The sequence below is a fragment of the Drosophila yakuba genome, chromosome X (genome assembly GCF_016746365.2).
Source record: "Drosophila yakuba strain Tai18E2 chromosome X, Prin_Dyak_Tai18E2_2.1, whole genome shotgun sequence".
Classification (NCBI taxonomy): Eukaryota; Metazoa; Arthropoda; class Insecta; order Diptera; family Drosophilidae; genus Drosophila; species Drosophila yakuba.
The window spans coordinates 22792232-23059345 of record NC_052526.2 but is presented as its reverse complement, the minus strand read 5'-3'; the positions used below and the strand labels follow the sequence as shown (position 1 = coordinate 23059345).

Genomic DNA, 267114 nt, shown 5'->3' with positions numbered 1-267114 from the left:
CCCTGGGTATCGATTATTAACATAAATATAAATATTAAAACGGTGGCTAATTTGGGCGTGGATTAAAACAAATGAAATATAAAATATAAAATAAAATTCAATAAAAAAAAACTTCTTTCGACCTACATTTTTAAATAATATTTTATTAGATCATATCGAAATTGATCAAAACATTAATCAAATTCGTTTCTCAGATCAAAATTGATTTCGGCCCGAAAATAGTTATCTAGCACAAGCACGTACACTATCTCCTTTATTGTTTTTACTTACTCAAGCAAGAAAATTCTATTTTTTTTAGATTTTTACGCTCTCAATTTTTAGGCGAGCGAGAAGAGAGCAATTTTGGTCGTCACCAAAAAAGTGGCTGCATAGTGTCAAACCAGCTCAAAGAAGCTGGGTCCGCAAAAATCGAATTTTTGAAATTTGAAAGGTGGAATTGTTTGCCCATGTTTGCCCACCAATTAGTTTTTTTTAGATATGAAATTTCAAAACATTTCGAACTTCAAAAAGTTGACTTTCTTGAACTTTTTATTTTTAATCGCAATAACTTCGTTTGACCACCATTTTCCATACCTCAAAACAAAATATTTTCAACAAAATCGTTGCCCCCCCTTTAAAAATTGTTTTTTTTTTGTGGTTTGCCCACCCTTAAAAAAATATTTCGTTTGCCCACCTCTTAAAACAAAATATTTTCAATTTAAAAAAAGAGAGAACGCTAAAGTCGAGTTTCTCGACTATCTGATACCCGTTACTCAGCTAGTGGAAGTGCGAAAGAAAGTCTTCAACACTGACAGCTTTTGCCTGTTACATACTTTTCAACGAATCTAGTATACCCTTTTACTCTACGATTAACGGGTATAACAAAAGAACGCTATAGTCGAGTTCTCTGACTATTTGATACCCGTTACTCAGCTCGTAAAAGTGCGAAGGAGAAATTTCAATACTGACAGGTTTTGGAGGTTTGTGAGCGTTAGGGTGGGCGTTACAAAATTTTGTTTGGCAAGTTTACGGAAATTTACAATAATAAAAAATTGCAATATACGAGGGTCGTTTGATAAGTCCGTGACTTTTTGTATTTGCCGCGCACCTGCTCTAAATACAACACTGCTCCTGTCAGCAGTTATCGATTAACAGCTGACTGTAAAATTTTGAGAAAGCTGCGTTTTTTGGTTTGCGTTTTATAGGCATTGAAAGCAGACGATCTCGTGAATTTTAACGAAAATGGAAAAAAGTGAATTTCGTGTGCTAATTAAGCATTATTTTTTGCGTAAAAAATCCATCACCGAAACCAAGGAAAGACTTGATAAATATTATGGGGACTCTGCACCATCAATTTCAATGGTTAAGAAATGGTTTACTGAGTTCCGTTGTGGTCGTACCAGTACAAGTGATGCCGAACGTTCAGGTCGCCCAAAAGAGGTCGTCATGCCAGAAATCGTCGACAAAATCCATGGAATGATATTGGATGATCGGAGAATGAAAGTGCGTGAGGTAGCTGAGGCTGTAGGCATCTCAACTGAACGGGTACATCACATTTTACATGAATATTTGGACATGAAAAAGCTTTCCGCGCGATGGGTGCCGCGATTGCTCACACACGACCATAAGCGCAACCGTGTGACCATTTCAAAGGAGTGTTTGGCGATGTTCAACCGCAATCCAAACGAATTTTTGCGACGTTTCGTTACCGTAGACGAAACATGGATCCACCACACCACACCAGAGACCAAAGAACAATCAAGACAGTGGGTTTCTCCGGGTGAACGTGCACCAAAGAAGGCCAAGGTGGGTCTGTCGGCCAACAAGGTCATGGCCACAGTTTTTTGGGATGCACAAGGTATCATTCACATCGATTACCTTGAAAAGGGTAAAACGATCACCGGCGAATATTATTCAGAGCTTTTGGACAGATTCGATATTGATTTGAAGCAGAAACGACCGCATTTGGCGAAAAAAAAAGTGCTGTTCCATCAGGACAATGCACGGGTGCACACGTGTGTAGTCAGCATGGCAAAATTTCATAAATTGGGCTACGAACTGCTACCCCATCCAGCATATTCTCCAGATTTAGCCCCCTGTGACTATTTTTTGTTTCCAAACATGAAGAAATGGCTCGGCGGTAAGAGATTCGGGTCAAATGAAGAGGTCATCACAGAAACAAACGACTATTTTGAGGGCCTTGAGAAAACCTATTATTTGGAAGGAATAAAAAAATTGGAAAAACGCTGGACTAAATGTATAGAGCTAAAAGGAGATTATGTTGAGAAATAAAACGCTTCTTTGACGAAAAAAATATATTTTATTCAAAAAGTCACGGACTTATCAAACGACCCTCGTATCGGCAATATAGCGGCAACTTGAACCGATAAACTTACGTTGCGTCTATTTCTCTAAAGTCTGCATGCTGAATCTTAACTTTCAAGCTTTTATAGTTCCTTAGGTTTCGACGTTCATACGGACAGACGTCGCCAGATCGTCTCGGCTATTGATCCTGATCAATAATTTATATACTTTATGTGGTCGGAAACGCTTTCTTCTATTACATACTTTTCAACGAATCTACTTCGAATAAATTGTTTGAAAGGGGTTAAGTTCTAGCATTGAAAAATTCTTCGCCCATTTCTACGCCACAAAAGAGCATGGTAGAAACTTTTCAGCCAACATCTAGTATCTATTACTACATACTATCTAACTCTTAACTAAGCCCACAGCAGTTGTACATTAATTCCTCGGTAATAAATCACCTACTAAAGCAAAAATAGATATGTATATTGCCTTTAATGGTGCAGTTGTAGAGCTTACTATTGGACTATTAGGGCCTCAATTTTTTTTCATATGTTATATATCTGTTAGCGTGTTGATAATGGCGAAAACATTTTCAATTAAAAATGATGAAATGTATTATCGATATTGTACCGATATTTAATGCCGAAGAAAGATGCAGGCGATTTGGACTTTTCCAATTAAAAAAAATTAGTATGTACGGTAATACATATATTAAAAGATTTAAATATAGGTTAATCGAATTCCCAGCCGCACTCAAGCACCTAGTACTTGTAACGCCTGTTGCAGCAGGAACGTGTCGCTCTCTGTGGGATGGGGGAGAAACTGGTAAGATTTGGTCGTTGCTTTGCGAGGCGCCACCTAGATCTGAAAAGTGGGATCGGGTTATGGCGGCAATCTTGAAAAGAGAAATTACAGGGCCAATTGTCAGGCTGTTCACGATCTAAACTCCTGTTGGGGAGCGTTCTAATGCCTTCCCGCTTATTTGGCAAGCGTCTAATCGGTCTATTCCCTTTTAGTGGCCTGAGCACGCGGTTCAATCCCTCGCAGAGTTTAATAAGTAACCGTTTCAAATCAAAGTTTAAATTAGAAAGAAATTAAAGTATGGTTATCTTTCGCGAGTGAACTATTTTTAATTATTGGAGTTCAAGCTGCACTGATTGGCCTGGGAAGAACAGAATACATACGTTTCCCCAGTCGGTAAGGAAAAATTGATCGTCGGCGGCTTACGCTTCAGGTTGGGTACATGGCCATTTTTTTTTGTTGTTTCTTAGGGTTTGGCGTATCAGCGACCGGATAGAGGGCCGCTGGAAAACAAATGTTATAGCCGGAGAGACTACCACCCAAGCTGTTCATCACCCGCATGAGCATTTTCGCATTGTGTTTAATGGTCACGGGACGTCGGCTCATTGGAGTTCAGGGGAAAAGATTGGCTGGTCGGAAGTCGTCTGAGTAGTCAATTTTTATTTTGGGCGACCCGCTAAATTTCAAAGTTATTGCCCAGCGGTGCAAAAGAAACGAGAAAACAAATTTGCCATTCCTTGGATTTGTCGTGACTGCAAAAAGCAGTTGAAAGTCGGAGTTAAAGCGAGCAGCAGCAAAGCTGCGATATAGCGTAGTCGCGAGAACATCACATGTAGATAAGTTTAGTTCTTAGTTTTGTCTGTTAGTTTGTAGTTAATATATATATTCATGATGATCGGTGCGTAATGGCCAATATAAAAGGGCTGGAGTCGCGAGTGTGAAAATCGGGAATGAAGTTTGTGTGAAGAAAGAAATGACTGATCGGATGTGAAGGGACTTTGGACCTTTGTCCTAATGAGGGTTTTTTTTTATATATATGTTATGCAAGTTATTTTTTTTCTCCAAGCCCCACAGCCTTGACATCCACGGCAAAGCGCTTTCTCCGTTGGATCTCCGGAGGATATATTTGGGTGAGTGATTCCGGCAGCCAATGCGCCGAGTTTAACCTTTATTATTGAACGTGCTTTATAACATATGTATGTAAATCCTCCCTCATAAAAGAAAGGGAATAAATGCATTTTGTAAGTTCCCATACTGCGCAAGATCGCAAAAGAAAATTTGGCGAATGTAACAAAGAGAAACTCGGATAACAATTAATCTAACCTAAAATCCAATCAGCTTAATCCGTTTCTTTTACACACTATTATGTACTGAAAACGAAAACGTTTTCCGTCATCTCGGTTAACAAACATTTAAAATCTGCATGTTAAGTTACACAATCAAGTATATTCTTTTAATCATGGCTAGTGTCCAACGACTGTTCTTAGTTTGCAGCGAATAAAAATTTATAATGTTTTGAGTGAATCCTAATTTTTGCCTTCAGTTAGTAGGAACCCTGTAGACCATATAAAGGGGCCATTCCCAAAAAAAATGTTCGAGGAGAAGCATCAAATGGCCATTGGAAGGGTGGGGACGCATTAGCCTCAATTACATCTGAGGTTAGAAGACTCTCGCTGTCTGTTTTGGTGAGCATGTGATAGCCCGGTCTCAAGAGTTCGTGTAATGTAATGGTCAATATCTTATTGCTTGTCGTAGCACGCATATTTTTGATTCTAATAATAAGAAAAGGCACCTCTAAGGGGAACAGTCCGAACACCATCACCGTTAGCCGACGAGCAGATAGCCGGAACAAATTGCGTGCGCTCGTTCCCTTGAGCTAACACCAGGCCTGAAGAAATCGTTACATACTTTTGCGCCTTGTTCCTCAAAAAAACTTTGTCTATTTCAGGAAGAATATGTATATGTATTTAAAACCAAAAGGGGACGTTCGAAAGCTCGCTGAACCAAAATGCGCTTGCCCTTGGTTTCATTTATCATCAGCAGTTCTAGGTTGTCTTTGTGCGTTATTATACCCTTTACCAAAAGAGTAAAAGGGCATACCAGATACGTTGAAATGTATTACCGGCATGATTGCCAATGCTAAATAATCTGTTCGCAGAGCACATTTGTTTCGTTTTAATTAGTCTTAATGCAGAACGTGGGCATACATAAGTATGAAAATACATTCCACAGGGCGGCATCCTTATCTAAAGGCAGTAACAAGTATCTGATAGTCGATTTCTTGTGTTATTTCTTAATAATTTGATACACCAGTTCCCGACTGATTGCAGTTTTTGGCTGCATGTTGAAGCCATTTATCATTCGCTTAAATCCAGGATGAGGGATTCGGAGTCCTCAAAACCAGGACTTCTATAATCAGTGCACTCATGTCCAGGGCGGAGATTTTGCCTGAAGTCCTCATAAAATATTATGCTCAGCTTTTACTCTGTGTTGTGTTATTGCGAATCTCAAATGGGGAATGGCAGGAATGGCGTGACGTGTGCAGCTTGGCACAGGGCACTGGCAAATAAATTCTTTATCTGTGAACCATTCAAGTGGTTCAATCTGACTTACTCTTTCCCAGTTTCTACCACCTGTTTTGGCCTAAAGTTGTTTCTATTGATTCAGCCCTGGGAAACGTGTGGGAAAGTCACAGTCAGCAAATTGATACTTCAAATAGCCAGTTATTTTGATGCACTGAAACAAGCACGTTGAAGCACTGCGAGTTCTTTTAATAATCTCATACATATATTTGCATACGCCTCCAAAAGGTTCGATAATACTGACATAAATGGATTTAAGCAAATGCATTTCGATCATGAATTCTACAAAATCCGACCAGAGAGATTACAGTTTTACGCCAGGCCAACTTGTTTTTCGCTCTGAGCTCTAGGTGAAGATGTGAGTTTATTAAAATTAAATAGGGAATTTATAAACGCAAAACAACTGCAAAATTTTACCATTGGGGACGGAAAAGTTGCCTTTGCTGCGTTGCAGACTTCTAATCCAGGTTATAATCTAAATATTTTCCATAGTGTCAGCTTGCAAGAAATCTAACCAAGAATTTAGTACGTTATTAAGTCGGAAACGTTTACATCTACATATTACGTATCATAATTTCATAATTTAACGAAAGCATGCACCATATGACATTGTCAATACAAATTTTCTTCATTTTCTTCGATGGTCATTTGACCATATTTCCTGCACGTCTAGAAAATCGCTGTCCACATCCGGCTTATAAGAGTCTACGTGTCTTCCAGCCAGGCGCAATATGAATCAATAAATGAGCTGAATAAGTAAAGCAAGCTGTAGCTCTACAGCTCGTTTGTGAATATGATATTCTGACAGCTGTTTGTTGAGAAAGGGCAGCGTAGACTTCCATAGAATACGCCCATCGAAGTCTGTTTTATTTTAAAGCCAAATATTCTTACACAACATTTCAAAATGAATGTAAAATGCATAGTTTTTAGAAAATTTTGGTTACATGGTTGGTTTGGTTTATATGTACCATTCAGAAGTTTCGTTCATAATATTTGCCGGCCTTAACATTGGCACAATAAAAACGTATTTATTAAACTCATAATGCACGTAATGAAGTATTCAATTCCTTGAGTAGGAATATAAACAAAATCCACTGCTTCGTTTAGAATCGGTCTCCGCGGAATCCTGGACTGCGGCCAAATCGCATCTGCGGAAGAAGCTATCATAAACCGAATCTGGAAAGGATATCCGGGCCCCAGTTGGCAACTGCTGCACTATAACTAATTACTGAGTTGGCCAAAAAAGAAGTAAATTTCGATATGCATTAAAATCGAATCAATCATTCAGTTTCCGCGTAAGAATAGAACTCGAGTTTTAAGCGTCAGCATGCCTTGGGACATTGTTGCAGACGGTGAATTGTTGTTAATTTTGGCCGGTTTATAGGTGGTCATAACAGCCAAAACGCCAAGTTGTTGCCGTTTTTGCAGAGTGTTGCCACACACGCACCTGGAAGCCTTCCCATTCGACCATAAAACAGAAGTATAATCCGGCGTAAATAGCCGATGGGAAAGGAAGAGCATGGGGGGTCGAAATCCCCGCCAGCTGCTTACATAATTAAACTAAGGGATGTTGGGAAATGGAGGGGCCAAGACAAATTGGCATAATGAAAACAGCTGGTGACGCCTTCGAGGGTCAGGCCGAATGCAAATGCCGTCTCCCGTATGTCTCCCTGCACATTTCACTTGTCGCCTGCTGGTCGGTCCTTTGGATTCGGGACTCCGCATATCACAATACGCATTCCAATTCCGATTCCAATTCCTTTTCCGGATTTGAATTTGAATTTCAGGCACTCCTTTTCAAAGGGACACCGCATATGCCAGGGCTGCATAAATTTCCGGCACTCTTCTGTGGCCAGAGACAAGGACACCGCCATCTTCTCGGCGATATAAAATGAATTAGCATAGAAAACTGTAAATTTGAATTATGAACAGCGGCAGCAGGAGCAACAGTAGCAGCAGAAGATGCAACAAGGAGCACAGGACAACAGGAAAGCAGAAAACGAAAGGATCATGACCTGGAGCTCCAGCTGCAGATGTTCCAGTCGGCTTTGTCGAAGCAGAAAAAAATGCACACTGCGGAACTGAAAACTAACAATATTGCATACTGAGAGTCTCATACAACATCATGTTTGTTAGAAACCCTTGAGAGTACAGTCGGGTCGGTCGAATTTAATAATTGAATTGATCCTGGTTCAGATTATGCCTTCGGATCTATTTAGCAACCAACTTTGAATGTGGCGAAAAATGAATGTGACTTCATAAATAATTTTACACTCGAATCAAGAAATACACCTTCCTTTAGCCATAAGAATGATATTCGTAAAGGGGCACGGGAAAATAATGGATAACTCAAAAAAACCTTGTTTTGTTAGGAAACTTGTTCTTTTATGTGCTAGCAGGCGTAAATGAAACAGGCAAGCCTAACTCAAAAGCCCTACTCAGAAGACGCCACCGACCGTTGCTGGCGCCACGCTCACCATCAGCTATTGATTGCACAATCTACACGGCTCACTGCAACACCATTGTATGACTCAGAAAAGTCCTTTTGCAGTCCTTTGTGCAGTATGCGCGTGCATATGCACATGCTCACCATTGAACTCTGACCAGTGGCATATGCCGTACTCCGTACTCCGTACACCGCACTCCTCACTCTGGACTCCAGATTCTGCACTCCAGATTCTGGACTCCGTTTTTCGGCGAAGGGGCGCATCCTGTCGAGTCGCGTCGAGTCGAGTCTAATGCGACTAATAAATCCATGTTTGCCGAAAAGTTTGAGCCACCCACTCCGCCTTGTTTGATCCCTGCTTCTCGGCAAATACGTAATCAGTAAAATTTTTATGCGCACTCTTCTTGCGTTCTTCTCCCTCACTTGTCTCGAGTGAGTTGAGTCGGCAAATAAACGGCGCTTTTAGATGGAGCTTCTCCTCCAAATACTTGGAATACGTTGCTCAATTTCCATAAACACGTGAGCAAATAGCACGTGTGTCCGTGGGACAGAAATTGCGAGAAATCACGGTCCCATACCGTACATACATACATACATACTCGTATATACACATACATATGTGTATTACCAGCTCGAAAACCCTGCAGCATTATCTAAGCTCTTTTATTTTAAACAGTGGTAAGATGTGCTTTTATTACGTGCGCATCATGCGTCTAGTGAATCATTATTTTTCCTGCATTTGAGCAGTATATTTTGTGATATTAACAATTTAAATGAAATGACTTTCAATACCTAACCTTTTTTTTTCGGTGCATGAATATCGGTCTGAGTTTCCCCCTCCGCATTTGTTAACTGTGGCCGACATTTGCTTGCGTATGTGGCAGTGGCACACTGCCTAATAGAACCCCCCATGAAACTTTTCAGCACTTCGCGTCTGCCCAGCCTTTTTCGAAGCCCGCTATGTTTGAGTTTCGGCGCTGTAAAATGCGCCTTAAATTGGTTTTTATTTATATTTCAAAGGAAAACTTTTGTGCAGCTGTCGAGCTCGTTGTTTTTCTTATGGTTCCGTCTTGTTTTTTTGGCCCGGCTCGCAGCTGCGACAGACTTGCGAATACGACCCGTCAATATTTCATTACCATGCAACCATACAACTTCGATTTAGCCATGGAGTCTGATTTCGAGAACGATCCCTACGGAGTATTATGTTCTGGTTAGATCTTACTAGTATATACTATATATATATATTTTCTCGTCCTTTACGTACGATACACGTCAGCGCCCCTCGTTCGGTATCGATGGAAAAATGAAAATGTTTTAAAATTTACTAAAACCGCTACAGAAATGAAAATTTATTTAGATCATTATGAATACATTGCAGTTAAGTAAAATAAAAAATTAATTCATTTTTAAACTATGACAACGTTTCACAAATTCATCTTAAAGCTACCTGGAGTTTCCTTTATTTGCATTTAAATTCAGATGTTAACTAACTAGAAACTAAATTAACTAGAAGTATTCCGAACATTATTTTAAAACATATCCAACTGAAAGATTGCTTTCATTTTATGCTTTTGATGAAATGATTCTTTGGGTGTAGATTCTTAGAAAACATATTCAGGGTCGAACATTTTATAGAATATTAACGGAATAATGTTCTAGAAGTGTGACTGAGAAGGCTCTCCTAAGCCCCCTTTTACCCATCGCTGCCGAGTAAATAACTAAATATATAATCAATCTAAATATGATACGATTATGATTACGCATGACCTGGTTTACCTAGCGTAGATGGGAAATGTGCTAAAATATGACTTCAGTGTAATAATTATAGAAAACGTCACAATTGTGAACATTTACTCCTCTAAGATTTATATTTAACAAGAGTTTCGGAGTCTACAAAATTGAAAACAATGTTCAAGCGTGAGTTTTGGGTGTCTTGTGAGCGATTGAGTGGGCGTGGCACTGATGTGCAACAAACCTGTTTTGCTGCTTAACATTTCACAAACACATTAGGTATGGCTGACATAAAGCGCCTGGGCAAGTGATCGTGATCGAGAATGTGTACATTTCATAGTTGGAAACACTTTCTTTTACCATCAACATACTTCTCAACGAATTCAGTAAAAGCTTTTAGTTTACGAGTAACGAGTGTACTAATTTCCTAAGTAAGCCAAACCTCTGAATCAAAATGCGGTTTGAATTGATCTAATGCGATGCGATATGATTTCGTTTCACCCTGCGGCTTAGGGGTAATTGAATACGCCATGCAAGTTGATAATGTGAAAAAAACCTTAGCACATGTTTGGAAAAAATACTTTGAGTATAATTAATTAATACAATTAAAGAAGCTCTTAAAATATTTCTTTATTTTACATTTTTATCGACCGATAAATATACAGATAAATTTTCAGATACAGATATGTTCATATATAAAGATGAGCTTTGCTGTAAAAGGTATAATAATGCATGAATCACTGAGCCAATCAGTAAGCCAAAATGCGATCAGTCTTAGCGCTAAAAGAAAATGATTCTTAAAGTGATCAATGTAATTTTATGTGTTGGTCTTTCAGCTAAACTTTTCGCTCTGTGTGGAAATATGGACTGAGCAACCTTAATCCGAAGCTGTCTATTGACTCAGATACGTCGAAGATTTTATTTGACTTGCAGTCGCCGACATGGAACGTTGGCATAACTGCGTGGCGGTGGTGACTGGCGCTAGTTCGGGAATTGGAGCGGAAATCGCCCGAAAACTGGTCTCCGCTGGCGTGGTGGTGGTTGCCCTGGCCCGTCGCCTGGACCGCTTGGAGCAACTGCGTCAGGAGCTACCGGAGGATCGGCGATCGCGATTGCGCATCATGCAGTGCGATGTCTCGGACGTGTCGTCCGTGAACGCTGCCTTCGACGCAGTGCAGCGGGATCTGAGCCGGGTGGACATTCTGATCAATAACGCCGGAAAGCTGTCCGGTGGACAGCTGCTAACCATGTCGGTGGACACTGTGCAGCAGGTGCTGCAGACGAACGTAATGGGCGTGGTCTACTGCACTAGGCGCGCCTTTGAATCGATGAGGCAGCGCCAGTCCACCGGTCACGTGGTGCTCATTAACAGCATTGTGGGCCACTACATCTTCAATCCGCTGCCCGGAAGCCAGCAGGAGCTCAACATGTACCCGGCCACCAAGCACGCGATCACCGCTCTTACCGAGCTCTTTCGCCAGGAGATGCGAGAGTTCAAGACGCAAGCCAAGGTCACGGTGAGTACGTGTTTTACAAATGCACTACAAAATAGTCCTCAGCATGTAGATTGCCACTCACAATCGCAGCTTAAGAGCCTCTCAAAATCATTCACCAGAAACCTACAAACAAACTAAATGTCTTTAAAGCATTCATCGATTCTATTTTTTTACGAGGCCTTCGAGGCAAGCATATGGCTGTGGCAATAAATACATTGACATGGTAATTCATACCTTGACTAGACAGACAGTCTAATCTATGGTACACTATCCCACAGAGCATCAGTCCGGGATTGGTGGACACCGAGCTAGTGCCTTTGGACTACAAAAGGCTGCCTATGCTACAGGCTGAGGATGTGGCAAATGCCATCTTGTATGTTCTGTCGACGCCTCCGCATGTCCAGGTGCACGAGCTGACCATCAAGCCCATGGGTGAACCCTTTTAGGACACGCCTGCATTGCTCCACTTTCGCTACTAAATATTTAACTATGAAGGCCTTCGTCACCTAACTGAATAATTTGCGGATTGCACAGAAATAAAATAAACGGACCACATACATTGCCTTGGAAAATGTTGTGACAATTTTCATTTTACCTATAATTAGCTTCGGCTGTTATGGGGGATTTTGCTCATAAATAATATTTATATTATGAGTATATTATTTAAAGGCTAAATAAACTTTAAATTTTAATTCGAACTCCAAATATCAGAACTGTAGTTTTATACGTTTTATTAAAAACTACGATCAGTACAAGTATATTGCCAATAATCGACAAACATTTACAGCATCATACCAACATATTGTATAATTAATGAAAGAGTGAAACTTTTTCGCTGCCGCATCTAAGTACATCCGCGGAACTTGATGATAGCCTAACTATTTCCTTTGCAAAAAATGATGCCAAATATCTTAGCTTTGACAGCCAAGTGTACATATGCATATTCCCTTTTCAGCGATTAAAGGTTAATAATGTCAATTCGTTTGTATCTATTTATAGCCGTTTCTCGTAGAGAGATTCGTTGAAAAAGTATGTAACAGGCAGAAGAAAGCGTTTCCGACCATATAAAGCATATATATTCTTGATCAGGATCAATTGCCGAGTCGATCTGGCCATGTCCGTCCGTCTGTCCGTCCGTAGACCTCAGGAACTACAAAAGCTAGAAAGTTGAGATTAAGCATACTGACTCCAGAGACATAGGCGCAGCGCAAGTTTGTCTATTCATGTTGGGTCGCCCACTCTAACGCCCACAAACCGTCCAAAGCTGCCACGCCCACAATTTTAAAAAATGTTTTTATAATTTTTTTTATTTTTTTATTGGTCTAGTAAATTTCTACCGATTTGCCAAAATAATTTTTGCCACGCCCACTCTAACGCCCACAAACCGCCAAAAACGGTTAGTGTTAAAGACTCTCCTTCGCACTTCCAGCTGAGTAACGGGTATCAGATAGTCCTTGAACACGACTATAGCGTTCTCTCTTGTTTTATTTAAAGTGATTTAAAGCAACAAACACTTTAACATACATCAAAGCTATAGAAAAACACTTATCAAACCAGTACTAGCTTATATTTCCTTGGTTGGTATATACTCGTACGTATACCTATTTTTAACCAGGTTCCATCACTCAACTGATTTATTGCGCGTAAGTATTTTAGGGCCTCAGCCGATTTTAAATCGATTATTACATTAGCGACCCGCTAACGTCTTAATTACCCCGTAAAATACGCCATAGATGAGTGTATTCACTTAATTATTCAACTCACGTGTGAACTGCGCGCTTGGGCGGCGACGTTAAATATTTTAGTTTCATTGCCAAGCTAGGCCAATATGTGTGTATGTGGTGTATATAAGTGGACGAGTGGGTGCCATCTGCCGTCAGTTGCGAGGAGAACTGCCTGGGAGCTGGGTCTAGAAGAATTCTTACTCGAAGACGAAATACCAAATACAAAACTTACCTTCATCGCGAATACTCGTCGAAAAACCTCGGGATGGAACGCTGGCATGATCGCGTGGCGGTGGTCACGGGTGCTAGTTCCGGGATTGGAGCTGCCGTGGCTCGCCACTTGGTGAGTGCGGGGGTCATTGTTGTGGGTCTGGCCCGGCGGGTCGACCGCATGGAGGCCATTAAGGACCAACTGCCGCCGGAGCTGCAGGGCCGCCTGCACGCTATCCACTGCGATGTCGGTGATCTGGACTCTGTGACGGCTGCTTTTGACTGGATCGAGGAGCAGCTCGGCGGCTGTGACATCCTGGTGAACAACGCGGGCTGCCTGAACCCCGGACAACTTCTCACCCTGGAGCTGGAGCAACTGCAGCAGGTCCTGAACGTGAACCTGATGGGCGTGGTCATCTGCACCCGCCGCGCCTTTCGCTCAATGCAGCAACGTGAGGTGGATGGCCATGTGGTGCTCATCAACAGCCTCACGGGCCGTAACATCATCAATCCACCTGGTGACGAGCTGCAGGTGCTCAACATGTATCCGCTTACCAAGCACGGGGTTACGGCCCTGCTGGAAGTCCTGCGACAGGAGCTGCGCGGATTCAAGACCAAGATTAAGGTCACGGTAAGTCCGCATCAATAAGCTTTTATTCTGATCAGTTTGGGATGTGTCATTAAAGGCGTATTAGCGAAAGCGTATCAAACGTTTCAGTCTGTCCGAATGTCTGCTAAGACCTTAAGACTCTGTGCAAAATTATTTTTTTTTATTTTTGTATTTAGCTTTACGTAAATCATTCGTCTGCAATGAACTGAATTTCAATCGTAGTGCAGTTATCGATTATTTCAAACATAACTATTGAAAACTTCCCTAAGAAATCTGCAGAAAAATGTGCCATGATCAAAAAATTATTTTCTGAAGCAATGCTTCAAAGTTCGAGTAAAACGAACTAGTCCGCGAAAGCAAGAAGGATCCATTTGAATCTGCTACCGAACTGACCCAGTGTAATGGTATCTACTTGATTCTCGCGCTATGAAGTTAAGCCAATGCACTAGATAAAAACCATCATGGATGGATTAAATGGATATTAATAATATATTAAATGGATTATTTAGAGAATTTTTTACTGTTTATATTACATTTAATGATAACATGTTTATGATGGTGATGTGATATTACAATAATATTTTTGTTAAAAAAAAAATCGTGTATAATGATAAAATCATTAAGTATGTATGTGTATCTCGCGTATTCTTTACCTATTGGTATACGAGTCGTATTTTTAAAAGCTGTTTTCGTTTCGTTTTCCGTTTTTTTCCAGAGCATCACTCCAGGAGTGACCGATACGGAGATTCTGCCCTCCGGCTACGGTGTTTTGCCGATGCTAAAACCGGACGACATCGCCGCGGGCATCATGTACGCGCTGGGCACCCCTCCACATGTCCAGGTGCACGAGCTGACCATTAAGCCGTTGGGAGAGCCCTTCTAAGGCCGTCCCGGAATGTTATTACGATAATGGTGAAAAGATCGTGCGCAGCCAATAAAGTGACGACTAAAATTGAATTTGGGTTCTTTTATTTGGAAATGCCAGGCGTGGGGCTGGCGATGTCACTTGGAATGGCAAAAAATAAGAAGATGCAAGCATTAGCATGGCAAGCCCTGCAGCTACAACATGTCATACAACAAGGATGTGGTTTTCGGAGGGGGTGGGTTGAAGTTTGGAACAGGTGACGCCACATACGCCACTGCAACAGGGACGCTCTCTGTCAATATTGAAAGCGTACGCGTTTGACATAAAATGTAATATATCGCTCCCTACTCCACACCTACATATGTGCACAGTGGCTGAATGCCCCAAAAAATGTGATGGGAGGTAGCTGTCCCAACTTTTAAGATAATTAAAATAAATGGTCATTTATTTAGTTCTTCTAGCACCTTCGGAACTTTGCAATGCATGTTTAACTATGGCAAGTTTCGACAATATGTAGGACTGAGCGCAAGATGATTGACATTCGATTTGAGTTGCAACGGGTTGGACTGTTGAGTTTTGGAAAATCAGTAAGTAATAGTAGAGCTAAGTAAAAGTAGTAGAGTAATCGTAGAATAATGACCCCAAAAACGGGGTAACATTTGAAATATGAACCTATATATAATCTATATTTTGCCTGTTGCTTCTCAGTGTTCTCATCTCCCGTGGAACACACATATCGCTTGTTCCTCGGTACCGCAACCACCTTGGGCTAAGCGGTACTTTTATGACTTCCTCGGAAGCAGGAGAAAAACAGGAGAAAAGCAGGAGCAACAGCTACAGGAAGAACGGTAATGGCAATGCTTGTGCTTATGGAAAAAAGCAACATCAGCAGCAGCAACATCGAACTTCGTTCCGCGTCACTTGCCTCACGCCAAGTTGTCAATGTTGCACATAAACACGGTGTTGTCAGTGTTGCTCAGTTGCTTCAGTACATACATACAAAAAAAGGGGAGCGTTGAGCTTCTCAAAACTATCGCATATTAGCAATGCACAGAAGAAGGAGTGCTCTAGAGTTGGGTTCCTTGGCTTTTAGATACCCGGTACGCAGCTAAGGTGAGTGCTAAGCAGAGATATGTAACGAGGAAACCACTGTTTCCCAGGTTGACCAGCTAGCGCCGGTTACAAAGGGTGACCGTGATAGTACTGGGCGATTTCTGGGCGGTAGAGTGGGCGCGGCAACCTTCAGAATCGAAATGTACGTAATAACATAAACGGACATGGCTCGATAAATATATAATATATTTAAACGCTCATTGTTCGATATATACATACAAACATACGTCCCAGGAAATGGGCATATCACATTTTTTGAAAGTGTATTGCTTTCAGTGCTGCTTCAGTTGCAATATCGGTGCTTCAAACTTGGTGGAGAAGTGGGGCATCGGCATCTCGTTTACCTGTCTGTTAACTGGCAGCGCGTCCGCATCGCTCCCCAAGAGAATTTCTGCCACGAATGTAGCTAATGATGTCGCCGCTCCTTGTTGTTCCGGACTACGATTTTCTTGATAGGAGGAGGATAGCGAATGCAAGCTAATTTTTATACCCGTTACTCGTAGAGTAAAAGGGTATACTAGATTCGTTGAAAAGTATGTAACAGGCAGAAGGAATCGTTTCCGACCATATAAAGTATATATATTCTTGATCAGGATCAATAGCCGAGTCGATTTGGCCATGTCTGTCTGTCCGTCGTCTGTCCGCCTGTCCGTCTGTCTGTCCGTATGAACGTCGAGATCTCAGGAACTACAAAAGCTAGAAAGTTGAGATTAAGAATACAGACTCCAGGGACATAGACGCAGCGCAAGTTCATGCTGCCACGTCCAATGTTTAAATATTTTTTCATTTCTGTATTGGTCTTGTAAATTTCTATCGATTTGTTAAAAAACTTTTTGCCACGCCCACAAACCGACCAAAGCTGCCACGCCCACACTTTTGAAAAATGTTTTGATAGTTTTTCATTTTTGTATCAGTCTTATAAATTTCTATCGACTTGCAAGAAAACTTTTTGCCACGCCCACTCTAACGCCCACAAACCGCCAAAAACTGTCAGTGTTGAAGACTCTCCTTCGCACTCTCACTAGCTGAGTAACGGGTATCAGATAGTCGGGGAACTCGACTATAGTGTACTCTCTTGTTTTCATTATACTATTTGTCGTGTAAATTTCTATCGATTTGCTAAAAAACTTTTACAACGCCCATCCTAACTTTGGTATTTTTTTACTTATTTTAAATTGTAATATTATACCCGTTACTTATAGAGTAAAAGGTTATACTAGATTCGTTGAAATATAAAGTATATAAATTCTTTATCAGGATCAATAACCGAATCGATATGGCTATGTCCGTCTGTCCGCCTAACGCCCACAAAACCGCCTAAAACTGCCACGCCCACACTTTTGAAAAATGTGTGTTTTGATATTATTTCATATTTGTATTACTCTTGTAAATTTCTATTGATTTTCCACGCGCACTCTAACGCCCACAAACCGCCAAAAACTGTCAGTGTTGAAGACTCTTCTTCGCAATTCCACTAGCTGAGTAGTGGGTATCAGATAGTCGGGGAACTCGACTATAGCGTTCTCTCTTGTTTTAAATATATAATATATAGATAGATTATACAATTTCTGTAAAGGATATGTAAGCTTCAGGGTGCGCAAGTTGTCTTGTTTAATTTTTTTGGGATTTTAATGAAATTTTTAATTAAATACCCACGACGTACCTTGTGGCAAGTTCTTAAATCATGATTGATTTGCCGCGACATTTTGGCTTCGCAATTTTCCCGCCTGCTTGTTTTGTATCTCGACGCTAATTAACATAAAATGCTTAAAGATTTTAATAAGTTAAGGCTTTGGGCCCTTACCGCTTTTTGGGGAGTTTTTGATGGCCAATAAGTGGAAGCAGGTTGCCTGAAATGCATTTGATTGCCTAATGTAGTAGATTCCTGTTAATTAAAACTTCAATTCGAACCTAAAATATGCACGCACGACGAGATCCCCAATTTTTCCGGCTTTTTCAGCTTTAAACCGCTTTCCTCGCTTGCCTCGAAAACTCAGCTGTGACTCAATCAAGCGGCTCCCGACTCCTTGCGAAAATCTAATTAAAAAGCTTCGTGGATGTACCTCTGGAGATAAATAACCTCTGCGTGTTGCTAAATCGGTGTGTGTGTTTCAGTGAGCAGCGAATTAGGCACCAAACATAAACTGAGTGTTCCAATATTTGTGTATATAATGGGACTTGAGTGGGAAATATATTTTCTTTTAGCCTACAATATACTGTTCGTATTTTACCAAAATTTAATATATAGTATTTTATAAAACCTAAAATTAAGAAGCTCACGGTCTTGAAAGTGACTCAAAATTGGCGTTTAAAATGTCATTGGCGATAAAATTGGTCCGACTTTGCAAAAAATTTGTATAACTACTAAATTTAAACTAACAAAAAAAATGAATTGTTTTGCAATTTGGCTATCGTTTTTATTGCTTGTCGTCTTTATTGATTGATTTTAAAATGTTCCGTTTGCGTTGTTTGAGACCAAGCAAAATGTTAAATAAGTATTAAAACTGTAAACTATTTTTATATTGAACTAGCAATTAAAGTTAACAATTTTCGTTTCTCTCTTTATAAGCGCCTTTCCAGATGCCCCACCGGTGTTCCTTAGTCATATTGCTCCGGGCAATCCGCTCAACTTGCATAATTTCCACTGGGCTTTTTAGGATCCGCTTTTCCGCTTCCGCTCTTGTTGTTACAGCAACAGCTAATTATAAAGTTGTAAGCGGAAATATTTACAAAACATTTAGCGAAAATGCTTATTTCCCAGAAACGTGTGCGGACTTGGTAATATGCGAGTTACGCCCAAACCTCGTCTGGCGCAACTAAAAGGCCAATGTCGGCCCTGCAGTGCCACGTATGCTGGCCAACAGCCGGGCATGCAAATGTGCCGTTGACGACCACGGACCGCAAACAAACTCCGACCCTCGTTCTGCTTCCTATCGGGCATTACATATCTCTTACTTGTTTGCTCCGGCCCGAGAGAGTGAAATAAAAGAGTTCGCCTACCCTAGTAAGATCACGCCAAAAACCCGCGCAAAATGCATTTAGTGACGAAAGACGTGGAGATCTCAGATCCGATTACCGATGCACCTAAAATTTGACTGCCGGAATCACTTTTATATTTGTCGTACTTATGTCCTTGTGGAAATGGAATAAAGTAGACTTATATATTAATTTAAGGGCTTCAAATAAATAAAATACCCTTTTCCAGGGTGTGCAAAGCAACGTGAAGGGATGGTGAACGCAGTGGGCCGGCGAGTGCCTGATTACAAATGTCAAGCTGTGTGAAACGTGGCCATTGCGGCTCATGGGCTTGAAAGTTTTAAAACTGCATGAATTCCGGAATACATAATCGTAGCCTGTGCATATGCGTGCAACGCACTGCGATTTGCTCGCCTTCTTCTAGCGCTAATTGTAGCTGTCTGCCTTCCACTGGCGGCTTATGGTAAGTTGTGCTTTTTATCACGGCTGCTGCCAGATAACACCAGTTAGAGCACCACAACTACAACGAGAAAGAACGCTATAGTCGACTATCAGATACCCGGTATAATAATGCTTCATAATAAACATGATTTGAAATTTCGTCACTTAAATCAGAATTTAACTATATACTCTTGATGAGACGATGATGAGACTAACTGAGGCGATCCGTCTGTCTGCCCATCCGTATTAATGCTTTAGACTTCGGATTAAAAAAGCAAATTCTAGTTTGTTTGTGTTCATATCACTTTAGCTCCATCAAAAAATAAGAGAGAACGCTAACTTTGAGTTTCTCGAATATCAGATACCCGCTTACATTCACCTTCGTATATCATAAGAAATTGGTAAAAAAAACAAAACTAAAACTAGGCGTTAAAAAATGGTTTGTGGTATATCGATGGAAATTCGAAAGACGGAAAGTAAAATGAACCTAGTTCTACACATTTTTCAAAAGTGTGGGAACAACCACTCCCATTGGCCAATTTGGGACCGTTAACGTTGGCGTGGCAATATTACGAAACAAACTTGGGCTTCGCCTATGTCTCTGGAACTGCAAATGTAATCTCAGCTATACAGCTTTTATAATTCCTGAGACCTCGATGTTTATACGGACGGACAGACGGACTGACATAGCCAGATTGACTCGGCTATTGATCCTGATCAAGAATTGTACATACATATGTACTTTATAGGGTCGGTAACAAATTTAGTATACCCTTTAATTTACGAGTGACGGTTATAACAAATCATACCTTTTCTTAAAAGTGTGGACGTGAAAGTTTTAGCCGGTATGTGGGCGTTAGTGGCAAACACTATTTTGGCAGAACGATTTAAGAAGACGTGGCAACGTTTTGCAATTAGTTTGCGCTGCGTCTACATTCCTAGAGTCTGCGTTAGTGGCAAACACTATTTTGGCAGAACGATTTAAGAAGACGTGGCAACGTTTTGCAATTAGTTTGCGCTGCGTCTACATTCCTACAGTCTGCGCACTTAATCTTAACCTTTTAGGTTTTCATACAGACGGGCATGGCTGGATCGACTTAGCTAGTGATCGTGATTAAGATCCTTTTTAACGAGTCTTGTTTACCCTTTTACATTACGTGAAATGGGTATAGATAGCTCAATTCCGGTTCTACGTTTAAAGAAAATTCCTGAAATAAGCTGTATGGTGCATTACATTTTCTAAACGAAACAAAAAGACCCGCTTGTTTATTGGAAATGATGCCATTAAATTTAAGCCTATTAATAATTGAAATCGTAATATGTATTCTGCTGGGTTATTGTGTAACATTTATTAAAATCTCGTAACCTACAAATTATGACAGAAATGTTGTAACATTTTTGTAAAGCATAGATTTCTTTCAAGAAGTCACCTCTCGAAAATTATAATTGCCTATATCAAATTTATGCAAGTTCTTCTCCTAGTGTGCAAGACCTGGTTCGACTTAACTTTGCATCTTTCGGAACACTTCAAAAAGAAGAGAAGAAGAAGCCAAGTCTTTTTCAAGGAGAGTTTATTGGGATGTCAACGACAGTGTGTTGTTGGGGATGCATATCCACTCTATATCTATTCTGTCTGCGGTGGAACTAGGATAAGACGTCCCTGGTTATCAATGTTGAGACGGAACGGAGACAGCATTTCTCTGGTGTCACGAAGAATGGTGGGGTCCTGCTTAACGGCGTGATTGAATCCATACAAGATTAGCAGGCAGATGGTTGCCAGGGAGAAGGCAAAGGCGCTGTGACTGGACAGGATTTGGAACACCACCGACTCGCTTTCCTTGGCATACCGAACCCAATGGCAGGCGCTGATCGCCGAACAGGCGAAGATGGCACCCAGCACAAGGCGCCAGCGGAATGAGCTCCGTTTCTCGGTGTTTACCACCTCAGCCAGCCGACGCTCGAAGGCCAGCAGGTCCTCCTTTTCTGGATCCTCCATTCCGTTGTTGAAGGAGCTGATTCTAATGCGGTATTCTGGACGCTGCTAAGCCGATTGTCTCGTTAATTATTAATTTACAAGCAGCAGTGAGACCGCATATCTCGGCAAAGTTTTTTTTTTTACTGGCACGACATAATACACCAGGATAAAATAAAAAAAAATTTATTTTCTAAAGACGAAATCTGTTTGGAGAAAATTATAAAATCATGATGATATGATTTTCAACAAACGAGTGCTTTGATGGTTTTTATATTTTCTCTTTACTCATATAGTAAAAGTGTATACTAGATTAATTAAAATCTATTTAACACTAATGCCCACAAGCCGCCCAAAACAGTCTTCCACAAAGAACCAACAAGTGGGCGCACTGCAGCAGTAGCGTTTTTCTTTGTGTCATTGAGAACGACATCGCATCCAGAGAGAAGAGCAAGGCCAGCCAAACTACCGGGTAACTCGTAATCATTGAAGCTCCAATGAGAAAACACAAAAGATATTCAAAAGCGGCCAACCTCTTCCCGTCCCTGTGATAGTCTATACTAACATGTCCAAGGGCTGATCAGGATCTTTCCAAGAATTTATTTTTGGTTGCTGCATGAGATTTATCCCTCCGCGTTGATCTGATGTTTTTCGAAGACCAATTTTTTTAAATTGGTTTTTTTTTTTGGTTTTTTCTTTTTATTTTGGAACATTTAATGCAAATGTGCTTATAAAAATAAATTTATTGCACTTGAGGAACTACACAATCCGAATCCTTACTTCAGGGAATTTTACTGCAACTGTGTTCGTTGGTCCCCATCAATTTCATTGTTTAATGTAACACAGAGTAGTTGACCCCCTTAACAATAATCCTCCCCAAGCTAAACAAAAAGTATAAGAACAAAAACAATAGTAACTTGAGAATACGGCTTCGGTATTTTGCAAGCTTCAAATCTGTAAGGTAATATGAGGTTGCTGTCACACGGATTGCAATTTAGTCCACCTGCACTAGGAGGAACTAGCAAGGCAATTGAGTCTGGGATTGTCCTGCGGCTATCGTAGATGTAGTAGTGAATCAATGTAGCACGAAAGGGTTACTCAATCTGCGGGTAATGCAACTCACCCCATCTCATTTTTACTGCTGACTCAAAAGAATGTATTACGAAACTTCCCGTCGCCTTTTGTGCCCTTTAAATAAATAGTGCAAAGTGAGAAGTTTATACTAAAAGCATCCCTAAGTGATGAATATTTCGGTTCCGAAACAAAAGCATTTTGGGCACTCCCACTCGCAAAGGACCATCACGTCAACAACGTTCCGTTTTGATTTTTTACTTTTCTTGCTTATTTCTATCGGTATGCCCACAACATTTCGAAGCTTCTGCTTTGCACTTCCACTAGATGACTAACGGGCATCTTAAAGTCGGGGAACTCGACTTGAGCGTTCTCTCTTGTTTTGATAATCAACCACGTCTTAACGAGGTGAGATATAATTGACGGTAGCTTCCTTAACTCAAACAATTTAAAATCACAAATTATTTATTAAGTTTAGATTTCAGCACTAAGTTGTAAAAATCTAGCGGGTAAGTGATGGCTTTGAAAGCAGCGTGTCGAAACGAAAAGTATTTTACTTTTTTGTAATAATTGTTGATAGTTGCTTTTGGTGCTCCTTTTGGTGTTGCCAAGTCATTAAAAATACATATTATTTTGAACATTTGAATCGACTTTTTTTGTTGCACTCCATCGATATTTCCCCCTGATAGCATGGTCGCATTCTAATGCGTTCAGACTGTCATTGAACCGTGGCGTGGCGTTCTAAAAGCGCTGACAATTCAAAGACATTACGTCTTTTCTGTGTACAAGTTATGCAATAAATAGTCTAGTCTTATAGTAATCTAATGGCCATTGTGCGCGACAGTTTTCGTTCTTGGTGTCGTTTCCTTCGCCGCACTTTCTTTTTTACGGTGCACATACATACCGGCTCTTTCCATGTCTGCGTTTGGTTGTCTATATTTCCCAGTTGCCTTTCAAACGCAAATGACCCGCAAAGAGATGGAGACGGGAATAATAAGGGATATAGTCAGGCAGTCACTGGACCTGCCACGCCCCCTGTCCCCTAACCAACTGCGACTCTCGTAAAAATAGCAACGAAATTATGCAATTAGTGGCGTAATATGAAGCACTTTACTGGCGCTGTGGGCGTTCTCGTTAATAAAGTTTCCCCTCAGATTTCCCTTCTCACATTCCCATTTGATTTTTAAGAGACAAAAGCTTTTTGGGCGCTGTCGAAAAATTCTGTATTTATAATGATAGCGACCATGAAGTGAAGAGCAAATTTATAGTCTGCTGATGCCGTAAGCTTTATTGGTCATAATACCAGTAACTAAATTTACAATTTCGCTACTTATGTATTTGAGTAAGTTCATTTGATTTCCCAGTGATTTAATAAAATGGAACTTGAGAGGTTGGGACTGAAAAAGATCACTACTCGGTATCGAGTACGCATCAATCAAACTACTATCAGATATAGCAATAAATAATAAATAACTAGGGGTTGGTAAAGCTCAAATCTGGCTCTACGTCTGGAAAGCTTTCGCCATTACTTCGAAGTGGTGCCAGTTAAGGGCTATGCGCTCTCATCTTTTTTCTGCGTCCAGATTACCCAGTTGTTTCGTCCAAATCAGGCTTTTTAGCTCTGAGAATGGTCTCTACAAATCCTGCGATATGTTTCCAGGCTGATTCGCTGTCTATCATGTTTGTAACAATATTTTCTGGGGTTATTGCTCCAACAAGTTCCTCCAGGCATCTACGTGCCGGTCCGAACTTTCCGCACTGGAAAATGGTGTGCTCAACATTGTCCATCTCCGCATCTCCATATACGCATCTGGCGTCATTTCTTTTTCCTATAGAATGTAGGAACGCACCAAAGTAACCGTGTCCTGTTAACATCTGGGTAATGTAGTAGTTCACTTCTCCGTGCGCCCTTGCAGTCCATGCTTCCAGGTTTGGTGTCAGTCTAGCTGTCCATCTTCCTTTTTCTTCAGCTGCCCATATTTCTTGCCATTGTTGAAGTGTTTCATCTCTGCTTCGTGCGAATAACGCTCTCGTCGTCTCTCCCGCCTGTCTTATCTCATAGATCCGTTTTCTCTCTTTGGCTACTAGATCGATTGGTATCGCGCCTCCGATTACTGATGCAGCAGGGCCGGATACCGTTTTGACCTGCAGGCGGTCTCCAGGGTGCCAGCCCAGACCTCACATCCGTACAGCATGATTGCGTTACTCACCTCCATCAAGAGTTTCCGCCTTGATTGTAGAGGACCGCCTACGTTTGCCATAAGTCTGCTAAGCGACTTAGTCGTCGCGGTTGCACGTTTCCTCGTCTCTTGTATGTGTGAGCTAAATGTCAGTTTTGAGTCCAGTCTAACTCCTAGGTACTTTATATCCTTCCGCGTCCTTATTACGTTTTCCCCAACTCTCATATCTATTTCTAATGGGATCCGTTTTCTGGTAACTAGCAGGAGCTCGGTTTTTTCGTCAGCCAGTTTCAGATCGTGTGAGTTCAACCACTTTTTACTCCTTTAGGGGTCGCACTTGACTCCCATTGGTTATAGAGTATGAACTTCATATATACATACATACATATTTGTAGATTTTGCTAGTGTCAGCACTTTGCTGTCACGAGCGATCGGCCTGCTGGCCACGCTAAGTTCAGTCAATTTGGAGAAGCAAAAGAAAGAAGTTAGAAATTAAATAAACGGAGCTATGCTCCACAACGAAACCAAAAATAAATATTGAAATGATTGCTGGCGGATTTCTGATTTGTACAGAACAAATTAAGTTATTTTTATATATTTTAAAATTTTGGTTTTAAACAGGTCGCACGATTCCTAAATGTTTCTAAGGGTAAATGTATTAAGGGTAAAATTAAAATCGAAATGATATACATATGTATTGTCAAAAAACTAGTATATATATATAACAGTTATTACTTTATATATAAACTTCTCCTACATTGCGTTGGAAACTTCTGACTAAAACCAATACACGCTTAATTAATTATATTAAAGAGAAGGGACAGTCCTGTTAACAACTCTATTTTCAAGACGAAATTTCAAGACGACCTGCGAGGGACCTCCAAGTGGCAACATGGGAAAGTGACAACATGGAAGAAACAGCGTGCAGCAAGCCACGGAAATTCTGCAATTTCTGCAACAGGAGCAGGATGCAGTTGCCATTTACGGTCCTTGGTCTCCCTTCTAGGCCAGGTAACACAGGCCAACGTGGAGCTGTGGGTGTGCGGTGGTGTCGTGTTTGAGTGTGACGTATTTTTAGGCAGCGCGTAACCTTGGCGTCTCTATTTTCCTTTTCTTTATTTTTGCTAATGCCGCTGTAGCTGCTTAACGATTTGCTCTGCAGGTGGCCAGTGGGGGCACGTGATGGTGGTAGGTGATAGCGGTGGCTGGTGGGTGGTGCAACCGAAACCGCAACATTGTGGTGGGTGACCCACGACCCCATTCCCATCTACACTTGTTTCTGTGCGGCGTGGAACTGCCTGTGAGTTTCAGGCACTGTCCGAAATTACACCCAAATGTAAGCAAATGGCTTTAACCAATATACTTGATGCTAACTGAGTTTTCAGAAGTAAAGTCAAACTATAGACACAAAACGTGTTCTTCGAAGGGGCTTATAAAGTGTGCAGCAGGGCTGCCTTTTCTCGCGGTGTACAATTAATTCGCTGCTCGCGAAAAAATGTCATAACATGAAGAGTGATATTCCACGCTCCAATTACGAGCAGTCGTGCCTGCGCCAGAGCCAAAAGAAAAATGTGCAAGCAGGAGCAGAAAGAAGTGCCACGCCCCCCGACCACCGTCTGTGCATGCATTTGCGCTTATGTAACCAATGTCATCGTTATTTTTAACTTAATTTACATGCTTAACTAAAGTTGTCAGAAAATTATGTTGACGCATGCAGCTTTCAATTATGTTGCATACACGAGAGGGCCCATAAACGTCTCTATGTGTGTGTGTGTGTGTGGTACACACTGTGTATGTGCGTGTGTTAATTGCGCGCTGGGCAACATGGCGTATGAATTTTGGTCTGACATGTGCACATCATATTATCATAATTGCGGCGGGCAAACGTGAATAAACCAAATGAATGACAGTCGATGCCACAATGAATGCGCTCGAACGACTTGTATTTATTTGAAGTGCGCTAAAGACAGAAATTGCCATTTGGGGTAAACTCACCTGCAAATGTTGGTTAAGGTAAGGTGCACCCTAAATATAATAAGCTTAATAAAAAATGCTATAAACAACTTTAGGAAAAAAATAAATGAATAAAATTCAGGTTTTTTCGGGGAGACTATGTAGTGTTTCTTTTGTATTATATGCGTTTCTATGTATGTTTTTGAAAAACATTCCAAGCCAAATTAGTTGCAATCGCAGAATTTTATAAAAAATAACATTTATCAATGTCACACACTCCATAAGCTGGGTTTTAAATAGCGCCCATTGACTGCATTTTCAGTTGGCAAATTATTTGATATTTAACTTTCCTCCAATATAAATGAAACGAAAATACTTTTCATTTCATTAGCACCCGACACACATTTATCTTAATGGTTGAGAGTCTCCTTTTGCCCGTTTTTCCATTCAGTCCCGGATTTCCCGCCTTTTTTCCTGTCCACCGTCTGACCGTTGCCCTTTGAACGCAGCGCAACAATTTAATTTAATAGCAACGCAATTAACTCTCAATTTCTATTTAGCCGTAGCTGTACGTTATTTTGTGCCATTGTCTTGTCCCAAGGAGACAAAAATGTTGGTCCTCCTCAGAGCTTTGGTCTCCTGTAATCACTGCAGGGGGAAGACAACTGCATAATTGTGTTTCACTGTCATGATATACTTCATATAACAAAAAAACCAATTTACCTTGAGTTTTAAAGTATATATCGAGTTGCTTACAATCGAATTTATCACACCCGTATTTTGATCTCAACCGCAGATCTTTTATAAGAACTTAATTAATCATGTCCAGCATGTCTTTCTAATTTGTTGAGGTGATCATTTAAGCAACAATGAACCGTATTTTGTGCTTATAAATAAACTACCTTTTACTGTAATGAGAGTGTGAAAGCTTTGAAGATTTCTGAGACAGTTGTGGTTAAGGCTTTATGGGCTGATGGCCAGGTAAAACTTGATATAAATGTGACTTGTATTACTGTTGCTATGTTCGTATTTTCTTAGTGTATACATATCATATATAAATGTATCTATTAGGGTCTATTAGATTTGTTAAAAACTATTTGATTATGACTAAATTTCGACGCTATAAAGTGTTTGTCTGGGCTTTTGAACGCTTAAGTCATTATACCCGTTAGTCGTAGAGTAAAAGGGTATACTAGATTCGTTAAAAAGTATGCAACAGGCAAAAGAAAGCGTTTCCGACCAAATAAAGTATGTATCATATAAATATATATACATATTTAAATTCTTCAATAATAGCCTTGTTGATCTGGCCATATCCGTATGAACGTCGAGATCTTAGGAACTATGAAATCTAGAAAGTTAAGATTAAGCCTGCAGACTCCAGAGAAATAGACGCAGCTCAAGTTTTATGACCCACGCCCACAAACCGCCCAAAACTGCTACGCCCACACTTTTGAAAGATGTTTTGATATTTTTTCGTTTTTTCATTATGCTGTTAAAAATCTATTGATTTGCAAACAATTTTTTTTGTCACGCCCATAAACCGCCAAAGCTCCCACGCCCACACTTTTCAAAAATGTTGTTCACATTTTGTTAGTTTTGTAAATATCACTCGATTTGCCAAAAAACTTTTTGCCATGCCCACTCTAACGCCCACAAACCGCCAATAACTGTCAACGTTAAAATTTTTCTTAGCACTTCCACTAGCTGAGTAACGGGTATCAGATAGTCTCTTGATTTGCAGCACTGAGTAACATAAAAAATTGCATTGATGTTACCTACAAACCTACAAAGTTTATTTGAAAACGATGCACAGATTTTGAATCAAATATTTCTGTTCTTGCCATTTCTGAGTGTCCTTCGCGACTTCAAATCAGATGCTTATAAGTTTAAAAAATAAATAAAAACAATCAAAAATTTAATTGTGTTATGTAGCGTAAAGCTCTTAAACAGGCTTGTAAGAGCGGGTTGTTTGCAGTCGCGAAATTCTACGAAGGGGTTTTTTGCGATTTTGTAATTAAGTAGCTGGGCTGGTTAATTTGGTACCCTGGACTTCCACAGCGACTGGGAAGTAGCACATTCAGAGTGGGCTACCGCCCTTGCCAAAGGATTTTCCGTGGTGCTTGACTTAAATGTGCGGCAAATTTGCGTGAATTATTCCCGTTTGTGTGTGCGATTTTCGGTGGGCTTGCGAAGGTGTTGGTCAAACAGGAGAGCCAAATTGAAATGAAATGCTTGGGATCTCACAGGGCCAGAACCCTTTGAATTACTTCATTAAAATTGCATATTAGGTGAGGATTTGGTTACATTTACCGCACTTTTTCACCGCTCTGTCAGCTACCGGTCGCATGCTTTTTTATTTGCCAGCCGAGTATACAAATGTTTTCACATATTTCGCAGCGTTTTTTGTCGACATTTAGACCCACAACTGTTGCCCTTGGCCGCTGGGTCCACAGATTGAATGAGAGTAATGGGAATCCGCTTAATGGGCAGTCTGCGTCGCCATCGTCGTCGACTAATGGACGTCATAAAGTGTCGAAGCCGGAAATCTCTTTGCTACTGCACTCAGGTGGGCAAAAAGTGTTGATCTGTTTGCCGTAAAGTGCCAAAAGCGGCTTAGTCCCGCAATTGTTAATTCAACAGCTCGGAGCTACGGGACTGAACTCCCGCCCATATTATTTGAATGGAACAGCAGCTAATTAAGTTATTGATTATTGGGTGTAATCAAATTATTGGATAGAATCCGTTCTTCACAAAACCAAACGAAGTTTGTACTTAAGACTACAAAAATTGGATACTTAAATACAGGAGCCTCTTTACAACGGCGCGAGTACATGAACCTATTGAGGGGGAAGTGATACAAAACGCTATGGGCTATGGTAGAGTCACATATGATATAAATATATACATATGTACATATATGTATATATAAATCTTAGTTAAATATCGACTTGTTCTGTATTTAAGTTATCCCGCCTGGCGAAGGAAGCTTCAAAATGAATTCTAAACCGTTTTCGTTATGGTTGGAAATTAGAGTCGACGAAGACATGACCTTAAAAAGTTTAGAGCAATTTTCTACAACATTTAATGCAAGCTTGTCTAGAAGACAACAATTAGGAAAAGTGATTGAATTGAGTTTTCCTAACGGTTCAGGCAATAAAACAAGTAAGAAGCTGAAGGAATTGCCTTTCGTCAACTCAATTAATAGCGCCTTTTGGAAAGGTGGAGATCAACACCTCGGAGGGTTGCGCTTCCTTCTGCTGATCCTCCTGTTGGTAATGGGTGCGGCTACAGCACCAACGGCAATATCGTGGTCATAATCGGCTATCATAAGACACTCGAATTTTTTTCATTGAAGAACAAAATTTTAAATTCAAGAACGAATACTTGGAGACCGAAATTATGAATTTGAGAACGAACGGGCATCAGATAGTCGAGGAACTCGACTATAGCGTTCTCTCTTGTTTTTTATTATTTATGGGATATGTAAGGGATCGGTGTCGAACGAACTCAATTTCTTATAGTTGTCCTTCCTTTTTCAATAACGAAACGGGCTGTCAAGCAAAATAACAAATTAAAAGTCCTGGGCATCTATAAAAAACGAAGAAAGACAAATATAACAATAAGTAAATAGAAATCTTGTTATTAGTTATATTATCTTCATTTATAGCCGACTTTGCTTCGGTAAGCTGTTGCCTGCTGAGAGGGTTTTTAATCTTCCTATCGTAAAAAGGAAACACTGCGCTTCAGGTCGTCCCATTGCGAAACCAATGCATGCTCTTTCTCTGGGCATATTTCTCAGAAGTCGATTTTTAACTGTAAATATTACACAATAATTCATAGATTTATTTCATTCAGAAAATTAAGTAACATTTGGCAACACAAAACTTGTATACACATATATATATATAGCATATATATATATATATATATATATCTAATGCCGTTGTAAGCTCACTATCTGATGCGTCTACATCTTCACTTACCCTTTTCACTTTATTCTTCGATTATTTCACTTAATTCACTTTGTACTTGTTACTCCAGGAACTTTTTGACACTAAATGAGCGACGTGTTGCTATCGATTATCGAACAACAACACAGAAATGTAATCGATATTAACAAGTGTAAGCTGTAGAATAGCTGGAGATTTTTCAATCGCATAAATTTCAGCTAAACTTCGAATTTTTTTTGTTTATATTATTTTAAAATTTGTTGCATAAAATGATCAAATAAGATAAATAAGAAAAGATAAACCTTTGTTTTCCATGAGTATCAATAATTTCGCTTTAAAAATGTGAAATTCGAGTACAACCAGTACTTATTTTAAGTACGACAGATATATAACATTTTTAACAACGTTCGTTCTCAAAATTTTCTTTCTTCAGTTTTCTGAGTGGAAGGGCCGGAGCGGGAAGAGGATGCGGACAGAAGCAGATGCGGGTACAGGGTGAAAAAATAAATAAATATGCTGACCCAGAAATAAAAATGAGATTAAGTGTGAATAACACGCCGCCGAGCTTAGACGCAGGCCCAATCTTTTTCCATATTTTCAATCTGTGGGCGCTCTCTGGCGCTGCACAGCGAGAATAAGATGATGACCTGAAATACATATGTAAGTATATTAAAAGTGTCGATGTTGTGTATCGGAAGTATTAAGAATATAACGTCTTAACAAAAGACCTCGCTACAAGGTAAAATGTTGAATCGCAAGATCTCGGTTAAAAAATTCGATTGGGTTTGGACTTAATGCGCTTACCTTCTAAACTGATCTAAAAGTAGACTCAATGCATAAATGCAAAAATACAATTTAAAACCTAAAAACCCAAATAAAAAAATTCTAAAAATATTATCCACCTCTTCGCCTTTTTTTCTACATAACCTTACGATTTTTGGTCTTGGTAAGTAAATTTTTTAGTTGAAAAGGAAAATTTTCAGTTGTGTAGACTTTTTTTTCTAGTGTACATATTGCAGTCACCTTCGTGCACTCCCTTGGTGTGTTTCGGCACTAAGTGGAGTGCCGACCACAGTGATTTCCAAGGCCGCGCACGGAGATTTGTCAAGGATATATAAAACAGCAAGAGTGAATTTAAATCTCTCAACTATGCACTATGGGAAATTTGACCACTTTTTCTGGCCTAAATTAATAACTCCAGAACGGGGAGAAATATTTGGTTGTGTTTTACACATTTACATTTACACAATTAAATAAGATACAACATGAGGTACATTTCATTGATGGACTCAGCTGGACTCACTTTAAATCTCTATTCAAATTGAAGGTGGCAAACACTTAATAGAAAGCCCACTGATAAAAATACTCTTTACAGAATGGAAATTAACGCTTTGGTTCCAAAGATATTAGAACTTTTGTAAAGGAAGAAAAATTAAACGTAGCAGATTGTTGTTTCTTGTACGCGCAACACCTGTTTTTAACAGCTGATTTCTTTGTTGTGGCGCCATCTATTTAAATTTTTAGTATGCAGCACTAAAGATTGGTCGATTTAGAATACGTACACTTAATATTATTGTAATATTCGGGCTATGGTACGCCAAGGCTGTCAGCTGGAATTCTGATAGTAATTGCTCAGTTAATACAATACATATCTTATTCAGTCGCGGATAAACCAATGTTGACCATGAACTTGTTTTAATAATGAACAGGAAGCTGTTCCAGCCTATTCTTTCCGTGTAAGTCCGTTTGTTTCTTTTTCTTGCCGGCGCATTTGCCTGAAATTTGCCTGGCATTAGCCGCATTATGCATTATTTTCGCTTTCACAGCTCGAAAGCGAAGAACGAAAAGCGCAAAAGACAAATCTGGCAAAGATAGATGGAATAAAACAAAGGGCCTGCCCCCGACCAACCCATAGACCCTATAGCACCATCATCACCAGCATCGCTAGCGTATCTTCCATTCTCCAGCATTTGGCTGATTCAAGCTTATTCTGGCGCGGATTTTAAGCCGGCGGTTGGGGGTAATTTATTTAGTTACAACATGATTTGCATAAAGCGAACATTTACTTTTTAATTAGGTGTAAAATTTATGCACTTCACTTTCATTTTGGCCAGGCCCCATAATTCTCTTCAACTGACCCAAGGCCAGGAGGAGAGTGCCGAGGGCGTCCGCCATTAGGCGGAAGGAAGAAAGCGAGTCCTGAGTTTTTCTTAAATTTTGACTAGGTTCTTGAACTCAAGCCTCGAAAGATGAAAACAATCGATGGCCCCAGTTCTCGTCGCTAAACATTAGGTTTGCTTACATGAAAAATCTACTTGGCGTTTTCCTCCTCTTCACAGGGGGAGCTCAATGAGTTTTCAGAAAACTTGTTGAACATTCTAGCAATTTTAACGCTTTGGGTATATTGGTATTTAATTGTGCTTCAAGGTTGGCTGGAAAATAATCAGATTAAAATACTTTTTCAATGTGTTCAGATAAAAGGCATGCTTGAATGCCCAACAAATTACGCTGTTAAGGTCAAAACAACCAAAAACTGCTTATTGAAAATACTGACATGACAAATATAGAAAAAAAATATATATATTTATAAATAAATATCCTCTTTGCCTATATGTGCTAAATATAAATATAGATAGCTCTATATTTATTTTTCAGTATAAGTCGCTCTGTCCACGTTCATCTTTCAGTTTCCGCCTGTATGAAGTTCGACCCCTCGTACCATTAAAAACTAGGAACTTGGTATTCAACAGGGAGATTCCAGTTACTCCATTGGAGTGCACTTCCAGACTCGTTTCGGAAATCAAATTTTTGAGTTTTTAGCATTTTATTCAAATAGACGAATTTATGGTTTTTGAAAGGAGTAAAACCTTATTACAAAACTTTATTTCTATCTTACACACTAGTTGGCAAATATTCACAGCACTGAATCAACAGTTTTATTTATATGATTTATAACGAGACAAATCAAAAGAGAACGCTGATCAGAATATGCTAATAGGAATATGCCTATACTCGTATATATCAAGCACTCAAAAAAGTCTTTTTATTGAAACCAATTACAAGGAAGGCACATTTAGTACTGTTAAGGCGCAATTTGTTCCATGTCTTCCAGTTCACTTCCGAGTGTGAATTGAAACAGTCCGATTGTTTAAGGTCCGTCGCTAGTTGGAGCTCGAGTGCAGTATCGGTAACCGTATCCTTGCTGCTTTTAGCTAAGTAAGTATCTAAGTATCTGACCCTTAGACTACACTCGGTTTTACAGTTCCTTTAATTATCAGTCTTCGGATACACTTTATTTAATTGTTTCATCATTCAAAATTACGGATATCGAATAGCTGCAAACCGAAAAGATATAATAAAATATTAGGATAATCACCGTCGCTTTTCTCTATTATAACGTAACAAGAAAATCGAGAAAATCTGTTTACTCAGATGTAGCTCACTGTTGCAGAACTGCTCTGCAAGACCTCAAGTTATTTAACAAATTGATATTAATGAATTTATCCCAAAGAAAACAAAAGCCCGGGGACCCGAAATTCAAAGTGCAGTGCAGTGGTCACGTATGATGATTCCTTGAGACTCGCCGCCTACGGGTTGCCGATGAATTCAAATCAAGCTCCTAAACACGACATTGCTCTCAAAGGCGACTTAGGTAAACGGAAGAGCCATTCCATTTGACTCGATGTGATTGCATTTATCCGGCCAAACAAAATCTTTGGTGGCTGGTAAGCGAGTTGTGAGCGACATCACAACTCGATTTCGATCTCGATTTCGATTTCGATTCAGATTTCTATTCTTATTCCTACTTCGACTCATATGCCACATTGTTCGAGTACGAGGACCACTAGTTCGCCGACTGTGAAGCGGATTACCAGATGTCTCACTGCCTCAGCACGTCCAAGATACATTTACCGCTCTCAACGCCGGAAAATCCCACCGTCCACATTTATATCGCCCGGGTTGGTATGTGGAAATACTTTCAGGCGGGTAGTTAATCGGTTTGACTGCACCACCGCCCCGACTCTGACTTGGTCTTACTTCCCACCTGCAAGGGACTGTTGAAACCAGGTGTTTGGGCATCAGGACGAAAACGTGCCCGTGCCACAGGCTCATTTAATGCAGCACACTGAGGTGCGATAAGGAATTTCTATTTTTTTTTTTTGCCGCACACTCGTACATAAGAGTGGCGTTCTCTACACCGGGAGCTCCTCAAGTGAATAGCTGGGTAGAATAACATAAGTAAGAGTCGAAGGGCTGACAAAATGGAGCAGTCTAGTCACACTAAGTTTTTTGAGAACGAAAACAATGATAAACTCTTGAAATTGTTGCTTTAATTGATATTCGATCAAATTACGATTTTGGGTTATGGTTACACACAGCAAAACAAAACTTCCATTCAGCCTATTTTGTGACATCTAAGCACTCAACAAGGCCAGCTGTAGTTTTTTTTAAACATATTAGCTTACATATTATTTAACCAATTCTATTAATTAATTTATGATGTGCGTTCTTCCTGCTTTTATAAGGTATAATACCAAATAGATGACGTAAGTGCATGACCAAAAATGACTTTAAATCGCACGTTGACACCCTGTTCTTCATTCGAATGCGTCTCGGTTTTTATTTTCACTGCTTTTATTCAGTGGCAACTTTTGTTGCCGCTATCTGTTGTGCTGTTTGTGTGCGCATTTCAGTGCCAACAACTGTCAATCTTTCCGTTTCTCAGCAGTACCGACGAGAATTACCCAAGAAACGGTTTCCCATTTCCCATTTCCCACCCAAGCGTGGCCAAGGCCCCGGGTTCCCGCTCTGCTCCCCTCGCCAACAACACTTATCCGCCATGTGGTCGTGTGTTTTGATACACATATTGTATCGTTTTGTGGCACAAGCCCAGTCGAGCTTCGTACGTGAGTCGGCGGCAGGTGAGAGAGGGCAAGTGGCAACGGTTGCAGGGGTAGAGGATGAAAAGGTGGCTGAGGCTGGGGCTGAGACTGGAGTTGGGGCTGGTGCTCCAAGGAAAAGGGGGCACGTTAGGCTGGGGACCCGTTTCGGTATAAGTGCCTGTATAAAAGAAGTCGACATTTATTTGCGAGCATGTTGTAAATTGTAAATTACATTCCTAATCTTTGGAAGGCCGCTGATGCGCAGACATGCCAGCCAACCCCGCACATTTCCACTCCACTTTTCCACCCCCTCCCATGTTCCCCCGCCCGCCCATCAGGGCTTCTCCAAATGACGCACAAATAGACAGCCGGCGAGGAACAGGCACGCACTTTTGCTCATTTATGTATTAAATTTCATTCCGAGACAATGAGTGAGACAGGGGGGTGGGGCTGGTTAAGGGGCAGGAAAGTTACAATTTAGACGCCCAACTTCAGATGTCCTGGTGCTTAATGCTTTGGGGACTTTTGTCCTTGTGCCTTGATTTGTATATCTGTATATTCGTCAGAGTGTGGGTGCTGTGGAGCGGTGGTGTGTGTGCACGTAATTTACATGTGTGTGTTGCTTAAAAATCTGCCACAGTGACAATGTCACGTTTTGTGTTAATTTAATTACAAGAAACCATTTGTAAATATTACGACGTGATTGTGAAGGCGCACATGAGGGACTCCGCTGCTGCCACGCCCTTTTCTGAGTTCCGTGATCATGCTATATAATTTTCAAGCATGTTCATTTGCATTTGCAACTCATACGTAACACACACGCAGATAATGTCTTCGCGCAATTTGCTTGCATACTTTCGGGAAACTCCCAGCCCGCGCAGTCCTTCCCACCTCTTAGGCGTCTGTTGACTGCCTTCATCAGGACTCTAAATAAATTCCCTTCTCCGCTGAGTCTGCTGTGCAGAGCAACATGATGCCGTGCAGCATGCTGCAGAAGCATGTTGCAGAAGCAGGTTGCGCCACCTGAATCTGAATCGGAATCTGAATCTGTTAGAATGAATTAATATATAGTATGTGTTGATGCCACCCAAGCATTAGGGTGAATGTCCTCTTAAACGGTGAGTGGCGTGCATTTCTTATTAATGGTGTTTCGTAACATTCAAAATGCCCGATATCTCTAGATGATGACCTCCATCCGATGGAATTTCATCACCATTTACTCTTTACTCGTAGAGTAATGGGGTGTACTAGATTCGTTGGAAAGCATGTAGCAAATTTATATATATTCATGATGAGGATTACTAGCCAAGTCGATCTGGACATGTACGTCTGTCCGTCCGTTTGTCCATATGAACGCCAAGATCTCAGGAACCATAAAAGCTAGAAAGAAAAGCTAAAAGTTATATTAAAAGCATGCATATTCCAGAAACATAGACGCATCACAAGTTTGTTTCCAAATGTTGCCATGCCCACTCTAACGCCCACAAGTCGCCCAAAGCTGCCTCGCCACACCTATGTAAAATTAAATAACATTTTTTGTATTCTATTATTTTTTCCGCAATTGGGATATCCAAAGCTGTTTGTGTGGTGAAGATGGGAATATTATTGTTGGTGGGATAGGCACGGTTATCTTGAATGGAAATTTTGTAAGTTTGTTGTTTTTTCGTCGGATATTTCAGATCGTGTTGGGAATTTTTATGTTGCACCACTGCATGGTGTCCATGGGTTTTCCGGGGGTTTCATAGTTGATAATATGTCTAGTAAAAGGATTTGAGCTTGTTTCGTTAGTTGATTTTTAGCGCTTTTAGAAAATGAACCATTGCCGGGTGACTGTAATCATGTCAATAAAACGGGCTGTCTTATAGCCCACATTTTGAATAGTTGTGATGGCAGCCAGATATTTTTGTTTAATTACAGCGGGACAAGATTAACCCCTTGCTTTGTGATGTTTAATCTCGTCATCCTCGTATTTCGGGGAATCAGATTTGTGTAGCGTTGTGTGTACTTTTGGAGCAGTGGGCACATATTTTTCCACATACATTATGTGGATGGGTGGTCATAACTAAGACGGTTAAAATTGTTTTTATTAATTCATGTTTATTAATTTTTAAAGAACTTAGATGGTTTTTCTGTTTATAATATTATCCATTTCTCTCTCTGAGGCATTTAACTATTAGAAAAAGCCATTTTATCATATTCTATGCCTGGAAGAGTTTAGAGTTTTCATATCATTAAAAATTCGATTTTTTTTTAGTTTCAAGTAGTGGCAGTCCCGAAAATCGAAGTATATATGTATGTACATACATACATAGATGGTCCTAAAAGTACTTTAGTACTTTGTAGTAATTAATTTAGTAATTATATAAGCCAGGTTTCGTTTGCTTAGCTTTTTGATATTACAATCATAGCTTATGAAAATTGAGCCATAGTTGGCGTATTTAACATTAAATGGGTGTAGGTATAAACTTTGTCTTGCCGAAGGTAGCATCATTTGCATAATTAGTTTCGAATAACAATTCACAAAATAAATTCCATTTTAGCCCCTTCGTAATTAATACTTGTAGCTTACAAAGTAGAACCATTTTGACCTACCGTAATATGAAATTACATCTTTTTTGCTGTTGAACCTTTAATTTTTTTCTGCTATGCCTTCCGAATGGGACACATTTAAGAGCTTAGCAGTAGCCCGTCAAACACAATCATTTTTGGCGCCATATAATTCCATGGACCCCATCCCACTTCTAGATCTCGATAAGGCTGCGGCCATTAACAAGCCGTAATTTCAATTGGCTATAAAATACAATTTGCATTGATAGGCGCCGCAGGCTTTGCGCAGGGATTACGAAAGTCACACGTGCTCAAGTCAAAGTCGATGAATCAGAGCCATTACAGATGCGATATGTATCCCCCGGGGATTAGTTGTGTGTTGTGCAATTACTCATGTGGATGGGCAACTGCGGGAAATAGCCCACACCTCCACTTACAGATAATCCTGCATTGCTACCTATACCTACATACATACTCGTAACGAGTATACACCTTTAGTTAAGTTTCCCGACTCCCCTGCAGTAAGAAAGCACCGAGAGTGCACTTTTGGGTCGTCTCGCCTATTACTTCTGCTAATGGCGTGCAATTGCAGGTGGGCGGTACTAAAATCCGGGCTAAACACTTAAATTAAACACAATAAAAACAGTACTTAGGACAATCTATTTCATTTCGGTTCGCTTCGTTTTACGCCGGAAAAGCAACAGCAAGCTGCACATCTTCAAAGTGCAGCAGAATGACAGGCAACCCTCGCCACTCCAACCACCTCCCATGTCCCACTTTAGTGTTTTCCCGTTTTCCGACTTGATTGGGACTGAGGCCTTGACTATATACATATATCCGGGAACATGTTAAAATAAGAAATCTCTCATTTTCGTGTATCAGCCATCCATTATTTCGAATGACAACTATTTAAGTCTTCGGTCCTAGATCGACCGGCTAGTGATCCTGATTACAAGATATATACTTTATGGGTTGGGCAACGCTTACTTCCGCCTGTTACACACTTTTCAACAAATCTAGCATACCCTTTTACTTTACCACAAACGGGTATAAAATATTAAAATAGATATTGTATAACTATGTTTTGCGAAATCCTTATAATCGTCACAAAATTTAATTACAAACATTTTTGGTGTTGAAGGTACCATTATCACTTCTTTGTCACCTTTTTTATTTTATTCAATAACTAGGACTAAACTGCTGAGGTATATAGCCATTTAGGATTTATAACCATATGACAAAATTCCAGCATGCAGAGGGGCAGGTATGACGACCAAACGCTATTTTTTGTGAAGTAATTCACTACACGATTCGTTAACGGAAAAGGCAGACCAAATGGTAGCCAAAATATCAGCAGGTTATCGGACAAACTCAATTAACTAATTGCGAGAAGAGTCACCACATTGGCTAGTGTGTTTATTTCCGTTTTTCCCATTACGCCGACCGGAATTGTTGGCCGACCAGTAATGAGGTCCTTTCGAAACAGATTGATGAAGAATCGACACCCATGCGAGAAAAGTGTAGGGAGTCCGCACTACCTGGAATCATTTAATAATAGTAAGTGATATCAAAATCATAATTGCAATCATAACCGACAAAAGGTATAATATCATTATAATACCGTCATCATTATTAATGTGGTCAGGCTGGCATGTAATTATCATGAATGTTTGGCAATTGCATACATTTTAAGGTCGACTTTTGCGGCAAAAATCACTTTGCGCGGAACGGAAATACGTATATTGAAAACCACACTTATTATGATGTGATTATGCAAAGCCCAAGTGCATGGGTGTGGAATATGTCTGTTTAATAAGCGTCAGCCACTGCAAAATCGGTTTAGGACCGAAACTAACGAGGATAATACAGACAAACCGACCGACCGACTTCAACCCCAAGCCGAGGACTAAGAACTGGAGACTGAGAAGTCCAAACTTTGCCCCGCTTACGGTATAATCAAGCAGCTCACCTCAATTTAAAGCCCGAACATAATTTAAGTAGCTGTCTGAGGTTGAGGATGGGGCTGTGACCCATAATCCAAAAGCCACTCAAACTGCTGAACACTTAATTTGGCCGAGCAAACTTTTGACTAGCGCTAGTTGCAAATGCTGCACGTGTCCATGTTCGGCTGAAGCCCCCTCGCCCCTCGCCGCCTCGACCCCTCACCACCTCTTAGGGGCACCGAGAGAACGCCGGAACGCCAAGTTTCCCGGTGAAATATGCTCTTCTGCTAATCAGGGAAAAATATTTGCGCCATTTTTTATAAACGCCCAGATTGCCTCAAAATACTCGCTTATTGACATGTTGTTGTTGATGTTGATGTTGATGTTGATGTTGTATATTGATAAGCAACGTCGAAATCGCATTTGATTTTGAATGGGTGTGGCTAAAATGTTTTTGGCGAATCAATGGGTACTGGCATGATAAATATATTGACGTTTAAGGACTAAGCAATCTAAGCTAGCACTGCGTAGTCGTCTCCTGAAAGATGCTGACCCATCCTAAGATGCTGAACATGACATTGACAGACATCCATCCCCCGTTTTCCGCAGTGTGTCCGGCCGAAACGAACGTCTGTGCGTGGTAGGCCACTGGGGTGCCAGCTGGGCAACGAAGTGGCCTCGTTTCAGACCTCACTGATCGGTGGGCAATGTGGGCTGCTGAGTGGCTAGGTGGCTGGGTGGCTGGGTGGCTGGGTGGTTGATGTGTATGTGGGAACGGGAACGGGAAGGGGATGGGGATAGGAAAGTTAGAGGGAAAGGGGAACATAACTCCTAGATAAATCCAGGTTCAGCACACGCGCACATTCTTGACCTTTATATGAATTTAAGCGAGTGCGGGGACCCATAATAAAATACACGCCTTTGTTTTTTCGAGTGCATGCGTATAAGTGTGTGTGGTGGAAAACGAAAGTGTCGTCGCCATGGGTTTTCCTTTTCTGCTCATGCAACAAACAAAATGGGAAAAATTCTTCTAATTGTCGCCCAAGTGCACTTTACACCCCCTCCTCCGAACTTGCATGACTTCGCCTGGATCGCCCCCTCTTCTTCCTGGCCTGTCTATGACTTGGTCCCTTTATTTCTGCCATTATGCATGCAAGAGCAACAATGACATACGACAAGGGCAGACATTTTTCTTAAACGCCGACAGAGAAGTCGCAAAATGTCCTTCCTTCTACCGCCCCAACCGCAAAGCGTTTTCCCTAGCCCTGATTTCTGCACGTTCGCAATTTGGACACACAACTTTTTCTCGTTACGTGTTTCATTTGCTTCGGTTTTTATGGCTTCCGCCACGCCCACTTTTCGGTGACAACGCCTTAATGAACACCAACACTCCTGCAAAGGCTCTCAGCAACCCGCTCACTTTGCATGTACTATACATATGTATGTGCATATGCATTCGGTGTATACATATGTATATCCATATCGCAGTTGGAGTTTTAACTTTCACCCAGGTTCTGTTTGCACTTTTCTTTTAACAATTCCAACGCTTCTAATCGAAAACTGATAGGTGCCCTAAGACAACTGTGCTGATAACCAGGGCTGGGCGGAGTAACCAGGGTATCAGCACGTCGCACTATGGGAAATTTTACCACTTTTTCTGGCCTAAATTAATAACTCCAGAACGGGGAGAGATATTCAATTGGTGTTTTTTGTATGGGGCTACACTAGTCCATATCTTTTATGGTACCAAAAATTGTGGGCGTGGCACCGCCCTTTCTATTTTTTGTAATTTATAACTCCAGAACGAATAAAGATATTTAATTTTTTTTTTTGCATTAATTTGCACTAGACCATATCTAAACGTACCTTAAAAACTGGGGGCGTAGCACAGTCCCTTATATTTATATTATTAATTTTCGTAAAGGCTTTCTTTCATTTTGTATGCTTTTTCTAATCTCAGCAAAAACAACTGATTTCGTGATTGAGTTTATATACTTAATTATTTTACAGAAGTTAACAACAATAGTACTAATAAAAATAACGAAACAATTCAGCAACCGCCTTGTGTAACTCCCGTTTAGCATGAGATTACTCTGAATTTGGAAAAGTAGGATTAAGTCTAAAATCTATAAATTCTCCCAAAATCGGTAAAAGTGGTTTTTAAAATTACAATAATCTGAACAAGAATTAAATAAGCTACAACATAAGGTACATTTTATTGATCCAATCTGCTGCAATCACCTTAAATATCTATTCAAAGTTAGGCATTAAAAAAAAAAATACTTTTGTAAAGCAACTAAGATTTTTACTAATTTACTGGGACAACACTAGTTTTTTTTTCTATTGAATATTGCAAACGCCTAATAGAAGGCCCACCGATTAAAATACTTTTTACAGAATGAAAATTAACGCTTTGGTTCCAAAGATATTAGAACTTTTGTAACGAAAGAAAAACGTAATGTTGCAGATTGTTGTTTTGTGTACGCGCAACAGCTGTTTTAAACAGCTGATTTCTTTGTTGTGGCGCCATCTATTAAAATTTCTAGTACGCAGCACTAAAGATTGGTCAATTTTGAATGCGTACACTAAATATTATTGTAAAATTCCGACTTTCAGAAAATGGGTTTTGGCCAGAAAAAGGGGTCAAATTTCCCATAGTGCGTCGCAACAAACGAAAGCCCTTTAACAATAAATGCAGACTTGGTTGCAAGTAATATAATGAAATGGTCTTATCTAACATGGATAGGCGGAGAAAAGTACCACATTTTCAGATCTGATAACTCTCTACACACAGAAAAATGGTACACTAAATAAAGTTAATGCATGACCCAAGGAAGCCAAAAAGCCAAAATAGACTTAATGTATCTTTTGAGGAAGTGCTTACTTCAATAAGTGCAAGTAGTTTGACTTTTCTTAAGGTAATGTTAAGATTTTCTTTAGGCATTTATACATTTATGTCCGTCCATTATTACCGTCCAAATAAACATTAAATATTTTCAAGAGACAGGTTTGAATGAAAAGTATATTTTATCGGGTCAAGTACACTATTCAACTGTACGAGCAAGAGGTATTGATAATAGAACGTGATTCTTTTCATCGTATCAGACTGTACATGTAGAAATACTTTTGTTCACAACCTTGGATTTTCTCTTTTTTGATTTTAGAGAGCTGTTGTGTACTAACAAGTGGTTAAAGGATTCAGAGATCGTAAAGGCAATGTTTATAGGGCGTATAGTCTGGAACCACTCCCACATAAAACATAAGGGCATTTATTTGGGTGTTTGGATATATATAGCTAGGTTAGGTTAGGTTAGGTTTTACCGGCCGTCGGTTATCCGACGCACTTAGACCATTAGAGGTTCATTGTGATACCAAAGACATTAGAATAATTATTATAATGTCTTTGGTGACAGTGTGTGGTGTTTTCCCATATTGTCTGTTTGTTACGGTTTAGGTTTTCCCTAAGTAGTAGTTTACAAGTGGCTAAAGGCATACTCATGCCCTCCATCTCTTGTATGAGTGGCGCGGTAGTGCCTTCTCGAGCTAGTTCATCTGCGATGCAGTTGCCTTCTATGTCCCTGTGTCCGGGTATCCATATAAGGCTGATTACGAATTGTTGTGTCATCTCGTGTAAAGATGATCGGCAATTCGATACTGTTTTCGAGTGACTTGAGATTGAGCCAATCGATTTGATATCTGCTTGGCTGTCACTGAAAATGTTTACATGTGTGCTTTCTGGCTTTAGTGATTTTAAGTGTTTTAGGGCCTCCCTTATTGCAGCTACTTCAGCTTGGAAGACGCTGCAATGATCGGGGATATTTTTAGCTTACAGGCCTTAAATTACGCAACCAATCCAAATGACTCTGATTTCCGAGCACAACTGAAATTGAGGTTGTCCAACTATTCGCCATCTGCATCCACAAGTTTTAGCAGCAGCGTTTTCTCCCAGGAGCAACCGCTCTAGTTGAATCTATGGACTTCGATGACTATATTTCTGCCACGCCCTTTTAGCCATGTGTAAATGCATCGGTTGCAATTTAAAATTTGAGTAAAATAAATGAAGCTGCATTTGCCAGCACGACGCAATTGATGAGCTGAGGGCTGGCTGGTGGTGCAGTCGAGTGCTCACTGTGCACACGCTTTCTGCTGCCACAGCGACACTCGTAAGTAATTCAAGTAAAACCCACATTAAGCTTACTTTGCTAATTGCAAGCGACACGTCGCCAATGTCGCAGCCCCTTTTTGGGGGGAAGCTTTTGCAAATGGAAAATCACTCCCTCGGTCCAACGTCTTATCTATGTACATAAACGTGACATGGAAATCCGGAGGGCGGCCGGGTGATCGGTCGGTGAAAAGCGGGGGGGAGTATCTTCCAGAGCAGGCCAATCATTTTAATTAATTTGTCAGAGTGTTGGTAACACGCAAAAATTTATTATACTCCAATGAAGCGACATCGTCTGCGCAGTGGCTCTTATTCCACCGCGCTATCTATTGGGTTAACCCATTTTCCCTGAGCATACTGCAGAAAACTAAGCTTCGAGCATCTGTTTGTGGGACTGTGCAAATGTATGTGGTTTGGGAATCAGTTAACGCGCCGTGGGAATGAAACTTTTTATTGCAAAAGCCAAGAAAATCAAGCCCCGAAAACTAAAGATATTATAAGCCAATTCTCAACGGCATAAGAAAAATCTTGAGTAGGGACATTGGACCAAATGCTTTATGTAAGATCTTTCACAGTTTAAGAATCCAAAGCCTCACATTCAATCACAGCTAAAACTGGGACTATTACATAGCCAAAGTAAAAATCAATTTCCTAAAACGCTATCCATCGTTTAATACCACGAATTATCACTACTTGATCAAATACAAAGCCAACTCTATCCTTCTAATTCAAGTCACAAGATCAATTATAATCTTCAAAAAAGACTACTTCCCTCCAATGTCCGGAAACGCACCCAAATCCCAACTCAAGCAGCTGAAGACCACGCTTAACTTTGCGATGAAGTTGGCCTTTGAGCATTTCGTTCCACACCATAAAGAACCTACTGACTACTAACTTCTGTTCCGTATTAGCGATTCACGAAGCTATCAAAATCTGCATCGAGATGCCAGTCAAATATCCGCTATCACCAACCACCAACCTAGTCATATATAGGCATCAAAAGAAACAAAAACGAAGTCGGCTGCCAAACTTCACTTAGCCTACACGCCGAACAAGTCAAAAGACTTATCTTTTTACATTATAACAAACCTACATTTTAAATGATTAGAAAGCCTCTACTCAACCCCCATTTGTTTCCAACAGATCAAATTTTCTCCCTTCATCTAGAGGATACAAATACTTACAACAAGACTCTGACTAGGCCACACAACCTAACAAACACCCATTATCTACGCCCAATTAGGATTAGGCTGTTCCAAATGTGCAACAACTCACCCATAGATGTCCAGCATTTACCCTTAGTAGTAAGCATTATACAAAGAAGTAAATATTTATGTAAAATATAAAATTATAAATAGTTTTTTTATAAAAGGTTTCTCAAATATCTTCACAAGTTTGCGAATACTTACTCGAAAAATCTTTCTAGCTCTAAAAATGTGGTCTTGGGATTTTCAAATGATTTCAAAATGATTATTGTGGTATGTTTTAAGCGCAGACGAAACGCTTTTTATTGACTACTTGATACTCATTACTTTACTAGAGGAAGTAGAAAAATATGAATAGATTTCCAAGATTGACCACGACCGCCAACAAGCGGCGGTTACTTCAAGATCAGATTATTGTTAGAAAGTTTGATATTACGAGTATTATTGCAACATGGTTTTACCAACACTATTTAGGGTACTAGATAACTCTGTATCGTCGTCATTAAAGAGGAGCGGTGACGCAGTCTTCTGCTGGAAGCGTAACTTAAGAAAAATAATCAGCATAAATTATATTTTGATAGTTTTAACACATATATTATTGCTCAACAAAGAAAATAAATAAAACACGCATCTAAACATTTTACTTTCAGGTGTATATACTGTATAAGCTTCTTTTCTACCAGATGTATTCAAATTTTGTACAATTAAACAGCACTCTTGCTAATGCCTTTCCATGCAGATGATGCAACTCAGTTGATATATGAATGGTGTCCGCTACCATTGAAGTAATCTATTCCCGAACCTTAGATGGTCAGTGCAATTTTATTGAAACGGAAGCGAAATTGAGAGAATGTGCTGCAGGCATCGATCCGATTTGGGTTAATCTGAATGCGAATCTAAGGCGAGGTTGTAAAAGTCATTCAGCCAGGAAGCAATAAAATAATTTTACGCCAGTGCCATGAAAATGCTGAATTTGAATAAAGCTGCTGCGCCATGACAGACTCCACAGGCAAACTCGGTTATGGCATCGATGGCGTCTTGGCTGCCACGTTTCCTCCAGAAACAGAATTTTCTGCTGATGCAGCTACGAGTACGGCACAGCTGGCGACAGCCGAGTTAGGATGCCACAAACTCCTTTCTGCAGGACTCTGCGTCAATTATGGGAATGTGTGGATTCCGGTCTGACTGAAAGAGCGCGCACTTACGCAAAATGAGCTCAGCTAATGCATAGCGCATATTGAAGCTTTTCCCTTGGAATGGTCAATCGTTTCAGTTCAGGCGGTGGGTGTGGCCCTGTTCACTAGCTCACATTTCACTAGTTCACAAGGCACTGGAAACAAATCCAAGCTAGGTGCGATGTTCATTCAAACGGGATAATTTTTTTTTTAACCTTGGTAAACACAGATCAAGAACAACGAAACTATGATTTTGTTTCCAATATTTAAAAAAAAAATGTCCGATTGTTCGATTTCAAATTACAACAAGAGAGAATGCTATAGTCGAGTTCCCCGACTATCTGATACCCGTTACTCAGCTAGTTGAAGTACAAAGGAAAAATTTTCACACTGCCAGTTTTTGGTGGTTTGTGGGTGTGGCAAAAAGATTTTTGGCAAATCAATAGAAATTTACGTTTCTATCGGTATGCCCACAAAATTTTGATGCTTCGGCTTTGCACTTTCACTAGATGACTAACGGGTATCTTGTTTTGTTTGAATACATTTTCTGATATTTACTGTCGAGAAAAAGTGTCTTTCAAGTCTATAGACTATTTATAACCGTTAAAAACTCCTGGGTATAAGGGTGTACTAGATTCGTTGTCCGTATAAACGCCTCGATCCTAGAACGCTAATTGTAGTTGAAAAGGAACTTGGAAACGCTTTACAAGGTTTATTTTTGTTTTTATACCAAGTCCACTCTAACGCCTACAACACACCCAACACGCTCACAGTTTTTAAAAATGTTTTCAAATTTTTTTTAGTTTAATTATTTGTCTTTTTAACTTATAACGAAATGCTAATTGGATTTATAGCTTTATTTTTTCACAGCTTTGTTTATTTCTCAATTCCCTTACTTGTAACATAAAAAATATCCAAGATTACAGATTTTTTATTTGTTTTATGCAGCTGACGTTAGAAACTATATTTTATCGGGAAAACAACCAAGCTACGCAACTAAACGAAAGGCTTATGCTATGTGATACTGAGAACATTGCCACTTACTTTTAAAACTAGTAAACATTTGCTTTAATTCGGACACATATTTCTTTAAGAACATTCGAACATTTCCCTAAAATATTAACCAAGGAATCAATCTATTCTTTTTATGAGTGGTAACCTTTCCTTGTGGCAGGCAGAACTACTGCTGTTTCGCATTTCTGAATTACATTGCACATTTGCCTGTGTTCTTCGTGTCTTGGTCTTTTGACCCTGTGCCATTGTTGTCAATTGCATTGCAATTTCAACGAGCATTACCATGCTTAATACCTTCGTCGCTTCCTCTGGCTTCATTTCTAATATCCTCAATGGAATTTTGTCTTGGCTAAACGCATTCATTAGGGAAAGCACAGCTTGCATGCACATCTATCGACCAGTCTTCTTAAGGCATACATACATATATCAGACGTGCATCGCCCAAATTCCTACTCGCAGTAAAGGTCTCTATTGTTTGCATTTCCATATGAACATCGGGATCTCGGCAATTATAACGGGTTCCAATTTTTAAATCTTGCCAGCCCCACTTAAATTCCCAGAATTTATTTAATTTATTATATATATACTATATACTATATGAGAGTCTCTTTTGTTAATATAATACCCAGCAACAGAAAATTGCTTACTAAATTATAAGATTTTAAACGACGTACGAAGCTCTGGTCAGTTAAAGAAAGTCTTCCTCGGCAAAAGTTCAAATACATATAATAAAATGTAATATTTTTGCAGACTTTTTTTGAAGCATTTACACTGAGAAGCGGTGTTAAGTTATTTTGTGGCCACAATTTTTTTATTGCCACAATTTGCATTGCCCCCTGCTTTCATTTCCAATATTTTCAAGTCCATACTCTATACACAGTCACACGGCAAACGCAATTCTATGTAATTTGCCCCTTACTTCATTTGAAACTTTCGTTTCTGGTTTTGCATTTCATTGTTACACAAAACTTTATTGAAATTGTTTCATTTCATTTATCGCTTATACGTTTTCTGGCTTACCAAAGGACTACAAATAAAAGGGTAAAAGTGTAGGTCCATTTCATTTATTTCCATCGCATACGATTTCCGAATTTGGTCATCATATTTCTTATTAACAGAAAAAGTTAAATGCTTTCTGATTACTGCTGGTGAAATGTATCCGTACGCTAGAAACGCCAACTAACCTATTAATTTATAATCTACATATTTCCAGGGTTATACCTTGCAGAGGGAATGCTGTAAAATAGACACTTGTGACCACATAAGGTACATGAATTCTTGATCAGCTGAGTCGATATAGCCATGTCCGTCCATCCGTATCCGAGCTAATAGAATCTCAGATTTTAAGCTATCTGGATGAACTACCAAAAGTCTTCTTGCTATTCCAGGAAGTTTATCAATGTGAACGGATTATTAAATATTTAGTTATACCTATTATTTTCAGTGCATAGTATAATCTTCGAACACTAGATATCTCTAGTCAGGATCGCTAGACCGAATCGAGATCTGGAGAACTATAAAAGCTAGCTGGTTAATATTCTGGAGACTTACGATGCAAAACGGTTACTTTTTGAAAAGTGTATGTGCTGTTTTCCTAAGATTCTACCATATTTCTTGCCAACTGATATCGATATGCCCTTATTGGCAAACAAATAAATTAAATGCTTTGCAGTGCCTGATTGCTGATACTGCAATTGGGACAGACAAAGAATTCTTCGAAGACAAAGAGGCCACAGAGCTAGTTGTCAATTCCATTTTCTCGGAAGGCTTTTTAGCGAGTCGAGAGCCGATTTACATGGGTTTAACCTGGACCCAATTGTCAAGATGGTTCTTTCCATTTTTGTCAGTCCCAGAGGCTTGTGGCAACTACATATCGAGATAGGATTGGACAGCCATTAATTTAATTTGTGAAGAGTGTGAAAATATTTTCAACCAAGCGCTGGATTCCACTTAAAGGATAAGTTAGTGCTAAAATCTAAAATCTAAGAGTGAAAGTAAGAGCGTTAAGAAAAGAAAAATTTGAAAGTTAAAGGAAAGAAGAGAAAAAATAAGCTGAGAAATTTGCGCAACATATTGGATATATGTAAGTGATATTATTAAGTTCACTTGTGTTGGGATATCACTATTATCAAGTTCCACAGGAACATCACACGAAGTCGCTTTAATCGTTAGATTTTCCGGATGAATATACATAGTTAGCCGTGCCTAGTTTTAGTGATAGAGCAAAAGTCATTTACTGAACAAACCAGATTAACACAGAAGAGAATGACTATCAGAAGACCCCTTCCTCTACTCAGCTAATGGGTGTATGCAAGGAATATATTTATGTGCAAAGCGAAAAAAATACTCTTTCAGCGCAATCTGGAGGTGGTCACACTTGTATACCCTTGTAAAGGGTATATTTATTCAGTCAGAAGCTAGCAACGCAGTGAACGAGACATCTGCGACCAAATAAATATGTATATAAAGTATATCGGCCCTGTTCCATTTTCCAGTTCTGAAAGATAAATAAGAACACGAGAGAATGCTTTTGCATTGACTTTATGCATTCAGTTTGTTTACATTGATATGTACATGGAACATGGTACATGATTACATGGATATATTCTCTTCTATGGCTCTTGTTCTTTTTCAAGTGTAAACATAATGTGTGTGCAACTAACTGGGCAATGCCTTCTTTACATAGCCTAGGTTGTTCCATAAAGTCTCGCATTTTAAACCATCTTCAATAATGCGTTAGTCGCATCGTCACCGGATTCTCAGTTGAGGCGGGATCTAGGCGTTGAGATCCATTAGTGACACAATTTGTCAGTCAGGCAGGCAGTCAGCCATCAATACATCAATAACGGGCCCAGGGGCTACTGAAATGGGAGACAGAAATGGAGGTAAGTTAGCTTAGATCGGAACGAATCAATACGGTAGGCAGCCCCGTGATGTTTCAATAAGTGAGCTTAAACCTTTAAAATATAGACTGTACTCGTAGTTTGCTGTATGCATAAGGGTTGCCCTGTAAGGCGGTAAATCCAGCGCTTCTTCTTTTTCCGGAAGACTGCGGCTTGCTCTCACCTCTGAATTTGCGAGCTGCCGCCTTCTGCTCCTTTCGCTTTTCTGCTTCTTTTACATCCGACAGCTGGGATTCCGCTTCTTGTCCCGTCGCAAGATCCCAGAGCCCATAGAGCGAAAGCAAAGTATTAAAAAAGTTTTCAAATTTTCGTGAAGCCCGGCAAGTGCAGGTTGCTCTTTATTGCGTTAAAAATTTTCGCTTTTACAAAGCTGTATCAACGATTCAGTCCCCGCCCTGACCCGCCCCGCCCCTCCCCAAGACACAAACACACACTAACTATCGGCAGTTGTGGGCGGGGCTATGCCACCAGCGGCTTCTTCATGAGCTCTGTAATTGATTTATGTGTGCGAACGTGCGTTGAACGTCTGCTTACAATTTGCCGGCCGCCCGGTTCCCGAATCACGTTCAAGCAGTGGTCGCAAAAAAAAGGAGAGGGAACGGTGTTGTTGAATACCTCGACTATTAGATACCCTCTACTCGCGGTCCCTGCGAGGGAGATGGAGCACACGGACTCCACCTGGCGGATAGCATTTGATTGAAGATGCGAATCAAACAATTTTTGGAATGCAGAAAGCTATTCACAAGCATAATATATATTTCAGTAACACTGCAAAAGTGGTGAACACGGACTTATGGATTATGCTTTCAACTAGTTTTTTTTTAATATTTCATATTTAATTTTAATGGATTTATACGCCCACCTTACACGCATTAAAAAAACACAACAACAAAAAAAAGTGGAAGGATTCCTAGCCGGGACAAATTACAGTAAAGGAGACATCACTGGGCAAATCTAGGACTTCGGTGTAAACTACAAATGGGCCAAAAACCCGACAAAGATTTAAAATGAGATCGAAAGTGGTCTCCGCTCCTGCATAATGGATGATTTGAGTGGAATACAAAAGAAGAATTTTCAGAGTGCGATACTTAAGGTCTTCGTTTTTCAGATTAAATTAAATGATAGAAAACGAAGTTAGCATTGGTAAGCTAAAATGTGTACATGTGATTTTTATTTTCAATTCGCTTCATTTAGATAAAGTGCAAAACGCATTGTATCTGGCAGTCGAGGTATTCGACTACATTTCGTTCCATTTCGTTTTATAGTATGTAGCCATAACTCGTCGAAAAGTACATATGTAACAGCTATACCTAAAGTAGGAAGTGCTCTCTTTTTCGATCCGTCATTGTTTGCCGACCATTTAAAGTTCAGAGCAAGTATTTTAGTGATGCCTACTTTATTGCAACCACATCGCAAGTTTGTTTTATAAATGGTTACACCCACCTCAACCCTCACAGGAAGCGAGAAAGTGGAGCGCCACACTTTAAACCTTAAACTCTTAATACGCCATAAAGCATTTTGGGAACGCCCACAAAAGCTCAAAATTGATGTAAAAGGGATTATCTGTACTTCAATATCCTTCTCCCTCGCGGGAAGTTCAACTAACGGCGTATGATCAAGAGCCCAGCAGAAGTTATGGTTTTAATGATGGTGCGCTTATTTCTCCTGTCAAAGCTATCAATTTGCATACGTCCACGCGACTTTTACGCATCCTTTGATTCGGAAAAGCAAACAATTCCCAGACGCACGTCGGCGACTTGCCGGCAATCTTTCAGTTCCGTGTTTCCCTCCCTCAACAACTTCAACTCTAGCTCTATTAAACTGACCACAAGGGACGACGACGTGGCTTCAGATTGAGCACAAGATTGAGTTGGGCGAGTATAAAAAATTTATGGAGTGGTCATTTATCACTTGGCGGACACAGAGACAACGGTGGGTTTGTTTCGGTGGCTACCAAGTCTCGGCTTTCACTTTACGTGTTCTCATCATTGCCACGTTTAAGGCCAGTCTCGTAAAAGAAAAAAAAAACCGTAAATATCCTGCAGAGGCGAAGATATTTTTGTTTTTTTTTTTTTGTGGTGCCGCCGATTCCTCGAAAGTACGAGTATGTAGTCCTGTTCGAGTTCATCTTCTTTTGGCAGGAGAGCTGGATCCTACACAGGACAAAATCCAAATGAAAAGCATGTGTATGAATGTATGCTGTCAGTTTGTTGATGTGGTTATGGTTTCGGTTGTAAGTAGGCGGTCCGCTGGAAAATTGAAAAGTTGCATTTTTAATGAAGTTTCCTTGTTAAACAAGGCATTGATTCCCACGGTAGGCCGTCAGCTACACACGAGGCTCTCTAATCATCCACTAATGTGATTTGTACTTGAATTGCCGCTCGCATACGTACACATAGGAGTATACGAGTATGAACATACATATCTGAACAGTGCACACCCACCGATGTATTCAAATGTTTCAGCATTTTTACACATATGTACATATCTCGCACGCCGCATTCCCCGCGGAATAGAGACCGAAGTGAAATGCCCGAACGGGAATCCCCTTAAAATACGCAGACACGCACACAATACCCACGGAGCTCCACTGGGAACGGGAGCCTCGCAAAGAGACTGTTATGGGTGTGAAAATCTGCGGCGAAATGCTATCAAATGCTTTCGAAATGCGCAAGGAAAACAGGTCGGCGGCACAAACTGTTTAAACTTCGGCTGTAGGCACATTAAAACGGTGTTGCACTAATTTCATTTGGAGGCAGATTATTTTGAGCCCAGGAAAAACCAAAGGCTAACGATATACCTTATTTCGATTTCTAAAATAAATGAATTTGGCTTATGAATATACATAAAATATAGGTTCTACATTATTGTTACTATATCAGTTTAGTATTGTCAATGAAGACGATAAATAATAAAGATACATATCTTCCCATAATTATTTTTATAGCACTTAATGTAAAATTTTTGTTTAATTGTCTAAATATGACAATATCAAGATGTAATTTATGTCCCATTTGAACAAATAAAAACTTCCAAAAAACTTATTTTACAATTGTGGAAGGGACAGTTTTTAGCGCCTTGTAGGAGTCCAGGTCCATAATTTTTTTGGCATATCCATAAAAATAGGCAAGACTTACAATAGAACAAAATAAAATCAGCATGCTTGATCTCACCTCTAGTTATACCCGTTACTCGTAGGGTAAAAGGGTATACTAGATTCGTTGAAAAGTATGTAACAGGCAGAAGAAAGCGTTTCCGACCTTATAAAGTATATATATTCTTGATCAGGATCAATAGCCGAGTCGATCTGGTCATGTCCGTCTGTCCGTCCGTATGAACGTCGAGATCTCAGGAACTACTAAAGCTAGAAAGTTGAGATTAAGCATACAGACTCCAGAGACATAGACGCACCGCATGTTTGTCGATTTATGTTCCCACGCCCAGTCTAACGCCCACAAACTGCCCGAAACTGCCACGCCCACACTTTTGAAAAATGTTTTGATATTTTTTCATTTTTTTATTGGTCTTGTAAATTTCTATCAATATGCCTCGCCCACTCTAACGCCCTCAAACCGTCAAAAACTGTCAGTGTTGAAGACTCCTTCGCATTTTCACTAGCTGAGTAACGGGTATCAGATAGTCGGGGAACTCGACTATAGCGTTCTCACTTTTTATATAGTTCCCGAGATCTCAACACTCAATACGACAGAAAGACGTTGAATATGTGCGAGCAGGTCTTCAAAGTAATTACAACAGCGATTAAGATCTTTCTGGTTAATCTTTGCGGAATCTATGGGTATATCGGTTACTCGTAGAGTAAAAATGTACAGTAAGAATTAGCTGAAAAGTAGGAATAAATAAATATATTGGCCACGCCCACCCAAACTCACAAATTACAAAACCCTGTAGAGACTTGGGTGAGACTTTTTCTCGATAATACATATGTACGTATTTATTTTCTCGGGTATGTATATAATGTTATATGTTTTGTTATTATTTAAATACTTATTTCAGCTGCTTATACATAAGCTGCTTATAATGGTCTACAAAAGAAAATTTCCCGAAACGCGAAAAACAGCAATTGCCAATTTAAAAAGTTATACTTTGTATATGCAAACAGCAGGGAATCCCATTTTCCTCACATGAATACCGCAAAACTATTGAAAATTACTATAAACAACACCGCCAAAAACGTATGGACTTCTGGCCACATCAGAGAGAAAAAACGGCTCAACCATGGGCAATATATTATTATACCCGTTACTCCATAAGCGGGTATACTAGATTTGTTGAAAAGTGTGTAACAGGTAGAAGGTAGCGTATGCGACAATATAAAGTATATATTTTCTTGATCAGGATCAATAGTCGAGTCGATCTGGCCATGTCCGTCCGTATGAACGTCGAGATCTCAGGAACTATGAAAGCTAGAATGTTGAGACTAAGCATACAGCTTCCATAGACATAGGCGCAGGGCAAGTTTGTTTCTATATGTTGCCACGCTCACTCTTTGACAAACTTTTTGGCTCGCCTATTCTACCGCCCACAAGCCGCTCGAAAACTGTCACGCTCACACTTTTAAAAATTTAAAAAACTGTTTTTCCTTTGATAATTGTTTTTCAATTTCCATAGATATGCCAGAGATATGTTGAAATTTCCCGTTCGCACTTCCACTAGCTGAGTAATGGGTATCTGATAGTCGGGGAGCTGAACTATTGCGTTCTCTCTTGTTTTTTATGATTGCCTTGGACCAGACGTACGCGATTTCATTCGATTCGATTTATGAACTGCGATTTGTTGGAATACATACTCGTACATATGCTTATAAGTCCGTGTGGATGTTCGTATTCATATGATATACATACGTATAAGAAGAGCATTCGTAAGCAACGGAAAGGAAAACAAACAACGGAAAGGAAAACGAAGCGAAAAGTTTTTCCATTAAATCAATGAAGCATACAAAGTAGTCGCTCTAAGGCAGCGGTGACAGAAATCAAGTCGAAAATAGGCAAACTTTTTGATTTAAACGGATTTCTCAATCCAAATTTTTCGAGTGTCAAATAAACATACATAAACATGTACCTTACTGTTTACAAGCATCATTTTATGAAAAGTTTTAAACCGAGTGTGCATAAAAGGCTTTTCACGCATTTTCTAGCACACAAAGTTGTCCATTTATTCAGACTGAAAGCGCAAACTGAAAATTAATTCGACACGTCTTTAATTGCTTCAATTTTGCTTTTACACTTAATTGGTTATTAACATACGATTAGTAAGAACATGTTAGCAGACTAGCCAGAGTTAGTGGTCAGATTGTGAACGTAAGACAAAATAGTTTGATTTTATACCTAAAACAAGAGAGAACGCTATAGTTCTAACGCTAAGCTGCTAATCTAGCTTTTGTAGTCCCTGAGATCGCGACGTTCATACGGACGGACAGACGGACATGGCCATATCTACTCGGCTATTGATCCTGATCAAGAATATATATACTTTAAATGGTCGGAAACGCTTCCTCCTGTCTGTTACATACTTTTCAACAAATCTAGTATACCCTTTTACTCTACGAGTAACGGGTATAAAAATTCTATCTTAATTAGCTAGGAAATTAGTCTTTAACAACAAGAATATCCCAGCAACCAAAGTGACTTTTGGAACCTCGTCCTGTTTGGTGATACGTATATCGGTTTCTGAAATGACGTATTCGGTATGTGCTTTTGCGGATTAGCCAAAGGGATTTCGGCGCTCATCATTGTAAAAGAATGGGCTTTATGGTATCCAAACTTTGTCTGCAGACAACCCCACCTTTCATCCATCCCCTCTGTGGAACACCATTTCAAGTGTCATTCCGTTTGTTCCCTCTAGTTTTTGCACTTTTCCCCAGCTCTTTACACAAAAAAACATAAAAGTTGCAAAACAACAAAGGTATTTTTTCGGGTCGAAAAGAGTAGAACAAAAAGCCAATTTCGCTCGGGCAAGTGTTATAGAAAAAATGTATAGGAGCGTGGAGAGGACATATGTACGTTGCAAGTGGTGAGGCGCGGACAATAAATGGCCACATGACAAAACATACGTTTTATGTTCAAATGTATGTCATAAATTCCGAATTGAAGGCCCTATGGACACGTTTTTTTCAGCGAGAGATGAACATATACTTGATAATTGCTTATGCAGCATTGGGTAAGTGTATATTTTTGGGCATTAAATTTAAGGTTTTATACTGTATTCTATTATTTATTAAAATAAAACAGGGCGTAAGAGAGCGTTGAACAGTTGTAAACAGGTAGATGGAAGCATTTCCGGCCCTATCAGCTGCTGTTAAATTTTCTGTTTGGCACTCCCAATGGCTGAGTAACCGGTAGCTGATAGTCGATGCTAGCGTTCTCTTTTGATTTTTACTAATTTTCAATAGGAGCCGAATGTTCCTATAGCAGCTATATATTATAGTTGTCCGATTCCGATAAAATCAAAAGTCAAATTATGTAATTTCATTTACGGATTAATTTCATTAAGGTACATACATTAATTACTATTTTTCGATTGTTCACCTTTCGCATTATAACACATGGGAAATCCTACACTGGGAAACATATGCAAATTTTAAATATAAAATATAAAAGCCCATGAGCATGCAAATTTCTAAATTAAACTTTGTTCAAGCTGAAGAACCGAGGACACTTCCCAGTTGCTGTTGCAATTCCGCTGTCTACACACGGCCAAGATGTTTACACTCTGAGATTCTTTTGGGGCTGCTGGACAGCATTCAGTTCCACGACCAGAAATATCCTCGCACTGCAAATGCTGTTGCATGTACCCACCGTCTAGTCAACATGCTATCGTGGGTGTCTGTAGCAACCTAATTAAAATTATGCATGGCATTTAATGCTGTTGATGAGAAAACGTGCCCAAGAAGGCGGAAATTTCCGTTTAATTAAAATTTGCAACAAAAATTAAATGAAGCTGGTCGGGCTTCCCAACTATAAGGTGCTCATTGTTACTCCACAGTCATTTTACCGCTTGTTTTTGAATTGTTCTATATGATTCATTTCGAAGTATAAACTAAAACATTGACACCCTTTCCTTTTCGTATTACGTGGCCGATCCAATAAGATGACGTATTCCTGTTTAGCTCGGATAGGGTCCGGATCACACAGATATATTATACGTATATACATATGTATAATAGATATACAATATATTGCCTTTTCACTCCGGTATTTTGTTGAATCGCTATATAAAAAGTATATGTGGAATAGGAGCTTCAAGCTTCAAGTAAATTATAAATGAAATTGAAAAAGATCAAAACGCGACTAAGACTGCACGAAGACTTATTTTACCTACCTGTTAATATAGATTAGTATTTGTGTCCCCAATTCAGCAAACTGCACCATTTGCAGGACACAGGTGTATATATTATACAGTGCGCAAATACAATGGCGAGTGCAAATATTAGCTGCAATCAAACGAAAACCCGTTTTCGCTTTTGTTTGAAAGTTTCTTGTCATTTATTAATATTTTACTTTGTGTTGCTGGCCATACAATATTCTGTTTTTTTGGGTTTTAATTTATTACATTTATTGTATGTTTGCTCTATATTTGTTTTTTGTTTAATTGTTTATTTTTTACCTCTGCATTGTGTGTGTTGTGTATTTTGTGTTTCCTTTTCTAAGCCCTACAATTGAACAAGAATCGAAGAAAAGGGCTTTTGCATGGCAGCGATTGCTTCATTATGTGTTGGCTTTTTGTAGAGCATAACAAAGCTTTGTTTAATTTTATATTTCCTCTTCATTTTGGTTTGCTCGTCTTGTTCTTTGTGTATTTCGTGTTGTCTTAAGTTCGATTTTTCGATTTTGATTTGCATTTTGTGTTCTTATTCCTCTGGCCATTGTTATTGTTTGCTTCTTAAGTTTGATGCAGTATGCATGCACAGTTCTTGTATTGTATCTCGCATATAACCATATTAAAATACTTTAGTAGCCAAGACGCACTGAAAGCTACACAGGAAGAAATGGGGACCGAAAAGTTAGAGGTCTCGCAAGAATCTCTTCGCCTTAGCTGTTAGTTTCGGTGTGTGAGCATACGTTTTGCTTGGGGTTCTGATTTCATTTGACTTGAACCGGTTGCTTAATTGTCTAGAAATTCTTTTTATTATTATGATTATTTTGCTTATTTCTCTGCATTTGGCTTCTTGTCTTGCGTAATGTTTACTTGCTAATGTGAATAATTTATGTATTTCAATCCTCGACTAAAGCTTAATTTCTTTTCGAATCGAAAATTAGGAAAACCATAAAGTTAATTATGAGAAAAAATGTATGTATATATATATGTATATGAAACTCTTTGAGTTCTGCTAACAATTATGCATACTTTGGGGTCTGCACTTAAACTATTTAATGTTATTATTTATCTTTTTATAATTATTTAGTTACTTTTGGTAATACTATATATCTTGCCGCTTTTATGACGTTTTATATTACTAGTTTATTCTTGACCTTTCAGCGTTCGGTCTAAAAAAAAAAACACAAAATCCCGCTCATACATTTTCCATTCACTAAGTCTAGTTCAAAAAAAATTGTCTGCATGTGTGCTTTCCATTACAGGTAATTATATTTATATATCTTTACGGCCTTGTGTGTAGTTCTTACAGATATCATTATATAGAGCTTAATTTGATTTAGATGCAACATTACGGCTGAGATTTTGCTTTGATTCCACTTTATTTACATTGAAAATGCCAAATTGCCTTACGATACTCGCATTGTGCTCTACCTTCAATTGTCATAACTAAACGAACGTTGAACGCATCATCGTAATTATCACTAACCTAGATTTTCTTCATTTTTCTATATTTAAATTTATTTGCCTTTTTTGGCACCTCCTATCGTAAATTAAATGCATGTTGGGCACATTGAAGAACATAAAACTGCTTTGCGCTTGCTCTGATTGGTAAAAGTTTTTGATTCCATTTCGAATATGAAATATGCGAGCTTCTGCCCAATTTTGCTCGGTTTTTTTAGGGATTGCAGATTTGATTTGAAAGGGGTGCTGAAGTGGATGAATTCACTTAAAATTCCAATAAATCACGCCATCCATTTAATTATTAAAATCGGATTTGAGTGTTCAATGTCAAATAATGCAGCCTGCACATGCGGTAGATCCTCTTATAACTCATTTATTTGCGAATGGGTAAGCGAATACGTTTCGGTATTTTCAGAAAAGCTGGATGTACAGAATCGCTGCGCTAGCTGGGCATTAATGTTTTGTAAATACTTGCAATATCTCGCCATCGTTGGCTGATTGAAACAAATTTCATATTTCAAGTAGTGCTGTGTGCACTTAAATGTAGCCCATGATTGGGAGATCACCTTGAGGTCACCTCAAACGGTGTTGAGGGGGTAAGTTAACATTTGGGACCGCCTAATTTTTAAAAAGGACATTTGGAAAGGGTCAATTAGGGATGCGTTTCAAGCTGAATGTGAAATTGATTGAAATGCAAAAATATCTTTTAGAAATGTAACACCCCTCAACTCGGCACCTGCACCCACGCTTCTAGTATTTACCTAATCCTTCTGGTGGTGCGACTAACACACGCTCAAGTGGTTTGTATTTAGCACCACGCCCGCCGCCATGTAACCGTTATTCTGCCGGTGGGCATGGGCGTGAGCGTGGGCGTGGTTGTGGTGGTTGTGCGCGTGGGCGTGGGCGTGACCTACGTCCACAGAGGAGTCGGCCACCACCAAGCCCGCTCCCACGCCCACACCCACACCCACAAGGGGACTTCCCGCCTTGCCCAGAGGCACCCCAACAATCGGCACGCCCCCAATGGGCGTGGTGGCCGTGGTGGTTGTGGAGCCGGTGCCCGTGCCTGTGCTGAGGCTGGTCCCACTGATGTGCGCACTAATGCCGCTGGGCACACTGGACACGTGCGGCGAGCCACCCGCGTCGGTCGTATTATTGGAGTTATTTGAATTATTCGCTGAGGCTGCTGCTGCTACTGCTCCCGCATTGGCAGCGGTCCTGGTCAGCTCTTCATTGGGGATGGAGAAGTGCCTGTAGGATATATACTCCGGCGGCAGGGCGGCCTGCCGCTTGGCGTTTTCGATGCGCTGCTTCTTCAGCTTGACATAACTTAGCACCGAGATCATTACGATGAACACTATGATGCCCAGGCAACATCCCACAATCAGGCCCAATCTTCTGGTCAGGATGGAGCGAATGAAACCATTGCTGGAAAGCCCGTTCTCGTCGGTGACCAAGCTGGGCGTGGAGTCTAGTGTCTGGACATCCGTGCAGGCGGAGATGTGGGAGTTCTTGAGCACCTCCATCAGGGCGTGGTCCTGACCGATGGCGTTGTCCAGGTCCTGGTCAGGATTCTGGTCGTGGTTGTGGCTGTGGTCCTGGACCATGGCTGCATTGGTGTTGCTATTTGCGTTCCGGTTGTGCTGATGCTGGTGCTGATAAGGCGAAAAGGACTCGGGCAGAGGCGCCGCCATCATCACCGCCTCCTCCTCACGCAAGGACTCGTTGGCATGGAGCCGTTGCAGAGCGTTTGCCAGCGGCTCCGAGAGCCAATTACCGCTTCCGATGACACAGATGTGATAGCGTGTATTGGGGCTCAGCTTGGTTAGCTTCGTCGAGCTGGCCGTTCCATTTAGCCTCTTGCCGTGGACCTGTGGAATAAATTAAGCAGGTTGCAAGATGGTTATTGTCATCGCCATGTACCCATTGTCGTTTCCATTCTCATTTTCATTTTCATCAGCATCGCCGATTTGACATCCGTGTCGCTTTATTAAAAACGTTCCCTGCGGCCCTCCGCTTTCCGCGACCACAGTGGCCTCTTTGCTGGCGGTATGTTGATGGAACACGGCCCTCTGAGGGCCTTAAAGCGTTAGAAAATTTGTAGTAATGGAAGGACAGAACGGGCAGTCGCGCGATCTGAAAGGGATTTATCGACCGGGTAGTGCCTAATTGGCAGATCACGAACAGCTTAAGGCCTTCGTGCAGACGGAATAAACGTAAAGGATAGGTGAGCTGGTATATTCAGGCCTCTAAAAAAAGAGGAACTCAGAAAAATGTTGTAGTCCACAAAAAGAGTTTCCCTAATAGGACTCGAAATAATTCTGTCCCTACAACTGAGAAATCACTTTTAACTTTTACATTTATACTAATTTCTTAACACCTTATGCAATAATACAAAAAATATACATTGAGGCCATCAATATTCATCACAATTAAGCTTTGACGTCTATCAATGCCTCTTATCGAAGAATGAAGAAAATATAACTTAATAAGCAATTAAAAGGTATTGGTCATTGGGAACTTTGTCGCTTATCGAAGGTGGTCAATGGGCAAAGGACCTACATTCAAGTTTAATGGTACGAAATTCAGGAAATATTAGCCAGAATCGCAGACTGTCAAATTATCCCAAAAACTTAAAATTGTACTGTTCCTCATTATTTATTATAAAGACCTATGTAAGTATGTATATATATTCTCCTCAGCGAATTGAGCATATAACAAGAAGGGAACCCATCACACGTAACACATACCTATTACACGATTATGAGACTAGTCTCAAAACGAGTGTTCAAATGGCACAGTGAAAACAATCGCTGTTTGGATAGGTCCTTACCTCATCGGTGGCGACGGGGAACCGCTCCCTGTCCCGTTCCCTCTCCCGATCCCGCTCTCGTGCGCGCTGCTCCTGCTCCCTGCTTCGCTGCCTGTCGGGGTCGTGACCCCTGTCCCTGTGACCGTCCCGCTCACGGTTCGTTGGAGATCCGTCCGGAACAAGCCCGTCGCCAGTGGCGTGGTAAACAATTTCGAAGCCATTGAGGCCCAAATGGTCGCGGCTCTGCCAGGACACGACCACCGAGTAGGGCTGAATGTCCTGGATGGCCATTTTGGGTATTAGCGGCGCGTCGCAAAACTGCTGCGGTTCCATCGTGCCGAACACCTTGCCCCGCAGCTCCGTCGGGTGTTCGCACCTTAGGTAATTAATGGAATCACCGCCCAGCCGTCCGGTCAGTCCGCCAACTCCTCCCCCTGCGCTGGAGCCCGTGGAAAGCGACCATTTACGATGATCCCGCAACCATTCCCAGAGCTTCTGGGCGTCACAGCTGCAATGCAGTGGATTCTCTGAAACGAGCACGCAATATGAACAACAAATTGGCCATGAGAACGGGTTGACGAAGGGAAAGACTGCTATGTTCAAAAACGAAATATTTTAAGTCCGGTTAACTTTTATCTATATACAGTAATAGAAACAGAGGTAACAAAAAACGGTTTATTTTGTTTTATTATTTCACTTGGCTTTAGGTAAAGTGTCAATAGCTGGAATAGCGCATTGAACATTATCTTTAGTTTTGTTTTGAGTCGCTGCAGCCGAGGAAAGAAATCTTTTTGCAAAACTAGGAGTCATCTAAAATATTTGTAAGGTCTAGAGTTCTTAATTTTAAATTGCCTTAGAAGTTCGAACTACAGTTTAGAACGATTTTGTGAATGAAAACCAAGTTAACCTAATAGGAGTTTAAAATGAGTTTGGGAACAATCTAGATGGCTAAGATTGTAAAATGTATTTCGTTTTGTGCAGAAAGAAGAAATAGCAAAGCACTTACCCTCCAGCCTAAGGGTTCTAAGATTGGTTTCCAGGGGCCTAAGTGGATCCAACGGCACTAGCTCGAAATAATTTTTTCGCAGATCCAGAACATGCAGTTTCCTTAAGAACCGGAAGGCGTCGTTTGATAGAACCGTCATCCGATTGCCCATGAGGAGTAGTTCCAGCAGACCGTGCAGATTTTTGAAGGTCTTCTTTGAAATACGATCCAGCTGGTTGAAGCTCAGGTCCAGAGTTTGCATCTCCGAGAGATCGGCACTGAACTCCTCCAGATCCTTGAGGGTGTTATGGGAAATATTGAGGAAACGCAGCAGACGAAGTCCTTGCAATCGCTCTTTGGGCAGCATTTCCAACTCATTGACGCTCAAGTCCAGAGTGAGCAGATTGGTCAGTGACTTAAAGGCGCCAGGGGAAATTCTGGTAATTCTGTTGTTCACCAAATGGAGGTGCTGTAACGCTTGAAAGGCTTCGAAATCCTTGGATGTGAGTATGGAAAGGTTCGTCTGACAAATGTAGAGTTCCTTGAGGTAGGGATACCGCTCTTCCTTCACAGTATAAATTCTGTTAATAGGGTTGCCAGTCAAGTTCAACCATGAGAGGCGTGGTATTGAAACATCCGACAAGGCTGATGAGGGTATTTGCAGGAATCGATTGCTGGACAAGTCCACCTTCTGCAAATTGATCGAGTGACGCAGGAAATTGGCCGGCAAGGAGAGCAACAAGTTGCCACTCAAGTCCACACTGTCCAGCTGGGTAAGGTTAACGGCATTAAAGCCACTCAAGGCGGTAATCTTATTGTCTCTCAGGATTAGTTGCCTGAGATTTAAGGTTCCGCTTAGCTTGAAGAAGTCAATCGAGGCCAACTGGTTTCGGGCTAGGTCCAGGCTTTCCAGCGTGCTCAGATTATAGAGAGCAATGTGTGGAAACTCGGAGAGTTGATTTCTGCAGAGCTTCAGTTCCTTAAACACATTCAGCCCACTGAAAATATTCCGATTCATCTGGGTCAGTCGGTTGTCACACAAGTCTAGTCTTACCAAATTTGTGTTTTTGGCAAATAGCAAATCGGGTATTTGCCCCAAACTACAATTGGACATAGAGAGTTGCTGCAATGAGCGGAGTCTATCAAACATTCCAGCCATGATGCCAACCGATCCGACATAGCTGAAGTTGTTATGGCTCAAATGCAGTCTTCTGAGATTTGGTATATCTAGCTTTTGGATATCCGCTGGATTCAGTTGGTTTTTTTCCAGATTAAGCTCATTTAGATTGGTAAGTGATTTAAACGCATGTTGCTCTAGTTTTCTTAGAGAACAATTGGCCAAATTCAGGGAGTTTAAGGGCAATTCATCTAGGAAAATATCTCGAGTTATTTGCACCAGCGGATTGTGAGAAAGATCCAGGGACTTCAGATTCTTAAGCTTGGCAAAGGCATAACCTTCTATGGCCTCTAGGTAATTTCGGGCTAGACTAAGTTCCTCGAGGCCCTGGAGGGGTGCGAAATAATCCCTTCTTAGTTGCCTCAGTTGATTGCCACTTAAGTCAAGGAATTGCAGCAGTAAAAGGTTTACAAAAGTGTCCTTTTCTATATCTCTTATCCTATTGTCGCTCAGATACAGCCTCCCCAATTGAGGAGTATCAGCGAAAAAGGACCTTTCCACTCTGGTCAACTGATTGTCTTTTAGCCACATAATTTGCACCTTCTGCTGCCGACGAAATGTGCGTGGGTGAACTTTGTGGAGGTAATTTGCCTCCAGCTGCACCGAAAGTAGGGAGGAATTTTCGTCTGGAAAGATGTCCTCCAGTACGGTTAGTTGATTATCCTGCAGATTAATGTGCTGCATGTTTTCCAAGGTGTGGAACGCCTGCGGTTCTATATCCTCAATACTGTTCTTCTGAATGTGCAACTCTTGAAGGGAGGGCAGTGGCTCAAACACGCCCCTTCTCACCCGACGGATACGATTGTTGTGCAGTCTTACCTCCCGCAGGTGCTCCAACTTCCGGAACATGCCTATCTCTAGGTCCTGGATTTCATTGTTGTCCAAGGACAGGGACGTGAGCTTAGTGCTCTTGTCAAACAGGGTTACGGGTAAGAGGGGTATAAAGTTTGACCTCAAGTACAGGTGATCGAGGTTAACCAAGGTGCTAAAGACATTTGGATCTATATGGGCTATGGCATTGGACTCCAGATAAATGACATCGACATTTGTCGAGTTGGTAAACGCATCTGCCGGCAGCTCCAGAATGTTGTTCTCACTCAGGAAGACCTCTCTTAGTTGCGGTAGATCCGAAAACACCCCGCCGATAGCGTGTATGTGATTGTGACTGAGATCCACCGTTTGCAGTCTCTTATTCCTCTCAAATACCTTGGGATCCAATGCTATAATCCTGTTGTGTGACATGTCCAGGGACATGAGCTCACGCAGGCTTTTGAAAGCCTCCGCTTGGACCAACTCTATCTGATTGGCGTAGAAGGAGAGAGTTTTTAGTTGGGGAAAGGCCCTGAAGCAGTCGTCTCCGATTTCGGCAAACTGATTGGAGCTCAGGTCCAGAAAAATTAAGGATGGTAGCTGGAACGCACCAACTGCGGCAGCCGCCGCCGAGGCATTGTTTGTGGCCAACTGGATGTCCCCGTAGAAGGTGGGAATCCGGTTGTTTGAGAGTCGCAATATTCGCAGGTGGTCCAGTTTCCGGAGAGCCATCAGTGGAAAGGTCCGCAGTCCGTTTTCCGAGATGTCTATCTCCTGCATGCACTCCTCCAGCCCGGCAAAGGCGTGCTCCGGCATTCCCTGCAGCCGGTTACCCTTCAGATTCAGTTTGGAGATCCGCAGTCCGTAGAAGCTGTAGTCCTCCACCCGCACGATCTCGTTGTAGTCGAAATCAAGGGCCGTCAGCTTTTGCATCGAGCTCAAAGCTCGGGATGGCATCTGGAAGTAAACAAGAATGTATATATTTTTGTTTTAGCAAAGGAAGCTGTATTAGGGCTCATATATTAGGGTGCCATCTTAAAATCCTTGTCATATTTACTTCTTTTACTCTTATTTTATTGCTTCTCTGCATAAATGTTGCATATCATGTTTACATCAGAACTATGGATTTTTCGGCTTCTTTTTTTACTATTAGCATTCTAAAGCACTTATACACTCAGAAAACTGAAGAACGAATAATTTAAGAACGAACGTTCTTAAAAATGTACTGTGTCGTACTTAAAATTTTTAAGACAACCGTTCTTGGAATATGTACTAGTTGTACTCGAATTACACATTTCAAAAGCGATATTATTGATACTCATGGAAAACAAAGGCTTATCTTTTCTCATTTATGTATATTCCTTGATCATTTTATACGACCAATTTTAAAAGAATATAAAAAAAAGAAGTTTTTTTAAAAATTTATGCGATTGAAAAATCTCCAGCCATTCGACTTCATACACTTGTTAATATCGATTACATTTCTGTGTTGTTAAAGAACCATATGTTTTTTCGATAATCGATTGCAACACGGCGCTCATTTAGTGTCAAAAAGTTCCTGGGGTAACAAGTAGAAAGTGTATTAAGTGAAATAATTGAAGAATAATGTGAAAATGGGCACGGTGTGCAGGGTAAGTACAAATCTTTAAAGTATATATATATACAGCTGCGAAAAAAAAAATAGCACCACTTGCCCAGTAAAACTTTGAATAAGTCTCCTACCTACAATTTTGGGTTTAAAAGGATCTGAAATACCTTTTTAGAAAGGTTAAACAATTCACTTTTTAGACTTATTTAAGGAACTTTATGAAAAATTACAAAAAAGGGCGAAAAAAATAATAGCACCACTTCATAAAAAATGCTTTAAACATAAAATATAAACTTAACAGTAACAAATTCATTAATAACAAGTGATTGTATATTAAAACAACGCCGATCCCATTAATTTAGTGTTTGGTAGTGTATCCTTTATTAGCAATAACAGCTGCGCAACGCTTTGGCATGGAGCCAACCAGGTCCGGGCACCGTTTTGGGGTTATATTGCTCCAGGACTCCTTAATCACGGTCCATAGGCTTTCGTTATTAGTTGGCTTAAAAGCTGCAACTGCCTTTTTAATATTCGACCAAAGGTTTTCGATGGGATTGAGGTCTGGCGACTGCGCAGGCCACTCCAGAACATGAACTGATCTATTTTGGAACCATTCCTTGGCTTTCCTGCTGGTATGCTTGGGGTCATTGTCTTGTTGGAAGACCTATTTTAGCGGCATATCATATTCAGCAAAGGGTAGCATAACCGTTTCCAAAATATCCACATACACATGCTTATCCATTATGGTTTTATCCAATGTATTGGTCCAACTCCATAGTAAGAAAAACATGCCCATACCATTACACTGGATCCGCCGTGTTTAATTGCTTCTACTGTGTCGTTTGGCTTATATTCGGTGTTCCTAGGGCGCCTTACATTCGATCAAGATCCATTGCCACCAAAAAAAACCACCTTGCTCTCATCTGACAATAAAAAGTTCGTCCATCTTTCGCATGGCCAATTTAAATGTTCCTTGACGAACTTAATGCGCTTGGGTATGTGTCTCCCATTTAAAAAAAGGACCTTTCCTTGGACTACAGCCTTTTAAACTATGTTCCCTTAGACATGTGTGAACTGTTTGCACTGTTGCGGATATGTTGAGATCCTTTTTCAGTTCGGTAGGAGCTTTAAATGGATCCTTCTTGCTCTCGGGCACTAGCCTTTTGAAGAGATGGGTGCCCAATGATTGTTTTTTCCCACGTTTTTCGGGATTCTCGTTGTAGGTGATTACATTTCCTATAATTTTGTTTGAGCATTGAAGGATTTGGCCAATATTTCTAAAAGATTTTCCTTCAGAAATGAGTTTTTTGATCAAGTCACGTTTTTCTTCAGTGCAGTGCTTTCCACGTCCCATTTTAATGATTTTTTAAAGGAAATTTTTTAAAAATCATTTTCGAAATAATAGATTAAGTGTCAAGTTTAATAACCACATGCTTTTTACCAAAGCAATCCTTCGATAATTATTGATTATTTGAAAAAATCGATAGTGGTGCTATTTTTTTTTTCGCCTCATTTTAGACCTTGCCGCCCAAAAAAAATTAAGGTATAAACAATTCAAATTTTTTTTTTAATTTTTGGATGGGAAAAATATCTAGCATTATGCGAAAAATCAGTATTTGGTTCTATCGGTACCTCAACCTTAATTTATTTGATCAATAACAAAAAAAGGTATGGTGGTGCTATTATTTTTTTCGCAACTGTACATAGATAAAAAGTCGGTGGCTTCTGCACGTGTTTGCATGCACTCATATGTATATGCGTATGCATGTTACTTCTAAATGAAGTAAATCTATAAATTAATGTGTAATATTTACAGTTAAAAATCGACTTCTGGGAAATATACCCAGAGAAAGAGCATGCATTGGTTTTGAAATAGGACGACCTGAAGCCTTTACGATAGGAAGATTAAAAACGATCTCAGCAGGCAACAGCTTACCGAAGCACAGTCGGCAATAAATGAAGGTAATATATACAAAATATCTATTTACTTATTGTTATATTTGTCTTTCTTCGTTTTTGATAAATGCCCAGGACTCTATTTGTTATTTTGCTTGACACCGCGTTTCGTTAAATATGTTTAGCTGTAAGAACTTTAAGAAAAGTGTAACAATTTAATTTTTAAGAAAAAAGTTAAGGATGTTTTTATGTATACATTTACTATATATAAAATAAAAATAACAAAGCTATTAAATTCGTGTAAATTAACAATAAATATGATTCGTTCTTAAAACAAAAGTGTTTGCTCTGAAAATAAAAATATTCATACTTCAGTTTTAAATCTGCACATCTTAAACCGTGAATTTCTAATGCACATATTAAAATTTGACGAGTTTGGGTCAAGTATATTTAATATTTATTTTAAGTATTTCCCATACTTAAAGCAGTACATTTATCGTACTTGGATCCAGAACGTTCGTTCTCAAATTCATAATTTCGGTCTCAAATTATTCGTTCTTGAATTTAAATTTTTGTCCTTGAATCAAAGAAATTCGAGTTTACCGTACTTTCGATGCGGTTCGTTCTTGATTTGATATCGAAAAGCGTTAATTTTTCCCTGAGTGTATGTATCTAAAAATGTGGACCATTTTGCATTTCACAGAGCGGAGGATGTTTTAATTTTACTCATTTGATAGTAACGCCGATAAGCAACAATAAGAAAAAATAGTAGGATGCATATATGCGACTCCATCAAATTGGCCGATTAGCAGACTTAACTTGGCAGAAAATGTCGTTGGGAATTGGTTGTGCATCGATTTATATACTCTAGCTTTAGAGTAATATGGTAAATGATAACGTTTGTATACATATATCCGCCTTTATAAGGAATCAGCAAACGTTATTGATCAGAATCACGAGCCGAATCGATCTGATCATATTTCTTTTTGTTCCGTATATCTGCTTTATAGCAACACAGTTTTACATCCTTATCAACGAATCGAATATGCCCTCGCAATATATATTCTCGTCTTAATTTTCTATACCATTACCCTTTAATTTATGATGTATGGCATTTTATTTAATGGTTGAATATAACTAAATCCAATTACCTTTCATCACCTGTTGTAATGCATACAAGATATAATGCGCTGCGTCAAAATATCGTTACTTTTGCGGTAAGTACTACACGTGTGAATATTTATACCCGTTACTCGTAGAGTAAAAGGGTATACTAGATTCGTTGAAAAGTATGTAACACGCAGAAGGAATCGTTTCCGACCATATAAAGTATATATATTCTTGATCAGGATCAATAGCCGAGTCGATCTTGCCATGTCCGTCTGTCCGTCCGTATGAACGTCGAGATCTCAGGAACTATAAAAGCTAGCAAGTATGCTAGATTAAGCATACAGACTCCAGAGACATAGAAGCAGCGCAAGTTTGTCGATTCATGTTGCCACGCCCGCTCTAACGCCCACAAACTGCCCAAAACTGCCACGCCCAAACTTTTGAAAAATGTTTTGAAATTTTTTCATTTTTGTATTAGTCTTGTAATTTTCTATCGATTTACCAAAAAACTTTTTGTCACGCCCTCAAACGGCCCAAAGCTGCTACGCCCACACTTTTGAAAAATGTTTTGATATTTTTTCATTTTTATATTGGTCTTGTAAATTTCTATCGATTTGCCAAAAAACTTTCTGGCACGCCCACTATAACGCCTGCAAACCGCCAAAAACTGTGTTTAAGACTCTCCTTCTCCCTTCCACTAGCTGAGTAACGGGTATCAGATAGTCGGGGAACTCGACTATAGCGTCCTCTCTTGTTTTGTTTTGCTTGCTCGCCCTTGGGTAAGATAATTGCATGACTTACATTTTATAAAATATTTAATTAAAAGTCTGGGGACGTTGAGCAGCTATTTCATAAATATTTCTATGGCAGCTATAAAACGTATAAGGCTTTTATACTATCTGCAAATACATATGTACTATCTGCTTTCACTCACATAGTTACGTAATTAACGGACGGGCGGACAGACAGACGGACATAGCAATTGATACTGATGTAAATATGTACTCGTGTACTCAGTAACGCTTCATCTAATAATCAAATATACGATTCTCCACTACGAAATACAATTTACCTGTCCTTGGGTAATCGATTGTTCGATGAACCAGTGGGCCCTTATCTTACTACTGAGATAACTCCTTCAATATTCACATTACTTTGTGATATAACCAATTTTTTTTGTGCAGGGCATGCATATTTATTTTTATTAAGGGCTTCTAATTTAGCCTGAAATAGTTCACCACCAAAATAAGTATACAACCGCATTAAATGCATAGACCAAAATAGGCATCTGGTTGATTGCAGATTCCGGAAAGTCCTGTATCGCTCAAGCTTCTCCCACTGCAACATTCGACAGGTCCGCCTGCCTATGGCGAACGCGAATCGGGGCGATGGTAGTGCCCGTAGCGCGGCGAGGAGCGCGAGCGGGAGCGGGTGTAGGAGCGCGATTGCGAGCGCGAGCGGTTGCGCCGATTGTAGCGCGATCCCGACTTCGAGCGGAAACGGGAGTGGAAGGAGCGCGTCCCGGACCGCGAGCCGGACACCGAGCGGGACGGCGACCGGGAGCGGGACAACGAGCGCGAGCGGGACATTTTACGCTGATTCTGGCGCCGGGTGACCGGCGAGTAACGGCGGTATTGGCGCCATGGCGCCTTAAGCATGCTCTCCTGGAAGGCGGACACCCTGATCCGCTTGCCGTCGATCTGCCCGCCGTTCATGTGCTTGATGGCACAGGCGCAGTCCTCTGGTCGTGAGTACTCAACAAAGGCGTATCCTCGTCCGTGGCGTCCTTGGAAGCGGTCCATCGGAAAGTCGACTGCCGTGAGGGCTCCAAAGTGACCAAATATCTCAGTGATGTGCTCCTTGGTCACCTGGCGCGTCAATCCCTTAATGTGCAGGCGCACAATACGCACGGGTTGGCGAAATCGGAAGGCGTCCTTTCCGTTTCTGTAGGCCATTTTATTGCCCTCGCCCACGGCTCTGTAGCCGCGTCCTCTTGCTTCGCCTCCTCCTCCATCGCCTCCTTCACGCCTATGGTTCCATTGGCTGTTTTGGTCCTGACCGCTGTGTTTTTGGCGACTAGGTTCTGCACCAGTGGTCGGGGAAGAACCTCGACGTGGTCGATCGTTGGTTGACGACTTGCCCTTGGAACTAGAGCTGTCTGAACGATCCTGCTGCGGGCTCTTATTGTGCTCTTTGGCTGCCGAGGGCCTGGTACTGGAGTGCTCCTGGGTGAAACTCGAACTGGAATTGGCGGCGTGGTTCGCGTGGCTGCCGTGGCTCGAACTGGCGCTGGGGTTAGACCTGACCACCGCCTTCGAGGAGGTGCTTGCCACTGGGGTCTTGGGGGCTGGGTAGACCACCTTGCTGCCCGAGAGATGGGTGACAACCGCCTTTGCAGAGTGGCTGGTGCTGCTGCCACCTTTATGTTTGGTGCTGGACAGGCTGGCGCTGCCACTGGAGTGGCTTTCGGCCATGGCAGTGGCATTGGCAATCGTCTTGGTGATGGTTATGGTGCTACTGGTAGACTGGATGATGGCCTGGTTGCTGCCGCTGGAACTGCTGGAGGCCGAGGCGATAGTCTGCGAGGTGGAGCTGCGTATGCGAGACTTGCGGTCCAATACCACGCCGGTTGGGTCCCTCTTCGGAGTTGGCATGGGAGTAGTGATTGGAACCGGAACAGGGGCCGGAACGGGTTGCGGATGGGGATTGTTATGGGATTGGGAATGGGAATGGCTATGTAGTTGGGAATGTGAATGCGAACGGGAGTGGGAATGGGAATGCGGGTTCGGGTGCGGGAGCGACTCCGGAACAGACAGGACAGCCGGAATGGGTGCCGGCACAGGCAGTGGAATAGGGGCCGGTATCTGAATGACCCCGGGAGCTGGGGCAGGAGAAATTGCTGCGACAACCTCCTCCTTAACAGTGATAGTTCCCTTGGTGGCGGATATGCCGCGACGACTCTTTTTAGCCAAACGCTTGGAGGAGCGCCCGTGAGCCGAGTGACTTGAGTGATTCGCGTGGTGGCGACGCATGACGTGCCGGCGACGGTGCGAATGACGAGGTTTATTGTGGCGCCGATGGCGACGATGGTGTCGGCGATGGCAACACGAGTGCTTGGGGCGCTCAAACTTTTTGATGGTGCCTTCTGGCACTGCCTCGCTGTCGCTGGACGAGGAGCTGCTGCTGGAGGAGCTCGAGAAGCTTGTGTAGCTGGACGATCCCGTGGAGCTGTAGCTGGAGTCAGAGTAGCTGGAGTCGCTGCTGTCTCCTTCGGTGCTCTCCGAAGCGTTCGAGGGAACTGGCGAGACGTTCCTCACCCTGGAGGAGGTTCCTCCGGCTGGCTCCTTGCGCTCTTTGCGATCCCTGTAGTCTCTGCGGTCCTTGCGCTCCTTGCGCTCCCTGTAATCTTTCTTGTGCAAATACATCTCCTTGCGCTCGCGCTTAGTGGCTGGCTCGCCCTCGTCCCTTGGCTTCGTGCCCGACACCTTGGTCATTTTTGTACAAGCTGAACTTTCACTGCGAACAAATTTGACGGCCTTCAAACTTGTATTTGATTTGGTGCTACGTTACTCACACGTTGGGGACGGCTGCCTTATGAAATGTGCTGGCGTGAAAAAACTTGGGCTGACAACTGTCACAAAAATGAAAGGTAACCAGGAAAAGGCAACTCGATGGGAGGTAACCCCTTTCTTGGTCCTTGGTTACCACCTTAAGGTCACCTTAAAAACCAAATCTCAAGCAATGTACCACTAGACCACACTTTTGCGTTGTTTCGCGGCGTAGTTTTCTAGAGCTAATTCCAAGCTACTCTCTACAATTTAAAGTTTTTCAATTTCATTCTACAGACTGTTGTACATCGTTGTCCAATCCTTCAAAATCCAGGGCTGTAATTCAGGAATTCATTCAGGAAGGCAATCCTATAACCTGTCATAATCCTATAACCCATAAAGTAAAAAAAAAAACAAGAAAAATGTGCCCGTTTTAGCAACCCGAAGCTTATATACCCTTGCAGATATTATGCATTTAAAGAGAAATTTGTTGTATACCGAGTTAAAATACTACTTAATTAAAAACAACGAAACTAAAATTTTTTACTATTAATACTGAATACTGAAACCCTTATCGGCTTCACACTAATGCAATGCATGGGCTATATGACTATTTTTGATTATATTTTATTTGTGTTGTCTATAACAAACTATTACTGAACTATTACCAAAAGGAAAACACAATTTATTGGACATTTATAGTAATAAAACCTAATCGAGCTGATTCCTCAGTCACTTAAATGTATCGTAAATAACATTTGTGTAGATTACCACACCCTCCCCTAATTATTTCGCTAGAAATGTTTGAAATGCTTTCTGCAGACATAATTTTAGTTGCAAATACAGTAGAACCCGGTTATAACGACTCCGCTATAGCGCTAGTCTGGTTATTGCGACGAAAACTCGATGGCTTGGTTGGTCCCCATACAAAGTTATATGAAAGGACCTCCGGTTAGTACGTCTCCGCTTTTAGCGACAAACCGCTTATACCGACGAGATTTTTCATAGAGAGTCTTCCACACTGACAGTTTTTGGTGGTTTGTGGGCGTTAGAGTGGGCGTGGCAACATAAATCGACAAACTTGCGCTGCGTCTATGTATGTCTCTGGAGTCTGTATGCTTAATCTTTCTAGCTTTTATAGTTCCTGAGATCTCGACGTTCATACGAACAGACGGACATGGTCATATCGACTCGGCTATTGATCCTGATCAAGAATATATATACTTTATATGGTCGGAAACGCTTCCTTCTGCCTGTTACATACTTTTCAACGAATCTAGTATACCCTTTTACTCTACGAGTAACGGGTATAAATACAGCAAGTTAATGCCAACAAATTTAAGCTTCAAACGACTCTGTTAGAAATGTATTTGTCGGTGCAAAAATAATGTGTATGCGTGCATGTGTATGTGTCGCTATTCTCCATGTTCTAGATGAATTATCTATGAACGGGACTGTGCTAGAATGAGAACGATAGAGCTGTTGCTGAATGTGGCCACTTGCACTGCTTGGTTAGAGTGAGAAAGCGACATAATGAAAAGGGAATGCCAGAATTGAGAAGAGAAAAAGCAGTCTGCACGAAACTGCACATTAATCGTTGAGAAGCCCAAGTAGACGCAACTGGAGTCGTTAAATGCGCACAGCTTTACAAATCGCGTAGTGTAGATCATGAGTGACGCCGTTATGGACGGACGGACGGACGGCGAGGCTCCTGACATTAATAACCCGACATATGTATTTATCTATCAGTGACCGACGTCACAAAAATGTTTACAGCGTGAGTGTGCAGACCTCATGCCTATATACCATGAGATGTCCTGTTATATTTATAGTTTTTTCTGCTTTTTCCAATAAAACTTAATGCGTAAAGTCGCCAAATGCTTTAAATGTCTAAAAGTTTTATGTTAAAACATATTACAAACATGGCAACCATAAAATAAAAAAAAAAATATTTGTTTTCCACCTTTCTGTTAGTGCGTCTTCCGGGCATAACGACGTAAAATCGTCGGTCCCTTGAAAGTCGCTATAACCGGATTCTACTGTATGTTGAAATGATTCTTCGAAGCTGCACATGCCAGTTGAAGTTATGCATTTGAAAACATTTTCTCGTTATACTCGTATCTTTGAACGACCATCCGAGGGGAGGGAATTTTAATTGCACTGATTGAGCTGAGTTTCCACCACACTGACCACGTGTGGGTGAGCACTTCTGTGTGTGAATGCCAAAGGATCGAAAGGATGCAGTGTCACCTGACATGGACAAAGCGAATTACGGCCTTTTAATTAATGTACTGACATGGAAATTTATGGCAGTCGATTTTAATTTATTGAACCTTTGCGCTGCCGTTTGGCGCCTTGCGAACGCGACACAGCCATCCAAGAGACAGGACATGCGACTCCGCCCCGACTCAACCGAAATTTATGGCCAGTGGCTGGCCAGCGAAAAAATGGTCTGCCATAAAATGATATTTATTTTTATTGTTGGCACATTATGAAATATTTATGGGCATTTTGAATTCCAAAGACAAAGAATAAGAATAAGAAAAATTCACGCTCTTCCACACTCTAATCCCTGATCACGGGTCGTTTCGTACGGTGACGTGGCCCGCTGGCCCTACTTCCTCCAGATATCCAACGACACTGGCTGGTGCACGTCTCTCGGAGTAACTCTTTTCCGGCAAACCTGCGATTGCAGTTCCACTCCAGGAGGCGTTTTCTCTGCAGACGGATGTTGTCGAGAAGGTTTATGGCTAGGTGGCTTGGGTGGTTTTCCAGTCTTCTGGAGTATCTCTCACTGAGGCGGGAGATCTCCTCCGCCACCCATGGAATTCCGAGCTCTTTGTGAGTAGTGGAGTTCTCATGATTTGGGTGGGCGTTTGCGACTATCCTCAGACACTTGTTTTGGAAGCGCTGTATTCGGATGCGGTTCGATACGCTTGCCGTGCTCCAAAGCTTTATTCCATAAGTCCAAATCAGTTTGAGCATGGCTTCGTATAGGAGGAGCTTTAGTCTTCCCCTCAATTTGGACCTCTTTCGATTAGCTAGAGAAGTTGTTTCAGGCGCTGGTCAGCCTGGTATCTCTTGGCGATCAGGTGAGGGCGCCATGTGAGCCTGCGGTCTAAGGTCAGCCCAAGGTATTTCGGGGAGCTTGAGGATAGGATGGTTTCTCCATTGAGTGTAACTGGGGGGCAATCTCCTCTGCGCAGCGAGAATGTGGTGTGGGATGACTTCTCTGTATTAACTGCGATGTTCCATCGTTTCAGCCATGGATCGAGAGCATCCAGTTGTCTCTGGATGATGGCTGATGCTTCTTGGCGCGCTAGTTGTTGATCCGCATCTAACTTGGAATACTCTTCCCTCCGCAAAGGATTTGAGGAAGGCGAAGTGCGAACTGGGAAGGTGTGTCTTGAGTTTGATACCGCATGCTTATATGTAGGTATGAGTTTAAAGGAAAAAGTTGGCTTTTGTTTTCATAATAAATGAATTAAGTAACGCAGTAAGTAAGATCAGACTTGATTCATAAAAAGAATGTTAGTCTGGTCTCTTTATGCTACTTCTTTTACAACAACCATAAGTTGTATAAAAAGCGTGTAATGCCGACATCATCCATCAGCACCAGAAGAGAGTCACTAGGATAATGTGCAAGTTTAACATGGGATGCGTTCGCTAAAGTCTCCGCAATAAAATCGACTTTTGTACTACCACGCCTACTAACATTTCAAATGCAATTGAATTCGCTCTTAGGCCTCGTCCTTTTCGCGGCTGTAAGTTGCAGCAATAGGACAACTACCAGAATGCCCACCACCCTCGAGTCCAAAGTGATTCGCGTCCCGCCGCCACGCCCCCTTTGTATACTCCCGCCCCAATGCACGCTTCGAAACCTTACAGTCTGGTGTCGTCTTCCCAACGGCGATTGCCAGAGCTTCCAGAACAAATGCACCCTTCTGGCCCTGAATCGCCGGGGAAGCCTCCTCCAAGTGACCCACACCCGGAGCTGGACTGTCGCGGAATCCACGGCGTTGCCGGGCAGTACCGGCGCCCTTGCTATCATGCGTGTCCCGGTTCTTCGGTGATTTGCAAAGGAACGCCCCGCAGGTCGGATTTTAAATGTGATATGTTTAATTTGACAGGCAACTAAAAACAACTTACAACAACAATTTACTATGAAACTATTCACTTTTAAATGTATGTGGCTTGGGCCAGAGCTTTCCCGCTTGCTTTAAGCTTCTTTTTAAGACCTGCTCATCATCTCCAAATACGAACTCTTCCTTCCATATTACCCAAATGTTTTCTAGACTGGCACCGCACCGATAGACGCCACTGTGGGCAGCAACAAGCCCGATGTCTGTGAAAAGCTGCCTGCTCAGGACACTCTTGCCCGCTGAGCACCCGCAGACCGCACATGTAGGCCGCCCTTGGATGAACTTTGGTCACTAGAGACATTCCTCATTTGTGTGCACAAAAATCCTCTTTGTGGCTGAAATTAATCAAGGCATGCTTTAAATTGAACAACTCATTGAAACTTCAAGGAACATTCTGGCACAACATGACTTGGTGCTTTTTTTTCGGGGTCTTGAGCTATTTTATGGAACTTGGGATTGATTTAATACCGCAGCTGGGTTCGCAAAAATCGAATTTTGGAAATTTGAAGGATGAAATCGTTTGCCCACCCCTTAGAATTTTGAAAAAACTTTTAGTTCAGAATATATAGGCCTTTAAGAAATTAAGCATTTTCCAAACCTCAAAACTGAATAATTTCAAATAAAATCGTTTGCCCACCCTTTAAAAATGGTTTTTATCGTTTGCCCACCTTTTAAAACAAAATATTTTCAAAAAAATTTTCCTTTCGCGAAAATCTCTCTCTTTCTCTTTCTTACTCCCAAGAAATGATCAAGGACCGGAGGTGTCTTTGCATATAACCAACATATTCATATAAATACAACACACATACACATTTTCGGTATCGCTGTCTGCAAAGACAATTGTTTTTTTTTTAAATAATTTTGTTTCTGGGTAAACCAAATTACTATTGAATTAACGGTTAAGCATATGAAATTGTTGTTGCTCAGCATAATGAACTAGTGAAAAAAAAACAGAATACAGAACACTGTTTTTGTAATATGTATTTTCAATGCGCCAAGTAACACGTGTGCGTGTGAATTGGCGCCACAACTTACTGAAAGTAATTTTTTTTAAATTAAAAATATATTGTTTAAAGAGGTGGGGCAAACGAAAATATTTTTTTATTTTAAAGGTGGGCAAACGAAAAAAAAAAACATTTTTAAAGGGTGGGCAAACGATTTTGTTTGAAAATATTTCGTTTTAAGAGGTGGGCAAACGAAAATAAATATTTTTTATAAATTGGGCAAACGAAAAAAACAATTTTTAAATGGTGGGCAAACGATAAAAGCCATTTTTAAAGGGTGGGCAAACGATTTGGTTTAGAAATATTTAGTTTTAGGAAGTATGCAAACGAAAATATTTTTTTAAAGGTGGACAAACGAAAATATTTGTTTTTCAAGGTTCAAAAAATTAGTTTTTAAAGGGTGGGCAAACAATAAAAACCATTTTTAAAGGGTGGGCAAACGTTTTTTTTTTTTAATATTTAGTTTTGAGGTATGGAAAATGCCTAATTTCTTAAGGGCCTATATATTCTAAACTAAAAGTTTTTTCAAAATTCTAAAGGGCGGGCAAACGTGGGCAAACGAAGTTATAACAAAAAAATAAGTTTAAAAAAATAAACTTTTTGAAGTTCGAAAATTTTCCAAATTTCATATCTTCAAAACTGGACGTGGGCAAACAAAACTAATTGGTGGGCAAACAATTCCATCTTTCAAATTTCAAAAATTCGATTTTTGCGGACCCAGCTTCTTTGAGCTCAATTCCGCGACTGCTTAAACATGTCTCTTCCGCGCATATGTTGCTTTCTTCATCAAATGCTCAGCAAATGTCTCATTCTATGCGTTTCCGACTGCAAATTATTTTATTGAACGCAATTGTTTTTGGCTTTGGGTCGTTCGTTATTCGGCGGCGGCGACAAATTACTTTTTATGGCTGGCGGCGGCCTTTTCACTTCCCATTTTGCCATTTGCCGTTTTGACTGCCCATTTCCCATTTTCCGTTTGCCACTCGCCCCCACCCAATACTGGGAGGCCCGGATTCAGGACTCAGGATCCTGGATTCTGGATGGTGGCGCTGCCGTTACGGCGGCTGTTTTCCAAATTTAATGGCTTAGAAAGCTATTTGCATTTTTTGGTTGCCCAACATTGTTTAACATTATGTTGTGCTGGGCACGACGCGGAGTTTCAGTTCGCAGTGCCAGGTCCCGCTGCAGGAGCCAGGAGCAGCTTCGATGGACATGGACTAATTAGCTTTGCGAAGCCACCGCTAAAACCACCGCGAGATGCAATTTATGCGGCTTGACGCCAGTTCCTCATAAGTGAGTATCTCTCTGCTCGGCTGCGAGTATTTTACTGCGACGCCCGAGAGTAGACTGCATATTTTGATCAAAACCGCACAATTTGGAGGGGTTTGGCGCATATGCAGCACAATTAATATATCCTGGCAGAGGGTATGCCATATCCGCCTGTTTGTCCGTCCGTTTCAACGCAAACTAGTCTCTTAGTCTTAATTTATCTGCCTGAAACTTTTTATTAGTGAAAGCACTAAAATATAGTGCTGCCATTTGAACTCGAATGTTTATTAAAGTTTACGTATCGCACTCCGGGAAAATGAACTTTGTCAAATTCAGATTTCGGCTATTCTTTATCGTTAATGAAAGGATTCTTGGGCAGTAGAACATTAGCATGGGTATTCTAACATATACGCTTTTAATTTTATATTTTCAATTAACATAAGATTTCTTTTACCGTAGGTATAAAAAGGCTATCTCCGTTTTGGAAGTAACACTTATCAAGCGAGGCGATCTATTAGTAAATAATTATAATTATATGTATCTTTTGATGATACAAAATTCCGGATGGCATCCCTGCTGATGCCTTTTTTAGGACCTACGTATGAGTACTGAAAGTGTGATGGGTACGAAAACTACTACATACTACGACGACCAATCAGGACCGTTTGAATATTGATCAGAGGGAAATTTCGAAACTCTGAGACAGGTGCTATCTTCACTTGTACTTGCATCTTATAAATAGTTTATCCGTCTGAATGTATTCCCGAATAACTTCACATTCCCGACACAACTCACCTGCATTAGTTTGCCATTGACAATGCTGAGCGACTCCAGGCTCGAGCGGACGTTGCGCAGACTGTTGTCCTTGAGCGCCTCCAGGTGCGAGTGGGAGAACTGCAGGTGCCGGATATGGACGCCGGGCTGGAAGACGTCCTGCGATAGTGACGTCACCGAGCGGTCGAAGTCGTAGATGGACAGCGAGTGGATCGGCGCCGATATTCGCTCGAGGGTTGAGCGCAGCGATATCGCCGTCGTGCCAGGACACTCCAGGAATAGTCCTGAAAATCGGACAATTTCATCATGTGGTTATCGCCAGGCAGGAGCAATGTGTGCATTTCAATTAGTTCCATTTCCATTGCCATCAAAGCAACGTCCCGGCCCGTCGATTGCACTGCTCGTTAGTAGTCTGCCCAGCTAAAAAGCCTGTCATATTCATTTCGATTGACGCCCCATATGTATACGGATATTCTATGTGCTCCTACGCAGTTGCTAATTAATATTTACGTGTGGTGTGGAAAGAAAACGGATTGGCCGACATGGTGTAAATACACAGTTTGGCTGGCCAAATCGAAGATAATCACTTTATGCTGTTGTTGCCTTCTTGTTAAGCTCGAAATCATCACCCAAATTTTGAAAATATTTTACGTATTTAAGACTGTGTGAATGGGTCTGGCGTCACTGTTCAGCCGAACACACCACAATTCAGTTGTGAAGAAGAAGGGAGGTTGCCGGAGAGGTGAAAACGAGTGACGACGTTGAGAAGACTCAGAAAACTACGACGACGAAAATATATCAAACGGTGTTAAATTCTGTTCAAATTTGCATTATATTCTAAAATACCTTATCCGAGCTATACTTAGCACTATTTTTAAGTAATTAAACTATTAAAAATCAAACAAAACAACAAAACAGTGAAATTTATTATGAAAAACCAAAACCAATCCCACAAGACCAAATTAAAATTGCTGGAAAACGGCAAAAAAAAAGAAGGCACACACACATTAAAGAATAAATTTCCTCGACTACACTGAACAACTGTTCTGACAAAATGATAAAATGATACCCTAGCCTTGTGTAAACATCACGTTTTTTGGGCGATTGTCCTCTTAAAGCGGTCTGATTGAAAGAGGTACTCAATAGAATCTATGCTATATACCTTTCGGATGGTAACTGGAATGAGCTTACACTCGAAGCCTAAAACCAAACTAAATGTATCTATAGTAGCATTAGGGTGCAAGTCTACCAGGCACCGCAATGAATATTCGATACTTTTCTCCACCAAAACCCAGGCAGACTAAACTCAAAAAACCTTCGATACTTTTCTTCTAGCAATGGAAAGGAAAACTATTATTTTTTGGTTATCCGATAGTCGATGGCTTCATATTGGACCCGTTCTCACGTCCTGGGTGCAATAAACTTTGCCTCGGCGTCTCGGCTGATGCGTTTAATTAGTTCGCTCGACCGTTCCCACTTACCATCCTCGAACTTGTAGCAGGGACAGGCGGTGTTGTCGAAGCTGGGGCACTCGATGCCAGCCGCACCCCCTCCTTCTCCCCCAGTGAGTCCTGTAGCAGGACCACCGCCAGCCGAGGAGGCTGCTCCGCCGGGGGAGCCACCAACTCCCATTCCAATACCGACCCCGACGCCTCCACCGCCCATCTCGGCGAAGAGGAGCTCACGTGCCGGGCCTTTGGCACTGGAGATCCTAGCCGAAGGTGTCATCGAGGCTGCGGCGCCCGGCGGCAGGGGCAGCAGCCCCAGCAGCAGGACAGCCGGCAACAGGGCGCACAGGAGCAAGTGCAGCTCCAACTGCAACCGCAGGACATGTTGCTGTACGCCGGCTACATTATTGGGCTTTCGTTGGTGTTGGTGTTGGTGTTGCTGCTGATGCTGGTCCTGGTCCTGGTCCTGGTCCTGGTGCTGGTGTTTGTGTTTGCCTTTGCATTCGGAGTCTGTCGGTTTGGTCTGGTGTTCGTGCTCCTTGGCAGCCGCCGCCTCTTCATTTGTCCCCATTGCCATTTGCTCTATTTGACGTCCTTGTTGCTGGCGCTGATTATGCTGCTCCTGATGTGGCTCCTGCCACTGCTGCTGCTGCTGTTGCTGCAGCATCTGTGGATACTGCTGTGGATGTTGCTGCTGCTTGTTTTGACGTTTAGCTCGTTGTTTTTGCGGCACGAGGTTCCCCTGATTTTCCGATTCCTTTTCCTCTGCGAGGACTGCCGCCTGTCCGTTTGTTGACTTCGTGCATTTCGCTAATAAGTTTACCAGCGCTGCTGACGTCCTTAAATTGCTACCTTTGCACATTTTCCTTGTCTCTCCTGTCTCCTGTCCCCTGTCCTCCGTCTCTCTGTTGCACTTCCTGTTCCTGCGTCTCTCTTCCTGTGTCTCTCTGCTGCCGTCTGTTTATCCTCGTCTCCTGTTTCCTCCTGTTTCCATATCCCTGCAAAGTGGGGAAAATCGAAAAGGCCAATTAATAAAGAATTAGCACACGCATTTTTATGGCCCTTCTTATTGCCCTTTAAATGCATAAAAGCCCAGCACTGAGCGAGTAACGAAAGGACTGGAACAGTTTAACGCTGAGCGTATAGCCAAAACCACACAGATTCCGAAAACCCACCGAGAATTAAAGAACTAGTTAAAAATGTAATGTAATTAAAGTGCTAATGCGAAAACCCAGTTAGAGCTTAATTAAACAGCAAATTAATGGTGCCATGCTTATGTGACTATGAGTGACTATGGAGTCAGTTCCCTGGACTAACCCACATCCCAAGGTCCCAGCCACAATTTTATTTGTCTTTTGAGCGTCCTTTGGACTGAGCTTTTTTCTGCCATGTTATCTGACAGCATAAGACCATTTTTTGTCGGACTGCCATCGTTTGTAATATGAAGTATTCTCTGGCATGCCTTTGCAGCAGTTGTGCCCACTTTTTCTCACTCTAGAATTTCATTTAATTTTTTCCATTTTTATTTTCAATTTTAATGCTCGCTGCCTCCCGAAAGGAATTTGTGTCAAGTGCGTGAATTTTTTTCGGCTTTTCTGGCTCCTAATATACCGACTTTCCCCTCGTGGCAGACGGTCACGTTGGCATGCTTTATTATTATTATTTTATTACTTAGTCGTTGTTGTTCGCTCGTTTAGTAATTAATGCGTTTTTTCCCTATTCCCCATTCCCAATTCAGTTCCACTCTAGGGCCATTAAATGCCATTAAAATTATGGCAGCTAATGCGCCAAATGACTTCTGCCGGCTGCCCGTCGTCTTAACCGGAAATTTCGTTGGCAAAAAAAATACAAATGGCAGCAACGGCAGCTAAATATTAATTATTCTGAATTTCCGGCGAGCAGCAACGATGTCAGCAAAACAGTTCTAAATAATACAGCAAAGGGATAAGAGTAGCAGATAGGGCATTGGAATAATAGTTTTTAATGGAGATAGGACATGTGCCTTCCGCTCCACAGTATTGAAACATAGTTTTAGTCTGCGATATCAGAAAGTCATATTAAGAGATTTAAAACATGTTGTGGTAGCTGTCTTCGTTCTTGGGAAGCGAAAATAGCGACTTGAATTTGAAAAGATATTGCAAAATGTGTAAAATTTTGATCTGGCCAAACTACTTGAAAATGAAATGGAAATGCCAACAAGCAAAAAATATATCTTTATATGTACATATATACAAGATAAGATCCATTTTTAATTTTTAATAAGTTCACATGAATACTTGACACCAAGTAAGAATCCCATGCACCACGCTGCAAATTACTGATAAACATATGAATATAGTATGTGTGTAGTTTGGTGGGAGCATTTTTTTTTCTCCATGCTGGACTCCTTATATTTTTTTTAGGTGAGTCCAGGCGTCTACGTCTGCGGTTCCTTGGAGGCTTTAATCCCATGAAACCCACTCCATTTAGAACCTTCCCCCTTGGGCAGGAATTCGCCGAAGGTTCCTTCGCGACTGCTTGCGGTTTCGATGCCCGTAACCTTTCACCCACTCCAGTCGGCCAGTTAAACGCTTCAAATGGACTCGCTCTTGCGGCTGGTTAAAAGTTAATTGAGTAACAACAAAGGCTCTCAATGCAATTTATTTTGCCATTGACAAGGGGCCCCTTCGCAAGGGGCTGAAATCAAATATGCAGGGGCAATTTATTTAACGCGGCCAAATCAAAAAACCGACGTATCAATAAATTAATGCAAAATGTGGCCGTCATTAAACAATTAAAAGCAAATTCAGTGAATGTGCAGGCCACTGCAAAAGGACAGGCGGCAGCTAAGGACCACAGGCTTGCCCACCCATTAAATAACAGGCTGCATTTATTTTTTATGAGCTTTTATTTTATATGCTGCTATTTACTGAAAGAAGCCATTTTTCCAACATTAAGGAAAGTTAACAGTGAGTGGCCAGGTGGTTTCCTGCGTGTACATATATTTCCGAAACATTTGAAATTTGGCCATAAACTGGTGGTTTTTTTATGGGGTAAATTAAAACTGTACCTCAAAATATCTTGGAATGAATTCTGAAGATATCAAATGCAAGCCTAGTTATATAAAACTGCTGGTCATCTAATGTCAAGTAAGTTCCTGAGACAGAGCACACTGAGTTTCGCACGATTGCTATAGAACAATCAACACTATCCATTGTTAATGGACCTGAGATCGATTCGCATTGGCAACAAATCAAAATCCCCCGAGGAGCGAGATGAAGTGCCACTTAGCTCGACTAGATGGAACGTCGAAAGCTAATGCCAAGTCCAAGGCACGTCAGGAGTGGACCGATGTCCATGGTTATGGACCCATCTGTAGGTCCAACTCGGACCGAAAGCCCAGGAGAAACCTCAGCTCGGGTGACATTAGCGATGACAAAGAGCACGCCTGGTGATTGCAACATCAGCAGTGGCAACAACCACTTTGCTTATTGGAGTAAGCATCTCATCACTCACACAAATCCACTGAGAGAAGCGATCCCACTAATCGGAGCGAGACACTTTTGGAGATCTTAGCTTAGGAGCCATTAGGCTAATCGATATATCCACTGTGAAATTTCATTCTTGCAAAGCAAGTATGTATAATATATTTACCTTTAGCCAGACCTGGACATTCCAGCTTGATGCCCTAACCAATTCGATCGAAAAACTCAAAAACGGGGTACATAATTAGTATATAGTTATTGTGCACCAAAGCTTGGTTTGTGCCAAATCCGGGCTTCCCTCTATGACACCAGACGAACCTAACAATTATATAATTGTTTTCCCTGCACAAAAGCTGGCAAAGGAGGCAACGCCTGCTGTGGCCAAGCAGACTTCCTGCCCCAGTGCAACAGCAACATCATCGCCTCCATTCGCCCTTTGTCATGCTTCTACTTAGACCCGACTGCCATTTCATTTTAATGACTCACGTGACTTTCACGTATCTCTTCAGAACCAGACTAGCTCCCATACACGGAGCAGCTCTAGGGGGGGCTAAACATCGGTGGCTCCAGCTCCAGCTCCAACTCCATCTCCAACGCCAAAAGCATCAGCAACAGCAACATTGTCCATTGCAGTTGGGGCTGGGACTGGAACTGGAACTGGGAATGGGAATGGGAATGGGGCTGAGGCTGAGGCTGGGGCAAAAGTATAATCATAATAATAAAAGTTATACACCTAACATGCTATTACATCGCAGAGGGGGCGGGGCTAGTAACAGAGGGGAATAGAATGAGACGGCAGAGACCAGAGTTGGGTTCTCGCACACACACACACACACACACACATAGTGTACTTTGAAGACAAGCTCAATTGGGAAATGAGCTTAAAGCAATCGTAGTCAAAACAGTCAGTTAATTAGCATCAGCAAATGAAAAGTTTTCATATGCAGAACCGAAACAAGCCGATTTCTGGAAGGAAGACTATTTAAGGGACCTATTGGTCAAAATAATCATCGGCGAGATGTGACATTGTGTGTGGATTTCTTACGACACCATTGCCAGCATTGCAACTATGTACTTTTACAAAATCAACTTATGTACACTTATATGTACTATAGGTAATGCAGATCTCTTTGATTACGTGACAATGTGCACATTTTAGCCATACTTCAGTTACCAGCACTTGACATTGGTTTTCCTCCCATTTTCGACATTGCTAAACATAGACATGCGTGTTTTCCTCAGCTCCGCCTGACAGGCCATTCATCAAAAAGCCGACTTCCGCCGCTTCTCGCCCAGCTTGTGCTCTTTTCCGTTTTGTGCCACCGCTACCAAGGGCGGGGTAATTGGCCACCCCGGTAAATGCCTAGTACCTTGGGAAAATGCGGAAAAATACCACGTCAAATGAAGTTTAAACAAGGGAATATCACGCTGAAGCCATCGCATCAATTGTGATTGACAGTCGCGGAATTTTCAGCTAGGGGATGAGGCTGCTGGTGCTAAGACAAGCAATCTGGCGGTTGCTGTGGCTTTTAAGCGAACAAAACTCAGGGAAAATGTCATTTTGACAGGCGTAGGGGTCACAGAAGCTGCGATTCTGAAGACGTCTTTAAGTAGATTTTCTTGTTGTAGGCTAACAGTTCCATTCCACTTCCAATTGCTATTCCTATTCCTATTTCGATTCTGATTCCACTTGGAAGCAAGCTGAGTTAGCTGCAGTGCAGAAAAGTGCCACAAAAACGGTTTTCATTTTTCTGCCTAATACCATAATCAGCCATCAGCTCGTTTTAGTTTAGTCAGTTCAGTTCGTTTTAGATAGGTTTAGTTTGAAAATAGAATCAAGCAGAAAACGCCGAAGGCCCATAAACATGGCGTTTTGCGAAAAGAGAAAACAAAGTTGGAGCACTCGATGTTGGAATACCCTTTGGGAACTTACTGAGTAAATAAGAAGGAAAAACTGGGAGTTGGAAAGTTGAATAATGGAAAGAAAGAGCTTTCTTAATTGAAATTTGGTAACTATTAAACCAAATGATTTCCAAGTTCTATTCTACGCGATGCCTAAATACCTACTTTTTGGATGAAGTTTAAAATGGTTCGGAGATCAACGTTCTGCGTGGCCAATTGCAACCGCAAGCAGTGCGCGGAAAACCGCTGGTCAGGGTATTCTAATGGAAATTACATGCACATACTAAATGGCCAACTGAAAATGGTCAGCGAGAGAGCGAAAATGGCGAGAAAAGCGGCCAGCACGGAGGAAGAAGGACGGCAGACGAATGATGGAGACGGAGTATAACCAACCGAGGAGGACGGCCGGGGAAACTGTTTGTTTGGACTGTGCTGGCTTCGATTAGCTCCTGCAAGGCGGAAGCCCAGAAGCACAACAACAAACAGCGCCTTTTAAAGTGCGGCCCAGAAAAGGAAGACCCAGAGGCACTCACAGCAATTTAAAGGCGATTAGAATTGATTATAATTAGTTTACACAGGAGCCCTGCCCGTAACAAAGTTATTTTTACTCATCTAGGGGAATCTATATGACACAAATTACGATCGTCGTTAGAAACGAGGAAATCGCGCACGGTGAGTGCATTTCTCACCATCGATAGGGATAGGCTGTAGGGGAAAGATCTTCGCTGAACCTAATTTCGGGGTTCGCCTTTCAGGTTTTCGATTTCTTGTCAATATAAAGTGTGTGGAAATAAACTAATATGGGTTCAATTAACTAGAAATATTTCTAATGCCAACAGGTAAAGATACACAGTTTGGCTACGGAAGATCACAAGTCTCATAACTATACATATATGAACATTTGAATGGATAATACTTGGGCTCAATTATGATCCCATGATGCAACTTGCAGCACTCATTGCAAGCGGGAGAGACTTCTAGAAAACCCGGCACTTATGGAGCACTCGAATACCTCCAAATATGGGCGAGAAACAAAACACACGCAGACCTTGAGTGATAGAAACAAGATGGGGATGAGGCTGGATGTCGATACGCCCGGACGAAATTAACCAACTGTTTATTAACACAGCGGTGGTGTAGAAATTTCAAGTGGCCACTCATTCTGGGCCGCAGATGTGCGACGTCTATGCGTTTTTCGGAGTGAGTTGTTCTCCTTGCTTTCCTTGCTTTACTTCTTTCCCTTCCAGGAAGGTCAATGCAGCAGTGTCTTTGCGTTTTCTGATGACTCATTGCCTAGTTCGAATGTCACGAGTTTCTTCGGCTCCGATTTGGACTGAGTGCTTGAGTGTTGGGCCTCTGGGTTTTGAGTATTGAGCTCTGCGTTGCCGGTTTCTGTATTTGGGTTTTGTTTCGGGTTCCCAGTAAGCCGTGTCCGCAGTGTCCGCCTTATCTGAGCCGAACATTGCCCGACTGCTCGCCAAAGATGTGCTCCCGATTTTTGGTGTTTTCTTTTAGGGAAATATTTCACTGGCTGTCGTCGCCTTTGGACAGGGGAAAAGGAGGGGGCCTCCAGTTTTGAAAACAGAGCGTTGCCTCCAGATGATAAATAAAAACAAGAAATGAATCTGCCTTTGGCAAGCCGAAGCTTATATGCCCTATACACATATGCCACATATACACATAATTTAGTACACCGAAACCACGATTTGTTTTCTATTTTTTTAAATACCTCTTTGCCTGCTTATATGGCAACTACATATGTACATATGTGATATAGTCGACCGATATATACATATATTGCCAAACAATTTCTGCATACTGAAATGGAACGCTTTATGATCAAAAACAACGATGCTAGGCATTCTTTTCCATTAATTAGCAATTCGTTTTCCGACTGCTCTTATGGCAGCTTTGTCCAAGTTTGACCAAATTTAATCTGAAATTTAATATTGCCAAGCTACTTTTTTCTAATGTTTTTCGTGTATTCCCATGGCTGCTTTATGACATATACAAACTGAAACAGAAACAGAGGACGTTTGGAAAAGAGCAGTCTTGAGATAACTATTCCGAGAGACTAGTAAGCCTAGAAACGGACGGACGGATACGGATCATGAATATATTCTTTCAATGGTCGCAAATTTCCACTCCACTGCGTTGCGAACCGACTGAAATGAAAGTACCCCCTGCAAGGGTATTAAAAGCTTTTAGCTGGCACACGCAGTGCCCAGACCTTCGAAATTATCAAATGCGTTCGAAGACATTGCCTTGCAATGTTCCCGAAACGAGAGCAATAAATGTAGCTGATAGTATGCCTTCAAATATGTACGAAAACATATAGTTGAAAAATATTCGTCTCTGCACTGTGGTCAAAAATGTTTTGCGCCTATTTTGTTGTTGATTGAATGCTTCCCCAAATATCCCTCCTAATATTTTGTATGTAACTACGAGTATAGAGCCAAAATAAAGCTCACTTAAGCAATGCCAAGTATGATTGACCGGGATTGAATTCTCGTTCAGTTCATCCCCAAAGAATTTCCCGAGGCAGATGAAAGAGATACCGAGCACAGTGATATGTAAATGGCTTAAGCTTTGGCAAACTTGCAAATTGTTGTCCACTTTTCATGTTGTCCTGCCCATGTGATCCCTTTCTTGCAGCCACGTCTTCATTTTATCCAATGGCTTTTCTTTTTTCCCAATCCCCCCGCTCACTCCCTGTGTGGCTATGTGGCTGTGGGCTATCTCTCGCCATAGGATTGTGTTGATGTTTTCTTTTGGAGGCCCGAGAGCAAATGAATCCCAAAAATGTTAAATGTTGGCTGCCCCTTTCGGGTTTTCTCGCTTTAAACTTGATTCACGTCAGCCCGGCGCCCGGCGTTCGGCATCGATATATTTTCTTTTCCTGCCCGCTTTTCCAGTTTTTTCGGCTCTTTGGTATCTTTGGCATGCATATGCGGCTTAGTCCCTTTCCTTCCATGACTCCCTCCCCGGCGGCGTGTTGATGTGTTTATCATTGTTATTATTTATGTTTAGATTTGAATGTCAATGTCGAAGCGGAATCGAAATCGGAATCGGAATCACCATCGACATTCGTTCCAAACTCGGGCCAGGGGAGGGGTGTGCGGTGTGGAAAATGCCTACGAAAGGGGCAGCATTTCGGGGAGTGTTGTTGGATTTTCTTGTGCGCGCACTTTGAACTCTGATGGCATTAAGTTGTCAATTTGCGTTCTGACTTTGGAGCGCCGCCATCGGGCGCCCATATAAGGAGATTGTACCACGTATAGCACGCTGATCTGGTTCTCTGTTCCCTATTCACTATCTATGAGAAAATACGATCCTGAACGAACGGGAAACATGAACCAGAACCAATCTCACATCATGTTGTTTTAGCATGGAGTGATACTGGTGCTAAAGCTCGCTGTGGGGTGACAAGGAATTCCAGTTGAACATTCAATTCACTCAGCTGCCACTTTTTCCAATTTAGTTACAATCTTTTCTAATGCCAAATCCGTTTTCCTAGCCAACGACTTCCATGGCCACGTCTGTCCAAGTTTTTGTCTTGGTTGTACATATTTTCATATTTAGACTCCCAGGCAAAACTTTTGACAATGTTTGGTTTGGTTTGGTTTTCGCCTCTTAATTAATGTTGGGGTTTTTTCCCCAGAGACACAAACTTGTTCGAAAAGTGAAAACGAGAACATAAAAAAGTGAAAATGATTAGCATAGTGGGGAGGGGAAATATTACGTCGGACGGGAAAAATGTAAAAAGAAATTAATGTTCATTGAAAATCCAAATGCCCCTCGAAGGGTGTAGATGAAGGGGGGTGGGATCAGAAAACTGAAGGGAGGGGAAGAAGCGGCAGCGAAGGCAAACAATCGAAAGACAACGAAATTTTTTAATTGATTTCACTTAAATCACTTTTGCTTGAAAAAAACGCAGCATCTGCGCAAGAAGAAGGAAAAGTACAAAAACACATTTCGACTTTTTCCTTATTTGTTAAACTTTTGTTTCTTCGATTTTTCGTTTTCGGTTTTTGGTTTTTGAGCGAAAGGTCTCAAGACGAGCCCCACACACTTGAAAATCGAAAAGTCAACACGAAGGGAAGGAGGCGAAGAAAGAGAGATTGGGGAAGAAGGCTGATCCGAATTCGTACACTTGGCGAAATGGACCTAGTTCAGCTGTTGAAAGTGTGTGCACTGAAGGTCTAGTTTTGGCCACACATAGTACCCTGAGCAAACTGTATACATTTATTTTTTTAATTAATGTTCTTTATGCTTTGCATAAATTAGCTTTTATTTACACCGTTTTGCGAACTCTTTAGTATCGTGGATTTTAGCTGGCATCGCCGCATAGAAAATAAGGGAATTTACCCAAATCAAATCGAAATTGAAACGCTGTATTCGGCGGACAAAGTGGCCCTAATTGGCCATTATGTTGGCCTAAACAGCGGCGCAGGCTCAAGTGGCGGCTAATTAAGAGTACCGAGAAGTGCGATTCAGTCCCCAATGATGATTACGGGAAACGAAAAGGGGAGCGCTCCAACTTCGATTTAAGTCCGAGGAAGTCCAACTCCGACGTTCTCCAAGGTTTTCTTTAAAAGATTTATTTAATCCGGCCACTCCAGTTAGCCTTAAGTTCTGATTGCTAGTGCCTCTAGTACATTTTACTCAATAACGAAAATAAAAACGAACTGCCAACGAAAAATTACCAGGAAAAGTACCAGGAAGAGCCACAGCCCCACAGCCGTAGTGTCTATGTAAATTGAACAATTAGCTGCATTCAGAAAAAATGAAAAGCAGAGAACGTCATTAATCATCCTTTGCAGGCGGCCAAAAGAGAGTAGCGCCTTTTTGGTTTTTACTATTTAACACTTGGAAAAAAATTTCGAAACAGGCGTGTTTAGGCTTATAACGCACAACGGGTTTCGGGATCTTGTAATTCTATACGTTTTAATTGGGGAAAAATAGTCTTGTACCATGCGCAAGGTGATCTATGTGAAATAGGTTTAATTTATAAGCTTGATGGAAGCAGATCAGGAGAACGAAACAGAAATAAATGTAAATCAAGTATCGGATATACCAATGCCAAGCCAAACGAATCAATTAAATCTATTAAAGCATCAAACTTATTGGAAGATAATTTTTTTTTTTTGTTTTTGCCAACAAAAACACTAGAGAATCTCTTTTCTTTATCGCACTAGCTAAATTTATGTTGCCAGCATACAATGTTTGGCAATGCACAATGCATTTTGCATTGAATTAAAGACATTCATTAAATAATGCACGACCAAAACAGCAATATGATTTCTCAGTGCAGTTGCAAATTAAGAGCAGTAAAAACTGAGCGCGGCTTAAGCGCGCTCTTTAAAAAGAGTTCTCTAAACACTTCGTTTCTCTTGGCTCAGATCATTGCCGAATGCGTGTATATATGTATATAATTGCATGTATATATTTATATCTGACCGCTGACAATCCTCTCTCGCACTCTCTGCCTGTCACGGTGACTGCGACGCCGACGTCGGCGCCCGCTTTTCGAAGTCGCTTCTCATTCAAAAAACAACTGTGAACGTGATCGGTAACGGTGCGTGCTCTCTTTTCCGCCTCTGCAGTGTCTTTGCGAAAAGAACTTGAAAGAAATGAGGGGGGAAGAAAGCGGGGGAAAGTCACCAGCAATAGCAAATGACAAAAACAACAATATTTTGTTTCGATTGAATTTTTAATACAAATTGAAAATTTAAGAGACTTGTGCAATCGGCCAAAACGTGCAGATAACTCAAAAGCAAAAAAAATAACAGGGGAATTGTGAAGATTTAATATTTCTTAAAAATTCCCCTTTTAAATGCGTCCCCTTAAAAAAAAATTCCAACGTTTTTTCGTGTGCTTTTCGGTTTTATTTTTTCTTCATTTTTTTGTTTTGGCCAGTCTTTATTTTTTCTAAATTTGACCCGGATTTCAATTTGGATTTGAACGAGAACCTAAACTCTAAAACAAAACGAAAACAAAACATGCGATTGCATATCTGTGAAAGGAAACAGGAAAAAGAGAACGAGCCAAATGAAAATAAAGTAAAGTAAAATAAAATACATACTACGAAGCGTGTATTAATATACTATACTTTTGTGTATATACTACATTGTGAAACAGTTGTTGTTGTGCTATTGTTGTTGGCTTTACAGCAACGGCAACAGGCGTCCGATAATTTATAATCTTAAAAATATATGTGCCCTGTGCATATAGATTCGCCTATGTGCACTGAAAAAACCAAGATCAATTTTAAAAGTCTAATACTTCAATGCTCCTTGAATTACAAATATTTAGATAACGTAGTTTAACATGATATTCCTCTGTAGGCAAAAAAGGAGGTAATTACGTATTTATTTCATAATCTGAATTTTTTTTTTTGGTGCACATGGAAGCTTCTATTGCAGGTATTATTTTTTTACTGTATTCAATACTTGCTTAAAAAAATAATTCCCTTTTTGATTTTCTTCCCTAACAGTGTGTTACAATATACCCTTTGAAGTCTATTTTTTGTAGTGTTTTTTTTTTTTTGTGAGTGCACAAAAGTCTTTGTGAATGAAATAATACATGTGATACAGTTGGAGAAATAAAATATGTAGATAAAACATAAAAAAATTAAATAATAAACAGTGTGTTGTCTTAATAAGAGTAACAATAATAACAATAATAAATGCAGTGACGAAAGTCGATACAAGTGCAGTGAAAAATGAAAGGCAACCAGCGCCGGAAAAACTTTAAGCAACTGAACAAAATTTAGTAGCTAATAAAGAAGTTTAAACTGGCTCCAACCAGCTAGCAACCAGCAAAAATATAAAATATCTAATATTCTTAAAAATCCAACCAAAAAAAAAACTGAACCGCCATCAAACGAAATTCAAAACGAGCCAATTTGTGGTGTTTATTATTTATTTATATGCAAATTTATTTTTACAACAACTTGGTATTAACCTACAATCGAACCACAACAACAGCAAAAGCCGGGGAAAGATAAAGAAAAAGCATCGAAAAGCAAAAGCAGCGCACCTTCTTGGACTTCGACGTCTTTATTTTGGGATATAAAACAGCAAAAGTAAGTGGATTGTACATATGCATTTTTGCTTAAACTTTATGTGTTTTTTATAATTCCCATTCCCATCGAATTCACTGCTTTCTGCTGAGAAGCTTGTTCTTTAATGCAAATTCAATTGAAACGAAACCAGCGAAATTTTTACAGCCCTGCAAATTCGCATTTCGGACCCGAAACCCACAGTATCCCTCACGTTCCTGGTTCTCCTGCAACATCCTTGTGCATTATTTGGTCGGATGTGCTCTCGGGATGTCTCATTTTCGTGGGCTTATCCTCGGGGATTTTCCGGGTTCACGCCCGATGCTCACCTTCTGACTCTGCGGATGTGGGAAATCTAGCCATTCTGCAGATGCAGAGCTCACTCTTGGGATCTTTGGTGACCTAATCGCGAGGTATTTAGAGTAATGTTTTTTCGAAATTACCTCGCTATTACGCGTCCAAATGGACTCAACATGGCTAAGTGAGAGTGCTTGCCAGTTAATATGTATGATCTCCCTTGAATGTTTTACCAAGAAACTGATAAATAACAAAAGTAGTTAAATAGTAGAAGCACTTATTGAACAAACAACAGCCACGTGCACATTTTCCCAATCTTATCAAGTGTTTTACTATTAATTGCAAAACTCATGTCACGATGGGACCACAATGAATGATATCCTTAGTGTCATCATACAACCAACTGGTTAATTACTGGTTAAATTCGATTGGTTAAATGCGCGCTGGTTAAATACAATTCGAGGCGCATTAGGTGTCTTATCAGGGTTCGCACTTAAGCCAAACAAGTGAGTTCACGATTATGTTTATAGAGATGAGCTCCATGGGTCTCTGGCTCTCTGGCAGTGGACATAATGATGATAATGACGATGAAGTCACGCAGCGACCCTATCAGCGCCGAAGTGGCAAAGTGATCAGTTCCGCTGGACGTTAAACACATTGTGGCTTAGAATAAAAACTGAGAGCAAACCATGAACGAATTTCGGAACCAAATTTCAGTCCCGCATGAAAGTGTAACCAAGTTAATTGCATTTAACCGGCTGTCCAAAAATAAAGAGTTGGAAGGGTGGCAACGCACTCGAGTGGCTGGGAAATTGTTGACATTCGGGTTGAAAATTGCACACTGAGAAAAATGGCAATATCCATGTATTTACTTAGTAGTTTTGTCCCTGTACTCGTTTTTATGGCGCAGACATATAAACTACGAAATGTTTTCTGTGCAAGTACCAAAACGCCCACAAAATGCTCCTAAAGTCATTATCAGCATTAGAAAGTGTTACAGACGGCGCGAAAATCAAATTCCGGGGATTGTGATGGTATATATTTACTATATGGATATGCAGAGTTCGTGGGCAACTGCGCGGAGCCCAGACGGCCAGGCTGCTAGACTGCCAGACTTTCCACACTTGCCTTGAATATCAGATACCCGTCACTCTGCTAGTGAATTTTAAGCCTAGCCTTCATTTGAAATTGATGACTAATCTTTGCTTTTAACTAATTTAACCCATGTGCTAACCCTATCCAATTAGAATTATAATTGCAGCTATAGTCTTACGTTCCAATTTAAGATCATACATATGTATATGTGTGTACATATATCTAAAAGGGTCGGAACGTTTCCTGTTATATACTTTTCCCCGAACTTAGTTTACCATATTACTCTGCGAGCAATGCCTATATGTTGATACCCCTCAGAGAACGTGGAATGAAATCAGCAACCGAAAAAAACGAATCTATCACGAATTTATTTTCGAGGCTCTTTGAGAGTCTTGTGCCCATGGCTATATAGCCGTGGTAAAATTGATTCAGCTGCATCGGGGCAAACAGCATCGGATGGGCGATCCGTAGGGCAGTACGTGCCTGAGGGCCCAAAAACCGAAAACCAAATACCGATGCCGATGCCGATGCCGATATACGACCTCCACTTACACGAAAAACTTGGGGAACGTTTGTTCTGGAATTTCTGGAATCTATTTCCCATTCTATACTATGCTCTTAAGCGGATTCCCTGAAATGGGCTAATGCTTACGTAGGAAGTTCCGAAAAAGTTCTGACTTGGAAGTACTTAAAAGTATGGAACATTGGCTTGAAAGAGTGGTTGTGAAAAGCTTAGGCCAGCGCAGTAGCCAGTAATAAAGTAACAAAGTATAAATTTATGGATATAGGGAGCAGAATCACTATGAATAATATGTACATAAATGGTAACTACACAGACCAAAAGAGCTCCGGAGTGGAGGACATTGTCAGTCGCCGCATAAATACACATATGCTCACCATCTTGATATATGGTCCCATTTACTTGAGTTCTGGTCCAGAAGCCAGCCCTGCAATTGCATTGTTTACTTATCTCATTTTGGGATCATTTCCCCATTCATTCCCCATGGCATTCAGTTAGTCAGTTATTCACCTGTTGAACATGAGTTTGGGCGGCCCATGCTAATAAGGCAATACATATTCGCCGTTAGAGCGCAGGGTCCACCTGCCTAGGCCCCCTTTACGACCGCCCCCACCAGTAGCTTGCGACCCCCTTTTCGACTTTGAGCCCCATGTGCAGCGGCGCGTTTCCCCCTCCTCTGCCCCACTCCCCCGCATGGTTATTTAGGCATGAAGGCGGATGAATTTGCGGACGAGGGGCGTAGCATGGGGCTTCTCGGGCGAAGCACGTTAGCTGAGTCATCGCCAAGTCACAAGCGTAGCACGCAGCGCGCAGCGCGCTCGCCTAAAACCAGCCAAGCGTCAAAGTGTCGACGAACAGGTGCCTCAGGACTGTGAGGGACGGGCGGGGCGGCGACGAAATGGGGGCGGCTGCTACTGGGGCAGAACCTGTTACACCCTTTCGGTTGCCACGGCTGCACAGCGGGAAATATAGTTTCTTCGAGTTTTGTCAAGGGTGGCGTGTACTTCTGAATTATTCACAACATCAGTGCCATTGCTATTGGAAGCTTCTTACGAATCTGCAAAGGTCCTTAGGTGTTTTAAAATTGTCTGTCCTCGTAAAGTAAATTGCTTCAAAAGGAAATAGATCTTAAGTTTTACAATTTTAAATATCTGCGAATGTTGCGCGCGTTATTTTCCGTGTAACCTACATTGATCCTAAAAACGGGGAACCTTTTAAACTCATTATAAAATACAGGAATTTCGTTAGATTTGAGTGTTTTTTTGCGTGTGCGCTAGCGGTTGTTGCTGCCGTTGCTGTTGGTTCTGCTGTTTCTGTTGATGTTGCCGCTGTTGTTGTGTTGCTGCTGTGGCGGCGGCAAGCGGAAGCAGAGTGCGGCTTGGGGCAGTGTCTATCGCCGCGACTCCATCGGAATCGGAATCGGAATTGTAGCGACTATAGCTGTACGGGCGCCAATGGATATAGTCGCAGGTGCACTGCCCCCAGCACTGTGTTGCTGCTATTACAATGCGATTTTTTATTGTTTTTTTCCGTGGACAGTGCTCGTAATTTCCATCGCACGCCGCGGCCGTTCTTCTCTCTTTATGACGACTCTTTCTTCCGCTTCTCCATATAAGTCCGTTTCTGTTCCAGCTGAATGCGTCGCTGCCACTTCCGCTTACAATTCTTTTTTATTACAATTTATTACACATTTTATATTCCGTTTTGATTTCCATTTACACTGTGCTTCCTCTGTGTTTTGTTTTTGGCTTAATGATTTAATCATTCCCCGCGCGTAGTGAGCACTGCGATGTTATAAACTGTAAGGAAAGCGAAAAGATGGCCAAGAGCCATGAAAATAGACGCAAAATAAGCTCTGCCAGACGAAATAGTGACTAGCACTCAGCTTACGTGGGCGAACAGATTAATTGGTTGCAAATTCAAAGATATGGCTCCTACAAAATATGTTTCCATCTTTCAAAATGTGGCAAGTTAACGTATTTAAATGTTAATACAACTTTTTAAATGTTTTCTGGTGAATAAACTGAGTTTACGAAAGGGTTTCTACTTGAAAAGAATATGCAACGAAGATTTTATAATTTCAATATGTTTTGTGGTGTTGGTGCTGGAAACTCAGAGAGAGAAAATACGTGGGTCTAACTAAATTATAGAGGTTTGTAATAAAGACTTCAAAACTTTTTCCAACAATTTGTATACATACGTCGAAAGTCATATTTAATAGTGTACCAGTTATAAAAACATTTTCCATATTTCGATTTGTTTAGTAAGAGGGTAAACTAGATTCGATTAGATTAATAGTAATATTAACATTAAATAATAATTTCAAGTAAATAAGTGGTTCTTATCAGACAACCGTAGCACGTTTTTCATTATACGGCGATATGGCCGTACAATTCTCGGTGCTCATCGTTACTACGTGGACTGCTACGTATCCAAAGTGCTTTAGAATAAAATACATAGAATATGTTTTCCAACAATACAACAATCTCAGACACTGGCTAGTTTCCATTTTTCTTCTAAAGCTATTACAAAAGGTTTTTACTCAATTAATTATTCCTAAAAGAAGACGTCATCTTACGTTACGTATCAGTTCTACCTGAATACAAAGAGTATGTAATCAAATAATAAATACAATTATGAAACCGTTTATTTTTTGTTATTGATGTCAATGGAAGAGACCCCTTGTATGTATCATTTATCATTTGTCATCTTAGTTAGGATTTTGAGAAAGACTGCTTCTTCATCTTGGAGGATGTCACGATTCATCTGTTTCCCCCCTTTTCAAATACGTTTTCCCAAGATTTTCCCTTCCTAGTTCTCCATTTGGCTTGTTTCCCGGGTCGTTCGCATTTGGAACTCCGACAATTTTGCCTGTAGTTTTTCGTGCATCCACTCTCCACCCACTAGTTTTTCTGCCGTTTGCCCATTTTCTCCATTTTATGTTCGAGCGCGGCAAGTGTGAAAGCATATGTTTTGACAATGCTATCGTTGTGTTCCAGGCTCAGAGCCTACATTTCGGCTTCTGGGTTTTTAGGGCGGGGGCGTGGCAGGTGAGGGCGGCCAGTGAGCGGGCGTTGATGGAATGCAAAGCATTTGCTTTGCAAGTTTTGGATCCGCGCAAAATGAAAACGCGTGTTTGCCAGCGACTCAATATTGCTGATATTCCTGGTGTTGCCAACGTGGGGGTGTTGCTGGTGTGGTTGCTAGTGTTGTTGCCGGTTTTCGTGTTGTTGCTGCCGTGCCGCTGATGTACATAGCTGGTGTAATTGTTGGCGTTCGTTACAGCTGTTTGCGGTGGCCAGGAGATGTTTTGGTTGAAAATTCTCGTTCGGTTTTTGGCATTTTTTCGCACACTTCTGTATTATATTTTGCCATATTTTTTGGCACTTTATGCTATGCAACTTCTTGTTTATGGTACCATGTTGCCGCAGTGTTGTTAAGGATGCTGTTGCTGTAGTTAATTATGCAGAATGTTGCGTTTTTGGGGTTTTCCGTGTAATGACAGAAACACAGCCCTTTTAAGCAAACAAACACAATAAGCCGATGAGATTATTACCGAATTAAACAGCGTGTAAAAAGCATTCATTTTAAACCATTAAACACCCTCAACTAACACTTACTTATGCGTAAACTACAAACTTACAAATATCCACAAGAAAAGGAAATATGTATATATTTAAGTACTCGTATGTACATAAATACTTAAATTGAACATTTTCAACAAATTATATGCCGTTGTTTCATTTAAATAAAACGCACTGCCAATGTGGACAACTTTGGACACATTCTGGAATTTACTTGGTTTTCATGATGACCGAAGAGGGTTAAATTTCAAGAAATCCGAGCGGAAATTTCTGTAGAACTTTCTTTCTTTGTGAGGCGCCTTTGTGCTGCTGGGCGTTAATGTTGCTACTGTGCACAGAGCATGGCATGATCAATTGCTCGGCCACATGACCGACTGACAGACAACCAGATCTGCCAACAATAGGTCCCGAAACACAAAGCACGAAACACTTGCAGCAGCCAGCCGCAGCAGCGATTCGCATTGTATTGTACGGGTGTAAAATTGTTGCGACAGCAAATTGCAAGCATGCAGTTTCCACTGGCCCTCGGAAGTGCACACCCCCCTCGAAGAAGCCCCCTGGCCACCACCCCTGGTGGCACCCACGCGAATGCCTTAGAATGCAGCGCGGGGTCAAAGTTTGCAGCAGCTGCAACAGTTGTTGCTGATGTTGCTGTTGCTGGTGCTGGGTGCTGCATATTGGCTGCAGTTAGCGGCACATGCAGCAAATCTTGTTTGCTGTATGTGGCATCTTCTGGAGCGTATTCCCATGAACCGAAGTCGCCCTCAGCTGGCGAAGAAGTGGAGAGGGTGGAAAGGGGGTCATGTGGCCACGAATGCTGTCATGCCGCAGATACAGATGTACAGTTTCAGAACGAAGCTTTGCATTCGAACATTTACAGCAATATTTATACATAATTACTTTTCAATAATAGCCGTTTAGTTAGCCTTATCAATCGGGTTATTCACTGTCGAATTTTAAAAGAGTTTATCAATACGAAATGAAAATAAGTTTCGTTGATTACGTTTTGATTACTAAACAATTGGATAAATGTTTCTTCGAGTGCACTCAATAACATATACATATATGTATGTGCTCAGCACCAGCATCAAGAGTTGCAAGCTTTACCGCTGTCAATGTTTTGTAGTGCGAAGCAATTGAATTGATGCTGATGACTAAACGAGGCGCGCGGCAAGTTGAAACTTGAATTCATGGTTGGCCGATATCCCCCATTCGCCCATTCGCCCATTCCCCGTCCCACTATCCATGGCAACTGGCCGGATGATCACGACCAGGCCCTTCGCGAACGTGAGACGCCAGATAAATCAGCGCTGCAATAGATGCCTTATTGCCTTATTATTACTTGCCCGCCGCGTCCAAAATCACTGGGCTAATGAGCGGCGATCGGCATGCGTTGCGGCCAACTGCAACATGTTGCTTGCGGCTAGCACGTCAGCGGCAACTATAGCCACTGTAGCCACTGTAGCAACTGCAACAACAGTGATAAGCCCAGCATAGAAAGTTTAATGACTTTGGGTAACCGAACCGAGCCGAGCCGAACAGAGAGCATTGTGGCGGGCGCTCTTCTTGGGCTAATCGAAATCGAAACACAAATCAGTTTGAGGAAAGTCGCAAAAAGCCAGCAACGATGCAAACAATTGCGAAAAACAATTCGAGGGTCAAGAACAGTGACTCCCATTAAGCGGTGTCCTGCACTGGGACAAATTGAGTATTGTGTTTTGTGTACCGTAAAAGTGCAAGGTTCCACAATTCTACATTTAGCTGATTCCGCACGCGATCTGAACAGAAATGTGTCTGTAGAAGGCAAATTCCATCGCCGTGTAGCTGGGACCGCTTTCGTATGTCAATATTGATAAAGATTACTGCTCTGGCACGCCCTCACTCACTCCACCCCCTTTTCGGTGGGCAAAGTCCCCAATCTATGAGATTGGAGCTGGTTTATTTCATCCAAAGACTGTAGACTCCACCGACCATACAAGCTTATGATGATGAGGTTATCTCCTTGTCATCGTTAAGCGCAGTTAATCGAACATTAATCGGTCTTGGCCGCAGTTCTTGTCTAGAACTCTGTTTTGAAGACTACGGGGGTCACGACCTGCGACCTGCCTATCCCATAGATAATTATCGGGCTAGCAGCTACGGGGTAGCGAAAATATCGAAAGAGTCCAAGTTGACGTAAAATAACACATCAACTGGATACCAAAACTACTCTTTTTAAACGTGCGGAGGAGACAATGGCTTATATAACTAGTGGCTCTGATTTACCTAGAACTAGTTAGATAATTCGCCTTAGTCTCCGATCAATTCGACCCCTTTTCGTATCTGAATGCGGATTTGTTTGACGTCTTCTTAATCTGAGCCACACTTCCACACTACCCCGCCCTCCCTGAAATTTTTGTGGTCGTTGAAGTTTTCATTGTTCATAAATTTTAACGGACTTATAATGATTATTATTTATATGTCTTCGTCGCCAACTCGTTGCGATTGTTGTTATTGCAGTTGTTCCCCGTTTTTATTGCCAAAAGAAAACAAGTAAAAAGATTGCGTTTAATTTAAGCATTTTTTGCATAAGCGCGAATTATGAACGGCACTAAAAACATGCCGAAAAAACAACAAATTTAATAACAACGTCCGTCGATTGCAACAGGCGCTAATTTGATTTTTGTTGCTGGTACGGCGCCCCAGCAACTTGCAGTAATTGTTGTTGCCCCTCTCGGTTTTATTTACCTTATTATACCCGAGTAAAAGGGTATACTAGATTCGTTGAAAAGTATGTAACAGGCAGAAGGAAGCGTTTCCGACCATATAAAGTATATATATATGTACATTGTATATATATATTCTTGATCAGGATCAAAAGCCGACTCGATCTGGCCATGTCCGTCTGTCTGTCCGTCCGTATGAACGCTGACATCTCAGGAACTAAAAAAGCTAGAATGTTGAGATTAAGCACAAAGACTCCAGGGACACAGAAGCGCAAGTTTGTCAATTCATGTTGTCACGCCCACTCTAACGCCCACAAACCGATCAAAACTGCCACTCCCACACTTTTGAAAATTGTTTTTATATATTTTAAATTTTTGATTAGCGGGTATCAGATAGTCGGGGAATTCGACTATAGCGTTCTCTCTGGATTTTTTTTGTCGTCTGGGAGTTTCATTTTGACATTTAAACTTGTTTTTGGCACTTGGCGACATTTCTCACTCGTTTTATTTTTATTATCTTTCTTGATTTGCTCTTCGCTGGCTTTCTGACTACTTTCTGGTTGCTGGCTTGATTTCTGGACGAGTTTTAGCCCGGGCCCTACCACTCAACCCCTCGCCTGGGGATCCCGCCCCATGAACGTCCATGAAAGCCATTAGAAAACACGATCTTGAATTTCTAGTAGGCGACATAGAAAATGACCGTTAAGACCATCATTTTTTTTTTATAATATTAAAAAGAAAAAGGATTTATTTATCAGGCACCCGGGTGTCTACGAGACATAAATGAGTGTTTTTGCCACTCATCCCTTCTTGGGCACTTGCCTTTCTCTGCCTGTTTGTGTGTGATTCGCATTGATTCGAGTGCGCGGAAACCACGGTGCTTGCAGACACCCGAATATTTTGAGTGGATGTTTGTAAGGTGTGAGTGTGAGTGGCACCCGACACTCAGATTTGTTGAGTGTGATTAGGGTGGCAAAAAATGCCACTCTTGCAGTTCTCTGATTTGCAACACTGGCTCGCAAGTCGAAAGAAAGCATCGTAAAAAAATGAATTGAAGTTAGTTCGAAAATAATAAACAACTTTGGGGGCTTTAAGACCGGCATTATAGACCTTTCTTTAATATGTTCATTGCTCATCGGCATTTTAATTTTTGTATAGGCAAATAGTATTTTAATCTTCCGCTTTACTTATCCAACTCGCAACTTAATGAATTATTTATATTTAAAACAATAGAACCACAAATTCGCTTATCGATTTCCGGATGTTGAGTACATATTCTAAAACATAAGCTCTGTAAATTCGTTTCAATGTCAGCCACTTTCTTGAATGCGCCATTTGAGGCTTCCTGTTTACAAATGGACCTCTCTTATCCCCTTCTTTATTTTTTCATGTTTCATAAAGCTTATCACCAAAAATTGGGCACAACGTAACATTACATTAAACTCACAAAGCCTTTAATTTAGCTCTATGCTTCTTTTTCATTGCAGACCTACCCCTGCTCACAACCAAACCAAACGCAACAAGAAGAATTGACATTCCGCAAAAATATTGTCCGCGCGATTGGAAAGACCTTTTTTCACTGCGGCTCGACCACTTCACATATCATTGGCTTTATGTGGCCTGACTTGGGGTGAGTATTGGTTTTCATAGCCGAAAAACATATTATTGAATAGGAACGAGCAGGTCTGTAGCTTTTCTTAAAAGCCTCTTTCGATTATGTATTTTAATAGTTTAATAATTAAGATGGGGTGACAATATTAGTTTTGGATATGTTTTAGATTTTAACAGACCAACTATATTTTAATAAAGTAATTCTTTTAATGCCATTTAATGTCTTTCAAATGCTGTAATCTGTGTCTTTTTACTTTTATTTAAACTGCATTGCAAATACTTTTGTACTTATCGTTTGAAAGTTACCAAACTCTTCCATAAGCGAGTAAAAAGAGTATTAAACTTATTGGTTTCGGTGGGTTTCCATTTTCGCGCATATTCACCAGCTGATATATTTCCTGCCATAAATCGCAAAAGGAACAATTTCGCGGGGACGTTGACAAGTTTCTCAGGCACAAACACCCACCCACCCACCCATGAACCCACTCGCAAATCCATTCACTCTGCTGCTCGGTCTCAGATTCAGTTCGATTCAGTTTTTCGTTTTCGCACTTTTACTTTTACTTCTTATTCCTCTGTTTTAGTTGATTAAACACAACTGTTTACGATTGCTTATTGCTGACTTATGTTGGCGGTCCGAGTTTCTTTTCATTTTAATAGTAACACTCGATACTGTGGGGCGGTATTACTTCCGACCTGAATAAAATTGGAATTTATGAATAGTTTGGCACTTCGTTTAGTTGGGCGTTTGTATGTCTTCATCGTCATTGATAGTATGTCTTAATCGGTACATTTCCTAGAAAATAAATAGAGCAGTTTATTTGCATTACACCTACAACCTATTTCTACGTAGAGCATTGGAGTCTCTACTGGAAAATTCTTAATTACTCCCAAATACATCTATTCTTTTTTTGCTCCCATCGCGAAGCTTACTATTTTTTTTTATCACCAAGCCCATAAATTGTGGGAGCTCCGAAAGTTCGGTGTGCATTAAAATTGGCAATGCTGTTGCTATCGTTGGTGTTGCTGTTACCGCACATTGTATAAAAGTTGCAAAAGTCGGCAAGCATCGTTCGTGCTGGTTCAATAACATTTTTATTGCGTTGACATAATTTTAATTAAAATAAAATCGAAAACAAGTCCCAGCATATCGGGTGCAAACACGCAATGAATATAAAGAGGTCGCTGAGTCTCGTAAAAATTCGCGAACCGGGTAAACCCAAGCTAAAAAAAAAGGTAAAAACCAGGAGGGTTGCGATTTACATGCGAATCGCACTTGCCAGGGCTGCAAGGCTGATGTGTCCAATTTTAGTAAACAAAGCACCGCAAAAGTACTGTAAAGATAATTGTTGCCGTCTCTCTTTTACCCGTTTCCTGCCGTCTCTTTCTCTGATTCTCAATTTTAACCCGGAAGCGATAACCACAGCTGACGAAACCCCCAAGATAACTGACCGTGCACCAAAAGTCCCATTAAAAATATATAAGAAAAGTGAGCGAAATGAAAGCGAGCACTTGTCTCTTTCATTTTACATATTGTCGTCCCTTTCTGGTGTCCCTGCTCTTGGTCTTGAGCAGACTGCGGCGCTTGCACTGTGGTTTAAACAAGAAATTAGCAAAAATGCATGAAAAATAAATGCACTAAATGTTATGTGTCTGCCTACATATGTGAAATTCTATTAATACATACATTTGATTTAACTGATGTTCCATAGTTCTTTTCTGATTATAGCTTCGAGCACATATCTGATCAATATTTACAGGATTAAGTATAGTCATATCACTACGATTCGAGAATCGATACTTACTTAATCAAATATGTTGATTGGAGAAAAAATTATATTTAACCGATATCGGCTAGAGTCTAAAGTTGTATGTTCATGTAATCTGACGTTTACTAAAAAAGTAGGGCCATTAAGATTACTTAAAGGATTTAGATATTGAAAATGGTCATGTAAACAACATGTTGAGCCAGTAATAGATAAAGTTTTAATATCAATCTGTGTCACTGTGTCAGCTTATTAACGTTGCTATAAAACTCTGTAAGATGTCTTAATGTGTCACCGAAACGTAGATAATATTTTTACGGGCCCCAAAAATCACTGGCAAGTATACGTTTAATCTTTTACAGACTACCATTAAATTAATCTGTTGAACTTCGCTTGGCTTCGAACACATACATACAGCCACATCATCAATTTCAGTTTGGGTAATGTTATCGCATTTTGTCTCAGGCTCAGTCGATTTAATGCAATAACAATACAAATTATTTATCAATTAAGCTGTTACATTTAATTTAATTCAATTTAATACTGTTCATATATGTACGAGTATGTGCCAATAAAAAACAGCACAAGCTCCGGAGTTCTTGCGACGAAAATTTATGCGAAAAGTTCAATTGCGTTTAAAATGTGAATAATTCGAGGTTGTTGTTCTGGCTGCCTGTTATCAATGCGACCGATGTATTTTGAGAATTTTCTCATGAATTTTGCATGTGACAATTTATTTATTTATTGATTTACTTTGCATCCAGCAGTGGAGCGAAACCGCGAGCTCTGCCCATCCTGTAAATTGGCTTGGGCATTGCAGATACATAGATACGCTGATATACGCTCGTATAGGAACATAGATACTGTACGTACGGTGAGATTGTTCTCGCATCCACGTCCACGTCCATTTTCATTTCCATTCGAAACGTGTCAAAGGTGTTGGCAATTTCGCAGTCAATTGGCATTAATTGAGTGTGAACACAAAAATATTTTTGTAAATTGTCGGGGCGGGGTGGAGGGTTAGAAATGCGCCGCGACCTCTTGGGGCAGCTACCGCTGTTGCTGGTGTTGTTTTTGTTGTTGGCCCGCCTGTTGTTACCGCAAATGTGCCGCGCAATATGCAAATTGATTTGTCGAACAATTCATTAAAAAATGCGTTGCATAAGCCGCAAAGCTGAAGCCCGCAAAACACAAAACAGAACAAAACAGCAGCCAAAATCGAAACGAACGCCCAAAAAGACGGATGGAAATTGGCGAAATTGTTTGCAAAGCCGAGCAAAAAGTTGTTAGCCAATTGAAAGGTTACAGGCAGATCGGTCCCCTTTTGGAAATGAATGAATTTTCATGATGTTTTTACCAAATTCTTGCCACACAGGGATAACTGTAGGTATTCGATGGTATTTTAAAACGAGAACGGAAGTTTAGTTTTTGACACGCTTCTGATTTTTTCATTATTTCAGCAGATATTTAGAAACTGACTAGACAACAGAAACTAAAAACGAAATATATTAGGTTCAAAAAGTCGTGGCAGTTGTAAAGTTCGATGGGAGGTATTCCCAACCAGTACTGTCGAAAGCGATACACTGGGATTGCCATGCAATCAGAGGTGTTTCACTGTGGTTTGCATTCAATTGAGAATATCCACGACGAACCGGTTCATTTGCACCATCATCGCCCTCTTTCGGGCAGTGCGGAGTTAAAAATATCCAAAATATGCAAACGGGCGGGCCAAATACCGTTTCAAAATCTGTTTTCCCATTCAACTCACATGGCCAGTTAATTTGGCAATTTTTCTATGTTTACACGACGTCGCCCACGGAGGCAAAACGGCGAAAACCCGATAATTCAAACAACGAAATATGGCACAAATATAGGTTGGCCTTGAATTGCGCGCTACATACGCGAAAAGAAACACACCAACTACGACGAATACGTAAATAAATAATAAACAATCGTTTTCTTTCCCCCTTTTCAGTCCCCATTCAGCCCCCATTTTTTTTTTATTTATCCGGCGTTGATTGGCCCTCTCGAACTCGGTGCTCATTGGAAGTTACATAAAAATACTACGACTAAATTAAAAAACAGAATTGATAAAACTGCAGCTATCGCATTTCGTAAAAAATCGAGTTAAATTAAATTCCCTTTCGGATTTTCGTTTTGATAACATTCCGTTCCGTTTTCATTCAAATTGATCGATTGCCAATAGTTTACAAATTTAATTAATTTATTTTGAGGCTATTCAAAGGGCTAATTTCGAGCTTTTAGTATGCCTCTTTGAGTGGCTAAGGTTAATTCACGAATTTCCACTCATCATGTTTTGTTATTAGGGAAAAGTTGTGCCTTGAAGTTATAAGATTTTAAGAAATTTTAGGATACACAATGAAAGTGCTATATCTAAAAGTAAATGTAAACGTAGTGAAAATAATGACATTGGGTTTGAGTGAAAAGGTGATTCCGTCATGACTAAATCGACGGACTTAATATTACTCATCTGAAGGCATAAAACCAAAAATAATGATAACATTTTATAAAATTTGACTTTAAAATTATCCTATCAGTTATTTCCTTGGCTCATTTTTTTCCGCAGTTCTCAATACCACTAATTATTGTGCATAAGACCCTGACTTTTGATGAAAGTACAAGACTCAGTACAAGGGAATGTGTTTTGCCCAGAGCTTACAATTAATTCGGGTTAAAATGGGTTGTGTTTTGTCGTTTAACGACTATTGAAACTACATCTACTAATTGGGTCTGATCTGGTCTGCTATTTTATGTAGTCATTCGTCACGCCGCCACAGAGATAGAGGGTGATGATTGATTCGACTTGCCCGTTTGTCATTGAACGTTCAGCACATAGCCTAGACTCTTTTTTTTTTTTTGAAAGGGGTGGATGTGTAGAAAACAAGGAAGCCCATTGTGTGGCAGAGTAGTTGCAACACTTATGTATGTACGATGCAGACGTGCAATGTCAATGACAAGTTCGGGCTGACCTTTGACACTTTTTCGAACACGAAAATCCCCAGCGGACCCTATCGTGCTTATTGCGTCCTCTTTCCCAGTAACTTGACTCATTCCGGATTCCTGGTATTTGCTTCCAAAGAAGTTGACTTTAAAAACATTTATTTCAAATCGACCTGCCACAACAGTACACTATGTAAAAATGTGTAAAATATTTAAATCTTGAATTCAAAACAGAAGTTTATTTTTAATTTTATAGGCACGTATTATATCCGTTACTCGTAAAGTGTAACGTATCCCTTTGATAAACTAGTTTTATTCAAAAAGGTAGAATGCATCGTATCCGACTCTTTAATGTATGTATAATACATACATTCCTAATAAGGATAACTAGCCGAGTCAATCTATTCATGTCCGCATGTCCGTCGATATCTCAGGAACTAAAATCTACAAAGTTTTAATAAAGATTGCAGTTCGATTCAGAAGATAGCCACGCTCACTTTACCGCGTACAAGTCGCCCAAAAGGGTTGCGCCCACGTTGTTAAAAAAGAAATTGTTGTTTTTTAAATATTATTAATTGTCTTGTCAAAGGCAAATAAATCCCACCACCCACTCCCAAAGCAAATAGGAAGCAATAAGAATGATTGATTAAGTTAAAAGTGCAGTTATAATAAAAAGGTTGAACTATATTAATTGAACTTAAAATTATTAGGACGGTCGCGCACTGTATACAGCTTATATGTATGTATGTGCATTGTGCATGAGAAAAGGAAGTAAACAATAAAATGGAACAGTTTGCACTGAATTCACGAATGTTTTCTCAGTGTTATGTTTGTTTCACATACACTTGTTGCTGCTTCTGTTTGCCGCTGCTTCAGTTCTTTCTGCTATTTGTGCATTGTCTGCCAACTAAAGATGCACCTATCAGAATCTGCAGATGTGTATGTTTTCCTATCCATAGAGTTTGGGCAGACAATGGCTGTCAGTGAAGCGTGGCTTTCTGATAAGTCACAGACGCACAAGCTATCTAGTAGATACAGATGAATAGCGAGCTGAAGATAGCAATAGCCATATACATACATATGTATGTAGATAGTAATAGAGATTTGTTTTGGCCGACGATCGGCGCTGATCTTGTAATTGTAGCTCATCAGTTTCTGCGAAGACGATGTCGCCATTCAGACGTTAATTATATTGCAAACACGGGTTATTTTCTTTCATTTCCATTTTTATATTGATGTGCCAAAGCGAAAGCTTCGAGATCGGAGTGATCATTCACTTTCGACGAGCAGCGAAAAGAATCCAACTGCTGCCAAGAGAGATTGTGTTCAAGGGATCGGGTTATAAAGCGGTGCTGAGGTGTGGGGGAATCAGGTGTTGGGGACGGCTATATTCATTGACCTAGGTTGTGGATGTATTCGTTTGAGTTTCGCTTGGGTTCTCGACTTTTTGAATGCTCTTTTTCCGAGCACTGAGTAGCTTAATATGGATATGATTAATATGCTGAATAGCTCTACTAGTTTATGCAGTATACTTTTTCATTATTAATTATTAATTGAATCATTTGTTACGAATTATAAGTTACAACATTTTCAACCAAGCGCATTTTGCATTTAAAAAAAGATGGTCTGTCAGTACATATACTGTTAGTAAATAAGCAGCCTGGAATATAACGACATATCTCTATTCGTTAAAGAATAGAAGAAAATTAATTTAATGGCCTATTAATTTTTACTTTACTCATATTAGCTTGCCAGCTTAGTCGACAGCCAATTATTGTGTTGTCTCACCTTGGTTGCATCATATCACTCGGTCCGTTATCAGGAATTTGCCTTGACCAGTAAAGAAAACCAGCGGAGAAGTGGTGAGAGAGATGTACAGAGAAAGAGATGGAGAGAGAGAGAAAGAGAAAGAGAGATGGAGAACGAGAGAGAGACTGTAATTTCATGGCCAAGTTTGTGTATCATGTGCTTGTTCGCTGCTATCAGCAGAAGATACTTGCGGATGCGTCTTCTTTGGCGCCCACTTGGCAAGGACGTTCTTATCGATTCCACAGGCTTCTCTCTCTCTCTCTCTGCCTCGTTCCGTCGCGCTCTAAGAGTATCTCAACAGTATCTCAAGGCTGCTTGGCAGGTAGATACGGCGGGGAGAAGCCGGATGCGGTGTTCTACCTGATTCTACCTCAGGATCAAAACAAACAAGTGTGGCAAAGATTTACCGCCAAATCGCCAGAGCAGATATACAGAGATACTAGTTCAGGCGCAGTTACAGATACTGATACAGCTGCATTAACAGATTCAGATACTTTTCCATTGCGGGTTCTCGGCTCTTTAGTTTTTTGTATTGCGTAAGTTTATCTCCAGCGTGCTCTTCGTATCTCTCACACAAGAATATCGTTTTATCTACGTATCTCTGTGTCTTTGCATCAGCTGTGTGTGTTCGCCACTCTCGGCCAAGATTTTGTTTTGGTTTTGATGTGATTTTTCTTGTATTTTCCACTCAGTCTGTATTCAGATCTTCAGCTATTCAAGTCGCTAAAACCGGGTTTTCGTGTGGTTTTTTTTTAAAGTGATATATTGTGAATGGCCGGATCATTTAACGAAACGAAACCTATTGGACTATATTTTCACAAGAATTAAAAAAAAAAAGAAACAAGAAGCAGAAAAAACCGTTTCTCTCAAGTGTTGTGCAAAAAATATCCAATAAAACGTGAGTAAGAAAGTGGGAGAAGTGCAAAAATTATTTATCGTCATCTTTAGTTTGTTTAGTTTCTCGCGTAAGTAGCCAGCCAAATCAATAAGGGCAATATCTGCCAAAGCATGGCATATGGAAATCGTCTACGAAACTATTTGCGTCATTCAAATCGGGAACCCAAGTTATAGCCACAGCCTAATATATGTACATCCCACCCTCCCGAGAAATCGGCGGTAAACCGATTCATATATCAGACTTAGGCGAGGGCAACAAATTAGACTCACTCACGATTCTTGGTAGCCTCTAATCGCTACTTATGCTAATGCCCTACCCGACTTTCTGGAGGGGGTCACGTATTTGTGGGGGCCCAAGATTATGTAGTTGGGAAATGTTAAGACACTGCGGGGAAATGCATAATTTGGCTATATTTCTGGGTATTCCGCGGACCGTTTTCGGCTTGTCAAAATAATTTTTAAGATATTTGAGGAGATTAATACATCTCGGAAGAATATTATGAACCAGTGTTCCGGTTTTCAAAGGAATTTTACATTTCTTATACATCTATTTGTAGCTTTCTTGTAACTTGTAAAACGGACAAATGGCGGTCCTTGCATAAAACTATCAGAAACTAGATCGTCACATACTTTCTACATCTTACTCGTATTATAGAAACGATCTCATTATTCTGAAATAATCAATCTGTTTTGACCATATTCGCCACAGGTGCAATACTTTTGACATGAAACATACCCTGCTCAGAGTAAAAGCTTTTTTCCACCAGGCGACTTACCATATGGCTCCCAATCTTTTACAATGCAAAATTCGGTTAACGCTTTTTTCACTATACGTATTGATTAGGATCACAGTCTGGCCGTCTTGGTGTGAAAATAGACATCTCGAACTATAAGAGCATGAAAGCTGAGATTAACCATGAAGGTTTTAGTGGTTAAACGTTGCCAAGTCCACCCACTATGATTCCTAACAACGCCTAGAGCGCAAAAACTCTTTCGTTTTTAATATGCCCTCTTTGGAAAGAGTCGTCCTCTGAACGCTATCATCATCATATGCATATCGTTAATGGGAGTGCTACCCATTAGACCAGTAACAGCTATATATTAGCTCTGTCTTTTTTTTAAATTAGACCTGCCTTCGATTTCCCATTTTCATTAGCAACCAGTTTCAATTTCAATTTCGATTGTGCCTTGCTGCGTTTATTTCGGTGTGTTATTTATGTACTTCCCTTTGGGCTTTTCAATTTTTTGGGATCAAGTTTCGTGCCTCTTTTGTCGTTCTGGGGGTTTTGGGGTCTTTGGGTCTTATGCCTAAGTGCCACCGAAATGTACATATATCGATTGGAGAGCGAATGCGTTTTTATGAATTCGGCACGCGTTTGCGTGCGCATTTCAGTCAGCTGCGTGTTTGTGGCCTGTGCCAGACTGTAGAACCCCGTCTTTGCTGTATCTGCAAAACCGTAGCCGCCGCACCCACTCCAAACCAAAACAAAGCCAAAAAAAAGGAAAAAAATGAAGAAAAACAAAATCGCACGACGGTGTCGTAAACAATTTTCAGTTGGACGACTTCAATTGTTGATCGTTAATTGTCGATCTGGGCGCGTGTGCCCCCTATTGGATTAGCTATTTTTCGGGTTTCTTCGGACTCCGCGGCCGTTTAGAACTGAAGAACTAAGTTGTTATATACGAGTGTGTTATATGTTATATGTTATCGCTAAGTTTTGCTCTCCGCCGATGGTTTGGCAACTGCGAAGTGATCCTGCCCCTTTGCGGCCACCTGCTGCCTTAGACTCAATTGCCATTTGATGCGCCGTTTGGTAATGGAAAACTAATTGCGTTTCTCACACCCTATTTTCACACGCATTTCGGTTTGTTTGGAAATCAATTTACGACTTCAATAGTTTATGATGGGAAAGAAAAGCCCCTGAGCATGCTGGGGAAATTGGCGTGTGAAGTGTTGGGGCACGAATTCCCCGTCGATTATGGGACTGCATTGCGCTTTTCATTTGCAAATAAATTACTGGGGAGAAGCGGGGCAGAAGTTGGGAAACGAGATTCGCAATTGCACAAACGGCATCGTTTGTCTGCGATGCGGATTAGGGAAGTATGGAATTCGCAGAAATTACCCTCAGAAGATGATGTCAGAATGCAGATTTTATTCCAGCGATAGGGCCAAGTGATCTCATGTGAGTGTCTGCAGCTTCTGAGCTGCTCTACACTATTCGGCTCGAATTCAAATTTAAGCTAGGGGTAACGGTTCTCAAGTGACTTACCAAGCGACAAAGAAGAAAACAACAAAATCAAAAAAAAAAAACAATAGCCACGGTAACGAGAAAACCCGTCCGTTGCTTTGGGCCACCTTTTGGCAGCCCAGCCAAGTCGTCAGGCGGCTGAGTGATTGTCTGTGCACTTGGACACTTTTACAGTGCAAGCAAACTTTAAAATAGGGTTTTTTTTGAAGTTCATTAACTGGTAATGAATTGTAGAGTGAACGTGCTTAATTACATTTTAGTGTTATAATAGACTAAATATAGACACAGCTTGTATTATTTTATAGAATAGGTGCTGCCAACTATTTTTCGAAGTGTATCTGTCGCTTTCGAGTCGGCAGTTAAGCGGCAATAAAAACTAAATGGCACCACCGCGAACCACTTTGTGTCGCTGTTGCCTCTGCTGTTGCTGCTTTGCATGTTGCTACTGTGACCACTTGTTGCGCATCAGCAACAGCAACGACAGCAACAGCAGCACTTGTGCTTCACTTCGACTCGATTCGTTACGTTTCAGTTTGCATTTTCAGTCTTTAAGCAGCCAGCGAAAATGTGGCGTGGAAAATCGAGCCCAATAACTAGTTCACATTGTAAAAAGTGTCCACATGCGTGGGCAATGGCGAGCCGAAACTCACAGGGAGTCAGTTGGATGGCCAGATACCCGTACGAGCACATTCGAATTTGTATAATTCTTGGCCGACATTGACATAGTTGGCTGCATTATAAGACATTCTAGTGGACACAACATTTCCAGACACGGCTGTGGACCAAGCGGCTGCAAAGTATCTGTATCTGCGTTACGGCGAGTACTTGCGGCTAATTGAACCACTTTCCAGCAACTGCCAATTGAATGTCCAGATGTTTGCCCAGCCTCTCCACTGGCCATTAGCTACGATATTGTACTATTGTACGGCATTAAAGCGGCAAGGAGGTATCGATGAGATTACAAATGATGCAATTGACCTGCCACTTAGCGGTTGCTTTGAATTATTCATTTAAGTTAAGGGTAAAATATTCAGAAATATAAATTGTATATTTTTATGCTGTAACCAAATGGACAATTGAATATATTTATCTATCTTGGTTCCTTCAAAGTAAGCTTAGTGCATTGAAAAGTGCAGCTAAAAGCATTAGACCATTGCTAACACACCAACTATGTACATTCTGGCCTTCTGGAATTATTTCTAGGTTCTTTTGTTTGCTTTTCGTTATATTGTGTTCGAGGCATTCTGTTTGCTCACTCACCTTTTTATTAGGACAGGCAGCCAACAGAGTGTTCTGTAAAGAAAGGAAATCCTAATTAAATACCAGAGAAGTATACATTTTTGCTGGTGGGCGTGAATGTGGGGTAAATCATTATAAATATGTTAGTTTATCAGACACTGGCTTTCATAAGAACCTTTTGTAGTCTTTATAAGGGACTCCTTTCGGAAACTGAGGATCTGACAAAAAGCTGAAATCAGATTTCGGAGTCGAGCCGAATCTGGGTGGGAATTATACAGAAATAAAGGGCGGAGCAGGAAAAACGTGTCCGTCGGCGGGCAAATGGAAAAGGGGACAGGACGCGCTTCCCGAAAAAGTCAAAATCCGTGGGCTCCTGGGCACGCACTCGTTCTGCTACGCAGCTGTGGGAAATCTAGGATGACTGTGCGTGTTTGCCAGGATACGGGAACCAGGATACGGGATTGAATCGAATTGAATACGTGCCGGCACGAAGCACCAGCACCCAACACCGAATTCTACGTGTTGCTGTTTTGTATTAGCAAGATGTCAATGTATGTTTGCGGAATTATGTACAAACAGCAGACACATCCATATCCTCATGTCGAAATGTCCTCTTTATCTCTATCTCTATGTCCGCGTTAAAGGCATCAAATGTTGTCCGAATCAACAAACAACGAAAAAAGAGCAAAAAGGGCAAAATAACAGGAACGGGAAGAGAGCGCCCCAAAATTGACATCAGTTGCTGATTTTTAATTAAAAATTTGCGACGTGTGAAGTTGATTTCAATTTGGGCCCCGCCAAACTGACAGATGAACTGATATAGGAAGCTCAACTGGGCGCTGATGCGAATCCCCCTGGATGTTTCGATGTTTAGGACATGGAAGATGAAATGTCGGACCCTTCACGTCCATTTGCTGACCGCAGAGGAAGGGGGGGAAGGGGAGCTTGGAGAGGATTTCCGGGGGTTCCAATAGGGCGTTTTCGCGGAAACACAACGGGAAAGGTGGGGGGCTGGGGGTGTATAGAGGGTTTTTACGAGACTCTCGTGTCTGAAATAACAGTTGATGCCTGGTGACAGCCGTGAACAGCAGTCATCACATGTCCACCAAACGGTCCACCAGCGGTGACGGTGGATTCCATAGGATCCATCGGTTTCCCGGGCCTTCATAAATATAGATTAGCAAATCGAAACAGCAAATAGAGCGACACATTATTGGGCGGATGGCGAGTGATGGGATTAGCCAGGCAAATATGCATTTTCAAGGTATCCAGTATGATTATTCATTGCAGCAGTCCTGGTGTAATGGCACCTAGGCATATTTTAAACGAGCTTAGTAGTTACTTACTCTAATACTCTTATTGCACTTTATCCAAGCCATCAATTATTCAACTTAACTTATTGCAGTATTCTTTATTGTCGACCTTTTTGAAAGACAATTTAAATTCCAATGGACAATTTAAAATGGAGTAGGTAATTTAAGGAGTGTAAAATAAAACAAGAGAGATCGCTATAGTCAAGTTCCCCGACTAACTGATACCCGTTACTCAGCTAGTAGAAGTGCGAAGGACAGTCTTCAACAGTTTTTTACGATTTGTGGGCGTTAGAGTGGGCGTGGCAAATTTTTTTTTAGCAAATTGATAGAAATTTTCAAGACTAATACAAAAATGAAAATATATCAAAACATTTTTTAAAAGTGTGGGCGTGGCAGCTTTGGGCGGTTTGTGGGCGTTAGAGTGGGCGTGGCAAAAAGATTTTTTGCAAATCGACTTTTACTCTACGAGTAACGGGTATAACCATTCATGCCATACTTTTGCTAATGCGCCATAGCGATTTTGCGTTTATATTTCGTTGGCTCCACAACACAACACACCACATAAAATTGGATCGCTATATTGGGAGATTTGTGCTACATATATTATTCCGAAATAGTTTCGCCCCTGATCTTGATATGCATTCACGTGCCAGGTCCCTCCTCCGCCACAATCTTCGGTGGCTGCGGGTGTCAAAGTCATTGCCTTATATAACACCGTTACACTGGTGACATTAGGCTTATCGGGCAGGCCCGACAACCCAAACAACCACTATCTACTAGGTACTTGACATTCACAAGCGGGTTCCGAGGGGAAAGATGAGAGTTCCGCTGCTGACTGCTGACTGCTGACGGCTTTTACGACCGATACGCGACCCAGAGACAGCGACACACACGCACTTTCCGATTCCACAGGGCTATTAACAAGTAATAATGACAACAACACCGGCACCAGCAACAACAGCAGCAACATCCACAGAAGCAGTAGCCATAAACCAAGTGCAACAGTTAGAAAAGTCGCGGTCGAAGAGCCACACACTTGAACTCATAAATTCCAAGAACCCCGATAACCTACATATATATACACATATAAATATGTATACATATATGCCCGCTTTACTAGTATACACGTGCGTGCGCCCCTGTCGCTGTCCTGCTCAGGCCACCTCCCTCCGTCTCGCTTCCGCCTTCATGTTGTAGGTTTTGTAGGAAAGCACTGCAGTGCTTGGTGCGAGCTGATGAGTGCCGCCCGGGACTTCGACGTGTGCGCTGGAGGCATGTGCATCAGCCACAGCAGCATACGCCAAAGTTGCAGTTGCAAAAGCATCTGACGGAACAATATAAACAGCTATAGCTGAGATATGAGCAACATATGCGTCGTCAAAGGCGCCAGCAATGACAACAGCAACAGCAACAAACAAGAGCGGGACCAAAAAGTGACCAACAATATCAAAATCATCCCACGACTGCAGCGCCAGCATCAACAAGTTGTTGCAGTTGCCGCATTTCTTTGCTGTTGCTGTTGCTGATGACGATGACGGCGACAACATGCCAACATGTTGACTGATGTGCAACATGCCCTGTGACTGTCTTTGGTGTGCAGTGGAACCGTTGCCATAACCAACTTGTGATGTCCCGGCGTTCAGCCGCCGGCAACTTGAAGCGAGATCGTTTCCAAAGTACAGTCACTGGTGTTTACTTAAGGTTACCGAAAGCAGAAAGAAGCGCGCTGAGCTTCTCCCAAGCGTCTCGATGAAGTAGTAGTGAAGAAAAGAAAATTTGAGCACAAAAAGTCCATTCCACCCACTTGTTCCACTGTTTATCACCGCTATGTGTGCGGCCACTGAACCTGTATTCGTTTTTGCTCATCCGTCCATGGCCACAAGGAATGGAGTGGGTGCTTTTCGGTGGAGATCTTTAGGAGGGTGTTCTGTAGGAGGGGGGAGGAGTAACTGCTCTGCTACAATACAATCTATAAAAAGGTATAGTCATTTAACTTATTTCATGTATGCGCCCCTTTTCTTCTTTGTGTTTTTCAGCGCTAGCCAGGAGTAAGCGATCTGTCGGTCGGTCCCGAGAAGATGGCTCCGCCAAACTGTCTGCTGGCGGTGCTGGCGCTGACGGTTTTCCTGGGGGCCAACAACGCACTGCCTATCACCTCGCGACCCATCGAGGGAAATGTCCAGCGGATGGTGTGGGAGGATTGGGTCAACCTGGACCCAGAGCAGAGAAACCTCACCAAGGAGAAGAAGATAACCGCCAAGTCGATATTCACGCTACCGTTTCGCCACTGTCCGCAGGGTCACACGCTGTTCAACCAGCTTTGCATCCCGCAGTCCAACATTGATCCCACGGATCTGATCAAGCAGGAACTCATCCTGGCCGGTGGCTCCAATGGCAATCCGCCACCGCCACCTATTGGAGACTACGACTACGGAGATGACGAGGAGAGTGAGGAAATCGTGTACGACCTTTCGGTAATACCAACAACCATGCAGGCTGGTATCCCGCCCAGCGTTGGGGACGGGAATCAAGCCCTGCCCAGCGAGGATGCACCACTGAAATTTAACATTTTTGAGAAGAAATTCCCCACGGGCACGGGAGAGTCCGAGGAGGTGCCACTGCCGCCGGACATGGTGGCTGCAACATATGCCAAAAACATCAGTACCACAGCAGAAACAACAACTAGCACAGCGCCCACGTCAACGGCGACTGTTGCCACACCGGCAGTTCCTTCGGGAGAGCTCAGTAAGCGCACTTCCGGAGGCGATTTGATGGCGGCCCCCAGTGATGCCTTCTTCACATCGACAACAATTACCATGCCCAGCAGCAACTCTACCACCACCACCAACGGGGACGTTGTTGGCCAAGTGGAGGCCATTGTGTTGCCGACGGATCAGGCGCACGATGGCTCTCTGCACCTGGTGACCAGTTCCCTCACCGACAATGACAGCGATGACTCCTCTACCACAGTGAATGGATTTAACGCGGAGGCGGATCTGGCCCAACTGCTCAAGGTCGACGCCTTTTTGCCGGCCTACGATGGCAGCATTGAGTTGTTGCCGCCGCTTTTCAGTCATCGCAAGGTGGCGCCGCCGTTGAGCGCAGACCAGGATGTAAACACCAAACAGGCGGTTGAGGCTGCAGAGAAGGTAGGAGCGGAGCTGAAAGATGAGGCGGAAGAGGAGGAGGTGACCGCTACGGACATAGTACCAAGTGAGGAGGAGGAGTATACCACAGAGATGGCAACAAACGCAAGAGACACAACTGTTGCGGAGGCGTCAATGGATACATCGCCTGCCACCTCCACCTCCACCTCGGTCCAATCATCATCACATCCGCCAGAAGAACCCGAGATAGATGAACGTGAAAATCGCCTGGTCTTGATAAAATCGAAAGTGCAACCGGTTCAGTTAACGACAACAACTTCGGCAACAGCAACAACTGCAGCTGATGCTGCTGCTTCGAGCTCCTCAACTGACCGGTTTCACTATCAGCATTTTGTCGAAGATGTTGCCGCCAGCAGTACAACGACGGCAACACCAGAGCCCAGCAGCAGCTCTGCCGGCGAACCGATGGAGCAGTCCGATATGCCGGCGAGTGACAATGACAATTTAATGACAAATACAATTGGCGGCCGCGGCGACGAGGATGATGATGGGGGCCATAAGGCCACCAGTGAAATTGATGTCCAACAGGAACTGCGGCTCATCAACGAGCTGGTAAAGGGCAAGCAGCGAAAGCATCATCAGCAACAGAAACAGCAACTTGAGCCAACCAGTACAGAAGCGACTTCGGCGTCAGCGTCACTATCATCAACATCAACATCAACTGAGGATTCCACCACCACCACCACCACCACCACAACAGCAACAGCATACGCAAATTGGTCAAAGGTGATGCCGCAATTAGGCCAGAGCACATCTGAATCAGCAGCCACAACAGAGACAGCTGCCACATCGAGCCAGGTCATTGAAAGCAGTTCGACAGCATCGGCAGCAGCAACAGAAGTTAAACATTTAAGTATTACTAATCGTAGCAATAGAAATAGTAAAATAATAAGAGTAGATCGGTTGGCCGAAGAGCCTGAAGGAACTGCCGCATCTGCAACAACTGCAGCAACTGCGGAATCAGCAGCAACCTCCGCCACGCTTCCCAACAGCAGCAGCAACCCAGATGGCTATACGCCTTTCTGGTGGCTACCGAGTATTGGGTGGCGCCTGGACCGCCAGCTGGATGGGAATGGCGAGGATCAGTCGCTGTTGCTGCGGTTCTTCAGCACATTTCGCGGTAGCAACACGGCAGCAACCACACGCTAAAAGCAACATCAGCAGCAGCAACTCCTGGCTCTGGCCAGCGATTAGAGCCACAGGAAGTAGCTGAGTGCCGTATAGTCTAGTGCAGCATAGTGTCGTGTTAGCAACAGCGTTTCAATGGCGTGTTGAAGTTTGTTCACAGTTGTCTCACCTTTACACTCTTTCCTTTTCTCAGTAAATATTTATTATCTTTTAAAGTTTTAATCGAATGTCAATTGTACATAGCATGTCCGAAACACCTACTTACTACTTAGCAACCACTTTTGCATTTTTTTTTTGCTTTGGCGTTATATCATACCTTATTCTTTGTGTTATTGCAACTGCTTTCTTTTTTAAGTTGTTGATTTAATTTTAGGGAATCTTTTTTTTACATTACAATAGTTTTATATGTGAGTGCTGCTGTCGTTGTTGCGAGCCTTAGCAATATTAAATTGTGATTCCTTAGGCATATAAATTGATCGTTAGACTTAGGCAATCGTATTTGTATACCCAGAATCTTTTGATGTATCTTTTTTTTTTTACTACTATTATTACCCTGCTAACCCAATATGTTCATGTATGTGCGTACAATTTGAGCATTTGTTGTAGCTGTCTCAGTGTATATACATTAGTGCAGAAACCTTTGAAGTCAAAGCATTTTTAAATCCAAGCATCTACTAAAACAACACGTGTATCTATACTTAGAATGTAAGCGCAACAGTTATGCTAAACATTGTAAACAGAAATCGAAACTAAAGCCTAAAAAATAGTGTAATGCATGTATGTATATATTTATAGAAAATGCGTTTCGATCCATTAACTCAAACGAATCGAATCGAAACGAAAAGAAACGAATCAGGCACCCAATATGTTTTTGTCAATGGAAATTCAAACAACAACCAAAGTTCAGAAGAAAAACAAATGCAAAAAACGTCTATTTTAATTGGCACAATAGCGACTGTGCGGCTGGTGCCTTCCTCACAATTTGATAGCCGGCCAAAAGTCTGCGGTAAGTATCCTACTATGAATTCGGGTCGAATATGCTGGATTAGCCACAACTTCGAGGGTCACCGCGGGGCGAAACGTATTCAACCGTATTTCCAACAGCCACTGGGCTCAAACTTTACGGAGATTCCTTTATTGTTTACCTCAACAGTCTGGCCAAAAACTGGACGCTCGACTCTTTCCACTGCGAATCGGCCAAATGACAAAAAGACAGACTCAAAATGAACTAAATATTGAAGTGCTGGTCGACAGGTGGACAGATGATGGAAGCGTATTGATCTGGCCCAAAGAGTTGTCAAAGAGAATTTCGTTGCACCAGTCCTGGCGATACACCAAGCAAAAATAAATAAAATATGAAGTTGGAAGTACAATTCATCATCATTTCCATCACATCATTTTAGCTCTAAACAACAAAATTCAGCGGTTTTAAAATACGATTTGCTTTGATGTATACATTACAACTCTGTTATCAGCCAGTGAAGATCAGCGAAATAAATGTACCAATCAACCAATTTATTCACTTATTTAGGCGTTCTTCTTAGTAAAGCTAAAGACAAATAAAGCGCGAACGACAGGCGAAAGCCACTGACGAATCCAGTCGGCAGAAGCATAAAGCGGTCGAGGACTTGGGGGTCGGAAACAAAATCAGCTACAGGAAGCCCAAACACGGGCACGGGCTCGGGCAAACGCAATCACACACACTGGCGGAGAAATGACTAACATAATATGCCGAAATATCTGTCAAAAATATTCGTTGTAGGTGTGGGAGAAGATGGGGAGGCTGCCGTCCGTTGCCGAAAGAAATGCATTAGGAAAATATGGAATTTGCCCGCAGCAACGAAACTCCGTGACTTCCCCCGTCTCATTTCTTTGGTGGCATCTTGTCGGAAAATGTCCTCAGTGAACATATGCAAAAGGCATGTTAACATGGCGAATAAAATCATGTGTGCCGCCTGCATCTGTGTGTTTGCCTAACGAGCTGCATTAGTCGCTGATTGCAGCAGCTGAGCTGTGCTGTCAGATCCAGGTGGAGGCAGCGGGGGCGGGGTGGCCAGAGGTAGTGGCAGTGGCAATGGCGCCTGGGAAATATGCATCTTGTTTCCGGCAGCTCACCACCTGGCTTCAGTCGCCCCCGCCAACTTTAAATTTAAATCCCAAATGTACCAGTACCCGCACCTCACAACACATACGCGCCATCTGTGGACGAGTGGCAGAACGCTCTGCATTTTGTTTTTCGCTGCATACTTTAAGGCTGAGATTGTTAGTATGGCAAGGAAATTAATTGCGACTGGTTATTAACACTGTGTTACATGTAAGAAACTACATTAATGGGGACCTAGAAAATAAGTTCATTACGATTCACATACTACGACAAAATGCACAAAAAATCCCTGAAGAAGTATAGAACCTGGGAGACAACAGTTTGTTGGCATTTCTGAAAGTTAGTCAATTTTGTAATAATTGGATAAATGAAAAGGCATCACAATTGCCCGGACTATTAAAATCTAAATAACTGTAAAATGCTTTCCATACACTTGGGAAAAGGGATGGGGGATGTGGAAATGGACTGAAAAGCGTCTGCGTGTGTATCTTCAGTAGTCCTGCGGATGCACACTGGGGCAATAGTAATGAATAGTATGGGCCAAAAAAGAAAATGTTATTGGACTTATTGCTTAGGACAATTTTGTGTCGTATCGAACCGATAGTCATTGTATCTCGCTTAAAATGAAGGACATAATTACCGAACTCTTAAACACTTGTTTCAAAACAATAGCTACTAGGATTCTGAATTTCTACTTCATTTGTATTAAAAGTAGTATCACAAGTAGATCCCTTTATCTATAAGGTGGCACAAGAAATTGGACGAAAAATTTGTGGCCCAGTGTGCGTGGTAGGAAACTTCTGTTTATTTAAATATTTAGCAGAAATGCACACACACAATCACACAGGCACTAAAACGCTTGCAAGTTGTGTCTGCTTGCGAGTGTGCGTATCTGTGTGTGCATAAAATATAAATGAAACGGGCCTAATGCTTTGCAATACAACGTTTCAAAGTGTTGTGCAGTATTTTAGTTTTCAATGCCTGAGCTTTTATGCAAAGTAAACAAACCACTCACACACCCAGGCACTTACACACACACACCTAAACATAAGTACAGTGCTGGAAATATGTTATAATCCAGTCTTGCCATATTAGTATTTTACTTTTTTCAAAATATTAGCGTGAATGTTTCTTTAGCGCTAAATTTGAAGGGTTCTTCCCTTTTACGAGCATAGACTGGACTATTTATTTCAATAAGTAAAAACTATGAGTATAGTTTACAAAAATGGCCTCAGAATAGAAATCTTGGATATTGTTCGAAAATTTGTCCCTAGTGTTCCTTCCCCAACTGTTGCAGCAATGTAGCGCATTTATCCATACGTACATAATTTTTCAGGGTACATATTTGTGTTTGTATTTAGCAGTTGAGGCATCAGCCTTTGTCTGTAGAACAAACCAGCCAACAAAAGACCACAAACCAGCCACGCCTTCTTCACCAGACCCCTCTTAGGAAGCCGTCCACCCCTTGATAAGCCCTCACAGCCGCCCCTTTAAGCCACCAAAGCCCATACCCATACCCATGGCTAGTGAACTGAAGCTTTACAATCTGCTCAATGAATCTCAATAAGTTTGTCATGGCTCTATGGCTAATGCACGAGTGTGTGATTGCCAGTGCGTGGGTGTGAGTACCGTGGGAGTGGGAGTGTGAGTGTGAGTGCGTATCTGTGTTTGCTTTGCATTCGTGTGCGTGTGCTAAATCAAGCGGTAATTGGTTCTTCGTCTGCCATTTCCACTGCCAACCGTTCGCTGTTGTTTATATAATTGAAACTAACACAAATAAAGTGCAAAAGCTTTCTGATTATGGGTATTTGCGCCTGCCGCACTATAAGGCAACTGCCGACTCCACCTCTAACGTTTTCCACCGCTTTCCCATTGCCCCAAGCACGGAGTTCTGCCAGCGGGAAACGCTCGAGGATGCACACCTCGGGGACAGTGGGTCGAGACTGGGTTCTCTCTTAATCAAAATGAGAGGCTGGAAGAAATCCATTGCACGGCACTGTTGACCACTGAATTATACAACTCATGTTGGACAACTGAAAGAAATAAAGGCTTCACCGGCTCTAGCCAATATAAATGTTACTCGATAAGGTACTTGTCCACTTACTGCTAAGTAATTCCCCAAACGAAAATTTGCTTTAAATGATGATGATGAACTGATGAAGATACAAAGATATTTCGCATGATTGGACAATGATCTTGGAAATGGCACGTGTTTATTGTTTCATGCATTAACATAGACTTGACATAAGGACATGGGTATGAATTTCAAACTATGTGCATCCTATATGTGTTTGACAATGCACCTCGTAACATAAGTAACAAAACTAGGTTTTCAGGATGCATCCACTTTTCTTTGCCCACTGTGCGGCAGCCATAAAAGCCAAGAGTGCGTGTGTGCTTGATTACTGGCGTAAGCTCGTGTGCGTTTGCTTACTTAAGCTGCTGTTAACTTAAGTATAACAATGATAAGGATAACGTCGGGCATTTAGTTACCTACCCCAGCTTCCGACACATGTTTGCACCTTATTTATTTGCCACTTTGCCTCCGCTTCCATGGGCCCGAGTTTGAACCACTTGCTCGGCATTTCAGCTAAGTAATTGGAATGGCTAGGATTGGGCTCTAATGCCAGATACCACTCCGTAATTTGCCAAAGACAGTGCGTATATCTCCGCCTGTCTAAACCTTAAGTCAGCTCATTACCCAAATGCTTACTGATCATTCAAACGACCAGCATTCAAAGGCGACCGCCTTCGCACTGGATCTCAATTAGTGGCAATAAATGTAAGTTTCATTCAGGTGCATAGCATAGTTCTGAATTTCATATGTGAATGCCGGCAAGGCACCTGATTTTTGGCATTTGCATCTGCATCTGCCTTTACCAAACATGCCAAACTCTAGGGGATTACCACAACACAATTATTTGACATCAATTAGCCCATTGCGCCATTTCGGCCAGATCGGATCAGATTGTTGTGATGTGCTTTATATTTGTTCCTTTTAGATAAGTGCGATAATGGATTATGTATAGTGTGGGCTTTCAAAGAAAAGGTGATGTCATATTAACTTGATATCCAAATAGATTATTAAAAAACGTCTTCCTCTGTTGGACACTCGGCTGGACACTTTGAACGGCCTTTTATTCGCGAATCATTGCACCATTTGCAGTCATTGCTTTCGCGGCTCGCATTTTTAATTGAGGATAAAAGCTGTTCATGAAAGAGCACAGCGAAGAGTTGAAAAAAATGGAGAAAATGGGTGGAAAATGGGGGGATAACAAGCGTGTGTTTTGTGTAATTTTGGGGAAAAACCAAAGCCCAGCAATCTCATAATGCGTCGTCGCATTCATTCGTTTTCCGTTGTCCGGCCGGAAAGCCACGCCCCCCCCTTGTCTCTGGCCACTTGTCATAAATAAGCAGTGCAGCTTGCAGGGCCTTGTTTGCCACCCAATTTTCCCAGCGCTTCCCCGTTTTACCCACGCTTTTCTCAATTTTCAGTCCACAATCCTTGCTCGCAATTCGAATCCCAGGGCCGTCGCATTGAACGAGCGAATTCAATTTAACGAGGAATTGCAACAATCAACGCTGCTCCTGTGTCCTGCGTCCTGCGCGCCGCGTCCTCCCACCAAGGATAAGCCACCCGCTCCCCTCCCTGCATTTGTATGCCCCCTACACCACTCCCCTTCACACATCCTGCGGACAGTCGGCGGGCGAGGAGTGCAAAAAATTGCCAAAAAATAAAAGCGCAAAAACGCAAATGTTCAGACAATGGCAAGGATTCCGAGCAACAGGAGCCGCAAAAACAACACGCCGAACACGAGAGAGACGGCCTGAGGGATATGGAAAGAGAGGGATATACATATGAGGCAGAGAATGAGACGGGTGTATGTGGCAGGGGCGGACTGGACGGACTGCAAGCGGCACAAAAAAATTGGGGGCAGCAAAAGGCAGCGTATGCCAACAATGTAATTTTGACGCTTGATCTCGACGGACACACATGCACCTATGCACAGAGAAAATCAAATCTTCCTCTTTCAAAGTCTGAACATAATCATACGAGCTTAAGAGGAAGGTGCTGTAATTGCTACAATCGAAGCTATAAAAAACAAGAAGTGTTCATTGAAATATGGGTTAGATCAATAAATCAATTCAGACATGGGAACAGAAATATGATTGAGCTTTTGCGTCTGTTTATATAGAAATTCGAGGGCAATTTGTTCTTAAAACCAATTCTTGTACTAACAGAGGATTATGTTACAAATCAGTCATTGCAGTGTACGTTCGGATGAAAAACAATTGCAAAAACTGTAGATGGAAAACGCGTTGGTTTCACAGAACAGCGTAAAAACTATGCTAGATAATGGACACCGAGGAATTCGCTGCCCGCAGCTCACAAAAAATGTGGAATAGTGTATATGGGGGTGCATTGAAACGTTAAATACCCTTCAAATGGTACCTACGTAGCCAGCTCATTGATCTAATGGTGCCATATATGGTACATAGCTCCTATGCATACATAACTACTTTAAGAACCAGTAATATGGCACTCCCACATTACTTTGGGAGGCTTTGAATAAGCCTACTCAGAAGTTCAATTTATAAAGGTTTTCCACGCAGTAAGACACTTTACGAAAAGATGCTGCTTTGGATTGTATAGAGTATAGCACCCGCAGAAAAGGAAGCATGCCTGACCACTTATGTGTAGGTCAGTGCATCTGTGTGTTGGTCTGTGCGTGTTTGTTTGGAGATTTCGCATCCTTTTTTGGTTCGTTTTTCATGGGTTTTTTTCGTGCGACTTTCGCGTGGTGCATTATTACTGCCGAAACGCCAGCAGTTTCCACGCTTTTCCCACCCACAAAGCCTCATAATATTTCATGGCTGTTGCAGATTGTTGACATTTTGGCTGCTCTGCACCTCCAGGCCGCGTCCCGTTCGCTTTTTCGAATTTTTTCTATACCGGAGTTTCTGTAGTTGTTTCGATTATGCGGCGAACAGGGGGCGGGGTCTTTCACAAAGCAGCCACTGCAGCGGATGCAAACAAACGCAGCCAGAAGCGCCAGGAAAATGTTGGCATAGGGGTGGGATTTTAGGGGTTTAAGTGTGGGAGTGGGAGTCCCGGGACTCTAGGCAAACCAGGGGATCCGGGGGATCCGAGGGTCAGCTGCCTCCGCAGTCGCGTGCAAACAGGATAAAACGCGCATCTGTCGCAGTGTCCATCATCATCATACTCATCAACTCCATCATCGCGAGAGCGTCCTCATCAGGATGTTGCAACGGATATGTCCATTGTTTTGATGTGAGTTTTGGTTTAGACGCAAAGTGGCGAAGGGGTTTTCCGGCACTCTAGCTCGTGGTTCAGAGCAGCCTCTAAACGCTTTAGTGGAAACCTTTATGGAACACAGTTTAATATTTAGATATATTACCGAAAAAAAGCTAATAAATGTACAAGTTATGAATAGTTAGATTACTGAACAGCCGTACTCGTTGTAATCCACATTTCATCGGCGAGACCTTACTGTGGTCAATACAGATCGATCCCAGTAGCTCCTCAGAGAACCATCGAAACTGATTACTTCCGATTCGTTCCGTATCACACTCCCACACTACATTCCGACTGTCGAGCTGAGGAGGACTTCAAAGTCGGCATCTGAGATTCAAGCTTGTTTAAGGAGGACCAGCTGCACATAGGAGCTCTTCAAATGTGCGCCGCCGTCTGCGTGATGGTCACGGTGCCCACCGAAGCCGAGGAACTGAAACTGTACCCCAAGCCGCCGGTTGCCACCTCATATTGCTCCAGCTGCGGTGGTTGTGTAAGGAGCAGGTGCTCGGAGGCACCCAGTATCGAGCTGTGCGAGCGCTGTTGGCGCTTGACTCAGATAGCCGGGAGCAGTGTGCATTGCGAGGCCGCTCCGTTGGTGTCCGGCGATGCGTCAGCTCCAAAGTGCCAGAGCAGAGCCCTGCAGCTGCCCAACCTTAAGGAGGATGCCTCGTTGGAGCAGCTGCTGAGGGCCATTGCCCAGGAGCTGCGGTTGGAGGACGTCTTCTGGTCGCACGACATCGGCGGGAGGCAGCTCCAGGCACGCTTCGACCTCCTGCAGGACGAGCGATACGAGATGTTGCTGTGCACGCTGCAGGACTGGGGAGTTGGTGAGCGACCCGGCACCCATGTGTCCGCCCTCACCTGTCTGGAAACGCGGGCTAAGCCCGGCCTCCAGGCCCGGCCCAGACAGGACCACGACAATGTCGTGGATCAGCACCAGGAAAAGAGCCAGGGCTGGCAGAGCTTTATGGACTCCGTACGATGCAGGCTGAATGTCAACCAAGTGGTGCGCCAGGTGCGGCGGGATGCCACCCTGACCTTTGACTTCGTGGTGCTGCTCATGGCTGCCGCCTTGCTCTCGTGCGTGGGTCTCGTCGAGAATAGCTTCCTCTTTCTATCCAGTTCCATGCTGATCTCCCCCTTGATGGGCCCCATCATAGCGGCCATATTCGGTTCGGTGATCGGCGATCGGGACCTGCGGTGGCTAGGTCTGAAGAACGAGCTCCTGGGCATAGCTGCGTCCGTGATCATTGGATTCGTCTTTGGGGGCATAGTCTGTGCTTTCGGCCACTTCTTTGCCATATCCACGGGTCTCACGGAGGAAATCGTCTCGCGATGCGACACACACTCCCTTGCCATCGGAGTATGCACCGCCCTGGCCTCGGGGGCGGCGGGCGCCATAGCGGTTTTGGGTGGCAATACGGGCTCCCTGGTGGGCGTGGCCATCTCAGCCTCCCTGCTGCCGCCTGCTGTTAATGCGGGACTTCTCTGGGCCCTGGCAATCGGAGTCCACTTACTGCCGGCCGACCATGAGCCCCTGGCCAGCCTGGTGAAACACAGGCTGTACTCCTCGCAACTCTCCGTGGAGCTGCTGGTCTGCGCAGCTGTCAGCATGGGCCTCACCCTCCTCAACATAATTTGCGTTTGGCTGATGGGAGTATTGGTCCTGAGGATTAAGGAGGTTGCTCCAGCGGTTCAGCGGCACCAGAAGTTTTGGCGCCATGACGTCCGCACAGCACGCGAGGTGGCCCTACTAGACCCGGCCCTGCAGAGCGCCCTAGATCGCCTGGACGAGTCGCAACTGGATGCGGACACGTCGCACTACCAGCGCTCCTGGTCGCCGGGGATTGATCGTCAGGCCGCCTCGCACACGGGAATCGGGAGCTACGACATTAACCTGTCCAGCAGCAAGGATCAGCCGAACAACTATCACACGGTGCACGGCTTCCAGGAGTTCTGCATCACGCTGCACCGCCTTAAGTCTGCACCCAAGGTCGTCCCACCGCCGACCATAATAGAGCTGTTTACTCGCCCGGCACCAAACTCCGACCAGACGACCACTGGGGGCAGTGGCTTCAGTAGCTGCCGCAGCTTGCCGGACATCAGCAGCCATTCCCGTCTCTGGCCACATGGACCTTCTAGTGCCATGAGCATCCAAGGCCTGTGCTTTGGTTCAGCCAGGAGCGAGGATTCCGGACCCGCTGTCCCTACGGCAGCGAGCCCAAACAGGCAACACGGAAAGCGGAGTGTCCACTGGCGACAGGAGAAACTAGAAAGGGACCTCGTCCCGAGGAACGAGGTCCTGAACAGCAGGGATAGCAGTCCGCTCAGAGGGACCGGACAGGTTCTGCTACCCCTGCCCAGGCTAGAACGCCATTTTTCGGCGGATCGGACCCTAAACCTGTTACACTACGGCAGGCCAGGGGTAGCGAGCCCCTTGCCAGAGCAAGACGAGTTCCAGGCTTAGCAGTGTGCTCAGCCCCAAGTCACCTCTTTAAACATACTACCACCAGGCACCAGGCACCAGTCACCAGTCACTAGTCACCAGACACCATAAAGAGCTCCGCAAACATCCAAGATGAAGCCTCCAGCTTCGTGTCCAGCATTGATTACTCGCCAATCCGGCGGCGGTGTCCTTGTTTGCCGACCACTTTACGCCGCCAGCACTGGCAGTTGTGAAATTTACAAAAAGATGTGTATTCTATAAACTATGTAAAAATTGATGGAAAAAAAATATAGCTTGGTCAGTCTAGTTAATTGCCTATTCCCAATAGGTGAGCTACCCCATAAAATGCTGATGAAATTAACCTCTGGTGAGCCAACCAGTGTTTGCAAATTCAAACAACTAGCGATGTATGTAATTAAGTCGCGCCTTTGTACTATACTATATATATATATCCTTTGTATCTATGCACATCCTTGCACTCCTTTTCATGCACAATCATTTCGCGTGCATTTAGCTTTAAGATCACACCAACTAACGAGAATTACCTGTCGGAGTTATAAAATGCTTCCATTGATGAATTTCTTTGTGTTCACATTGTTTCGAACCAACTGCTTTTGTGCGTCCAATCTCCGCCTCCCGGAAGACAAAGGGAATCAAATGAAATAAAAAACCATCTATTTTAATTTTTTTGCTATATAATTACTTAGCGTTTTCGCGTTGCCGTGTCCGTCAAAAACAGTTTCTTTTTTAAATCAAAAGTTGGCGACACCGATGTGGCGACACTAGTGCCAACTTTCCACACCACACACTCCTGTGGACACCTTGTCCTCGGGCACAGTTGAATTCCACTTTACCCAGGTCCGGCATTTTTATAGCTCTTAACTTGGCCAAGTGAAGCTGCCGAATGAAGACTGCCCGCTTAATTCACTTACCACTGAGCAGATTGTTGGCCATCGGGGGCACTTTTTTCTTGGTTCACTGCCAAGTGAAGCCAACCAAGTCAATGGATATCGAGCTAACTTCTGATTTTTTTCTCCTTTTACCTTTACCCACTTAACAAGTATTTGAGCCGCCTCATGGACTTAAAGATCACATTTTTTGTGGCACAACGATATCGTCTCCAAGAATCGATGTTACTTAAAATCCCGCGATTTCTTTCCAAAGAAAATTCGGGCAGCAAAAGGTTTCTTACTTGATTTCAGGAACATTACAAATTCACTTTAAAAATTGTGTGACATTTTTTGCCGTTGTTTCTTTTGGTTATAAATATGCATAACCACTTCAATAAAATCAATCTTTTTTTTCCATTCTAATTTCCAATATATTATGTTTTTTTGCGAAGTTTTTGTTCCTCTTCTACATAGATATATATACATAGATATATACGTAGATATATACATAGATATATACATAGATACACATTCAATCCCATCTGATTTTTTATATTTTCCCCAGTTTAAAGGTATTTGTTAGTTTCGGTAACAGCTTACCAGTGTGTATGTGCATTTTCTTACTTAACTTTATTATGCGATTTTCCTTGGCATCACCTCGTGCGTGTTTCCTTCGAACTCGAGCATTTCCTACTACTGATTGTTTTATCGTTCGTTTCATTTTGTTGGCCTTTCAAGTGTTATTATCCTGGCCGTGCCGCTCGTCCTTTTCAGATGCGCCCATCTCAGTCGGACGCCCATTAGATGGGAAGAACAATTACGTGTTGCGCTTTTATTGCGGCCAGCTCGTTTGGTTTGCCACCCTCTTCTCTGTTATGCATCCTTCGGCGAGGATACAACGGACACGGGACAAGTGCGCAAAAAGGATACGAGCCACGTGTGATTACCCTTTGATGTGCCCCTGCCGTGGCAACGCGTTGTTGTATTTTCTCTAATGTTTATTTGCCATTTCTGTGCCTGTTGTGTGCCATTTCACCTATCCTTGATCCTTTTCCGTCGCCTCTCGGCGCTCACTTCCTGCCCGCCAGTTTGCCGATTGTCCTGTTTGGCCAGGACAGGTGCGACATTTGGCATGTCCACGCAATTAGCGCCCTTGTCCGGTCTGCTTTCCGAAGTTCATTTTCCGTGCCCCCACCCAGCCAGCCACTAACGAGGCCGCATTTGTCCGGCCATCGAAAAGCGGACGAGGCAAAACACCAAACAGACCAAAATTCACTCTAAAAAATTCCACTTATCTGGTGCTGGAGATCGAAGCCACAGACTGAGCGCGTGATTACTTAACATACATATCAAATAGTACGGATGAGTTAAGTACAAAGATATTATAAATTGAAAATAAATATCGAAACTTGCATTCCGTTACTCTCGATTGCCCAGGGGTTTTCCTCAGTGAGTATGCCCGGGCATGAAGTGCCTGTTCTCTGCAAGTGCATAGTCTCCGTGTAATTTTATGATGGATGTGAGCACTCGCGGGTGATCCGCCTTAATAGATGTGTAATAGGGTTATGAGGTCGATACATGCACTACATGAAAAACATATTTATATGTTCCGGGGTTTGTAACACTAAAAACATACGGGCCATAGATAAGAATGCCTCAAGCGGGACTTCAATAATACATCCATTATCATACAACCATTATCACATGATTAGGGCTCAACAGCACTTTTGATATCAGGCTTCAAATTGGCTTCTTTTCAAATAATCCACACCTTAGACCTACTTTTGCCTATTGCATAGCTTATATTTGTTCAGCGATTCGCCATTTTGTGTCCAACTCATTATTTAGCATAATTATTTATGGTTTTACCTATCTCTCCCGACTAGGAAGGTTCCTCTGTCGCCCCCAAATAAAAGGTGTAGAAGCCAAATTGCAGGCAGAAGTTTCCCAGGCCAGGAAAAAAGTAAAAACGTCTTCCGTGGAGCGGAGGGATTTTGCAGGCGCATCTGAGAGTCCCACGGAGCTGCTGGGCAAGGCAAAACATGGGACAGGAGCAGGAGCAGGACGAGATTTTGATCCTGTTGTGCACTGCACTGCCCCACCGGAATCAGAGAAGCGGGATATTTAACACTGTTAGAAACTCAAAGATAGCGATTATTATCCAACTTTAAGCTAAGGCCCAAGTAGTTAGAGGAAATATGTGGATAAACTATAAGCTCCTGCTTGCTAAAAACAAATATATAGAATATTCTGTATAGACTATTTTGTATTCAAAGAATCTGTAATTATTCACCATGTGCATGGTGTTTTTCTGAGTGTTCTTACTTGGCTTGCCTTGGGCCAGGGCCAGGGCCAGTCTTAGTGCCTTAAATAGTTGCACCTTTGGCCACTCCAAGCCAGTGGGAAAGTGGAGTGTGCAGTGTGGAGAGTGGAAAGAAGTGGAGTGCAGTCAAGTAGAGTGGTCGCCAGTGGAGTGGACTGGATTGTTGTGCTGTTTTCTGCTTTTATTTTCAATTTTATATTTCTTTTCGTTTTTCGTATACTGCGGACACTGCTGCCGGATTACCGAGCACATGCTTAGTGCCTATTATTTATGGACTCTTGAAACTGCAGCAGCTGGCTGCAGTGCACTGCAGTGGCAGCCACAAGAAGCCATCGCCACGGTATGGTCAATTGATTTCCGCCTTCTTCGCCCTGCGTCCTGCGTCCTCCGTCCATTGTCCGGTGTCCTTTATACGGCTAAATACAGATCCCTTGCCATGGTAACAGAAACACAACATCGACATTACTTCGTCTTTGGTTCTGCAAACAGGTGTTGAGGAGCTTCCTCCTGACCAAGTTAATGTAAGAAGCAAGAGCTCACTTTGTGGTCAACAGCCTTTGTTATGTCGCTTCTCAATATTAGCTTTTACCCTCTGTTGGGATTACATTTGTGATCAGCTATACTTTTATATACTTCTACTACTATTTTTACATGCATTATATATATACTACTACTACTACTTTTATATACTTCTACTACTTTTATATACTACTACTACTTTTATATACTACTACTACTTTTATATACTACTACTACTTTTATATACTACTACTACTACTTTTATATACTACTACTACTTTTATATACTACTACTACTACTTTTATATACTACTACTACTTTTATATACTACTACTACTTTTATATACTACTACTACTTTTATATACTACTACTACTTTTATATACTACTACTTCTTTTATATACTACTACTACTTTTATATACTACTACTACTTTTATATACTACTACTACGTTTATATACTTCTACTACTTTTATATACTACTACTACTTTTATATACTACTACTACTATTATATACTACTACTACTTTTATATACTACTACTACTATATACTACTACTACTTTTATATACTACTACTACTTTTATATACTACTACTACTTTTATATACTACTACTACTTTTTTACTATACTACTACTACTTTTATATACTACTACTTTTATATACTACCACTTTTTTTTACTACTACTACTTTTTTACTATACTACTACTTTTATAAACTACTACTACTTTTATATACTACTACTTTTTTACTATACTACTACTACTTTTATATCCGCATGAAGATCTTTGGATCTCAAAAGCTAGAAAGTTCAGATTAAGCATACAGACTTTAGAGACATAGACGCAGCGCAAGTTTGTCGATTAATATTGCCACGCCGACTCTAACGCCCACAAACCACCCAAAACTGACACGGTCACAAAAATGTTTTAATATTTGTAAATTTCTATCGATTTGCCAAAAAACGTTTTGCCACGCCCACTCGAACGCCCACAAACCGCCAAAACAATCAGTGTTAAAGACTATCCTTCGCGCTCCCACTAACTGAGTAACGGGTATCAGATAGTCGGGGAACTCGACTATAGCGTTCTCTCTTGTTTAGTATACTACTACTTTTATATAATACTGATACTTTTATATACTACAACTTTTTTAGTATACTACTGCTATTTTTATATGCTACTACTACTATTATATACTACTACTACTTTTATATAGTACTGCTTCTTTTATATACTACTACTTTTATGGTTGATTTCGGAAGTGCTGGTTATTACCTTTCACTCTCTGAATTTCACCGCCATTTCTTCTACAGCAATCGGCATTCTCGGTATAAACACCTTCTAGTTTGGTTATAATGATCGCTGAATTACAATACATTTCTCAGTGCGATTTACATAAGATTATATGCCAAAAAATTATCAATTTCTACAAAGCTATAATTTGTAATTGTTTAGTTTCCGATAGTTTGAGACAGCGCAGAAATATCGATACGCAAAAAGACTTATTCTGCGTAAGCAAGCTAAGCAATTAAGAGTTTTAACGAAAAATTTCAAAATCATAGAAATGGTATGGTGCAGCTGAAAAGTGTTAATTACGACTGCAAAGGATTCGTAATTCTATCCATCTCCACTATTTCGTTTTCTTTCTCATACATATATCCTAAACTCCTTGACTCAGTTTTTGGTCTTTTGGTCTCTTTTTGTGAACTTGCAACTCGGGGCCAACTTCGCTTTGGCAACAAATTGCACGAGCTTTGTCTTTGGGATGCGTTTTAATCTGGCCATTGTTCCCCGTCCCCTCTTTTTGCGCTTTCCTTTTCCTGCCACTCCGCCTTGTAAATTATGTGTTTTAATATTTTACAAAGACTCAAAAACTGAGCACTTTGTTTATAATCTTATGCCGTTTTTACAGCTCCCTCTTCGCATCCTTCCCGGCTTTTATAAGCCCCGAATGCTTACACCGTGCTTGAAGTGGGCTTATTAAAGCCAGGGGGTGGTGGTAAATAAAAATAACTGCAACGGACAACACCGACAGGCGACGGGCGGAAATTATAGAAAAATCTTGCGGATGTAACTCTTAATTTCGCAAGAGGGAAACGAGTTTCAGCAGTTCTCATTTACTTGTATTTGCGTTTTCCCTGCTGCTTAACCCTTTGAAGACCCAACGGAGCTTGTTAATTGCCGGATTCCGACTTGATTAGACAGAGCTTAAGCTGAAATTGGATATCGGACCGGACTCAACGAAAATAAATCGAGCTGAAGAAACTAAATAGGAATCAAATAACTTCGCCCAACATAAATTGAAGTATTAAATACTAGTGCTAACTTCCAAATCCCATCGTAGACTAAAACTAAAGGGAGTTAGATGGCTTGGTATGGTTTGAGTTAGTCTAATATGTTGTTTGATTTTCCCACCAAGAAACGACGTCTTTTTAGTGCACCTAGGAAATGAATTCGACAAATATGTTTGGGTCTTGGTAAATCGGAACGGAAGTGGATAGAAATATGTCTGCCAACTGCCATTTCGTGACTACCTTCCCCTCCAATTTCCTTCCAATTCCTTTTCCCAGGATAATCCTTTAATGGCCAGAGCCATTGACCTGGGGCCAGTTCGGCACTGACTTACGAGTATAGGCGACTTAATTATCTGCGACAATTACAAGCAGGCAACAAATCTAAGCTGGAATGTCCTGTGTACATGGCGCATGTGTGTGTGTGTGTGTGGGCTGTCAGCACATTTGTCTACGTGGCGTATGAATAATTGCAAATGCCAACAATAGGCGGCATTTGTCGTTGTGGCTGTCGGTGCTTTGTCCTTGTTTCTCCTGCTCCAGCTTCTGCTCCTTCTCCAGCTTCTGCACATGCTCAATTTGATATACAACCCACATACATGTATACCTGGCTCTGTGATCATTTGGATAAATAATTCCGAATGTTAATTGAGTGCAAGGGTTTTGCAGGCGGACAAAAGTTTCTGGCCTGGCCTGTGTGAAAATTAATTAACTAAATTATTAAGTGGCTGGCAAAGGCAAGAGTCCAGCCGTCCGTCTGTCCGCCCAAAATGAATATTGTAAATTATGTTTTTATTATTGTCGCAAGTTGTTCAGCACGATAATGACGATGTCCTGGCCATGTGCCGGCTTTCGGCATTCGGCATTCGGCATTAATTGCGGCCTAGTGGCCAAAAATTACCTGACCCAAAGTCCCCATTACTGGTCAAGACATTAAGCAGTATTTATGACAGACTCGCCCGCAAATTGCAACGCCAAATGCTTATTTAATGAGTTAATTATTTTTTGTATTTATTGCAATGCCGAAATATGCGAATGAGCAAACGTGAAAATATGCGCAATTAAACGTTATGCACACGAACAGTGGAGAAAAAGCCATTAGAATTTTTGGGGTTTTCCTTTTCCCCTGGCAAACTCAATTAGTGGACTCTTTATTGTGAAAAGACTGTGGAACATTGGGGAAAATACGAGGAACAACCCACAAATCATGCATGAAAGCCTTGCGCATATTCCCCCAATATTTGGATAGTTCTTAGTTCACTTTTAATTAAAATTTCGACACTACTATTAGAAATATTTTATTGCCTTTATCGGAAATGAAATGCATATTAGAATTGGCAACACCATTCTTCATAATCAAATCATTTCCTACGCCCTGGTTGCCTGAGGTTTAGGTTTTATTACAATTCCATTAAATTTCTTACCTGCTTAAATATTTTTTCTGTTTCGAAATTCTGAAATATTTTAACGCCCACAAACCTCCAAAAACTGTCAGTGTTGAAGACTCTCCTGCGCACTTCCAACAGCTGAGTAACGGGTATCAGATAGTCGGGGAACTCGACTATAGCGTTCTCTCTTGTTCTTTATTTAATCTTTTCTATTATTTCGCAATTTTATGTCATTTAATATCTGAAAACAATTGAGAGCGACGACTACATGCACCAAGGAGGCCGAAACAGTTCAAATGATGGAAGGCCAAGAGCCACGCAATCGTTAACCAGAATTAACTTGTTTAACCCATTCGTGGCCGGCCGCAGAAATTAAAGGCGAGCATGATTTCAGTTTTCGGCCGCGCAGGCAAAGGAAACTTTTCCAATTTTCCGAGCACATTGGCCCCATTACTGCTGCTGCGTCAATCAATCAATCAGGCAATCGTTCATGCGCACATTAATTTATTCATTTTAGCGGAATCGCCACGGGAAATATTTTTCCCCATTTAATTGCTCTCTTACCAATTTTGGCGCGGAGCGGTCGCAAAACGCTTTAAATTACTTAACCGAAAATTGGCAATTAAAGCGATTTAACGGCCCACATGAATGCCGAGGTCTGTGAGTGCCCCAAAAGCCGACGCAAACATAAGAATTTCGGCGAAGGGATTCGGCAGTCCCTCTTTTAATAGTAATTTTCCGCGCTGCTCCTCGCTTTCTCATCAGCTAACGTCATCGTTCAGGGCCCTAATCAAGTTTTAAATGGCCACAACCCCCACATTCCCGTATTCCCGCTTTTCCACATTTCCACTTTTCCACCACCCCCTAGTTTCCGCAGCCCCCTCAAGGTGCTGCCAACTCGTTCATTGTTATTTATTGTGTGCTGTTGTTATTGCCGGAAATTTATTTCAATTTTCGCCGAGCAGCAAACTTTTGTATTGTCATTGCGAACGTTCGCCTTTTTCCAATTAGAGATGGGCGATGGCTGGAATGGACAACCAGGGTTTGGTTTCAGGGGTTCCGGCGTTCAGGGGGTGTTTCCAGGGGGAGCATAAAAACTCATTTAACTTTTTTGCCGACGAAACGTCAAACGCCCAGCGAAAGTTGCCGCGGCACATTGGTTTTTCCGAGCGACCCCCCGATATCTGTTGCATAGTTCTCGGGGCCCTGCATAATTAATTATTTGCCCCCCAGCGGAATGGAACGGAACTAAGTTGACCGGAATTGGAACGGAAGTGGAATGAAACGAGGAATGAAAAAAGTATTCCTCAAAACGGGTCTGGCTTGTTTATAAGGTCTTAATTTGAGGGGAACTTAAAGCGGGAGAAGTGGTTGGAGAAGTCACAATTGCGCGGGAAACAGCTAATTATAGTTCAGCTCGTTTACAACCCAATGTTGTGCAACGTAAAGTAAATTAAAATCAAATACTTTATTTGAAAATTTGGGACTCTGGACTTTTGTGCATATAAATAAAGATGTTTAATATTCGTTGGTAATTTCAACGCTCTGTCGATATTCGCTTTTCCAGAGTCAAAGTGCTATGTGTACTACACCTGACTTCCGGAGACTTTCACAGATATTAGGTATCAGCTACCGCTACCTTCCACCAATCAGTTCCAACCTCAAGTGATATCACCGAGATTGCCATCAAAATGTTTTCTGCGTTTAACAAATTAATGAATTGAAGTGACTAGGAATACAATGAATACAGTTACCCCTTGTCTCGCGCAATTTTCCGGTAAATAGTCGCACTATTTACCAGTTCATTCTTGTGGTTCGCCGCCGCTGATGAATTGAAGTTCTTAAATTCAGTGGGACATGTTCGCCGGAGATCGCTCCCTGCGGTGGGAAAATGGGAAATGGAAAACGGAGCGAGGAAAGCGGATGACTTGCGGCTGGCCGCTTAATTTTCGGTCTTTGTCAAGCGTCCAATTTGCCGCCACATTGCAGGCAAAGTTATTCACGAAAAACTTAAAACTTTGCCACCACCTATCCCCTAAAGTGAAGTCCCTCCGACTAAAGCACTAATTTCAATTGCTCTCGGCTAATGTGGGACAAGTCGCGAACCCTTCGTCCTCCCCTCGCTAGTTTATGGCGAAAGTTGAGCTAAAAAATGCGCGGAGAAAATGTCAAGTGCAATTTATACAAATTTCACGGTTACTGCTAAAGTGTCTAAAACTTTTCATGGTTACTCGGCTACTCGGCCAACTGACGGCCACGGAATTACCCCAAGTCCGTCGGAGCTTTAGTGTTAGTGTTGGCTCTTTTGCTTGGCTTTCACCAACCGCACCAGTTTCGACCATTTCCCAAATATATTTGCCAATTTCTCGAGTTCCATTCAGCGCGGCTGGTTCAACTTTGTCAAGATAGTTAATTAATCGATGACGTGTGTGCATATGTTTGTGCAGAGGATCCTCTGGGGCAATTACAATATGCGCTACCCACATTTCGCACCCGCATTCGCAATTCGCAATACGCAATTCGCGATTCGCGATTCGCGATTGACTGTTAAAGGACTCACAAAAAAGTTGGGGGTATTTGTTCAGAAAAATGGGAAGCTTCAGTGTACCGAAAGATTAAATAAGCAAAACCAATATACCAAAACATATTGAAAAATTAAATTTGCAAAATACTGAGTTTTTATAATCCTTGATAGATAGTGGTAACTCGGATATACTACGTAAACAGTGAGTTCGACATATAATAGCCATATAAAACTAATAACACATTGCTTATTCATATGCCTTACCATTCCAGTTATATGCAAATCCAAAAAGTGTAATCCTTTCAGATACCTCAAATATAGTGACATATGATGATATTGGCTGTACATAATGTGAGCCCGGTATTTTCTTACCAACACACTTTGCACTAAAAAAAACAAACGTAAAAGAAGTAAAATATGTAGCCCGGTTCACCCGCACAGCTTGATTAAATATATATTCACAAATTCTTTTTCGTGTGCCACGTGCCACGTATGTATTTTTAAAACATTTCTGGTGGGGCTGAAAATGTTTGTGCATTCGATGCGCAAAACAAATGCAATCGCCAGAGTGGTCAGGGTTTTATATTTTTCCGCTGCAGCTGAATGTTTTATCTCGCCTGCTGCGTTTTGGGGGTTTTGTAATACTCCCCGGTGTCAGTTTGATGGCCAAAAAATACAAACTTTCCACAACAACAAGCAACAAACAATAAGGGGCCGACGGACGCAACAAAAAAGTTCGCCGTTTAATTGGAAAATTTTCCACTGCTGCAGCGTGCAACAATGCGGGCGCGTAGTTTCTCAGCTTGGCAGTACTTTTCACTTGCCAGGTAATATCTAAAGCGAAATGCATTTAAAACATTTTGCCTTGCTGCATTCCGGGGATTCTCCGGGCCACTCCAAGTGTCATGTCAAGTGTCCCCAGTTCCGTGCGCTCCCTCCCACCGCTTTTCCTGCTTGTGCAATTTTCAAAAATGACTCGGAATTCATTGTCAAATTATCTGCCCAGAGGAGGAGTGGCCAAGAAGTGGCCAAGGAGCGGGTGCGGAGGCCAAATGCATCATTTCACTCCTCGGACTGCTGTCGGAATTCGTTTTGTGCCCTGTCATTGGTCGGGCAAGTGGCAAAATTAAATTTAACAAGACGAACGCCAGGGCTGCCACATTGTTTAAAGTGCTTAACAAGCGTCAGGATCACAAGGACGACTAGTCAGACCCAGACCCAGACCCAGACCCACACCCAGACACCACAGCTCAGCTCAGCTCGGTTCAGCCGGAGCCAACACCTTCGAAGGACCCTCACCACTCTCACCGCTCTCACCACTCTCAACGCTTTCACCACTCACACCACTCTGCCCAGTTGACCCACTCGCCGGCAAGATGGAGTGGCATGAAAAATGAAATGAAAACCAGCAAGTAACCGCAATCATTGCTCGACTCGCCGCTCGTTAGCAGCTGCCGGGAAAGTGGGAAAGTGGCAAGTGGCAAGTGGCAAAAGCACGACGAAAATCGGGGGAAAGCGGCGGGCCAACCGACCTCAAAGAAAAGCGTCCGATGTATTTTCTTGCACTCCGATTCGAGCAGAACTTCCGTTGCTATCTTTTTTAGCTTGACACTGCAGTACCACAATTTGCCTGCCACCAAGTAAAAATACTCTACTCCAGATTTATGTTAATATACCAAAAGATCACTCACTAAGTATTTACATTTTATTAACATTATCTATTTGTACACATATACCCTACTTTTAGATTACTGATAGTTAAAGCTTTGACCAAAAACAGAATTCAAAGAAAAAAATTTAGGTTCAGTGCTAGTTGTTCACTAGTTGTAATGAACCAATCAAAAGCCGCATGACTTTGAAATGTTAGGAAAGCATAGATTCTTTAGTGCCAGTTCATATATGTATACATTATTTATTTTATATATTTTTAAAATTGTTTATTTCGCAAATTATGTAAATACGAGTACCGCTTTGCAAGTAAACATACGCATTTGGAATGGCTAATGTGATTTCTCAGTATAACTTGTCGTACTGTAGTAAACAAATGCTCGAACTAGGTATTAAATCATTCAGCATGCCCACAAAATAGTTGCCTCTCCAACTTTCCCACTTTGCTCTCCTCCATTCCCATTTCCATTCCCACTCCCACTCCCGCTCCCGCTCCACCTTCCCCTGCCAATGCCCCCCTTTTGTCACTGCCTGCGGGCGCTGAACTCATTTGGCTTTGGTGTCGGCCTGCTTAGCAGGAGAATGGCTACAAGTGCTGGCCAGCAGGACGAGAATGGTTGAAGCCCAGTCATCCGACCATCCAGTCATCTAGTCAGCCATTCAGCCAGTGAGCCAGTCAGCCAGTCATCCAGTCACTCATCCTGTGATCCTTCTGTCTGGCATATTGTTTGTGTGCCCGTGTGTCTGCTTGGGGGGAAAGGACGACGAACGAGCTTTGATTTTGCGGTTGTGAGTTGTGCCACGCCCTTACTCTCTTGCCCCCGCCTCTCTTGCATTAGGTAATTACTTCTTTGTGACGCCCGATGAAGTGCAAATTCATTAAGCTGATGCACTCAGTCCTTGAGTTGCGGATTGCGTTTTTACAATTAATCAATATGCAGCGGCATTTCTACAATCAAATTAAATCGCTCTTGGCAATTTTTGTTGCCTAAACTTGAAATTTAATGTAATTTCACTTAGTCAGATGGCACAAAATATTCTGTGGATCTGGTGCATGTGACACAAAAGGTTGTTCAAGTGGTCATATGTACATTTTTATTAATTCAAGCCGAATTTTGTTAGATAAAAATGTGTTTGACTGTGAAGTTCACTCGCTGTGTGCTGTGACCCCCTTTGTCCGCTCCTCAAAAGAGCTGCGATCATGTTATGCATAGGTGCAGTTAGTGTTTAAAAGACTTAAAGTATAACATTTAGCTAAAATTAAATGTGTATTAATTAAATAATTAAATGTACATTCAAAATTTGATTTTGTGTTCGAACAGCTAAATGGTTAAAAGTTTCAATTCTTGCGAGCTCAACGGTCCTTTTTGGTGGTGCCTATGTGGTGCCATGTGTGCCGAGGTGAAAGTTTGATAGCTTCGTCCTGCAGGCGCATTGAAGGCCCAGCTAGGATTTCACAAAAACCCATCGCCATCGCCCACAGCCCTCGGCTCGAATGTCTATAGCTGCTTGCAAAAGATCAGGCGGACGTGTAAAACAGAGGAAATCGGCACTTGGCAGGCCTGTATCGGATTATGGCAGGGAAATGCAATTTGGGCGCTAAGACCCGGGCGGGCTCAAGCTAGAAATTCGAGCTCAAAGCAAAGGATCTGGCCAGCTGGTAACGAACCCAAATTTGAAGGATGCACTTGCCCGGCCAGGCTTCGTTCGCCATTTGGCCGCTGCGTCGGCAAAGGAATAAACTTGCTTAGTGCATTGAAATGCAATTGCAGCTTGCTACATACATGAACTGCACAGTTCACGGACTACATATTGTTTGAGTTTAAGCAGCGGATGCGAAATAAATTTCCGAACAGCAGCGGCCAAAAGAACAGAAATTTCCCTTATAATTTCGTTGGTGGTTTGTGGGTTTTATTATAAATAATTTTTACCAAAATTCCAGCACACAGACAGAAGATGGCCACTCAATAAAAAAATAAATAAGGACACTGGCGCAGCAGGAGAAAAAGGACGAACAAAGCTGAGCGCAATACAAATAAATGGGAGTGAAGCCAAAAACGGGGGAAATGGAAAAGAAAAGCGGAATGTGGTAAGTGCATGCCAGCAACAGAAACACTCAAAGTTTATGAAAGGCGCGACGACGTCGCCGCCAAAGTTTTTCCAATACCCTGCAGAAAGCGGCACTCGCGCATTTCTTATCCAGTTTCTTGGTACCTTCGTGGTGGCGTCTTGAGATGTACAGTTCCAATATTATGCGATCATAAAAAACGATATATTAACAGCATAGATTACACATGACAAGCAGTAAAGTATCTTGCCGCACAACACACCAAAGCAACGGATATTTTAACATTCGAAAAAAACCGAACCTTCTGCCTATGAGGCATCCAGCGGTCGGTCATTTTATTTAGGACACATTCCAAGCCCACACATTTTTTCAGCCCACAGCTTCGTAAGACAAAGTAGAGGTCTATCACAGGACTGCACCCTACGTGTGCGTGTGTTGGCCGTGGTGTATCGCCAATTACTGTGTCTGTTTGAGCGTACAAAGCGTTTTATAAACCAACTCTGACTTTCGAACGGCGATGGGCGATGGGCGACCGCCTTGGTCGCGATTCCGATGCCAGTCACGCTTGGACTTTGTCGAGGAACTTTTCCAGCCCTCGCCCGCCGATACAGTTTCCCCACCACCCAACCCCACCTCCCCACCTCTGCTCTTGAACTTTTTTCGCGTTTGATTTTATTGCCAATTCGCAGGCAGGGTGCGGGAAGGGCCGACAAAAGCAGAGTTCGGTCACTTAAGATGCCAAGACGGCTGTCTCGGATAAGTATTTTGGCCTGGTATTTGTATTTGTATATGTATCTGTATCTGCAGCCGCGTATCCGTATCCGTATCTGTGCCTCGGGCCTTCGGGCCATTCCCTGGATGGGTGCAGTATATTAAAAATATTTTCAACTCACCTAAACAGACACGTGGCATTCACTGAACTGTGGGTGAAAAGAGAGAGAGCAGATGCCAATGGTGAATAAGAAAGTTTATAATGTATGTAGATGGTTTGAACCAAATTAAAATTGGCTGATACTGACTTTACTTAGCGTACTGATACTTCCCATAAAATTAAAATACTTCTTTCTGTGGGGGCGACCCCTAGGTACGATTATCTTTAAAAGCTTAGAGAATCATTAGGAAAGAACGAGTGCCAGGTGGAAAACGAATGGAAAACCATATTAGATGTGCGCAATGCAGAAATCTCCTTTTTGTAGTCTTTAGAATAATATTATTTAGAATATAATATAATATTTGAATATTAATATTATCGTTACCTTGCACTGGCCTTGCAAATGGCTAAAAACGGACACACATGTTTACTTTAATACTTCATCGTCACGGAAAACTCATCGACTGATTGCAGGCACTCGAAACTCCGACGAATGGCCGCGGCGACACTGGTAACTGGTTCCTTAGTCGGCCAGCCACAACAATGCCCCTAATTATCGATTTAACGGCATTACACTGCCTCTTAGCTTATTGGACGGCGAACCGCAGGGCGAACAGCAGACGGCCGGCCAAATACGCAGGGTCAAGTACTTTGGGCCACTGCCTAGGGAAATATGGTCGGAAGGGAAAACAGGAGTGGGTCTGGTAACTGGAACTCGAAAACAGCAGTGCAGGTTGGACTGGGGCTTTGCGGGGTCCTCACGTGGAGCTGCGAAATCTGTGCGGATAAGCGCGAAGCATAATAATAGTGATAACATAACACAATAACAATGATCAAATTGTGGGCAATGTGGTAGTAGCCGAAAAAGAAAAGAGACACAAAAACCCAACAAAATGGGGCGATTGCACTGTAAAAAAGGCTTTTGCAATACTCCATATATCTTTTTTATTAAATCAAATCGGTTCTTTTACTTCATGAAGAAGTCCGAAGTGAAGTATTTAAGCTTTCGAAGTTTCTTGGATATACGAATTGGTCCGTAAACAATACGGATTGTAAATGGTTTACGCCTTGTGTTTTTAGGACAACCCTTTTCTCGCAGTACACCGGCTCAAATGAGAGCGCATTAAATAAATAAGGGCATCATGTGTGTGTTTTGGTGCAGGGCATGAGCGTAATAAATGCGCGATTATTTGTAGCTTTTATTAGCCGGTCTAGGGAGACGGAGCTCTTCTGCTGGCTGCCGTTGGAAAAGCCGAGTGGAAAAGTGGGAAATGCGCGCAACAAAAGGCAGCCGGAAGCCGTGAGGCTGTTGGAATGGAATCGAGGTAATCCCGTCCCACTCAAGCTTTGCCATCATCTCAAACGGCCGACGCACTGCCTCAAGTGGTTGAGGAATCAGACAGGAATAATTTAATGGTAATAGAAAGAATTATTTCCTTACCCCTGATCAAGTCGCAGCTCTTTTAAGCCATAACAAGAGAGAACGCTATAGTCGAGTTCCCCGACTATTTGATACCCGTTACTCAGCTGGTGGAAGTGCAAAGGAGAAATATCCACACACTGGCAAAAAGTTTCTTGGCAAATCGATAGAAATTTACAAGAACAAATCGAAAGTACATAAATTTAATTAGTGCATCAATAAAGATTTCAGGCACCGTTGAATGCACTTTTTAGCTTATCGGTGTTTTGGATAAATAATCTTGAAAGTATAAAATCATCCTTGTCATTTCACTCAGTTGCTCACTTTATGAAAATAGAGCGATTGTGAAACTAGCATACCCCAATATAGTAAGTCAGCCTTAAATAGAAGGATTTTCGTTTTGGGCCACTGATATGCTCTTTGAGGTTTGGAATATATGTAGAAGCCATTTTCATGTTTAACTATATGCTTGTATTTATCTAGCTGTATTAATTGCGAGTTGTGTTGAGTGATTGAAGTGGCAAGATTTGGCAAGCTTTCTTTTCTTGAGTTTGAAATGGCCTTGAGTCCATTTCGAAATTAAACTTTTCGGCAGCCATAGTGCCATAGTCCCTGTTGGGTTTTTCCCCCACTTCCTTTTTGACCGTTCAAAGCACTTTCTCCGCACTCCCAGTGAATCTGCATATGCGTTAAGAACACAGAGCAGAAACTCAACAGGAGCCTTCGAAAATGCGCTCGTGTCGCTAGAGAGCAAAACTTTTTTGCGCCATATTTTCTCGAGAAGCAAAAACACTCCCACGAACAGGTGCACTGAAAAAAAAACGCTGTATCAACCATTTCAGGCTTGATTGGATCCAGCTTACGTGGTATACATTATGATTATTATTTAATGCACTCCTCCGCATTTCCCTCTGCATGCATGCATGCAATTCTAATCAGAGAAGCAGCGGAAAACATTTGTCCTGATCCCTTTTTGCCAGGCCAAACTTGTTGGGTAACTTTTAATACCCGTCGTCAGATTCAATAGTACCCTCACTGCATTCCCGGCGTCTCGGAGTCCGACACCCGGGTATAGAAGGGAGAGTCATCGGCGGAAGCGAACGGCGATGATCTCCTTTGCAGCGACACAAAAATGTTCGACGAAATTTCATTGATAGCCGACGACATAGCGCTGTTGAGACAATTTTGACGATTTACGTGGCGCGCACACCCTTTTGAAAAATGGCCAAAAACGATGTTGCGACGAGGGAGTTTTTAAAATGAGCCTGCAGTTGGTTCGCACTGCAACAATTAAACTCTCGCGCACAGCGATACTGATACGTTGCTGCGAAGGGCAGCGAAATTTTGCCGAGAGCCAACTGGCGAATAAAATTGGCAAAGAGTGGCGCGGAAAAGGCGGGGGAAAGCCAGAAGAAAAGCCACTCAGACTAACGAGGCCAAATGCATGCGAACGGCAAACATAAATGCTGCAAATACATATGTAAGACGGAGAAGGAAACGTGTTTTCCCAATCGGATTCTTTTGCAGCGATTAAACCCTGCTATTTTCATGGTCACAGAGAGCACTTTGGCATTTGGAGTGTATAGTTTAAAGTGCAAATACCGTTTTCCATTTCTTACTCATTATAAATGTCACCTGCTTTCGAGACATTGTCTTGTTTTTTTGAACATGCAATACATTAAGGGAATTTATAGGTAAGCAACGATTCAGTATCTCTCATGATTTGCTTGTAATTAATTAGTTATTGAGGACACATATATACATTCAACAGCTTTCTTTCCCCATGAAAACTTGGAGACGATGGACTGCCATTCATGTCGGGCTTCCATGTTGAGCTACCATGTTGGGCTACAAGGCGTGGGTGCGCGGACGTTTGCGGAGGTTAAAAACATGTAAATTACGTATCACGTTTTTCCAGCAACAGAAACAGGAGCAGGAACCGAACCAAGCCCCACAAATCAAGTGGCCAGCTCAGCACATAATGGCCATTTGGTGTTCAATGCGGCGGCGCCAGAGCTCCCGCAACAATTTCAATGGGGAACGTGAAATGGGGTTCGGTTAAGGGCCAAAGTGTTGAATTGATTGCCAAGACTGGTGGACAGCTCATTGCATTTGCAATCCGGTTAGGGCCAAGAATACGGGTCTGCGAGTCAGCCTTGCAGTCAAATTGTTCGCAGGAAATCAGGAATTGATTTCATGTGAGAGGCGATTGGTGAGACTCTCTGTGAAACCCCAAATACATTTAGGATTTAAGTGCAAAATATACGAAATACCAACCCACTGGCCGCAGTATTGGGCCAACAAAACCATTGCCAGAATGTGTAAAGTTATTTGTTTTGGGAGCTTGGGCTTTGAGTATGTATGATGTTATGGTGAGGTCGTGCAATCTCACTTTCAAACACCCGTCGGTGGCAGCTCATTGATTACTGATTACGGATTACTGATTACCGCCTAACATCTTTTTATTGTGAGGCCGGATTCCCACCATTGCATAACGTTTTCCATTCATTTTCGCATCCAGCTTCTTCTGGACCATTGTTGTGATTTTCCATGGAGAAAGCAACAAGATGGGATCCGTTTTGTAAGGCGACAATGTAATCAACAGGAACCGCTGAAAGCAGACATCAGCCCTTCAATATGGGTGCCCCCTTACCACTTTCTTTGCTCTATCACTGCTGTCCTTTTTACTTCCTTTCGTGTTTCGTGTTTCGTTTTTCATTTTCTTTGGCTTTTACTTTTTCCTCACTCACTTACATTTGTTCTTCTTTTCCCTTTCCTTTTTCCTTTCCCTTCATTTCTCTACATTTTTAAAAAATATTCTGCGTTTTTATCGTCCCTGTCGTTCTGCTTAAGCGGATTGATTGTGGCTAATAAAAATGGTAGCAACAACAGAGCTTAACAATGCGGTTGGGCCTTTAATGTTGCATGGCATACAGCCCCCCTTCTTCCCTTCTCCCATTCTCCATTCCCCTATAACCCCGCCCATTTCCGTTTGCACTTTGGGCACAATCCACTGAAGATGCGAAAAAAGAGCGGCTGCGTAAAAGTCGGAAGTGGCTTTCTTCGATGCCTTCCTGTCGGAAGCTCAGGGGAATTTTCCCGGGCGGGGCAGCCACCCTTTTCTCGGGGCGCAGGAACGTAGGAACAGAGGGGCATTCTTCGGGGGCTAAGGGTGACTTCACAAGGGCTAAGGGGGCGTGACAACCTTGTCAACCAGCGACGGCTGCAGTTTCCCCCATCCGCAGATTACATAATGGCAACAATAAGGAAATCGCATGTGCAGAGGCCGCAGGCATCTAGATTGAGGGAAAGGGTCTTTGGAAGTGGGAATGGAATGGGGAGGGATAGTGCTGGGGACCGGGGAAGGTCGAGACAAAAATCTGTGCTAAAGAGGACCCTGTTTTCCATGTTTTCCCTGTTGCTGTTGCTGCGTCATCAAATGTTTATGAACAGTAAAACGCGTAACATGGCAGTGCAATAGACGGGCCAGGCGGAAGTGGTGACAAGCGCAGAAAGCAGGGAAAATTGCGGAAAAAACGGCACAGGATGTTTGACAGGAGAGCACGCCGCATTATGCCTGGCAATTTCGAAGGCGTTGAATCGAAGTCGAGGTCAAAGTCGAAGCCAAGCAGAGCTTCAACATTCTCTGATTTCTTCGTTCATTTTTTCCTGCGAATTGCCATTTTGTTGGGCGAATGGGTTCTTTTATATTCAGAATGAAGTACGTAGCGGTTAAGCAAATTCAGAAATAAAACTTTAAAGTGGTGTAGCCGACGTTTTAATACCCTTGCAGGTAATAATCGTGACTGCAAAGCCATTTGCTTTTCTTTGATCTACATATCGTCTTTAAGTAGAGGGCCCACATTAAAGGTCCGACTTAAAGAAGATCTCATTTACTTTTGATATCTGTAGGCATGTTTGCGTGTGTCAGATTGGTTTATGAAAAAGTTATGTTTATGCAGTAGTTTATGTTTTGTAGCATAACCCAACTCTGCTGTTATTGCAGAGCCTTGGCAAATTTGGTATACTAAGAATCAGAGAACTGCAAAAGTGTCATTTTTTGCCACCCTAATCACACTCAACAAATTTGAGTGTCGGGCGCCACTCACAGGCGCCACTCACAGCAGTCATCGCGGGTAGTCTCACAAACACCCTTTTTTGCATTCGTTTTACATAAATTTAACCAACACGAAATAGGTATTTCTTTTTTATATCTCTTATTATTTGCTTTGTTAAAATTTTTAATATTTGCATCCCATATTTAACATTGTAAATATATCATTTTTCTTTTAAAATGATAAAAAAAAAACAATAGAAATAAAATAGTGTTAATTAAGTTCTCTGGTAAGAATATTTCCCCATTTGTTTTTGGGTTCTGTGGGTGGTTTTCTCTGCTGCTTTTCTTTTCTTGGCCGACGGCAGTTTTTGCATTGCTTTTGAAGTGGCAACAATTTCGCCATCTTCCTCTTGGCCTTTCTTCGGTAGCTGCTGCTGGAGGAGCCTCCATTCTTCATCCGCCGCCACATGCCATATATTCTCCATCTGCTGCTGTCACTTGTTTGGCTTTTCCCGCCCAAGTGGGTGGTTGCAGGCAGCATCACCAGCAGCCGCACCTCCACACACGCAAAGGTATAATTTCATTTGTATTTCGATTGAAAAATTCTTGCAACTTCCTTAGGCCCGGCGAGCCCGGAAAAATATGCTATGAAATATTGCAAAAGCGCGAAGAGCGCTCGCTTTTGATGTTTTGCATGAATGGCTTTCGTACCCACGCACACATACACTTCGCCTGTCACTGTGTGTGTGTGTGTGTGTGTGTGTGTGCGTTCTTGGCCTTGGCTTCTCCTCGACGCTTTTTCATACATTTTAATTGCATTTTTCGTATCAAATTCATATTTATTATGTGAGTGAGCTTTTCCCATTAACAAGAGGAAATTAAAACGAAAAACTCATAAAGCAACCCGCACACAAACATACAAGCACACATACACTCGCACACTCATGTACATGACGGGAACAATTTACGATTGCCCCATCCAAGCCGCTAATTGCGTTATTTTTGTGTGTTTGATTTTCATAAAATTGATATTTTGTTGGCCTTTCATGTCGTTGCGAGTGTTTTTTACATCTGACCGAAGTGAGGGATGCCCAGCCAAACATAAATAATTAATTGAATACTGTGTTTTATAAAAGCAAAACAAATTTGGACCAAACCAAACAAAATTTAGTCGAAATTATCCGGTTAAAAAGAAACCTGGCAATAAATTAAACGTTAGTAAAGAGTGACTTTTAGCAATCGACTTTCATCAAAGTGGCTCTCAGCTTTTCTGTATACAGAACATCATCGATAATGCGAACTAGAACATCAATTCCCAGCGCTCATTCGAAGGTATAAGTACCTTGGTTGCCGTCATATTCAATCGAAATGTTATCGCCAATTTCCGGAACTAAACTTTCCGCTTAATCGAAAAATGTAAACAGATTCAAATAATTGGCAAATGTTTCAGCTGCTCTGCTCGCCTTTGAAGTTTCCATTTTGGCATCCACCCTCCAAAAAAGAACATACCTCTCGATAGGAGAACCGGGCTTTTTGTTGTCTTTTCCGGCACTCTTCCTTTTGGTTTTGAATTTTCGGCGAAGTCTTGCTCCGGCACTTGAGCTTTCCCGCAGCCTTCCTTCCCTTTGCTTCCCCCTTCTTCGCCCTCCTTCCCCAGCATTTTCTCGTTTTCCAACATCAACTAACCGCGTGGCAAGAAAAAGTTTTGTTTTGGGATTTCTGTTCTTCTGCGCCTCGATGTAGGCTGCAGTTGCATTTGCACTTCAGAGACGCCGCGGCGCGCCGCCCAATCGCCAAAGGAGCAGCAGCTGCTCCTGCCCAGCCTCCTACTCATGCCCCTGCCCCTGTCCCTGTCCCTGCCCTGATTCTGATCCTGCCTCCGCTCCTGGCTCTCAAGCTTCAACTAATAACAGTTTCAATGCGAAAAGGACTTCGACACTGTGAGAAACCTACTGGGTAAAACCGTACAAGTGCCCATGTAAAACCGACGGACTTGGAAACACTTGAGTACCGGATTAACAGACGAGCTTTCAAAAAAAAGGCAAGCGTCTAAATATTTTGAAATGTGTTTGTGCTGGATCGATTTGTGGGTATTAGATCGGATTGGGCCATTTTGAACAGAGTAATATTTTCGGCAGTGTATTATGGCTGTGGGCACTGGCAGAAAACGATTTACGCTGAAAGTGCCAACAAAGGTGCAAAAGTTGCCTTCCCAAGGTGGTCCTGGTCTGGTTTCGAATCCTCCCCTGCCTCTCCCTTCCCTTCGTCATCCTTTTACATTGCGCATACGCCAGGGTGGCTGGGGCATCTGAGTGTGAACGAGTGTGCGTGTGTGTGGGTGTGTGTGAGTGTGCCGAAGGAAGTTTGCGCTGAGCGTTTTAATTTAATACACAAACTTCAGTGGGCGGTGGCTAGACTGCAAGTTGACTCGGGCTTCTGCAGCGACTCATTCTGCAATTCGAGCTCATCCAAGTGGATTGGCGGTGCATTTATTTAAAGTCAAGTCTGTTGATTTCTTGCACTGGCAACAAATATCAAGATAAATATGTAACACTTCTCAGCGATCGCTTGCGCCTTTGTTCTCTTTTTTCTGACAATTAATGCAAGCATTTGGCACTGGAGCGTAGGAAATGGTAGGGAAATGGAAAACGTTTCCTGACAGCTCCCAGAGGTCATTCAGGTGGGTCGATGTCTGAACTCCATCTCCTCCTCCACCTGCCGCTCCCCCTGCCGCTCCCTACATCTACATCCGTTTGCTTTACTTTGGGGAGTTCGCTTTGTGACCAAGTCAAAGTCCTGCCAAAGGAAAATTAACAACGGCAGAACAACGAGACTTCACAGCCACCTGCCACCGATACTCTGACATTGTACCCAAAAAGAAAGGTAAAAAGTTTGACCAACAAAGGGCATAAAATTCATGGAAAGAAAATAATTATCCGCCTTATTTTAATATCAAGCCCGGCGAACAGTTGACTGGGCCTAAATTGTACACTTAAAGCGACTTGATCTTTTGCACTATTACTATGGAACTTTTTATACACGAGCACCATCAGATAAAAGTGTTCCAGTACTGCAAACGGACAATCCTTTTAATAGTAATTCTATGTGTTCAATCTAAAATCAGTATTTGGCTATTAATATTCGTTTCAAAGTAGCTAAGTCAACAGTCTAAACTCAAGTCCGCTTTTATCGCTTGCTTTAAATAAATTCAAGTCAAACCTTTGCTGTCGCTGCTGATTAGGAATCGATGTCCTTGCCGTTGTCTCTGGCATTTTTCCTTATAATTTGTCATTCTCTTTGTATCTATCAATCCACATTACGTCTTTGGCTTGCCTCGACTTGATTCTCTCAACGAGGCCGGATGGATGAATTGATGCCTGGCACTGACTGACTGATAAGCTTCGGGCTGGAAAAGAAACTGAACTGAAACTGAAAAAGAAACAGAAACAGGTGTCCGGATACAAAAGGAAAATGGACGGCAGTTCAGGGTCTCGGGAAACGAAAACGGGAAACAATAAAAAAGGACAAGGCCTAAAAATAAAATTCGTGTCGAGTCCTTTTTACGACTTGCTGACAAATGAATGCGTAGACAAATTTAATGAGAGGCGGAAATGTCTTTTCGGTTTCTGTTTCAGTTTCAGTTTCAGTTTTCGGCTTGAAACAAATTTATGGTCCTCGTGTCCTAAAGCCTTGTTTCCATCTTTAAGCCCCTGGGCAATAACGCCCCATAAAAACGTCCGCCTGTAAAGTCTACATATGCTCGTCCAGCACCCGAGCTCTTTAACCGGAAGCAGAGGAAAGAAAGTAAAATAAATGATAGCAATATAATATAAATAAATAAATAAAATTAACTCATAACCACTTAGCCGACCGCAAGACACGCCCTAGTCTCCCTAGTATCGCCCTCCCTCTCTGGCCCATGTATGCCCGTCTCTTTCGCATTCCGACCGCAGATGAAGTGAAACTAACAACAACATAATTTAGTGCGGCAATGGACTTGGGACTTCCGCACAAAAGGAACAATCTTAATTTTCTTTGCTGACCGGGGGATAGCCCATGTACATGTAAGTGTTTTTGTGTGCGCCGGTGAGTGCGTGTGTGTGCCACAACTTTTTTGCCAACGAGAATGGGATACGGATGCGACTTCAAAAATGCCGCTACGAAACCTTCATTTATCAAGTTGACATTTTAATTTATTAAAACAAAATGGAACGAAATGAAATGATACGCAGGCGCTGGCGCCGATGGGGGGCGGAAGTAGGCTCAGTAGTAGGAGTGGGGAAAGGGCGGCGACAACCCGAGAAGGGTGTGGGCGTGGCTGTCCAGTTCTTGAGCTGAAATCCCATGTCCCTGGGATTCGGTAGGCAACGTAGCACACTGGAGCAGGATCAGTTTTCCAAGGAAACATTCGGATTTAATCTTTCCTATTATTTTTATAATTTAATATTAATTGTAATGCAATTCACTCACAAAAGTGTTTTTTGAAGAATAATGTGTTACAAGGAATTACGCTCCAATAATCCACTTTTATAGGAGTACAGATAACTGGTATATGGAACATATATCTTTCAAAATACAGGGAACCGTTCAAAAACAAAACAGTACTTCAGTTTTACACAATCCATTTTGGGTTGATTAAAAAATCATCAGTTAAAGATTCCATACATTGTAGTTCCTTTGAAATCCTCCAAGGTTCTGCACCCCTCTACATAATCGAGAAAACTGAAGGTTTTTCATATGTAGGCTTTTTCGCGGTCACTGCACCATGGAAAAGGGAAGCCTGGGCAACAGGACACGTTCTGGTCGAACTAAATGGCGTGGCAAATGAATGCGTTAAAGATGACAGGACTCTCGCAGAAGCCCACTTAAAGGTATGGGCAAAGCCGAAATAAAAAGTAAGGGTGGTGGGAGTATCTTTACTGCCGCATGACCCAGCGGAAAAAGTTGTGAACGGAAATTTTGCAGCAAATATGACAGAGGACATCTAGAAAAGCTGTTTAAGCTGCATAAGTAGCAAAGTTGTTTTTTAACAGGGCAGCAAAACGAAGGGTACACCCGGAAAATAAATTAAAAAGGCTTAAAGTAAGGAATGCAATTAACTTGAATTATAAAGGAATTTAATTTATATCCTTTAAAAAAAAATGGTATACATAAAATATCATAAAGTTATTGAGGTTAAGAAAAAATAAATCATGAACTATTTATACCCGTTACTCGTAGAGTAAAAGGGTATACTATATATTCGTTGAAAAGTATGTAACAGGCAGAAGGAAGTTTATCCGACCATATAAAGTATATATCTTCTTGATCAGGATCAATAGGCGAGTCGATCTGGCCATGTTCGTCTGTCCGTTTGTCCGTTTGTTCGTCCGTCTGTCCGACCGTCTGTCTGACCGTATGATATTTTTTATTCTTTTATTAGTATTGTAAATTTCTATCGATCTACAGAAAAACTTTTTGCCATGCCCACCCTAACGACCACAAACCGCCCAAAACTGCCACGCCCACACTTTTAAAAACTGTTTTAATTTTTTTTTTAGCTTAAGCTGCTAAAAAACTATTTATTTGTCAAAAAAATATTTTGCCACGCCCACTCTAACGCCCACAAACCGCACAAAGCTCCCACGCCCACACTTTAGAAAAATGTTTGATATTTTTTCATATTTTTGTTAGTCTTGTAAATATCACTCGATTTGCCAAAAACTTTTTGTCACACCCACTCTAACGCTCACAAACCGCCGAAAACTGTCAGCGTTAAAATTTCTCCTTCGCACGGGTGTAACGGGTATCAGATAGTCGGGGAACTACTTATACTTATGGTTTTGAAAGTATGTGGAAAGCCAACTGTTTTCTGAGTGCATTATGGCGGAAGTCAAAATATGCAAGTCGGTCACATGTTATTATCTGTTTCTACTACAAAGTCAACAAGAAAGAACACAGTAGTCGATTTCCTCGCCTATCAGATACCCGATACTCTGAGTGTCAAGTACAAATTTTAAAATTCTTTTAAATGTCGATAGAAGTTCCCAATAAAATAGAAGCAAAAGAAAACAACGATTCCTGGATTCCAGCGAGTCCAGTATACTCTTTTACTCTGCGAGCAACTGATATAATAGCTGTGATGAAGTCCTTTTGGTCAAAGGGTGAACGCCAGTTGAAGTGGACGAAAACTAAAGAAATCACTTTAATCGATTATTACTAATTGAAACGAGCACAACATATTTCATTCGATTATATCCGCATCTGCTGCCTCCCCTAAGAAGCTGGAATAAATCGACGTACTTTTTCAGGGTAATATTTCGAAAACGTGTCACTGTTCTTGCGGTTATATCCGCCCTCCTACAATTCCTTTTGTTCCCTCCCAAAGAAAAAAGAGGAATTTACGGAAAGCAGGCAAGACATAATATTGTATATTAAAAGGACAGCGGTGAAATGTGAAATAAAATAAAATATAAATTCCGAACCAGGCCAACAAAAGGTGCACAGCCGCAAACCCTTTTCTCATCTCACTTTCTCCTTCTGCACCACCCACTTGAAAAAGCTGTGCTGCTCCGGCGAATGTGGCGGTAAAGTTTTTCGCGCTCTGAAACTCGCTAAGAAAATGTTCTTATTTATGGCTCAGCCGCGGCCGCAACCTCTTTCCGCGAACGCCACCGCCATCGCCATCGCCATCACCGTAGCCCCTGTCGCTCAAAGAATCCTCATTTTAATATTCAAAAATGTTGATTTCGCCGTCCATTAAAGTAACTTAGAATGTTATGAGCAACAACAGCAGCAGCAGCAGCACCTCCACCACCAGCAGCCGTGGCAGTTGAGAAATTAAAATGAGGGACAGCCAGTGGCAAGGGTTAACATCCAGCGGGTCCAGGGGTCAGGGGTCAGCGGGTCATCTGGTGTTGGTCATTCGCATGAATGGCGGTTGCTGAATGCTTTTGAGCGATTTCTCTACCTTGATTCACTTGGCCATTGCTCAGCCCCCGCCAACCCCCGGCCACCGTCTTATTCCATTTTCCCCGCTTTTCCTGTTCCGCACGGGTAGCATTTTGTGGCGCCACGCCCCGCCTGTTTTCCGCCCGTTTCCCGCCCTCTGCACCACCTTCAGCGGCGTAAATTGCTTTTCATTTGTTAACACTGGGGTAGGGGCGATCTGGATCCGGGATCTGAATCGGGAACGGGAACGGGGTGAGCTGGAAAAGCGGAGTACCGGACGAGTGGAAAAGTGGAAGAGAGGAAGAGTGGAACGGTGGACTGTCGCAGAGTGGTGGAGGTGAAGGTGGAGGTGGAGGAGCAGTGGATGTGGGGCTGTCCGGCAACAGCTGTCATGCCGAGGAGCGGTGGCAACAGTTTCGACTGCCCTTAAAAAATATGAAATTTAACCACAACGACTACGACGAATACGCCCTCACAAAGGAGAACGTTTTACAAATTGAAACGAAATTTCCTCGTGCAAGGCAAAATGAAAGAAAATGAATGAGCAACGAGCGGCGAGCGGCGAGAAGAGGTGGCTAGCTAGTTGTGCCGGAAAAATGGGAGTGCGGTGACAGGGCGCTGGATGAATGGTCGGGAAAGTAGGAAAAGTCGGGGAAATGGTATTGGCATAATCATATTCGCCAAGATGCTTGTGGTTATTAAAGGTATTGCCCTAACTCAATGCAGATGAGCTGAAAGGATCCTTTCAATGCAGTTGTAATGAGCCAAGCTTTGGTAAGGTCAGAAGTAAATGTATATTCATCATATGCACCACCCGAAATGCCATTCACTGCATAACTAGCGTGTCTTTAAAAACAGGAAAAAACCCTGAAAAAAATGTATCATAGTAACCAAGATGTGGCTATTAAAGGTATTGCCACAGCTTAAGGCAACTGATGTGATCTGATAGGGTTAGAAGTTATCGAAAGTAGTTGCTCGAAGAGTAAAAGTACTAAAACTAAATTTAAATTGAGTGCCAGGACCTCCCAAATGCCCATCGGTTTTGCAATTGGAGCATGAAATTGAAGCGAATCATTCGAATGAAAATCTATCGAAATGCTGATTGATTCCAAATACAATTACTAAATAAAGGCAATAAATTTACCTGATTAATCCGCTGTAAACTTCTTATTTGTTGAATGCGTATTAAACTGTCTCTGCAAATGTAAAAAATAAAATAAAGTGGGAAACTATTTAAATTGCTCATTTACGTTTAATACCGTGAAACAATGAATAGGGATTGAATGAGCTCGCAAATAAATAGGTTAATTCGTACAATTTATTCCCGCTGCGACATTCACCCATTAACCCATTGCCTTTCCGTTCCCCCGCCGCCTACGCAGTGGCCCACTCCACTTTTCGAATACCCCCTGTCCGTGATTCGGTTTCCACGGCTGCTTTTACCTTGGGACAACCAATCCCCATTCATGTCCACCTGATCCACTGCGGCCACCGTCGACATTCCGCGAATCCATTCAAAATAAATGCATGTCCATGCCAAGGGATCGGTGTACTGGTGGATTGGTGGACTGGAGGACTGGAGAACTGGTGGGATTTTGCCCGTTTCGCGGCTTTCCCGAGCGAGTGGCATTGGCGGTGGCAATGGCGAAGCTTTCACCGTGCTGCAGGCCGAACATTAAGCAAAGTGGCCGGCGTTCCATTTGCAAATGGCGTTGGCTGCTTTTGATTTTAATGGTTATGCTACTTATCATGTTCTACAACAAGCTGCAACCAGGGCACTCCCGATACAAATGGCGAGCTGGCCAAAGAAAGACGGCTTTGAGTTACAGTCAGCGGGGAACAACACCTGTCTAGCACAGCAGCGTGACATATTGAATGCCCGACCATTGCATACTCAGTTCTATTATTATTATTGTTTTGAGAACAACCAAAATTGGGCCTTATGATAGAGGCAAGTTGCACAAGACTTATTAGAGACCCTACCTTGCTAGTTAATTCGGCTTAAAAAAGAAAGCAGGCTCTAGTCGAGGGCTTTAACTATCAATTTCAGTCAATTCCGGAAGGGATCCTGTTCGGAAACGCCTTATTCCAACTGCTGAACACTTTTCAGCGAGCATAGAATACCCATTTCCCCGAAGAGTATCAAATAGCTGAATGAAAATATTTCCAAACATGTATTGCTAACCATTTTTATTTTTAATAATTCACTATTTATATAGTATATTATCAATGAATCAGTACAATTGTGTAGGATGTTGTAGAACTGCAGCTGAGAAAAATCGGTTGGGAGTTTTCCCATCCAGCGCAACATTCGCGGTTGCATTTTTCAGAGGTTTTCCAACGCCAGCGAGGCCAGAGAGAAAGGGGAAAAAAAAGAATAAGTGAGCCAAATATGTTTGCACAAATGAGTTTGGCTGCCATTAATGATTTGTTTGCTCTGCTCGAAATCGAAATCGAATTAAAGATGGAAAAAGGTCCGAAACGGGCAGAGTGGGTGGGCTGCTCACCAAGTGGGCGTGGCACGTATGAAATTTGTCGTCTGCGGCGGAAATTTACATGGGAGCCAATCCAAAAAGTATGAAAATAAAAATCGCTGAGAGGAACAAACGAACAATGGAATAAACAAGAAGCTTACTTTATCGTCCCCTCACATTCCGTGTATAAATAAATTAGCATGGCAAACAAGTTGGCAAAGTGTTGGTGTGCGGCTTGTTACGGCTAAAAAGCTGTTTCCGCAATGAGCTTGTTTCCTGTCCGCAAGGACATGGCTCTTGCTACTGGAATGCTGCTGCTCCTGTCATTGATAAGTTGGCTATAAAAACTAAATGTGCTGCCCAACACTGGACTCGCTGCCCAGTGGTCGCCGAAATGGGAGGCGTGGCAGCAAAAAGCAAAAAAACAAAAACAAGAGAGAACGCTGTAGTCGAGTTCCTCGACTATCTGATACCCGTTACTCTGCTATTGGAAGTGCGCAGGAGAGTCTTTGACACTTACAGTTTTTGGAGATTTGTGGGCGTTAGAGTGGGCGTGGCAACATAAAACGACAAGTTTGCGCTGCGTCTGTCCCTGGAGTCCCCATACTCAATCTTAAGCTTAATCTCAAGCATCTTCTAGCTTTAATAGTTCCTGAGATCTCGACGTTCAAACGGACAGACAGACGGACAGAAGGACACGGCCAGATCGACTCGGCTTTTGATTCTGATCAAGAATATACATACTTTATATGGTCGGAAACGCTTCCTTCTGCCTGTTACAAACTCTTCAACGAATCTAGTATACCCTTTTACTCTACGAGTAATGCGTATAACCAGGGGGAAAAAATCTAATTTCCTGTGAACAACATAAAGTAAATGTTTCAAAACTGACGCCCCAGGATGGTGCAGCAAACAGGGGGCAACGGTTGTAGTGATGGAGGATGGAGGACATTGGGAAAACCCCCTTGGCCATGTGTGTGTGTGTTCGGCAGTGTGTGTGTGACAACATGGCCGTGGTAACAAATGCGCTACTTCGGCCCGCCATTTGCCATTTTTTGGTAACGAAGCGCCGGATGGGGTGGCATAAGTTATGAGGCCCGCCGTTCTCTGAGCGCAGCAGCGCCACCCACAACCCAGTACACTTGCAAAATTAAGGCCTCCGAAGCAAAACGGGAAATCATCAAAAAAGGAATCACTAGTCTGCAATAATCCCCATGTTTTTACCGCACACTCTTGTTCCTCAGATCGTGTATGATTCATGCAGATGGACGGACTGACGAGCATTGCTGGATAGTTTCGAATGCATATGGTATCCCAGTTACGTTTATCTGAGGCCTCTGAAAAACTTGCAGTGCAGTCCGCCAATCCGCTGTAGCTGGCATGAAACATGTGACCGAAGCGAAAAATGGGTGGGCTGACCAAGCAGCGCCCCCTGTCGTCTGCAGATGAAACCGCAGCACCAAGCGCCCTTCCTAAAAAAAGGAGAACTGCAAAGGAAAGAGAACAAAAATTGAAGAGATCAACCTCCTTCCCCACAAGCAAGGGATAAAAGGGCATACAGAGTGCTTAGGATGACTGGCCGCAGAAATTATAGAAGCTGGAGAATTTAAGTAACACCGCCCTTGTATAAAATCAATAAATGTAATATCAATTAATGAAGGAGTGCAAGATATATTCACACATTCGTAAAAAGCAGTGTGTTAATGGCCAGAACAGTTGGTGAAAGGCTTGGATATCAACACATGGACTAATAGATTTCTATTTCCGCAGAAGTATCAGCATGAATGTCTGTGAAGATATGTTTAAAACAAAGAAAAGAGGAACTTGCTTCCTAAATAGCCGCTTATTTGTTGATTTATTTATTAACCATTCAGCAGCTTGTGCGCAAGGCGCAAGCAGTTAATTGCCAAACCAGCAGCTAAAGAGGCACCAATAAAATATTTACACAGCATTTACCTTATTGGCAAATCCGGTTGCGAAGCCAGCTGAGTATCTTCACGCTTATCCTCGATCGTTTGAAGGAGTGGAGGACGTGATAGGCAAACCGCACACCGTTAGACTACGGAAAAGGTGAAAGGCAACTCCCAAAGGACATTAGCTCGCTGGCGTGTGTGTGGAAATTGGCTAAAACGAATTTACACAAATTTATCAACGTGGCCAACTGAAAGCCAACGAAGCGAGTCCGCCAAGAACACGGCTACACGTACACGAATGCGTCCACACACACACACACACACACAACCATAGCGAAAAGAAAGTGTCAAGCGGAAGACACCCTCCCACACATAGTACACACACACACGCACACAACCCCAGAGCGGAAAGCGGAAATGAATCATTTCATTAGAGTTGGCAACGCCTAGGACATGAGACACAAGAGCATTAGGCGCCTCGGGCAAAGCGTGTGTGCGGGGTGTGTGAGCCACAGCGAACGGAACGACCCAAGAAATTGCCAAGTAAAATGTGTTTGACACTTAACGTAGGTCGCTTGACCGGCCAAAAAACGGAGGGGAATCCACCCAACTTGTGCCAGGTACCAGGTGCCAGGTGCGAGCTGAGCGGGCTGAACACTTAACACGTGTAGAGCGGAGCAGCGATGCGGAAATCAGGCCAACGCTGGCGCAAAAAAGAACCCGCCCAGTACAGGATGAATTTTGAGCACCAAAAGTTGAAGAGCAAATGGCATGGGAAAATCAATAGTCGAATACACCCAGACTCAATCTCAATCTCAATCTCCATCTCAACCGTAACCGTAATCGCAATCCTTGAGGCCGCAGGAGAAACCCCAAAGTAAAGCTTAGCCTAATTCTACGGGTGAAATATGCTTACTCAGACGCATTGTCAACTGTCGCATTTTAAATTTGTAAAAGTATTCCGGTAAATATGGAACAAACTGCCTGCAATATGAAACAGACGGCAGTGAACAAATGGTCGTGAAATTCTACAACATACAAGTACACTTTAAAAAATCCAGGTCGAAATGTTTTCTATCGTATTGGTGAATGTTACTAAAAGTTGTAGGCTAATATTTATACAAAAAATATACAGAGTAAACTTTTATTCTAAACTTTGTATTTACTTTTTATTACACTTACTGGATAGCGACTCAAAAAAGTTGAAAGTAGTTGGCTACTTCAAATTACAAATAAAGCTTACGAAGAAAGAGCTTTAGGATTTATCCATATTTCCTATTTATTTCAACAGTGTACTTATTTTTCGCTTTCTCTATTAATTGAGACTCGGGTTTGAGGCTTTCGACTTCGCCAGCTCGCCAGACTATATATTTTTGATTTATATTCAAATGCAATTTCCCCATCCTTGAGGAGCTAACGAATGCCTCGATGACTGCAATTTATTTGAGAAAATATTCATTTCCTTCCCCTTTCGTAGTTTTCAACATTTTTCCTAAGATTAGATGGAAAGCCCAACTGCAATGCCTGCAAAGTTTTTCTATAGTATACTGTTCGTGCTGCATCATCATCATCAGGAATATCAACATCCTCATCCTCATCATGAGCATCCTAATCCCAATCTCTGGCGGTTTTTGTTAATCAAATTGGCTTTTGGCTCGGCTAAGCTGGCTCGATCCCTTGGGCGAATGATGGGGCGTATGCGTAATATTCACTTTTATGGCCCAATCACACACATTCTGTTGCTTCTTTTGTGCTCGGTTCAATCAATGCGTGTGTGTGTTTGTATTAAATACAAATGATTTTTTTTGATGCGTTTACGCGATAAAGGCTCCAAAAATGCTTTTATGTTTATTCATACCTGCCATGCCACCAAGGAAACGATTCGGCCTTAGAAACCCAACACCACCCATTTTCAATTTACCCCCTTTGGATTACCCTTTTCTGCACACACACATGATGATAGGCGTGTTGTTTTCTTCAACATTTTTGCATATTTCTTATCAGAGTTTCTGCTAATACAACATTTTCGTTCAACTTTTGGGCACAGAGTTCTTGTGAAATAACTTCTTGTCGAACGCTTTATATGCGCATGATTAACATCCGCCATTTCGTTGACTTTGTAAATAAGCTAAATATACTTAAATTTTGTGTGGGGAAAAATAAATATATTTTGCTTTAAAGAAATTCTTTTTGGTGGGGTGCTAAAATTGTTAATTTGAATTTAGTAGTATAAGTCCTAAAACGAGATAGGATGGTATAGCCAAGTTCTTCATGACTTAATTTAGGTAGCTATTATAGCTACAGATGTTCATACGAGTATAGGTAGGGGAACTATTTAATCAAAAGTAGTCTAGCTAATCAATACCAAACAAAAAATGTTGCTTGGATTTATTTTCATTAGTGAAACGAAAATTTGGAATAACAAATAAGAAAATATAGGAAAAAAGAAAATAAGAGCATTTTTTACATTTTATGGGGTAGATTTTAGGCAAAACATAAATTCAACTTGATTGTGACTTTAAAGAATTGATTCCAATAGATAAAATCCTTGAATCTGGTAATGAATCGCCAGAGAAGCTCCCTTGTTGCATAGGCAATGATTGCATTTCTATATGAATTATGCAGCGCAACAGGACCAAAAATCTGGGGGCCGGGGCGGCGTGGGGACTGTAGTTACTTAATCCTGCCAGAGCTGACTACGAAACATCTTTCAATATAAATTTCAACGGCTTGTCAAGCTGTTTCCTGCAAAATGCCGCTGGCAACTGTAATGGCTTCGTTGGTCCTTCGTCCTGGGGCCGCCTCCCTGCCTGCCCTGACTGTGCCATCCTCCTGCCAGAGGAGTCCAGTGTCCTGAGTCCGGCTTTTGCAGGCGTTGTTGTCCTCGTCGTCGTCTCTATTACATTACTGATTGTTTTCGTATGTGTGTCCTGCCATTTTGCCAACCCGCTCCATCCACTCGTCCGACTTTCAATCGTAATTCTGCAATATTTTGCTCTTCTTTTCCCATCAATCCCTTGCTGCGCGTGTGTGTGTAGATGTGTGTTATTCCAACTGTCGTTTACCATTCATTCTGGATAAATACAAAATGAAGATGATCCTCCGGGAGCTTTAGTTATTCAATTTGAAATGTAGTAAATTTAATCTAGCAAACAACCGTCTCGTCCAGCTTTCTCTCTGTGAAATTCCCAATATTGCCTTGGCCTCCCACTGACCCAAGTATACCTATAAAGCACGTTACAACTTCTGGACGAAGCCAACGATTTACTATTTGGGCACAGAGCAAAATTGGCAGACACATTTTAAAGCGATTGGCAATTTCGGCGTGCGACTAATTCCACCGGAAGAGTGGAATGGCATACCAATCGCAAAATTATTGCTGATGCTGAAATTTTCAACATTTTATTTGTTTGCCTAAAGTAAGCGTCGAATTTCATTTGATTTGCTAAGTTGTTTTTCCAATACCACGATGTTCATGGTGAAAGGGTATACCAAATTCGTTGAAAAGTATAAAGTATAGTGGTAAGTATAAAGTATAAAGCAGTTAAGTTGTATGTGGTTCTTATCAGATCCACTAAACGAGTCGATCTGACCACGTCCGTCAGTCCGTCTGAACGTTCAGATCTCGGAACTATAAGGGCAAGAAAGTTAAGATTACAGATAATTGTTACGTATTATGTATAGCAAAACGCTCTGACTCCATGTTAATATTTTAGCAGTCCTACGTGTGTCATTTCCTCTGGCTGCGCATCGCCACACGGTGTGTGTTTGTTGGCCTTCTAAGTTTTTTCTTTCACAGTATGTTTCAGTGCTAAATCCCCGCTGGAGCGTCAAGATTCGAAATCTATCTATTTTGCCGTGTCTCGGGCTCGGTCTCCTGCTCATGTCCTGCTGACAGGCTCAGTCACACAAGCGGACAGTTGGCATTTTTATGCGACTCCCTCCTGTCTGCACTCTGTCGCTCAGTCGCAATGTTGGTGTATTGGTGAGTTGGTGAGTTGGTGTGTTGGTGTGTTGGTGAGCTGGTGAGTGTCCTTCTGGCTGTTTCTCATTGCGTTTCCCAAATGCGTTTTGCCGCCTTTGGCACCCGTGGAAGTGTGTGTGTGTGTGCAGGCTGGCTTGTTTACCCGTTTGAGTCGAAAGCCTGGCACTGTAGCCAGTACACAGGAAGAAATCGGGCTTATGTGTTGCTTCTGTAATTACTATAGGATGGTCAGAAGCGGTTTGTATCCCATAAGGAGCTCAACCATTTCGAAAGTGAAGACAAAGTCTTCTCTCAAAGAAAATGTACACTGAGTAAATAACCAAAATCGCTCTTTAAACTATTGCAACCAGATTGATTTGTGCGACTTGCAAAATTGTTCTGTGTGTAGGTCTCCCACATTTAGCCACCTCTTTCCGGCATGTTTGTTTGCTCATCTTGTTTTCCTTCTGCTGCCTATTTATCTTTTCTACATCCAGCATTTGGCTTTGGGTTTCCCTCGAGCTGTTTCACCCACCTTTCCATTTCCCGGCCTCTCCTGCTGCCGCCACTTTGGTATTGCTGCATTATCTTTCAAATGGCATATTTATAGGATTTCGCTTGCTTTTCTCGAGATCAATGCACACTGCACTGCATGTATGTACATATATACAGATATATAAATCGGAATCTGGGGAAGCAGGCACATAGTTTATTGGCAGTGCCCCAGTGCGCCTGATGCGCATTTCCTCAATCAGCTCGTCAGCCGTCCAGCATCGGCAAACAGTTAAACAAACCCGGCCAAAGGGACACATTCGCTGGCCAAAAAGCACGTTGTTGGGTCCGGGCCAGGGAACGAGACCAGGAACACGGCTGTGCCGGCGGCCAAGTCCCGAAACTGGGTTACACTTGGCCGCACAGTGGTAAAAATGATTGAATGGTGTGAACTTGAAATACTCTGCGACTATTGTGCTCCTTGGTTAGGATATAAACAGACGTATGAACAGGCCCATACATTTATTCGTTTAACTTATATTGCTCAACAAACTCACATCTGCCGCATATATTGTTATAAAGTAGAAGAAAAGGATTGTTTTTTTTTAGAATATATCCATCCACTGAAATATAACAAAAACAAGGCAAATGGCGATATTAAGAAACCATTTAACTGAGGCGAGTCAGGCATTTCCGCTCTTGAGCCCACTGTTCCCATTCGACTTTCAGCCACTTTGTCTGTCTTCCCTCCCCTCCCCGGCTTCAATACACAAACTTTTACTTAACCATTTCGAACACAGTAAATTCATTTTCTCAATTGCCTCCCGCCGATGTCGCTATCGCCGGAGATTCGCTTGCTTTTTCCTTCTCGGCCGTCGTCCTGGCCATACTTTATTTGTGTTTATTTGTATGCATGTGTAAATATTTTATTTTCCCTTGATTTTTATTATATTTGTACGACTCTGTCCGGCGTGCTGAATTGCAATTCCCATTGACTTCACATTCGCTTTTCAGTGTTTTGTGTTTTATGGCGAGAAATCAAGGCGAATGAGGAATGCCGCGGCCGGCATTTAATCAGCTAAAAGAGAGGGAAAAGTAAAACGATGCTTTCGATTGTCGCCGCTTGCATGATTTTTCCGTTAAACTATGAAGGAAAATTCAATTTCCCACGTCCCCAAACTCACACCGCTTTCAGGCATGGAATCGCTCCCGCAATCCGCACACCAAACGAGGTAATGGGTATGGGTCGGCCACGCCAATGGAAATGCTAATTGGTAATCCATACCCGCCGAATCGGAATGCGTATGTGAATGTAAATGCGGATGCGGATCCAGATGCGGATCCGGGTGGCATGCGAAGGGAGGAGCGGAAAAATTCGTATTTTCTCGCAGCTCGATTTCTCCGAGATATCTAATGCGAGCACTCAAAAGCATTCGACCAGATACAAATGCTTCACATCGCGCACAATGGGTTCATTATTGGAGAAGAAGGAAAATAATAACACAGTTTTGTGCACTCTGTTCACTATTGTGCAGGAAATATAATTCCGACACTTATATAACTTGCTAGTTTTTCTGATTTGATAATTAAATTATGTAAACAAGGCAACTACTAAGAATGATTGGATTAAAGGTTTTTGTTTTTGCTATATGTGGAAATGTTCTGAATATACATCCGAATCACTGACATTATTAGGAGGTTTTGTGATAAGAGGGCAGATAGGACCAGATACCCACCGTGGCTATTATTTTAGCTGAATCCACTCCAAGTCGTAACACTGTTATTCACTTTTACCAAGCAACCTACTGAATCATTCATGTGCCCTGTTCGCATGCCAAGTTTATAGCAACTTGTGATCGAACGCATTAAATCAGAACTCGCTTATATGCTTGGATACGCTGAAACACCTTTTAATTTAACGCCGCCTTTTTATTATCATTACTATGCTGGATTTATTAACTCAGGTGTACTATAGGAAAGGAAAGAACCCACACCCGCGATTAGGGAAACGAGTAGAAGGTGGCCAAGGAATTATCTATCAAGCTCGTGCAAATCTTGGTGGATGTGGTTTTTGCTTTTCGGAAGGGCCACCATGAATTATTTATTTGTGCGGACATGAATTATTGTTATGAAGTTTATTGCAAACAAATTGCGTCCTGGGACAGTGGAAATCAATAGGAAATAAATAAAAGAGCCAACAGTTTTTGTGGCTTTCGCTGAAACAACAGTATGGAGGGTGGCTAGCTAGGTATTCCCCGCCTGGGTGGTTTGGGCGGTCCGGTTCGGGCGTTTTAGGATAATCAAGATACGTATACGGGCGGGTCCTGGCCGTGTCCTGACCGAGGAGAGTTATGTTTGAGCAGACAACAATGGCAGATGATATACCCGCAGCCCCTCTCCGCACCGTATTCCCCACGACGTTTTGTGGGCAAAGCCATCAGCAACATGCACAGGATATGGCTAAGCGCTGCGGGCGATTCATGAAATTTAATGAACCGGGGCGTGGAGCGGGGCTCGGGCTGTTCGGCGACCCGGAGGCTCGGAGTAACCACTATTGGTGCTCCACTCGCGGCGCTACACGGTGGGAAAATGGAAAACATAAGAGACCAAATACATATGGCAAATTTAAAGATTTTCCGGGAGAGGTGTAAAGCTGAATGTAATAAGTGTAAGTGGTTTGTTAAACCTTCTTCCACACGGTGAGACACAACTTGGTAATTGTAAAACCCACATATAATATCAATTACAAAACGAAGCCATTATAAAAACATTAAGCAATTTGACTGAAAATGACTAAAGGACAAGCCGGTTTCGCTCAGTACAAAGGCCACTGCCAAGCAACAGATGGGGATAAGATGTGTTTTTGAAGTTGGCTTTTTAATTAAAATAAATATTTAATTAAAATTGTAATTAGGAATTAGTTGCGGGCAATGTGTCAATGCGATGACAACGAAAATTGTAAAAAGGACACGAATCCCCAGTCCATTGTCTATTGTATCTGACGGGGTATCTTATCTTTATCTGTATCCGTATCCGTATCCCTATCGCTATCCGCAACTCGCTATCCCGTCATCGATGGCTGTGAAAAAGCAGCGCATCAATTTCTGATTAAAAGGGATAAACACTGCAGGATGCTTCGCTGAACAGCTCCGGGGAAAGCCAGAAGACGATGATGACGATGGTGACGGCGGTGGGAACATACAGTCTCGCAGATACAAGGACATTAAGGATATTAAAAGCAACCGCAGCGCACCGAGGCCAATGGCAAGTCACTGGGTGGCTTCCACCTTCCACTCAGTACGCAGGGCCAGGGCTAACGTATTCGATTTCAAAACCATTTAGTGGCAATTTCTTTTCGCCCGTTTGGCGCAGTTAACGACAGCGGCAGTAAGCCAGAGTCAAAGTCAATCTCGAACGGCGAAGGATTCCAGGAAGTGGATCGCAGGAGACCAGTCAGCGGGAAACCAGCGACAGGACTAATGTCCTTTCTCTCAGATTTTGGGGGCGATGCGGTGTACAATTACATAACGCGCAGCTACCACAAAATTATCAAGCAAAATTGTGGGCCTCCTTCACAAGCAGTTAAATTTGTAAAATATTTAAAAATGTCATGTTCTAAAGCAAGACGTCAAGCTAGGAGTCCATTTGGCCATCTCCGTATTTTCATCTGTTTTTGTCTAAGTTGTTGTTTAAGCTTTACAACGCCCACAGTCGCGCTTAACTCCAAAGTCTCTCTAGCGCTATAAATACCCTTACTAAAAGGTGACAAGAAAGGAATAAAAGCCAAGCAAAGTTTACATACCCTTAAGTCATAAGATATAATAAAAATGCAAAGGTATTAAATTACAAAACTAGGCAAACTTTTCACAACGGCATGTTTAGTCGATTATTATATAACTAAAGGTATAAATGTATAAAAACAAGTCTATAGCTTTTGTGTGTACCAAAAATTATAGCTTACAAAAATAAAATAAAATTTGTTCTATAGAATTCACTTTTGTTTTTCGATAAGTTCTATGCATACTTTGAGAGCATAGTTGTTTGATTGCCACTTACTTACTATTAGTAAAAATATTCCAAATTTAGTGCACAATTATTTTAATCCCTTGCAAGGACTTACCTACGTACTCTCCGGTTCACAGGTGATTGTCAGTTAACCTGTAAGAATGCAGAAAACAAGAGCAAATCAATTTCCCAGCCGTATTTCATTTTGTTTAACTAATGTTAATTCCAGTGCGAAAGTAGCAAAGAAATACAAAGTGCAGATATTGCATGTAGAGCGTCAGGATAAGGAGACAGGATAACGCTGATGAATGCCTGCCAGCCAGGGCAAAAAAGTGAGAATGAATAACTGACGGGTAGACTGACAGGTGGGCGTGGAAAAGTGGGAAAAGTGGGAAAATGGGGAAATAGGGTGTGGCCCTGCCAGCAATTGCAGTTTCAACTGAATTTTAATGTATTTGCAGCAAGACAACTCGAAGTATCTGTATCAGTGGTGGTAGGCGTGGCAGTGGGCGGCATTACAAGAGCACATCAAGGTAAGCTTACGAGGTTTCTCATTGCAACAGACGGTGTTTGCCCCAATCGCAAATGGTGTTCGATCCAAATGCAAATGAGGAACGAAAATTGCAATCAATATATGTATGTATGTATCCATGGAGAACTGAAACAAATCGTTTTCAAGTCTGTAATTCTGTAATTAATTTACGGCAATGGAAAGTATTTTACAAGCACAATCTCTACTTAAAAATGTTGATTAACATTAATTTCGTATAATACGATACTTTTATGGAATAATTCTAGTTCCGATACTTCCGATACTTAGTGGTACTTAAGGGCACCATGGGTGTTCGCGGTAATAACAAAGTAACTTTGAGCTGGCTATTTACAGATCTTAGGTATCCATATCTGAGATTATACGCGTATTTCGAGGCACTTGAGGAAGGTTAATTTTGTACCTATCTTGATCTTACACTATAATCAGCTGCACTTAAATTAAAAGTTTCAGCTCTTGTGTACCTGATTATGGGATTACTGGTCCTAGACCGATTGTCCGTTGGATCAAAGATTCTGACATTGTCGCTTTTTTTCATGACGGACCAAATTGTGAGTAGAGCTTTATCAAAAGGTGAACACCACAAAAACAGACGAAACACCATTATTGGGCTGTTGAGTATGTAGAAGATCCCAACAATATAGCAGATGATATTAGAAAAATAATACAGTCGTAGAAATCTGTAGAAAAACTCCCCAACGCAAACATAAAAGAATCCAATAGGAGGTTGACACCGCTTATAACGGATTTTTGATAGATTAGCAGAGAAATCACCATAATGTTATTTCTAGGTCGAATTTTAAAAACCGGATTCAAATTCTTTAAACGATCCACAGGCAACATATGTATAAACGAGAACTGGAATATATTGTTAACTATTAGGGAATGTTATTAATTTACTGATAATACACGCATGTGTTTAAAATTAATTAGTAAGAAATCTGACATTGAATGCTACTCATGAAGTTGGACGACACATATCGATAACTATAATATGATTATTACGATATGCGATAACCAGTTTCCTGCCTTCCCTTGGCTACCATTTGTTCATTAAATTAGCTGCATTAAATGCAACCAGTACATCCTGTTGTCGTTGTCGTCAGACTTCCGATTGCTGCAATCGGATGAGCAGTCGGCGGCAGGGGACCTCAAAAGGGGGCAGGGAAATGGAAAACGTGTTCGGGAGGGAAAAGCGAAAAACGGAGTGGGAAACTGATTGGGTTAGATGGTGACACGCTAGCGGCGCTGGGCATAGATAAATCGTTGGTAAATTTTATATAATCTAATAAAAAATTGATGGCTTTGGAGTGCGGCGCTGCGAGCTGGCAATAAATAGCAACAGACGGGTTGCCCCTGGTTTTAAGGATCCTCCGATCCCGATACCAATCCCTGCTACCTCCTCCTTCCCTGCTATCAACTTAAAGGGATGCATGCGAAGCGATGCCAATCCGTTGAAAAGCGCTTGCCAATAAATGATGAGACATCGACGACGACGACGACGACGAGGACGACGACGGCAAGGCAGTCGGAAAAGTGGGGAAAGCTGCCGGAAAATGGGGGTTTGAGGAGCGCATTAGCTCGTCCTTTCCCCGTACTTTTTTGTGCAGCGCCGAGCTTAATGAAATGAGTTTGTCGAACTTATTGCTCACTGAGGCATGCAACATGCCATGCCTGCCTCTCTCCTTTCCGAGTTTTCCGCATTTCCAGGATTGGATGGTGCCTGCACTTATGCAGATACAATTTGCCCGAGGACCCTTAATTTCTTGGGTACATTTTAAGTTGGCTAAACAAGTTAGCTGCATCGATAAGCGCTCGAGATTTCAGTGACTTAGCCAGCAAAAATTCTTACAGATGAAGCAGAAAAGCAAAGGCCCCTTTGGCAGCAAATTGAGTGGATTGGGCCTATGTCTTGGGGCTCATGAAGTTAATTAAATTGATTCAAAACGAATCATGGGTAGCTACGCCCTATTCATATTATTAACCTTCGCGAATCTCTTATTTTACTTCTCTAGAATATTGCTTTAAAGCCACATTTAAATGAATAGGGCGTATAGGGATGATGGCGTATCAGATGACTCTTTACAATTCACTGATTGCAATGTAATGTTTTTTAAAGTCTTGATGACTCACAAACTGCTCCATATATACAATAAATCATATAATCTTTTGTATTTGCGGTTGCTGTAAGTAGAATATTTTACCAATATTGTACAGAAGAGACTTTATACAGAATAAGCAAGATACAATGTTTTAGTCTTAGAGCAATGAGAAATAACAATTTTTTTAACAATAAATAACTGAAATGTATACTGAAAAGTCGCTATAAAATGTTGACCACCATAAATGATAAAGATTTTCTTTTATGAAAGTTTTCGTTTACAGAGGGCCAAAGTACTCGTCCGAGAAACGACTTACAAGAATAAGTTTTTCCATTGATTTCTTGACGGAATGTGTTTTTAATTACAGCTAGCACTCTTTGACTTTTCCAAGGAGCGTGCTGAACCAATCGATGAATACGGCCCGCTGGAAAACTTGATGCTTCGCATAACATTGACCCAAGTCTAAAATCAACAGCTACGCAACTCGACCAGATTGTGTATTGTATCCAGTGAAACAACAGACTTGGCCAAAGTATCTTTCCCCCTTTCCCCCTTTGCCCCTTTGCCCCTTTGACCCTTCGCTGTCTTCCTTCAAGCCCTCTTGGTTATCCGTTATCGCACTTGGCGGGACGTGAACTTCGAGTAGTTCGCTTGGCAATCTCGCAATGTGTGGATGGGCCAATAGTCTTCCGAGTGGCCAACAATTAAGTGGGTCACCAGCCGCAGGACGCGCCTCGTTGGCAAGTCAATCAGCCAATCAAGCAGTTAGCCCATGACCCACTCAGTTAGTCAATCTTTCAATATGCCAGCTTAAAGTGGAGAAATTTAAAGCAGAGAAAGAAAACGGGGTGTGGAGAATGTATTTCTTTATGAAGCCAAAAATATCTTAAAAGGTACCTTCTTTAGTGGTTATTTAAGTTTTTAAAAATTAGTGGTGCTCAATAAAATAATTTAATTTTAATTCACAATTTATTCATGTGAAACCAAATGTTCTCGATTGTTTTACAATATATGTTAGCTTCATGTATCACTTTTGGCGCACGAAAAAATGGGAATTCGTATATTCTACCTTGCCTTAATGCTTTATTTTCGCAAATTACGCTGCCATTTGCTTATGTATACAATTCACTGATTTTTCAGTGTAGGAGTCGCTTCTGCAGAAAACTTTTGCTTTGTTATCTTGTAAACGTTCCAAAAGTTACACAAACCAGTGGTCCACTGGGCTTGGACTCACAAAAGGGGGAATGTAAACAGTTTCAAATTACAACCAAGCAACTTTCGTCTATTAACAAATTGGCACGCGTAGTGCCTTGGCCAAAAGTCTTAGCCTTAAAGGCGTCCCCAAATCTGCTCAAAATGTTAGCCAAGAAAATATTTATTTATGACTAAAGTTCGCACCCCAGCTTCGCGCACTTTCATCACATGTGGGGCAACGTTAATGTTTTTATTAGCAGGGGCATGAAGTTCGAAAATCACTAGAGGGGGTGGAAAGTCGGAAAAGCGGAAAAGTGGGAGGCGCTGAAATCTGTCGAAGACTTGGCAAACTTTCTGCCACCGCGTTTTATGCTCGACTTCGACGACAACGATGATGATTATGACTTGGATCGCAATGATGCCCTATGGTGAAATGGCAATGGTGATGACTTCTCAACCGACTGTGATGAAGGCATGCATACGTGCAATAGTATAGGTCGGAAAATTGGGCATCCCGCGGGAGCTGAGCTACTCTTTATATCAGCTGTATGACAGAGCTTTAGTTCTGGTAGCAAATAGGATATAGTTATTTTACTGGCTTTCTAACAACATTTGTCTGTTCCAACCAACCATGCAGTTTGTCCAACTAAATAAAGTAAAAACAAATATAAAACGGAAGGATTACATTGGACTTAACTGTTTTCTTTTAAAATAATCAATTTCGTTTTTAAACCGTTTTGTTGTTCATGAAGATCGCCACCATATTCTGTCCTAGTTCGTTGTCCGCACTTGTTCGTGTTTGGGTAGGCGTGGCAGTTCGCCTGTTTGCCCCGTTCGATGTTGACTTGGATAAGGAGTCATTCCGCGCATTTCAGCGAGAGTCTGTGTTTTTTAATGCCTATGAAAACGTTTGGCAGTGCCCGAAATGGGCAATCAAGCGAAATGGGCCGCCGAACACACCACACATTTCCCACAAACACGCAGCACACAAATCAATGCCAAACAGTCTTGCAATGAGACTTTTTAAAGAGAACGAAAGGACAACGCCAGTCAGATTTGAGCAGTCACTCAACAGCAGTTGACAGACATTGAGAATCTTGGCAGGATTGGGATACCATAGAAAGGAGCAACCAGGACACATGTGCTAATGTCCCAGGGCACTAAAAGCCACTCAGTCAGTCATTTAGTCAGTAAGTTTTTCGCGTTGCCTGAATCGCCGAGAAAAAAATACCAGCGACAGATTCAGGCCAGGGGAACTAACACAAATAAAAGCAAGGAAAATTAAGTTCAGTTGGTGAAAATTCTGGAACTGGAGTCAAAGGGACCACAAGCCTTCAAAACGCCGTGTACCAGTCACGAACTTGGGAGTGCCCGCTCAGCTTCACAGTCGCCCATACTGCAAAAATAATTGTTTTAAATCTATGTATGTGCTTAACTGGCAGCCGAAGTATTTTCTAAAATTGTATACCCTTGCGGTTCAGGCATGTTTAACAAACCGTACAAATCCTAATTTATGTTTATATATACAAAAGGGCAAAAAAACTTTAATATTCTTTCAATTTTTCAGTAAACTCGTTGCTTCATTTAATTTGGAAGTTCTAGTAACTATAGAGGAAGAAAAACATGCACATTCCTATTATTATTTGCTTTTATTATTGAAATTTATTTAAAATGCTGAAAAAAAAGTATAAGTATTTTAAATTTTTAAAGGAAATGAATTGTCATACATAAGTTTGATTAGAGGTAACGGCTACAACATCTTTCGGACAAAAAGTAATTAGTTTACGATTTTCTTAACTAACGGTTTGCTTTTATCACACTGCCCTTGGCCAACAATCATTAAGCAGATATCTTTAAGTGCTTCCCCTACTTAGCTGATAATGCTGTTGGCCTATCTACAGCCACATCTACAGTATCTAGAGTATTGGAATTCCGCTGTTCCCAGCCTGATGGACAGTTGTGTAATTCAGAAAGCTGTCAGTTGCAGGGGAAACTTTTCGGGCGGCACGTCACCAAAATAAAAAAACAGGCTATTAAGCGAAAATCATAACAGCGGAGCACACACACCCGCAGTTCCACTTCACAATATTGGATGTGGATATACGAGTATATGGGCTGGAAGGCATTGATATCATTCTCGCCGCAGTAGATGGAAATGCATTTCGAGCTTATTAGGAATGCCCGATGGCCAATGCAAATGTCAAATGCGAATTTCTGAAAGCCAAACGGCAAACGGCCAAAACTAAAAATTGATTGTCGTCTGCCATTTGCATAAAATGCGATGCACTGAGGCATTGTCAGCCAGTCAGTCAGTCAGTCAGTCAGTCAGTCAGTCAGTCAGTCAGTTAGTCAGTCAGTCAGTCAGTCAGTCAGTCAGTCAGTTAGTCAGTCACCCAGTCACTCAGTCAGTCGGTCATTCAGGCGGCCACCGAGTCTGCCATTTGGCCACCGAATGCACTCATCCTGGCTTTGTCGATCCATCGACAATCGACAATCGCCTCTGGTCTCTGGTCTCTGGTTTTTGGTCTCTGGTCAATCCCAACCGATGTCTATATCGAGTGCGTTACCATCGCATTACACACACAATCGGAGGCATATATCAATCTGTTGGACTCACAACACACACAATCAATGTCGGTAAATCAACAACAGTGGTTTGGGGACTTAGCATACTCGTAGATGCGAGTGGATTCTACTTGGTGTTGGGGACTGTGCAGAAAAAGCAAAAAGTCAAATGGATTGAATATTGAGTTTATGATGTTGTCGCTGGCAATTTTCGTTGGCTTTAAGCGGTTTGGCATTGGATGGCTGGCGGAGCTATTGTGTTGGTTGCGTATACGCAATATGGCCAGCGTATACGCAATATGTGTGGCGGTATGTGTGAGGCGGCCTAGGGTGTTTCTGTGTGTTTTGTCGATTATATGCTTCACAGAGCTGCCAACACACGCAGCTCGATACGCTTCACAGGCTGAAACCATGACCCCCGTTTTCCCTCCTTCTTGTTCTTGTTTTTGTTCTTGTCCCTGCAACTGTGTGGGTGGTTGTGCCCATCTCGTGTGTGTGTGTGTGTGTGTGCTATGGAGTAAATTGAATTTTGCCCACAACAACGACATTAGCCATCTCAGCAGCTAAGGGCGCCCAGCGAAAATAAATAAAGAGCGGGCACGGCCCAAAATTGTTCTGATTTTTTGTGATGTTGAACTTCGTCTTCTGTTTTTATTTTCTTTCTTGCTGTTCTTGTTGTATTGGAGATTTTGGAAAAGAAAAGGGGTGGATCTGCGGCCTTGCGGCCCTGCGTCCTCCCAGATTCTCAGCTCGTTCTGGGCTTTATTGCCGGGCATAATTTTATATGCCAACGCGCGTCACGTATTAGCATATGCATGATGTCGGGTTTCTTGGAATCCGACTCACGGACAGATTTACATCTACTCGGGCAGCCGTGAGTAATGTTTGTCGAAGAGCGGAATTCGGGCAATATTTGGGTACTGTAAATTTAATAAAACTATTTATATCTATATATGTATACTATATATCTGGATTTAATTATATGCATAGCCCTAAGAACCACTGTTTTACGAGAAAATAATTTTGTGTTTGGTGAGCTTTACAAAATTGTTTTAATTACTTATAAGACACAAATATTAATTATAGGCCAAAGTAGTACAACTTAACTGACCGGTCAATACAATCAGTTGTTTCCTTCCGCCGTATGTATCACATTTATGTGGGATTGGAGTAAGTTACCTTATCATGCAGCATTGCCAACAGTCTCTCTCTCCCATGGTGTCTCTGAAGTATTAGAGTCGCTGCAGAATTTTTAAGGAAGTCAGTCGATGCGAGAGTCGTAATTCTTTTCATTTTTATAATTATTAATTTCAAACTTTGTGAACAATACCCAAAATAATAAACTTAATTTGTATTATCCCTACATTTATTCCATTTATTTTAAGCAACTTAAAAGATTTTTCGACCACACACTTTAAATTGACTGCTATCTCTGCTTTTAAAAACGCCATTAATGCTTTTGGGTGTGTTTTGGGTAGTTTGCATCTATTCATTTAGGAATCTATTCTATCTATTCAATAGGAAGTGACAAAAATTCCATTTTAACAATATTTGTTTTAGTGTTTCTAAATTTTTGTCTTCACATTTGTCACACAATCCGACAACTTTTGGCCAAACTACTTTGCGCTTTTCACTTTTCAATAGCTTCAACTATTGCCACGACCACGCCTCTTTCTCCGCGCTCCGCCCAAAACGCCCATCGCTTAGGTAATTTGAGTCAAACTTTATGCGAAAGTTGCAAATTTGCACCGCAATTTGCGCAAACTTTTTCAGCTGAGCATTGAAATGACATCATCATCAGAAGCAGCTCGCTGCAATCGAAGAGGAGCGCAAATCAATGGAGGAAAATTGGGGAATGGGACAAGATTGAAGTGCTGGAGAAAGCGAAGGGAAAGTGGGTGCGAGGATCGAGGGGAAACCGGAGCCAGCATCAACAAAAATCAATTTGCACTCGTCAAAAAGTGTTGCCAAGTGGTGCATTTAAAACAAACTTGAATGACAATTATGCCAGCTATAATGTGCCACGCCCAACCAACCGCCCGCCCGCCCGCCCTGCGCCCACCAGACTGATTTGCATTCGCATTTTGCAGATTTCCCCATTTTCATACCAATTTTCCCGCAACTTTTGGGCCAAGTTTGCCACCGCATTTCACAGTCCGTTTGCCGTTTGTTATTTTTATTGTTGCCCCTGATTTGATTTAAATCATTTTTATTACTCCCGGACAGCCTGTGGGTTTCTGGAAGGGGTTGCCAACCCAACTTACTCCCAATAAAGTGAAATGAAGTGAAGTGAAACTTAATGCTAGGTCAACTCTGACCCCAAACATTTCAAGTGGCTCCAGTCCTCGAGTGTTTGCTCAGCCATTAATTTGTTCTAACTCTCAGACTTATTTGGCTTTTAATTGGGTTGTAAACTGCAGATATACGCTCGATTTGATAACTGCGGTTTAATTCAGTCCCCTCGCAATTCATCAAAGGAAAATGCCTATTTATGAGGTACAATTTCGTAAAGTTCGCTTCGTCAAAATACGTAAAATACAAAATGTGTCTTTTTAAAGTTATTGCTCCCGGTGTGCTTCGTCACTATGTGAACTACGTTCGCAGTGACTATGTATGAATTACAATGTCAGAATCATTTGGCAAAACAACCACAAATTATCGTTTAAATAAATCACTGGTAAAAGCTAAGATATGACTATATTATATTTATTTTGGCGTTTAACCTTAATAAAACATATTAATCACTTAAAACAATTTAGTTTTAGCCGGTAATAAACTATTTAAATATTCAAGTATATACAATTGATCAATGGTATCGGCAAAGTATTTGGAATAAGGCAGTTAAATGAAATGAGGTTTCATGTCTGCTGTAAAAACGAGTATATTTAAAATAATTTCTTTTTAACTTTCAAACAAATTTAAATGCATTTTTAATGCACGCTGAGTCTCCACACAATTTTCAACGAACCCAGCACTCTACGACCCACGGATATAAAGGATTGATCAGGCCTCGTTCGTCCTTCCGCCTGTCCGTCTGTCCGTCCGTACGAATGTCTGTCCGCATGGCGTCGAGATCTCGGAAACTGTAAAGGCTACAACTTTACAATTAGGCAAGCAGATTTAAGAACGCGGACGCAGCCCAAGTTTGTTACAGGGAACGGTCACGAACACTCTAACGCTTACAAAGCACCCAAAACTGACGCGCAAACACTCTTGAAAAATGTTTTCATACTTTTTTCATTTTATTATTTGTCTTGCTAATTCCCATACCTATGCCAAAGCGATGTTGAAGTTTCCTCCTCGTACTAATAGTAGAGGAACTCGACTATAGCGTTCTCTCTTGCTTGGAGTACACATAGTCTTGTGACTGGCAAGCAACCTGATTTTCTCGTTTGGAAAATTCACAGGAATCAAGGCAATCGATGGCAATCTTTCCTCGCTTTGATGGCCCGAATAGCAGCGCCAAAACTTTCTGCGGGCAACTCAAAATCTGTTTAGACTCACTGTCATTTAAGCGACAGCCCATATCCGTTGGCAATTCAAGACGCCAAACGCGCACACAAGCGGGCTCCCTTATGAATCTATATAGATGGGCATATGTGTATACACGGATATATATTCAGTTGGATGCAGGATGGAGTATGAAGTGTGGAGCAGAGAGCAGGGAGCGCGGTGGCTGCCATGTCATTGAATCCCGTTTAAAGTGTTCATTTTCCATTCGTAACGCGTTCGGAATGAGCGAAAAGCGTTGGCAAATGCTTTCTGTTTTGGTGTTTCATTTGGCTTTTACCACAACACTCGAACAAACAACCATTTGCATATGTGCACGAGTGGCCGACTGACTGGAATTCTGAATCCGGGGTTGAGTCCTCAGTCCCGGGTCCCGAGTCCCGAGTCCCGAATCCTTGTCAGCTGAATTACGCGCTTTAAAAACAATTTTGTCGATTCCTCGCGTGTTGTTGTGTGTTTTAGGTTTTTTAATATTTTATTGCGCATATCAAATTCGCATTCGAGCGGAAATCCCTAAACAGGCCCAAAACGCCTACCCGCGCACCCCTCAGAGTGCGACCAAGCCACATACGTGCCGTACACTGAGGCAAAAAAAGACTGGAAATGAGAACTCAGAACTGGGTTACTTACCTTCTTTTATCTAATGAAAGCTGAGATGTCGACCATTGTCGACCAAGTCCGATTTGGGAAATTAATAAGTAGTGTGTCTTTCCATGGTGCCTCTTACCGTCTAGGTGCGGAAACGCTTCCTTTTTCCTGATTCTAGGAGTGAAAAACAGATCCGAGCTCCAGCGCTATTTTGCTCCGTGTGCTGGGTGCTGGGTGCTGGGTGTCGGCAGCCAGAGACAGACAGACAGACAGACAGACAGACAGATGCACGTGCTTCTGTCACTCGCTTGTTGGCTACGATGTTGTCTGGCCATGTTTATGAATACATTTGGCCCAACGAATGGGTGGCAATCGAGGGGGGTGGGGGTGGGCGCTGGGCGTTCAGTGCTGAGCTTACCATATTGGTCGATGGCTGGGCTGATTCGACGGTTGGGTGAATGGATGGGTGGAGGGCGGGTCGGCGGGTCGGCGTCTGGTTACCTTGAGAGGTTTGTGCCTTTTTGTGGCCTCCGACGCTTACAGAAATCAGCACGCAAAGTTATATTTTATTGATTCTAAACCGACTGTGATAGATGTTTGTATGTAGTGCCTGTCGAGCACTCGCACTCGCACAGCGCCCCATGGGAGCCCCTATTATATGTGCATATATGTAGTATCTGTGCGCTTCGATGGGCAAAATACCATCATGCTGATGTTAAAGTGCGCACGTGACGCTCCGGAATCGGGCAGAGGGATTTCGAGGGTCCAAAGGATCCCCAGACCAAGTGGTGCAATCAGTTTTCCCAGCCCACCCCCTCTATCACTCTCCCTCTCTCTCCCTCTCTCTCTCTCTCTCTCTCTCTCTCTCTCTCTCTCTCTCTTTCTTTCTGCCTGTTAAATTTATTTTCCCGGGTATATAGGGTCCATTTTTCGTTTAAACTCAACGGCTTTACTTGTTTGAGCGCTTTTTCACTCAGCCAACTTCGTCTGGATAGCGTTAGCTGCTTAATTTTTGGCAATATTACGAATGATTTGACAGTGAAACATCGATGTTAGCTCGTATGTGGTTTGCTATACATAGACCTCCTAAAGCAAACCATTTCAGCTTATTTTTTTAGCTGCATCTCAGTTCTGCTAAAAAGGTTTCGCACCAGTAGGCTTCTGTAAAAACCTTAAACCAAACCTAAAAAGAAACATATTTTAAGTGAAAGTTTCCTACTTAACAATATTTGAACTGCATCACTTTGTGCGCAGTGCTGTTGAAAATGCTTGCGGCCAGGTTGGCGTACCGTACTTCACCCATTTTACAGGAAAGGCGGGGACGAACGTAAGCCTGCCCATATGTCTAGTGACTGAGGAAATGGTGGTAGTAGGGATGGGATAGTGCACTGCAGTGGGAACAGCGGCAACGGAGTGGAATGGAGCATCAGCGGGTCTGGCACTGGCGATTGACAGTTTAATAGTTTTCCCAGTCAATTTTATGCCATTTCATGATGCAGCCGCCATCTGCACAAATTGTGGATGCTGGCCGAGAATTTTCGACGGCCACCCTTTTCTGCCACTTCCCTGCCGCTTCTGCCCAAATTTTCTTGCGCACCTGCACGGGCTCCTTTTTTGCACCGCCAACTGGCAAGGCTCATTTGGCTCTTCGCAGTCTGATAGCATTTGCAATTTTGGCAATTTTTTCGGTTAAACTCCTGGGCAATGCCAAGGTGTGCTTGTGCGCCCGTAAAATATGCATATTTTATGCCGGAAATATAATTTTTGCTGCATTAGCGGCTGCCGCTGGTCCGCTGGCAACGCTGCGTATGCGCGATATTCGATTATAGTCACTAATTCGACCGTGCTAGAAACACAAAAAGTAGAGCAGGCATAGATGGAAGTTTTTGTTCGGTCAATTTGGCTGAGGATTAAAGTCAACGACCAAAAGTATCGGGCAACCTATTACCTGCTACATTATGTGTTGTATTAGTGAAGGGGTTTTTGGCGATTTCGTTGATTCCAACGTTGTTAAATGCATCAACATGCGCAAAATAATGTAAAGAATAAGGATATTACAAGGATATTAAATATTCTTTGTATTCGCCAACAAATCGACTGCGTGCCTCTCAGCTTGGACTTCCTGTTTGTTGTGTGAAATGAAACCAAATCAAATGCGCTTGAAATATGTACGATGTTGCTTTAAAGTGTAATGTAATAAAGTCAAGTCAATTTTTCAAAGTATTACTTATTTACGAAAATAATGGACTGTGTTAACCCCGAAGAAAATCCCCCTCACATTTTGGCGTTAAGCACTCCTCCCTTCCGATTTTCCCCCAAAACATCTGGATTGGTAGCAAATGCAAGAATCTAAACAAAACAAGAACGCTATAAAGAAAGCACCGCGACAAAGTTTTAAAAACGAAAGTTATGCAAATATGTACTAATATAATTAGAGTTGACTGTGCATACAAACTAAAAATGAAAAATGGTTTATGCGTGATAACTTAACAAAAACTATCACCAGGTAAGTATGTGTAAATTGGACTTTGCATGGCTTAAAAGTATTTCAAAGAGAAAAGCAGGTTCATTGCCCAGTTCAGGTACGGCTTTCTCTCGGTGTAATCAGTCTCGGTTCTGTTCATAGCTTCGTGCTTAACATAAATTGAAACAGTGGCCGGGCGATGTTAGCCGCTTTCCCACAGCCCCATCGATAACTGGATTTGCTGCAAACAAATCGGTATGCTCACCCATCTCCACCCATCTCCACCCATCCCCACCCACTTCCTCCCATTTACAACCCGCTGTTCGCCGCTTTCCGATCTCTCGGCTCCATTCCATCTAACTTATGACACTGGCGCGTGTGTTTTTCGGCAACTTCATTATCGATTGCTGATCCATGGGATTAGATGTACGCAGGAAGACAATGGTCTCTCCGTCTTTCCAGGCTTTCCCCTCTGCCAACCGACCGCCCCTGAAGCATTCACATCCGTTGCGGCGCACAAATTTGTCCACAAATTAACACAAAGCGTGCGGAGAGGCCCCCCGGCCATCGCCCGTTTTCCATTTCCCAGCGTCCATTTGCCATCTCCCATACCACATCGCCCATCGTCCGTCGGGCGAATGAACAGTTCCATGGAGCACCTAAATTGTACCAGTTAGCATTTAGCCCCCTCCCCGGGAACACCATCCACCCACCACACATGAGAGTGACCAGTTTGGTAGGCACTCGCACATTTCCTGGTAACATTTATCGCCGGATTTCTACTGTCATGCCGAAATGTTGAACAGAACACACTCACAGGGGCACAAACGCACACACACATGCACACACACACACACGTGCATGCAGGCACTGGAAAAAGTTTGGGTGTCTTCGAGGGCAGAAATTGAGCTTATGATACTAAGCAACACTTTAGTTTGTCTAAATGGTATTCACGGTTTTTGAATAATACTAGGCTTGGGTATCGAAAACGCAAGGATGATAAGGTATTTTGTTTCGTCTTCAACAATATGGCTTTCATATAAAAATTCTGTTCATTGTGATTGATTAACGCATGAGCTTTATGATAAATGATTTCATCGTATATTTTTAAAGCAATTTCAGTTTTAATTACATTAACTACAATACAGACGGCAACAAACATTTTTTCGAGTGCACTCAAAGGGCCAAAGGCGGAGGGGGGCATCGCTTGTTTTGCGGCTCGTCGTTTTGTCTCGTATGTTGAATAGAAATAAATTTGCGACTTAAGTCCTAGCGCGCATTAATTCGGCCTAATGTCGTGTAGTCGCATCCGACCGGCCTGCTTCGGACCCCCACGACCATGCTTACACTGTTTTCGGACTAACATTTTATTTATGGCCAAACACACACACACATGTGAGAATGTGAGAGGGTCCTTTGTCGCTTCGACCGCAGTCAGTGGCATAAGCTTAACGGCGAGGGGTGGGTGATGGGGAGATGGGGAGATGGGTGCAGGGCGAAGGGTGAAGGGTGAAGCAGGCGGGACCAACAAATCTCTCGCACCAATACCAATGCATTGTCCAGGACCGGTCAACAAAGCCGATTTATGGATTGTCCAGCCAGCAAGCGAGTGTATGTGTGCGTGTGTGTGTGTGTTTGTGTTTGTGTGGGAGAGTCCTGTTTTTGCGGCGCACACGAATGCGTGACGTGCGTGTGCTGTGGCTATTAAATTATTTGTAAACAATTTTTGATATCTGATTTTATGCACACACTCTTACTGCCTCGCCTGTTCGGCTGTCATAACTTCGATGGGCCAACCGCGAAAAATACTCTCATTTATGTTAGTTCGAATAATACGCCAAATACTGTAAATTTTTCTGTCAAAGATCTATTGCTATGTTCATCAAATCGATAGAAATTTACAAGACCCATAAGGAAATAAAAATGTAACGGGTATAATAGTTTTGCAGGTCTTTAAAGAGTCGTTCCTTTTGGCTGGTGAGGTTGGCTTGAAAAACTAGCCTAGGTTTTCCTTTGAGCAGCATATAGTTGCCCTATCATGATAGGAATTGTGTGTTATATAAATATACTTTCTGGTAGGTCAGTTTTTAGTACAAAAGTCTATGGAAGAGCTAGGGTATGGCGAAATTTTAGAGGCTTGACAATTTTGGTTGGTTTTTTGATTCCACACAGACAGTCAGCCCAATATACATAAGTATTTCTTTGGGCGGAAATTGTAAGTGTGTTTGTTGATGCGGCAAATGACTTCAAAGCCCTACCAATTAAGTAATTTGAAGGAATCGAATCATTTCAAATGAAGTGATTCCATGGGGCCCATACTCTGAATGAGTTTTCAAGTTTGAGGTAATGAAAATTTTCAGCTACATTAGTCGGCTGAGCCGGGAGTGCAGATTTTCGTGTTGGCTTGGTTTTCGTTGCCCGACGATGTGACAACTTTTGCAATGCCCGAAAACAAAGGCCAAATACAATCAGCTGTAAACAAAAGCCAAGCCTTCGGAGGCGGAGGCACTTCGGTGGGATTTGCCAGCCGGGGGTAAGACAAATTAGTTGCAAGTTGCAAGTTGCAAGTTGCAAGCTGCAAGCGGAGCCGTTTCTTTGAAGTTTGCGGCAAAGTTTGCCAGCTCCCCCAGCGCCGCTGTTTATCGGTTCTGTGGGCTTTGTTTAAAGTTCTGTGCAAATGTGAAATAGAATTGGACAAGCAACGGAGCGCCACTTGGCCACCGAAAAAGTTATCCCTTGCACTTTCATTACTTTTCTCCTTGGCAAAGCAAAAAAAACCAAATGCAGCCACTTTGGCAATGCGCGAATTAGCCAAATAATAAATAAGTGCACGACAAAAGTGGCTAAGAAATTTCGAACAACAATGAAATTACTCGGTTGCTCTTTTAAAAGACTTTTTGCCTAATGCTCGGCAACTCGGCAACTTTTTCCCCATCTCCACTTTTCGACCACACATCGAGGACAAACTTTACTTTGTATCCGAGTGTGTGCGTTGCCGGTTGATGATTCTCGAATTTCATTTCTATTTTCCCCTTACATATTTCTTTATGGTTTCTTGTTTGTCGCCTGCAAAAGTTTCTGACCCCGAAGCCCTCACCTTTGGTCCCACCAAAACCCCCAAAACCTCCCAAAACCTTCCAAAAACCTCCCCAAAACGTCTCAAAAAACCCCCAAATGTAGTCATCAAGTCGGGCTGACCAAATTGTCGGAGTCTCTAATTACTTTGGCTGACATTGCGTTCGTTTCCTTTGTCGCTGATAAGAAATTTGCCAGAATGTGAAGTGCGGCATGTGCAGATGCAGTTCACTTTTATTGCCACAGATAGCCGCAAGTTTCCGCCCGCCATTAACTGCAAATTTGGCCCAACTTTGAATATTGCTCATACGTCCTCTGGTGCGAAAGGACCTTGCCATCATCAGGTCGGCATTTAACTGCAACTTTCGCTGGCGATGCACACTCTTGTAACTTTGCAAACGGCTGAAGGAACACGCAGAATCGAAAAAAGGACATCCACAAGAGTCTTAATGAATGTTTCATGAACTTTCTCGGATACCAAGCACAGCGAAAAAAGGTCACACAAGTATATGAAAAAATGCCACTGCACTTTAAGGGTTTGCAAGAGTGAACAAAATGCATTGAATATACTCGTAAGTTGGAAAATAATGTTGATCGCTCATGTATACCATGTATACCATACGTACCGGTGTGTTTAAAGTTTTTTTTTACAGACTTCTTATACTGAACTTGAATAATTTGAAGAAACCATTGCCTTTAAATGCCCAATTCGCAGTTATCGATTGTTGTATTGAGCCAAAGGCGCAACGCACTTTCAGTCCGCTACTGTATGACCCATTTAGGTGTCGTTTCTCGCCGTGCACCAGACGCTCGTCTAAGTGCAGTACTAACTTCATTTGCGCGGGGCAACGCGTCGTATGCGTAATTCCGGCTCTGAGGACTCGCAGTCCTGCGTCTAAACAAACAGCAGGAAAATGCGCTGGAGGATTCGGATTGGGATTGGGACTGGGCTGGGAGGGTTATGAATGCGACTTTGACTGCGATGCGTTTAGTTGAGCGGATGTCGAGTGCTTCGGCAATTTGTAGCAAACTCTTGGTGCAGCTGCAGTCCCTTTGTTTGGCAGGATCGAGCGGAGCTCAGTCTGCGCTGAAGGGATATGCGGTAAATGAATGAATTAGGAAGCCAAATCCCGGATAAGCTTAAGTGTGTGGCGTGCTCAAGGCGAGGGTTCGGGACTCCAGTTCCCTTCGCCAAGTATTTGATTTAGTTTGTTTTGGTTTGGCTTGGCTTGGTTTGGTTTGGTTTGGTTTGGTTGGGATGGGCTTGCCTGAGCTTATGCATTTGAGCAAAGCTCCCAGCGACTCGGAAATTATTTGAAAGAGACTCTGCACAAAGATGCAGGCAGCCCTTGACTCGCAAGGACATGCTACTATAAGTGGATACTTTCCTTGCATCCTTCCTTCTTTCTCTCTATTTCACGTAGGCTATTCCAATATACACATATGTGTACCTATATGCGGAAAAAATGACTTCTTTTATTTATATGGGCTGTGTCTGAGCAGTTTTTTGGAGGATATATTGAAATAATTTACATTGAATTGTGCACTTACATAAATAAATCTTGTTAATTATTAACATTTTTCCCCAGGCTCACAGCAATGCGTTTTGTGCTTTCATAATTGCCGTCCGAAATTGCATTCCTTTCGTTTAGCCATTACTCTTAATTTGATTCACATTACGAACTTAGAATTCTGGTAGGATTTCGCTCATTACTAGCATTTCGTTTTGAGTTCTTCAATCATTTCATTATTTCTCTTTGCACATTCTGTAAATATTCATTGCGTTCGAGGAAAAGCTTTCGCCCGCTTTTCGCCGAAAGAAAAGTACTCAATGCTGCCATGTTTTTCTCTTTTCCTTGGCTTTTTGCTTGGCTTGCCGGGATGTTTTTAACGTGTTTTGCTTTTGCTTTTGGCTTCATTACATTGCAGTTTTGTTTTACCCTACCATTGCATTCAGTTGGTTTTTATTGTCTGCGTTTTTTTTAAGTATTTTCCTGTCGTCTTTGCTTGTTTGTGGAAATTAAGCGTTGAAAAATGGCGGTAAACACGGTCACACAATGCAACTACTGCACACATAAGTATTTGGAAAATTACTTTCATTTGTGTGTGCTTCGTTTGGCTTGTTATTGTCGAAGGAGTAGCCTGGCAACTGGCTTAGGTCCTGCCGATCCTACCCCCGCCGATACTCTGCTACTCCGCTGCCACCCAGTTTTTGTGGCTTTCGGAGAGAGCATTTTCATTTATATTTAGTTCTTCTCTCGCCGCTTTCCTTTCGGCCATTATCATGGACCCCTTCCCGTCAGCATTTGTAAATTACAAAAATGAAATTAAGTTCACACTTTGTCATGTGGGGACATTTACGGGTTTTAATTGTTTGTGCGCTGCGTTGAGCACTTGAGTTGGAGTGCCGTGGAAATGGGAAAAGCGGGCACTGAAGGCACAAGGGCGGGCTGTGGGCAAATGTTGCCTACTTTTCGGGATAAAATGAGTAATGAAAGCTCTCGTCCTGTGTACATTAATAATTTCGTTAAATATTTACCCATGTGTGTGTGCCCTTCTAATTAGAAATTATTCTTGGCATTAAATGAGGGACCCTTTAGTGGCGTTGAGCACTTTTCCTTGAAGCTCCGCAGCTGTACTCTTTAAGTCCTTTGGTGAGCTCTTGGACTTCTGCCTCGTTGGTATCATCAGTCGTTCATCATCTGATGAATCAGGCTTCAACTTGTAGAAACTAACTGTCTTTACTGTGCTCCTTTCTATTATTGCAGTCATATTTGCTCGGAAATGTTTCTTTCTCAAAAAAAGCTACAATATATCTTCCAGAATTACAGAGATTAGTAGCTAAACTAATGTAAAATATATTGAAGATATTTACTTCTTGGCTGTGATTAGAAAAAGCCGTATGCCTCACATCAGTTTACCTGTCCCCAAACTCCTTCATCGCCTCACGAAATTCTTCACGGCAACTTATTTAGCAGGGTCTTAAGGCCATTGGAGTGAAATTTTAGGATGTCTGTATTTAATCCGGCTATGAGTTTTCAGGCCGGTCTGTGAACTTTCCTGTTTCGCCTTTTTTTGCTTCCTTATTCCTTGTGGGTTTTTTTCGAATACTTTTTCTCTGTTGGCTGGCTCATCAAGTTGTAATCGCATTTGAGGAGGAAACCAATTTTGCAACCGATTTACATTCGCTTTCTCTTTTTCGGAGATGACAGCGGAGAAAATGCTGTGTGTTTAAGAAGTCTGGTCGCATATCTGACGCATTTGACTTGATATATGGCGCAGTTCTTTGAGTTACATACACGAGAAAATAAAATCCAGGCCACCTAAAGGTATTTTCTACTTACCAATTAAAAACAAAAAGGGTAACCAGCATGGGGACTACCAGGATTTGAAGATTACACACATAATTTTCAAATCGTTCCCATGGCAGCTAAGTTGTCTCAGTTCAATATACTGCATGAAAAGAAAGATTACTTTTATTTTTTACGTTTACTATGTATTGTCTTAAAACTGTGAGACTTGTTTTCCGAGGAAACTGACAGTCAGACAGCCATGGCTCAGGTGGATCAGCTGTGGAAGATTTCTCCTTAGTCTTGCAATGTTTTTCTCAGTGCACACATAACATATATGACTGTAGCTTACCTAACTTCTGGACTGATCCTGGATGTCCCCCGTTCCGCTCCAATCTGGCAGCAATTACATTCGCCCTAGCACCCGGCTTGATGACTTGGCTTTGCTTTCAATTTGGTTGCACTTGGCAAGAGCTTCGGACCTCCAAAAAACCCAAAAAACCCAAAAAACCCCAAAGAAAAATAGAAAACCAAAATGGAAACGAAGCTAAGCCAAAGCAAACCTAAAATGTTTTGATATTTGTTTTTGGCCCCAAGACTGTTTTGGCATCGGTGGATGCGGTCGGAGATTAGTTTGAGATTACAAAACACACAAGCACAGCCCATAAAAATCTGAGCGTATTAAAACTGAGAATAATTATTAAGGACGTTGAGGAAGGAGCTGCTGACAGTTTTCTTAATGTCAAATGGAACGGAAATTGATAAGGACGCACCAATTTGAAGCCATGTTGCGGTTGGTTGATGTTCGCCACCCCCAAATGCCCGAATGCCCGAATGCCAAAATGCCCAAACGGCCAAAAAAGGACAAAGGATCCCCCGGGAATTTGCGCTGTTAAGTGTGGCCACAGCAAAATTTAATTGCACAGTGGAATGAATTATGAATTGATGAAATTCGCTTTTCAGCCAGTAATTGGAGCCACGCCCACGCTCCGATTCAATGGCCATTAAGTGCCCCCGACATGGCCTACAACAGCTGTTGCTACACGGCTCAACATGGCTCCCCACTGCCAGGACCCAGCCAGGACCCAGCCAGGACCCTGCTCCCACCACAATTTTCTTCAGCAAATATTTGAATTTAGAGGCCTTCAAAGGCTGGGAAGTGGGAAATGGGAAATGGGAAGAGGGAAATGGGAAATGTTCGGCCAACTTTGGGGCAATCGTTGCCACTTCCCAGCCTGTTGCTCGCCCCACCCCACACAAATAATCCTCGAGGCCCAATGCCCCCAATCCTTAAACCAATGCGCCCAGCCGCCCCTTGCCGCTGTCTAACAATGATGGGAAATGATTAATTTATTGAAATTTACGCTTATTGCCGTTCTCACAGCATTTTTATTTATGCCCCTTTATTTGGACAAGCGGTGCCGATAATTTGTCAAAAAGTCGTAAATTATAATAATACAAAAACCAAAGAATCAGACACACAAGTCGGGCTAAGCGAGAAAACGGAGAAAAGGTTGTGCTTCCCTTATCATACAGATGTAATACCCTTTCCTTCCCTTAAGCCAGAAAATGTGAGACTGTTTAAAATATTAACTAATAAATATCTTTCGGTTTTGCTTAAATAGTTGCCACTGTGCAATTACAAGAAGTTTACTGCGGACTCCAGTTCAAATAGCACCGAAATCCCATAAAAAAATGTCTTAAGCCCACAAATTAAACATTGCTCTTAGGTGGAATAAACGGAATATAAAATGCCTTAAGCCTTTTTGCAGGGTGCCACAATACGGAAACCACAAGAAAAATGGCCGTGTGTTTGACTGAGCCTCAGGAAACTGGAGAAACGCAGGGGGACTGGGGGTGGATAATAAGAACCGAGCTTTCAGATTGCTTGTGGTTCATTCTGCTCCCTGAGCGGCTTGTGGTTCAGCCGCAGAACTTTGTGGGTCCAAAGTCTACCCTTCTCCAAGCCACCCACTTCTGTGTGTGGGTATATGGGTATATGGGTATGTGTGTGTACGTGTGCGTGTGCGTGTGTGACAAGGACAAACACATTCCAGCATTTCGAAAGCGGCAACGATAACGCCTTCAATTATTAATTATTATCACCGCAAAGCCAAATGTAAAAGCTTCAATTAAAACTTACGAACACACTGATGGGGCAAGGATACCTGTACTCGCTCACGCTTTCGGAATTTATGCACTGAGAACAAAAGTCGGGTAAGCAAACTGTGGATTCAAGATGCGTTGGCTGGTACGATAACCTGGAGTTATTATTTGATTTGATTAAATTTGAACAGATATTCATTTTGCACTCATTTTAAATCTATCTACCGTTTAGTTTAAAGGCCAGCTTTAAAAAAATTATTAGTATGTGGAATTTACTGGTCTTTTTCTAATTTATTTCATCTATAGGTGGTTCCAGTTTTTCTCTGTGTACACACCGACACACACAAGGATGACAAATGCATTGCTCGACTCCTGTCCCAGATTTTATTTCCATTTTGTTTTTTCTCCGCCCCGTTGTTAATGATTTATACAAGGATTAATTTATACTCACTAATGGATTTCACTCGGCAATGTCCTGCCAGCATTCAATATTATCAATTACTCTCCTTCACAGCCGCTGAAGAGTCCGCCTGGAAAAACAAGACGGGAAAAGAGGAAAATTAAGCAAAATTAATTATGGCCCACTGAGCAACATTTCCACACCGCATGCGAATTGCTTGGCATTTATTTCCTCCCACCACACTCCACGGGGCTAAAAAGTGAAAATAAAATAACTCGAGTGCGAGATCAAACGGCGCTCGCATAAAAATCAACTAATTTGCACACTTAACCATGCAAAGGTCCCTCGAAGGACTGCAAATGGAGGAGGAACGCCCGGAAAAACGAGGAAGTGCGATGCGGAAATGGCTGTCAATAAAATAAATGAGCGCCATTAGCAGCGGAAAATGATGAACACTCGAAAGTGTTTCGTCGGGGAGCGTGGAGCATGCTGCAGACTCTAAGGCCACGCCCACTTGCCACCGCCCCAGAAAAAATATATAGATGGCGGAATATGTACGGAAGTTATCTCCACGCAGCGAGCACAATGCAAAACACTGGCTGCGAAATGACCCGGAATGCCAGGCAGTGAGGCAAGAGATTTTGTTTGCGTAGGGAAATTGACTGATATCGGATACATCAAGTTGGCTGATAGCCGGCAGCGGGCTAAGTGAAATTCATTCGACTGGCGACTGGTAGAGGAATTATTTTTCTCAAGTCGACTTCAGTAGTGCAATGCAGGAAAAAGAGGTTCGAGCTATCGCGAAATTATCGCGCCATATAAATTTTCAGTTCACCAAAAGAAGTTATCAAACACAGTTTGAAGGCAACCACAAGGGGAACGCCGAATTTAATTTGTAAAATCTACAATCTCTCAAATGAGCGTTGCGGTAGTTCTCTCAAGTAAATTAGTCGTGCATCTAGGATCTCGAGGAAAGTAAACGGCATGATTTAATCACTGTAAATTGGCATTTTTTCACTGTGATTTTTCTGTATGCTGCCAGCTGACTAGATCGCACGATAGTCAGCCAGACGTCTGCTGGCGCTTGTTGGGTGGCGCTTTCCACCCAGTGGGCTGTGGGAGTGGGTGGTGGAAGTGGGTGGTGGAAGTGGGTGGTGGGATTGGGTGGTGGAAGTGGGTGGTGGATGTGGGTGGTGGAAGTGGGTGGTGGAAGTGGGTGGTGGAAGTGGGGGGTTGTGTGGGTCACAAAGCCGAAGGCAAACAAGTCGCGTACATTTGTGCAAATAAAATTTGCTTGAATAATTTTATGAATGGCATTCACACTGAGCAAGGAGCAAACGAACAAGAAGAGCAGAGTAGAATAGCGGGTAAAATGCGGTGAACAGGAGCCGGAAAAACGTGGAAACGTCGGGCGATGCAATTTATTATTACATCAAAGGGTTACCTGCGCCCCTGAGTGTGAGTGTGAGCATGAGTTGAGCTCTCAGTGTATTTTCTTGCGGTGCACTTTCCACGTGCCGTCACACTCCCCATGTCTGTGTGTGCCTGGTGTTTAAATAAACGACAACACTTGAAATAAATTGCAGCAAATCAAGTTAAATAAATAGTGCGAGTGTGCGTGGGCCGAGGAGGAAAAGAGAAAAGGACGGAGGAGTCGTTATCACTCACACACTCTCACCACAGTTTTCCATTTTCTTTTTATGCGCACACATGTGTGTGTGTGCTGGCATGTCGTCTTCTGGAAAACTGGCATTGCTGCGGACCTAGAGTTTCATTCCCGCCGACTTTTCTGGAAAAGTTCCGCGGTATTTTTTTAGATTAATGTACGGCTTATGCGTGTGCGGTATCAATTATTCGGGGCATTCAAAATATAAACTCTGGTGTGATTGCTTGCCAATATATCCATTGGAGCATTAAATTCACGAACAGTTTAGAAATAGTGGCGAACTAATTACCCTTAACCTACTAATTAATTACCCTCGACTTAATTAGTGGCAATAGAGAGTCAAATACACTTGGCGCCAAACACGGCGTCTCATTTGCGCCTGCGGTTGCAGGACGTCAGTTGAACGTCAGGTGTCAACTTTTCTCATTAACATGTTTAAAATGTGCAGCAAGCTGGCTGGCAGCACAAACTTAGTTAACAATACACGGAAAAAAATGCCGTACCACCACCCATCAAGTCTCTGTGAACACTGATTGTAGTTTCCAAGTCATAAGAAAAAACGCTTCGCCTGGCCCATACTGTTTGTTTGCAAAATATCAATTATCAATTGAAGCCCCCTCGAATGCGATTGAAACTACAAGCGATATAATGTGCATTTACTGCCACGCCCCCTTCGGCAGATTAGTTGGCTCGGGCGTGGCAGGATCAATTAACGTGGCAATTAACCGTGCGTAATCGGTTTCCACATTAATCGCTTGCATTAATCAATTGAGTTCGAATAGCGGCTCAACTCAAGTTGAGGGTCGACACATTTCCAGCGATTTTTTAGTCAATATTCAAGCGCTTTTAATTTACATATTTTTTTAGACAAAGAGCAGCCTTTTTGTTCACCTGCGAGTGGGAAACTCTGCCATGATTCTGGTTTATTGGCCACGGAGAGGTTTGGTAATTATCTGCACTGGTTATTTCATTTATTCATACTCGTATTCTATTTATTTTATATTTGTTGTTACATTTTATTTTTGAATGCCTTCATTTTGGAAATTAAATGGCTTACTCAACACCCTTTTTGAAAACTTAAAGTAGCAGTCCTAAGATAAGATTTCTCTCAGTCTTGGATTTTTCATTACCGGTCCCCAAAGGAAAGTATACTTTGATTAAGTGCGTGCTCCGACATTCCGGCTGGGAGATTGACTCATTTGCCCATTTTTGATGGAATGTCGCCAACTAAAATGTTTTCCACTTTCCCGCCCACTCAGGGCTGCGCCGCCCACTAGGCGCCGCCCCTGCTTTCCCATTTTCCGCAGCGCCGCCAAGTTTATCGCGTTGTTTGCCTTTGCCGCTTTGTCAACACAAAAAACGAAAAGAAAAGCAAAGAAAGGAAAAGGCAACAAAGAAAAGTGGGGAAAGCCGGGAGAAGCCGCGCCAAAAGTAAACGAAAAGGGTTGTAAAAACGTAATGGCGAGTTAAATAAAAGAACGAACGTGCTGAGGGGGCCAGAAATATGCCAACACTCACACAGGCGAAAAAATGTACGAAAATATATATTCAAAAGTGTCATAAATGTAATACAACTTTTCCTTTATGACAACTGCATATGTGTGTGTGGGTGTGTGTGCCTTGTCGTTTGTGCTGGCGCGTTGTTTGAGTGCCACTCTGCTGAAACTTCTCCCAGCCAATGAAAATAAAAATAGAGTTCAAATAAAATAAAACGAAGTGAAATGTGGGGAGGGGTGGGCAACTAAAAAACAAATATCGATGTAAACTTTGTCCGCACAATGCTACAGTGTGTGTTTCTGTGTGTGTCTGTCCATCTGTGTTTTCGTACCCCCATAATGCGTTTCCATTTTCCATCGTAGGCTAAGCTGTTGGGTCAGGTAGCTGCACGGATTACTTCGGAGAAAGGCCGAAAAGCCGGAAAATTAACTGCATAAACTTAATTATAAATTGGAAATGTTGCTTGACAATCGAACAATGCAGAAACTAAATGAGAAAGAACAGGCTATAGCTGAATAATAGTAAAATAATAATGAGTCAGGCCATTTAAAGGGACCATCCGTTTTCGCTTAGGCTATGTAATATAAAATGGTAAATAGAAACTGAGTAACAACCGCAAAATCGTCACTGCGTGTGCTGCCATCCACAGGAAAAATTGGCATATGGCATATAAGTTAAAACTATAGCGGATATAGTGTTTGTTTATTCGACTTGCTCGAACATACATAGTTTTAAGCGACAAGGCAAAATCATCAATATACAGTTCATCAAATGACTTACCACCAATAAGATCGGTTAGCAAATATACTCGCCCATTATTTCCAGCTAGTTAGGCGCACTTATCAATTAAATTGAGCTTAGAGCCAACCCGCTTTACAGACATGGAGTGCACCGTCTGTCTGTCTGCGTGTGTGCGTGGCAAAGGGCTCTTCAGCTTTCCACTGCAAGAACTGCAAGCATTTTCGCAAGTTTTCGCAGAAATTTAAATATGAACTAAAGATTAAAAATATAAAGAGGACGAGCAATCGAAATCAGTTTTATTGAATGTGGAAAAGGTCGGGAAAATGTGCAGGCATATGACACGTTGGCATGCAGATTTCCACCAGCAATGGCGCCGTCAAAATGACTGCCTACGGCCAGAAAACAAAAAGAAAACAAGCGGAAACGGGGAAATGCCGCTACTACAACTTCCGTTTCCACATCACTCATACTCGCACTCACACTCGCTCTCACACTCACACTTACTCACTGACAGCCACGCTCACACTCATACTCGCGATACCTGAGAGAAGGAGGAGACAGACAGACAGCACAAAAGAACAAGGCAAAGAATTGAACCTGCAGGAAAATAAATTAAAAACAACGAAAAATGAAGTGGGTGGCGAGCGGAAAAAGAAAGCAAAGTGGAGCACAGGAAGCCGCGAACTGAACTCAGACAGACATGGAAAAAACAGCAGACAGCTAGACACTGAAAGAAACTGAATTCGACTTTTGCTTTTACTTGCAATCTGCAATGCGGTAAATGAGCGTCAAGTCTTCAATAAATTCGACCACATAATATTTATTTTAGGCATGTAATAGGATGGAATGGAAATGAATGATGGAAATAGACTAATTACAGGTATATGGCAATATGGCAATTAACTGAAACGCATATGTATCCCAGCTAAATGGCGTACTAAATGTTAAAAATATTCACAGCAAGTAGCCCCAAACACACTACTTTTTTCATCGAACTGTCACATAAAAACTCAGTTTTGTTTAGCACAAGAACAAAATATTTACCGAACTTTATAACCCTATAATACGTTCTCAGTGTAGAAACCAAACCAGACCAACAGAACCAAACAGAACCAAACCGAACCGAACTGAACCGTATGCGAGGCATTTGCGCCGAAAGTTATGCTGCAGGCAGTGGAAGCTGCCCCTTAACCCACTGAAGCTGTGGAAGATTGCTTAAAGTTTTATTGGTTGTTGTTTGCAAAGCAAAAACTTTACTTTTGCGCGCTTTTCTAACGGTGCCGACACCCGCATACTCGTACGCGGGGGGAAATCGGGGCAGGGTCGTGTGTGGCCAAAGTTGCCAATGGATCCTTTTCAGTCGTGTACTCCCGCGTCCTGCGGACTCCTTTTCCTTTCGATTTGCCGTTCTCATGTTCTTGCTCGTTTTTTCGGCGCTTTCTTCGCCTTTGCGTCTATCGCTTTTCTATACAAGTCCAAGTACGTATTCCTTTTTTGTGGAAACTGAAACTGCCGTTAGTCAAGAGGAGCCATTTCCATTGCCATTTCAGATCCCATTTTCCCACCCACCGATTCTGCCAATCCAGAAGAAGAAGGCGGAAGTGGGAGCCAAAGTTGAAGCTGCAGTCCAAGTGGAAGCCAAAGTTAAAGTTAAAGTTAACGCTAAACTTTAAGCTGAGGTCATCGCTAACATCTCCCGTGTAATTTTCATAAACAAAATAGTTAAGCATCGCCGCCAGTTGTCTAATGGCAGCTCGTCCTTGGGGCTTCCGCCCATTGTAATAATAACCTTAATCATTGACTTCATCGCCTGCTGCCCGGTCATTTCAAGTGCAAGAGTACACCAGAACAACGAAAGTTTGTTTCTCCCCCTTGAAATGCAGATGGTAAGTACACCGGAATACAGCGGCAGAGTATTATGATTCCCATTGACTATTTGGATGGATGGTGGCATAAAAAGGACATTTCTGCAGTCGGTAATAGATTGGATCATAGATACTCTCCGCAGTCTTGCTTTCGATTTCAAATGAATGCTCTCTATAAAATAACAATTCTAGCTATTATTTCCGTGTACTCTAAATAGAAGGGACCATAGCTTATGCACGACTTACCTCGCCAGAGAACCGAGCAGATTAAGCTGTGGAAATTCCACTAAGCGATGCAAATCGAAGGCTCGGAAGAACTTCAAGTCCATGGAAACTCGCTGTTTTTGTTTTTGTTTTTGGAATTTGGAAGATTAGCTTAGACGGGTAGACAACGAATTTGATAAGGGTTGCTCGAGAAACGAAAAACACAGAACAGACAAGAGAGAACGCTATAGTCGGGTTCCCCGACTATCTGATACCTGTTACTCAGCTAGTGAAAGTGGCAAAAAGATTTTTGGTATATAGAGTTCAATTTACTAGACGAACAAAAATGTGAAAAAATTTCAAAACATTTTTTAAAAGTATGGGCGGTTTGTGGGCGTTAGAGTGGGCGTGGAAAAAAGTTTTTCTGCAGATCAATATAAATTAATAATACTAATAATGGACTAGTGTAACCCCATACAAAAAACCCAAACTAAATATCTCCCCCCGTTCTGTAGATATTAATTTAGGACAGAAAAAGTGGTCAAATTTCCCATAGTGCACATGACAATCCATTTCATCAGCAGTTTAGTTGCCTTCGGAACGTTTCGGTGACGGTGGAGATGCTGTGTTTTAGTGCTTTTCATAGCCAACTCTGGGTAATTTTTGCCTTTTCTAGCGGCTTAAAACTTCTGAATATTCCTTTTTTATACTGACACATATTCTTATTTCAAGATAAGTACTACAACCAAAAAAAATGCTATTAATGCCAGATGGTTTTCTTGTCAGTGATTTATTGATCACAACTTGCGAAACTGTATACAAAGTTTTGGCTCGCATAGCACGAAGAATAATATATGTATGTATGCAATATATGTATGTAACTATATGGAAAATTGGTGGAAAAAGGTTTTACTTTCCGCAAATATGCTATAAAAATGCTATATGTATATAATATTTAACCCCATTGGCGCTAAATGTATAATCTAGCATTAAATTTATATCTCTGTGGATCACAAAAAATAACTAATTATAAAAACTATTAGGAATCCAAGAAGTGCGCTATAAGCTCCGCCTTCCTAGTCAGTCCGTTGAATGCGGATCCTAGCGTGAATTAGGTGGCACTCAGCACCGAACTGAGAGCCCCTCCAATTTGGAAGTGAAGCGGAGTGTCCAGTGAGTAGGGCGGAGTAATCGATGCCTAGTGCCCTGATTGTATTGTATGCGTTCTTCGTGTGGGGCTGACTGAGCCAAATCAACAAAAGTCAACATTTCAACAACAAAGTCCTTGACTGTTGAACTTAACCGGGCATCCAGCACACACACACGCTCCGATAGAGAGGTGTATATTTGTGACAGAGGGAGAGGGAGCGGGAGAGGGAGCGGGAGAGGGAGACAGCGCATGTCATAACAGAGCATAATAGAAAAACCGTGTCTGCAAGCATCTTGGGGCTATAAGCTTCATGTCTACGACATTTTTTCGGGCTCTTCCGGGGTTTGTAGCATCCCCTGAGTGTATACTGTACAGTCAATGTCAGTCAATATTTTGCCAGACTGTTCGGAAGGGAGCGGGACGCAGAGCTGGGCTTCAGGGGAGAGGGACAGAGAAGGCAGCTGGCAAATGGAATTGAATTGAAAAAGAATGAAGACCGAAGACCGACAACCGACAACCGAACTGAAAAGGAAAACGAGATCCGAAACGAGGGGCAACAATAACAAAACTAAATTACATATGCACACAAAACTTGTCACTGTTTGCAGTAAGAGAAAAGCCCGGTCGTCCATCTTACTTGTGCTTAAATAGTCAGACATTTCCAAGGCAGCTTTGATTTGCCATCTACATTGTTTCTTGTATGAGATTTGCTCCTTTATTGATAGATAATATTTTTAGAAGAAGCTGCGGAACATCTTTTACAAAATTAGGGCGAAAATATGGCCAACAAAGGTGCGACAATAGTTCGGTTCACTTCGAACAGCTATTTATGCGCAGTACCCCCGGTTTCTCGTCGTGTATGTGTGGATCTCTGTGTGAGTGGTCGTTATGCGAAATGACAAGAAACAAACCGAACAACAACAACAATGGCAAACACATTTTCTGATTAGTTTGCAGAGGCCGCATTAGTCCCCAGTCGCTTAGAAACGCTGACAAGCGCAAAAATCTGTATAAACTGCCGAACGAACGAAAGAGGCGGCTTCTGCAGCAAGGGTCAAGCGGCAAGAGAGAGAGGGAGGGATGGAGGTAAGGAAAGATTGACAGCGCTGTCAAAAGTGTGGAAAACTTTCAAGGCGAAGAGCACTCACACACACTCACAAACTTATGAGTATATATATGTACATACATTGTGCAAAGCGAATTATCCAAACTTGAAGCTTTGCTTTGCATTACTAATCAGCCCCACCTCACGATTGGCAAACTCCTCTAATTAGCTTTCAAATCGAATTTAAATTATTCAAGAGACTACAAGAGCCCGAAACGAGGATTATGGAGCTGCAGCTCCAGTCGGGAATGAAACCTGCATTTTCCATTAGGCAAATTACGTCAAAGGAATAAAACAGGACCAATTTAATGAGCGGTGTGCACTTTCAAGTGGCAATATTCGGCAATATTATTGTATTGCAGCTATTCGCATGAGGATTTCATAATTAAAGCCATTTGATGACATATTACAAAGCAATTGTGCTGTAATGCCATCTTATTGGCTCTTTGTTCAAAGGTATTTTTGATTTTAATCAAGCTAATTCACAACGACAAGGAGCGCTGCAGCCGAAAGCCACGACTATCAGATGTCAGTTAATCAGCTAATCAATTTCAAAATAAATGTACGTCAGCTGACATTCCACATATCTACATCTACTGGCTTTACTTTTATACGCAATTCTATGCCTTTTAAGCCGTATTTAACTAATTCCTTTGGAACCTTTATCGGATTTCAAAGTATTGGAATCTTTTGCCCGCTTCGTCCTGCTTGGTATGTACTTTTTAATAGGTGATTACTCTATTAAATAAATAAAGAAATCCTAAGATATAAAAGTTTGGTAGCTGCCTTGCGGTAGAAGCTTTTCTTATAGACCAGATTAATCAACATCTTGTTAGAGTTTTAACATAAAACAAATCTCTATGGACATTTTAGATGTCGTTTACGCATCCTTCTGCAAACCTGCAAGGAGCATTAAACATTTTTGCTTGGTCAGCAACACATTAACTGGCCACTTCCCCTCCCACAAACTCGAAAAATTAGCTCAGCAGTTCACTTTTGGGCTTTTCGCCGATTTTTTCCAGCCAGTATGAGTGGCATCCTATTAGCCTCGTTTGTGGCCGGACTCTGGTGAAACTCGTTTTTAATTTTCCACACTTTCTCTGCAGCTCTCTGCCATTTGTTGTAGAATTTTCCCCTTGGATTTTCGCACGCATTCACCCACCTTTTACTTTGTCACTGCTCTTCTGCCACTCCTACCGCGTATTAATGAGCCGTCGTCCTTAACACGCTCTTGAATTAGTTGCCAAACGACATTCGCTGTCGTTTTTTCACCTCGCGCAACTTTTGCTGGAATTCCGTGGGTTAAGCAAGAAGCGAGAATATGCGCAAATGAGCGGAGGCGGTTTGGGGCAACTTTCATACCTTTCGCTACCCGAAGACACTTGTGGTCCTCCACTTTTCACCTCTGGCAGCCGCACCCAAGCATTTGCCGTTTTAATTTGCCCTCGGATTTTGGGGCTTTGCCCGCTTAAATTTAGCTTACTGGCTGGCAAAAGCTTTACAGAAATGGGGAATGCTGCAAAAAGAGTTCTCCTTTCGACCATCTTGATGGGTATTTAATTTTCATTCTCTTTGGGTATTCAAAGGTGGAATATAAAAATCATGCTTTGATTAGTATATGTAGTTCCATATCTCTCTCTATAAGACAGTATGAAAATGTTTTTAAGCCCATGTGTCCGACAAAGCTCACTGGGATTACAACTTATTAAACATGTGTTTAAGACTAGTATGTTTAAGAATGCGTTCACACATTGCAAAGTACTTTGTACTTTTTATACCCGTTACTCGTAGAGTAAAAGGGTATAATAGATTCGTTGGAAAGTATGTAACAGGCAGATGGAAGCGTTTTCGACCATATAAAGTATATATATTCTTGATCAGGATCAATAGCCGAGTCGATATGACCATGTCCGTCTGTCCGTCCGCATGAACGTCGAGATCTCAGGAACCAAAAAAGCTAGAAAGTTGAGATTACGTATACAAACTCCAGAGACATAGACGCAGCGCAAGTTTGTCGATTCATGTTGCCACGCCCACTCTAACGCATACAAACCGCCAAAATCTGTCAGTGTTGAAGACTCTCCTTCGCAGTAACGGGTATCAGATAGTCGGGGACTCGACTATTGCGTTATCTCTTGTTTTTTTTTATTTAACGAAATTGTGTATTTGGACTAGCGTTCTATTACCCTTATTGGACAACTTAATCTAAACTGAGTTACTTTTTAAGGAATTTTCTCGATATCTAAGTTATTTACAAAGATTACATTGAGTAGTTATTAAAGGAAATGGAATAATAATATATTGTAAAGAATTGAAAGGATTCATATGTATTAGGTTTATGTCAAGTCCCGGTTAATCAGGTCTTGAGGGTGGTGGCGTTTCAGTCTTCTTCTCGTTCTTGTCCGTAACTTTGGGCTGCGATACTTAGTCGCCTCGCTAGGCACTTTGGATGAGATTCTAGCCTATCATTATATTTTTTCGCTAACTCGTGAATCCTGTCTCCAAGTTTTGGCACCTTCAGATCGCGTTCAATGTCTCTGGTCCTCATGTACCAAAGAGCGCCTGTGACCTTCCTGATCGTTTAGCATTTTATTCAGGTGCGTTCTGGCAGCGATCCCGTACACCTGTTATGGCATAGAATAGGCCAGGAGATTTTAACCTTATTGGCGAGGGAAAGTTTGTTGCGGGCAGCAATTAACCACGACATTTTAGAGACCTTGGTCTTGAAAGAGTGCTGTATCGCCGTAATATGCCTTCCAAAGATTAATTTCCTATCTAAGATCACTACGAGGTATTTGTAGGATGACTTGTGGTCAAGCACTCTTCCTTTAACTGGCGGCTATCGAATTAAAGATCTTGCCGACCTGTTAAATAAATTACTGCTGCATACTTTTGGGCAAGAAGTGCCAATTCAATAAAACTAAAAAACAACGAAGTCATAGATTCCAAAGGAATATTGGAAAATTCATAAGAGGAGGTTTTCACATTCGACGTGAACCGTCCAGTGCAACTACCGAGTTGTATAACTTCGTCTGGACCCATTTCGAGGTTAGCTTTCTCTTGATTTCGCTCTCGCAGTTTCTGTGTCTTCTTTTTGCTGCTGCTCATTTTGCGCCTAATTTTCGCTTTAATTTTCTCGTTTTATTCAAAACCTTTTCTCCGCCATACAATCTCCTCCTCTGAAGTCATCCCCAGTTCCTTTTCTTAGCGGCGAACGCGTTTGGAATTCGTCCGACAAAGACGAAGACATTTGGCCCATAACAATTAGGCAGGCTTTTGGCCGTGTATATCCTGCGTAGGCCAGCATTTCCATTGGATTCGTCCTTTGGCTCCTGTCTTTGACTTTGACTTTCAATAACTGGCTGGGCTTTTGTTTAATCCCCGCACCTTTTTAGTTGCTGCTGGTCAGTGCTTACGTAGGCGGCCCACACAAATACAAACACAAATACAAATCGAAGTAGGATACACTGTGAGAAATGCGGGAGCTCTTCAAGAGGCGTCGAATCCAACGGCATTTTAAAGTTTTTGTGTTAAAATTTTTCATTTATCCCAATAGAAAAAAAAAAAACAATGTTAGCTTTATTGGGTATATAAAAGCATTCTGTAGCATTGGAAATCAAACATATTTCACGAATTTATTGTTGTTAATTCCTTGGACTTAGGAGTATTTTTTCGTATCAGGGTACATCCTCGTAAGGTAATTATAATCGAAATAATCATAATCATAATCATAATCGAAATAATAATCAGCTTCAAAAATGAGCCTGATTGGACATATTGATTTTTAATTTCATCAAACAGTTTCTGGTCAATAATAATAGACAACTTTATCATTGCCTAAATCTCACTTGACGTCGTACATTTTAGGCTTACATTTTTTCTCTACATACAGGAGCCCCGAAGCTTTCTCACACACGTGGGCACGTGTATGTGTGTGAGTTTGCGTAAAAATTTCATACGCCAGCAGAAAATTCATTCGCGCGTGTCCTCGTCTGCCCCTTGCCCCTTACCCCTTACCCCTGCCCCTCCCCACGCCAACACTGTCCCTGCCACGAACTTGATCCTTGCCATAAATTGACCCTTTGCGATGTGGGGCGGGTGTGTGGGCATGATTTATAAATGAGATGATGCACCACGCCTCTCGTTCGGTCGCGCGGTTTGCTATCCCTGTCACAGCTGCCACCTTGGGCGGCAGTTCCAATTGACCTGCTCATAAATGTTGCAGTGGATTTGACACCACAGGAGCGGGGTGGGGTCCTGGCAACCACACATTGTTCGCTCGACCGCAACTAGAAAGCAGCTTGAATAACTTGAGGACCTCCTAATCACCAGCCAGAAGCTTCCCGAATGAGAGCAAACGTAGCCGCGGCACTGCTGATTAGATAGGCCCATGAATACTGAGTACTGAGTTGTCCTCGGAGTAAACATTGCCAGTTGATTAATGATTAGTTCTTGTACGAAGTAATTGCAAGAAGAGTAGTGTATCTGTCGAAGACTATGCGCTATACCTCTATATCCATGCACTTCGCGACTTGGCGGCCTTTCAACCTTTCCTCACTTCTTACACCTTACGTTTATTCTATTGATTTATTGCGTCCACACTGCTTATCAAAAACGCATCCTTAAACTCGACCTTTCTCCAAGGAGGGTACTTTCCATGTAATATATCCAATTCCACTTGCGGTTTTAATTAAAACTCCACCCATTCTGCTACATATGATTTTTCTAGTACACCATTTACCCGTATCATTCCTTTCGCTTTTCTTATCTATGTAAGGCTCTACCCCTTTGGGACTTAATTTGCTGGGCAATGCTGTCTTCGCTCTTGATTGTTTGTTTATTTTATTATTAAATTACCCATAATTTGCTCTGAGCTGGCTAGTGGGAGTGTGTTGTGTTGTGTTTCTGGAGCGGATCGGAGAGGAGGCAGGGACGTGGGCGGGGCAATCACCTGAGGGGTCAGTTCAATCACGAGGTAATTGAATAATACAAAGGATTCCCGCTTGAACCGCCCCCTGCAACGGCTGTGAACCGAGCAGAGGGCCCACGCAAAGCCCCTTCTGCAAACGACGCCCATGTTCTTTGGGCTTTGGGCTTTGGGCTCAGCAGTGATTTCGAGCCTATACGAGTACGATTATGTACGCAAGGACCTCGTGTGTGTATGTGTATGTGTAGGTATGCGTATGAGCGGTGGAGCATGGTAAATTAGACCATGTAGACGCCCTCGCACCCTCGCAGGCGAAAACGCTTGACTGCTCTCATTAGACAGCCGTTTGGTTACTTTCATGGTCCTTGCCTGGTTTTGACTTGACTTTTTAGCTTTGACTACACTTTGCACTCCAGAAGCCGGCTCATATGTATCATATGTATCTGAGCATCTGTATTTGTATCTGTATATGCGGCTGTGTGCTGTGTGCTCGGTCTCGGTTGCTTTCGTTTTTATTTTGAGCATGAAATGTTTGTGTTGCCTTGTTTCTGTTTTGCGCCTGAATTGTTCAACGCTTTTGTCCTTGTCTTTATTAAAACTTTGCCTGCAGCAACAGCAGGAGCAAATACAGAAGTATGCGAAGAAAATGTGTGCGTCTTTTGAGTGCGTGCTGAATATTCCACATTTACTTCTTGAACTATCACTGAACGGTATAGCTCTTCGAAATTCGATTTTAAGTGGCTGAACTACTGGGGCATCTGGGAAATACATAACTGTATAACTGTATTGGGTTAATTATAGCCTCTGTGCCTTTACCGAGACTTGAAGCCCCCGATGCGCACAGGTTTTCGCCCTGTGTAGCAAATGGCAAACAGAGATGGGAAATAGCAGAGCGAGATGGCCGGCAACCGAGGGCCATTAACATTTTCTTTGGCTTTCTTTCGCTTGTTTGCCTACACTTTCCCGGCTCTGTTTTCCGAATGTGGAATGTGGCTCTCTGGCCTTTCCCCTCGGCTTTCCCATGTGCTTGTTGCCGCTGGTTAAATAATCTTGTTCTTGGCTACCGTCGAGTGGTGCCGTTGGGCGCCGTAGGGTGACCACCACGGTGGTCATGGTGGAAAAGTGGTGGGAAAAGTGGTGTTCAGCTAACCAACAGTTGACCCCCAATCAGGCTGGGCTTCGTCTTTCAACTTGACTTTCTAGTAGTGCAACTCGCAGGCCTATCGCGCCCCTCCTGGCCCTCCTTTTCGGAAAATGCAATTCGTATTCATGGCAGCATGTGCAGCATCCAAGTCCTGGCAAGGACATTCAGTTCTGCTCATCCACCTTTCATGGCGCTCACCATTGCACTATGGGGAATTTGACCTGTTTTTTTTGGCATAAATTAATGTCTCGTAAGCTATTTAAGATAGGATGATAATTTTTTTTTGTCTAGTCTTCTTTTTCCAGCTTTTTATTTCATTTTTTTTTTTTTTTTGGTCTCTTCATTTTATTTACAATCTGTCTTAATCTGACAATAAGTAATTGATATGGAACTACGCAGGAATATACATAGGTAGAAGGAATTGGCCAAACTGCATAATTTCATATCCATTTGTTTAAATACTAGATAAATAGCAAAAGCAAATCAAATAAATAGTAAAAATACTACGCTAACCAAAAACTGAGCCTTTTTCCTAATACACCCACTCGCATTGCCAGAAAGTCCTGCATATGTGCCCTCATGTACTCAGCCACATTGTATCCACTTCTGAACTCTTGATTTCAGATTTTTCTTTTGTGTCTCGACTGCGGTGTGCACTTGCCTTTGATTTTCCTTATTTTTCCAGCGTACTCTCCAGCTTTTCTTTTTCGCTTTATCCGCCGACGGCTAAAACTCTTGATGGTGGGGCGTTGGCCACCGATTTGGGTTTCAGTTTACTCCTCTAACCTTTATTACGTTTTAGCCGAGGGGCAAAGTTGGCTATTCTTTAATGAGCACAATTTTATTAGCCGCTTTAACGTTGTTTCTTGGCCACGTGGCCGCCCGCGACCTTACGGCCCACAAAAAGGAGAAAAATGAAAAAAGTCCCGCCGCAGAATAATCTTTGCTTTTTGTCGGCGCCGTTTTATGTACAAAACGAATTTTGAACTTTTGTTTGACAATTTTTAGCATATTTGCCTTATACATTCCACGAAGAGGCCACTCCAAAATCAACTTGACCAATAACGAAAGCAAAGTATGGGTGCCGTACTTTTGTTCTTTTGATGCGAAGCGAAATTTAAAAGAAAATCATTTGTGTTATGCATTTTTGAATACTAAATGTTAATTTTTCGAGTAAAATGTACAGCTTTAAATGAAAGGACTAGAGTTTTCGGGATACGTAACATATTATTTCCAATGCAATAAACGCTGAACACCTGAAGAGCAGAAGGCTCAAATCCTAAACTATCGACATCTCCAACTGCTATGGCTACAAATTTAATTTAGTGATAGATCACACGAATCAAAGTTACCCAAACGTTTTCAAGTACTATAGATATGTTGTTTTCAAGAGTTCCTCCAAAAAAGGTTGCATTAAAGCAGAGGAAAAACAACTTGAAATGGTATTCCCTTTGCTGCCTTTGCCTTTTCCTTTTCCTCATCCAACAAAAGGTAAGCAGCGAGGGCAATAAATATGTCTGGGGGAAGGACAGAACAGGAAGGACAACAAGATTCTGCCCGGCATTAACAAGAGCAAAATCTTCCGATCCTGGAAAATGCACTTGCAAAATAAAAACACTACAAAATATTCCTCAACACTATACAAGTAGGCAGAATTCACATATACACACATCACTTTACTGGCTTTGAATTATGTAGTTATTTCAGAACAGTAATGTTAAAATCTAAATGTTAAGGGATGGTACTTTAATTAAAAATCAAAAAAATTAATAAAATTAGCAAAAACAGGTAATCTGGACTTGATAGGAATGCGATAGAAAACCACCAAGTGTGTTTGTCCAGTTTTGCTAATTAACCCAATCTTTACACCAATCGATTTTAAGGTTCTTTGGGTATTTTTCTTGCAGTGTCGGAGGATGCAGTATCCACTGCGGGTATCTGTGTGTGGAAACTATTTGTAGAAGTTAACGTGAATAATATTTACTTGCTGGCATAATAAGTAGAGCTTTTGTATGGATATTGGACGAACGCAGGACGCTCTGCTCCTCGGACAGGCCATCAAAATCTAAAGTATCATCTATGCGCCCTCCACCTTTTCCTTCTCTCTCGCACACACTGCCACTTATCTACACACACACACACACACACACACTGTAAGTACATCTATTTGTTTATACTTGCGAGCTGGCTCACGTTATTTGCTTAGACAACAAAATCAAATTGAAAAGTAAACTCAGTTAGCATTCAAATGCTACAAAATGTATTCCACCTATTGGTGTCTGCATATCTGGGTATGTGTATGTGTGCATTTGTATATGAGTGGGTGTCGGATGTCGGATGTCGGGTGTCCATGCAAAATGGCGGCGATTGGGTCAAGTTTTTGGTGTTGGTCGGCTGCTGGGGAAGTTGGCGAAGGAGCAGACCAACAATGTTCCATCTTTCTACATTTGCGAGTACAGGGAGTACCAACATTACGCGGCATTACCTTACATCTATGTGAAATAGATGGCGTCCGCCCTTCTTGTGACAACAATAGATATTATTAATCTAATTTTAAAAACGAATCCATTTCCTGGTCCCCAAGAAGGTGCTGCCTGTGGAACGACTCATGCTCACCACCCTTAAGACCCAGAAAACCCCGTACAATCCCACTGTATCGGCTGCTAGCTCGCTTTTTCGAAATCATGCAAATAGATTTACAATAATCATAAATATAAAGCCGTCGGAGGCTCGGGAGTTAGGCTGCATTGTGTATTTCAATGCTTCCTCTACATTTCAGTACCGAGACAAAGGACAAAGACCCGGGATTTGGCAGCTCGAGCAGCTGAGACCCAAAGGTGTCCTGAGAAGAAGTCCTGGGGCAGGACAGCTTCCAAATAATTCGGGCGAATGTCGAGCTGAGCCTTTGACTAAACAAATAACATTGACAAAATAGACACGGAGCAGCCGTGGGACGAGACAGAAGAGAAGGGGTTGTGGATTCGGGATTGGATGCGAGAATGGAGAATGGATTCGGAGTGGATTCAAGTGGGAGGTTCTGGGTTGAGGGTTGAGGGTGACGGTGAGGTGAAAAGGAGGCGTTGCGAAGGCATAAAAGAAATCGTCTTAATTTCACGTTGTTTATGCTGAGTAATAACGAATTATGCAAATTATTTTATAATAAATTTATGCCAGCAGACACAGCAACAACAGCGAATCGAACGCACAAACGAGCACAGAACGAGCATGAAGATATAAAACACGAGCCGCAACCCAAAAGGACAAACGAATGAACAAACGAACGAAGGTCTAAGGACAGTCAACAAGGCGGCGCGGAATAAGGCTAAGAATAAGATAACTACGTTTAGTAGGAGGCGAGAAATGCTGTAACTGTCGACGTGGATGTGGATGTGGATGTGGATAGGGGTCGGTGGCAGAGTTGAGCCATTCAGAGTTCAGCTATTTCGGATATTTCGGCTATTTCAGCGGCGATTTTGCGCGGCCACACTGCGCGAATTGTTCTAGAGTGAGTAACTAATATCTAATAGATACTAATATTTTGTAATATATATTCTATACGTTTTCAAACACCACTATTCGTTGAAAAATCAGAATGATTAGATAGCAGCGTTGTTTCCGACTGCTTTACCCGCAGTGGCACCTCTGAGCAGGACCCTGTCCATGGGCGTGGCTCGGCCTTATGTCTCCATATTCATCGCCGACTCGACTCCAATCTCAATCTCGCCATCCGTTTCTGGGCTGTCTTTTGGGGCACGTGTGACCAAGTATGCATAAAAATCCAATTTGCCTGCATGCTGGGTGGTGGCGGAGGGGGTGGGGCAGGTGGAGGGTGGAGGGTGGAGATGGCGGAAAAGTGGGCGGGCGGGACAGAAAACTCGAACGGTGCAGGCAACACGTAACAATCAAAGTGAAAACAAGGCTACACGGACATGGAAAACGTAATGGTTACTGTTACAGTAATATTTATGGATTTCACTTCTCCCACCATCCACCACCCACCGCCCACCTACCACCATCCACACACGTAACCACACAAACAGAGCCACAAACACACAATGGAGACAAACAATGGCTTTAAAGGCAAGAGCCAGATTATCCTTATGTATGGCTCTGTTAATGTTTTACCTGTATGCAAGCTGTATGTTCGAGTACGAAATGAAAGTGGAAAACGGCAAGTGTCCCACTTCCATCGTTTGCCAAGTCAATCGGGGATTTGCGAGAAAATCTCAAATCTGTGGCAGATTTGCGAGTGCCAAAATGTACATTCTTGGGGCAACATGGTATTTCTCCTTAAATTTAATCAACACAGGCTCTTCCGTTGCAGACTGTGAAAATGAAGGACTAAAAAGGTGCTTGTTTAATCTTCTTGTTTAATACACGGAAAAAAGTTGCCGGATACATTTTTTATTGTTTTTACACCTGTGAATTTATTGTTATTGTTATTGATTACATGTCGCTGATTTGTCGTTCAGTTAGTTGGTAGCTTATCTTTAATCCTTAAAATAAGATGGTAAGTCCATTCTTTGACAACCGTAAGGAATCCGAAAACTCAATGCTAAAAATAAGCCGATAAAGCGAAAACTAAGCGCGTAATTAAAATTTCAACTACAGTTCGGGCCATCAAATATTTCTGCAGAGCAAATACAATTAGAGTAATTGCCAAATTTTTGCCAGTCAAATACGCTCGACTGTTTCGCAAAATTAATTAATTATTCTATGTAATATGACGGCGAGTGGATGGCTGGCGGATTTCTGGGAAGGCAGGTGGCAGGAGGCAGGAGGCAGGAGGCAGGAGGCAGGAGGGCAAGGTAAATTTCATACTGTTCCAGTCTGACAGCCTTCAAATAAAGAACAAGCTAATAAAAGTTTTTGCCATCCACTGGAAATTAATTACACGCACAGCTTAGCTGCCAGCACCATCTATGTACATATCTACATATCTACCTGTACGTTAGTTTTCTATAGTCGCTTCTATCTCAAGAGCTCTGTGCGCGGTTTCTTTGCATAATAAAATATTGGACCAGTAATTGAACGCAGACCAGTGGTGAATTTGCTGACTGATTGGGTTTATCGATGGACATTTTCACTTAACCCCCCGCCGGTCGTAAAACCATATTTTTCTTTATGGCCCAGCGTTGGCATATGGCCATAAAAGCCAAAGTCAGCCAACTGCCAAAATGAAGACGCTTAAGGCCGCAGAAAACGGGAAACAGGACGAAACGGGACTAACGGGACGAAACAGGACGAATCAGGACGAAAGAGCAGGGAGAGAACAGAAGATCCCAGTACGGCACAGCAAACATTAAACGTAGCAGAAAAGTTTAGTGGCGGTCAGTGGCTGGGGTGCGAGTCCGTTCGAGGCGCTTTTCCTTTTGGCAGACGGCAAAACGGCAAAACGGCACTGGGAGCGACCGAAGCAATCCTTTCGTGACTATTTACATTTTTATTGTTGGTTGGTCGTAAAAAATCTGATTAAATACCACGTAATAGATCCCTTTCATGGCCACACTGGACTGGGCCGGCTTTCCCCGCTTTTCCCGCTTTTCCCGCTTTCCCTGCTTTTCTCCGGTGTCGCCGCTTTCTCCTTTTTACTGTGATTGGCCGACCGCCCTTGAGCGGGTTAAGTGTTGTTAAATTAGATTCAATAAACAAGCAATGAATATTTTATTGTTGTCTTCAACAAGGTGGACGAAATTATTTATTATTTATGATTTTCTGAGCGATGATGACGGGCAACTAAGTCGCTGAGGGGTGCAGATTGATTTCCGCTTGATTGGCACAAATCTCAATTTAATAGAATCATTTGCTTTTACAACGCCCGAAAGCCGTTTTCTTCTATCGTCCTCCAACTTTTTTATTGAGTCCCAAAGTTATGTTGCCCCATAAATAAAGTAAATTGTTGTGCTGAATTTTAATCGCTTTTCCTGCGGTTAAGTGGAGGTCCTTTTCCCCCCTCGCCCCGCTCTCTTAGCCCTGAATTGTGCTGCGTTGTGCTGCTAATGCAGGAACTTAAAACCGCGTAAACAAATGCAATTTTCTTTCCGGTTTTAGGCGAACGAGCAGCACGGTGCACGGAGCACCTGATTAATATGCCATGGGAAATGAGTAATAAACATGATATTGATTAAGCTAGACATGCCTCTCCCGCACTCACTTGAATACAGTTTAGTAGATGTATTTTAATCAGCTCTTCGCACGCATCGAGCGCACTAAGTTCATTTTAGCAGCATGCATACTAAAACCTTTAAACTTAAGCTCAACTAAAATCAGTACCAATTCTCGTAAAACTTCGAATAACTATGGCGAGTTATCCACTGATTTGCACGATGTTTTGCAGCAGGCGAGCGCACTTTTCCCCGTCGCACTTTCATGATTATCGGGCAGAATTTTCGTTTGTCCTGTTGCACTTTTAAACGCAGTGCCCCCACAAGATATTATGTCATTTTCTAGAGCAAGCAGCGTAAGTCTTCGACATTTTACGACTGCCATTTGGGCAACAGAGTTGTTCGATGAACGGACGGAGCGGGGGGAAGTCCTGATGATCCTTAAGGAACTGTTAAGTGGTCTTAGAAGGAAGCTGCAGTGCAGTTTTTATGCTCCTTCGGTGTTTGCCATTTTTAATTGCTGTCGCTTTCCGAACATTTACTGCTTCAAATGAGCTGAGGCGTCGAGATTTATGGCCCACATACTCGTACACACTCGACGCCGTCATTGATGTATTTCCCAACAAAGTCGCCAAAGCGCAGTCGGGCGCACTAATACATTTTAATTTGGACACTGAAAGCTGCTGGCCCAACTGCAAGGAAATGCCGGGGCGTCAGCAGGAAGTCCTCTGCCCGCCACTTCACAGTGCTTCGAATCGCCATTTTGGCCCTCGCTGCAACGTCGCATTTCCTGTCGCAAACAGTGGTGCAAAACGGGCGTAAAAGCCAGCAATGTGTTTTACGTCTTAATGGTTGAAAATGGTATTCTATATTGTTACGAATATTATCAGTTTTTAATATTGTTTTGATCAGTTTGTTAACGTAGTACGGTTTATATGAAATTTATTTCTATACCCCAGAACAACTTCTCCCCCTTTATCAATCTACAAGTTGTGATTAAACAAACTTGTAGTTCTAAACAATTGAAAAACTGCGAGGCTAGTTTGGTTGAAGGCGGATGGACGGACATGGCTAAATTGACAGGCCAGGTCTTTAGTTACATCTGCTTGCGGATCATTATAATTACAATGCGCCACAATGTGGGTTCGTTCGTTCAACCTTCAAACTTCAACGTTGAGCGTTCAACGTTCAACTTCATAACTTCTCGTTTTCCGAATGTTGTTTGGCAATTTTACTCCTTTGTTCGACCATTGTTGCCTGTTGTTTGTTGATGCCATTTAATTATTTCGACGCAGCCGTTGCTGGCAGAACCACGCCCACTCAGCGCCCTTTGCCCACATCCTGGTGTCCTGGAGTCCTGTTATTACTGTTATTGTTACAGTTATTGTTATTATATTGCGTTTTATTTTACTTTTATGACAGGGCTGCGACGGACTGCGCCGCTGCCCGTTGATGACTACAAACTATGCAGCTGGGATGGCGCTTAGATGTTAGAGTGGTCCTGGGGGGGGCAGGCGGCAGTCGGCAGGCGGCAGGATAACTCGGCATTGTTAACGTTTCCAAGTCCGGAATGAACGCAAATTGTCATCACTGTGCAGGGCTTTTAGCGAGGGGAATGGGTTTTGCTTGAATCGATTTAGAGGGCGCTCCATATAGCAATTATAGCTGAAAGGCTGTTCTATACGGATGTACCAAACACTCTGGTTAACACCACAGTTGGTTTTTTGTGCTTGGAATTTATGGAATAAGACCAATTCATTAAGAATAACTCCCTAACAAATTCAAAGGGCAATGCCTTCTCCTAATTCGTAGGCATATGGGACAAAGGAACTTGTATAATGATCATTTCTGCCTCATTTAGCCAAATGAATTCCACTAATAACACTAACTTAACCTGAAGAAGCCGAAGAAAATCTGCGGGCACACCGCGAGGATTACGGGGGCCGCGAAGGGCGCAGCAACCTCAGTCGAGTGAGTGCATTCATTATGGATTCACTTCACAGCAAATACTTTCCTTGCATTGTTCCTGTTGGCGAAAGACTTTCCACGAGTGACCCCAAATGTTTTCCCAGCACATTGTTACGACGACGGGGGAGCTCGGGGATTTCCTCCCTGCTGGCAGTGCGCTATTCGCCTTTCGCTAAGTAGCGACAAGTTCGCACAAAGGCGCAGAAGGAGGACTTTGTAGGGCATTACGTATACGCCGGGTGGTACGCAGCTGCTCCTTTCAACGCTCTTTTCCAGGGGAAATCAGTGTATTACCGAAGGCATACCATCGAATATGTCACACATCCCAGCTATGCTGGGTACTATTTAAAGTTCTGGTTGATACGACACGATAATACCCAACGTCCTCTTATTTGATTGGATTCCTAACGATTTCTATGAGCAACTAGTTGCGTAAGTCCTTACCTTAATCTGGCTGTGTGCAAGGTTCAGACTGAAATTAAAATAAATAAAGTCTTAAGTCAGGGTCTCTCAAAACATCCACAAATTCTGTAGGTGTATCTTCACTGCTTGCAGTGTTTACTGCCAGTAATCCACTGTGGGCCACCACTGTCGGTCTTTTATGCAGCTTCGTGGGCGCTTGGGGGCGTGGCCAGAAAGTAGGTAGGTGGTAGTAGGTGCTCAGAAAGTCAGACAGACAGCGGAGTCTTTCATATTTAAACTGACAGTTTATTGTGCTTTTCATTACAATTTTGTTTGTTAGTTTTATTTCGCAAACAAAGCTCGGCAACGGCAGCTGCCTTCGGTGGCCAGAAGCAGACAATTGGGGGTGGCTTTGGGCGGCTTTCGGTGGCTTTCGGTGGGTTCAAGCGCACTCGAGCGTGGAGTCAAACTGCAGCTGCCGCTGCACCACCCCGGTCGAATTTTGCACCACAGTCGTGCCCCGTTGCGGCATTTTAGCCAAACGGAAGTCATAAAAGACGCGCACTTTCCTCTTCTTATTTTCGCTCCTCTGGTGACAAGGACAGCAGCAATAACAATAACACTAACACTAACGCTAACGCTAACGCTGACAATAAGAATAACAATAAGAATAAGAATACGAATAAGTAGAAAAAAACAATGCAGCTATAATTTCTCGTTAAAAAGAAAATGCCCAAAACAGCGTTAGATTTTAATGGCCAAGATAATTCCAATAATGTAGATAAATCCATTTGCCACGCGTCTAATTGAGTGGCACTACATTTTGGCCATAACTACGTTTGATTCCATTTATACTCTGACTTTTATGGCACATGGCTGACGCTGGCCATCGTCGTCGGTCGAATCATTAATCAAGGCCCAGAAGCCTATGGAGACAGGATGCGATATCCTGGGGGACGGATTCGGGAGATGAACGGCCCACCGAAGGCACCGACACGGCTTAATGCATCAATCAGGCGAGAGAAGGGTAATAAACCACAAAAGCACGAAAATTTGATGAGTTTTTTTGGACGTATTCACTTAGCAGGGTAGCTCAGATGTGGCGTTTAAAAGGTGAATTATTTTGCTTATTAGCTTAATCGCTGGACACAGCTTAAACCAATTTACATAAGTAATTGTAAATTAAATAAAATGTTTAATTATATAAAGTCCTCAATAGTTGTTAGTTACATATAAGTTCCATGATTATTTTCGGTAATACGACATTTTAGGTTTATGAGAAATAACAATATCAGTACGCTGAAATGCTTTCTAAAACTCCTCCTGCACTTTTCGAATGCTCTCGATCCCCATTGACGGCCCCTATTAACTTTTTTCCCTTGTTCTTGGCCAACATCAATTTGTAGAACAATGTCGGTTGGCGAAGGCCAGCAAAAAACGGGCTTTAGTGGAATGGTGTAAACCGAATGAATGAATCAATGAATGAAAGATGCTGGGCCACGGGATGTGCACGCACAAATGGAAAATGGATAATGATGCGTTTGTGTATTGGGAGCGGTTTTATTAGACAAACAAGCACCAGCATCGCTCGCCTGGGGATCCCCTGAATTCTTCAAGTTAAAATGGAACACTCACACTTGCACTCTCAAACTTGCTCTTTTTTAAGTTGTGCTGAAGTTTTCCCTCCTCAACACAAAAGGAAAGCTCGAGAGACAGGTTTTCCTTGGCGAGATTCAATTGTCAAAGGAGACCAGCTCCTTAAAACTGACAGTTTTGGCCGCCTTTGTGCAGTTAGTCGATGCTTTAACAGCTTTCGCACCCTTTCTTTCGACTTCATTTTCACCATCATGGTACACGCAAAAAAATTACTATAGCTATCGCAATTTACACGTGAATAGAGTATCTTCTATTGCTGATTGTTTTAATGGTTTCCCCTTGTATATGGCGAGTGAATACACATAAGTACGAAAACTACAGCTACTGAAAAACTTTAAAAAAAGCTGAACTTCAGTTTAGGAAATGCTAGCGAAGGAAATTGATAACATAGAGCAATACTTTATTTTCCGTGCAGTCGCCTATTGTTCGCCAGCTACACGCAGCTGTCAAATCACAATACTTGCTAAGAATTTCCATTAACTCATTTTCCTCTCTCATTTTCGCATCCTGCGTGTGTGTGTGTGTGGGTGTGTGCGTGTATTGATTGTGTTAAGTGTTCGGTGCACTTGAGGCGATGGGCGACTTGGTGGTGGGAGTGGGAAGGCACTGAACCATCGGCTTGTGGCCATTGCTCGAAACTTTCGCCATTGTTATAACAAAATAATGGCCCTCATACACTCGCACTCTCATGCACCCGCTCACCCACACAGCCGCAGCCTTGCCAGGACTCCACACACACACACACACACACACACACACACACGAAAACAGTTTAAAAAGCCTCAAACTTGCTTGCACTTGTCGCTTAATTCAATATGCACAAGTCCTCTTCACACTCTTTTATTCCGGCTTTCCTTGGTCGGCTTGGTCGCCGCCGTCTTTTGTTGCTTTTTATGGCACCGACTTTCACTTCTCCCCTATGATGCTCAACGTCTACTCGTATTTTTCGGATGCACTAGAAGATTGACTATTCTCGGAGAGTTAAACCGAGCTGCAAATTTTAAGGGACTTACTTATCGGCGATAACCGAAAAACCATTCTTGAATACCACATTTTACAGCCAATGCAAACACATAATGGTTACTCCTTTCGAAGGACTCAGGACTCGTTCCCGCCCAATTTGAGTTTTTTCAGTGTTCTTCGGTCCGAGAAAGCTGATAGCGCATCTAGGCATCCGGTTTTTGGTCAACAGGAGGGAAAGAGGCGTGTAGTTCGAGTGCTGTACTCACCTTCACACATTGACTCGTGATTGTGGATCGTTTATTCAATTACCTCGGACTCTACGGCTCTGGAAAGAAAGAGAAGAACGGGAAGACGTGGGTGGTGAACATGAGGCTTTCAAAGTTTTCGCCCACCTATCCCATGTAAGGACCTATCGTGGCTGAATCACATGCATTGGGTTCCCAAGTTGAAGTTCTCTTCAATCGTCCTGGTGCTTGCAATTTTTATAATCTTGTAAGCTGTTTATTCGTGCACTGTGGCAATTCGGAGGCACGTTTTTCTATTCTATCGATATATTCGATTATGTTTCAATGGCTTGTTCAAATGTAATATGTATGTAAATTAAGTATAGGTGCAGGGTGTCGTAACAGGTTGCCCTTTTCCTGCGATGAACCACTTCCTACGGCGTTGGCGGCTGTCCGTGATTCCTTGCAGTGCTACTGCAACTTGGTTGTGGTAAAGTCTTCTTATGATGACTACGTTACGTTCAAGTTACCTTCCTCCCTAATCGCTGGCCTTGTGGCTCATTAATTATATCAATGATAGACAAAAGTATTACGGCTAAAGCCGGAGCATTGTTTTATTGTCGAAGCGTAAGCTTTCGGATCTCGAACAGAACAAAAGTCCAAAGTTCGTATAAAACTACTTAGCTGCTAGGGTATTGTTTATGTAAAATTACTTAGTTGCTGAATCAAATATATTGGCTGCTCTCTTCAGTTGTTAACTTGTATACTCTAATATATGTATATATATTATTATAGGGTATATACATATAAGATTAAATCCCCTTATATTAAGGAATAGCTAATCACCAATGACCTTACACTGCGCAGCCCAATTTCGGAGAGCGTTAGTTATGTTTAAATTTCTTGACGTGCTAAGCAACCTTATGGCACATTTCCTGCACCACTGTACCGTTTCGCAAATACTTCTTTAAAATTAAAAACTCATAGACATCGTGTTGTCGTGAGACCCCCAAGTGCTTCAAAAATTTGTATACCATTTCATACAGCATTTTTTTGATGTTTCATCAGCCTGGGGATAAGCGCGCCTTAAAGTTGAATTTCCCTCGCACTTAAAAAATGTTTCTGCAATATTTATAACGTTCCCATTTCCTTGGTTTTTCTTGAAGGGGCTTCGTGTTCTTTTTTTTTTTTTGGTAGTTTTCGGTTCCGTGCACTCGCTTCTGCAGTTTGACTAACGAAATTTTGGACTGCGGCGAAATGCTTAAAAATTCGGAATTCAATCAATCCCAACGCTTTGTGTTATTTCCTCCTTTTTGTTCTACTCTCGGGGTTCTCTGTTTTATTATTTTGTTGTTACCTCTGCAATTGTATCAGCAGAGCGTTCTTTGTCAAGAAAAAACTCGCAAAAACAAAACAGGAAGAGCGTAGAATTCAAGTCGAAAAACAAAGTGGGTGGTTGGGCTGGGTGTCGGATGGCAAAGGTAAACACGTTAAGCCAAAGGCCAAGGGCCGCTTAACCCGTAAAAAAGATTAAAAACAGGTGTGACGCCTGCGTGGCGTTGCTCGACGTATTTATACGCTCTAATTTCTAAAAATGGTTATCTAAATGTTAGCCAACTGGCTACTGATTCATTCGAGAATCTGATGTTTCATTATGGGATCCAGCTGGTTCTATGAACGTAGTATCTTAGTATCTTAGCGGCAGGAACGAAGGTGGATAATATATGTTAAGATACAGCACCGAGGACCCACAGCTACTGGTACTTCTGCCTAAAGTGCGGAAAGCACATCTCCGGGGCCACGTGCAACGCGGCGTGGGAGCGACATCAAAGACAGAAATTGCATCAGAAAATACTGCCTCTGGCAAGGAGACGCACAATTTGTAAGCAATACGCCAGCCCGAGGGCCACAACAATCCGGGTATCAAGCCCGGATCCCGGAGCATCGGGACTACGGCGGAGAAGGTGCACGACATAACCGGATGGTTATGCGAGCCAAAGGCAACGTGCAAATCCGCCGGAGCGCGAGGCTAAAAAGGAAAATGCGGTAATAATTCTTCTACGCATTCGACGCTCGCAAGGCGCCCAAAAGCCGCCTGAAGAGGCTTGTACTTAGCGCGCAAAAAGCGAGAGGCCAAAAAAATATGCGGAAAACCTAAAAAAGCTAAAACCAAAAAAACACGGCGAAAAACAGGAAAAACCGAGAAAAGCGCAGGGAAACCTGGTAAAAACCCAAAGCCAACGACATGCAAAAATCAACGGGAACAACGCTGCAGAAACAAAGCAGGAAGACGGGGCCAGCATGAAATGGCTAGAAAGTGCTAGTGGCAGGGGAAAAGTGGGAGGGGAAAGTGGGGAGGAGCAAGTGCAGGAGCGAAGAGCAAGGACCAAGGACCAAGCGTAATGGGAAACGGCCGCGCGTGCTAAGGATAACATGTTAATCCTTGTGAAGATAATGAGCAACAATATGCTTTGCATAAGCACCGTCCGAACGGGGCGGACCGAAAAAGGGGGCGTGGTCGGTGGGGTGGGTGTAGTTGGGTGTAGTTGGGTGTAGTTGGGTGTATTTGGGGAGAACTCCCGTGGGAGCGCGGCAAATTGCAGATAAGTTCGCTGCAGAGCCGGCGGCGGCAAAGTGCAGCAAAGTAGTACGGGCACCGGCGAATGTGAAAACCAATATCTGGACAAAGGGTTCGTGCAGCATTAAGGATGAGCCGGGGAGCACATATCATTGGGACTTTACTCAACTTGTGGGTGGATTTCGTGAAGCAATTAGTTTAACGCTTGGCAAAGAGCATGCAGCAGGCTGTTTTTTACGTTTTTTGCAATTTACTATTTAAAGCGAATCTAAAAAGGCTGACTGAAGGCTGTAATTTGAAGTAATAAATTAATAATGCACATTTAATGGAGTATTGACTTTTTACTTTTTGCTTAAAACCACAAAAAAACCACGTTAACTAAATAAACATTGCGTTCATTTAGAGTGATAATGTTCATTGCCATAAAACCCGGTAGCTTAATGTTTTTACGGTGGCAATCATGGCATATTTCTTGTGGTCTGCAAACCTATTTACTCGGAATGTTTATATGTTTATATGACATCTGCAGAAGAAGTAAGTGATGCTACTAAGGTTAAACGAATATATTCGAGAGAAACATTTGATACTCTTTGTTACAGTAATAAATTCCAGTCGTGAAAGTAACTCAGCCCAAGCGACATTGCCATACCCAGCCCCATTGCATATTCAAAGTCAGGTCGAGTTGCTTGGATCCTTGGCTCCTCTCTCATCACTACAGTACACTATGGGAAATTTGAACACTTTTTCTGCCCTAAATTAATAACTCCAGAGCGGGGAGAGACATTTAGTTTGCGTTTTCTGTATGGGGTTGCACTAGTCCATATCTCTAATGGTACCAAAAATTGTGGGCGTGGCACCGCCCTTCTATTTTTTGTAATTTATAACTCCAGAATGGGTTTTGGCCAGAAAAAGGGGTCAAATTTCCCGTAGTGCAGTAATGAACGACCTTCACATCATTTCTGCCACCTGGCGGTGTGCAAATTGAGGCATTGGAGCATTGAGGCAGCAGCCACAGAAGCAGTGGCAGTGGCAGCAGCAGCTTTGATGCGTTTCTAATCAAATTCAATAAAACTGCATTGCACTCGCGCATAAATTTTGTGCAGAAATGGAAATCGAATTGGTTGTTGCACACACACACACTCTCAAAAGGGAAGCTATGCATATTTATGCTCCTTTGGATACCTGCATGTGGATATATGTGCATGTTTATGAAAGTCTTCTACAGTGGGAGCATGCATGCATACAAAAAACTGTGTATAAACAAACACAAGAGATCTTAATTCATGGCGTGATATGTACTTTACCTCAAAGGTCATGCTGTGTAGCATACTTTTCAGGGGCGAAAAATGTTCAAATGTTCAATCAAGGCAAAGTGGGTGGTGATCAGAGAACTGCAAGAGTGGCATTTTTAGCCACCCTGATCACACTCAACAATTTTGAGTGCGGGTGCCACTCACACCGGTTTTCGAGGGTACATACAAACACCCGGTCAAAATATTCGGGTGTCTGCAAACACCCTGGTGCCTGCGCACCCGAATCAATGCGGCACCCTACGTCGCGGGTACCAATCACACTCGCCACTCATAACGAAGGGTAGAGAAGGCAAACATGCAGAAAAAGGCAAGTGCCTTTTTCTCGGAAACACCCGGGTGTCTTGGTAAACACCCGGGTGTTTTGGTAAACACCCGGGTGTTTTGGTGAACACCCGGGTGTCTGGTAGACATTTGAGTGCCTGTGGTAGGTAACATACGAAAAAGAAAAGTACATTAAGTACTGAAAAACGAAATATATTATGCCGAAAATCTGTAGAATTATGCATTCTATTTACAGAAATTTAACCAACACGAAATAGACATTTCTTTTTTATATCTTATATTATTTGCTTTGTTAAAATTTTTAATATTTAATTACCATATTTAACTTTGTATGTATAATTTTTCTTTTTAAAATGATAAAAAAAAACAATAGAAATAGAATTGTGTTAATTAAGTATAAATAATTTAATAATATACATAATATATTATTTAATAATACATAAGTTTGTTTTTTGTAAAGACATTAGATACATCAAAACGCAAAAACATGTGCACGACCTTTTTCTTGGGTGTTTCCATTCACCCTAAATTTTTTGGACCGTGTCTCGCTTCCACCCATACAATTTTTATGCATACAGAAAAGTACCTGCGGCCGATCCTTGCTTGCGCGTCACCCACCCTAAACTTCTTTGCACAGCAGACACCCGGGTGTTTTTTGTACTTGCACAAAAAACACCCTGGTGGCAAAACACCCGGGTGTTTGTCATTGCTAAATTTAGGGTGTCTCCAAACACCCGGGTGCGGAGACTCCCGGTGTTTAGCGGGTACACTTAGGGTGCCGGTGGCTTGCTGCAGTTCTCTGGTGGTGATGCGAATCTTTTCATACCCGTTACTCGTAGAGTAAAAGTTTGTTGATTCATGTTGCCACGCCCACTTTAAATGTTTAAGCTCAGGTAACATCAATAATACAATACAATACATACAATACCACTGACAAGCCTGAGTTCAATATTTCGATTTCGCATAACCCTATACATACGTTTTATTGCCATTGTATAGAAGAAACTACTTCACTAATTTGTATATAGTGTTTGGTTACCCCTAGAATATTTCTCCCCTGTTATGTTAAGATACAATATTATGATGTACGGATTCTTCACTTAATAAATAAAACGATTTAAAAAAAAAAAATTGTATAGAAGATTATATAATATTTCTCGTGAGGCTGAAAACTTTGCTTTTGATAAAAATAATTTGGCTTCTCACAGGTTGTTGTTGTGCTTTCCAAAATACACACACTTCGAGTATTGCCAATTAAAATAAAATAATTTTTGTGGGCGTTAGACTGGGCATGGCCAAAATGTATTAAGCATATCAATTAAAATTGTCAAGACAAATAGTTAACCAAAATATCGAAATATTTTGCTGTTTTATTCGGACTGGAGTGGGGTAGTGGGTAACATGTTTTAGCATATTGATAGAAATTGGGAGATCAAATAAAAAAATAAGTGTAACCAAAATTTGGTCAGCTTGTAGGTGTGGTCGATCATGCTGTGAAACAAATACCGTAGGAGTCCCTAGAAACTGCATCTCATACTGCAACTTTCTGGCTCTTATAGCTTCCGAGATCTCTACGTTCATACGGACGGACAGACAGACGGACAGACGGGCAGACGGGCAGACGGGCAGACGGACATGGTCATATCGACTCGGCTATTGGTCCTGATCAAGAATATATATTCTTTATATGGTCGGAAACCCTTCCTTCTGCCTGTTACATACTTTTCAAGGAATCTAGTATACCCTTTTACTCTTCGAGTAACGGGTATATAAAGTTTTATGGATAGCACAAAACATAGTGAGAACGTGTATCTCCCATACTGTTGCGACAGACCTCTTATGTACACTTTCTGCTATTTCGCATGGAGTGCGTATTACCGATTAAAAGTATGTAGCACGTAACATATATGCCCTCAGTGCAGTCGGTGACGAAAGTAATGCGTTAGAGTTCATATTTTTCCCGTTGTCGAATTTTGTATAGACGCGAGGCCTCCATGCACTCGGATATATGCATATACGCTGTATGGATATACTATATGTATATATGTATGTATATATATGTATATATATATATCCAAATATATATATATGGAAGAACTCGCACAAAGTGCCGTCACATTGGCAGAGATGCGGTTAATATAAGCTGCGGGCGGATGGCGGAGGGGGGGTGGCGGGGCATTGGGGGTAGCTCATAAATATACAGATGTGTTTGCGCTCGTGTTTGATCAAACAAGATGGCGGGCGCATAAACAAATACGACGAGCACGCATCCATATGCATGAGGGCGCAAGTCAATGTGGTTGTTGTTCCCCCAAGGGGCGGCGATGGGCGGTGGGCGGTGGGCGGTGGGTGGTGGCTGGTTGTTTGTTGGGTGGAGTGAAGAGGGTTAGGGGAGGGGTGGGTGCCGCCACCGCATGCATTTGCCACCGATGGCGCGCAAGGCCGCCTTTGATTTGCATAATCTCGGTTTAGTGTTTTTTCTTTATTATTTCCCCGTGGCCCAGGACGCTCTTATCGGCATAGTGAGAGTGAGAGAAAGTGAATCGATTGCAGTGCACTGCACGGCAGAACGGGGATCGAATGCCACTGCATTCTGCTCAGCAAGGTGGCAGTGTTGACATTCCGGTTAGGTTAGCAGCAGTCACTCAAACTTAGCTTTAATCTTACATGCTGAGTACACTTCCAGTTGTTTCATCCATTATGTTTGCAAAATGTGAGGCAGATCAACGGTAATAAAAGAGTAAAATAAATAATATACTCTCTAATGTCATTTACTAGGTAGATTTGAATAATTAAGTGGCGAAATTCATTATTCGGCATTTATTCTTCCACAATCCATTATGGACAACGTATAGATACTATTTATAAGATGGATTGTCCTGAGACACCAGTCCGCTATCGTGCGAATACAAAAAACCCTCAGACTGCAACAGATTTCCTTATTCACTTAGGCCTCAATAGTTGACGATTTTTATCAGGTCGAATCTTCCGTGCAATAGTGCACACTTGAGTCGCTGTCAATCCCTTTATTTAGTACCCACCGCCAGTTCTCTTTCTCTCTGATGGCACTGCGGTTTCATATGAAAATGAAAATGAAAATGCGAAATGAAAAGCGAGATGCGGAGCACTCAACCACCCACCCACAACCCACCAGCCATCCCACATGACAATGCAATTGAATTCGCCCTTGTCAAACTGCGATGACGGATTGGAGAATGGGAAGAAATGAAATGGCGATGGCGATGGCGATAGCGATGGAAGTGGAAGTGGAAATGGAATGCAATGGAATGAAATGGCCTAAGCCGGGACTTACAGAAGCCCCCGAGGCATCTCTCCCGTCATCCCGTCACTCCCTCACTACGTCACTTCGTCACTCCGTCACTCTGTCAGTCGCCCCCCGCCACCTGCAGTGCATTCCGTCTTCAGAATCCGGGTCTCCAGCACTCCGTGTGCCCAAGACTCCGTGTGCAACCGCTGGAGGCGGTCTCCCGGATTAAGCAAATTTCGCTGTAAAACTATGGAAATTTTCGCCAGCCAGGAACAGCTTGCCAAAAAACTTCGCTCCCGCCAGTTGTGCCACGCGGAGCAAGAGGCGGCTGCACGGCTGCACACATGCGATATTCCGTATTCCGTATTCCATATTCCGTATGCATGGACACACAAACGAGTGTTCGCGAAATTCTGCATATGACCGTCCTGCAAGTGGGTGGATGTGGATGTGTGTGGCATCTGTGTGCACATTAAGCTGGAGGAAAGTTGGTGCTTGGGCTAGAAGCCTGGCAAATATTAAATGAGAAAAGTTGGTGCCTGGGGTTACCTGTTGCCGAAGACTTTGCTTCTTAGCGTACGACAACAACGGGAATCTCTAGGGATTAAAAACCCTTTAAGCCCCGCCTTCAAGTAGGTCAATCAATATTCATTTTCGGTTGATTGAAATGCGAGTTCCTGCTAATTACCCACCGCGGTGGCCCAAGCTCGTTTCTACTCCCCAACTCCACTCCCCAACTTGACCCCAAAAGGTATCAAACTTTCCACGCATTTCTCCCATTTATCAAAGCCACATGATAACAATAATAATGCGAATTCAAGCAGCCAATGCGAGGGGCGTCCAGGACTTTCGAAATGACCACCGCAATTAATAAACATTTGTCGCACAATTGGTCAAAATACTAGCCAAAAGTTATCCGCCATAAATTTGACTTAAGCACAAGCGTAAGCCAAACACATTTGCATACAAAGTGGGAAAGTGGGCCGGCACGAGGATGGTGAAGTCGGAAAAAACGTGGAACGGGAAATGGAGAATGTAGATGGGAGAATGGGAAAGGCAGGAGGGAGGAGGGAGGAGGGAGGGAAATGCCAAAGTCATGTTGCCATAATACGCAGCTGTAAACAGCCTAGACAGCCTGTCCACTGACTTTGTGGGCCATCAGAGGTGCTGGCTTAGCTGGGTGGCGTTCACCAAGTGGTTGGGTGGGTGGAAAGCGCCTGTCAAAATATTACACATTAGCATGCATGAAAAATGAAGAAATGCGCAAAACGCGGCCAAATTAGGTTGTAGAGTGCGGCGAGCGACACCAAGCACCGAGACAGATAAGTATGCAAACAAAGGGAAGCGGCGCGTGTGTTTCGCACAGACACGGCCACGACAATAGCACTATGTGCGGCGGGGATGCCACGTTCCGAAACACTGGATGTGTGTTCCCAACATCTTGGCCTAGTTGGCCTTGGCCATCATAGGGCAATGGTGTAGAACCACGCTCGGAAGCAAGATACGCGCCCTTCAGCCGTCTGGCACTATTGGACTGATCAGCACTGTGCAGTGCTGGGGGTTCCGCCAGTGGGAGGGACAAGTTCTCCGCTGACACACAAACTTATTTATATTTATATGCCTCACTCACACATGCATAGCTCCACGCAGACATTTGTCAGAGGTCTTACACATGTTTGGGCCCGTGTCGAAGAAAATACGCAAAGTTCATATTATGGAGCATATAAGGCACCTAATGGGGCAAATGGGGAACGAGAAATGGGGAATGGGGCGCATGCCACAGACACGCACACACACTTCAACCATCCGAGCATGAGCACGAGCACTCGGCATCACTTGCGACTACTTGTGTGTCTGCGAGTTTACTTGGCGCGCAAAAAATGAACTTGCCAAACACGTAACGAAGGTCACACACAGCAGCACAGCAGCCAACCAAGCAACACAACAGCACAACAACACAACAACACAACAACACAACATCACAACACACCAAACACGCCATTAGAGCTGGAAAATGGGGAAAAACAAAGGCTCTGGCAGAGGAGCAACACGCTGAAATAAGGCCAAGCCTTGGGGATCGAAGTTTCGAGTGCCCTTATTTACATGATATACAACACAGTGTCAGTGGAAAATGGGCGTAAATTTACCACTGCGCAAATTGGTTTGGACTTCTTAGATATTCGCTCAGCTTGTTCAGTTTGTATTTCATGATCGTGCGCAACCCAGGTGGGTTTTACTTTAAAATGCAGTATCTTTAGTACTCGTTCCTGGAGGACCAGAACAAACTCTTTAAAACAAACTCGCTAGAACAAACGCGCTGAAAGTATGCAGTAAATACTGCTCTCCTTATGATTGTTGCTGCATACCATACCGTGAGCCTCTTCTTTAAATGTGAAAGTAGTTTCCATGGAAAATCCAAAAAACCCTCCGTGAGGGTATCGAACCCAACGCATCGCCTTCCGGGGCTCGAAAGTTGGCCAACAAACACACAGGCTTATGTGCATACATACCTAAAGACACCATGTCTTTGTGTTGGTATATTGACTGACAGCTCTTTGGCTGGCTCTGCCGTGGTATTAGTGTCATTTGCCGTTTGCTTTTCCAACATTCTGACATTCTCACGAACTTTCGGCGAGCGACATGCAAAGTCAAAGCAAACCAGCAAGCGAACTCACAAACTGGCAAACTAGCAAACTGGCAAACTGGCAAACTAGCGGGCTAGCACACAACGCACAGAGTGCATAAGAAACAAAGAACTACAAAACAACAGAGCAGCCGAAAAAACACCATAAGACTGGAAGCTGAACTTAAAAAAGTAATGAAGCGAGCAGCAAAATAGAACTATAAAGTCGGAGCAAATAGTCCTTACAAATAGTCGACCAGCGGGACATGAAAAATATTGTCTCTACCAGCAAACTGCCGACGCGACGGGATGACTGACGAGCACAGTGACTGCGAATAGTTTACGCTCCTCATTCACTAGTTGCTACGAAGGATTTGGGCACACACTCGGACATACCTCAATTTTGTAGGGTAGCATTGAGAAAAGCTTTTTTTGTCCGCTATTTTCAACGAACATATAATGTAATTAAAGAGGCTACAGGGGTTCAGTTTTTAGGTTAATACGATAAATGCAACTCTGGCTAAGAATATTGGCAAGCTTCTTTGCTTTAGACTTATCAGAAATTGTACATTGTATTGTATAGATATATATATTTGTATTTAAGTGCTTCTTTTTCATCTCAACCACGCAATTGCTATAATATTTATTCAAATTCAGCCAACGATTTGTGGCACAGACTGTGCTCAAGGCGCCCCTTTTCGCACTCTTATGTTCGCATACAAATCGAAGTGTTTATGTGATTTCGGATGCTGTTTTCAGTTTTTATTTTATGCTGTTATAATGTGGGGTCCTTCAGGACTTTGCCTCTCGATGGCTGCTCGTGTGTCTGCTAGAGAGTCTGAGTTTTGAGTCAGCAATCGGAATTTCAGTCCGTCTTGTCGGCATCGATTGTGCTTATCAAACGGCTCAGCTCATGTTGCAGCAAGCAACTTGGAAATTCCGACTCCGTTCCGCACGCCTTCTTAGCATTTCTACCCACAAGAGATGGTGACTATTGGAGAGGAATATAAGGAGTATTTGAGGTATGTTCATGGCTATATGTGCCTACGTACAACATATATACAACATTTTGCATTCAAAAATATCTTGAATCTAAATTTCTTGGTAAGCAACTTTCCGCTAGTTGACGTTTAATTGTCTAGGGCATAAATATATTTACTTACTATATATATATTTACTTGCAGCCTAAATCTCGATCTGGTAAAGGGTATCAGTATCTCGTAGTCGAAACCACATAACACATCTACATCTGCCCATTCATCAGCGCATTTGCAGCACGTCCAGGACGCTCGAATATCAAAGGAGTCGCGCTAAAGAGGAGTCCTTGTGAGGAGTAGAGTTTAATGAAAACCGATTACGGCATAGCTGGCGTGAAATCACCGCAATATATCCAGTCGGTGAAATTCCTGGGCAAATGTAAATGTTTAACTTGGAAAAGTCACTATTTTGAAACGAAGTAAAGTGTATATTTAACAATATATATTTAACACAAATCAAAAGGCATGATAGATCAAATTATATATACTAAAGCCAGTGCGAAGTTTTTTCATTTTCAACATTCCCTTCTTTTAGCGATGTAAATGGGCAGAGTGGCGCTCAAATCGCGCGCATTGCGGCACGTCCTTCGTTTGTCGTCCTTGGTCCTTATTTTCTCTCGTCTTCTCTCACCGATTACGGTTACTTCGATTGTCACCTGAGCGTAGCGGCACGCACCGCCACCTCCGCTCCGAGCCAGCCCTTCCGGAAAAAGCTGTTGCTCTTTCCGGCCGCGGAAATAGTTAGCATAGCGACGCGTCGTCGAAACCCAAGAACAGGTGCAAATGAATGCCTAGATTTATGCGTAATAAATTTCAATCTGTTGCCAACAAGACGTGGATTAGAGGCCAGATCCCTTGGCGAGTCGCTCGCCCGACTTGCGGTTCCTTTTGGGGTCGGTATTTTGGGGTAGGTATTTTGAGGTCCCGTGATAAATGGTTTGGTAACTCTGAGCGGCGACTGACCACCACGACGCCACAATGAACTGGCTAAAAAGATACCCCGAGGCCCCAAAGATACCAAACACAAAACAAAAAAAACAAAAAGAAACAGAAAAAAAATGGGCGGAAGCTTAATGAAGTCGAATATGCAAATCGTAAGCGAGAAGATGGCTTTATCCGAGCACAAGAAGGTTCCAAGCACTCGATACCCAAGGGTGGCATTTCAGCGCGGTGTAAGCCGAAGGTCTCCCCAGGTAAACACTCCTCCCTCCGCCAAAAAGCCATTGCGATTATTTGGCCGCTCTAAATGGAGTTATTAGTATGATAACGTAAAGCGAATATGTTGATCTAGGGGATATGGAAGGAATATCCACTTAAGCATAAAGAATATTCCAGAAACCACAAAAGCAATTGATTGGGATGAATTGTGCTTTAAAGCCGCGTGAATAAACGCACATCTTTCTTTCAAGAAAAGTAGTGAAACAAAACTTAGAAAGAGAGAGAGCCACTTTCATCAACTGGTCGTTCCCCAAAACAAAGGGAAACTGAAGGACGAGTTTCCCAGGGCAGGAAAATGCCTCATTGTCGTCATCATCGTCGTCCTTGCGGTTACTGTTTTTTGGAGGCGGAGAAGCCAACGCCTTGTTAAATGAGTTGTAAAAATGCCAGATGGCCACTGATTGTTGTTTCTGCTGGTTCGGGTTGCAAAAACTACAGAAAAACCAAGGGTATTTTCGAAATAGAAGTTAATATGCCAATTGTGGCATTTTGAAATGAATGTGGATTCATAATTCAGCGAACCGGGAAGTATCCGTACTCGTAGTCGGTGTCTTAAGGCAGCATAAGTATGGCCGAATTACACCTTTAAAGCTTTTTAGGAACATAAAATTTGTTTTTGTTTTCTCCAGTATGTCTTAATCTTTGGCTGTGCCTCAGCCATTTTGTAGCTTGTGGAGTATGCGCCCGAGTTGTCATTATCCTTTGGTGTATTTGTCGCAGGTGCTCCTTTGAAATATACACAGCGTCTATGAGACCACGCCCAGGTGGCTAACCCAGTTTCCCCACATTACCCGCCCTCGTGGAGGAGCGGGGCAACCAGAGCAGATGGAGAAACGGGTAGAACGGAGCCCAAAACACCGCCCCTTTTTGGGTGAAAACCCGCCCGTTCCAAGTTTTAGCCTGTCAACAAGTCGCAATTTCAGTTGCATTTGTCGTCTCAGCCGACGTCGTCGTTTGCCATTTCACTTTGAAAATTGCCATTTCCGTTCAATTTCGCTTGCAAATTAGAATTCCAGTGATACGCTCTGTGCGCCTCCATGCATATAGAATGAATACATTCTCATTCGCTTGCATGTGGGTGTTTTTTGGCATCTATGCGCATTTGTTTTTGCCAGTTTAAAGTGTTGCATTTTCGCCCTCTGGATATATCTTTCATATGTATACGTATTTGTACGGTCTGATGAGTAGATGTATTTTTACCTAAAAAAGAAACGCCTGCCATGCGAACATTTTTTGCTGTCTTCAACACATGTTCGAACCTCACTAGCTGAGGTTATTGGTGTTTAGATAGGACTTAAGTTACAAAGTTAAAGAATTAAAAATTATTAATTTGCATACTTAATAAGGCTAATATGTATATATTCACTTTTTCCCAAAAGTATTCACGCTTTCTGAACCGGTTTTTTTATTTAGTCATTGTTATTTTATGAAATCGAAGAACTTCAACATATCTAAAAGATCCTAACGATACGTACAATATTTTCAAGAGTATGCAGTGTGTCGTTCTTCGCCGAAAGCGTTTCTCCTTTTTTCTATTTTTGCACTTGGCGTATATGAAAGTTTCGCAGTTTATTCCCCGGGCTAAAATTACATTCCAGAATGTCGACGACGGCGTCTGTCTGAGTTTTCTGGTTATGCGTTTTTCCGCCGCCTCAGCCGGCGAGTTGCAACTGCATCTGTTTATCATTCGGTGTCGTCTCCCGATTCCCCATGCAACCCATACCCTACATACTTGTGGCAAATAAATACACATGTAATTTCAAGATTTGCATTTAATGGCAAATGTTGATGCGTGGCGTGGCGTGGCCAACCGGCTGAGTGGCATCCCTTTGGTAGAATCACCAAATCCCCGCTCGAAGTGCGGGGAACTCGCGGTATTAAATATGAAGTGTGGCGTATAGTCAACAATCAGCGATCAAATGCTAATGAACACATTCATAACTCCACGATGAGCGCCTAGCAGGACCGAAACCACGAAACCTCGAGCAGGAGTACAATGTTTTTCTCGAGTAGATATCTTTCTTCGTTTGAGAATCGAAGCAATAGTATTAAAGAGCTCACTCTGTCCACTCTGCTTGTCTGTCCTACAAACCGACATCTTAATGCGACCTTATAATTAAGATGTGGATTCCAATATTTTGTATTTTTGTGTCTCATTCAAGCTCACTGAAGTGCAAGAATGCTAAGAGTTTATGCTCCTTCTTTTTAGATTATTACCCATAATTTTATGGGAAAACAGCAAACGAAAATGTTTTCCACTCGCATTACGATACCTCTTTCTGGCCCGCATTTTTCTTTTACCCACAGTTTTCAGCGCTTCCACCAGTTTAGCCCTTTTTGCCCACAACGAGTTCATTATTTTATAAAGTTTGGCATAGAAACGTTCCGACGAAGACAACTGTAAACAACATCGAGGCATTGGCATCGTACACAGATTGCCACCATTCGATTATCTCAGATGAATGAATTGTCTTATTCGATTCGATGAGCGACTGGCTGACTGAATGAATGACAGACTGTCTGACTGGCTGGCTGACTGAATGGGCGAATGGGCGAATGGCTGAATGACTGAGTGGGTGAAGGGATGTTGACTTGGGTCGGGGCTGAAAAATAGCAGCTCCGGATGGGATGGATATATAGTTATTTGCATGAACTGATTGCAAAAACCTTGAGACATACCAAGACATATGGCCGGAGTTAACGACATTATGCAAATTGGATTTAAACATTTACACTGCGCATCGCTGGATACATCTAAATTGCACCGGATGAGTTTGAAAAAACTATAGCATTGATTGTTCCTATTAAATCCCAAGCCAATCAGTGATAAGTTATTAAGCCCTATTGAAAAACACCAGCACTTTTAAAATTATTCGGTGTTTCAGAATTCTCTGAAAGCCATTTGTGTTGAGGAACGAGTGGACTCCAATCCAATACTGCTTGTTAAATAGTATTTATCTGTAATAGATGGAATGTCGAAATCACGCCCACATTCCGCAAATATTTGACGACCAGCTCTAATTTATTTATTCAGAATTATGATGGGATTTAATTACTTGTTATCAATTATATTGTGTTAGTTTTACCCACACTTGACCATGACATTCCGTTTGACAAATTTTGCCTCTCAAACTAATAGTATATTTATTTTAAGCACAATTTGGGCGCTTATTCGGGGTAACATTAAATTAATGCTTAAAAGAATTTCAGGAGAAAACAGAGGGATGCACCGGTTGAATGGATCTTCTATTTGGGTTTTATTATTTCATTGATTCGAGCCATTAAATTGATAGGAGATCATAAACATTGCCCGGCCACGTGACCTGGAGGCCAATCATTGAAAATTTGATTTTTCCTCTCGGAAAAGTGCGGCGGGGGAGGCAAAAAGGAGCCGTGCGCCATTGCAAATGGCAACTTGGCCATAAATCAAAACAATGTTTGACATAATGTCGATTTTTTGGGCGCACAGCTGGCAGCGCAGGGCAGAAGTCGAAAAGCAAATGTAAAATGAGTTTTGGATTATTTGCGTTTTGATTCCAAATGTATTCAAACCGACGGCAGTGAGGGTTAATTGTGAGTGTAACTAGAGCTATTGGCACTCATTTATCAATTGACAAAATTGAATGAAAGTTTTCGTGAAATTGTCGGATGTATACTGGCAGTTTTCCTTTTAGATTCATTTAATATTATTGATCCAAAGAAGTTGTTATAGGATACATGCGAATATAATCGCTGCAAAAGAACTTGAATTTGTTTTACAAAAATTTCTAGACAACCATGTAATAAATATAAAATACTAGCACGATGAGCAATTAATACGGACTTATTCGTAAATCCCTTCCATTCATATAACTCATAATTTTTCAGCTGCCAAGCGGACGCATTCAATTCGATTTGAACAGCTTCAATCATTTCTCAATTTTTTTGGTGGAGCACAAATTGGAGTTTCCTACAAATTGTCCAAAAACCCCCTGAAAACCCCCCAAAAACGCCCTTAAACATGACCAAGCAATTTATCTTAGTCGCCACCCATCAATTGACAGATTCGCGCATTGCGCTGAATTGTTTTTCCCACTTTCTCCGACTTTTCACTGGGTATTCCACAGCTTCACTGTGTGCTTGCCTGTGTGCTGCCTTTTATCGGGATCTTTTTATCATAATTTGCTTGCTCGAAAGGCGAAACAGGGCGAAGAAAATATATACTTTATACATACTTTTCACATAATTTCAATGTCAAATTAGTTTGCCAAAAAAGTGCAGCACCATGGAGCGGGAAGACGTGAAAACTGTAGTACTTGGGCAAATATTTTCTTATCCCATCGCCGCTCGGCCGTCAGCTGGAAAAGTCCGGAAAATAAGCAGGGGAAACGTCAATTTGCATAATAAATGAAAATGCATTGAAAAGTGGCAGGGACAGCTGCAAAGGAGGCGCCGGCAACGTCATTAAATGCAAAAGGGGCATGCTGAACAAATAAAACAATCGACCAGGAACCAGGAACCAGGAGCCAGGAGCCAGGATCCGAGGGGAAGGCGTAAAAGTGTAAGTGGAATGCATAGCCTGGCAATCTAAGAAAAATCCCGACAGAACGTGCACTGCCTGAAAAATCTTTTCCGCACTTCCTCTGGGTTGCGGATAATAGTTTTCTTGTTAGCATTTTTGGCCCAGCAACACACATTTGAACCACTTACTGTCATTTGCCAAGGCGCCGACCAGGCGCATTTTATGTAAAAAGCTAAAAAATATAATAATAAGACTCGAAGTGGCGAATGGTTTGCTAGCAGCCACATGCAAATACTCTAATTTCCTCTTCCCTATTCCCCAAGCCACTGTGTAGCGTAGTGCTTCGTACTTATGTCCTGGAGTTTATAGAGCATGTTTTGATATGTTAAAACATAAATTGGTTACATCTCTCATCCAGCTCTGCAAAGAAATATTAAGCATTGTGATTTTTTTGTAACCCCATACAAAAAACCCAAGCTTAATATCTCTCCCCGTTCTGTAGTTATTAGTTTAGGCTTTTTTTTTTGCAATATTTAATGATATTGTTTATTTGGACTAGCGTTCTATTACCCTTATTGGACAACTTAATCCAATCTGTGTTACTTTAAACGAATTTTTCTTGATATCAAAGTTATTTGATTACATTGGGTAGTTATTAAAGGAAATGGAATAATAATATATTGTAAAGAATTGAAAGGATTCATATGTATTAGGTTTATGTCAAGTCCCGGTTAATCAGGTCTTGAGGGTGGTGGCGTTTCAGTCTTTTTCTCGTTCTTGTCCGATGACTTTGGACTGCGATACTTAGTCGCCTCGCTAGGCGATGAGATGAGATTCTAGCCTATCATTATACTTTTTCGCTAGCTCCTGAATCCTTTTTACAATATTTGGCACCTTTAGATCGCGTTCGAAGTCTCTGGTCCTCATGTACCAAGGAGCGCCTGTGATATAGTGGTTGTGGAGTAGCGACAGCATTATGCCCTCAGCTTAGGGCATATAAGTAAGCATACTTATGGGGGCAAATGTGTATGGCACACACTTATTGGTGAAAATTGTTGTGGAAAAGCAGGAAAAGTACTTGAGCTGGCTAAAAGTGGCCAGGGCAACCGAAGTCGCTTCCTGGCCTGCGCAGTGGCTCTCGTGGCAGTTCCTCTTAAATTGCTAGCATTTTGCTGCCGAACAAGCTGCACACTTTGCCGCCCATTTAGCTTCGATGGCAAATGGTAAATGGCGAATGGCGATGCTTTGGCGAAATTATGCAAGGAATTTCACACAGACACATGGACACATAGACACACAGACAGATCTGGCTGCGAAAAACAAATGTGAGCGCAGGCAGGCAGGCACACAGACCCACAGACACAGGGAAACAAAGGGAAACTGGAAGCGGGAAAAGGGAAAATGCATTTGTGGCATCGACTGCCAGTTGACACACATATTTGCCATGCCAGCGACTTGGGGACATCGCCATGCGAGTCAATGACACGGCAACCACTCTCCACCCACCAGCTACACTGAGAGTCCAGTGGTAGTTATATAAATATAATTATTTGAGATCTTCCTTCTAGCTAATCGCAGGTACTTCCTATATGAACGTTGTTCTAAGGGATGCCTAAGTGATCACAGCTTGATCTTAAGCACTATATTTATATACAAGTAAAATAAAGGCGTTGTCCCATTCGAAGCCAATGAATCCAATTTCCCAGTTACAAGTTCGCAGCACTTCAAGTCGTAAGCAATGCAATCCCACCTAAACCGACTTCATTCACGGCTTAGCCGCCAGCTCCTTTGCATCGAGTATCCGTGAGGTTTTTCCCTGTGCAGCAGACACCCACCTCCTGACTCCCGGAAAACTGTCTAGGGAAATGACAGGCATCAGGAGTCAGCATCAACTTAAGCATCATTTTAACGTGTCACTTCAGCGTTTTGTGACGGAAATGTTTTGCATCATCGATACACTCACTCACTTCGCACTTGATCGCAACCTGCACGAGTGTGCAGGCTGCATTCAGTGATTTAATCACTCAGCTCTCCGGGCCAGCTCTTTGTTAATTTCCCCAAATCAAATTTAGACATTGCAGTGCGATTCTAAGACGAAAGGAAAATAATCTAAGAAAGTGCCGGGAGTTCTAGCTTTTAGCTGAAGCGCTTGTAAGCCCATTCAGTGAACGAAAATATGAACTCTGAAATGGTTAAACGAACGATTTATGGATCTATAACCAAAAAATTAATGTTTAAATAATTTGTGAATTAACTTACTTAAGTATGTATAGGAACTAGAACTGTATGGGAACTAGATGGTTTGAGGTCAACTCAGTGATGCATGTCTATATTTTTCCCCAGTGTACGTATATGTGAATTAATTTTCAGCAAGGTGCCATTTAATGATTAAATGTGCAGCTGATAAAATCGCGCTTGAGGATTTGAAGTTATTGTTTACTGGCTGCACAAAATGCGTTTACAAATGGTAGGTTTTTCATAATTAAATTCTTTTGCACTGAAAGCTCTATATATAATACATTTTGCGGGTCAAGGCTTTTAGGATTTACGATTTAGAGGTAGTGGTTTTCGATTCTTTATACTTCTATAATCGCTTCAAATAAACGTCTTTACTTCTTCCTGATTTCCCTAATCACATTATGTGGCTTCTGTCAAAAAATTGGCAATTACAGCTAGACAGCGCTACAGATTTCGTGGAAGTCATAAATTTATAATTGAAACGAATCTGAATCAACAAAAACAAATGTGCCGGAAAAATAAACAGAAACGGTGGCTACAAATTCTCTGCGTTGTTTTTCCATTTACAAATGTCACATAAATCGGCTGTCAATTATATGGCATTATCATTCGATTCTCGGGGTTTTGTGGCCAATAAATATTGAATAATTTTCAGTGATTCAGTTTTGCAGTCGCCCTTCATTGGCTGAGTTCCAGTGTCGAACAATACTCGTACATATTTAGTTGCGATTTGCCTGTTACAATTATGGCATTTCTAACAAGTAATCGCGTTTAGTAATTCTGAAATGCAGAACTGAAATGCATACAGCCCCTTTTTGGGCAGCATTAAAGCCGCTTTGCCAGTTTTTGATGAGCTCCCACATTCCGCCCGCACAACACATTGTGGCCAGTAAAATGGCAACTGCCCCAAAGGCGGTTGTCGCATTTCGATAACACATAATAGACATGTTTCGGCTGTCGTTTTTTATGGTGCATCATTACTTTGGCGATACTGTTGCAAGCCTTTGTGTGATTGTACACCGTTATCGGCTAATTATTTACAGTTGGCCACCGCCCCCTCTGGATGGGTGGCTTCAGGGGTTTTGGTTCTTGTGTTTGCGCCAAATTGCCGAATTTGCATTTAATTGTGAAGCCCAGTTCAGTTCCTTGGTGCAGATAATTCAATAACAAAACGCATAGCCAAAGGGAGCGGATAATAGGGGGAATAGGCGTAAGCTAATGCCACGCAATTAGCGTATGAGTGGCGCCATATCGGTTAACCGATATAAAAATGCATATTAAAATGATAGTTAATTCTGTAGCGATGGATTAGCAAATAAAGAATTTGACAACAATGCAATATTACAATTACATTCGTTGAACTCGTTAAATAAAATAAACGTAATAAGCTACATTACCTTAGGTTGTTGGTTTCTATTAAAAACTCCTTAGGTACGCTTCTTTTAAGCGATATATGAGTGAATATGAGCAATTATTGGATGATTGCCTGACCTTTTGGCCGCACCCATGTGACCCCACATTAAAGTCAAAATGTGTGAACGCTCAGTGTTTTTCGTGGCCAAGTGCCAACTCATGCGAAACGGCGATAAAATTGAATTCAACTGTGTGCGTCTATCTGTTTGCATATTTGTGCAAAGATTGCACATAATTACAGTCGTTTAATAATGAAATAATATAGCAGTGCTATAAAATTAAAATAATAAAATCCAGTTCACACAACACGGCCTTCTCGAGCGCATATGGTTTGACCACTCGCGCTCGGTGTTATCGAAAAGTAAATAAGTCCGCTCGCACACCCCGCACACCCCCGCACACCCCCGCACACGCACACTCGCACATGCACACAGGCACGCATGCGGATATGCCAACTGTGAAATTGCGTAAGTGGGCGTGAAAGTAGGCGGCAGCCGTGTGCGCGCACTTCCGTTTCCGGTCATACATCACTCAGAGGCCCCGTCTTCTCGGTTCTTGGACCCGGCTTACGTGTCTGGGCCGCTATCTTTCGGTACACAGAGGAAAACGGGCTGGCAGTAGGAATTCCCGTTTAATTGTACAGTAATAACTTAGACTCTTGACATAGCAACATAATTGAGCGTTCGTAAATAACTAACTAACGTAAATAGCTAATAACTTGACTTCAGTTAAGTTACAACAGACATATGTATTGTGATTATCGATTAAGAAAAGTTGGTTCGATTTATCTTGGAGTAAATTCGATTTTTGTTCATTTTAACGTAACTTATTCGTAACCGTTGTTGTAACACTTGGATTTAAGTATACGCTGGAGATCAGCGTAAATAAAAGTTTATTATAAAACAATGCATAATAAATAGTAAGGAATGAAACCAAAATTGTCTTCTCTCAGTGCTCCCAAAAACACATGTTTCACCAGCGCCCAATTTGTGGCCAAAAGCATAAGGGAACGAAAAGGTTATTCAGTGTGAGTGGGGGAGTGGAGCGGTCCAAAGAGAGGAGCAGCGAATAAAGGGGCCACCTAACCCAAAGCCGTAAACGCAGCATAACATAAAGTATAAAACGGGAGCGAAACAAAAAGAAACTTTTTTGATGTTTAAATTATGTTGACATCCTTCTTATGTGAGCTCTCGTAAAGTATAACAAAAAATAAATAAGAATTACAGCAGCCTCCGTGGCGACGACGCAGAAGTCGTGTCTCCATTCGAGAACGGGTTGAAACCCAAATCGGCATTCGCAGTGGCCTTTAAGTGCAGACAGTGGAAAGAAGTTAACATTAGATGTATAGTATTGAGATGTAATTAAATTAAATTGAGATATCATCGCATTTACACATCACCCATCATATATTATTTCAGAGTAAAGTATGTACATATTTGAGCCTCCCTACTTTTACTAGCTGTTCACCTATTTGAGCCCCAATTTATTCTAAGTCTCAACGAGCGAAAATCCCATACCTACATATGTATAGTTCAGCATACCCATGAGCAGCTTTAAAAGTGACTTTCAGCTCCAAGTGACCCATGGGTGCAAAAGCTTCAATTAATTTCATATCTAGGCAGCACGCCAAGTTCTATGAATGCACAATAATTAAGAGTGCATCGGTAATTCGATCCTACTGTGCCTTCAAACAGTGCAACACGGAATGGGCCTAGACAGTGTCCCAAAAACATTCCAGCCGAGTCTAGTGAAGGATGAGGGTACCGCTAAACCGCTGATCCGCATCCGGCTGCCTATCCCAGCTTGAGTTCGGGTCCGGGTCCGGGTCCGGGTTCGGGTTCAAGTTCTGGTTTGGGTCGCTGATTAGCGCATATGACGTATACGACATGTGTCTGTGTCCCTTTTTGTGCCCACCTCGCAAGTGAGTGAGTGGAGTCTGTGTGCTATGTGTGGTGTTGTGTGTGGTGTTGTGTGTGGTGTGTGCTGTGTGCTGTTGCTTTGTCTTGTCCGTTTGAAAACCCTTTTTTTGCAAAAGCATCTGTTCTTGTTTTCCCATGTCCCTTTTCCAGCATTTTTTCGTACACAAAGTTTGTTGGTGTTTGCCCTATTGTAGCTATTATATTATTTTAAGCCCCGCAAAGAGCTCATTAATTTCCACACATAAACAGACCAAAAGAGGGACATGTGTATATTCTCATGAAGTCGGAAATGTAACCATAAAAACAAGGGGTAAATAAAAAATATCTGAGGGTGTGTGTTTTGTTAAAGAAGGACAAAATTGATTTGAAGATGGGCTTTAGGCTTTATATTATACAACTTAATTTTTTGATCTCTGTATTTCATTGCTTGTACTCCAATAATTCATATTTATTCATGACATTTTTGGTATCTTTTGATCTGTAGCTGCTTTGTTATCCATTAATGGCATATGCTTCAGTACGTTTAAGCACAGTGGTGTTCAGAATAATAATGCACAACATTCAAAATAATGTTTAACAGTGGATTAAATAAATTACTGTACTGGAAATGCATTGCCTGATACTTCCTATATTTTAAAACTGCTATTCATAGCACTATAGCTTTAGATATCTATTCATTATTATTTGTATTGTTTTTATCTGTTATTATTTTGTTAGGAGAATCGGAAAATCTCATGCTTTTGGCCATATTAGTTTCATTACCAGGAGCAACTACTACTTTTCCGGACGCAGCTGTATGCATTAAATACGTCTTCCCTCTAACAAACTTTACCAATGGAACGATAAATTATGAAACAGATTTGTGCTGTTTAAGCATATCATAATATCGTACGACGAGCCTCAAAGAGCCATCTTGGTCGTGTGCGTATAGGCATATATATGTATGTTTGTATGTTTGTAATTTTGTAATTTTGTATGTTTGTATGTTTGTATGTTTGTATGTTTGTATGTTTGTATGTTTGTATGTTTGTATGTTTGTATGTTTGTATGTTTGTATGTTTGTATGTTTGTATGTTTGTATGTTTGTATGTTTGTATGTTTGTATGTTTGTATGTTTGTATGTTTTTTTGTATGTTTGTATGTTTGTATGTTTGTATGTTTGTATGTTTGTATGTTTGTATGTTTGTATGTTTGTATGTTTGTATGTTTGTATGTTTGTATGTTTGTATGTTTGTATGTTTGTATGTTTGTATGTTTGTATGTTTGTATGTTTGTATGTTTGTATGTTTGTATGTTTGTATGTTTGTATGTTTGTATGTTTGTATGTTTGTATGTTTGTATGTTTGTATGTTTGTATGTTTGTATGTTTGTATGTTTGTATGTTTGTATGTTTGTATGTTTGTATGTTTGTATGTTTGTATGTTTGTATGTTTGTATGTTTGTATGTTTGTATGTTTGTATGTTTGTATGTTTGTATGTTTGTATGTTTGTATGTTTGTATGTTTGTATGTTGTATGTATGTCCTACCTCGCCACTGGACAGCCACAAATCTTCCCCTGCCCCAACCGTTTTTTCTCTGTGTGAGTACACAAGGACTTTCATGACTCTAATTTTTTTATTATGCAAGCCAGGAAAATCCTAATCCTGAAACGATGCAGCAAAATAATTTAAAAGTAATCAGGCAACAAATGTTTGCCTTGTTCCAAAGTACAAACAGTCCACCACTCTTTTGTCCCCAGTTCTTGGGATTATATACATACATACATACATATATATGTATACTACGAGGTAACCCTATTGAAGGGAAGGAAGGACACAAGTTTTCCGGGTATTCCTGCATGCATAGCAATCTCCACTAATTGCCAGGCCCACTATACATTTTATTAAAGACGACTGGCAAATATGGTACTCCAAGGCATTTATAATTTATTAGCAGCACTAATTTGAAGCCGTCGAGTGGCCACAACAGTTGCCGCAATTTGTTTCCAGACGGAAGACATTAGCCCCTTCTAGCCAACATTTAAATGCGCAGGCTAAGGTCAGATGGGTGAACTATGTAATTTCAGCGAAAGTATTTCCATGGGTGCAGAGGTTAAGGACTGCCACCCGAAGAGGGATTGAAATGCAGAGTGATTGTTATTGATGTTGTTTTTGTTGTTGATGATAATTAATAATTTTGCCCAAACTTTGTACAGGCGCACACTTTTAAAAAATCTTTTTAAATTTGTTCTTTTTTCAACAGCTAAACAGTTTTGAAGCTTTATAGTACAGGTAGTAGTAAATCGGATCGGACAACTATAGCTGGCATGGGAATATTCGAAAAAGAAAGGAAACAATTTGATAAGGAAGTGCTCTAATTCGGTATACACCCGCTTATCGACAATATATAATTCCTGTTAAATAATCAAAAGAGTCGGAAAACTGATTAATATTAATAGAATATATATCATAGTTTTATTGTTGTAGGTCGTTAAGGGTTTATACCATTGTATTATAGCAAACTTAAGTCAAAAACTCATTCCATCAAAATATTAATAAAATAATAAAGTCATTGCTTGTAATAGCAAAGAAATGGTAACACATATGATTTACAATTTTTAGATTATAATTAGAGCTCTTGTTAGAAAGCACATAAGGCACTTGAATTCCTGAAAAAATTAAAGACCATTAAAAATGTTATTTTGAAAACCTCTGCTGCCAACTAGTAGTAGTCGTTATTTACTACTGCACTAAAGTTATTTCAAAACAAAATACATAAATGTTGCTATAATAACCAAGCCTCCAAGTTTGATTTTTTTTGATTACTGAATTCAGTGGGTTGTCCCTGAGAATCGTGTAGAATTGGAAAAGCAAACAGTGCGGCCGATGGACTCGTCCGATTTCCGTTGACTTTTACCCATTTCCGACAGCTCGTCAGCTCCAGAAACATAGATGGCATCGAAAGTGGATCGGGGATTTAGTTCGGGATCAGCTTCATTGGCGAAATGCATGCGGGAACACGTAGTCGGGTGCCCAGCCCTCGGAGTCCATTATGCAGTGCATTAATGAGTGGCCAGAGACGCATTAATATGCCAGCCGACTGAAGTGTATTTGTGTTGTGTTGGGTTGTGTTGTGTTGTGATGTTTTTTCTGCAAGCGCTTTGACAAATTGAATTAAGCCAGAGCGGACACAAAAAACAAATACGATACGGATAAAGCAAAACACATGACACTTGAGACAATGGCAGACACTGGCAGACAATGGAGATGTGCGAGTGAAGCATTCAAGTGCTCAAGTGATTTAAGCGGAAGGAAGATGCGTCGGTCAATACAATTAGTTTTACTCAAGAAGCACTCAAATAATTTAAATTTAATTGGGGTCAAGAGTGCCAGTGTGCGAATGTGTGCGAATGTGTGCGGGCGGGGAGTCAGCTGCAGACATGTCCTCCGCTCCGACGTCTGCTGCATCTGACATTATCTAATTAGGCAGAAGGCACAAGGCAGCCGCCCCTCAGCCCCTCAGCCCCTACGCCCCACTGACTGCGTGCCCCCTTTCGAAATGATTTATTTCCTTTCCCAGCCACTGCCCTTCCCACCAAGGATTCCCGCTCCGATGACAACGAGTGCCAATGTCCCAATGTCAGGGCTGCACGGAGATGGTGATGATAAAGAGGGAGTTTAAATGGGCAGAACGGGGCTCCAATGGGGCGCTCAACTGGGTGATCAGCGGCTGAGGGAGGGGTGCCAAATGGGATCTAAACAAAAAAGGAAGCCAGGTTCGGCTAGTCGAAGTTCATATACCCTTGCGGGCAGAACCATGCCCTTAGTGCTCATCTCTTAACCGATTTCAAATGTGTAAATAGTAATGGTAATATGCCTACAACTTCTGCGATCCTCACTATGTCCTACTATTTGAGATCATTTATTTCCACTGTACCGATCATTAAATTGGAAGTTCCTTCATTTGTTGCTTAAGTTATAAAGCCCGCTGCAAGGGAATAAAAGGAGTATTACTGGTTCTAATGCGGATGTCGCACACACATGCAATTTACCAGCATTTCGGTGCTGATCCCTATGTATGTGAGAAACCCCTCACAAACCAGTCCAAATAACTTTAAAAAGAGGGATTACGTAGGAGTCAAGGACCAACTGATGCCCATCTAAAGCAATGCTTCTGTTTGATGGCAAAAACAAAAAGCTAATACGCAGATATGCCGTTTTGCATAGCCTCAACTATGTATCAAGGGTATGTTTAACTGTTTGGAAACTAAGGGGGGAGGAGCAAAAGAACTTTCCCTTACATACCAAATAAATAATGATTTTACTCGACACCTTTTATATGTCATTTACGCTTTGATAGTCGGCCAACAAGTTAGCCAACTAGTCAGTTTTGGTTGATAGCTATGTTCTCTTACCAAATCAATTGCCACACCCAAAGCCAACCAAGTGTGTGGGCCAGAAAAAGGCTGGCTAGTGAATGGTGAATGGTGAATAGTGAATGGATGGTGAATCGGTTATGCCCAGATGGAATAATCAAAATTCACCGCAGAACGCAATTTTGTGCGACAGTGTAGGAGGAGCACTCTCGCATGCGGGGCCACCTTAAATTTTAAGCAAGTTTCGGAATGGGAAGACACTCACACATGCACTGAGAGAAACCCGGAGTTTCACCGACGTCATTTTACCCAGGACAATGGCCTTGCCAAACGATGCTTATTGCAGATAGGCGATTTGAATAGCGCTTAAGTGGCACCAAAAGTTCCCTGCGACAGAATATATTTCTTATTAAGTCCATGTGTATATTTTCGCCAAGTGTATCAGTTTGGGGGGCGTGGCTGTGGGTGGGAATGACGGTAACCGCAACATTTTAGTTGCATTTGCGACATTCACCGCAAGAGGCAACGCCACAAGGACCAAGGACATTTACCTAAATTAAAGCTAATGAATTGCCTCTTCGCAGAGAGTCCTACCCCCCTCCGCCACGCCCCATTTTGCGCCCACAAAACCACACACCTCCCCTTCCCCCTTTCCACCGCCTTCGTCCCCGCAGCGCAGCCACTTTGCTGTCTGCTTTAATTTGCATTGCACTTGTGTATGTTTACATTTTTTATTTCATTCATTTTCATTCTTGTTGCGCCTTCTCGCCATCTATTTTTCCCGCACTCCTCGTAACCCCCATCCTGCCACTGCCCTTCGCCGCGCCTCTTATTCATTTATTTTTATATTTTTGTGCTTTAGTTTAATGAATAAGTGCATTAAATGGCCAAGGGGAGGGGCCAGGGGCAGGAAGCAGGAGGCTGGGGGCTGTGGAGCTGTGGAGCGGAAACGGACATGGCAAATGAGTGAATGGCAGATAAGCCTTAGACACTCACCCCCAACACCCCACCCGCTCCCCGCTCCCCGCTCACCCACCGAGCAATATGAATAAATGTACTTAAATGTGTGCGAGCGAGAGGGGCGTGAGGGGCGTGAGGGAGTGGAAGCGCTAAAGTGAGGCCTCGAAATGAATGCCAAAACCGAAAGACACGAATGGCCGAGAGCGGCGCACTGTGCCTCTTTTTTAGCAACCCAAGGTGCCCGTGTACCTTGTAATATAAGTCGAATAAAACTTAAATTGAATCCATAATAAGTAAAAGCATACATACATACGTAGACTCGCATTAAAAGTGGGGTAAAAACAATGTATTTGGATATTTCCAACAAATGTGACAATGAAATTAACTCTAAAGTCGGTAAAGCAAAATGTGGACAATCGAAAAGTGAGCAACTTTGGAGGTACAGCGAGTAACTGAGGGAGTTTAAAGTGCATTTGAATGACTGTCGAGTAACCGGGAAGGAAAAGTAAATGCTTCCCTACGAATGAGTTAGTGATTCGATAGAAACACACCTATGGGCAGCCAGCTCTGAATATTTAATAAAATTAATGATATCCCTGATGATGCCAGCTAGTAAGTCCAGCTTCATGCGGCTAGCAACTCTTCTTAAGTGCGCCACACATGCAAATGCAACTGGTTGTCTACGCGTAATGCACTTGAAGACGCAGTTGTCGTATCCATGGCAATGCAATTGCCAGTCCCAGGACACCAAGACCTGGTGTCCTGGCAATCACGTGAGCACAGGCTCGGTATCCGCCTCCCGCCGACTGCTTTGCCTCACTGTGCAATGAGGCGGGTGGCACAAATAATTGCCTTAAATTAGCGCTGCTTTCGGGGAACTGGGAACTTCTTTCTGGGAGTGCTGCTTTCTGGTTGGGCGGATAGATAGAAGGACGCTGGCTGGCATCAACATCAACATCAACTCCAGCTTCAGCTTCAGCTTCAGCATCGGATTCAGCTACGGATTCGGAGTCGGCTCCAGTGGCAGCGGCAGTTGCCTCGTTACAAGTACTTTATGTAGTAATTGCAGCACTTGTCCCGGCTGCTGCTGCTGCATTCAAGTGCAATTCTTTTTCGCTAATGAAAAGCGCAGCGCACAAATACAAAAATATATCTCATCTCATCTCGCCAAATGGAATAAAGTTATCTGCTCGCCAGCAGCAGCTGCAGATCCCACATAGAAAGGGCTTAAAGACATCGAATGAATGAATATGATTTTCGGGCAAAAGTCGCTTCCCAAATTTGCAAAATACAAAGGCGCGCCAGTCCCTTATAATGGCAAATAAAAATAAAAGGGAAATTCTTTAGCATAAGCCAACAGTGTACTTTAAAGAAGCAGAAGCGCAAAGTGCAGTAAGTTCATACTCGACTTAATATATTTACAAGTTTAAAGATCCGGCGATGGGAGTGTTTATTTATGACGAGGAGATTTGAGTTCTCTCTTTTAGCTAACAAGTAGAAGTCAAAGGAACTTGGAAATACTATTGTATACCAAATGTGGTTTCGAATAGCTGGATTTCCATTTGGGGAGCAGGCATCGAATTCTATCAATATTTAGGAAATACGCAGGAACACAACCACTCAAGTTAAAGGAAATCATATCCATCAGTTCGCCAGACACATTGATCATTAGTTTCTCAAGTTACACCAAAAAAGTGCTATCCACACTTTGGTAAGCAATATTTTACCGTGCTAAACAAGGTTTGCCATTTCCCGGCGACCCCGCCCTCTGAGTCGCCCACCTTTTCACTGAGATTTCATTTCCAGCGGGCTGTGCAGGGGTCTGCACAATTTCCGCTGAAATTCATGTGCCAGGAAAAGGAGCAACAAATGTACTAGAGTGCGGGGATGGTGCCACAAGGCCGCGCACAGTGGGGGCAAAAAAATTGTAAACACTTATTTACTGTCCATTTCCACTGGCTTTTGATGTGCCACTGGTATTTCTGCTGCTCTACTCTGCTACTCTGCTACTCTGCTCTACAGCTGAAAAAGATGGAAAATGCATTAGGCAACATTTCCATTTGTATTACCATTTGTATTTGTATTTGCAGTCATTTTTCCTTGTGCCGCGTGCCGGGTGCCGAGTGCTTATTTATTCAGCTTCAGCTTTGTTTGCTGGTTACTCACTTGCATTCCGCCGGGAGGCGCCACAGGCCCAGGCCACGGTCCTCCCCCTTTCCCTTTCCCTTTCCCTTTCCCTTCCCCATCACCCCCGTCCTTCGTCCCTCGTCTTTCAGAGCCCACCTGGCCAAATCAATTCTTTTACTTAACACGCGCCCTCCCATATCTCCCATATCCAAATAGCGGGTGAAAGTCGAAGGAGCAACTTCTGGGGCACACATTGATATGATGCACAGCTCAAGAACTTCGCTTGCGAAACTCCAAATTCGAGCAGGATATTCATTTCCAGGCGTCGCTCAACAGAACCACACACATCTTGCTCAAATCAGGAAGCGCTTTCCCAAAGGCACTTCGGTCTACTTGAACACTTTTTGACTGTAGTTCTAGGCTTTAGAAAGTGCTTTCTATAACATATTTTATATATCCCATGGTTACTTGTAGAAAAAGTGCAATTCAACTGTGGATTTGCGCACAAAAGTTGTGTTTAGAGGCACCCAAGTTGTATTAAAATCAGAAGAACCTCACAGTTCAAACAGTTCAAAAATATATTAATATAATCTATATTCTTTGTTAGGGGAGCTTAAAAGCGAGTCTTTAAATGCAAAATTCAACATGTTTTTCTATTAGGAGACACCAAAAATGACAGAAAAAACGATACATTACTTCACTTGCATTCACATAGAGCACATATGTAATATGGTTAACTTGGTGCACTACTATTAAGTGCAGTTTTATAGATTTGTGCTACTTGGCTGAATAAAATTATAATATTCCCTGAGAGATTACACAAACAAATAAGTACCAACAAATGATTTAAATTGCAACATATAGTCCACTGTTATTAATTCATAATTGAACACATTTTATTTACAAGAAGGAAAAAAAGGGAATGCCATGTTTCCCATAGACAAACAGTTTTTACTTGGAATATCCGTTAGGATCAGCAAACTGTGGCCACTAAGCCCAAAAAATTTATTTGATGCGGTTTTTGTTAAAGTCTTTAATGTGCTACATCAGTTTAATAGCTGAAGTTTGTTATTGAAAACTATAAAAATACATTTTAATTATAAATTGATTGTACACATTTTATTAAATTAAGAATTCTGCTTATTTTAAATAATTCAGTAGCCATTTAGGTGGTTCATAGAGGAAGTCAGTACATGTGTGTGGAGCACATAGTTCGGGGGATTATGAACTTATTGCTTAAATTCTTTTGACTTTAAAAAGTCCACAGCTTAAAGTGACAGTTGGTTTGGTATTGGGGGCGTTGTACCTCGTAAAGCTGGCAATTACTTAATAGGATTTATTAATCTAAAATTAACTTTTTATGATCTCTGGGCCTCGCTGCACGAAGCGAATGTTCCAGAGCTCAGTGCATTTATTTTTTATGATTTTCTAACTTGCTAGCTTGGACTATTGAAAATATATGATATCTGATTTGGTAAAGTCACCTTTTCGGGCATTTGTTTCATCATTTCCCGCCCGGTCATCGTCAATCAATCAATTTGCCGCTGTCATAACAACTGTGCATCAGCAAAAAGTTGGCCCGCTTTCCACATCACCCAAAAGCCCCGAACTGCGGTTACTGCTGTTCAGTTTTTGGGGCTACTGGCTACTATACACCGTAGTTGTATCTTGGCACTCACCCGAGAAATGTGGCACGTGTTTTTTATTTGGAGGGCGCTGCACTTTCTGTTTCCGAATTTTCACTCACACATTGAACTCGAACAAAATAAAGCCAAAACGTGCGCTACACCCGCACTTAAGCTCAACAAATAAATCAACACTCGCGGGAGGTCACAAAAACAGAGTGTTACGTGTATTTTAAGATATTTGAGATTTTTCGAAAATTGGCACTTTTGATTTTCGAGTGGAGTTTGGAAAACGGTAGCAGGGTATATTTCTTAGCACTCGCCAAACCTCGACAATGTCTAACTTGCGAAATTCGAGCGTCGCCTGTCCGCTGGACCACAGCAGTTGGAAATCGCGCAAAGACTGAATTTCGGCGCTGGCCGTCAGCTGCCGGCAACTGCATCCCTCGCTCGGCTTTTCCCCGACTTTCCCCGACTTGCCCCGACTTTTCCAGGCGAGGCGGCACGAGTGGCAACGAACCGCCGCCGAGCATCTCAGCAGCATCCACGAAGTGGCTTGTTGCCGCAACATATCGGCGGCATGCGACGTCGTGGTGTTGTCGTTGTCATCGGTGCCCCTCGTTGTTGTACTGTCGTTGTTGTACTGCCGCTGCCGCCGCGAGGAAAATTCCCGCCGCGGGGGCAGTCGCTTTTCCATTTCCACGGCGTGCTATTTTTAATGCCGCCAATGGGTCAGTGACGCTTCGCATGGCATCGTCTCGATGTTCAATTTGTGTTCACGCTGCGGCTGCACTGCGAATAATCAGCAGCTGACAATGCATAAGGTAAATCACTTCATCACATATAATTTTCAATCAGCAACAGCAAGCTAATAATAAGTTGGCCATTGGCTTGTTTGGTCTCAAGATACGGAAATGGCAAACTTTCCAGCAATCTGAATAACTTCTAACTGAATAAATCAGATCAATCAATACCAATGGGTTTTATGTGGGACAAACACTGAGGAAGATAATACCAATTAATTTATTTCAGTACCCTCTCCGTTTGTTTAACTATTTCCCTTTGCTCCACGCGTTTTTTGATTCAGCCTGCGGCTTGCATTTATTGCTAACAGATGACACTGCGGGTCCAACAAGGGGAATTTTCCATATTTCATAGACTTTATTCCGTGGCAGGCGTCAAGGAAATTAATAAATGCAAGAAGCGACAAGCAGTGCTAATATCTATAAACGAACTAGAGTTAATATAATTCCTCTGAATAATCAAAAGAACAAAACGCATATTTGCTTATGTATGCAAGAAAAATCTGGTTTGGCATTTATATGTATTTGTACGTTGTAGACAAAAGTTATAAACTAAGGCTACAGAAAGATAATTTTTGGAAATAGTTATTAATGTGATTAGTAATTGGTATGTTAATTACATATTGTAAGCTAATAAGTTCATAAGAGAAGGTCTGTTTTTTTTTTTTTTTTTTATAAAATTTAATTTTTTAAATAAAATTAAATAACTTTTAGTGACTGTTTCAACAAATCATAAGTATTCATGGTAAAACTCCTTTCCCGGCTTACCCGTTACTCGTAGAGTAAAAGGGTATACTAGATTCGTTGAAAAGTATGTAGCAGACAGAATGAAGCGTTTCTGACCATATAAAGTATATATATTCTTGATCAGGATAAATAGGTGAGTCGATCTATTAATGTCCGTTAGTCTGGCTGTATGAACGTCGAGATCTTAGGAACTATAGAGGCTAGATTGAGGTTAGGCATACACTTTCCAGAGACATAGACCCAGCTCAAGTGTGTTGACCCATTTTGCCACGCCTACTCTAACGTCCAACTAACTGCCACGCCCACACTTTTGAAAAATGTTTTGATATTTATTTATTTTTTTGTAAGTCTTGAGATTTGAGTCTGTAGATTTCCCAAAAATCTATTCGCTACGCCCACTCTAACTCCCACAAACCGACAAAGAACGGTCAATGTTGAAATTTCCGCTTCGCACTTCCACCAGCTGAGTAACGGGTACTTGATAGTCGGGTAACCCGACTACAACATTCTCTCTTGTTACTTATTATTTTAACCCAAAATTATCAAAACTATTGCACCAAAAATTAACTTTAAGGTATTATAAGATAAAAATAATAATAATATATTAAAATATAGTAAGTATAACTATACTAGTCCACAAATCGATGTAAGTAAAGCTATTAAAAAAGTTTTGGTTTTTAGGATGAGTTTTAAATGAATTTTAGCATATATTTTAGAATATCCTTTGTGGAGTTATTTAGAATTTTTTGCTTGCCAATTTAAGCAAAAACAGCAATCTTTATGATAGTAAATAATTTATAATTTATTGATAACAAGACAAAAACATATAAGAACTATTATTTCCGTTCCTTAGACCTGCATTTATTTCAAAGAAGATTTTCGATTTAAACGAAATGGAAGTAATTCAAAATAACCGTAAGCATTTTCTTCACTAAGCTGTCAAGCCAGCTTAAACTGGTCCATTTAATATTGACAGAATTTCTGCTTTTTTGTTTCATTAAATGTTAAACATTTTTCGAGTTTGCGTTGAATATGGAAATTATCATATAATTAGTTCATTCATCGATGCCAAAACTTGCCCACTGACATTGCACGCTTTGTTTGGCTTTGTTCCAAAACTCAAGCACAAAAGTCCCAAAAGTGGTTAGCCAGAAAAGGGAGTGGTCAAAGAGGAGGGTGCACTGTAGTACAGTGGGCTCACTAAGCACACACACACACACACAAAGATAAATCCCTTCTCTGCTAACCAAACTTAATTATGTCGAGCATTAAAAATGCAACTGTCAAACCTAGGCAACATTAGGAGGTAGAACTTCGCCCCGATTTTCACCTTCCCTATTTTCCGCCCCTCGTGGTGATCCCTACTCTTTGGCCTCTTAAGGGTTTTACTCGGTGCTTGTGTGTGTGTGTGTGTGTGTGTGTGTGTCAGTGCACAATAAACGACGCAACAGAAGACCACAGCAGGCTTCCGTTCCCAGGTCACTCATCCGCCCTGTTGCCCACATTTCTCAGAAGCCAAGCACCAAACCCGAAACCCCAAGCCCCGAACCCTTTTCCCCAACTACTCGCCACCTACTGCCCGTGCCCCTTTAAACCGAAAAACATTCTAGTAACTGGGTCACAAGGATAGCCATTAATTTATAATAATTTCAACTAAGATTTCACAATTTCTTTTGCAGCTGCCCCCACTGTTTTGCCTTAACAATTTTCCACACATTTTCCATTCATCATTTGCTGCGCTCCTCGCCGCTTTTCCACCATTTTTCCACTTCGCTCCGCTCCACACCACTCCACTCCAGCCGCAATGCCACTGTCAGCGCCCGCAGAAGCAAAGTCAATTTCGCGCACTTTGCATGCCGCCCCACCCCTCGATTTCCACCCGCGAAAATCCCCGGGCTGTTAGAGTTTTTGGGAGGCAGTGCACCCGTGCCACTTCATTCCCCTCGCCACTTGCCACCCCCTCAGCCCACAAGCCAGCATCAAATTTACAAGCGCAATGCATCAATCACGGAAATGGTTCGGGAAGCAGGGGACAGATAGTAGAGGCCCTCCAAGATGGGGAGTGCGGAAAAAAACAGAAATTATATATATTTTCATATATGTATATTATATATGTATAGATCAGACCTACCTACTGCGCTTTTTGCTTTTTGCGGCCCAACGCAAAGGAAAACGCAAAGGAAAACGCAAAGAAAAACAAAAGGAAATCCTGGCCAATTTGACGTTAAGAAGGAATTTATGAAAAATTCATCAAATTGACTGCGGCGCATTTCCTCATTCAAAACTGCGAGCAGGGAAAAGGAGCAAAGCTACCAACGCGCACCAAAACTCGTAACTACACCACCCACCACCACCCTCTAAGTGACCATAGCCGAGGATAATCCAGTTAGCCGGCACTTTCGCATAATGCTCTGGCAATTCCAAGTGAGTGTCTGTCCTGAAACGGAAAATTCAGAGGACGAATTTCTCAGGGAGCAGATTCAGCTGGACTTCTGAGAGATTCAGCGAGAGAAAGTACCCGCTGAATGTCCTTTGCGTTTGAACTCGAGGCCCAACAAATAACACGTTTTTGAGGGAATTAGGTATGTGAAAACAGTGAGGATTCCGGTTTAAGTCTAATCATAACAGGGTGTCAAACAGTGCAGTTTACCAAGGATACAACTAAATAACCAACTCTTTATATTTATTTATTTATTCAAATTAGTTATGGCTAATAAGATTATATTTTGTCTCACTCATAAGAATTATTTATAGTAAATTTACAAGGAAAATTATAATAAGTTGAGGGGAAAAGATAACAGAAAATATATAGTTATATATAGTTATTTATTACATTGCTAGAAACACATACAAAAATATATAGTGTATCTGTTCAACAAAACTATATTAGTATTTACTTATGTACCAGTAGGAATAAGCCCTTAAATTATATTATAAAACATATTAGATCTTCAAATGGTCAACCTTTATATTCAAACTCATATTGGAAGATGTTGCCATCGAAATGTTGCTAGGCTTGCAGCCGGAGAGGAAATTCAGCGGAAAAGCGAGGCAGATGGAGCGAGAGAATTTCCCAAACTCAGCTGACAAGTGCCACAGATGCTGTTGCTGCCTGTTGTTGTCATTAACCAAGTGACTTATTGACTTACTTATGAACCTGACCTCACACACTGCCACGCCAAAAAATGTTTGCCGGGAAATAGAAAAGCTAGGGGGCGGTGGTGGGCGTGCGCCGAACGGGGGTGGAAACTCGCAGGGGGTGTGGTCGCTTATCACTCGTGCATCACGCAGACACGCGCTGTGGACTAGACCAATTGCTTTTTTATTGCGTATTCCTTAGCCTTTGATTATTTTTCCCTGTAATTCCCATTGCTCGGGGACTGAGTCGAAAGAAAATATTAAATGGATTGCTTTCCGGTCTTTAATATGTGTAATTTACATTTCTTACTTTATAACCATTACTGTTAACAAAGGTGATTTACCTGTTACCATTTCCATTACTTATATTATATATGATGATTTAAATATATTATATATGTAATTTCAGAGTTTCATCTGAGCTGTAAATGCTGTTTCGCAAAACCTGAAGCAAAATAACTATTTGAAATTTATTATTTTATTTTTCCAATTCACTGAAGTTAAGCAAGAAGAAAGCGAGGCTGGTGTAGGACGTAAATTCAATTCATTTCCCAATATTTGGCCTGCCACTCTTATTTATTTGTTTTTGTTATTAAAAAATTTGTATACATGTAGAATTAAATTATTGTACTGCTACGTTCAGGCAGCCTAAACAATTATATGTTCAAGGAATAGGACATAGTAATACTATTGTATTAGATATAAAGTTAAAATTTTGTAATTATATTCAATGATACTCGTACATGTTTTATATTTTTAAATATTTATTGACAATTAATACTAAGAATATTTATTACGACATGGCTCTAAAAGACAGATTCCGTTAACTTGTAGGCCACAAGGCCTACCGCTCGAGGGTATTTGACCGAACTTTGTCTTATTTTGCAGCTTCGCTTCAATTTGAGCTGGTAAAAGGCTGGCTGGCAAAGGCTGCATACTTCAGGGCGCTGGCGGGAAGACACAACACGAAATGTCTCCATCTTTTTTCCCCTGTGCCCGCTCTCTCTCTCTCTCTCTCTCTCTAGGCGCCTATTCCCGCTATACCCGTCTCTTTCGGCGTGTGGAGCCAACAGTTTGCGGCTTTGTTTTGACTTTTATACTTAGTTTGTGTTTACTGCTGTGTTCGTTATATTTATTTGCTGGTGTTGCCACAAGCGGTACTTAAGTGTGTTTACATTCGTGTGAGAGAGCGTGTGTGTTGGCCACACTTTAACCGGATTATTAATGCTTGTCTAGCTGCCTGAAATTAATCAAGCTGACCATTCATTCATTCTGGCCAACAGCACGCAGGACGCATGAAAACTTAATTAGACTTTAGTGCTGGCACACACTCTCGGATGCTTCCCTTCCGCCCTTCCGCCCTTCCGCCCTTTCAGCCCATTCCCCTTCCGCGCTTTTCTCGGCCGGAAAAACGCTGTGCTAATTCCGATTGCTCGATCCAATTCCGTTTCTCGTCCAACCTGTTAAATGACGTTATGAGCCCTGTTAAGCGTCCTGATTGATGAAGGTCGCGCCATAATTCGTTTTGATTTATGTCCTGCTATTAGAAGGTCCTTCGATGACTTGCCTTCCGCAAATAACTGGCTTTTGTTTTCTGGAACGCCCGTCTTGGAAGGGTCTCTTTCTGACATCATCATTTCATCAGCGAAAACTGCTTTGCTGATTACTGTAATATACAACATTTCATGCCATTAAACACGTGCAGTTAAGCATTTATTTATTGGATTCTATTCGATTTATATTTAATTTGCCATTTACACCCGTTACTCGTAGAGTAAAAGGGTATACTAGATTCGTTGAGAAATATGTAACAGGTAGAACGAAGAGTTTCCGACCATTTAAAGTTCAGTATTGATATACAGATATCAATAGCCGATTCGATCTGGCCATGTCCGTCCGTCGAGAATCGAGAAACATCGAGATTTTAGAAGCTATAAAAGCTATATTAAACATGCAGATTCCTGAGTTGCCACGCCCTCACTTTTGATCTTGTTTGTTTTGATTTTTTCCTTTTATTGCTTGTCTTCCCAATTTCTGTCGGTATACCAAAAAACACTTTGCCCACGCCCCTACTAACGCCTCTAAAGCACAATACTGACAGCCCACACTTTTGAACATTTTCTAAATTGTTTACTTTTATTATTTTATTCAAATTTTCATCAATATGCTTAGTATAAGTTTATGTTAGGCAGTAATGAGACTGTGATCTTGCAGATTAAATATCCACTTATACATTCGATTCTAATTGAAAAGCTGCAAGGACTAAAGTTTCCCACTTTATCTATTGTGCATTGGAAATGATTGCAATATAATTTACTTTAAGCGCCCAATTCGATCACAAAATTTCAACTTCCGGGAGAGCAACGGCTTTGGTACCCGTTTTTTTGTCGCGTTTTCCCGTACCTTGCGTTTTCCCGCGAATTTTTGCACCGCACATTGAAATGCCCTCTTCAACCCCTCAAATCCTGTTTGTTTGCTTTGATAATCCGCACACAGCTTAGAACGCGGATCTTTGGGGTCGGCAAAAGGGAGTTTTCCAGGGGCGTAGCTGTACGGTTATAGTAGTAGTGGGGTAGTAACTTTGTTTCACCTGCAAATATTTGCCTACAAGTAAAGTAAGCTTCGCTTCCATTAGTTACAGGCGAAGAGCGACTGAGTCTGAGAAATGGAGGAAAAGCGGCCAAAGTGGGCAGAATGTCAGAGCTACAAAATGAATTTTCGGCCAATTTTCTGCGCATTAGCCGTTGCTCCTTTTGCTGGCCAAAGCCGAGTGCACGAGCGTAACAATATTTGTTGTCACTTTTCCTTTAATACACTTTCGGCCCAAACGAACAGCATGAAGGCAAACAAGGGCGGCCAAGGGCAGGCACCAAAAGACTCACCAAAATTAAATCATTTTCAGGTGCAAAACGCTTCCATTCAAAGCAGCCCGACTTCTTAGGTCGTCGCAAACAAACGGCGGACCAGCAGTTGGCCAATCAATGTCACGGCAAAGCTTAGCATTTCTTTAATTTTTATTATACTCCGTCCTTTAAATTTTCACGGTGTACTCGTACATAAATTTATAACGCTGCACCTGCTGCCCAAGCAGAGACCTTAAAAAAAATAACAACAAATATCTTCCCTCCTTCAGCCAATGTGAATTATGTGGCCGAGCACAAAAGTTCAGAGCAAAACCCAAAATAAATCGAAAAACTTTTCATTTCTATTAAATAATTTATTTTCAATTTCTTTTCACTTTTATGTGCTCATTCTTCGCCTCCTTCAATTTAATTTATGTGCAGCGACTAAGATTTCAGTTAATAAAACTCATTTGGATTAATTTATGGCTTACAGGGGCCAAATATAGAAATGGAAATATCGAAATGTCATTGGAAATATCTTTTAGGGAACTAAATTAGAAATAAATCTGTTGATGATAACGGACTGACATTTAAACAAGTTAAACTTTGAAATATTTTAGGTATTTAAATTCTCTAATTCAAATGCATTCTGCATCCATCACGCTCCCTTCAGTGCTCGCCTAGTTTTGAGTATTCATCATTCAGGTGATGCATTCGCATTATTCATTCACACACCATCAGCTGCGACATTTGATAGCCTTTCTTGGCCCATTATGGGGCTCCAGTAACGTGGTCGAAAGCACTCAAACGTCCACGAGCTCAAAGGTATTCATGAATCCCAGCGAAGCATGCAAGCAATGCAGCTCATCTGCACAGGCGAAATTATGCAAATTTCCTATAAAGAGGCATGCAAAATGAGAATCTTCTGTATCGTAAATCTGCCAGGGATCGTTTTAAGTCTCATCGTTCGCTCGGACCACGTTATCTATGCTAGCAAGCCCGGAATCAGGACTGTGAAAACACCGGGAAAAGTGTACATGGCATAAGATGAACACATATCAAGATAACCCTAAACTCAAAGTTTATGTCAGAGTCGATCAGACTGCTAACCTGATGTATTCTTGAATAAGGTGTAATTCCAAACATTAACAATGAATGAAGCTGAATTTTAATACTCGTTACTTAAATTTTATAAGCTTGATACAGGTATAAAGATGCATTTATATATTCTTAATAAGGATTACCAGCTTAGCTGATGTCCGTCTGTCAGCATAAATCTTTATAGATTATTGTGGACTGCAAAGTTCTTTACAAATTCTAGTCTCTAGCCATAAGCCGAAATTAACTGCCACATCCACACATTTAAGCTTAATAATTATTTCAAACACTATTAGTATCGGAATATCGCTGGAAATGAGGAATGGTCCGAAGAACCAAACTTGGTCAATTACGTTATTTTTATAAGATATATACATACATGTGTATGTCCAATTTTAAACGCCCTTTTCATATCTCTGACAATTTTAAGATATGTAATGCATCCAAAAAGGCATAATAAGTTACTCGTAGAAGTAAGGAGGATGACTTACTTACATGTGTGTCAAATACTTTTTCTATTTAGAGAAAAAAAAGGTAGAATGAAGCGTTAAGTTCCTATAAAGATTTATTATTTTTGATCAGGATCACTAGCCCAGTCATTCTGGCCATGTCTGTCCGTCCGTCCGTCTGTCTGTCCGTAATTTTAACAATTTTAGAACATTTTGTCCGCGCTTATAAAATAAAAATGTATTCAATATGATCATAAGGTGAGTAAAATAGTTAATTATAAAACGAAATATTATCTTGATAGATTGTAGGAAATTCTAGCATTTTCTTTTGTATAGGATGTGCTCATACTCGAATCTGGACTTAAAATTATATATTTTTCAACAACACGATTTATCGCTTGGAAGGCAATTCCCAATTTAAAAAAAAGCATATTTTAATCAAGTTAAGAGACAATTTCCGTGATTGGACCAATAGAGAAGATAACAAATTATTCAAGCTTACAAACCCTACTTTGACACTGACATCATTTCTGCTCTCAGCATCAACATTGTTGCCCAGTGTAGGCGCAGCCATAGAGCCTGCTTACCTTTAATTTACTCTCCGCTCTGCGGGCATCCATCTCCGAGGAAGCATTCCGCTGTGGCCGCTGCTGTTATTGTTGCCACTTGCCCGGCACCTCGCGTTCCCTCTAAAAGGAGGTGGGTGTTGGTCAGTGGGTGATTCTCAGTGGGCTGCGGGGTGTGGGCTGTGGGCGGTACGCACAAAAACTGACCTGAAGCAAACAAATAACAAACAGACACTCGCATGGGCACGGCTCTCCTGACGGATGATTTGGTTACGGGACTGGTTTCGGTTTCGCCTACGGCGCCATCGCAGCCGTAGTATCGCACGTGGTGAACGGGGCCGAGTTCAAGTCTAAGTCGGAGTAGGAGCGGGACCAGGAGCAGAAGCAGGAGCAGGAGCTGGTGTCACGTGGTGAGCACACAAAGGACCTGTAATTGAGTGGAGAGCTGCAGGAAAATAGGAGCTCAGGTCCAATTTTCAACTGGTAGTGCCGTCCGGAAACAGTCGCCCAGAACTGCTGCACCGCCCCTGCCACGGAAAAAGGGGCGTGGACGAACTAGTGACGAAACAATCGCCCAGCGTTATCGGTCGCGTCAATTGAAAATGAGAGCGGGAATTTCGTGCAAATATTTCCAATTCAATTTCATTTTTGCATTACAAAACACAGTGGAAAATTTGACTTTTGAACGTGAACTTTGGTACACCCTACAATTTTAAAATGTACGTGTTGTCGTGTTGAATTATGCATTGATATAACGAATGACAAAGGTATTTCCCTGGCATGTTTTGCAATTTTGGGTTAAGTGTTGATCCTCTTTAAATTTTGTTTGCGCCATTTTATATGATTCTTCGTTTTCTAAATAAAGTAGCTGTGCTTCTAAAATCAATTAGTAACTCATAATCAAATATTAATATAAATATGTTTGCAAAATCACATATTAAATATTTTGTTTCTGCTCTCAAACTTGACTCGACTCCACAACATCAACAAAAGATACCATATCCGCCAGTAGGGTATATCCACATAAACGTGTCCAGCCTCCGTCGACGCTTAGTCCTGCAGTCATGCCTCCTCCTTGACCACCCCGAGTCCTTTTTCCACAGTTCCTCCCCAATTCATCATAATTAATGTGCCTGATTTGCAGGCTGACCTGGTGGTGTTTGCCGGCCCTAGAATTTCGCTGGGAAACGGCATTTTACTGCAAAATCGTAATTCAGTTCTGCTCCTCAATGACGAATGAGACGGGTAGATGGGAGTGAAAACGACGCTTCAATTTGATTTCGATTTGTATGGCGTGCGGAGCTCGTTTTATTCTAATTCGCAATAAACTCGAATTTGTTTGCCTAGCTTTCCCACTTACGCCCCTCTGGTCCGCAAAATGCAATTCCATTTCCCCATTTCCCCGTTTTCGTACCATTTCAACCAATTTTCCAACGTGCCCATGGCTAATCACGATGCACTCCAATCACTCACAAAGGATTTTTTTTTAATTTTATTTACTCTTTTTTCTTTTTTCAGTTTTCACTTTTCAATTACCTAAACGGAATCAGTGCAATTGATTTGGGGAAATTAGTTTGCATTTTATTTTTCGAAATTTTCCACAAATCATGATGGTGCTTATATTGTATAGCTGAGCGCACCGTTAGTTGTAGGATACAAGTATATAGGCTTTAGTTGTGTCCAAAATCCAACAGGTATTCAAAGCTATATTGTTATCTTTTGAGTCACATGTACATGTACAACACATTTAAATATAAACAAGAGAGAACGCTATAGTCGAGTTCCCCGGCTATCTGATACCCGTTACTCAGCTAGTGAAAGTGCGAAGGAGAGTCTTCAACACTGACAGTTTTTGGCGGTTTGTGGGCGTAGGAGTGGGCGTGGCAACATGAATCGACAAACTTGCGCTGCGTCTATGTCTCTGGAGTCTGTATGCTTAGTCTCAACTTTCTAGCTTTTGTAGTTCCTGAGATCTCAGCGTTCATACGGACGGACAGACAGACAGACGGACAGACGGACGGACAGACGGACATGGCCAAATCGACTCGGCTATTGATCCTGATTAAGAATATATATACACGGAAACGATTCCTTGTGCCTCTTACATACTTTTCCACGATTCTAGTATACCCTTTTACTCTACGAGTAACGGGTATAACTAACAACTTTTAGCCAAAAAATAATGTGATTTACTTACTAATTTAATTTAATTTAATTTACTTCTAGCCTTATCGTCTGGTCATAACGAGGCATACACCATCGATATGTGTAGAGGGGCAATATTAACAAGAGAGAATGCTATTGTCGAATTCGACGACTATGAGATACCCTTTACTCAGCTAGTGGTAGTGTAAACCAGAAATTTTCAAATTTTTCTCGCATTTTGAACGAAATAGGGAAAATTACATGAAACAACATTTTAAATTGTTTCAAAACTGTGGGTGTTGCTGCTTTGTGCGGTTTGTGGGAGTTAGCGTGGGTGTCAAATTTTTTTTTAGCAAATCGATAGAAATTTTCAAAACTAATAATAATAAAATTAAAAATAAAAGTAATAAAATTTAAAAATATTAAAACCTTTTTTGAAAGTGTGGGCGTGGCAGTTTTGGGCGGTTTGTGGGCTTAAGAGTGGGCGTAGAAACATGGGTCAACAATCTTTTGGGGATTATTGCATTTCTATTTACTCATTAGTTAAATATAAATTAACAATTGAAACTTTTATAAAATAAATGTAACCAAGTAACACAAAAGACGCTTTTTTAGTCCCTTTCCTGGCACCTTTTTTTTGTCATTTTTGTTTGAAGTGTATGTGTTTATAGCTCTTTTCCGTTTGTTGTTTACTTTTTACATATTTTCACAAACATATACATATATTTAAATGTGGAATTGGCAAACGCAAATTTATAAAATTTACTTAACGTGTAAGTGAGCATTAATTTTTTTCAAAGCATTCACTTGTGTTGTTAATACTTTGACGAAGCAGTTGAAAATCATTGAGAGCGATTTTAAAGCTATAATGTGCGGATTGGTGTGACGTTTGCGTCAAGTGGAAAGAAACTCTCCGTGTTCTCTAAAAGGTTTAATTAATCAATGCTGCGTATTTCGAAAAAGTTTGGCCGAGACCTGGTCATGGTCAAGCACCGGAATGGGTAAGATATACCTTACAACCATTGTTTGCAACTTTCCATAGAAAATATTTGTATCCGAGTCCAACTTCAGTGCGTTGCCAAATGTAACTTAATATTCTAAATGAAATTTATTTTGAAATTCATCATATTGGAAGAAATTTACTCAATGAATGCGCATGCAATAGTTCCGAAATGAGACGATGTTTTGATAAAACCCTTTTTATATTTGACTCGCTGCTTCTAGGTCCTGAAGTTTATTTCAAAACTCCTTTGAGCAAACGTAGCTACTTTTTACGAAAAAGAAACTCAGATCGATAAGAAATCGTCCTGTAAAAATATATTAGGCGAGCGTATAAATTTCTCATAAAAATACGGAAGATATACCTTTGAACGATTTTATTGGTCAACACTTGAATGTTCTTCCTGGGTATCTTACCAATATTTTCTTTAAAAATCTGTAGTAAAGAGCGTACCTTGTACAGCATATCATAGTTGGAATCTCCTTTTCTAAGTTGTGAAGAGTTGTCCTTAAAATGTAAGCATCTCTTCAAACCTTCCTAGCATAGAATCGGTTATAGTTGTAAGCTTTAAGTCTTTTGACCATGTCATTTTGAGTTTCGGTTTCAAAGTAGGAATTTTCAATATGCGCGATCTATTAATTTTTTTTGATGCCGCAGTATTTGTTTTTCAAATTACAATATGTTATTAATGCCACCTTCGTTTCTACCGCGAATTTAAAGCCCATAGTGCCTCTTCTTACTTTTAAGATTTGCGGTGTTTTGTAATTTGTAATTGGCTGTAATTTGGCAGTAAATAGCATTCTCGGATTCGTTCAATCTATTAACTTAAAAATTTATTGTCGGATGAAGGTGTACCGAATCCAAAATGCAATTTGACTTGCAGGACTTTGTATTTTGAGATACGTAGAGTTCCTGGCAAATAATTTAACCGGAATTAAAAGTCTTTGTGTTTTTATACCTGTTACTCGAAGAGTAAAAGGGTATACTAGATTCGTTGAAAAGTATGTAACAGGCAGAAGGAAGCGTTTCCGACCATATAAAGTATATTTATTCTTGATCAGGATCAATAGCCGAGTCGATTTGGCCATGTCCGTCTGTCCGTCTGTCTGTCCGTATGAACGTCGAGATCTCAGGAACTACAAAAGCTAGAAAGTTGAGATTTGGCATACAGACTCCAGGGACATAGACGCAGCGCAAGTTTGCCGAATCATGCTGCCACGCCCACTCTAACGCCCACAAACCGCCCAAAACTGCGACGCCCACACTTTTGAAAAATGTTTTAATATTTTTTCATTTCTGTATTGGTCTTGAAAATTTCTATCGATTTGCAAAAAAAAACTTTTGGCCACGCCCACTCTAACGCCCACAAACCGCCAAAAACTGTCCTTCGCACTTACACTAGCTGAGTAACGGGTGTCAGATAGTCGGGGAACTCGACTATAGCGTTCTCTCTTGTTAATATATTAAAATCATTTCGAGTCCCAAGTAATTATACCCGTTACAGGTAGACTAAAAGGGTATATTAGATTGGTTGAAAAGTACGTATCAGGAAGAAGGAAGCATTTCCGACTCTATAAAGTATATAGTATATATAAATTCTTAATCAGAATCTTTAGCCTAGTCTGGAAATCCGTCCGTATGAATCTCAAAACCTGTAAATGCTAGAATGTTGAGACTAGGCATGCATACTCCAGAGACAAAGACAAGTTTGTTTACTGATAATGCCACGCCCACAAGCCGCCCAAAACTTCCGTGCCCACAATTTTGAAAAATATTAAAATGTTCTTTATTTTATTATTTGTCTTGCCAGTTTCCATCCGTATGCCAAATACATTCTTAGGCAGTATATTCCGTTGGTTATTTGGGCGAACAAAAGGACCATATCGGTGGAAAACTAAATAAGTGTTAGGTCCAAAACAGAAAACCACAGTGTCGTGACCTCCAGCCGTTTTCTGCGGAAGCCTCCGAATTCTTTCTGTTGATTTAAATTTCCATGTCCGCTCACTTGCATTTTCATCGCCTTTTGTTGTCCGCTGGCATAAACAAAACTATGAGAGTTCATCCGCGTCTCTGCCATCTTCTTTGTTTGTCGAAATCGTTAAATTCTCTGACAATTCTCATTTATCATCGGCATCGTCAAGGCCCCCGAAAAAACTTTTGAAACTTTGCCCCAGACTCCGCAATACACGGAAATAAATATTTTTGAATTGTTATGTAGTTAGTGCTGTATTTCGGCATTTGTAGATGCATATAGATGCAGCTTTTATAAAAGCTAATGTTTCACTAATGCTAAAAATCGAATCACCATTCGCTAAAAAGTAAAGTAAAAGAGGTTCCATGAAAATATATTTGAGTAATCCCTGTGCTATTAACACATCCACCATACTCTTAGTTACGTAAGTATAAGAACGTAGTAAATGCTTTTGTACTTCAATCCTGATCTGATCCTGGTATATAATCAGTTACTCACTCTGGGCGACATATTTTTTTCGCAGTGTTCCGCCCAATCCCGCCCCTCGCTCCCCAGCTCCTGCTCATCCGTCCGTCAAGCATATGGCACCTGCAGACTCGGAACTCAAAAAGCGGGATCCGCTCAACTCAGCGCCTGCGATAGATATTTGCATACATTTGCCAACTTTTATTCCCTGGCATTCAGCGAAACTACTCAGCCATGGATCTCTGCAAAAAATACTTTTCCATTTCTTCTCCTTTCTGCTGCCACTATTTTGGCTCGGCAGCGAATGGGGATGGGGAGGGAAAAGGGGGCGGGCCCAACTTTCGCTGCAGTTAGCGGCGACGCAGCTCTTTGTGAGTGAATTTAATTAAATTTATGAAAAATTTACATATTTATTGGTTTAAATGGCCAAAACTGTTGGCAGCCCACACGCATTTACAGTGTCAGACAAAAGTGTAAGACACATTCTATTTTAGATTTCCAGTAATGTATGCTGTACCTCTAACTGCGTTCTAAGCCCTGTGGCATTATACTGTCATACTAGATAGTAATATAACGAAAGTACTGGACTTGTGTTCATGAAACGTACTGTCAACAAGGGCTTGAATGTGTGACTAAATATTCATAAAAAAGCAAACAACAAAACTTTCTGTCACAGTAAGTGTATGCAGGCAGGCGTGAAATCCCATTCTTTACTTTCCCACTCTTAGGAATGTCGTTTTTGGGAGTCAACGAAAAATTCACATTATTCTACCGAAAACGAAATGGAAATTCAAACATCATGAGTGTATTCATTTAGTATTCGGAGAAACTATAAGTAGTTAACATATTTACATGGTATCTTGATTATTTGCCCGACAGAACAACGAATTTAAATACTTTCCCTCTTCAAAATGCCTTCAATAAATTGATTTTAACACATTTAACTTAAAGAAGGTAATTCTCACAAAGTTGCTGTGGAGTTTACATTTACATTTTTTGCATAATCCACAGAAGAAAGCAACTGTTTTTAGATGCATAATCTATGTTTTAATTAGATTTTCATCCGTGTATCAAACAAAGCAAACAGAGGCGCTCTCAAATCGCTTGAAATACCGCGAAATAACAAACAAAAAATGGAAATTTATTCAAGTTCTATTGACATTTCAACTGAAATTGAAAGTTCGTTTTATATGCAAGTGTATATTCATGTATACATACAGATAACAGTGACCAGTTTGCTGATTGTTCCCATAAATTCTTTTCGCGCAATATATATTTAAAGGTTGCCTAATTAATTTAAATTCTGCATACTTATAAAAATAGTAATAATTGGATAGCAGAGGTATAAATTGATATCTTTCTAATTTATTTTCTTTTTTATTTGACCAGATTGCTGACTGTTTCCAAGAATTCTTTTCCCCAATTAGTATTTCAAGGTTGTTTAACTAATTCTTTTTTGTCATAGAAGAATTATTGTATTTATTATTATTATTGTATATAGTATAGTATATAGTATATTATATGTAGTAGATAACTTTCAATTGTCCCACAATTTTGTTTAGTCATTCTTGTGTTTCTTCACGGAACTGAAACCAAATTAGTATTCGGTTAACTCGTTTCTTTCTCAGCTGCTTTTTGAAATATTATCAGGAATCTACAATCGAATCGAGCCAAATGCCCTTCTCTTGTGCACACAATGAAGCCAACAAAGTAATTTACAGAGAAATAGAATTCAATGATATGGCCAGAGTTAAATCCTTGCTTTTATATTTGAAAATCGGAATCTGAACGTCACCAGAAAAGTGCTACGTGATATAAAACGGATAAAAATACATTGTATAACAATACGTTCAGTCAGTTAATAATCGATTTTTCTTTTGCTTAGTAATACAACCATTGCAATTTGAACTTACATTAGAATATATCAACAAATATAACATTTTATCTAATATATTTGGGGTAAGTCTGATTAAAATATCCCTGCTGAGGGCTTGTTTTTCCGCAAAAAGCCCCATAGATGTTTTTTTTTCTGGTATATAAAACTGCGCTAGATTCGGAACGGAACTATTGAGTTGTTTTCTATTAATTTACCATTATTAAATTTCGTTCTATGTTACCAATATTATCCAAACGAACTTACAGACTTTAAATAAAGTCTTCTGATTTTTAAAAACTTTAATTCGTAATTAAAAAAAGGGCTGGGCACCAGATAAACGGCATTCTCTTAATTGAAAATTGATATGGAAAATAATTATCCGCTTAGCTTCTTTGGACTTTCTGCTTTTTGTTTAATTGAACGATTTTACATACATATATGCACAATATTTTTTACGTGTACGGTTCTCGAAATTTAATGATGCAATAAAGCCAGCGCTGTCGGTATATATTTTATTCACTCACCCCCGCCGATGTGACTTGGATTTTATTATCTTCCTCGGAGGGGTTCGGTTCACACATATAGGAGTATATATGTTATCTGATAACAGTAATTTGCGATTAGCATATGATTAGTATGCAAACGTGGCCGACAATTGAAAAGACCAAGAACTTGTTTCCTGCGGCGGCTGATTGGGCAGATGTCTTGATTGCTTGATTGCTCGATTGGCTGCCATGCATATGGATGGCCAGCATAATGGGATGGATGGCCAATATGCATAATTCGAAATCGGTCCCAGTCTCCGCCACATTCACATATTCACATATCGACAGGCACATTATCTCGCCCGCGGCTCATTGAAATGCGCACGCATGCGCAGACTTCGCCGCTTACCAAAACCGGCTTTGTTTCGTTTTCGAATTCACTCGATTCCACTCGACTCGAACCGAGCAAAAGTGAGTCGAGTTGAAGCATCGCAACCACCACACCAAACAGTTCAAACGAAAGTGAATTGGGATCGAGATTGAGACTGGGATTGAGATTGTTTGCAGAGC

General features: G+C 41.8%; 7 protein-coding genes and 1 long non-coding RNA gene across 19 annotated transcripts; 5 read left to right on the top strand and 3 right to left on the bottom strand.

The window, feature by feature from the left end:
- Window positions 1-10752: 10752 nt before the first annotated feature.
- LOC6526235 (farnesol dehydrogenase) lies at window positions 10753-11914 on the top strand. Of its 4 annotated transcripts, none has more exons than XM_039375030.2 (3): window positions 10753-11363; window positions 11520-11565; window positions 11621-11772. In XM_039375030.2, exons 1-2 carry the CDS (start codon window positions 10788-10790, stop codon window positions 11550-11552), a joined length of 609 nt encoding a protein of 202 aa, XP_039230964.1. In that variant the 5' UTR covers window positions 10753-10787; the 3' UTR covers window positions 11553-11565; window positions 11621-11772. The 4 variants fall into 4 exon arrangements, with proteins under 4 accessions (XP_039230964.1, XP_015046716.1, XP_039230971.1 ...); XM_015191230.3 differs by having other exon boundaries at window positions 11493-11565; XM_039375037.2 differs by lacking the exon at window positions 11520-11565 and having other exon boundaries at window positions 11590-11772.
- A 1293-nt stretch (window positions 11915-13207) lies between these two features.
- On the top strand, window positions 13208-14843 carry LOC6526234 (farnesol dehydrogenase). Its single transcript, XM_002102007.3, has 2 exons — window positions 13208-13907; window positions 14602-14843. The coding sequence occupies exons 1-2, from the start codon at window positions 13332-13334 to the stop codon at window positions 14767-14769; spliced, it is 744 nt and encodes a 247-aa protein (XP_002102043.1). The 5' UTR covers window positions 13208-13331; the 3' UTR covers window positions 14770-14843.
- A 5992-nt stretch (window positions 14844-20835) lies between these two features.
- Window positions 20836-21465, bottom strand: LOC26535630 (nuclear envelope phosphatase-regulatory subunit 1 homolog). The gene has a single exon (XM_015191229.3). It carries the CDS (start codon window positions 21275-21277, stop codon window positions 20906-20908), a length of 372 nt encoding a protein of 123 aa, XP_015046715.1. The 5' UTR covers window positions 21278-21465; the 3' UTR covers window positions 20836-20905.
- A 37357-nt stretch (window positions 21466-58822) lies between these two features.
- Window positions 58823-249355, bottom strand: LOC6526233 (chaoptin). 6 transcript variants are annotated; one of them, XM_002102006.3, is made up of 12 exons: window positions 249012-249355; window positions 217543-217601; window positions 191936-192014; window positions 170156-170193; window positions 158337-158388; window positions 144808-144834; window positions 114785-114817; window positions 81635-82599; window positions 80175-80437; window positions 62857-65779; window positions 61872-62377; window positions 58823-60909 (listed from the first exon to the last, which is right to left on the bottom strand). In XM_002102006.3, exons 8-12 carry the CDS (start codon window positions 82461-82463, stop codon window positions 59821-59823), a joined length of 5610 nt encoding a protein of 1869 aa, XP_002102042.2. In that variant the 5' UTR covers window positions 82464-82599; window positions 114785-114817; window positions 144808-144834; window positions 158337-158388; window positions 170156-170193; window positions 191936-192014; window positions 217543-217601; window positions 249012-249355; the 3' UTR covers window positions 58823-59820. The 6 variants fall into 6 exon arrangements, with proteins under 6 accessions (XP_002102042.2, XP_015046712.1, XP_039233614.1 ...); XM_015191226.2 differs by lacking the exon at window positions 144808-144834; XM_039377680.1 differs by lacking the exon at window positions 158337-158388.
- Window positions 66292-68506, top strand: LOC26535491. Its single transcript, XR_001453880.2, has 2 exons — window positions 66292-66453; window positions 68227-68506. It is a non-coding gene; the product is annotated as an uncharacterized LOC26535491 (long non-coding RNA).
- LOC6526232 (suppressor protein SRP40) lies at window positions 70198-73989 on the bottom strand. The gene is made up of 2 exons (XM_002102005.4): window positions 72991-73989; window positions 70198-72932 (listed from the first exon to the last, which is right to left on the bottom strand). Exon 2 carries the CDS (start codon window positions 72908-72910, stop codon window positions 70781-70783), a length of 2130 nt encoding a protein of 709 aa, XP_002102041.1. The 5' UTR covers window positions 72911-72932; window positions 72991-73989; the 3' UTR covers window positions 70198-70780.
- LOC6526228 (protein folded gastrulation) lies at window positions 92519-121889 on the top strand. Of its 4 annotated transcripts, none has more exons than XR_005562204.1 (5): window positions 92519-92545; window positions 93464-94054; window positions 103719-103861; window positions 118113-121377; window positions 121525-121889. XR_005562204.1 is itself a non-coding variant. In XM_039377683.1 (4 exons), exon 4 carries the CDS (start codon window positions 118155-118157, stop codon window positions 120390-120392), a length of 2238 nt encoding a protein of 745 aa, XP_039233617.1. In that variant the 5' UTR covers window positions 92519-92545; window positions 93464-94054; window positions 103719-103861; window positions 118113-118154; the 3' UTR covers window positions 120393-121889. The 4 variants fall into 4 exon arrangements, 1 of the variants encoding a protein (XP_039233617.1); XR_005562205.1 differs by having other exon boundaries at window positions 121476-121889; XM_039377683.1 differs by having other exon boundaries at window positions 118113-121889.
- LOC6526227 lies at window positions 128009-130544 on the top strand. Its single transcript, XM_002102000.4, has one exon. The coding sequence runs from the start codon at window positions 128172-128174 to the stop codon at window positions 130257-130259; it is 2088 nt and encodes a 695-aa protein (XP_002102036.1). The 5' UTR covers window positions 128009-128171; the 3' UTR covers window positions 130260-130544.
- Window positions 249356-267114: the final 17759 nt, after the last annotated feature.

Coding starts and splice junctions, on each gene's coding strand:
- LOC6526235 (XM_002102008.3), top strand. CDS start 10,788: ATGGAACGTTGGCATAACTGCGTGGCGGTGGTGACTGGCGCTAGTTCG. Junction 11,364..11,620: donor AGACGCAAGCCAAGGTCACG/GTGAGTACGTGT, acceptor ACTATCCCACAG/AGCATCAGTCCGGGATTGGT.
- LOC6526233 (XM_002102006.3), bottom strand. CDS start 82,463: ATGTGCAAAGGTAGCAATTTAAGGACGTCAGCAGCGCTGGTAAACTTA. Junction 80,438..81,634: donor CTGCTACAAGTTCGAGGATG/GTAAGTGGGAAC, acceptor TCCGATTTTCAG/GACTATTCCTGGAGTGTCCT. Junction 60,910..61,871: donor TCCCCGTCGCCACCGATGAG/GTAAGGACCTAT, acceptor TTTATTCCACAG/GTCCACGGCAAGAGGCTAAA.
- LOC26535630 (XM_015191229.3), bottom strand. CDS start 21,277: ATGGAGGATCCAGAAAAGGAGGACCTGCTGGCCTTCGAGCGTCGGCTG.
- LOC6526228 (XM_039377683.1), top strand. CDS start 118,155: ATGGCTCCGCCAAACTGTCTGCTGGCGGTGCTGGCGCTGACGGTTTTC.
- LOC6526232 (XM_002102005.4), bottom strand. CDS start 72,910: ATGACCAAGGTGTCGGGCACGAAGCCAAGGGACGAGGGCGAGCCAGCC.
- LOC6526234 (XM_002102007.3), top strand. CDS start 13,332: ATGGAACGCTGGCATGATCGCGTGGCGGTGGTCACGGGTGCTAGTTCC. Junction 13,908..14,601: donor AGACCAAGATTAAGGTCACG/GTAAGTCCGCAT, acceptor GTTTTTTTCCAG/AGCATCACTCCAGGAGTGAC.
- LOC6526227 (XM_002102000.4), top strand. CDS start 128,172: ATGTGCGCCGCCGTCTGCGTGATGGTCACGGTGCCCACCGAAGCCGAG.